Source organism: Motacilla alba, chromosome 9, assembly GCF_015832195.1.
Source record: "Motacilla alba alba isolate MOTALB_02 chromosome 9, Motacilla_alba_V1.0_pri, whole genome shotgun sequence".
Classification (NCBI taxonomy): domain Eukaryota; kingdom Metazoa; phylum Chordata; class Aves; order Passeriformes; family Motacillidae; genus Motacilla; species Motacilla alba.
In genome coordinates, this window is record NC_052024.1 from 9,123,334 (window position 1) to 9,382,571 (window position 259,238).

At 40.5% G+C, this 259,238-nt stretch overlaps 1 protein-coding gene across 8 annotated transcripts; it reads left to right on the plus strand.

Moving 5' to 3' along the window:
• The first annotated feature begins 10,837 nt into the window (after window positions 1-10,837).
• Window positions 10,838-148,047, plus strand: NYAP2 (neuronal tyrosine-phosphorylated phosphoinositide-3-kinase adaptor 2). Of its 8 annotated transcripts, XR_005257948.1 has the most exons (9): window positions 10,838-12,128; window positions 18,660-18,902; window positions 73,183-73,481; window positions 93,440-94,537; window positions 111,974-112,183; window positions 120,053-120,156; window positions 135,254-135,274; window positions 136,507-137,240; window positions 143,913-144,018. XR_005257948.1 is itself a non-coding variant. In XM_038145467.1 (8 exons), the coding sequence occupies exons 3-8, from the start codon at window positions 18,697-18,699 to the stop codon at window positions 144,138-144,140; spliced, it is 2,145 nt and encodes a 714-aa protein (XP_038001395.1). In that variant the 5' UTR covers window positions 10,838-11,531; window positions 11,631-12,128; window positions 18,660-18,696; the 3' UTR covers window positions 144,141-148,047. The 8 variants fall into 8 exon arrangements, 6 of the variants coding, with proteins under 6 accessions (XP_038001395.1, XP_038001396.1, XP_038001394.1 ...); XR_005257949.1 differs by lacking the exon at window positions 135,254-135,274; XM_038145467.1 differs by lacking the exons at window positions 135,254-135,274; window positions 136,507-137,240 and having other exon boundaries at window positions 10,838-11,531; window positions 11,631-12,128; window positions 143,913-148,047.
• Window positions 148,048-259,238: the final 111,191 nt, after the last annotated feature.

Consider the following 259,238-nt stretch of genomic DNA (forward strand, 5'->3'; position numbering starts at 1 on the left):
AGTAAGTCTTGAAATATCAGTAATATGGAATTCTCTTGCTAATGAAGGAAGAAACAGTATCATTACATTTCTTTAACTTCTGGGCCTTTACCTTCTGCCCACTGCTCCACAGTATTTGGCTTTATTGATAGATAAACATGTCCCTTGGACAAGACCAAGATGTCTCATGCTCAAGAGATATTCCTGACTTCCTATGCCTCATTTAAGTTGGATTTGGTTGTGATTTTAATTAAATGCTTTTTCAATCAGAAAATGTTGATTCATGGAAGCCAAAATATTTTGGGGAAATGAGCTGATTTGCAACTTCTTTCATTGTGGTGACTGTCTGGCTTTCAAAAAAGATTCTATTTTAGATCTTAGTAACTTGAAATAAGTTCAGGCAAGCCACAAGTTTATTCCATATGCTTCCTTTTGATCATCTTAGGATTAATCCAGAAAGGATTAATTATTTTAAGTTAATATGTTATTTAAAATGCCTCATGACTGTCTTTAGGTGACAGAATCTCTTTTGCTATGGGGTCTGTTCTTCTTCATGACAACAACTACTTCCCAACTGTGCTTTCTCAGCCCTCTCCTCTTCCCTTCAGGATAGAAGTTTCATTTCCTCTTTCCTGTTATAAGCTTAATATCAAGAAAGGTGGGAAAACTGAGTCAAGCCTGCATTTCATATTCTGCCTGCTATCACACTCTTTCTGGAAATGTTGATGACTTCTCTTTAATTTTTTTTTTTTTTTTTAAAGAAAGAGTGAGGCCATTTCCCACTGAAGAATTTCCTCACGTAGAATTTCTTACTGGTTCTGCTTGGTGCACCCTTAACATTCACTTACCCTTGGCCTTTTTCTCAGCAGAAAGGTGGAGTTGCAGTTTCTTTGTACCAGGGTGGGTGACAACACTTGCATCAAAGTTTTATTCCTAATACCACCTGTGGTTTATTTATCTACTCTCACAGAAAATAAAATTACACTGATAGCAGGAGAAAAAAATCTCAATCACCTTCAGAGTTTATTGCTGGCTCTGTGCATGATGGTGCCAAGATAAATATATATCTTTTTTATTTTTTCTGCCCATCCCTCCATCTTCCCCAGCCCATGTTTTAGTTGTTTGGTCGGTTTTTACTTCTAGATATTTACAATAATAGAGTAACTGGCCTTTAAACATATAAACTTGAGGGCAGTCAAGGCTATTGCTTGACTAGAAATATTTATTTCTTTCATTTACCCTGCACCAATGCAGAACACTTTCATTTACCCTGCACCAATGCCGAACCCATCATTCTTGATATCATGTGTAAAGCTGAGTATTTATGAAAATAAAGTATTTATTTTTCTTATCCATATGACCAGGTAAAAAAGTTGGTTTCAGGGCTGTTCTACAGACAGATAGTTTTGTCACAGAAAGATTTAATTCTGTGCTTGGCCTTTAGCAGTGCCAGGCCCATTTTCCAGGAATCTGAGGTCATTGTTTTACAGGAATTTTACTCTGGAAGATGTGCACTGCAACTTCAATGCACGTTTGCTTATTGTTTTCTGGATGAGATTAGTTTACAAAGTACTTGGTCCAGTTTAGATGATAAACAATTTAATGTTCAATATATGTTGCAAGAAATTGATTTTTTAAATATAGATTGAACAAAATCGGTATTACATATGTACAAATGGTCTGATCTTAAGTAGCCTCATGAATCCAGGGTATTGTAAATTCAAATAGTCTCTAAAATAAAGGACATCTTTCCCTGGCTGCCAGGGATCAGTATTTCTGGCACTTGTGTGTGGCGGCATTGGTTTGCATGCTTATATACACAGTTTTTCCAACCAGTATTTTCTCAGCTGTAATATATAAAATGTGAGTCATTTTCATTTGGTCTAATTAGAGTTTGCAAACAGTAATTCCAAACAAAACCAGTCACACTGTATTAAACACTTAACTGTGGTGAGCAAGAGTGCAGGTTTTGTTTCTGAAGGGTAGTCTGTGTACAAGAGGTATTTAATTAGTTTTCATCAGAGCTATGGATCCTCTATTTGGGGATTAAAAACAAGCCAGGAAAATCTGGCAGGGCTGAATTGCTGTGTGCAAGCTCATGACTAAAAATAGTGCCAAGATGCATATAGACACTAAAAAACACCATCATAAATTTACTGAGAAATCCCATGTGAAAACAAGGGTTAAACTCTAGCTTTGGATTCACGCCGCTTACCTCTCCTTTCTTCCATCTGCCTATCAGGCACAGAGTTCTTATGCTCTCCAGTATGCCAGCTCTTGAACTGACTATGGTTGATCATGAGCACACTATAAAATGCTTCAGTGTATTTTGAGAGTTGAAAGGACTAACAAATGCAGTATATATGAATGTGATATATTTGTAATTAATTTTGCACACACACACAGAGAGAAATGTGTTAAAGAAGTGTGGAGAATGTGGTTTGACCATAAGGATGCCAGGGGATCTTAAGCTATTAATGCTGGAGCTTTGTCCTTAATTCACCCTGCCATTTCTAGGTATTACAGTGTGTGGCACCAAATGTAACACACTGTCTCATATCTAGTGTAAAAAAGCATGGTATAATGTGAAGTGTATTGGGCAAAAGTAGTCTGCTGTGAACTGAGCTTCAGTCCATAATTTTCTTGGTGTATATTTAGGACAGGTCTGTGCAATCACTTTGGGCTTTTTGTACATGAAGTGTTTGTAACACTGTAAAAAAAAAAATCCTGCAAAATTATGCAGTGTATTTGGAGTACAGAGTGTTTAGCATGATACATTAGAAAACAGGTACTTGGGAGAATCTAATGGCTCAAGGTAACAGTGAAATCTATATTTTGCTTCATTGCAGCCGTGTCTATGTATTGTGTAAATCCATAGAGGTATATTCAAGGTGATTAGCCAGGATTTAGTTCTGTGTGGGAGCAGGGGGAAAAGGTCTAATGGAAATGTCGACAGACCATTAACTAGAGTATCACTAATGGGTGATATAATAGAGAGAGATATTTTTAATTGTAAAGGGGTTAATTGGTATTCCTCATTTACATTCCTTTCTTCCTGAGTGGTGGCAATTTGAGCTCATCCAGTGATAGGAATGGTTTTTATACTGAGAGAATATGAAGGATCATAATATTTTCTCTAAGAAAATATGCAGGAGGGAAAACCAGAAATATATTAACTGACATATGATGATTATCCAGCTATAGCTGAGGGAAAAACTGATTTTCCTAAGAATTTATTAAGGGATCGCCTGCAGGAAATTACCCTTTCTTTAGTAATTAGAAGAATTTGATTTTTTTAAATTTTGTTTTACATCTGGGCATGAAAAAATAGCTCACATTGGTCAAAGTGTTTACTGTGACTTACATGTTGCAAACCTCAACCCTTTTCTCTGTGGAGATAGGATTTTCTGAATGTAAGAGAATAGCTTCTGTTAACATAGCCCATGTCTAGTCACTTAGACACCTGAAGTGAGGCTTATCTTCCTAAGCTGATGGGAACAAATTGGGCTCTTGCTCCCTGTTGCCCTCATGGGATCTTGGTTGGTCCATGACCAGCACAACTGGTCAGCTGATGACAACAGGCTGCCCCGTTACCTCTCACCTTGTCACCAGCCTGTTCTGACAACAGATCTTCCCCTGGTGCTGGTTAAGCTTGGATAATTGTGCAGGGTTTAGGTCAGGAACAACCAAGGAGGGCTGGGGGAGTCTGGCCATCAGCCACCAGGGCAAACTGCCAGCAGCGCCTTCTGCCTGCACGACAGCCAGTCTCCATCACCCACCTGCAGCTCTCCATGCTTGGGTTGGGCTCCAGGGGCCAAGCACCTCCCCACCCTGCTGCCCATAGGCCCTCAGGAAGCTCTGAGCTCCCAGCTCCTTACACTGCTGCTACTTCTCCGAGTGGGACTCACTGGTTTGGGTGATGTGAGTCCCTCCTCACCACTTACCGCCACTGTATGAAGCCTTCCTGCCTGAAAACCTCTTTGAGGTAATTTTCTTCATCTCAGGAGTTACTGAGACTATCTTTGTCTCATTAGGAAAAGCAAACAAACAAACAAGCCCATGTGCATGCCCTCTGTCTCTTCTGCTGTGGCCATTTCTTCTTTGGCTCAGAGTCATCTTCCCAGTGTTCTCAAATTTCTCTTTTTTTTTAATCATATCTTCTCAGTTCCAGTTTCCCCCAGAGTTCACTGAGCTGTGCATGTTTTCTCTAGAGGTCTAACAGGTTTTTCATTCATATTTCACTTGCCCTCCTGTCTTGCTCTGAAGTATATAGCAAGAAAACTTTTATGTGGATTTCTATTAAGTACTGAAAGAAAACACATTTAAAATACATTATATAGTTGTGTGGCTTATAGGTACAAAGTATATTTCATTGAACAAATACCATTTTTAGTTTCTTTGCAAAGTTGATGCCTTAAAGAATTTAACCAACAGCAGCAATTTACTCATAAATACCACCTTGATGTACATGGCACAGCTATGTTTTAATAGAAGGATTTGCTTTTTAATACAAGAATTTGTCTGTCCTAAAGTACAAACTGAAATTTCTTCTTTGAGTCTTTCCAGTCTTCAAATGTTTACTGGACTTTTATTTAGTGGTCCAGATGCTTTTTATTGTGAAAGTGAATAAAGCTGACTTTCCCCAGCTTTGCCCATTTCCCAATGGATTTATGGGACTGCTTTTTCTGTGGTACTGCGAAAAAAAATGCAGATTATATCAGTAAGTGCAGATAGGAGACTTCAAGTTTCTGGAGAATTTCTCTTCTCTCATTCCAGGACCTCTTGCTCCAGACTTTATAATCAGTTGCTTTTACAGATTTTGTGCTCTGTAGGACTCCAGGCACACTTGTTTCAGAGTTCAGAGATGCTGTGGGGCTCACTAGAACTCCTTGTTCACAGCTGAGTCTCTCACCAGCTTGGATGAAAGCAAGAAGTTGGATGTTCCTGAATGAGACCCAACTGGCCTGCCTTCCATCTGCTGGTCTGTGCTGGGTCCTTACTGCACACTGATTGCATAGGCAGGGTGGTCCTCTCACAAATAACATCCACGTGGTGCCAAAATCCCAGGCTAGTTCTCAGCTTGATCAGCTTCCCAATCTGCTTCACCACACGGTCAAGCAATGTTTGTGCCAGAATAAGGCCAAAGGAAGAGCTGAGGGCGGCAGGGAAGCAGAGCTGCAGTCTTGGTAATATTTTTTAAGCTGCTGGTTTATACAGATTTGGAATGCCCAGAGATCGTCAAGTGTCTGGTACAGCACTCTGCAACTTACATGCAGGGTCACATTTGTGTGATGTTTACAGACCCTTTTCTGCCTTAAGGCAGCTGGGTGGTTGCATGAACTTGCCAGAGTTGTGGTTTCTGGGACAGGGAGCAGTGCCTGTCAGCTCCCTGGCTGCCTCCAGGATTTTCTTCATGGAATCTTCAGCAGGCTGAGTCCCAGTGCAGCAGTGCCTGGGCACTGGCCTCATTCCCAGTGAAGCAGTGTTTGTAGCACGGGGAATTTTCACTCCAGTAAAAGTCACGGATCACCTTGGCAGGGGTACCATTCTCACGCTGCGAAGTGCCCTCTGCATTGTGGAGTGCAAGGAAGTGAATTGGTTGAAAGGATCACCATCCTTTTGTTTTTTTCAGATTCTTCCTCATTCTCACCCAAAATTAGTTCTGTTCTGGACCACTTCCATGACCCAGTTCCCTGCAAGCCCTCACAAGTGGGAATGAACAGCAGGGTGGGGAGGTGACAAACAAGCTTAAACTGCCTGGCCTTTGTACTCCATAGGAAAAAGAGTGCTTCTTTGGGGCTAGGAAACTGGGGCTACCAGAGCAGAAAAAGAGCATTGTGTGAGTGCAGCTCTACTGGCACAGCTGGGAATATCCTGAGTTATAAACCCACCTACTGCCCCCTGTATGAGCTGAACAGTGAAAGCACAGTTTTGCCAGTGCAACTGCATCTATGTTGGGGGATTTTACCAGCGTCCACTGTGCTATAAATACAGATGTCTGTATTTGGGACCTGACCATAGAATGTATCTTTACCAGCTTTAATTGATTTTAGCTAGGAGCTAACTGGCTCCAGAAGAACTACTTATAGCTTAACATTTCTGTGGAAAATGTACCATTTAGTAATTAAGGGGTTTGGAAAGCAGCCAGAATCTTTCCATCTAATCCAGTTTAAGAAAAAAGAATCAATTGACTCTTTTTTTGAATGGTAAATATCATGAAATATTTTACAAAAAATCATGGTTAAAAATAGCCCAGTTGTACTAGCTGTCATGTTGGATAAATCACTTGCATCAGGATGTGATCTTTGTGATTTGTGGTCTATGCAAATAAGCACAAGGTTTTGCTCCATATTTTGTATTCAGGCAAAGTTCCCTGTGGACTTCAATGGGAATTTTGCCTAAGCAATAACAGCAAAATTGGTCCCATGTGAAAAAACCTGATCACTGGGGAAAATTAAGAGATTTTTCTTAAAGGCACAGATGGCAGTTAAGCATTTAACTTTAATTGGCTTTTTACATGAGTAGGGACCCCTCTACTGTTTTACCTTTAGAAGAATCCTCTCAGAACTCTAGAGAGAAGAGAGAAATGTGCATGGTCGTGGTGGATGCTCTGTTGCTGGGAGGGATAGAGCCAGTGTGCTCCAGGGAAGTGAAAGAATGCTACAGAGGGATGGGAAATAACTGAAACAAATGCTGAGATGGAGCACTGAGAGCTTCCATTTCTCTCATTATGTCAGTAGTTTTACTTGTCATGGCAGCAGTGTGTGTGTGTGTGAGGAGTGAGAGAGGGGCAAAAGGATGGGAGAGGGAGCAACTGCACAACTTCAAGGGTTTATAAGAGTGCTTGAGGGCAAATGCATGAATGTCAAAGCTTATCTGGGGCATAGAATGAAATAATTTGGGAAAAGCGGCCTTGAAGGCTCAATTTAGTATTTCAGCATGTCAGGTTGAAAATTAATTGCAAATAGATCTTTAAGTTTTCCCTTTGCTTAGCATGACAGTAGGTGGGTACTAAGAGCATGAACAAAGAAAAGAGATGTTGTTTAAGGTCAAAGTAATAGTAAACTCTATGCTTGGGTTTGGATGTAGTTTGTTTTCTATGCATTTTCCTCAAATTAACCCACTTCCATTCAAAAATATTTATTAACTCAGGTTTCAATCCAAATAAAAATCTAAGTAGCTTTTTTCAATTGGTGCTAAAGGCCCATCACAGTGATTGCTAAACTGAGACTTAGAATGAAACATAGGCAAGACTGTCATTGAAGATTTCACTTGCCTCACACATGGGCAAGATAGTAGGTGTGAGGAAACTGTAGTTTTATTGGGGAATGAAGACACAAAAAAACCCACTGATTTGAACCCAATGCTGGAAGCAAGAAAATATTAGAATCCTCTGTTGGAAGCAAGAAAAGCTAAAGATCACTGCTGGAAAAGCTAAGGATAGTAGCAAGGCCTGGGTTAAGAGATGTGGCCTGGGATCAGGCAAGGAATCTATACTGCAAGGGACCTGAAGTCATTAGAGCAACTGCAGACTGGCAGCAATAAAACTTGCGAGTCAGGACCAAGCTCACAGGAGACAGAGAAAAGCAATTGAAGCTAAGGCAGCTCCTGTAAAGGAGAAAAGCTAAACTTGGTTTTATTCTAGCTTAGCTAAACAAAGAATTTGTTAAACAGCGAAAGCAACCTCTTGATGGTGCCGTATTTGTAATTGTGGGTGAACTGGCAAAGCTTAGCTTCTGCTGAGCTGGTTCTGGCTCGGTCAGCCTTTGGTCTCAGCAAAACCTGACTGATAGGAGCCCTAGTTTATTTGATTGCTTCATGGACACATCTCAGCTTCTCTCTTCCCATTCACTGGGATGTTGGGTTTGGGTACAGGGATCTATATTCCTATCATGGTCCCCTAGGTTAGGTGTCAGGAATTTCTAGGTTTAGGTCTCCAGTTTCTGGTTTTTATTTCAGATTTTTCTAGGATTTGTGGAGTGTCCATTCCTAGAACTCTTCATCTATGGTCTGTTGGTCAGATAAAGAAATCTGTCATGGAAGTGCCTTCTCTGGAGAAGCTTCAGGTGACCTGGGGCTTGGTGCATTCAAAGACAAGAAACCTATTCTTTTTGACCCTCATAAATGTAAATGATTACATAACAGTCTCAACTCAGGTGTTACTAGGTTCTGGCCTGGAAACATGGGATTTGCTTTTCTTGGAGACCCTTCCTCCTCCATTCACCAGCCAAGCAGAGACTGAATCACTGGCACTGACTCTAATCCATTTGTCCTCAAGCTTCTCTTATTCAGGGACAGGCAGACTGTCTTTCTCAGTCTCTAAGTGGTCTGTTAGTATCTTAAATGAGTATTCTCTTCCTCCTGAGAGCCTTTTGTCTCTGTGCTGCCTGCAGTCTTCAGGCCTTGCAAATCCTCAACCTGTCACTGAGGCTGAAAGGACTTGTCATGCCCTGGACAAAGGAGCCTCCTGCAGAGGTTTGCTGTCTCCTCATTACAAATTCTGTGCTCCAGTCCACTGCCAGCATGGCCAGGCAGAGACTGGGGTATCCCACAACTATTTTGAGTAGTTGCCCATGAGCAGTTCCACAGCACATTTTTCATATTCTCTTTTCCTGGTTTGCAAATGTCAACCACAGGTCAAGCCACATCTTCTCTCTGTATGTATATTTGTTATATATGTGTGTGAGCATGTACGTACACATACAGAAATAAAATGGGTTAATCTTTCAGGTATGTAATGAAGCCTTGCACATGTTCTTCAGAAATTCAAAGAAAATGCAAGTGGAATCTGCTGGAATTGAGTGGTTGTAAACTCTGAGAAGGACATGGAGCAAAGGAGATAGGGAGAGAGGATTGGCAGCTACTGTGAGGAATGCATGGTTCTCCACTGCTGCCTGTTTGGAGGCTGGGAAGGCAGGTGTTGGCATCCGCAGCATGAGAACACAGGCAGTAATTTGTGGAGGTGCATATATTTGTGCTGATTAGGCTTCTTTTATAACCAGGGAGTGAAAGCCATTTGTGGGTTCATTAGACTTGTCATTAAAGATGTTTAAAGGGGAGCAGCACTGTTCTCTGGAAACCTGAGGAAAAAACAATGATCAACACAAAACATGTTACCTGAACTTTGATCCAGCCCTTCTGTCACTGATGCAGGAAATGCCATGTTCAGTTCTGTAGGTGCTTTTTCCTGGATTGTGAACTAAATTAGAAGCTTTTATGTGCAATAACCAGGAATGGAACTGCCAGCCTTGCAGAGGTTGTAACTCCAGCACCCTTCCCACAATCTAACTGGAAAAAAAACTGGACATTTCCTTCCACAGCTGATGGACACATGATTCCCAGGAACCCTGGGGTGAGAATGAGAAGATGTGGAAACTGCCAAAAAGGTGCAATAACATAGGTAGTCAGAGAAAGGATTGTATTTGAGGGAATCTAGTTACTGGGATGAACAATGTGGTGAAAACATAGGCAAGTGTTTCACACTTTGAGATTGAGTTGTAGTGCTTCAAGTTGCTTATGAAATTGTTATGACTTTAGTCTTGTTAAAATTACTTTAGCCTTGTTAAAGTAACTTGGATAGAAGTTTGAGCGTGCAATTTCTCTGTTTTCAGTGCATGACTTAGGGCAGAGGTAGAAAAGATCTTTAATTCTGAAAAAGTATTGGGAATAAGCAGCTATTATGTGACAGGAATCTCCAGCTAATGAAAATTAAAAAGTTTCTCAATTACCATATGGCCACAGCTGCTCTTAAGGTATCCTTCAAGGAAGGAAAAAATCAGAAGCAGAGCTGGGGGCTAGCCTCTGGGCTAGGGAAGGAACTCTCTTCACAGGACTGCCTCCAGTACTACACTGTATGTTCTTCCCTTCCAGATCTTTTTCCTTAACACGAAGAAACGTCCTTCATATCTTCAAACCCAGTCCTTCTGGCTTTGTAACCCTTCCTTTTGAAATGGACTCTTGGGGATGTCATGGGGAAAATTCACTCCCCTGTTTCATGGCGTTGCAAGAGGTGTACTGGGACGTGCACTATTACAGTGAAACACATGAAATGAATTACCAGTGAATATGAGAGACAGAGAAAGCATCAGGCTTTCTTCAGGCTGCAGTTCCAATGCATGAAGGTGGTCACTGTGTTTTTCAATGTGTCTAGTTGGCTATCTTGAGTGCTGTTGAATGTGGGGTAATGTTGATATTCCAGTTGTGGGGTAGTAAATGTGCAAAAAGTTCTCCTGTGCTCTGAAGGTGAGGTCTTATTTGTGTACCAGCACTGCTTTTCACGTGAACATGTGTTACTTTGAAATTATTTCATTCCATGACCATAATTTCTTTTATTAGTTTTAGGAATAAATTCAACTGTTACTGTAACATCAGAATTAAGATTTATGCTAGAGAAAAATATGCCTGTAACTTAAAGAAGAAAGAACAAAATGTCATTTGACAATGGGGTAATGCAATCTCTGCACATTCAGCCATCACAGCTTTGGTGCAGGGAGTGAATGCTTTTGCTTTGTGTCCAGGCTGCAGGTTTGGGGGAGAGAAAGCAAAACTGCACATACTCTGCAAGGAGGAGCTATAACACAGATTGATCCGGTTCAGAAGAAAGGAAATGTTTTCTTCCAAACCATTACACAAATCCTGGATGAGCATAAAACTGTGTAGTTTCACCCTGAATGCTTTTCAAACAGAATGCTTCTTTCCAGAGTGTGCATGTCAATATAAGGCAAATGGCATAAATGTCACGCTCAGTCTGTCCGAGCTGCGTAGTTTTGTTCTCGTGCAATGGGAGCAGGTGGTGGGAGGTTGTTTTGATGGGCTGAGAAGCTCCTCCCCTCCTTCCCCAAGCAGCATTCTCATCTGCGTCAGCAGTAATTGTGTGCCTTGCACTGCTTTTCAGTGAGGGCGAGTGCAAAAGATACATCAATATGAGGTATCAAACCGAGCCTTAGGTGTTGCTTTTAAGCGGCTACTCATTTCCTTGAGCCATAATATGGGCTAAAGGTTAACTTACACGTTCTCCGTGGAAGAACAATTTCTCTTTTTTTTTGGGGAAGGGAGAAGGAGGCGGAAAGGGCGTTGTTTCATATTCTTTCCTACCTATAGACTCCATGTGATGTACAGCGCTGCTCATGCAGAATCCCCCCCTCTCCTCCCCACTGGATTATTTGCTAATCAGACTTCATTGCAGTGGCGCTAAGGGCGAGACTGTTGCCTAGCTGGGAGGCTGTGCCGGCGCCCGAGCCTCGGAGGCAGGAGCGACGCCGCTGCCGCGCCGGCTCCCGGCGCGCCCCAGCTCCGGCGTGCCGCGTGTCCATGGGCCCGGCGCGGCGGAGCTGTCCGAGGTGCTAGGATGCTGGTTGCAGCCGGATTGCAGCGGGAGAGGAGCCCCACAGTCCTGCTGGCACCCGAAGGTAGGCTTGCTCTTTGTTTGAGAATCCCTGATTAATCAACAGAGCAGCATCCACGGACCCGGGCAGCTGAAGAGAGCAAGCCTGCCTGTAGTCACGGGGGAGAGACAGAGACGATGCCACGAGCCAGACTGTTTCAGACCTTCTGTAAGTGGCAATGAGCGAGCAAGCATCTTTCCTGCTGCAAGAAGCCATTTGGATAGGATATTTGCTGTTCCTTATATTCCTTTCTTTTTGTCTCCACAGAACATACTCAAATGAGGCACCTTAGAAATCTCTGTGTTAGTGCATATGATGGTGCTGTAATCGTCTGTGTTGTAAAGTGGGTAAAAATCATCCAGTTTCTTCTCTGCTGGACCTCAACGCAGGGTGTTGTTTATACCCTCCCATTATCTGTACCCTCTCCTCTCTGAATGTGGATTTAAAGAAGCAAGCACCTGTCTTTTCTTTCCACTTCATTTTTTAAAAGCCAAACTTTCCATGCCATTTTAATTGTATGTTAAGAAGATCTGTAACATAACACATTGACTTATAGTGATGTCGAGTTCTACAATCTGGGCAATTCTGCCAACAAGATTTAATGCACTTTAACTGAAGAAAAAACTGAGCCTAACTGAAAATCTGTTTCTTATGGTGCTGAAATATCCCTTCCGACTGCACTGAGATAACCACAGGAAAGGGCTTTTACAGGCAAAAGTCACCTTTGATTATTGCACTTAGCGGTCCCCGTGGACTTGAATTTTGGTACGTACTTATTTTAATACATCGTATGAGCATGCTAGTAAAATATGGTGCTAATTAGAATGAAAAAAAGAACATTACACAATGAAATAATGAGTTGTCAGAATGCATAGTGATGAGGTTGCATGTATTTTTAGATGGTATTAATCAAGCCATTGCTAAACTAAAAGCTGAAGTCTATTTGACTGGTTTTGTGTACTTCACATGTTGATTGTACTTGTAATGAAGACATTTGGCAGCTGTTTTTTTTTGTTTGTTTGTAAAAAGCACTGTTAAATAATTAAAACCATCATTTTGTATTTTCTGATGAATTAATTGAAATATTTTTTAACATCTATGATAGTCACTTATCAGACCCACTGCACCATTAATATTTTACAGCATCTTAACATGATGGTAGTGAAATCTCCATTTCATTTTCTTAAAGAGGAGGAAAAAAAGTCCATCAGCAAGAAGCTCGTGACTTCTTCTGAGTCCAAATGCACTCTTATTTGCATAGACAGTGTGTGTATATGTCTGCTTGTTGTGTGGTTTTATTTCTTGTTGTTATTTATAACTCGTCTGCATAATAATGGGATGATAAAAAGTCATAATTGCACTTTAGTGCTGGCCATTCTGAATCTAGGTTTGTAATTGTCTAGCATCCACACGTTTAGGAGGAAGCCTTATTTTCCTCTGGGAATAAAAGTGACAAAAGTGTTGCTGTATTGCAAAGTAAACAATGGCTTTTTACGTCCTAGAGTCATAGAGGAGTCATTGTTAGCAAAGACCTTTTTCCTTTTCAAAAGGCACCTGGAACAGGGCCAAAATTCAAGGCCCAAGCTATTTTTTTTAGTTCTTAAAACTATGGGGAACACAGCTTTCCCCTATGAAGGGTAGGACATCTGTAGGAATTGACTATTCCTTTAAACCCATGCAGTAGCAATTTCAGTCTACTGAAGGAGACACTTTTAACCTCTTTAAGTGAAGGGCTCGGCACTACTTAGCTTTAGTGATTTCACCCAGGTGCTAGAGCTCAGGCTGTGCAATACAATGAGAACCAGGTATATAATCTGCAATCCCAGCCAGAATATAAAATGTATTTTGTACTTCCAAATGACAGTAGTGATTCCTTGGTGGTTTTTCTTTAAATATCACTTGACAACTATATATGGAGGTATGTAGTGGGAAAGTTGCAGCCGATTTCAGAAGGTCTTTCGTCTTTGACATCATGATTTCCAGCAACACTGCATGTGGAAACAGAAATGTCATTTTATTGTTAAGAATGAGCAGGGAATGCAACACTAAAAGGCATTTCTTAGCATCTTGTCTCATCATGTTCACTTGTTTGGGTATTTCAAATATCACTTGATATAAGGCACAGTTATGATAGGAGACAGAGTTCTGCAAAGTAGTCTCTAGTATATTTTTCCCTCATTAAATTTTTCTTGATTCACTGCAAGTATTTTTTTTACACCCAATACCATTAGGCCCTTATTAGTGCTGCTGTGGTCAGCAGTTTGTGAAAATTGGATGCGGCTGGCCCGTCTGCTTTTATTCTTTCAAGAAGCTAGAATACAACAGCTCAGACTCGAGGGTTGAATGGCTGGTTATCCCTGTTTGTGCAGAATCCCTCTGATATAATGAATTTAGTGGAGGGAGTTAAAAGGTAATGAGAAAGCAGATGTTCTTTCAAAGAGATGAGGCAGTGTTTGGGAGGGAATCAGGCAGTACTGGAGAGGTGTGTAGTAGGCCTTTATAAATTTGAGATTGGATTTAGGACTTTGGGCAAGCCCACACTTGTTTTTCTGTGGTCTCTTCTCCTATGCTAAATTTTTTTTAAAAAAATCCCTCTGGTTTGGAAGAAGGCAATCAGTGCCTTTGTCATTACTTCAAAAAGCTCCTTCAGTTTAATGTCAGCATTGCCAATTTTCAATGCAGCACAGCTGCAGCTTATGGCTGTCAAGCAAGCTGAGAATTCAGCAACTGATATTTTGGGGATCCTGATGTGAATAAGAGAGGATGGCATGTCAGAATCTTCACATGGAGCACTGCTTGGATACTGTCATATTCAGTTGATTACTCGTATTCTGAAATCAATATTTTTGCACACTGATCATATGAAGAGGAGGTGGTTTAATCCCAAATGCTGTATACATGGCATCAGAGCCAAGGATTAGATTAGAAGTAAGGTATGCAAGCGTCCTGTGAAACACAATGCACTCTGCTCTCACAGAAATTGTATCTGAATCAATACAATGATCTTGAATTTAGTTATGCAAATATTTTTAGGCAAACCAGCAAGGGGACTGCTTGCCCTTGCCAGTAAACCAGATGCATTAGCAAGGAAAAAAAAAATCTTTCTTGCTTTACTCCTCCTATGCTGACAGCTGAATGCACGAGCCGTGCCAGTGTGAGCTCTCATCCAGCGGTACCTGGGGCAGATGTCAGTGAGCAAGATGGGTGGGATTGTGGCTTTTCTCAGTGAGGTTTCACAGAGTGCTAGTCTTTAAGAAGCAAAGTGTACATGATGGAGAACTCCTTCTTTGTGTCCTTGTGCTCAGGTGGATTTTCAAAGCTGTTCAGTGAACAGTCAGAAGCAACTTCCCCCAAACAATTTTTGTTGACTTCTCAGTATGTTAGCTTCAATAGCTGAACTCCAAGGCTTTTCCTCTGCCCCGCTGTCTCCTTTTGTTCCTTCACAATGAGGAGGGGAAAAGAAAGGAGTGTCTAAAGAATTTCTCAAGTGGTGCAACTGCCAGTTATAATTTTCTAGGACTGCTTGATTTCAGAAAAAAAATGTACTGAAAGGAACTTGATTACAAATACATAGGTGACTGCATACAGTCCTCGTTACTGGCTAACAAAATCCCTGACCGCAGTGTGCATGTTAGAGATACCAGGATTGTGGGGCCTCAGCTTACATTACTTATTTAGCCATTTGCATTTGTACAGTTTTAATCAAATATGAATGTACTCAAACAGAACCCTTGCTTGTGCCTGTATCTGCCCTGGCAAATGGTTAGGGATTGCTCACTGCCTGAGTTTACCAGTCATCAGAACCTTTGCTCAAAAGCTGGTCAGTGCTGTCCAGCCATTTTCCAAGGATGGGGACAGGCGGGCACTGCACGGGACTCCAGGGGCCATATGTGTTGATTGCAGCCTGTTGTAGCTACTGAGCACATTTATTAAGGTAACATATTCTCTGAAGTGGCATTAATACCTGTAAGTAGAATTGGTCCTGGTGTGCTGCCCAAGGAATACTAAGACTATAAAAATGTTTACAGTAATTAATTAAGCTTTTTGCACCTGCTGTTTGCATTTTTAATCCCTACTTAAGTATAGCATGCACAACTGTCCACTATTAGTAAAGGTAGTGAGTAAAATACCACATACATGGGAGATACAAAGGGTTTGGATCAGAAAATGCTTGCTGCTTGCACAGAGGCTTTTTGGAGTTAGTGCCATAAGAGCAGGTTCAAGGTTCTGAAACATCTGTGTGTCCCCTGCTACCCCCAGGAGTACCCCAAACTGAGTGTGGTGTCACAAGCATGCAAGTTCAGTAGCTACAGTTGCTCGGTACTGTGAGATTGGGCCCTTGTTAAGACAAAGAATAGATCTTGATCAATTCAGTAAATAGTAAACTTTTGCATGTGTTTAGTAATTAAAAAAATCAGTAGCAAATCAGAATAAGCAAATCAGAATGTAAAGTCTCTCCTCAGTTCATGAAGCAGAATAAGGGATTTTTATTTAATTCTTTTGCAACTGGAGTGACATTATTCTCCTGTTTAAAAAATAAACATCATAACACAAGGAGATTCAGCATATCCTTAATTCTCAGCTCATTTCTGACCTCCAAAAATAAAGGAAGAAATGAGGGGAAGAAATGCAGTGTAGTCACAAAAGACAATGTAAAGCATATCATGTATCTTGGGGAAAAATGGATAACTGCATTTATTGAAACCCTGTTGAAGTTTTCTTCAGTATAAAATTTCCTATTATATTTCAGAAGTAAACCATGGTCACTGAAGAAATCAATGACAATAGTGGCATTCAGGTCACTAGGGTGAGATTTCACTCTTGGGCAGGTTTATTTGAATTTAATTCAACATATGCTGAAACAAAGTTTTACTAGAAGTCAAAAGTGAAATACACAATAAAATAACCATTTACCAGGGAAACAATCCAGATTTTAACCATCAAAAAGCAGATCTCATTTGAGGAGTTTAGAGAAAGGGGAGTTAGAGCTGTCTGTGCTGTTAGCATTGCTTTTAATCTTGTAGCCTTCATGCTGTAGAGAGACACTCAGGAAGGGGCTTTGATATCTGGCTTTACTTTTCTTGATCACCAAGGTTAGGAATTAGTCTGAAATGATGTCTGCTGAAGAATCATATCATTCACGGAGTCTATTCAGCTCAGTGTCAGCTTTCCAACATCCTCCTGTGCAGACTGTGCTACTTATGGTGAACATATAGAATGGCTGAATGCATATTGCAGCCCAGCAGAGTTCCAGCCAGCTCCAGTGTCAGAGCTGTGTGAAATGGCATGCAGGCACATGGGGCTGCACTAAGACATTCACTGCTTTTACCCTGCAGGGATTAGTAGGAAATGCTTATACCCATGCTTGAAAATGCTTAAAGATCACTTCAGTTACCCTCAACATCAGCCTTATTTTCATGGTTAGGCTTAGTTGATAGAAAAGGTTGTTCTTGGAAGGCAGGAGAGGTAATAGGAGAAGACCCTTTGCATCCTCTGAGTCTTCATAATTTTAACAGTTGTGATATCATTGTGCAGAAATAACTTTGATATGCAGGCACAAGAGAAAAAGGGGAAATTATCAGTGTGCTTTTGAGGTATTTAGAGCCTGAAACTTGCTTGTTGCCATTGTCACTTCAAAAGTTCCCCCCCAGTCAAAACAGGGGAAAAACATTCAACAGCAGAAATATATTTCTCGACTCTTTTCATCCCTTGCATTTTCAGAGTCAGGGCCCAGATCTGAAGGCCCAGAGTGGATTTCTAGAATCCTTAAGATCATTTAAATTTATTCTTTTTTAATCAGTGCCAATCTAGATCAGAATTTTACTTCTCCAGTTACGTAATAAATGTTAGAAATATAACCTTGTACTAAGAAATAAGGGAAAGATTTTTGTCACTGATTCCACAGGAACCCTGCCTCTAAAATCTGTGTGCAGACAGGATTCTTATTGCCTATTCAATAAGATCCTTTTTAGCTGTAGTGTTGGCATGTTCTGAGGCTGATTCCGAGAAGCCACGCCATCCTTCTTCAGGGAAGGGAGGAATGCTGTAGCAGTGAATAAGCAAACGTGCCTTAGAGAGCTGAGTTCAGCTGCCAGCTCTGCCAGCAAGTCACTCAGAGACTCCTGCACCAACTCCCTGCCTGGGGGATGAAGGCTTCACATGGGGCTGTGTGCAGGTAATGCCACTTGAGCTTGTAATGCTTCTGGACCTCACAGTAATCAGTATTTAAAATAAGATGGAACAGTCCTATTTTTTTTAAACTTCTATTTTACTAGTTTAATAAGTTTAATCCAGTCCTATCCAGCACGGACTTTAGAGATAGACAGTCTGTCTCTTGAAATTCCATCATGCCTTTAGTCTCCTGTAATATTTGCTGATGTGTCTGTACACTAGAGCTCTTGCTACTCCCAGGAGTTCTGTTGATGAATGGAAAACCTTTGGGGCCTTTCTGTAGAGTTTTTAGGCTGCCTGCCACAGACCCAGGAATGACCCAGGGGTCTAAGTGTTTCTGCTCCAAGGTGTTTAGTTGGGGATGCTGTAAACCTCAGTGTCTGTCATACCTCTGGAATACAGATTCTTGGAGACCTCAAGGGTCTGTTCCCTTTCAGACTTTCTGTCTGAAAGTCCCAGCTCAGCTGGGCATTCCTGTCCATTCTTGGAGCTTCAAGATGTTGGGCAACAGATGACCGGGGTTTATGGGCTCATATCACATTAATATGAAACACAAGAAAATATTTCACAATATTTCTTTCTGAATTTTGAGCCTGAAGAATTCTATTAAGTTTTTTGTTTCAAAAAAATGGAAAAATGCTTTTCACCTGAACTTTAGAATATCCTGCAGATGTTAGGAACTTTTTTTGGTAGTCAGAATAGGATGGGGTTTTTTTCTGGTAATCTGCTCTCTCACAGCCTTATCTAAACTGTAAAAGAGGACCTGTTGTGTTGTGATGGGAGCCTTCTCAGTTCAATTCCAACTGAGATTCAGGATGGCAATGTTTATGCAACTGTTGGGTACAAGGAAATGGAAAGGGGTGGAAAGAAATGTTTTTGGGATTTAAACAGTGTAATTTTTTGGATCTGCATTGCCTGGAAGAAGATACTCTTGGTTTTGTCTCCTCTTGTCTTGAGTAATGGTTGTTCTGTCTTCTGAATTGCTTTGTTTATTATCCTTTAAATGGGAAAGTCTGAAAAATTGTCTCTTACAGAGATGTTAATTACAACTGACACGATCTTGCTGTTATAAACCATAAGCTATTTTCCTACTGATTAAGGTATTATGTGTTTTTCAACCTGCAGGAAACGTTGCTTTCCTTTGTTCATTATCTCCTGCAAGATGATGAGTTCTAATCAGGAGGAGGTCACTTTGGGCGCTTTTCTCCAGTATATTGAAGATATGGGGATGAAGGCCTATGATGGCTTGGTTATACAGAATGCATCAGACATTGCTCGAGAGAATGATCGCATGAGGAATGAAACAAACCTGGCTTACTTGAAAGAAAAGAGTGAAAAGCGCCGAAAACAAGAAGAAGCAATAAAACGGTAAATATTTTGATAAAAAGATGAGTGGTCTGGCAGAGTAATGAAAAGCAAGGGATTCAGATATGGTAAACATGCGTAGAGCAGTTGATTTCTAAGCAGCTTCCTGGCAGAAGCAGCACAGACCGTTGGCCTCTGTCAGGCATCTAATGTGTGGTTTACATTGTGTAGACATAACTTGAGCATGTGTGGAGCCTTGAGCAGGTGTGATTTGTAACAAAAAGTTTGGGTGTTTGGAATAGATGTAGGTCTAGTGACAAATGGGTTGTCATCCTCTTAGTGCTTTTAGATGAACAGTTTATACTTTGTGCAAAAATGTATTTGTGTGTGAGCAAGACAGGGAGAGTCTCACAGGTCAAAATAGACTCTTCTTGAGCTGATGTTTTAAATATGGTAAATGTTCAAAGTCTGAGGTGTTTTGTTTTTTTTTAAAGTGTCCATTATTTACATTTTCCTTTCAATTCTGTGATCTCTGAAGTCAGTAACAATATTGCAATCACTTACAGGAAAATGGATCAAGCCCCTGATGGGCAGAACCCTATAACAGCTCTTCTTGAACAATTCCATTGATTTTAATTGACAGTTAATGAGAGGAGCACTTGCATGACCTGGCCGCTTGTGCCAATGGATATCAATGAAATCTCTGTAGCCTCTTGGAGGGGAAAAAAGGTTGAATGGAATAGATATAAATATTTATTGCATACACATTTGCCAGTACAAAAAAATTGGTTTTTCTTGAGGTGAAAGTAAAATTCTGTAATAGAGGTAAATCCTCCATCCAAGTCTTTAACATTTAGATGTGAATGGATGGCTTGAGCATAACTGATAGGAGGTCCTTTGAATTTTTTCCCCCAGCATGAATCTTCTGTATTTCAGTTTAAGTGATTAAATTTTATGCTATGTCTTGGGTACAGTACACCCAGGTATAACAGACATGCTGTGCTGTGAACGCTCGAGCAACGCCTCGGTAGTCTGATAATTTTGATGGAACATTAAAAGGAAAAGAGCAGCACACACAGTTTGAGAGAGGAGGGAGATGAAGGAATTTAAAGCAAAAATATGGCTGCTTTATGTTCCATGAATTGGAACTACTTGGATTGTCAGTAATTTCATTGGAATGATAAAAATAATGTGAAATTAAGGTGAATACATCCAATTAGACTGTACTTGGGCTAATCTGCTTGTATGTACTTTTTATATGTGTGACCATAAAGGTTACTAAGTACCAGAACAGATTTTGTTATGAATTGGTTTCTTGGAACATGAGAGAGTAACTTGTGCACCTACCTGCTTTATAGTCCTCTAGCCAAGCTTCTCTATGTCATTTGAATAGTAGTGACAGTATTTCCTACCATGTGGTTGGTTTGTGTGGTTTTGTTCATTGATCCTGGCAAAGGGATTTGATGAAGAGCTCTGGAGAAGTACAGATAATTTAGGGCTGAGCCAAACCATGAAATTCTTGCCCACACTCAACTGAGATCAATGAGAACAGAATATTTATCCTCAGTCACAGAGCCAGAAGACAGGAGGTAGAGGACCAGCAACACTGTGGGCTTATTAGAGGAACAGCATGTATTTGTATGTGGTTTGGAGATTCAACATTTCCTCAATACAGTGCTCTTCTGTGGGAAACTGTTTGCAGTGATCCCCTCTGATCCCTCCCTGTAGGCACACAGTTTGTGGTGATTGGGAAGGGGCTGGGCTGAGCCTCATCCCCAGTGGGCAGAGCTGTGAGCAGCAGGTGAGCAGCACTGACAGCAATGAGCCATGGAGTGCCCAGGGGCACTGAGCAACCACCAAAGGAACAGAGGGCACACAGGGGCAATGAAGGTACAAAAGGTTGGGCTAAAGAACAAGAAGGGCAGATGCTTGCAGCCTTCTGGTGTTGTAAGGCGTTATGCTGCATGGGCAGACACCTGAGATCTCCTGAAGTGGTAAGGTGTTACTCTGTATGGGCAAATGCTTAAAGCTTTCTGAAATTGTGTGGTGATATTCTGTGTGTTGTGGCCATCTGGGGCATGTGCTGTGACACCTCCCCACTTGGATTATCTCAATAACACTGAGGGGGGAACAATATCTGCCTGAGGAAACAAAGTAGGAAAACACCTCAGGAAATCATGAAAAGCATTTTCTTTAAGTCTTTTTTGCTTTCTCCCTTGTAAACTTGGAGAGGTAAAAAAAGATACTTGAGATCAACCTTTGGTTGGAAAAACTAAAAGCAATGGCAAACCAAGGGAAAATACATTATTTGATCAAAGAAACCATGATGTCTGAAGTCACTTAGGCTGATTGCAATTGAGTTGGCTCCCTCTAGTAACCTCCAGAGAGTCATCCAAGACCGTGTTGTCTATGAAATGTAGCAGTCAGGAAAGGTAAAGTAGGATCAGTGATTTCTCTTTTGTTCTGTACTATATTCTTTATGTCTTTACCTTGTCTCGGTGGATATTTATATTATCCCTAATTCCTGAGCGTGTGGCCTAGATAGCAAGTGGTGCACATGTGCAGTGGTAACTGCTACCAATCTGGAGACTCCCAATAGCTGAAAACATTCTCCTTAGCAACAAGGGAGGCATCCCCTGGGATTAACTGCAGGTAGATTTTTGGGGAAGAGAGGAGGTTCCCACAAATACTCTTCTTTTGCATGTGAGAATCAGAATAAAGCAGCCAGAAGCCTTTGGCACCTACAGAGAATTACCTGCTAGTCCAATTATTGAATTATGTAGAAGCTATTCAATTTTAGTGTTCACATGGCCTCTATTAGAAGAAGGCTGTTTGTGTATATTAACAAGATAATAATGAGTAATATATTGTCTAATAAAGTGGTGGTATTCACACACAACACTACTTAGAAGCAGCTGTTATTTACCTAAATCATCTCATAACTATGCTGAATGACTAAAGTTCATTGAAATGCATTAGTCTGAGCAGTTCGGAAACAAGATCTGAAAAATGACCTTAAAAATGTTTGATTGTACATTTTGCTTTCCAAAGGATACATTGGGCTGTGTTTCTTCAGTAGCACTGATGTACCTTCAGTGGGATTGCTGTCTCATGGTGTCTGGCTCTGATAGGTTAATTGTGGGGAAAAATGTATGGATCCACTGTACATTGAGGGAGATAAACACAGCAGCATATTGGATTGGGAAAAACAACAGCAACTAGTCTTTGTCTAATCTTGCTGGGCTGAGTCAGCTGATCTGATCTGAATTTCTGACCTAATTTTAGTATGGTTCTTAGCGCTCATGCGGAGAAAATAAGGTTAATGTGCTGATTAGCAGCTGAGAGTAAGGCACAATAAATACGTGTGTATATAGGACCTAATGTATAGATGATTTTTCTTCCATCATTTATTCATCTGGTCTAATTACATGATCATTGTCTATTCAGGGAGCTGTTTCCAGATTAAGAGAAGGTACTGGCATTTTGCCCACAGAGCCTATAAATTGTAAATAAAGTTATGGAACAGTATCATTTCCACTGGCAATACCATGGGAGGTACATTTGCCATGATACAATGTCAGCTGTAAGCAGCATTTCTGGGGATAGAAGGTAGATTTGCCTCAGCTATTGTGGGTGCCAGGAAAAAGGCGAGTATTTGGAATTTATATAGGGCATCTGTTGGAATTAGCAATTGCTTTCTGAGTCACCCATAACTGACATGCACATATTTAGATACTTCATTATTGTTTTGTGTGGATCCTTCACCAATGTTTTTCCTTTTTAATTGAACAAATATAAAAGCTTGGTAAGAAACAAATAATGAACCCTCCTCCTCTGAAGACTCGGCTATGTTGCATAAATCAGAGTGCATGCTTTCAAAGGTCTGGCTTCTATTTTTTGTGCATCATTCAAATTATTGTCAGGGAAGTAATTTTCACTTGTAACACTGTGAAGATGTGACTACTCTACTTTAAAGCTGGTGGTGTCAATGGGCATGAATTTCTGCCTGCCAAATCCTCGACTTAGTCATCAAAATATTTACTTCTAATGGTTTCCCTTACTTGTAGCTTGTTCCCAGGACCTAAATGGCTGTATGGAAAGCCTTGCTTGTGCTTGTATCCAGACAGATGCTGTCAAGAGGAGGAGCTTTTAGGAGCACTGTTGTGTGCTAAAGCTAGCAGAAATGGGCCAGCCAGCCAGTGGCAGAGTTAAGCTCTTGTAGTAAAGAAGGAATTGTAATGAACAGCTGTCAACATAACCTCTTCTTTCTTTGGCAAGCCAAGTACTGAAGACTAACCCATCAGCAAAAGTAAGATCATATTTTTCTCTTGCCTTTTTTTTTTCCTTTAAAATGGCCATGGAAGTAATTGATTCAGATATTATCTTTCTGTAGTTTTCTGTCATTCCTATCCTTAGTTTCCCTTGTGAACAAGACGTAAATTATGTGTCCTTTAGCTAAAAGTTGTGTTACCAAGCGTGGGTGACAGCAAGAAAATATAAAAAGATTTCTGTGCATGGGATTATTCACTGCCAAAAGCTCTGTTCAGCCGAGAAAATGTGTGTAATCTTAGACTATATGGACATGCTGAAGAGTTTTTACCAAAATATTTTTATCAGAATAAAAAATAACCTAAAATAATTTCATTAGGAACTTAATTTTTATAGTTTTGTCTTGAAATCAGAGCAATACTTGAGGTGAAAGTATTTTCTTTTTTTTCTGAACATGTTTCTGTAGTTGAAATTCTGTGTAGTAAACTGCACCTTTCTAAATTTGCCGGAATAATTATGCTTGCTAGTATGCTTATAGCCTGACCTCAAAAAAAAAAAAAATGGAGAAAGAAGTGCATTAAATATTATGGGTCATGGTGACAGCCTCAGCTGAAATACCTGTAAACACATTATTGGGATATTATACATTACAAGCTTGTTAACCCATTGTTTTTGGCTCAGTGTGTTGATGTAAGTTGTGGAGTTTTTTTGCTTTTTTTTGTTTATTTGTTTGGGTTTGTTTGTTTTGAGGCTTTTCTGTTTGTTTTTTGTTTTAATTCAAATCTGAGTTCACTTGGTGAATGTCATTTTTGGGTATGAGGTCAGTGGTACGTGCTCCTTTGATCAAAAGGTTTGTGCTATGAGGAAGCTTAACTGGGACACTGTTGTTTTCTTTATCTTCCTCCTGGACATGTTGCATGCTCATTTCATCCTAGATTAAGTTATTGCTCTGATACCACTGTAATGGTGGAAATGGCTGATGGGGTGTGATAGAGACTAATTTTTCTATGATTTCAAAACCTTTTTCTCATGAAAATATCCTGGGGTGTCTTTTGTAAGTGGTTCAGTGTAGCAAGGGTAACATTAATAGTTGGTTTTTTTCATCAAGAGTAAGAAAAATGGTTGTGAATTGAGTGACCTCCAAATGTATTTTTGTTGCTTTTATAAGTAAACAGATGTGATGATCTCGCCAACAAATCCTCCCTTCCAAATGCTCATATCCATATGGCTGCCTGTATTATTGCCACACAAAATAAACAACAGACACAATACAAACTATTTTATATTGCTGTTTCTGTTATTCTGAGAAGTTTTATTTTAGAACAGTCACATGATTAATGTCATTTAAAATTTACCATAGAGGCTGATATCCAGCCTCACAATCCAAAAGACCAAGAAAATAAAGCAGAAATCATTATCAGCTTGCTATACAAATCTTGATGTTATTTTCAGAAACTCTTCCCTTTTAGGGCTTCTGCTTACAACTTTTACTTCTTCTCAGGAAGTTTACATGGTCTCCTTCCCTTCATTGTTCCACAAATTGCTCAGATCTATACTGATCCCCTATGGTGGGTGCATCTTTTTCTCTCAGGATTCTTTTGCTCTATTTAAATGCACTTTAGGAGTGTGGGCTCATAGAGAGCCTGGAAGGCTTCTAAAGGGGTTCCAGCCCCCTATTCTTGTTAAAACCCAGGGGAAGTGCCTCAAAGCTGTTGGTACTCCGAGGACTGCCCGACCACCTGTGTCAGTGGGTGAGCTGGCCTGGCTCTGAGCCCATCTGGGTGTGTGCTCCCATCCCAGCTCCAGGCCGTCACTCTGGAGGTGTGCTGTACCTCTGGACACAGCCCTTGGCACACCGCTGCTGACAGAGCCTGGGGGCTCCGTGGATCCTAATGGACAGTTTGTAGCCATTTGTTCCCACTTCTATTTCCAGTGTCTTCTCCCACTATCTTTTGATTACTCATCAACTACAGGATGTAGTTAAAATTATCCTGCATTTCCTCTAACCCAAAAGCCCTCTCAGCAAGAGGGATGCATGTAGAGCTGTAGAAATAGAGATATTTTGCATGATCCTGTAGAGATCTGGTGGTGCCATTATATGGAATAAAAGGTTTGCATTTGTTTGGAAAATATCTTCAAGTATGTTACAAAATTGCAAAAAGTAGATTAGAGTTTAATTTAAACTGTTATGAAGACTGGATAAAAAATAAGGAAGACTGTTCTCAAGCATGCCCAGATGAAGTTTGTATAACTATTTTAGGATGGACTTCATTAATAGAGGAATACATTCAGTAATACAGCACAATTCATATGCAAATTAAAAGCATTGATCTGTTCTGGCTCAGGTTTTCCAGTAACCAAAAAGTGCTCTGTGCTTAAGTTCATTGACCCCTGACAAATTTTGTAATTGCCTGTGACCCAAACTTAGAGCATGTGTTGCAACCTGGAGGAAAGATACTTGAACAAAAAACACGTAGAAAGAAATCTCACAACCCATTGAAGCAAAATTGCAGCTAGCCATGGTCCTAGACAATGGGAACACACAGCCCCAGTCTGAGATCCCAGCAGAACTGATGCTTTGTGCCAGCATTAGAATAGTGAGAGTGAATCTTTCTGTATCTTTAGGAAAATCCATCATTTAACAATAACTGTTCATAAAGTTGAAGAAAAACAAATGTTTCCTTTGAGCAAAATAGCTCAGTTCATTGCTCTTTTCAGGGCCATGAATCACAGCTGTATTTGGCTGGATTTAATATTAATAAAGATTGCTTTAAGCCCCATCCAGCTGGCAGGCATCTGTGCCCTTTGCATGTTCTCCTCAGCACCCTCCTGACAGGCTATGCATACTTCTGTTTATTTATTTATTTCTATTCTTTCACAGGGAAACATAGTATAATACTTGATTATTTAATTGGGATGTTTATTTCCTTAGCCTGAAGTAGAGTCTGCTCTTGGGTGGGCCCGTGGAAAAAGAGAATGTCACACCACTTCTGTACCAGAAGCATCAGATGAAGGGCATCTTGTTGTCAAATTATGCTGTATCGGTGGCTAAAATTTGTATGAAAAGAGATTACTGATTAGATTTTTGTGTGATTGGATTAAAATAGAAGCAAGGAGAGATGAGAGAAGAAATGCATTGTAGAGACATTATTAGCTGTGGATTTTATAGTTAATTTGAGAATGCTTTTATTTTTCCTTCTGGCTTTCTACTCTAATTTAAGTTGTAATCCTAAGTGAAGTCAGTTAAAAATATATATAAAAACAAATAAATGCACAAAACCCCCACCATGAAAAGCCCCCCATGACACCAACCAACTAAAAAAGGCTTTTGTGTGGTGTATCCTGAGCTCAGGGTCTTCCTTCAGGAAGAGTAGAGCCCTTGGGAGAGCCCTGCTGGGCTGGGGCAAGTGCTGCAGCCCCCTGCGAGCTGCCAGGACCTGGGAATGAGCCGAGGGAGCTGCTGTGGTCCCACAGAAGGTGGGCGTCAGTGGAACTGGTTTTCATTTCCCTCTTTATTGCGCAGTACCCAAGGTCCCCAAATGGAAATTAGATCTCTCTGGAACACTAACCCAGTGCATGCAGAGCAAAGCCAGCTCACAGCAGGAGCTGAAATTGCACCCAACAGGTGACTAAAGGGGCACCTGAGGAGTTAGGGGACTGCTCATTTCCTTCCCTATATTAGTGGGGCACAGAATAAACTGCAGGGTGTCCCCAGTGGTGGTGATGATTTACATCCACAGTTCTCTCTGAAAGCTGCAGAGGAGCAAACACTTCCAATGGACTCCAGCAGATGTTTCTGGAATGTGTCAAGATTGAGAAGGCCAAAGCCAGCTAAAACCCACAGAAATATTCCTGCCAATAAGTGTGTTTCTTGACAAAATGGTAACATTTTAAAAGATCAAAAATGAGAGTAACTGCAGGGTTTTCCATAAATTAATAAGATTTACCTGGGTTTAATCCATTTCTCTTTTTGGTGGATTATACAGGGCATATCTCACCAGTAGATCCTCTGTGAGCTGAGGGCACTTTAGTTATTAAGTTGAGATCACATGTTGGAGCCATTAAGTGAATTGCTTTGAACAGCCTTCCCCTGAATGCCAGGGCAAATGCTGTATTTCATACCCTTAGCTAATTTCATGCTGTAATTTAATTTCGGAAACATACTTTTAATTGAATCTTTAAAGACAAAAGGAAACTGCTGAGTCCTTTACTACTGCAGAAAGAGACTATTCTCTAGATGGGCTACATTTTTAAACAATCTTCTATAATTAAACACAAAGTTTGTTTTGCTTCTCTGTGTGCAGCTATGGGGTAGCAAATTCCTGGTGTTTGTGGAATGCTCAGGGCTGAAGGAGAGGTATTGAGGAGTGTGAGAAGTTATTTATCTTATGTTCAGTTTTGTGACTCTGATGTGAGACAATCCTGCAGCCGTCCACAATAAGTAAACCAAGAGAGGCTAATTAAAAACGTAGTCTGCTAACACCAAAATCACATTAGTAGGAGCCTGATTGGTGATCTCATTTTTCTAATTTTTGGTGATGAGATGAATTTGAGCGAGATATTAACAATTTTGTCATTAAAAACTCAATAGCACAACAAAATCAGTTAATTTCATCCTGAGGCTACATCCAATATTTTAGTGGTTAGATTTTGATATTCATCTTCTGTAGGCAGAAAGATTCAAGGTAGATACAGTTAAAATTCATATAATCTACTATGTAATTTTGTTGTGGGAGAAGCATCTTGATTGGATCAGTAGTGATGTAGGTCTTCAATTTTTTGGACATCCGATTAAAAATAATAGCAATTGATGCTAAATGCTGGTCACTCTAAAGGAGAGGAAATCCTGGAGCATCACTTTGTGCTTTAGTGCTCTGATTTCTTTAAATCAGCAAGTGATTAGAAATGGAGATTTTCCCTTTTATTGCTATTGGAGAAAAACCTAGAGTATGTGCTGGAAGTGAGATGTGCAGGGGTGCAATAAAAAGCATAAGGTTAAAAAAGAGAAGAATCTGAAATTAACCCATGAAGCCCCAGCAGAGTATCTTCTAATGAGGGGAAAGAACAAAGACAACATCATGATCTTTCTGTGCTGAGAGAGCTCTGCCCTTCCATGTGCCCTGAGCTGGTAGCAATTACAGGCTGGATGGTGCTGTAAGGTTTGAGAGCAGCCCCTTATGCAATGAGCAGAGTTAGGGAGCACATGTAGGGGTATGGTGAATCTATCTGGCTTTAACTAAAATGGAATTTTTATTTGGTCTTGTGGGAAGGAAATACTGAGAGAATCAATTGTCTTTTTTAGTACAAGTTATCCCTTTTCAGGCACTTCTACAAACATGGAGACCAAGGCCTGACTTTTATAAAAAATTTCAATTACTTTGAAATCTGTCTGCTTTTACATAATTGCTCAGAAGCTTGGGCACACTCACTTTTTATAGTTAGGCTCCTTATAAATTATTGTCTAGAGTCTCTATCTGAGATTATTTCAGGACTTGATTATCTTTTCTGTGAAAGCAGTAGCACACAGGAATTTCCCCTGTATGTGCATTAAACACTGAAGTCCATGGTATGCCAGAGGTCTCAGAACACTTTCTGTTAGATCCTGGCATCATAGTGAGGTTCCTGAAAGGGCAGGAACAACGTGCTTTGCTGGAATTGACTTCAATCTGGTAAAAGAGTCCTATGGCTGCCCCTACAGAAACAGAATCCCCTCAATAAACCTGCCTTTGGGTTGCAAGCAGCTCCAGCTGCATTCCGTCACCAAGTTAGGAATGGCAGCCCACATGATGCAGGTCTTCATTAGCCTGCTGTATTAGCAAGCTGCTTAATTTTGGTAGCAGATGTTAGGACTCTGATGATAAAATGCTACCTCAGCATCAGGAACACCTTTCACAAGAAAGGTGATGTTTTCCTGCATTGAATGTCAGCCTGTGTGTGGATTACCACATTAAGAAATGCAATGAGTGAATTTTAAGGTTGGTTTGACACGATTTTTATTTCACTCGAACAGCCATCTTCTGTTCTTCTTTTCTGAAGAAATTCAACATTCTTGGTATTTAAATGGAAAAATATTCATGTACTGCAGTTTATGCCAGAATGCAGCTGCTATCAAAGATTGAACTGCTAGTGTTTGTTACATGGCTATTGTTCTGAGATTAAAAGGTTTTTCAGCAGTTTATCATAAATACAATTTCAGAGATAATTTAAATTGTTTCAGTTTTATATCCAAACTGTTAGGCAAAGCAAAGCGCAGTTTTTTTCCCCTAGGAAATCACATTTGTGCATTGCTGATCGGAATTGCGCTGCCTCGGCGCTGAAGCGGATGGGAGCCGCATTCGTGCTCGCCATGGCAACCCCTGGCTCACATGACACACTTCGGCTGGTGCAGCCAGAGCTGCATGGCTTACTGAGCACAGAGCCGCACACACCAGCGGCCATGTGCCTGCTCCAGCCCAGGCAGCTCCTTAAGGGGAAACTGGCTTTGAGCATCTCTGCTTTCACCTGCTCCTTAAAGGGAAACTGGCTTGGAGCATCTCTGCTTTCACCTGCTCCTTAAAGGGAAACTGGCTTGGAGCATCTCTGCTTTCACCTGCTCCTTAAAGGGAAACTGGCTTGGAGCATCTCTGCTTTCACCTGCTCCTTAAAGGGAAACTGGCTTGGAGCATCTCTGCTTTCACCTGCTCCTTAAAGGGAAACTGGCTTAGAGCATCTCTGCTTTCACCTGCATCATGCCTGCTTTGCTTCTCCTCTTAGATGCTGTTTTGAGTATTTAAAAAAAATGGATGAAGGTTGAAAAGGCTTGTCTCATAGCTTCCCCCCCCCCCCTTCTGTCTGTCTTTCAATGTGAAAAAAACCTAAAGCAATGCGGTTTTTACTTATGATTTGTTAAATTAGATATGAAGGAGCCCTTTGCAGTTGAGTGAACTACACTGAATATATTGTTTTCCTGGAAACCTTTGTTGCTCTCACCTCCTAGAGTCTACTGGATTTCAGAAGAGTAAATGAGGACAGAGCAAAAAAAAATGCAAACTAACCCATGTCCATTCCATTATCAACAAAGCATTCCAAAACCACCTTTTACATACTTCCTCTTAGACCTGATGATGATGATGACAATGATATTAATCTCTGGCTCCTTACCCAGCAAAACATAGACTGATAGAAGTTTTCCCTAACTTAGCTTTATTAAAAGGAATTATATGTGGCATTTGATTAGGAAATCTGGAGGGCTGCAGTCTCCCAGGAATGAGTGGGGGTGTGCAAGGAGAAGTTAAGAGCTGGGGCTGGAGCTAAGCAAGCGTCTGCTTGTGCCTCAATGTGCACAAAGGGAGCAGCAGCAGCGCAGAGCTGCCCTGGTTCCTTTGCTGTAGGGCAGGTGCAGCATGTGCTGCTGTCAGTGTCTGCCCACTGGCACCGTTTGTACTTGGAAAGGCACTCCTGAAAAACTGATCTTTACTAAAACAATGGAAAGGAATCACTTTCCACTTCTCTTTGCCCCTCCTCTGTCAGATGCTTGACTGAAGTGATGTGGTTTTTCTTTCTCATCTAGTTGGAACCTGAGATTTTTGTGTCAGGAACTTTGTGTGAGCCCAGCTACACCGCCAGGTGCCTAACTGAAATGGAGAAAACTGCACAGCAACAAAACACTGTGAAATACTTCATTTGTCTCAGTTATTGCCAAAACCCCTTGAAGTTATTTAGGCTCCTGTCTGCTATGCAGATGTAATTTATCAAGCATTATAGAGACACCAACTCCTAAGTCCCTGTGCTGAAGTTAATTTTTGTGATTTATGATGTTGCTTTCGCACTTGAGGAAAATCTATTTTCAGCGTCCAGTTCCAGGCTGTAAGATTTTCATCTTTATTTCCTAAGTAATCAGTTAAGGTGCAAATACTGATAATTAACACTATTCAGTGAGAGACTGCTTGTTCCTTCTGTTTCAAATAAGTTTATTATCTGATTACCATTTTGGGGAAGATCTATGGTAAGGGAAAAATAACCTGCTCTGGGAATTAATTTAGAGAGTTACTTGTACCTAAATCAACCACTAAACAGAGAAGCAATATTATCTTTGTTACTAGGGACGCAGTGACAAAGTGTGTATCCATGCATCTCTGCCAGTGATTGTACACAGATTCTAATACAAAACCAGCCTTTAAATAAGGAGATATGTAAGGGAATGTGTAGTAAAACTCTTTTGGCAGAACAAGGTTTTCTAGGTTACTGTTTTTATTGTATTTTATGACAGTACTGATTTTTCAGCATCTTATTTTTTGTTATTGATACCTGTTCTGATGTATTATTAGGAGGGAAAGGAAACTTAGAGAGTATGTCTTTCCAGGGAAGGCACTGAACAAAGGTCCTCTCCACTCCACTAAAATGTAGTGAAGATTTTGACAAGCGCTCCCAGCAGTCTGCTGCTGCTCTGTTGTGCTGTGTGTGCAGAAGGGGAGGAGTGGCAGCAATATTTCCCCTTTCATGAACTGGCTTTTTAGAATTCCTTCATGCCTACAAGTGGGATTGCATTTTCAGAAAAGGTTACCACAATCCATTCTTTTCCTGAGAAACTGGCCCAAACCTCTATTCTATTGTTGAATTTCAAATTTCATTAATTCAGTAAACTAATGAACTTTGCTGTCTAAAGGTTTGTGTTTAAACCACAGGTTTCTGTATTGTTTGTTTGCAGTTATGGCAGTGGAAAAGGCTATTTAGGCTTGTGACAAAATATTTTGACTAGCCTCTTCCTACTTAGTCATTTGTTTGTTGTCAGTATATATTTATTGTGAATTGTATTCCCAAGAGATTACAAACAAGATGGTAGCTTTCACTAACTGATCTTTGCTGCCATTAAACTGAATACTGTTCTAGGAGGTTCTGTATGACGTGGATTTGTTGGACTGGGTCTAAAATTTCTGGAAATAATGTCTTTACAAGTACACATCAGAAAAAAAGCCCAATAACTTCATTGCAAGACATTTAGGGTTGCTAAGAGACGAAATGTAATTATCTGCCAATTTGTTTACCATTCCCAAACACTTGGAAGGGGGAGAGATGTGGGCTGCCCTGAATTCTAAGCTATGCACAAAATAACTGAATGCATTTTCTTGTCAAATGCAGTTTTAAGGGCATTTGGAAGTGACAGGAGAGCTTTGACCTCTGGTTTCTTCCTAAATGTCTAATATCGATTATTGTCATTTCCCTCTCACTCTCCAAATATTCAGTATATCCATTTTAACTGATAATACAAAAAAACCCCAAACAACTTAAAAATTAAATGTATAGAACTATGCAGTTTTTCTAGTAAGAGAATTAACAGCTGTGTTTGCTTGCAAATGATACATTCTTTAAAAGTAGCAGCAGCGTTCAGTGTTCCTGTGTTATGATGCTGTTATTAATTTATGCTGATGTTAATGTAAGGTTGACCAGCATTTGTTATTGATGCTTTTTGTGTCTCTTCCTCTAAAATGTTTGGTGTTGGTTTGCACTTTGAGACAAATACTGCAATTAACATTGGGTGCAAACGTAGTTTGTGCCACAATGAGGATTTCATTTCTTGATGTCACAATGGCTATTATGTAGACAATATAAGATTTATGCCATCCTAAGCTATTAAATCTCTAGGTTTTTAATGCATGCATCTGGTAAATTAAATATGGGCAGTAAATAAAGAGAAGCGGAGATTTCCTCCCTGTTTTCAGAATGGTAACTTCTTCTGTTGCTCTTTCTTTAATGGAAATAAATATTCATTCTTAGCCAATGTGAAACCCTAGCTGTAAAATTGAAGACTTCCCACAATACTAGAGGAATAAGCAGTTCTCTCCAGCCTAATAGTGAGCTCAAATCTGAGTCTGTGTTCAATCAGTATCTCTGACAATGTAGTGCTGAAGTATGTCCATACAGGTGCATTAGTATTTTGTGGGATGTTGGTCTGGGAAGGTTGGGACAGGCTGTCCTGGAGTGTGGTCTTTGGCCTCTGCACCTTGCCCCAGCAAGAGCTGGGAACCTTCCTGTTTGCTGAAATTCATTGGGATGTATGAATGTAGATGGTTTTACCAAGCTTTAGCAAAACTAAACTGCAGGTCTTTTCCCCAGAAAAATTGTCCCAGAGCAACTTTATCTGGCAAGCCCTTCTTTTTAGAGGCTGATCACCTTCTGAGCCAGCTCCTTTGGGAAGCGCAGAAGTTTTAGGGATACAGCGTTGGCCCCTCAGTGTCACTCTGGCTCATTCTCTGATCCTTGTGGCTGCAAAAGTAGTCTTGGTTTAGTTCTGATTAAATCCATCTTTTAAAGTCTGCATCAGAACCAGGAGGGCTTCAGGCACACTGGCCTGGGTCGCAGGGTATTCTTTTAATTTCCAGAGGTGGAAATTCAGCAGCAGAAGCCTGTATTGTGTAGCTAAAGGATGAAGTCTGTTTTCCTCCTGACACCTTCAGACTGCTCTGGAAGGCTGTCTCAGGCCATGCGAGCTCAGCAAGGGCTTCCAGGAGGTTGCTTCTTCTCTTCATGGGGTCCCTAGGATCTGCAGTTGACTCCCACGTGTGACACCAAGGGACTTCCAAAAGAGAGGGGGTGAAGTCTGTGATCCCCAGGTGATCTCTTGTGACTGCAGTGACACCCCAAGGGCTGTGTCTTGCTGCAGAAGTCCTTAATGTAAGGAGATGCCACACGATGAAGGGGTTTGCTGAAAACTTTCTGATTTGTTTGGCGTTTTTTTTTTGTGTGACAACTTTTGTTCTACTTCAAAATAAATGAATAATACTTCAAAATAAATAATAATAGGAAAAATAGGATAATATAAATTATATTCCTTTATACATTTCAGCTTCTGGTTGCCCAACTGTTGAGATGGAAAATAGTTGAATTAGTATATTCCCTTCCCTCCTCTTTGTACAGAATCTCATAACTTTTTTCTATATTGTTTTTCCTTTAATTTTTCAGAATTACTTTGGAGTGTTCTTTGAGAGCAAGAGAAATGCAGTGACAGAAAAATAGAAAGGGTGGTTGGTTATTTCTAACCTTTGTTTGTTCATTTCATGTAAATAAGGGCATGGAAAAAGCTTTTTTCAGTCTTTAATGGCAAGGCCATCAGAACTGCATATTTATTGTAGACCTTCTATCATAAAGTGCCTTGTAAATGACTGGGATGTACACTCTAGTGATGTTATTGACACAAGGTGATGCTGTTTAGTGATTTTACTTGATACTACTTGCAAAAGAGATTGTAAGATTTTTTAAAAATTAAATATATGGCTGTTCGTACTTTTATTAATTAAAGAAATGTAAATAATTGTTCAGAGTGCATTAACAGTTAGTTTACACATAAACATATATATATATATATATATATATATATATATATATATATATATATATATATATATATATATATATAAACCACAGTAGTCCACAGAGGTAATGCATAGCAACTATTGCTTTTTCTAGCACATCTCCTGCTGTACAGTCTCACTAAACCTCCAACTGAAAGGTCAATTCCACGATTAAATGGCTTATAGTTCAGCCTCTGTGTGAAAAGAAACAACACTTTGCCATTATTTTTGGGAATAATTTTTTAGGAAGCCTTCTATCATCCCATATGTTGGTTTATGCCATGATCTCTTGTATTAAGACAGAACACAATTTTTCTGCTATTGGTGGAAAATCTGTCAGTATGCCTGCTGGCCTTTAGTATCCTTGACACATTTGTTGTGCCTTTTTGGTACTTGATTGTGTCTGTTTGATTTCACAAAGTTGTGGTAATCTGCCTGGAGGGTCCCTATGGTGCGAGGTCAAATTCCACATGACCAGCAGAGGTGCTCACCTGAGCTCCAGCCTCAGTGCTCTCTGTCCCTGTCAGTCATTGCTGGATATGTTTTATGGGGCAGAGCAGCCAGCAGTTGCTCAGTACTTGGCTTTACTGCTATGCAGGGACTGGTGTGCATATAAATAGTGCTGTGGCGCCTCCTGCTCCCTGAGCCACAGGGGAGCAAGGCAAGGGACTGCAGAGACTGGGGGACAGTGGTCCAGGAGGTGGCCTGGGTGGAAAGCTCCAGAGCTGGGGTCCTCTGGCAGCTGCAAATCCCATCACAGCACAAGCCCGGGGTGCAAGGCAGAGCTGCTTTCCCAGTGTCACACCAAGCTTTTCCCTGTGCTCCAGAAGAAAGCTGCTGCCACCTGGCATGGGCCTGCAGCTCCTGAGGAAAGGCATTTGTACAAATAAAAACACAACGACAGGAGCTTTCTTTCAATCCTTATTCAGTTAACACAAGCATTGCACATGAGTTCAGGTGTCTGTTGGAGGCTACTGGGTTACGTTTAAATTAAGTGAATATACTTGGTACAAGAATCAAAGGGGGTTTTTTTTGGTGGTTGGAACACAGTTTTGACTCGTTACAGTGGTGTGTGTATACTGGTTGTGCAATGATCTTTACTAAATAAAGTAACACAGAAAATATGAGAACTCTCAGCATTTTAGCCTTTGAAACTTCGGAGCTGCCATGTAAAAGGAAAGGAAATTCAGATCTGCATTTTTTAGTAAATAACTGGTACACCCATGTTAGCATCTGGAGATCATTTTCTTTCTTCCTATTGATAGAGGATGAAATATCAGGAAAAATTTGTGGAGGCTGGAATAATTTTTCTCTTCCTGCCTTAGGTTTCTTGTTTGTTCATAAAATTACCTTCCTTAGAAAGCTGTCAGTCTATCTCCTGCTTTCTTACAACACCTAAAGTGCATATTGGGCCTGTGTGTATTCTTGCAGAAATATTGCATGATGTTGCTTTTTCCATTCTTAATCTGAGCAGCCTGGCAAGAGCATGCTGAGAGTTAGAAGCTTCCTGCTTTGCAATCTGTGGGTAGAGAGCTCCACAATTTTCCCTGTTTACTGAAGAGACCTCAAGAATCGTGGTCTGAAGAAGATGAGATCAAAGCAAGGCAAAGAAACACATAAGATAAATTATGCTAAAGTAAAAATATTCCAAGTGTTTAGAATTCTCCTGGTCTAATATCTCCAAATACAGCAAATAATAACCCAGCACCAATTGTCTTTGTGCCTTTTTGCTCTACAGATCATTAGGTAATAACTATGTATGCCACTGGAAATTTTTTTCTCAGCTTCCCTGTTAACGTTTTTCTCCTACAAAATAATTGTGAGGAATTGAAAAAATGTTATGTAGACTTTTAAAATTCTGGTTTTTAGGAAATTCTGCATTTTTTGAATTTTACTTTCCAAATAAAACCAAAATGAGAGTTGTTTGGTTTTGTTTGGTTGGTTATTTTTCCTGTGAAATGAATTTAAAAAGCAAAATCCAAATTTTTTCTTTTGATATGTAATTTTAAAATACTGAAATTAAAGGTCACTTCATGTTGAAATATCTACAGGCTAAAAACTTCAAATGTGACCTCTGAATATGGATTCAGTGGATATGCTCACTTCTAAGTTGGTTTTTGACCTAAAACACTACCAAAAGTGGCACAGGCTGCAGATGGCCTGGCTTTCAGCAACATCTTTCATCATCTTCTCACATAAGGTGAGATTCCAGATTAAATATGGTAAAATGTAGGAGTGGGATGGGAAAAAAACCAAAACCCAACCAAACCAACCAACCTACTGGAAACATTCAGCCTGCTTGCTTAAAATGCTTGCCCATGTCTGTTGTCCCTGTAAGGCTGTGACCTCCAGATCCTTTGGGTGTGCGTTCTGTCCTGAGGCTTTGCTGTGGTTTCTGTGCTGATGACAGCAGGAAAATGTGCCAGCGTGGGCTTTCAGTGAAGTGCATAAGGAGCAGTCTCAGGGCAGTAAAGGGGGTCTGAGTAAGGAGACACCTCACAGGCTGAGATCATCTGAAGGCCAAAGCAGTTGATCCATGTGTATTTTAATGTGCTTTGTGAACCATCAGTGATTTAAGGTGCCACTTGTTCCGTAGTGCTTGTCAACCTGCTGGAAGAAACTCTCCATGACCAGAGGCAGTGAAGCAGAAATAGGAGAACTGAGAGGCAGCAGAGAAATTGGAATTCCCGGTTGTCTTCTGCCAAAACAAAAGGAACAGGGTGTTCAGTTGTAGGTTGTGTGTTAGCCAGTTGCAGTCCCACAATTCACCCTTTCTATTTCTTAGTTTGGGAACTGGAAACCATTTCTCCTGTGTCCTCTGTAGCATATGGAAACCTTCTGTCAATTCTCAGGAAAAAAACTAAAACAAAAGAAGGTGTAAGATCTCTAAGAAGATGTAAGATTAATCTTTAGCAAGTTATAGTGCTAGGCTGTGCATTGAGGAGGGCCTTTAAATTTCATTGAAAGAGAAAATTGAACTTTGTTTCATTTAAAACATTTAAATTTTGGTTCTTTGCCTTGGTTCTTGACCTAAGCCCAGGACTGTTAATATTACTGTTATAATTTGCATATCTGACTTTATCTTTTTCCCATTTTTTAGTCGCGTAAATCAATGCAGGAGAGCAGATGTGCACATGAAGAAAATTGAGGTGCTTATTTGCTAAAGTAGCCTTTCCTAGACAGACTGGTTTTGGACAATCCCAGTATTTTGGGAGACTTACAGCCTGCAAAGTTTAGATGAACTGGTTGTTGTGTTGGCAGTTTTATGTGTGTATTGAGCACTGCAGTTCTCGTGAGTACAAGGTTTCTCAGCACACAACAGTCACCTTTTGGTTCATCAAGTTGGGGATCTTTTAGCTTTGCAAACCACAGCTGTGTCCATGAGCAGATGGGGCTCAGGTTCAGCCATTTTCAGATTAAATTCTGCACTATGCCCCAATGTAAATGTCTCTAACACTATGACCCAGGTGTTAAAATTGTAGCAGAAGGTGCCTGGATGAGCAGGATTGCCTGAATATTTACTGTATGTCTGTAAGTAACTTAGAATTTACGAGGGGATGCAGTGTCCATATGGTGCAGACCTGCCAAAGCTTATGGTTTAAAATTCTGCAGTAGCCTTAAGGTAGCTGAGGTGAGTGGGGCTTGTTTAGAAGGGTGAACATGAAATGACAGCTTGACAAAGAAATGCATTGCTTGCTATTTTTCTCTCCTTCTCTGTGAAGTCAAAGCATTGATCTATTTTTAGTTTGAACTAAAACAAATTTCAGGTTGTTTAATCAAAATTGATTCTTTGCCTCCTCAGTGGCATCTTCAATTTGCAAGAATTTCCAGTTTCTTCATTGTGTTTATGAGACTACATGATACAAAGATATCTAATCTTGCTGGTTTACTACTGTGCTTTTTAAAGCTTGGGATATTTATTAGAACCAGTCAAAGACCAGCAGGCGTAATTTGATGAATAATTTGTTTGACAAGCAGTAGCAAAGTTCCTCAGATGATTCATACTCTCTGATTGCCTCACCTAAAGCTTTGTACTTGCTTTGTTTTCACTGCTGTGTCCTCATTTGTCTCTTTGCAATACTTTCTGCTGAAAGAGATGCAAATCTCTTTTCCCAGTCCTTTTCATCTTTCTCTGTGTGTGCATAGGAAACAGTGGAACACCCTAATCTGAGCATTTTAAGCCTGTGGTGGTTAAGACTTTTACAGGATGCACTCAGAGCCCACTCACCTGAACACAGAAGGGGAACAGGAGAAGCAGTGGTGCAATTTTTAGAACAAATGTCTCTCATAATCTGGTGAAACATCCAGGAGCAAATTTAGCCTAATCCTAAAATTAGCCAGTTTTCTCCCACAGCCGTTTTAGAATCTCATTGCATACATGATTAAATATTTAATTTTCAGCCTAAAGGAAGTAATTTTGGGAGTAGAGTTCTCAGCCTCTGAATTTTTATTAAAGTTTTATTTTCTTTTTATTTATCAAGTGCCTCAAAGCATCAGAAGGAGAGAGGTCTTCCCAATAAGGCACAGTTTGTGGCTATTTTTCATACGATGGGATTTCCACTTCTTCTAACATCTGTGTTGCTATTCTTTTAGGGCCTTTATGCCTATTCACGGAGGAAACTGTTATGACAGTCTAGTCTTTATCCTCTTCCCTGGAGACTGATGCACTTGATTTCTTTTTTGTTGATTTTTAATGGGAGTGTGTGATGAGTCTGTGGTCAAGTCACACTATATCCACACAGGAAAAAAGCCTGTGCGGTCAAAAACCCTCCCAATTCTGTAATTGTAATGAAGGCTTGTATGTCAGTTCTAAATGCCTGAAGTAAACCATTTCCTGGCCATGCTGATAACACATCCTATGGCAATAACCACATCTCAGCTATGGTAGAATACTTGTTGAATTGATATAGTACCTATAAAGAAAAAGAGAATGAAGCACCCACCACTGCAGAAAATGGTACATTTTCTTCCACTTCGATTTCATTGTATTTGTCCAGATGAGAAATTAGAAATAGATTCCAACTGGATCTACTAATAAACGGATCTTTAATTAGTATATTCTCCCATTTTTCCCAGGCTTACAATTTGTCCTGGGGCAATGAAGGCTAACAGAAATCTAATTCAACTTCCTTTATTTACCGGAATAACATTTGGGATGAACTTATTCCTGAACTGAATTTACAGTAAACCACTGGAGAAATGTTATTGTTTTCATCTCTGCGGGGTTTATATTTGAGTAGCCTGTTGCACTTTGACATTTTTAGAGTAAGAATGCTGATGTAGGGGGTCCTGATTCAGCTCCTGTTCATTATTCATTTGTACCCCGAACAAATACTTCCGTGGCTGCTGCTTGCCATGAGCCATCACGCTGCTGAAGTTGCCAGAGACCGCAGCAAGCAAAACAAAAGGTCACGAGCACCCCAGGTTTTTTTGGCACTGCTGCAGCAATCCTTCCTTACAATTGCATAAGCGAGCAGCAATTACGGCGCAATCAGCGCCTTCCTCAGCCCGGCATCATTAGCGCCTTTCTGCCGTGCCGAGCTGCTCCAGCCCAAGGGGGATGAAATCCTTCCTGAGCTGTTCCTTCGGCTGATGCCGGCGGCAGCTGCTGGCCCTGGCTGTCCCTGGAAGGTGTGACCGGCTCGGGAGGAGCAGCCCCGGTGCTGCTGGCCGTGTCTGTCCCTGGAAGGTGTGAGCGGCTCGGGAGGAGCAGCCCCGGTGCTGCTGGCCGTGTCTGTCCCTGGAAGGTGTGACCGGCTCGGGAGGAGCAGCCCCGGTGCTGCTGGCCGTGTCTGTCCCTGGAAGGTGTGAGCGGCTCAGGAGGAGCAGCCCCGGTGCTGGCCGTGTCTGTCCCTGGAAGGTGTGACCGGCTCGGGAGGAGCAGCCCCGGTGCTGCTGGCCGTGTCTGTCCCTGGAGGTGTGACCGGCTCGGGAGGAGCAGCCCCGGTGCTGCTGGCCGTGTCTGTCCCTGGAAGGTGTGACCAGCTCAGGAGGAGCAGTCCCGGTGCTGCTGGCCGTGTCTGTCCCTGGAAGGTGTGAGCGGCTCGGGAGGAGCAGTCCCGGTGCTGGCCGTGTCTGTCCCTGGAAGGTGTGACCAGCTCAGGAGGAGCAGTCCCGGTGCTGGCCGTGTCTGTCCCTGGAAGGTGTGAGCGGCTCGGGAGGAGCAGTCCCGGTGCTGGCCGTGTCTGTCCCTGGAAGGTGTGAGCGGCTCGGGAGGAGCAGCCCCGGTGCTGGCCGTGTCTGTCCCTGGAAGGTGTGAGCGGCTCGGGAGGAGCGGCCCCGGCCGGCGCTGCTGCCATTGCGTGCAACGGCGGAGCCGCTCCTGCATCCCGGGAGCGCTCGGCGCGGCAGGGCTGTGTCACACCCGCTGCTGGCTGGCCTTGCAGGGGTTACCTGCAACAGCACCGCGCTTTTCGAGGGGATGATCTCTCGTTCACGCTCGGTCAAGTTTCATCTGACTCTGGGATGCTCGGGAAAAGAGGGCACGCAGAGGAGTTTCCTTGTGCCTCGTGAGCGCTGTGAAAGGGACAGAGATGCGCGGTGCCTGGATCTGGAGGGATGCAGCGATAACGCCTCCGTGTGCCTCTGGCACCAAGCAGGAATTGGGTCAAGAGCAGCAGCTTGCTCGTGTGATGCTTGCGAGCGTGATGGAGAGCTGGCTGCTTGCTGCAGGTCTTTTGCAAGCTTCTGTAAAGTTTGGGCGCCATCAAAGAGACTTCAGGTCCAACCCAGTAGGCTAATTTCTGTGTACCAGTAGTACCTGCCATGTGGAAGACTTTTACATATATTGGTACATTACTTTCAGAGTCCTTGGTTAAACGGGCTGAGAGCAGCATCTTCAATAAAAGAGACTATGTTATAAAACGTTGTTTGAATTAATTTCCCAAGCACTTTAAAACATTTCAAAATTAAATATTTTAAATTTCTAGTCATGTTTGTTCACTTACTGGGGTGTTTTAGTTATTCTCTCTCTCCCAGACAACTCAAAAATAATGACTCCTTTTAAAGGCACTGTGATTGGCAGGACTATTCCTAAAGTATTATGTGGTAGGTAATTTCCACCCATACTCTCTTTTCAGACTTGGGATTGATAGGATAGGTGCCAAGCTGTCACATTATAGCCTTTGGTAATTAAAATATAGGATGGCATTAATATTGCTCCTGGATAATTACTTGTTTTTTGAGCAAAGCTTTGACAGACAATATTATGGAAGGTCTCCAGAAATTTGATTTTAAAAGCTCCTCTCATGCCACAGAAAACAAAGATAATATTTTGCAGGTAGGGCTATTTAGAGACCAGTTGGTACCATTTAATGTAGGAGATGGTTGAATGATTTGTGGAAAATAAGGTTATCTGACAAATTCAGCCCATATTTCAGTTAATAAATAATTCATAAGCTAGTCGTGGCTTCCACAATGCATTCATTATTCATAAGGGCTCACTGAATAATTTGTGCAAACAAATTTCAGCCTATAGAGTACCCGTGAGTTGTTTTGTGCTTGTTATTCTTTGTGTGCGAGTGTGGTGTTTGGTTTTATTTTCATACTATACAAAACTTTTAAGTTGCAGGGTAGTAGATAACATTTAATAGCTCCCAAAGCAAATGGAATCCTTTCCTGTGTGAGACAAAAAGTATTTTTGTCGTGCTTTGCCAGTGCTATTTTAACATAAAAGCATTGTTGGGGTAGGAGCTGTTTACATGTCCAAGCAGAAGGCCACACAGATGCGGTCCAGTTGGGCTTAAAATTGAAAGTCCAAACACCAAATATTGTCTGGTTCTGCATGAATTTTCTCAGGTAATGTTTTTATGCCTAAGTCTATGTCTTTTCTTCCTCCTGGTTTTTTTTTTTTGGTGGTTTTTGTTTGTTTGCTTTTTTGTTTTCCCCCTGCAACAGAATTTTTGCATGTGCCCCTTTGCTGCTTTCCTTTTTTGTGAAAATTGCAATCAATCTGATTTCCAGGAGAGGTGGATATTGAGGACAGGAGAAAGGATGAGGAGCAGGAGATGATAACAGTAAAAAAAAAATCTCCTGGAAATTATATATTTTTTTCAGAAGTCTCCAATAAGAGGACTTGATCTGATGTAAATAAATTCTCAGCTCCTCATAAGTCAGACAAGAGCTTAAGGAGGGGTATCCTATTGCCCAGAGGAAGAAGACTGGAGAGACTCGTTTAAACTCCCCTGTCATATGCAGCACTTTGGAGGACAAAAAGTTACCAAAGCAGGGCTTTGGAAAGAAAGATTTTCTTTTCTCCCTGCTGTTAGAGACTGAAACCTGAAGAAAGTCACTAAACCTGTTTTCCTTTGCTTCCCCCTTTGCTTTGCCTGCTTCTTACCTTCAGACTGTGAACCCCTAGCAATAGCGACCACGTCTCACTGTGGTTGTGCCCACGGTGGAACTCTGGAGGTGTGTGAGGGATGCTGGAGGCAGCAGCACCGGAGTGTCCTGCTTACAGACCCTTCCCTCAGCCTCCATGGGAGCAGTGGGGTGTATCCTCTGCACCTCCTAAGTAAGGCTGCTGGCTTCTATTCTTCATAATCTGAAACTGAAAGCTGCTGGATCAGAGGTTGTCAATCATTTTAGGAGACTCAGACTGATTTTCTTCCTTTGCATCTTGTCATACTTTTTTAATAATGGAAAAATCTCTATGTATAAAATGGAGGCAGCATTCCTTAATTGCAGATTCTGAGACAGACTAAAGTTCAGAAGCCATATAATTTCATTTCCTGTAGGGAAACAACAGGAACCAAGTTTTCAGTTTTCATTAGAGAGAGAAGATGAGTTATGAAAAGAGTTAATAAGGTACTCCTTAAGCAGCTGTGGAAATGTAAATTTTGAGGCAAAAGACCATTTTGTCAGTAGCTCGGGTTGACAGCTTGTTAACACCAGTGTGATTCAAAGTGATACTGAGCTGGTTTATTTGGAGGGGCAGTAGAATATGGTTTCAAACTGCTACTTATATCTGCATGTTTAATGTCCCAGGTTTTTGGTTATTGTCAGGATCAGATGTCTTTTGCACCAGACATCTGGAGTGATAAGCCAACTCCATGTTTTGTGTATACACAAAGGTAAATGTGATGGAGTCCCAGAATTACTAATGTGCATCTTGATGAGAAAAACACTCACATACATCCTAATTATTCCTGCTTGGAAAACAATAAACAATAATGTTGTCTGATATTTATACAACTGCACCATCCAGAAGCTCTGAGGAAGATTAAACCAACCTCATGCTTCACACTCAAATGACATTTCTGAAGGCCTGGGTATTGAGTGCAGCTCCAGAGAAAATATGAGGCACTGACTGTTTGAGCTTCTATTTGGATGCTAGAATAAGGTTGGAGGAGTCCCGTGAGATGTGTGATGTTCAAGCTGCAATCCTCAGGCAGGGTCTGTTTCTGGGTGGATTTGTGATGTTGGGAGGAGAGTCTGGATGATTTGTTCAGGGGGTCTGGATGCCTCTGACCTGCTAGGACAGAAGCTGGAGACTCAGCTATCAAGTAAAGCTGTAATTTTGAGAGGAGAATCCCTACTTGGTATCAGACACAAGCTGGTGACCTCTTACCATCATTGCATCAGACAGCAATTGTTGTAGTACAAATAGTTCCCTCATTTACACCCACTGGTTCTTCCCTGGGAATGAGAGTAGAAATGAGTGTCCTCACTGCCATCACTGGATGTAGGCCCAGTTTCTAAATTAAAAGCATATTCCATATGTGAGTTTAGGCACTGAACCTTGATGTTTGGCCTACAGTCATAACTCTCTGGATCCAGACAGCTCTCAAAACTTTGGAAAAATTGAACTGAAGCTCTAATTCTGGATTCAATTTTCACTGCCTGTTACATGCTTTTGTAAGCTTTGCCTGTCTCTCAGCCACAGAAATAAAGCTGTGTTTTCCAAATAGGAGGTAACCAGTTGTTCTGCTGGAATGGGATGAAATAGCTCCAAAAATATTCCAAGGTAGGAACAGAGCACACTTGTGTGTGTATGTTTACAGAGAAGAAATATCTGTTGAGCCTCCAAATAAAAGAGTTGTTTTTAACCCAAACTGTAACATGAGCCCAGCTGAAGGGCTTTTTGTCTGAAAGAAAAAGAAAACGTCTGTATGAAAGAGCTCATCTTTGACAAGCCCTCAGTTCACCTTTAATCCTTTAATATGTACCAGTAATAATGATACAGTTGAAGAGATGCCATTAAGCCATATGTCCTTTTATTGGTCTCTAGGGAGTATTTGCAAGTACACAGAGATAAGTGGAAGTTATTGCTGTGATAATCAAACCATGTGAGTCGTGTGCCATATGGAAATTATATATTATTTAATAAAAAAGCTTATTTTAGATTAAGCAACAGTTTTCAATTTTAAAATATGTATAGGCTTACCTGTATGTTTTACACCTGGTATGTAAGATTAAATAAATACATGTGTCATGGAGAGGGCCAAAATTCTGTAAGAAATAGCAGAAAATTATATGATCAGATCTGGAGCCCTCAAAAAGGGTACCAGTTTATATGTCTTCTCACACACTATGCTTAAATTATCATACTGCCCTTCTCCCTGTGCTTTAATGGGTACTAATCAACTGTATAATCCAATTGTCAACACTTTCATTGCTTAGGTTATCAGTCTGTATTTTTTACTAAACTCTGCTATCCTTATGTCTAAAAAAGTATGAGTTTTTGAACAGAGAAATTCCCAGCAGGACACTTCTGATCCCTCAGTAAATAGGAGAGAATGGAATTAATTTCATTTCTTCTTTGTTTTCTTGGTATAGATTTTGTCTTTGCTAAAGAATTGGTTTAGATTTTATAGTCTACCTACTAAAAGTACCCATTTATAAAGGATGTTAGGGGAAGGAAAAACTCTTTCATTGTAGTCTGCCTTCCCTGTCCAAGAAGTTATTAATCTAAAATCTATCCCTTTTTAATTTGCCAGATTTGATCAGTTCAAGGCACTTACAGAATTTTCCCTTTTGATTACAGCTACTATTTTGGTAGCTCAAAATAGAATATTTCTGCAGGTAGCAGGAAGGTATCCCTGCCTACTCCTGACCAGAATATCTTCCTTGAAACAAGAAATCCCTCATGAAAGGACTTCAGACCTAATCCTGGATAGGGATGAGGAATCACTAGATTTTAATTGTGTATATGCTGAATGAAGTAGGAATTGGTTAATTGACACCAACACAAAGAATTGCAGTCAACAACCCAAGCTTGCTCCTGCTGCATCCAGTTGATGGAAAGATTCTCACCCACACAAATAGAAACAGAATCAAGCTCCAAATAGCTCCACTATTTTAGCACCTATTTGGGTTTTGTGATCTTCCTTTCTTTTCTCTCCTCCTGACAACCTACCTGTCAGGAAACTAACCTGCTATTTAATCTAATGATGTGTTTACATTTATTAATCAATTTGAATATATATTTTCCTTAGTGCGACTTTCTTCCTCCTTGTCTCCTCCCCCACATCTAAGCTGGCATCATTCAAAGTGATAAGTATCTTCCTTCCTTTTGCACTTGAGAAAGTGGCTCAGAAGTTAAAGCATTTCAAAGAGATTGTTATCTCCCCATAGCTATTGTATAATTAAACATCAGCCTCCCCATACCTATGTAGATTCTCCTTGATCTTTAAGTAGGAAAACAAAAGGAAGAGGCATCTCCTGGAACAGACGAGCATTAGCTTTTCACATTTCTGCTGTAAACTGACTTGCTTTGTTGGAAAGAAGCTGAACTAGGGCAAAAAGATTTGCATGCTGCTACAGAAAGCTACTAGTATGATCTCTCTACCGATTGATTAAATTGTAAGGATGTATGATTAATTATAGCTTGGTCAAATGTGACCTTTTAAATGTAGGACAGGATGTGTGCAGTGACTTGCAAGATTTAAAGTGGAGTTTTAAGCTGTGGATAAGGGGGTGCTTTGCTTGTCTGTTTCGCTCAGCATGTCTCAAATAGGTTTTAGCTGTAGCAAATTAGGCAGAGCTAGATGAAATGAAAGCCACCTCTGGCTGAATTATCCAACTTAAAACAGCTTTAGCATACTATTTTTAGATTTAAATATTCTTGTTTCATAGTGGGAGATGCCAAAGTTAATCTGCTTATGAAAATTCACATTTCTGAAGTTTCCACATGGGGTCTGTTCAAGAAAATAAATTTTCTGTTTTAGTGTTTTAAACAAATTTGATTTTGGATTTTTAATTAAGCTAGAGGAGGCAAATTGCTATCTAGGACCACATTTTGCTATGGTAGGTAAATCCTTACCAAGCCAAATTTTCAAGCATGTAAACTCGGATTGTGCCACCAGCTTTGATGAAGTGACAGGATTTCTGCCACCAGCCTAAGAATTTTCTTCTCTGGAATCAGTCAGTGCAAGTGGCAGGTGAGGGGAAAGGATGACATGGCACCTAGACACTCCTTATTTTCAGCTATTTCTGCAAAAAGTAAAAAAAGCCTGATCAAAGGTGTTCAAAAATATCTCTCCTATTACTTGAAATGACAGCAGATGTACAGAGCTGCAGCAGGCAGCTCAGCATTTTGCTTGGGTTCAGACTCACTGCAGCAGGGTCTAATGAATGCATCTGCTAAAAGCTCGTTAATGTTTGAGTTCTAATTCATTGTTATATATAACATAACCATAACTATTAGTGCTGCTGATCTACAGCAGGGGGCTGAATGTGCAAATAGCTTTTCCTCTAGTCTGGAACTAAATGTTGCTGGCCTGGCTGCAATCCCAGCTGGCTGGTTAAAGAAACCTGTCAAGGGATCACAGGAATATAGACATCAGTGGTGCATTTGGAATTAAAGCTTGCTCTGAGCTCTTGATTCTTTTATTCCCCTTAAAGATTTCCAGCACAGTGCAGTGTGGATAACTCTTTTTAGCACAAAGAACCTGTCCAAGCAAGTGTCTGAAGTATGGTTTCAGATGGGTTTTCTCTAAGGAAAATATTTGTCTTTAAATCTTTTTAGCTCTAATTAAGCCTGCATACCTATATTTCATGTCTGTGTGAGCTGTAATTGCTAACATTTGCACAGAGGAACACATGAGGGGCTGCCATGGCTGCTTTGTAAAATGCAAGCAAGCAGAATCTAGCAGCCAGGACCAGTCAGTTTTAATGACTGACTGGATATTGCAAAAAAAAAAAAAAAAAAAAAAAGGATGGAGCTCTGCAGCATTTGGAGCCTGCTCAAAATAAATATGCCTTCACTTCAGAGCTGGCGATTGGAAGCTCTTCTTCCCTTTAGGAATTAAACTCCTTTGTGCAGCACTGCCAGGGGAAGCTTGGGGAAGGGCTGTGCTTGGGGAGGAAATGCAGCCACAGGGCTAAGATGCCTCCACTTCCCTCCCAGGCCATGATGGAGTTACCAAAACACAAGCCTGGGCTAGCAGCTTAGATAACAGCTACAGAAATAAGTCAGGGTGGGAGGAGAAGTAGTTGTAGTTGGCTGGGTAGAGCAGAACTGGAGCCATGTCTTGGCTCCAGACCTGCTGGGCCCTGGTCCTGCCTGTCCTGCCGGTGCAGCAGGTAGGTGAGGGTGTGGTGGAGCTGTCTCAGCCCCACTTTCCCTCTTTCCCTGAGGCACTAGGAGCTAATAGGTCCGTGGCAGAGGGGATGCACCTTAGCTCAACTATGCTGTGGATCCAAGCCTGAAGCAGAATGCTTCATTTCTTCTGTTTGTGGGTTTGCTTGTTCTGGGTGAATGGATGAAAAGAATTTCTCTGGAGCACAGATATGTGGGAGGTATGTGCCTTTCAGTCTCCAGGCAATAGCAACCTTGCTTCTGGAATTGTCTTTTTGGCCTGATTTTTCACCTTGGCTGGCTATCTGTGTAAGTGAAGGCATAGTTTGAGATTGAATTATACTACTGAAATGTTACTGATGTGTTAAACTGGTGTGAAATCAGACTCTGGCTACTCATGTCAGCTCTCTGGGAATAAGGAAGGAGCTGAATTGTTTTAATCCAACAGAATCAGTCACTGCCTGTAAATCTGGTACCTTGACTGAGAATTCAGAGGGACTTTGCTGTCCTCAGGTGAGATACCAGGTGAGGTACATGAATCTCTACTAGTGAACCAAAACCACAAGTCTATTGCATCAGCTTTTATCTACCATGGTTAAAATGGAATTTAGACTCTGCGGTTATTACTGTTACTCATTATTAAAGGTCTAATTAATGCTGTTGATTCTTTATTATTTGTTTAGAATCCATTTTTTATTTCCCACTTCATGAATGTTAGCAATGTAAAAACAAAGGCTGTAATTAATTGAATGACTTAACTTTTTCAGTATACATCAGTCCTGCTCTTTTCCACATGCGTATCCATCCAGAAGGGCAGAATAAAAGTGACATATGGTAAAAGGAAGCAGAATGTCTAAGCTCAGGTCATTAAAGTGGTAATAATAAAGGCTTCACTAAATGGAAAATACCACCAAGTCTACTCTAAACTGTCTTGATCCACACTCAATTCATTTTTATTGTTTATAGTGTTAATTATTTTTTGGGGAGGGAAGTTTATATCAATTAAATTCATAGCATGGTTGTTAAATTGTAAATAACTAAAACTGCTGAAGCTTTTCCTCTAATAAAATTGTAATTGGCCTTTTAAAGTAACTGCACTAATAAATTTTCCTTTTCCTCCTCCTCGTACTTAACAGAGCAGAAATCCTTAGCTGCCATAAGTCAGCATCATTCTTTAAGTCCTGTGAAGTTCTCTAGCCTACACCAGCTGGGAATCTGGCCCAAAGCAGGGCTGGGACAAGGGAAGAGAAACATCACCTCCAAGGTATTCACATATTGGACTGTTACTCTAGCTGAAGTCAGTGCACTGCTACTTATAGAGGAGCAAAACAGGACATTACAATTATTTGAACACATTGAGATGGTTTATACACAGTGATAGAAAGTTGGAGTAAAAAATATGGTTCCATTTTGCAGCTGCTGCTGGTTACCTGTTAAACTGGTTTTGTTAGCAAACGGGACCAATGGTAACTGCAATGCCCCACTCTTCTCAGGATGTGTGGGTACCAACATGCTGCTGCTTGGAGCAACTTCTGATCCACACTACCCCTGATGCCAACACTGTGGCTGCAAAATGGGGCAAACCCCCAGAACCCATCTCATTTTAGTCCCATGGCTTGAATGTCCATAACTACACTTTTGAATGGCCTGGGCACCTGCTGTGGAAGGACAGGAGCCTCCAAAGGGTGAATGCTTTTAGAGATGATATGGAGGATTAAGCCAATCTTAGGCAGTGTGTGTGGTGAAGCAAAGAGTCGAAGGAAGGTCTTCCATACTTTGAATAGCCTGTCCCCTCCTTCGTAACAATCTTACACTGTTCTGATGTTTTATTTTTATTGTCTGTGCCATTTCTGATAGCAGCCATGCCTAGAGATAATTTCTTTCTTAAAATGACCTTAGACATAGTAATTCTTTTGTGCACAAGAGTGATTCAGGATTCCCTGCCTCCTACTGTCAATATATTTCTGGGGTTTGGCTGTGAAGTGTCTCTCTCTGTGGTTAATGTGCTTCCAGGCCGCTTCATCTACAGATTCTACATTAAATATTAAGGCTTGTACGTGTAACCTTTACAGTTTTGCATGTGTACAGAAGATTTTGGACATGAAAATACCCATTTCCAAATGAAGTGACCCCATATTGTTGTGTTTCTACCTGCAAATTCCATGTACCTTTGCAGTCTAACAGCAGGTGTGGGGTATTCTAGCAGCAAAATTCCATGCATGGGAGCATGGCAGAAGCCCCAGGGTGGAGCACAGTCCTGGTACTTGACTCTGGTTTCAGGTGCTGGATTGTGCAAGTGCATCACCCTGTTCTCCCACAGGATATAGGGCAGGGCTCTCCCCCATACTGCCAGCAGAACCTCCTCTCCCTGTAATAAGAGAGTTTTGGGCAAGGCTGCCACCCAAATATGTCACATAATGACCCAGTTGTAGCTGCAGTCTCCAAGCTGTACACAGAAAGCTTGCAGGCATGGGAGTGTGTGGACAGACCAGAAATTGGCCTTTACATGTTAGGTTGCAAGGAACCTGCTCTGGTGTCTAATTATTCCCAGTCTGCAGGGCGGCTGATTCTCTGTAAATAGCACTTAGTCTAGTCTCAACATGTAAAAAGTGGATGACAATTAACATTTATTTTTTTTCCCCAAGTATTTCATTTTGACAGAACTATAAACAAAAGCACTTCTATGCATCTTTCTTTGCTGAATTATTTATTTGAATGTAGGTATGAATCATCGTTATTGCGGAACACAGTGCAGTCAGGTCCTAGTACTAAAACATCAGTGCTAATTAGCTGGAAATAAAATTGTCAAAAAAGCTTGATTCTAATTAGGGTCTTTTTAATGTTGATACACTGTGGACTTGATCTTCCTCTCAATGACTGTGTAAATCTGGAATGCTTTCATTTCCTCTAGTATGGTATTCATGCAAACACAATGATAACTTTATGGCACGTTCTAATGGTTATTATATGCTGTTAGCTAAATGACAAAGCAGTTCAAACTTTAAATTGATTAAGTAAAATCAGTCCACATGTTTTCTGCTGCATATCTAAAGCTCAGAAATATTATCAGCTATGCAATTCCAGAACCATAGATCTGACCATATTCTGAAAAATAGCTACATACTCTTACCTATTTTACATACAAATATGCATGTATAATAAAATGACTCATTTTTATTGCTGGAATTGTTCAGTTTGTATGGCAAAAGTATTAGAGCTGATCTGCACAATAAGAATATCATGTCATAAGTGTTGGAAGTTATCAAGCTTCTCTCAGGTTTCCCCACATAGTTCATTTTGCCATTATCTTTCTCTTTGAAAGCAGCTGTTTTTTCTTAAGTGAAGCTCAGCTACTTCTTGATGTAATTCCTCACTTGTTCCTATCCATTTTCCCAATTCTGCAGTATTGCCTCTGCTTTGTACTTCTGTCCCAAGAGGCTTCTAGAACAACCTTTTGATGTGTGGGCCCAAAACTTACATTTAACCAGATGTGAAATGAGTTTGGGTTTAGTATTTTACTCTATGTTTTCAAAACTGAGACAAAGTTTGGATTTGTATCTGAACCTTGCTGAACTTTGAAATAGGTCACATCCAATGAACATCTCATCCTTGATAGGCAGGAGTTTTTGAATCCTGAGTTGACTCTCACTGATTCCCAGTGATCGGCCTGGGACAACTGAGCCATTTTTGCAATTTCCTCAGTCCAGATTTACATGCTGTAGGCTGTTCTTTGTAAGGTCCATGCCCTCTACTTTATAAATCTAAAGACAGGGAAAAAAGTATATTCTTTTGTTTTTCTGAAATGAAAGTGAATGTAAATCATAAATTATTTTTGTTAAGAGTTAAATTTAAATGCAGTTGTGCCTAACTAACATGGTTGCAGGCTGTTAAGCTATTTATTTTTGCAGCTACTTAAGTAGAAGCTGAAGTAGAAAACATTTTTTACAGCAAATAATTGACATGTTGTTTTTCTGCTTTATAAATTGCTTAAGGGGGGGCTTATGATTTTATTCATAGATTTATAAATTTGTTATAACTGTTTGGATAATTCTGTGGCTAATCTTTGAGCTGCTAAATAGTTTATAAACTATTTGCTTTTTATTTTGAGAATTTTTGATTTAGAATTCAGAGGCTATCAGTAGCTGATTCCCTGTGTTCTTGACTAGCTCTGGGGTCTTGCTTTTTCACAGCCTGTAGGATGGGTGTTGGGATCTTTAAGAGTAACTGCAGTAGTATAGAAATAAAAGTGACTTTAGCTTGCTTGATTTAACAACACAGTATATTAGGCATCTGGTATGACCATCCCACCTGGAATCTTGCTGTCTGGGAGTATTTTTTAGTGTTTAGTCCTGAACCAGGTCTGAACCGATCCCAGATTGGGGTGAATTACCTCCGATATAGACCAAGGATTTGCTCACCCCAGGATCTCTGAGGTCAGGAGAGAATAGAAACTGCCCTCCTCTTTAGCTGAGAATTAAATTAGAGAGGTCTTCTGAAGAAATGGATCATTTATTTTTCCACATAGGCCCTGAATTAATTTCCAGATTAAACTGTTTCCCTGTGTCAGTGTGCCTTGCTGTCCCGAGCTGTGCTTAACGGAGGCTTGAGCAGTTCTGTTGTGCTGCAGCCCCATTAGCACAATCTGGAGAGGCCATGTAGGGCACTCACTGATGTACAGTGACACACACATTTGTGTTTGATGAAATATGACCCAATAAATGGAGAGATTGCATTTATCACCTGTCTGAGGGGGCTGAGTAGGAAACAGGAGATGCTTAGGAAAGGGCTGTTCAGCATGCTTTAGGTTGTATCCCATTTCATTCCAGAAACTCCAACTCAGTTCTGCTGCATTTAAGATGACTGTAATGAGGGATGTAATGTCTCTATGAATTACCTGAAAATCTTTAAAAAGCTCTGTCACTATTCTTTCCCTTGAGATTAAAGATGAATCTTGGGTATTTGCCATCTAGGAATCTACCTAATTACCCGAGGTTCTACGTCGGTCAGTCAGAGATATTTTATGAAGGACAAGGGAGTTCTAATGTTTATAAAATAAGAAATTAGGCACATCATTTCCCTGCAGATTGGTTTGGGGAGACAAAATTCCTGACAGGAAACTCCTATTTCATGAGAAGATCCAACCCCTCAAGTAGGTCATCACCTCACCTGTGGGGCTTGATTGCACAAGGACCTCAGACTGGGCAGGAGGCAAGGCTCAAAGGCTGTATGACTGCACCCCAGAAAGCTAGTGGCAGTTGGCAGTTCACAGATCCAAAGGTATTTCCTCTAGTTATAAAGCAAAATTCCCTTTCTAGGGGGACGTTTCTAGACCTGAGTAAAAAAGTGTAGGGGTGCTATTAGCCTTTCCGTTCCCAGAGACGGCCTCATGCACTACTGCTGCAGCTTTGCAGCCCCTTTATTTTCACCACTTTCCCTGCCTTTCCCAGGCTGCACTGAACTCTACTCCCTGACCAGCTCCCACTCCTTCAGGCCATTTCAACGAGCAAAATAAGAGTTGCTTATATGGAGCAAGTACTTTTGTCATCCTGTGAAAATCTGTGCTCTCAATTGGCTTGTCTCATTGGCATTTCCCCCTGGCCGGTTCTTCTGGGGTTTGTATGGTGCAGGCTGGCAGGAAAGGGTCTTGATTGATTGTCCAAAAGCAAGGTGAGGGCTTGTGGGTTGTGTTTGGAGGCTTCAGTGGGTTATTGCACCCATCCTCCTCACCTTCCTGTTGGAGATGGCTAAATGAGACATTAGATGCTAAATGAGATGACACTTGCTGATTGCTGCAGTGTGCAATCAGGTCTCGTTGATACGCTGGACTTTACAACAGTTTGTTATAATTCTTAAAAGGCAATGAAATGGGTTTATTGTGCTGTAATCTATCCTAAAAGAGCACATCTAGAAAGTATTCTCAAGTACTTTCAAGAAATATTATGACACTTTGTTGACAGGGTAACTCCATCTAGGAACAACACAAGAAAAAACTGAAAAGACAAGGATTACTTGACTTTGAAAAAAGAGTAAACATGCTTTATCATAATTCCATGACATTTCTTTGAGCTGAAATTAGGACCATAAGTTCCAATAATGATGTTAATGCTAAATATGTCTTTTTATGTATTGTCACAAAAGTGCTTTATAAAACATTGGGGAAATAGACAGTTATTTGATGGTTTCTGCTAAATAATACTTTACATCATGCTTCCACAACTAGTTTTCTCCTTAGAAAACAAGCAGATTTCTCCTTTTGCTAAAAAAACAGCTTATTAAGCCTTGATTTTATTTTTAGATTATAGAAATCTATTTCTAAATCATAGTTATTATCCAAAAACTTAACATCTTGGCCTGGAGAGTATGTGTAGCAAAAGTGATTTGATTTTCAGGCTGAGTTGCCTGAACTGTATTTCACACATTATAAGATGCATTAACGCACACTAGTAGAAAAAACTTGGCCTTGAAAATGCTCTGCTTAAACATATAGAAATCCATAGGCTGAGGTTATTCACCTTCCAGATATGACGGCCAACACAGAATTGGAGAAATTTCTTTGCAATAATTAATTAAATTACCTGGGAAATAACACAGACATTATTTTAACATTTCATTTAATACTTCCTTGGGCTTTCTATAGCTGGGTAAACCTTAGCTGTGATTTGCGTTTGGATCAATGAAGCACTTCCGTAAATAATAAACTTGTTTATTCTCAGTGGTAGTATCACACTTCTGTCCCATGGTATTACAGTGAAATAGAGCCTTCAAGATAATGATCATGCTTTTATTCCTACCACAGAAAATGATGACTTATTTGGCTCTGGCCACCCTGTAAACATCCTAGTGCATAGGAATTGAGCAGAGAAATACGTAAGACATCTTTATTATTTATACATACAGTGATATTTACTATATGTGGTTGCCCAAACTAGCAAAACACATTTTGATCTAAGCACAGATATAAGTTCTCAGGCTCAGCCTCAAGAATAAACAAAATGGCAAAACAGAAACTCAAGGAAATGATCACAGAATGAATATTCTGAAGTAGTTCCAACTTGTTTTATTTGCTGTCTGGCTTAAATCATCAGATCATCTTTCTCTATCAGGATGTCAGTTTTGGTTTTGGAGAACTGCTTGTTGCAGATGAGTTTTGTGAGGGAATGGCAGTCACTACAAGAAAGTCAGCAGTTTCATGATGTGGTATCTAGAATGCTGGAATTATTTCCAAACAAAGACATTTTGGATACCGTTCTTGAGCTGGCATTGAAACCCATGTCACCAGGTCTAAATACAAACTTCAGGTTTGTTTGTGAACTCAAGAATCTGATCAAGTCATGTACTAAGGTGGGCCTGTATCAAAACAGAGTGAGTGAGGATGTTTGACCCTGGTGTAGGTCAAACATGTCGCATGCTCCTGTACCATCACTGGGCTTTGTGACACACAATACAAAGTCAAAGTACATATCTCCAAAGTCAAAGAACATTACACCTCCCCAAATAGTGTCCTTGCATTGTCATTGCACTCATGGTCACTCTCTGAGACACATAGAAGGCAAACATGGTTTTATGCATTTCCTCGGTGGAGTTGAGAGTAGAATAGAATAGAAGAGGGTTTGCCCTCTTGAACTAGATGAATTTTGTATCCAGTCCAGAGAGAGGACAAATGTCATCCTATGTGGAATATTGCCAGTTTGAATCCTGATGAAAGGATTAGTATCTTTGGACCTGAGCCCTGAAAATGCCTGATTTAATACTAGGTCTTTTACAGTTTATCCTGCCAGCTGATGTTTTACCACTGGCACCATGTGTTCACATACAGGGTTATCCAAAGGGACGCCACAACTCGTGTCGGACATGTTGTAGTCATGTATTCCCAGTGCCAAACTGGACAGCCACTTCCCCTAAACCCTGTGTCTATCAACTTGTATCAGAGTCCCTCCAGTGTGTTTGGATGGTGCTTTAGGCTACATATCTTTTAAGTAGCTATTGGTAATTCCAAGAACTACAATCTCCACTTCAACTAGGCTTTGATTCCAAGGCCTCTGTGCTGTCAGAGCTGGAAGTCATATCCAGCATGGACAGTGGCTTCTGCAGACAATGTGCTGCCTTTTAAAAAACCACACGCTTAGTCTCTGACAAGTGTTATTTGAGAAAGAGAGGACTCTGTCGCATCTCAGGGTCTGACTTTTGATAGCTCCACTCTTAATTTCCTGCCAAGGAGTTTCTGTTGTTTAGCCCTTTCTCAAAGATATTCAAGTGAACTGGAAACAGGCTGAGGATGGGCACTAAGAAGTCTCTTCTTGTATAGCTCTCCTCACCTGCCATGATGAGGTGAAAGGTGCTGCTGCTATCAGCTCACCTCTGGGTTTTTAGTCCCCCACAAATGACACCTATAAGATGCCAGGCTGCTGGGAAAATATTACAAAGTTCAGTCTCAAGAGCTCCCTCTTATTTTATTAGATAAGCTATGCTAAATTTGTTTTTGAGGAGGTTTTTTGGGTTTTGTTCATTTGTTTGTTTGGTTTTTGTGTACCTCCTCACTGGCAGAGCATGAGATAAGAGAAAAAAAGTCTTGACTTAGCTTAAACACAACTTAGCAAAGAACCAAAACACCAGTGTATTATTAATGCCATTCTAATTCCAAATCCAAAACACAGCTTTGTAGCAGCAATTGAGAGGAAATTAACTCCATCCCACCTGGAACCAGGGCAGTATTACAGCAAAACAGATTTTGCATTGCTTTATTAGAAAGCATTGGACTATTCTCATTAAATGTTCTGTACTTGGGATTTTACTGTTAACTGTGCATTGACACAGTATCTTGTGTGAGTGATCCAAATTTTAATGATTTTATTCTCTCCATCCACATGATGTATCATAATTGCTTTTTTGGATGAGTTACAAGTTGAGCGTAAATATTTAGTATTAATGAATTCAGATTTATTATGTGCAAGTGTATCTGCAGTGCAGCAAATATGCATCCATCCATGAAGAATCTACTGTGCTCAGGGCAGGACTTCTCCCTTTCTTCCTCATCCTCCTCTTCCTGTTTATCTGGCTTGTGGAAAACAAAATAACTTGTTTTTCTCCATTTGTTACTGATCCCCTCAGCCTTGGCACTTCACTGTGTTTACTGGACACACTCTTGCATTCCTGTCTGTCATATCTTTTGTTATGAACAGATTGTCCAAATACTCAAATCTGTTCACAGGTTGCTGGCCAAGGGCTAAATCACATTGACAACATGAGGTATTTTATTTTTTTTTTTTTTGTATTTATATTGTATTTTACAGACTTGCTTCTCCTGCTGTTGTGCTGGGGAACTTTGGACAGCAAGGTGGGAAATAATGAGACAGCAGCTGTAGATAAGCCAAGAACACATTCTGCTTTGCTTTCCAGGTCTGTGGCCTCACTGCAAACCCCTTTTGTGCTCTAAGGCCAAAGACTTGGTCTTCTCCTGATAAACTGCCTTTTCATTTGTGTCAAAAGAGAGGGTATTGGAGAGTCTTCCTAGCCTCAACAGCTCCTTCCTGAGTTGGTGTGTGGTGCCTTGTGGTGCCCCCCTCTCTGAGGGCTCTGAAGCTCTGTTCAGACCAGCGTTTCTGTGTATTTGAGAGGTGAAACTCAAAGCACACAGAGAAAAGCAGAAGTGTGACAAAGGGTGGTTTTGGGTTTGAGGTTGCAGCTTGGGAATCATGGCATGTGAATTCTGGTTTTGGCTCAACTGTTTTTTCTGCATCATCTGCCAACTTTTGAAATGGAGCAACAGCAGCTATACAAGAGGAGGCGATCAGGAGAGGCCAAGATAGTGCGAGTCCCTGAGATTATATCGCTGTGCAAGACAGCCCACAGCTGGGTCCCGTGTACTCAGTGGGGTTTCTGAACTCCTTGCCCTCCTGCTGACCTGCAATTCCTCTTGTGGGCCTAGTTCTGCTTTGTCACAACAAGCTTTGTAGGGTGGCTTCTGCTTTCCCCTGTGCACCTCATGCCATCCTTTCCCCTTGTCCCTAGATTAAGAACAAGGGGTGAAAAATGTCAGAGGCAGCACACAGCTGCTGACAGCCGTGCTGGGGCTGAACATTTGCACAGAAGCTCCCTCAGTGTCCAACATGGTGTGCCCAGGGTGACTGGTGGCTCTGCTGGAGCAGGGGGCATGCAGAAAGGAGGAGAAAGAACTGTGGAAAGATGAGGCTAAAATTAAAGGCTGAGAGAAATGACAAAGAGAGCAGTGGATGTTTCTCTCCAAGAACTCCTCATGAATCCTTAGATTTCCTGCTGCCTTCCCACATTTTATAAATGGCCTGAACAGATGACAGTTTATATATATAAACCTAATGAGATGCTGCTATTCTTCTGTGAAATTGGTTGGATACCTAGTGATAAGCTAATATTTAGTAGCAGTTTTCCCTCTCATGACAGTATGAGTCCTAAATATCCAGTTTTATTTGGTGTCTTTTGTAATAAGGGAGATGATATTCTCATTAAGGCATCACTAGACTAGAGCCAGGCTCCCTCTGCTCAGGGTGGCTGGTCTGACAAGATGCTCCTGAGCTGTTCCAGCTCTTGTGGTGACCAGAGCTTCCTGGGGGCTGGCTGTGATGCCTATTGGGTATGTGCACACTGGTCCTACTGAAAGTAAAAGGTTTTAAAATCATAGAAAATTTGTTAACACTACCTCAGGAAATGAGAAAAAAAAAAATCAGTGCAGGGGAATAGGAAAGAGGCTGTGGAGACGACCTTTTTCTGGCAGCAATGGCTGGCCAGTGGCTTAGTGTGCATCTCTTAATCAGGAGCCTCTGCTGGCCTGTGGCTTTAAAGTTTTCTAGGGCTCTGCACCAGTCTGTAATTGCTCTGTGTCTGAGCTGACCTGGCCTGTGGTTAATCATTTACACATATTCCACAGACTTGCCCAGAAAGTGGTAGACATTTTCAGAGAGCAGGATAACTACTTCTCTAATGCCAGCAATAAAACTGCCATTTATATGTAAAGGCCCAGATAGCTTAAAATTGAGTTGGAAGTAGTGGATGAGGCATTGCTTAATTTTTCTCTTACCCTTTCAATATCACAGTCAATTTTTGCTGCTGTTTTTAATAATAAATTGAAGAAAATGTGCATGCTGTAAACATTTTAGCTATGATTAAAGTCTTAATTTTTTTTTTCTTTTTCCTTTTGCTTTAAACTAAGTCTTAGTAAATAAATGATTTTAAAATAAGTTGGAGACAAGTAATAAGGCCTGTTCTGAATAGTTTCTAGGCCCAGATGTTGACTGATGGAAGGCCTTTCTCATATAATATGTTGTAATTTACTTAACACTGATAATATTTTATAGCCATAACTGCTGTGCAGTAAGAACTCTATGGTCATTCTTCAGGGAACTCAGGTCTAAAATTGCATATAAAACTTATGTGGTGCTGGAGGTTCAACTCACTGATCCACTCAGTGGTTTTATTAGCAATTTAAACTAAAAACACCTGTTTGGAAATTTCCAAGCTATTTTGGAGAATTCCAAAGTGGGTTTCCATTGTGAAAGTGTCATCAGAACAGGCTTGTATTGCCAATTGCCATATATCACTCTCATATGTCTTAGAAAGAAATGCCTTAAATTGTTTTGCCCATTGACCTCCTAGTCACTTTAAGCCCCAGTGGACACAGGCTTCTTTGAGGATCTAGATTTACTTAATTTTTTGTTTAACTTTCCAAGTATAAAGTTAAAACTTTATAATGCCTTAACACAACAAAACACAGTCTATCAAATACTACACTGCAAACTCATCTTAATAATCTAAGTTTTCAGGCTCACTCAGCCTGAAAATAAATTGAAATGTACTAGAATTAGGTTCCTGCAGGAACATTTTCTACCACTGGAGATCTAATGAGCAGGTAACAGATAGACTGGGCAGAAACCTGAAAAATAATAAAACACATTAGGGCTGGAAGCTAGCAAAATGACAAAAAGTGCAGCAAAACAAAAAGGAACAACAATTGTCATTATTCTCAAAGAATGCCAATAGAATTATTAAACCACATATTGGAACATTGTCATTGGAAGCAGCACTAGCTGAGATTGAAGCTTTCTGCATGAGACTCTGTGAGTGGTACATGTGTGTATAACTGTCTCTGGAGGAAGTTTTGGGAAGCTTGAATCTCAAGAACTTTGTTTTTTGGGTGATTTAGACTCTATTTTGACTCTCAGTTACCTTGCACTTTGCAGTTAAAAAGCAGGACAGAGATTTGTCTGGCTCACATTCTTGCTGGCCACAAGAAGCACAGGGCACAGAGTGCTCCTCTGCAGGGACAGTCTTGGACACTTGTCCAGCCTTTCATATTCACTGTAGTCACTGAGTGACTTCACTTGGGAGGGAAAAGCTGACCTTGGTTTATTTGCATAGGAAACAGAGCAGCTTGTTTACACTGCTCTCTGGCTCTGTAGTCCTGACAGAGCACAGTGGGACAGACCTGAGCCTGGCTTTGACAAAGGATGTGAGGAGACTGTCCAGGGAAATGAGACAGAAGGGCTGGGGAGTCCTGCTCAGGTTTCTCAATTTTGTAGTGGCTTCTTTCAAACTTAATACATAATGGTTTGAGTCTCTGGTTTCTAAAACAAAATGCAACCAATTTGCTCAGCTTAGATGTCTTCTTTCTATTAGTCTGCATCTTTAACAGTTTTGTGACTTTGCAATCAGAGTCTTGCCAGCTGAAATAGCTTCAGTTCATATTCTCACAAGCAATGTAAACTTTTTTTACATTGGAAGTGATATTGATGTCTTTTTAAAAGGGATCTTTAGCTGCTCCAATTGTACATCAGTATTAATACAGGAATACAGCCTTTAATTTCCTGTCTGTATTCCTGTTTAATTTAATAATTTTTAAAAAATTAATCCATATAATTTATTTTTTCTTTCCAGTTCATTAGCTAAATTTAATGTTTATCTCATGAGAGTGAAAAATGTAGGGAAATAGTTAATTTCTAGTTGTTATGCTACTTCTGGTGGAAATATATAACAGGAATGCATCTGGCTTTCCTTTTTCTGCTATGCGCTACTCAATTCTGCTGAAAGTGAGGAATAAAATCAGTGCTGTTCATTTTCCTATAATTTGAAGCAATCTATTTTCTCTTAGCCTGAAATTCAGAATACTTCCCAATGCCACTGTGTTCAGAACATGAAGGAAACACTCCTCTCTTCAGTCCTAAAAAAGAAAATTCAAATGTGGCTTTAACATGTCTCTTTGCTGATGTGGGCTTCCTCTGACACACACTGATTGCCTGTCATACTCTTTAAATCAAAGCTATAGATCTGCATGCTCCATACTACCCCTTCTAAAAAGCCATCTAATTGTTTCTGTATGTAGCTTGAAGGGCAGTAAACACACATTAGTAAGTATATGCATAAATGACTGCAATGTAATATGAAAGCTTATACTTTGTATTTTTTTTATCTGCATTTTATCTGCATTTCAAGAATTATAGATGCTAGCATCTAGGAGATGACCCAATTTTGTCACTGTCACAGGAGGGAATCTCTCCTAAGGAGATATTTCTTTCCTTGATACTATCCTTTTGTTAGCCTTCTTGAAGCTGTTCTGGGTCTTGAATCAAAGCTATCCTAATTTTACTGGATACACCTATGAAATATCCCCTTTTTAATACGTGAGAATGGATTAAAAGTGTCAACTTAGATCACTCAAAAACATCTATGAAACTCCATAGTTTTTACTTCCCAAGCTTCGTGTCCTACAACCTCAGATTGCATTTAGTTTTCCATTCCAGAATCCAATAGCAGGACTATAAAAAAGCCTTGGCTCTCATTTTGACTATGTTGTGGATATAAGGCAAAGCTTGAAAATATGGCAACAGTCATATTTAACTGTTTAACTCAAAACACACCACGGGAAACATACTGATTTTACCCTTTTCCTCCACAAAGTTTCTAGAAGGCACTTTAGAGCTGCAATAAAGTAATTGTGCTGCATCTGTCTTTTCTTACCTGTAATATCTACTCTTGTTGTAAAGCAGTGTATCCGCTGGTTAAATAACTAGGTGCTGCTAGCGCTTCTTTAACTATTGTTTTCTTTCACTTCTTCACTGAGGTAAAAATAAAATAGACCAGAATAATGAGCTGTTCACCACCAGGAACATTAATATTTCTGTGTGCCATTCTAGGTAGGGTACAAAGTCATTTCACATGCAAATTCACAGAAGTGTGTGTGAAGCCCAGTAAGGTTCATCCTTCTAGCACCAAGGACATGGTTTAGTGGTGAACATGGTGGTGCTGCTGGGTTCATGGTTGGATTTGACGATCTTAAAAATCTTTTCCAACTTCAATGATTCAGAGATTCTATTTCTTAAAGTGCAGCAGGCCATCACTACATTTATTAAGTGGGTGAAAGTGCCTATTAAAAGATATGCTGTCACGACTTCTCAACAGTAGACTTGAAAGTCTACTGTTCCAGTTTTATACATAATGACCCAAAGTGTTTGAATTGAGGCTGCTCTGGTTTAAGATTTTTATCATGAGACCACCTTGGAGGAAGTTTTTTGTCTTAGCATCTCAAAATTGAAAACTCTGGGCTGGCTGGTGCAGTAAGGACAGAACAACAGGCCCCTGTGTGGGCACAGGGCAGGGAAAGGGGTATCCCATATTCTGGAGAGAACAGTATTTTCTTGGGTTTAAAAACACATAAACAATTAAAAAGCATAGCTGAATTGCTCTTCTGAGGGACAGAAACCTTCCCTGTGTGCAGCCTGGTGTGCAGATAACTGATTTGGACTTCAGTGCTGGGAGCTCACACACAAATTGTCTCTGAGCTTCTTCCCCTTTCTGTTGTTTTAAAGTGGGCTGCTGCCTGCTGTGTAGCTGTGGGAGGGGGAAATCCACTTCATATTATGTCAGGGTTATTGTTCCTAGATAGAAGACTTTTCAAAGGGGTTTAAGCAACCTGGAAATGCACATGCACTACAACTTATTACCAGCAGCTTTGCAGATTTTAACAATAATTCTTGGAGCAAAGGAAAGCAATGGCACATTATTTGTGGTTTGTCATCTTTACATAAAATCAGGTCCAGACTTTGTGTGACCGTGGCTGCCACAGCTCACAACCTCAGAGCACACACAGCATTATTTCTTCAAGCTGAGACACTTGAAACATAACATTCAATAAATGACAGCTCTGAAGAGTTGCCTGAGGAATAAAGGGAATTTACATCCTTTCAGTGTGAACAGCACAGAGCTGATCACCTCTCATGCAGGGAACTAAACTAGTACATCCCCCACTTAATTTACCATTACACCATTAAATGCAGGTTGCAAGGGTTTTGCTTTTTGTTTTAATGTTTTAGCTCTCTAACAAATCCTCACACAGACTCTCACAGCTTGGAAAACAAGCTGTTGCTTTAGCAAAGTTCCATTTCACTGTGGCTTCATAGGTTGTAGTGATGACCCTTCGGGCAATGTAAGTACATGTCCCTAAAGGAGCATTTAAGCACCACCTTCCTTCACTGTCAGAGCTCATTGGACATGGTTTTTGCTCAAAAATTTGGCAAAAAGCTACTCTTGCAGGAAAAAAAAAAAATCACAATGCAGCAGTTCCCAAAATTATCTGATCATCCCCATCTGCAAAAGTAATTCTGAGAGTGATGAAAATCAGCATGTGCTAATTTCTGGTAGTTTTGGAAGTTTATTGGCAGCTTTTATCGTAGCCAGTTGTCTCTGGTGTTAAATTTCTGTGTACATAAAGACCTTTTAGTAGTCTGCTGGAGTTCCTGGGTCTGGCCCATTAGATCCCTGCATGGATACAGAGGAGAAAAGAGTCTCCGTGCTTTGCATTTGGACAATTCACCTTGATTTCTAAAGGAAATGGAGATGCAATGAGTGTGTTAGAAGACCTCAGTGTGGAAAGGGTTCAAGGGGGTGCTGGGTACATGCATGAGTAGGGACAGAAGTGTGTTTGCTGGCTGGCCTCTGTCAGTGCCCTGACTCAAATCACTAGGTCCTGACCACCTCTATGCCCACTGCACTTGCTTTTCACATGCTCTGACGTGTAATATTAAATTAAATGTGTTTCTGAAAATAAAATGTCCTTTTTAATTTATTTATATGAACAAATAAGTAGCTTCTGACAACCCTGGCTAAGAAACTGACATCCATCAAGACAAGGAAAGAGGTTTTTTATATTATTATTTCTAAATTTAGATGTGAAGCACATTAATATTCTGTTATGGCAATAATGATCACTTTGTTACACATAGAAAAGTGACATAAGCAGGGAGATCTTCATGAGAACTTTGTATCTTAGTGAAAAAAAACTCTCCAGGCTCTGAGAACTGTTGATACTGATGTACAGGATTTATTGTAGCTTTATTTAGCAGATGGAGACTCTCCTGGGAGGAAGGAGGGAGGGACACCCATGTACACATCTGTGATGTGATTCCCTTTCCTGTTTCCTGGGTTTATTACACTAATCAAAAATATTTCACTTAGTTTTTTGAGTCTGTTTCATTTTGCACAGCAGAGATACTCACTGCTGTCCACTTAAAATACAGAGTAGTGATTGTACCTAATAGCACAAGGGTACTAATTCTAGCTGTAAAGTCAAGGTGATGGGCTCAGGCAGGGCTCTTCTAGGTAAAAAAGGATTTTCTGGTGGAGACTTCTATAGGTTCCACAACCTATGACAGCAGAATGATGTATCCAGCAGAACATTTATATAGCTAGGCTGGGTAAACTGCAAACAAGGTTGTTTTTTTTTTTCCTGTGCAAAGACCAGTCCAACACCCAGAGTCCTTGTAAATGTGAAAAATACCCAAATAAGCCTTGCAGTGTTTGTAAAAACTTGCACTGTGCATTCCCCTAAAATGAAATTTTAATATACAATTTGTAGGCTAAATTTTATTTAGTCCTATTTAAAGTGCTAAGGTCCAGATGTTTTTTTAGTAACTACCAACTGACCCTGAATGTCAATCAAAACAGTACCTAAAATTTTACCCAAGATATTCAGATAAATGCCTGATCAAAAGAATGTAAACTTCCAAATTTTGTCATGTGCTGAGGTGTCTGGAGGCAAAATTGCTCCATATGGATAAAACAGATCTGGACTGGTAGCAGAAAACTGTCCCTTCAGTGGCACCTGCATCCCTGCCACATCCCTGCTGTAACTGTGCTACTGAGACCTTCTCCAGTATGCCAGGAAGTGCCTCTCCCCTTCTTACCTACTCACAGGGCACTTAGACAAGGAAATGAAGAGCAGGTCAGCTCAGGGAATGTATTTTGACCTGCAAATTGTGAATGACAATATTACCAGGAGAATGGATAACTAGATAACTAGACCTTCAGGTCACCAGGTGTGTAAAAAAGTAATCTGTATGTTTTGCTATAGGTCATGCTAAAGTGCAAGGGGTTTTGTCAGGGGTTTTCCTCCAAACTGAAATGCTACTCTTCCTGTTCACTGCCACTAAGGACTGAAGAGTGCTTTCAGAGTCCTTTCTCTTTGGAACTGGATACCATAGAAAGCATTTTTAAAAACTATAATGTCAATTCAATTTAAGCTCAGATTTTTTTATTTTTTTTAAAGTAGTGTCATGCTTGCTTGAGGGACTGAGAAGTGCTTCTGTACAATCAGTGTTTGAAATAAGCCTGAATTGGGAAAAGCTAGACCCAGTGTAACATCTCAGCCCACCCAGAGCACTTGGTTTACAGGTCTCTGTCTTAGAGTTTCACCACATTTCATTAATTTCTTCAGGTTTTAACTTTTCACAGCATCAGATCCACAAAAGGGTTTTTTTTAATCTGTACAGATTTCTCTTTCCCATTGAAACTTTGAGTCAAAACTGAAGACACATTTCCTTCCAGAAATGCCCAAGATTATTTTGTATGTTAATTTATTCCCATATCTCATTGAAATATTTACTTAGCTGCAGTTGCTCAGGCAGAGTGGAGTCTGAGCCATGTGGTTTTCCAGTGAATGTGATAAAAACACAGCCTTGGTCGAGCTCCACCTGTTTTTGACAGGATGCAAAACCCCACTCCATTAATGTGAACATGCATTTGCACTCAGTTTAAACATTGCATATGCTCCATGTCTAAGTCTAGGTGACTCTGAACATATGAGCTTTCATTTGCTGGCTTTTAGCTGTGCATCCCCCAATGCAAAATTAAAATTAACTGGTTCCATATAACAGCAGAGCACTTTCCACCCCCGGCTCTTCAGTGTTGTGTATTCACAACCCACAGATGTCCCCACGTGCATCAGCTGGTCACCAGGCACAGGTGGGCTGCAGCACTGGGGTCCTGTACCCCAGATAGAGCAGGGAGAGTTGGTCCTTCAGAGGAGAGCAGTGCCAGGACTTTGGGGATGCTCAGCCCAATGCAGGCATCCTTAGCCCCTGGTTTAACAGACAGTCTGCTATAAATAGAAGCAGTGCCAGTGGAAAATAGAACTAGTACCTGCACTCCTGCTCAGACTCATGAAACAATTTTGTTGAGTTCTCTGTGGATTTGAAAGGTCCTTACTCCTCAGTTACTCCTTTCCAAGCTATCTAGCTTATGTTAGATTTGTTCTAAAAATAGCAAACAAAGTTTTAAATTTATAAGTTTCTCATAAAATGTTTTGGGCTTGTTTTGATTTTGCTTTTTTTTCCCCCTTTCCCCCAAAATTCCAATTCTTGCTGGAATTTTCAGTGTTTTGCATCATAAAAGTAGTTCACCGCAGAGCACACCAGATCGTCATTTGAAATCAGATTTTCTGGCATCATATAGAAAACCTGCTGTGGACAGTCTTGGTTAGTTTTGCTTTCATTATCCATTGTGCACTGCGGAGGGATTACAGCTGTCTTTTGGTTGCTCCCCAGGGATTCGGTTAATCTTACAGTGCAGCCACAACATGTGGTGTGGCAGTTCAGTTTCTTCTGGAGAATCTTCTGTGAGTCCTGTTGGGGATGGCAGACTCTCAAGAGGAGCACAAAGGGCTTAAAGTGTCAAAATGGGCAGTGGATACACATTTGTGAGTGGTGCTGCTTACAAGAGATTCATGAGGCATGAGCAATTTCCACAAAGCTTCCTGGGTGTTTCAGTGCAATCATTTGGGTAGTCAGAGCGGGATTGTCATTGCATGTCTGCAGGATCAAACCCTGGGCCTGTGGGTTTGACAGGTGGGATAAAAGAATAAATTTTATTTTGTAGCACTAATGTATTCTGTATATCCTGAGAGGCCTGACTTCTTAAGCAGCACCTGATCTCCTACCTCAAAAGCAGAGGCATATGGTAGAGGGAAGAAGTTTGATGTGCATAGACATATTGGCTGCTCATTTCAGGCAGTCCTCCAGGTGCACAAAATGGCTCTAAACCTGACCTTTGTCACAACTCATTTATGCTTTAGCCTATATCTGAGAGGATGGTAGTAGTATTATCCTCTGGATCTTGATTTGAGATCATGGTGAGTCATTTGAGTATTTCAGACAAGTAATGAAGAAAAAAAAAGTGTGTATGTTCTTTAGGCATAAGAAGGGGGAACCCTGAAGTGTTATTAAAAAATAGAGATAAATATGATAGTGATAAATGTGTGTGATTTGCATGTTTAATTTTTGTGATAAAAATGGTATAGATTTGTGTAAAATCATACCTAGAGTGTAGTTCCTGTATCCATGATTGTGATCCTGTCCTTATTTCTTCAGTATTACATTTCATGGTCTGTTGAAATCATGTTTAGGGAGATAAAAATAGTATATCTTCTGTTGTTTTGGCATCCAACCTCTAATTTACAAATATAATTTATGCTAATCTTGAAAGTGCTTCTCAGATACAAAGTAAAATGTGTCATCCTTAGTATATGTGTGCATAATTTATTCTGATGGGGAATAGACTTTTCAAAGCCATTTCAGCCCTTCATATGCAGAACATTTGATACGAGCAGGGCAGCTGGATGTTCACTGCTGTAAGAGCAAGGAAATGGTTAAAACAGCAGTAGCTACTGTCTTAACCCAGAAAATATAAATACACCATGGGATATACTGTTGTTTGCACAGTCAAGCCAGTTTGTATAAGATCCTTGAGTTAGGTATTTTTATTCCTTTAATTTTTGCTGATGATTAGTCATTTCTGCAGAGAATTCTTCCTATGTTATCAGTTAATTTTTTAGTGGCTTCTGTCTCTGACTCAGATGGCTTCCCTGGTGCATTAGAAGCGTGTCAGGGGGGATTAGCTCTGCGTGGGCTTGCAGCTCCCCGGAGGGAAGGAGCCTGGCCATCCATGTGCTTCACTTGCCCTGTAACTCCCGGGTCTCCCCACTTCCACAGAGAAGCCTGCAGAGACTCCCAGCTCAGTTTCTGCCAGCAAATGAACCAGTATCTGTGATGAATCCTCTTCAAGCACAAGAGGAGCGAGCAGCTGCTCTTGAAATGGTTTCTCTTGGCTACCTGGAACTCCAGCACTTACAAGGATGGTGACCTTCTGTGGTCCCTGACTGGAATGTATCACAGCAAAGAAATTAAAATACCTTCAAAGATGACACATCCCCAGCAGAGCAAATCCCCCTTCCTCCTGCTTTGGAGGTCAAATCTCATAATCAGGTGTAGCACTCTTTTTGAACTTGTGACAAAAAAGCAGAAAATCCCATGCAAAGCAGCACAGGAAGAAAAAAGGAAACCATACAAAAATGAGAAGAACTATAAAGTAGTTCTTAGTGCCTGAGGGATGAAAATAATCCAGTGTAAATTTAAACTGATAGGAGAATTTTTGCATTAAAACCAAGAACAAGAGTCAATGGCTGGGAAGAAAATCCGTCTGCAGAGTATTCTGACTTTATGGTCTCAGTTCAAGATTTCTACTCCTTACAGCTGCACTGAGGAATTTAATATTCCATTTTGTTTATAATTAAACAGTGATACCTAGTAATACAATAGTTTTCATACATCTATTAATTAGTTTTCTGGGAATTAATCCAGTTTCTGATTGGACCAAGTAATGAAACTGCACAGCAAATTAAAATTGTTCTTTGCAATATTAAATAGGAACAATGCAAACTAAAAAGACCACACTGATTGATGCAGTCAGTCTCTGGATACTTTCTGTTTGCCATGTATTTTTCATCAATGTGATGAAAATTTATTTGCCTTCGTTTTCTAACTTAACAACTTGAAAATATGATCAGAGTCAACAGAAGCATTATGACTCATGGCAAAACAAGGTGGACACGACCAAGCTGTTTGCCTTTAGAGTACTTTCTGTATATATTTCTAATGTTTGGTCTTCCTCTGTATCTTTCACTCTTGTGATGTATAATGAAATGAATAATATAAAAGACTTTCTCCTCTGTAGTTCTTCAAAGATGTTCTTCCATTATTCTGTGCTGTAGTTACATCAATATTCCAGTATCTGCTTGGTGGAAAAGAGCAAGCAGAGCACCAGAAGTGAGCTGTGAAGAGTCCAGCCCTGCCATGACCACAGTCTATGTGCCAGCAGGCTGACACTGCTGTAGGAGCAGCCAGGCCAGTGTGGTTTAATGCTACCCCAGTTCTGAACTCAAAAACTCAGCTGACAGACAAAACCTGTATGGACATATAATGAGATCATTGGCTCCATCAGTCAGATCACTTGTTCATATTTTAGGAAAATGAAAGCTGAAATCTGCTGTTAATGGTTTAAGACAGATCTGACTGTTTTGGTATTTGCTATGATGGTTTAATTCCATCACTGTGTGGAAGAGGGAGAGGAATGGAGGAATGAGGGAGAGGAGTGCTTCCCTTGCAGAGCACCCAAGGAGAGAGCGTGTAACCTGGTGGCATTCGATGGTCTGCATGGGCCTGCTGAGCTGGGGTTGGAGAAGGCCTGTAACATGGTTCTGAAAGGAGAGATGGTTTACAGCAATCTTCCTCAAGGAGTCTGCCACCAACCTTGGCATTGCCCTTTTCTCCACCTTTGGCACATCAGTCACTAGACCTGAGCAAACATTGAAGAGCATTTTCAGCACAAAGTCAGCTTTGATGAGTTTACTGTGAGTGATCATATGATTAATTTTGTTGTTATATAATCATGGCTCTCTTTGCAGACAAATGTCTTGCATGTTTAACAGTTATTTAATGCTGTACATAGTTCTTTGTCAGAGAAGCATTTGATCCTGGCCAAGTTCAAATTGAAACTTCCAAGAGGAATAATTCAAATCTGCATTTCCATATATATTAATAAACTATGTAATACTTGCAGCAACTCACATAATATAGTTTTGAAATGAGATAGAGCTCATTATCAGCACAATGAGGAGCACAGAATCTTACCTGTCAGAAATAATGGAGTGAGACCTGCACAGTTCCTTTCTCTCTCACTGTCTCTGTAGTCATTGCTGCACAGCAAGTTATGTGTAAATCTTTGTCAGCTTGTTGTGCTGAAGTGGGACTCATGCTAGCCCCAGCCAATTCCTGTGGCTGTGAGCAGGAGGAGTATATAAATAAATCCTTTCATTCTGTCTGGGTTCATGATGTAACAACAGCAAGACTGCGCATTGCACAAGTCCAAATGGGCCTTCAGAATGCTGCTACCTGAGGGCAGGGGATGCCACATTTGAAATCTGCCATCCTGCTTTTGATCTTGTGCTCTGGGTGAGAGTCTGGAGTCATTCCTTTCTCTTTACACACAGGGGAGTTTGGTCTGCATTGCTGAGGTGTGAATTTGGCATCCCACTGTGTGTTGTGCTGGTGTGGTCAGGCCCAGCTGGGAAACACCCGCTGCCCTATACTGGGAATTGCTATCAGTGTAGGGAACAAACCTAAGCCTTCTGTGATCCTGGTCAGTGACCGGGGCCCAGGACCAAAGACTGGAGGCTAGTCTTCAGCTTGTGGTTTACAGAGCTTAACCAGCAGCTGAGCGTTGGCTCCTGCATCCAAGGACAAATGGATCCTCTTTTAAATGGGGCTGAAAACAGGGACATGGTGCTGTGCTGTTTTCGCTTGATAGCTGAGCAGAGGATGTAGGAAAGCAAGACCAGATCTATTCCAGCTGTGATGCTGAACAGCAGCAAGTTCTGTTCCCATCTGTAGCCACAACCTCTCTCTCACCTGGCTGTAGGCTCTTTGCTCTGGAGAAAGTGTAGGAAGCAGGTGAAGGTTTCATCTATGTTGAAATTAGGTAAAGAATGAAAAATTAAGGGGGGGAGAAGGATTTGAATTAATTATTTAATGATACAGTGCATTTAGACACCAGGAGTACATTTTGTAAGTTTTAATTTCTGGAATACAAGATGCAGCATTTTGGCAAAAAAAAACCCAAAAAGACATGCTTCATATAAATGCAGTTTTGCATATTCTTAGGAAAAGGTTGAAATATATCACCTCAGGGGGATTTGTGCAAGTTCATCCAGCTTGCCATAGGAACCTGGCTTATAGTGGATGGTTCAAACACCTTCACACAGCAATGAAGTAAATGCAGTAATTAAATAATGTAAACTGTTAAGAATTGTAACATTGGAGACATGGCAAACTGAAATTTTCTTTGCTACACATGATTATCCAATAGACTTAAGAAAGGAAGCAGACTCCCCACCTGCACTCTTCATCATGTTTGGATAGTAATCTTCTTTAAATAATATGACAGGCTCTTTCTGTAGTCCAGTGTCAGAGGATTATACTATTTTCAGAACAATTTATGAAAGATTAGTACAGGCATAGTTAATCATTCAAACTAACTACAGGTTTTTTAGAAACATTCAAATTAATGAGTTCTACCTCTTGATCTTTCTGGCTGCAAATCCCTTTGGAATTGACGCCAATTAGGATTTAGTTACAACTTGGCTATGAGCATGGACCAGTGTGTGCATATGTGTGGCAGGCGTGTGTGCACACATTTACACATTTACATATGTGGGTAGGTGTCAGTGCCCCTGGAAAGTGGCACATGGTCAGTTAGACCTGTTCTGTTGTTAACCAATTCTGAAAGTGGACATCTCCACTTGGAGAGGAATAAGCAAACAAAGGTTCTGCTTTATCATGCACAAATCTGTATATTGCTCATTGCCAGTCTGATGCTTTTAGGACAATTAGATATGGCTTGTGTTTTACCTACAGTGATGATGGGGTGGAAATTATGTGGCCTTGCTTACACTTCCCACTTTTGAGAAATGTTCTTGTCTTTTAAAAAAGAAAATGTATTCCAGCACCAAATAAACTACACCAGACCAAGGCAACATCAAGAAAGAAACTTTCTGAGAAGGACTTACCCAACTCAGGGCTTTACTCTGCATGAAGGGGAAACAGGAGCTAATTAGAGATTTCTGATGCTTCACAGTTCTTGTGCTGACATTTCTATGTGCCCACAGTGGTACCATTTCAAACCTCCTTGCAAACAGGCCCACATTGACCTGTGTGTGTTGCTGAGTTTCTTTGCATAGTCACTGACTTGCCTGAATTGAAATGTGCTGTTGGTTTGCAGTATAAACACCAGTAAGAGCTGTTTTTCAGAACTGATAAGCATGAGTGGAACAGGAATAATATCAAGTTCTCAGTCATGCCACCCACAGAAAAATGCAGTGTTTGGTATGGTAGCACTTGTTTCAGCTGAACTTTCCTTCTTCTTTACCTGTGTTTCTAAATGGCTGGAGGTTATTTTCTTCCCAGTGTCCCACCTGGTGTCCATGGCCTTTTCATCTCCTACACTTGTAATTTACTAATCTGAAGCTTCTTGTGTTGCAGATTTATGTGGATTTGATGAGCTGTTGAGTTTCCTATAGCCAAGTAATTTTTAGAACATTTCTTCTGTACCATTCTTTAGTCTCAAGGGAAAAGATTGATTGGATGCCGTGAGCCTTGTTTCCCAAGCTACATGAGCATGTAGTCAAAGATGAGTGTCAGGGAGTGTGGATCAATACACTCTGTTGTATTTCTAAAGTGTAATTCTTTGCCCTACTCACAGTCTCCTGTTTTCCTGAAAACTCAGTTCTGACTTTCAATGTTTGAAATTTGTTCTGTAGAAAATTTCTAGTTACAATAATATGAAACCTAAAAAAAAAGCTTTTTCTGATTTTTTTTGGTAAAATTCTGAGTGCATAGCAGCGTATCTATGTCTCAGTTGTTGGCAGCTTATGTTGAAAAATAGACTTTTCTAGCAGTCATCTTCTTTTCAGAGAAGAGCATTGCTTGTTTTCAAATTGAACAACATGATCTGCTTGTCACAGGCAGAACTGAGACCCTGGTTCCAGATATGGTTCAGGCAAAGGAGGACCTTTTCCTTACATTTGTATTTTGTGTTACAGCATAGGTGGAGAAGTAGCAAGAGGAAATGAAGGCAGCTACGTGGGGAAACACTTCCGCATGGGATTTATGACAATGCCTGCTCCTCAGGACAGACTGCCACACCCCTGCTCCAGTGGCTTCACTGTCAGATCCCAGTCTCTTCATTCAGTTGGAGGAACTGATGATGAAAGCAGCAGCTCTCGAAAGCAGCCGCCTCCAAAACCGAAGCGAGACCCCAACACCAAACTGAGCACCTCATCTGAAACTGTCAACACTGGAACTACGAGCAAAAGTGGGAAACTACCAGACAGGACTGAAGGTAAACAATGTAATTCTTTGGGAAAAAGGGGGTTGATTAACCAGTCTTAAGATTATCCTGTTGCATTTAAGAATTAACTGTATCTTTCCCTATTTGTGTAACAGTGCCAACACAGGTATCTTAGACCCCTCATGTCTAAATGTTGGACCAACTTTCCAACTGTTCTGGGTAGTTTTGCCTTTGACATTTGTCACAGAACTGCACCACTTACATGGTCAGGATGTATACTGGAGAATGAGTTGAATTTATTCCAAGTGAAGGGGGAAGAGATTGCTGTCAGCTAGAATGTAGGCCAATGTTATCTGCCCACCAGCCAAGGACCACTGACCATATCACTAGCATGGTGCAAACCACAGCTCTGGAAAGGGTCCTCCTCAACAAAAGAGTGAAGAAATTAATAAAAAGAATACTGCATAACCCTGAAACTCCACAGCTACGAAATATAGTCCAACAGTAAAAATTTTAGCCAGGATGATATAATGGACTGCCCAAAGCTTCTGTTTGTGTCTGAGTCTACATTTTCTCTTCCCATTCCTCCCAGTTACATTTCAGCCAGTGCAGCATTCAGAAGAGAATTAACAAATAGTTTTAGTAAGGATATTGCTTCCTTACTCTGCACTGCTAAAGATGAGCTAACGCTGTAGGGGTCATCTCCTTCCTTTATTCCATGCTGTAAATACATTCTGTGCAGCAGTAGGACCAGCTGTACTCTCTCCTAGGAGGGTTCAGGATGACTCTGCTTCACAGTGTGAAGTGTAGGAAGGAACCCATAAAGACAAATGGTTTTGATCAGTGCTGGTGTCTCCCACTGCTGTGTTACATATCAGTTTGACATCTGATGCAGCACGTTGTTCCCCTAGTGTGTATCCCTTTGCTTGGTGCTGTGGCCAGAAATACTTGTTAGCTACATTCATGCTATGACCCCTTTAACCAAATCTGATTAAAAAAAATTGTCAATGATAACAAAGATGCCAGTGAATGTGTAAATCATGGTGGAACATATATCTATGATTGTGAAGTTGAACACAAGTGCTGAGCAAAGCTGTGGATTTATTTATTCTCTTGGTAGTTATTGTGCATATGACATTTTTCATTACTTCCATATCTTGTCTTCTTCAGCGACCATGACATCAACTCCATGCAGACTAACATGACAAATGCAAGCATTAAGTAACTGTCCTTAACAAAAGCAGTTTTCCACAATTTTACTGGACCAAAGCCTACATAGAAAGCATTTAACTTTGAGATCTAAATTCTCTTATCAGAAAGTCTTTCAAATTTTAGCTTAGTATCAAAAGAGGCACAAACTTCTTGGTCTGATATGCTCTGAGGCGAAAGGCAGGAGCTCTTACATTACTCAAAATTTCTTTTAAAAAATACAACATTTTAAAGTATTTTTATAATTCTTTAATATATCTCTTAGCTCTCTTTCTCCCTGAATCTGCCCAACCAGAATCACCAAGACTAGATGAAGTTTGTTTTGCAGACAGGGTATTAGGAAAGGGTTTAATGGTTTTTAATTTGTTTAATGACTATTCCTACAAGTGTGAATTGAGTCACACAGTACATGGTGCTGTTCAGAATAGCCAACCCCAGCACTATCTCTAGGAAGATTAGGAATGGAGTCTGTTTTACATCCATATCCCAGCCCTTTTCCTCATTTGCTGAGAACCAAGAGAATTTGACAGACTTGAAGTAGCAATAATAACAATGATAATTGAAATATATCGAAGTATTTTGCCAGCCTCACGGAAGTCATGGCAGACCCCTTAGGCAGCTTTTGTCTTCACAGAACTAGATTTTCTTCAGCATTATTGTCAATCTGGAAGGCTCTGAAAATTTTCTTTTCTTTCCCTCATCTTCTTCTGCCATCTGAAAATTGAGTCCAATAAAGGAATATGTAGTCATGTCCCTTCTGACAGATTTCAAAGATCAAAATTGGTTGACATTTCTGTTTCCAAAGACACTTTTCCTCCTCCACTCTGTGCAGGTTGAGCTTGATCTATCCCATCACACGAGTTATGAGTGGCATGTGTGGTACTGCAGCCTTGTTCACTCTGGTTCCTCTGCATGACAATGGTGCCATACCAGAGTCCAAGTATTGCAGAGCACCTTGGATTCTCATCATTGTCATCAAGAGCTGAATATTCATTGCAGGATCTCTGGAAAGAACTGATGAATGAGTAATACTCCATCACCAGCATAAAAGATAATACCTAAATGTTACTTTTCAGTGTGAATAAACGCCTTCATGAAACATTAAGAATCTCTCTGATGTTTAATTTATGACATGTATTATGCTCACTCTGCTGCTTTGCAATTAGAGCAGCAATGGGCACTTTCAGGCTAAAATGAAGAAGTTCCTGGAGGAACTCCTTTCAATTGACAGAACCCTTTAATCACACTGTTGTTTTCATGTGTCCAGAATGCCTGCCCTGCTTCCATGTATACCAGGTTTCACCAAAGAGTTTAATACATAGAAATATCAGATTGTAGCTTTTTTGGTTTGAGTTGGCTTTTCTTAAAGGAGCAATTTTTTAGCACAGATACACTCAAGTGTGGTACAATATGGTGTTTAGATGAACAGACTGGATTTCTAAGATGTTTTGCTCTCACTAGGAGAGGCTTTGTTATCACCTGTGCACTCCAAGGTAACTTTTTGGATGAATTTTCACAGTAATCTGGCTAATATAGGAATGTTTATATAAAAACTATGGTCATACATTGATGAGAGCCTCTAAAGATGAGCAGAACAGATGGAAGCCCAAGTTCATTACCTGCAGTGTTGATTGATACAAATATTAGACAAGTTTTGTCACTGAATATTAAATTATTATCGTTGCGCTAAAATAAATTACTGGCAAATTTAGTATATGAAATTTTGCTCAGAGAATCCTATGAAACTCTGATTCTACTAGTCTTGGTTTTTGTGGGCCATTAGTTTTTGCTGTATGTTTTTACCTATGTAGCAATTCTTATTCTAGTAGCAAACTTGGAATTTGAGATTTTGTACGTCTGCCTCTTCCCAATTTCAGGTGAAAAATTCCATAGGATACAGTATTCATGTTTTCCTTTGGATGTCTTTGAAAGCTCAGGTCCAAGAAGAGGCAGGTTTAACTTTCAGTCACTGTTGTCTGTGTTGTACCCAAATATTTGTATATGCATGTGTCTCACACATTTGCATGTACTTGTGGTGTTTGCAGGCTGAATGCCTACAGCCTTTTCCAGGAACTATGGGAGAAAATGATGGAAAACCCTCTTGTTTCTCCATCAACTACCACGGAATCTCTACAAAGGAGTCATCACAAAATTGTTCCCAGCACAATTTTTTATGGCTGTGCAGAATAATTCAGACTATAATGTCTATTGTCTGAGCTGGTGGCTACTTCGAAAAGGAATTTGCTACATTTTCTAGACAACCAGGGACAGCCTCATCACTCATTTTTGTTAAACATGTTTACTTTTTGCTTTTTGAAAATGATTCTGTTTATACAAACAAAAGCAGGAACTGAAAGTAAATTTGATACTCTTTTTGATCACGGTGAAATCAAATATTGAAGATTATCCCATCGTAATATCTGCCATAACATTAGATTGGTTTGAATTTGTCTGATTTCACTGCAGAAGGGGCAGAATAAATTTGGTCATGAGCTTGAAGGACCTTTTCCTCCTGAAGCACAAATAGCAGCAGTAACACCCCCACTGGTTCTGTGCACTTTTCCTATAAGTGCTCTGGCTTCCATATTTGTGGGAGTTCAAGAATCTTCCCTGAAGTTGCAGTGGCACATATTGGCCCTGTCTTTTGCAGCAGCACTTGGGTTTGTTTTGTCCATCTCAGTCCACCTTGGCTCTGCCTGCAAGAGCCCTCTCCAGCCTGAAGGCATCCTTCTCTTTGACTGCAGCTTTGTTGCTGTGTTTCCACACTTTGTGTCCCTTCTTGTGCTTTAATATTCCATTTTTTACTCTTCCGGCTGCCTCTCATATGCACCCACTGAACGCCTTCCACCCAATGCATTTCTCCTCTGTGACAGATTTCTAGAGAGTATTTTGGAAAAATGTGGGTTGTCTTTCCTTCAGAATTTTCAAACTCTGATAGGAACAGCAAACAAATGGAGCTGTGCCCCATGCATCACACATTGGAAGTGAGAGGTGAACTGAAAAGGGAAATTTAAAATAACATTTCAGCATAGAAGGCATATCTAATCTTGATCCTGAAAAGCTCTTTATTGCAAAAATACAGGACTATAATTAATAGATTTGTTTTCAGTGTCCAATCTCACAGAAAAAGGAAGTAATAAACCAGTATAATTGGCTGACATAACCAGCCTCAAGCAGTGTTTTTTGATATGATCACTGCATGTCTACAGGAAAGGTTTACAGACCTGCTACAGTGCAAATAAAAATGAAAATACATAAGTAAACTTCATTTTGAAAGTTATTTTTTGTTAAAATTCTGCTTAGTAATATGGAGTACTACATTATATAAATACACATGAAATATATAATTTAATTATAAAATTTAATTTATGTCTACATAATACACACATGTAATGAGAAAGCAGGTTCTATATACTTACATGTGCATACAAACGTGCACACAGATACCAGTTAAAACTTTTTCACAATGCTATTCATGGTTGTGATTCTGCTGCTGCCAGAGCCAAAGGAAAATTTACCTCTGATGTGAGAAAATACTTGCAGGGGACCCACCTCTTGAACCCACTCAGTTTGTTTCATGTTTTCCTTCCAAGTGTCTTGGGAAAGAAGATATCCTTCTTGCTGCTGCCTTCTAAGGCCTTGCAGTGAGCTCAGCAGTTTCTAAGGGTGGGCAGCTTGTAAGGAAAATTTTTCTCAGGAGAAAATCAATAATGGTAACTGTAACTGGGCTTGCAGTACAGTTGGTCTCTCTCATAAATCTAGTTTTCTGTCAGCTAGACTGGTGGCTCTTCATTCTAAATTTGAACTTTTGCTACTCTCATTAAGCAGAGTTTGGATTAAAGGGATTTAGCACTTTTGCTGGTTTTACATAGAGCTGGTTTCCTTTTATTTCCTACCTAAGTGAATAATGTATTTAACCTGAACTTTGAAATAGTGCCCTCTGTGGTAACCATGACACGTCTTCCCTTATAGCCAGATCTTACTCCCAGATCTTTTCATCCATGCCTACTAAAGGAAGAAATCTCCTTAATGAGCCCTATCAGACCTAAGCAGTCAAAAGGGACTGACAGCTGGGCTCTGGTGGGCTGACCTGTGGGCAGTTGAAGATGCTCCTGCTCAGGGCTGTGTGCTCCTGCTGGCATGGCAGCCCAGAGCTCACACAGCACAGTGTTTTAGGGACATGGGTGTGAGGAACGAGTGCTGCTGCACCTGTGACAGGAGCTGTGGCAGAGGAGTGGGGAGGTCTGGGGAGCAGCATCCTGCAGTGCAGTTTGTCAGAGCCCTGTGCAGGGAGCACCAGACTTGTGCTGTGGCTCTTGCAATCAGCTCCCTCAGAGCCTGGGCCACTTGTCACTGTGGCTGCAGTGCTGCTGCAGTGCTGCTGCAGTGCTGGGATGTGGCCTGGGAGCAGGAAGGGCAGCATGGCAGAGCAGCACAAAGGTGTGCTGCCTCCTGGGCTCCAGCTCCAGGGCATCCTCCCCAGGCAGGGGCTCCTCAGCCAGGTGCTGTCTGAGCTGCAGTGGGTCATTGTGCTGAGAGGCCTCAGTGCTTGCATACTGTACATTTTACAGCTGATTTTCTCTTTCCTACAGCCTGCACTGTGTTCTGAGCACAGCTTTTTTCTCTGTGGGAAGCTGCAGCTAGGATCACATTAGCTGTATAGGTATAATATGAGCTGCTGTTGAGCCGTGTGTAGAGCAAAGTGTTTTATTTCACATACCTTAATCTGATTCCTGATCTCAGTGCTGTCTTACCCATAATTGTTTGTATTCTGCACTGTATCCCTTGCAGCCTGTGAGGCTCAAGAGAGCTTAACTTGAATCTGTGCAACTGGGAGAAGGGCTGGCACTGATGAAGGGGAAAGTCAAAGGCAGAAAAGGCAGAAATCACAGGCCTTGTCATCAGTAGAGTGAGGTGGACTTGGCTTTCAACTGCTATGCCTGACTCCAGAGAAGTGTGTATCCTGTGTGTCCAGGTGGCATGAGGATGGATATGGTGTCTTCAGCAGTGTTAGAGCCATACAGCTCCTAATGGAACCCTGGCATGTCTTTCCCTTTGCTCAGCCCTTCCTCTCCCAGCCTCCTTGCTGCCCCAGGGATTAGAAGGATGCAGGGCAGCACTGGCCTGTGTTGGGATTGTGCCCAGCAGCTTGTTCCCACCGACCTGCATTCAAGCAGGTAGGACATGGCAAAGATTTTGGTCTGTTCTCTAGTGTTTAATAGCTTAGAGACTTACAAAGGCTTTGCTTTTTGGGCGGGGGTGGGAGTTGTTTTTCAGTACTTTGGGATTTGGTTTTCTCTACTTTTGCAGAGACTTCAGTTTGCCCCTCCCTGCAGCATGTCAGTTTTCAGACTGCAGCTTCCAGAGCTTCTTTACTTCCCTGCATCACCTTCTTCAGCCCTTCATTTTTCCAGGTCTGTTTCCTCATCCCTCAGATGAGGGCAAGGGGAAAGGAGGGAATGAACATAGCAGTTCTTATAGCTGTTATAATAGCTTTCTGTGCAGAGCAATGAACACAATGTGATTTTTGGAGGGATTTATAAACAGGTTTTGAAGCCACAGAGGGAATATGTTCTTACCCTCAAGGCACATATGCATGCTCATTAATGTTAATGGAAGCTGCAAGCATTGAACAGAAAATAGACCAGGCAGTGGTAAAAGACACGAAGCTCTGTTACCCACTTGGGAATCACACGGTGCCCAGGACTTGGCAGTTGGTACTTTAGCTGCACTCTGCTAGTCTATCCTGTGTACTTAGTGGGTTTTTTTTCATTCTTCTTAATTTAACAAAGTTGCTTTATGTATTCCTCCTCGCTCTTTTCACGATAGGATGTTGTTCATTTGCTGAGACTCTGCACCAGGGTTAAAAAAGCCCAAAATTAAATGTGCAGCTCCCCTGCAGTACAGCTCTTGCTCTGCTCTCAAGAGTGATGGAAGCTGTGATGTTCTTGATAATGGAAAAGCCTTAATAATGTGAGTTCAGGGAGTGTTTTGCTGATTTACCAGATTACTGCAAATGCAGCCAGTCCAGGAGGAGCTGCCTGCCCTCCGCTGAGGCCAGCAGGCTCTGCTAAACATTTGTGACTCCTGCTGCGAGCATGTGGGCTTTTCTGCACTCTCAGTACAGAGCCCCAGTGCTCCAGGGCTCAGGAGAGTTTATAAACCTGGTCAGAAGCCCAGGTCCAAACTGCTGGTGAATTCACGTTATTCTGCCCAGGAGTTCGCTGGACCATCCCAGACCTAAGAGCGGTGTTGGGCATAATGCAGACATAGTGCATGGGAGATTTTCTCAGGCTGCTGTCCTCTGACTGCACAGGTCACTGTAGCCTCTGGACATGCCAATCATGCAAGGAAATGTGAGCCACTCATTCATGCAGTTACCTGGGATCTAGGACAGAGTATTAGCATGGCTTTTACATCATATGAAAGTCACTAGGCTGCTTTTAGAGGCAACCCACTCCTGGAAGTACTTCACATATGCTCTTTGAGGTGTCCAAATCAATAATCTCTGCCAGGAAGACCAGACTGAAGAGGGAGTCTCTGAAGAAAGCTAAAGTGTGGGTGGTCTTGTTCACTGCATGGTTAATTTGCAGCCTCAATAGACAGACTCCATGTAAGGTTATAATATCAATAAACCTATTCATTGTCAGCAGGTCACTGTAAGTCATCATATTTGTGACTTTATTTCATTTTTTGTTTTGTTTATACCTCAGGGGACCATAATACTGAAATATTATGAGCTGAAATACTATGAAATACTAGATTCTTGCATTATTTTGCTTCACTGAATGGCTCTGAAGTCAAGGCCAGGAGAGGAGGGGAAGAGAAATCCAGGTTAATTCTCTTGCCTTGTTTTGACAGCACATCACAAATTGTTAAGTAAAATGAAATGCCTCTGAAACTGCAAAAATAACAATCTGAGAATACTCCTACTACACTTCTGTTTTGCATAGTGTTTTTGGCATGTTTTTCTGTTAAAGGCATTGTGGACAAATGAGTAAGGGCTTGAGGGATCAGACTGAAATCCTAAAGCCCCTGTTTACTCTCAGAGCTAGTCTGTGATAATAGATGCGTCTAGAAAAAATAATTTGGAATTAAAGACAAAAGCCACAAAACAGATGCACTTTTCATTATACAGCAAGGACATTGGATTTCCATCTCTTTTTCTTACCTTATTTTTAACTGGTGCCCTAATTCTCTTCTCACTTTAACAACCAAATGAGACAAATCCTCATGGAGTGAAGCATGACTGAGCTCTTAAAACATTTTGTGCCCCCTGCACCCACATTGGCTTTACTGGGAATGCACAGGGCTTGCAGAATCACACCCCACGAGATTCACATCTAGCTCCAGGTAAGATCCTGTCATGGCCAGCCTCTGTTTCATTGGTAGCTTCTTTCTAATGACTGTTTGAATATAATAGTTCTTGGTTGGTGCACTGGTTTGCTGCTTTCATCCCTTCCACTTGGCTTAATGCTGGATGACATCAGGCAACATATGCCTGACATGCTGCAACTGTGTTTGGCACTTCATGCTTGTCCGTCTGTCCGTCCGTGTGCGAACGCTGCTGTGCTGGGGTAACGTGCACAGCCCTGACAGCTCCACAGAGCACAGCTCCCTCCTTGCACTGCCATCACCCTGCCTGGAGGTCACAGTGTACCAGCCTGGGCTTTTCACAGATGCAAGAGGGGAAAATATATAATGATGCACACATAATTTTAGTGCTGATTTTAGTGGCCGTAACTTTAAACTGCTGGCATGTCTAACAGGAAGTGCATATCCCAAAGTCTGGGGTGCTTTGTAGCTGGCTGCTAGTTCAGGGTGAGGAAAGGCTTAGAAGTGGGCAGTAAAAAGCTGAAGCATGGTGTATTTGACATCAGCAAGAGCTTAATATCCATTTCCAGCACAGTGGTATACTATTTGCTGTGGCTCCCATAATTTCTCTGAGATATTCATAAAGAATACTCTACCTTCAAATTCCCAGCTCTCTTGCATATAATGATTGAAGAATTACAGCTTCCCTTATGCTTAGTGGTAAAACCAATACTACAGGTACAGGACTCTCTGAGCATGAACATGCCTGGAAAACAGCAGTATTTCCTTTGGGTTGTTGGCCCTAATGGTGCTTTGTGGGATTAAGGAGATTGCTGGCATTCTCCCCTCCATGCATGACTGCAAATGGAGCTCTCTTCTATTTCCTCTGGGTAGAATAGTAAAGGATGGACTGGCTGTAAACCTTGCCTTAGAATCACTGGGGTGATGCCAGAAGTCTCAGTTTTAATGGGGTTAGGATTTTGTTTATGACAATGGAAGTCTCTTAACATTTGAATTTTGGTGAATAGGATGGTACGCAACTTTTTGATTAAAAGAAAAAAAAATCCACAACCAAAAAAAGCAAACATACCAAAGTGTGCCAAGCACAAACTTGAAGGTATAGGACCAGTGTGGATCCAAAAGCTTGATAATATGTCTAGCCTATTTATTTTCTTAATTATTAGTGTTTGCAAGCAAAGGCATGAAAACTCAAAATGTTCTGTAATTCTGAATTTATTATTTTCTGTTAAAGATGAAATAATTTATACTGGTGGTGTAGCCAAATATCTGCATTGCCTTACGATCCCAGTTCTGCAAATGTATGCTTGCATGTCAGTAAGTGTTAAGCCAAATGGAGACTTCTGTAAAATAATACTAAGCATTGTCTCCCAGGGGTGTAAGTGGAGGAATAGCCACTGGCTCAGATGACCTTGAGCATTTCACTTGTCCCTCAGTGTCACAGATTCCTCCTTTGTAACACACAGATAGTGATAAAGGGATTGTTTAGTGAGGTAATTTGCAATCAGCTCATGATGAGAATGTTTGTGCTCACATTGAAAACTTGAGATGATGGGACATTGCTTTCGTGAGCAGCACTGTAGAAAGAAGATTTTGAATGGAAAAGGGAATATGTGAAAAACACTGTCCTTGCTAATGTGAAATGCCACACACCTGCAGGGTTTAATTTGTGAACTCAGGGCCGTCACTGTGGAAGCCAAGACTTCAAGCAGCTACTCAGTGTAAGAACTGCTCCAGTTCCCTTTCCCAGCCTCCTGTGGGTATCACTGATGCTGCAGAGTGCAAATAAGGATGGCAAAATCTGAGCTGCCTTTATGGTGCAGCTCTGAAATGCTGAATGCCAGGGGTTTACAGAACAGACAGTCCCAGGAGATGGTGTGTAACAACCCCCACAGAGCTCAGGCTGTTCTGAGCTGTGCTCTGACGTAGACTGTGCCTTGGTGGTGGGGAGAGAGCTCTTCCTGCAAAGAGCTTTGCTTCTGATGAACAACAAAATGAAACAGGCTGTAAACACTAGGTTATAGCAATAACTTCTGCTTTCCCCTTCCTTTTTCTGCTCCATCTTCGCCTTTTCATCCTCCATCTTGCTTCTCAGCTGAAACAATGAGGTCAAGCCTGACATTTGAAACAGGAGATGCTTCTCCTAAAGGTTGTTTGGAACTGCCCAAAACTCTGTCAAAATGGCACTGTCCACTGCAGTCATAGCAGGTGAATTTATGGAGATTAGGCCCAGCTGCTTGACCCTTGTAGATCAACACTATTACAGGCTCTACTAGTTTCACTACACTATCTTCAAATAAATGCAGGATGGAATGATAGATGCCAGGCACACAGAGAAGCTCTGAGTGTGAGGCAGCTGATAACTGTGTGGCCTGTCTGTAATTTTGTAAACATTTTATTTGGAGTTGAGGAGGGAAGAGTCACCCCTATGGAGATGGAAGTAAAATTAATAGCTGGGAGGCATTTTTCCTCAAGTAGATTACAGTGAGTATTTCATACCACTCAGCCTCTGACCACAGTGCTGTTACTGTTCCATTTCCAGGCACTGCTGCCTGCCTGTGAGCTGCTCAGGCATTGTTTTGTCCACTTCAGCTGTCATCATATTCACCCAAAAATGTGCAGTGACAACTTACAGGAACTGCTTCTGCAGGGTCACCTTGTGGCCTTTTCATAAAGGAAAGAGTGCCCCTTCCACTGAACTCTTGTTCATTGTGGCTCATTTGCTTTCTGCTGCTCCTGCTGTGCTGACTCATCTGACCCTGGCCATCAACCTTGTGCTTTGTTTTGAAATGTGAGCTCAGTGGTGGCAGAAGGACCTGCTGGATGTGTCAGTCAGTGGAGCTTTGTACAACTGCCTCAAGGAAAGAACTGTGCAGAGCCCGCTGGACTTCTGGGGGAGAGGGGGCTGCTGAAATCTGCTGGTTCCTTGTCGCTGGTGCAGGAGCCAAGGAAGCACAGGAGCCTCTGTGGGGCTGCTGTGCCCGTGGAATAGTTGGACACAGCACATCTCATGTTGAAGTCCCCAAGAGCCCAGTATTCTGCACAATACCACCTTGGTAGGCCTGCCAGTTTGATTTAATGGGCTGCAATTATTTTAGAAGCTCGGCAAACAGATTGTTACTTATATAAGCAAATAAAGCATTTGACCTACTTATGTTGGCTGTAAATAGAAGATAGGCATTGCTGTGGATCTGAAAAATGAGGAGTCTCATATCTCTGGATAAATTATTCAAGTCTTTGCATTTAGTAATTGCTAGACTTCTGGTCTGGTTGTTTGTGAACCAAAACAACAAATCAAGTGAGCAAATACAGACTATTTCTCTAGATAAATAAAGTAGGTGAGTTAAACTTCCTGTTTCATTTAGCATTTATCTTAATCTAGCTTGATTTTCTTTTTTTTTCTCCAGTAAATAATGTTGGAGTCCACTATTTGGGTGCATGTCCTGGTTTTAGAAATCCCCCAGAGCCAGGAAATCTTGCAGAGATTTGTTTCATTCAGTGTCTCAGTGAGCACTGAGTCAGAGACCCCATGTGCTGTACCTTCTCCAAGAAGTTCATGAAAGTTCAGCAAATGATTTCCCACGTTGTTGCCCTCGGCTGTCACAGCCAGCAACGCATTGCAGTGTTGTTCCAGGGAAGCCAGGAGCTGCATTCAGCCTGGGCCCTGCCTCTGTTACCAAGAGCACCAACAGATAATGCCACAGAGGCCTTCAGTGCCTTTGGGCAGCAGGCAACAGGAAGAAGCAACTCAGCCCTCAAAGGGTCACTGCTGTTGTGGTGTCCTCTACACTCCAAGCTCATGTGATGCAGCTGCATAAGGCATGTCTTGATGGGACTTAGCTCTTCACACACCGCCAGAAGCTTCCCTTTCTGGACAGAGGAGAGATCTTTTCTTTCTACCGGCCAACAGAAATGCTGCTGCACTTGAGCCATCCCATGGCACAGCCTGTAGAAACTCAGAGCATCACCATCTTCTGTGTGATAGTCAGGGAATCTGATACTTAAAGAATAAGATCATTAAGGATACAGGGCAGCTGCAGAGAGGGAGAAGGGGCAGCTAGTGCAGGGTGACAGCTCCATGAGAATTGTACCACAACAAAAATGCTGATCTGGGGGCTTGGGAAGGCTGGTGTCACCCACTGTTCTCTGTGTGAAGTGCAGTCAGTTTGTGGGGAGCTATAAGAATAGAGCAGTAGCAGTTAATTCACAGTAAACCAGCAAACTCTTCAGGTTTCATGTTCACACTGACAGTCAAGACTCCATAAATGGTGCTATAAACTAGAAGGGCTTTACTGATGTTTCTGCTCTGTGGCTGCTTTACTGTTTTGTTGTACTCTGCTGTGAACATGCTTAACCCCTCAGTGCTCCAGCTCTATACAGGCTCCTGCATGAGAGACACCAACAAACAGACACATAGACTTTGTAAATTAATTTGTCTGCATGCATGATTCACTAGTTCTGTTTCCACATTCTTCACTAATGATGCTTGTGATAGAGAAATTTCCATACAAATTGCCTTTCTCTAGAATTCCTCCAGACTATATAGAGTTACAGAAATTTTTATTGTCACTGTAACATTGGTTGCAAAACCTGTTTTGCATATTGCAGAGTTCAGAATGAACCAGAACTTCGAAAATACTCATTGCATGTGTGGGCAGCGTGAGGATCTTTCCCCAGTAATCCTCCCACCTCTCTGTCCTCAGAGCCTCTTCCACTGGAACTTCTATAACTTAAATCCATGCATTGCAAGAGATCTGGCCCTTTGTGTCTGGTCATATTAGTTGAAGGATATTTTTCTAGATGGGTACTCAGAGAGTCACCTCAAAGAAGTTACTGTGAGATTTTCGTTTGCCTCCACTTGCACTCAGCATATCAGTTTTCCTGTAAAAGGAGGATGATTCAAATTGACTATTCTTTCCTTAATCATCCAAAGCCTTGCTTTTTCTGCCTTACCAGGCCTATGCCATCTGACAATAACTTTTAGCCTCAGTGAATAGTACAGAATAGCTTGATTGCAAATAATTTGTAGTTATTTCCCAAATACCCCTTTCTTTTTTTCTTTGCCTATTCAATGTTATCTGGAAAAATAGGGGACATCAATTACTCATTCTTTTAAAAGACAAGAAGGTGAAGTTCAAAATATAGGAGAGCACAAGGCTGGGCATTCAGTAGGAGACATTCATATTGTAATTTTTCATGAGTTTTTGGAGACCTTCGCACTCTAGGAAAGGATAATTGATGGAGGTACAGAGAAGTGAGGGCTGTGAAGGAGAAAACCTGGAAGTCAGTCTGCTCTGGATGTGGCAATTTGGGTAGGGAATCTCTGTACCATGCTGACACTACAAAGGTTTTGACATATCCTGGCACCTCTGGGTCTGCCCTTGTCTTGACGTTGCAGAACAAAGCATGGGTAGCCCCGGCTGTGCTGGGAGAAGGCTCTGGCAGTGAGGCACTGGTGCCCTGGGCTGCCTTTTATGAGCCCCAGGAAGGTTTGGCAACCTTGGCATGTGCAGACTCTGTGGTGCTGGGGCTGTTCGGTTCTGTGGCCCTGAGCTGGACCTGAGAGCAGACTATCTTTAGCCACGGTGCCTGTCAGCTGCAGTGGTTGTACTGCTGGAGCAATGCTCAACTCGGTTTAACTGCAGGCCCTGATTCTGCTCTCCTTTGTACTGATGTTTAATTCTGGACTGTCACTCCCAGAGCCACAAGCTCTCCACCACTTTCAATTAGAGCAGAAATCAATCATTTTAAATGCCAAAAGAAGTCGTAGCCAAAATAAAGGGACCAGAGTACTTTTGAGGATATGTCCTTAATCATGGCCTTGAGACATGCAAGTAGCACATCAGCATTATTTCATGACACTGACTTTAAGTCCTTTCATTTTTAGTGTAGTTTTGTCCTCTTTAAATGCCCAAATAATTTCCAGTAAGAGCTAATAAATTCAGGAGGGGGAAGAAATAGGTGCTGTTTGAAACCATTGTGCTGAAACCACCTATTGCCTGTTTGAATTAATCAGATGGTTCTTTTATTCCTCCCATGTGCTTCCCTTCTTTTAGAACATCTTTTAGGAAAGGAGGAGGTAACCTGCAGGGAAGGACCTTGTGTCCATGAGGACAATGTTATTTTGAGAGCCAGATTTTTTTCTTGAGAGAAATGCATTCTCTGATGTTACTTCAAACTGTTGATGATGTTTCAATAATCACTTGTTAAGATGCATCTTTGTGTGTCTATTTTATGGCTGTTCACAGTGTAGGAATATTTGCCTTCAAATATTTCTTGGAGAAGAAAATATGTATGTTCATCACTGCATGTCTCCAATAACTACATTTAATTTTTTTTTTGTTTCTACTGTTACTTTCCAATGATAGGAATCACTGTGCAAGTTTTGATATAAACAAATTAAAATGAAAATCGTAAAATTAAAATTAAACCCTTGCGTAAAATACCTTAGAGCCTAACATGGCAGAAGAGAAATACTGAAATGTGGCATTAGGAGGTAAAATGATAGGTGAAGCCCCATGGCCTGTGAAAAGACATGATTTAAACTTAGGTCTCCCAAGTGTCAATCTTTTGAACAGTTCAGAAAACTGTGTCTTTTAAAAATGAGTTTCACTAAGACTATTCAAACTTCATCTACAGAGAGAATGAAATCTAACCCAATAGAAACACTTTTAGGCCCCAAATCATTCCTTCATTGAATCTATAGCCTCTTGTAGAAATTGAAAGGGAGCAATTTTCCTGTTTGTGGTTTATTCTGTTTGTTACAGTGAACAGAAAAATTCACTGGAATGGTCTGTGGAATGCAAAAGCTGGAAAATACCCAAAAGACAATATAAAACAAAATAAATAATAATTTTTAGATGTTTTCACTCATTCCTTATACAGTGAGCAAATAATAAACAACAATCTAACAACATATTTTCATATTTCAGTCTCTCCTTAAAGAATAAAAAATATACTTCAGAAGGATAATACGAGAAGCATTCTCTATTTCCAAAATTAACTATGAAAGGGAGATTATCTGGGTATCTCTGAAAGCTATGCATAACCTTTGCACTACAAATTTCATTTCAAAAATGTCATATTCTCCTTATAGAGTAGGGCTTCCATGAGGCTATTTTAAGCACTGTGCTTCTTGCTTCAAGATGAGACCTGGAGTTACCAGAGCTTCATCTCTTCTTTCTCCTGAAGTTTGTTAGAGCCAGATAGTTACTTGGAAGGAGTGTCCTACTGAACACAGACGGTTCCTGCTCAAGCAGCAGGAACTCTAGGGAGTTCACTTTTGTTTGCAAGGATTGTTCTGCCTCCCGGTTATCAGCTGTGGTAGTTTGGGTGGCCCTGATGCAAACAAGGAGGTGCAGGCACAGCATTCAAAGCTCCCAGGGCAGCTCCTGTGGGGACAGAGGACCATGGAGCAGGTGCTGAGCATCATCCCCTGTGCTCAACCTCCCCACAGGCCTGGTGCTCTCTTGTGCTTGAGTGTGTCTGTAATAGAAGCGCTCACAAGAGGTTTGTGGTGCACTTGCAGATGGATGTTTGAGGAAAGCTGCACCTGGTGGGGAAAGAAACGATTCTCACTTTCATTTCTTCCACTTAGCTTTGGATCAGGACTCGTGTGCTCTGACACATACAAGTAGCAGAGCCTCAACACAAGTTACAGGCAACAGTTTCATCAAGGACATAGTCATTAATGTTGGAAAGCACTTAATTACTCCATGTTTAGAGCAGACAACATGGCAGTATGGGTATCACCAGTATGCCAGCATGGTTCACTTTTCATAGAAGTTTATGTTCCCAGCAGGCACCGAATGCTTTTTCTGCCTGATAAATGTCAAGTACTTTAAGCAATCTTGCCTGTTCCTCTCTGGAGATTGCCAAATAATTTCCTTTCATTGGGTTTGGGATCTTGCCAGGGCTTCTGCATTCATGTACATCTATCCCTGCCAAATGTTGGTAACACCGGAACCGCACAAATGCTCCCTGCTCCTTCCATTGGCTTTGCACGGCTCTGTTTAGCTGCAGGATTCCTGTTGCTTTTCTCTGTTGTTTTGGGCTGGAGCAGGAGTTCATGATTCATATTTCATTAACAGGTGTGCTGTAGAGTTCAGCTCTTGCTCTGTTTCAGAGCAGAAACCATTGTTAAAATAATTTGTCTTGCACCACAAACTGAAAGACAATTCAGTTTGCCTCCTGAATGCCCTCCTGCACCTGAGGGAGTTCCTAGTGGGTGTGAACAGTTCCTCTGTTCCTAGTAACGATAAAAAACTTTCTTTATTGTTAAGTCTATCCATTTACCTGTGGATTTTCTCTAGTTAGTCCTGTAGCGGCAAATGTTCATGCTCTGAGGAGCATATAGGAGGTAACTTTTAAGGTTTGTAAAATATTTAAACAATTTAGTTAAAAATTTTAATTTGAAAAGTCCAATTTGTCATGAAGGGGGAAAGATCTCAGTAACACACAACCTCCTGGAAAGAGATGGTTTAGTAAAATAAACTACAGCAGAGGAAAAATGCTTTATGTAGCAAATGGAAAGTAAATCACCTTGTCATGTTTTACCCTGTCTCATACAGCAGAACTGGGTCATTTGACCTTTTTGTTGATAATGTCACCAATATATTCTAGGCTAGTGCTACATATCATGAAAAGGCACATGAGGCTCTGTGTGTCATTGTGGTACTTAATTTCAACCCATGCAAAAATACAAGACTGGATGGCAGAATGTCAATCAATTTTCCTTGACATTTCTCATATCCTCATTTGTAATGTAATAACCTGTGGGTGTTGTATATGGGAAGTCCAACATCCAAGGACAGGTTTAGACAGTGTAGCAGAACCTCTTCAGTTGGATAAAAATTGTGAAAATGGAATGAGAAAAGAAGAGAATATGCTTTTTCTAGCAATTTAAAAACACAGTACTTTTGAGTACTTTTGGCTGGTTTTAGAAAAAAATATCAGTTAACATTAGCCTTGAAAGACCACAGCACAAGAGTAACTTGGCTTTTGATTGTTTTGTGATCATTAACATCCATCCAGATAAAGACATCAGAGAGTGGGGTTGTGGCCTTAAGACACAGCCATTCTCAGCATGACACCTGTGGCACAGAAGATGTAAAAGGCAGCACTGGCAACTGGAATCTGAGGAAGCAGAGGAGCAGGAAATGTTCTTTTCTCAGGTATCCATTAGTGATGGCAGTGTGATGCACAGGGAACTGAAGACTGTGAGAAGCCTGTGTTTACAAAATACAGGATTTTCAAATGTAGCTGAAGTAGAGTTCAGGTCATGTACAACATGTTCACAAATGATCAGGCAGTTCGTGCCAGTTTCGTTGGCTGTCTCTTCATTTTAATGACAGCAATCTGAAGAAGATTGCTTTTGACAGGGTTGTAAATCAGATTAACAGAGGTTGGAGAGAGGACTGAGATCAAGTTTATGCTAGTAGAATATATAAAAACAGAATATACAAATAAGACACTAAACAGAAATGAAATAGTGATTTAGCTGGAAGCAGGCAAGAAAAATCTGCCAGTATTGTCAAATACATCACAAGTAATATTTTCTGCAAAGCCCAAATGATTCTGGTAGCCTACATCTTATTCCCAAAAGTCTAGCCTAATACATTCAAGAAAATTAATTTGGGTTAATTAAAAAGACAAATTTAAAATGCATTAGGATATATCCACACAGTGAAAAACTATCAAGCCACCAAACACCCTTATCTATGGTAGCTTTTGCATGTCCCCAGCCTGCTGCAAAGTGGAACACATTAATTGGAACCATCATGAAAGTATAATATAATTTTTTGAGTCTTTTTTGTTCCTTTTAATTCTGGCAAGATGTCTTTTCCTTTTTGCTTTGTTGTACCTTAGTTATATGTTAAGCTAAAACAAATGCCAGTAACAAAGAGTAGTCTCATTACTTTGTACATGTGCAGATTCACAGCTCCTTATTCCTGAAGAAAACTTGTTTATCATCTGCCTTTACTGCTACACCTTGTGGGAATTGAACAGAAGTTATTTAGCAGATCAAAGCATGAGTGTGACAAAGTGATGACACTGTTTGAATCCTCCTCTGATAGTGACCAAACCACGTTAGTAAGGTGCTTTAATGCAGGTGCTTTAATCCAGCTCTGAGCCAGCATCCTCCCAGGCTCAAAATGCTGGCTTTGAGCTGGCAGAGCACAGCCTCACTGCTGGCTCAGGAATATGTTTATGTCTGTTTCTAAAAGAGAAGTTGCAACTCTGTGAGTGCTGCCTGCCTGGTTTAGCATCAGACATTTGCTGGCTGTTTGCTGATGGGTCAGCAGAAGGTGTCTGGAGATTTCTCTGAGCATTGAGTTCAAACTGGCAGATGTGCAGTAGTGAGCAATTTGGAAAGGCAGGAAAGCTACCATTCTAACCTGGCCACTCGTTTAGGTCTCTGTGTGTGTTTGTTTGTTTGAACTGGGGAACTTACCAGTGACGTATCAATTACCTTCTAGAAACATAAGCTAGGTTTAGTGTATGGGATAAATTTTGTTTCTGAACAAGTTTGTTGAGTCTGCTGAGGATAAAAGCTGACTTCACTAAACCTTTAATGAGGCATTTTATTAACCCTAACATTTAATGAGATGTTTTATTAGCTCTTTATGCAAAGTGAACAAAATGCGGTTTGCATGAATTTTCTTATTGTTTAATTCATAAAGGATAATTTCCAAGAAACCCTTGACCTCTCCTTTCAAATGAATTTCATCACAATGTTTTGATTTATAATTTCAAAGACAAGGTTTGTATAAGTAACCGGTGTAGGTAGGATCCAAACCTGTGAGATACTTTGTTATTCCTTGACTTCGCAGAAATCTCATGAAGAGATTGAGATTCTAACACAATAGAGTCCAGATAAATCCCTAGAATTATCTCAACAGCAGATTTTACAATTTGTGTATGAGTGTTTTCCTTCTCTGTTAGTGCTGAGACAATTGTGGTGCTTTATGCAAGAAGTTACTATAAATAAAAAGGCCTTGATTCATCACTTTGTCACTGCAGAGTTACCTCACTGTCATTCCAGTATGACTGTCCAGGACCTTAACTGTTCTCTTGGAGCCAAAATGAGGTCATTTTGGTATTTAGTGTTATGTTGTTGGCAACTCTTTGGGTCTTTAAAATTCCACAGTGTTATTTGAAAAGTATAATATTTAAAAATGGAAAGTCCCCTGTCCCAAAGAGTTTGGGAAAGAACAGATGTCTCGGAGGAAGGGAAGTGTTCACTAGTTACTTAATCCTGGAGTGTCAGAGCATTCTGGGGGAAGTCTAGGAGTGTTTTGAATTGAGTGTTATTTTTATAGTGTTCTATTGATGTAATACCAGAGAAAACCAGCAACAAGCTGGTCCCAGGAACTCCGTTCCAGAATTATGACACTGTAACAGAGACTTTATGGTTGACAAGGTGTGTTACAGGCTTCTGATGAGTTGATGTTCTGTTCTGTTTTCAGTGTCAGCCAAACCAAGACCTCACAGTGATGAGTACACAAAGAAGATTCCACCTCCTAAGCCGAAACGTAACCCAAACACTCAGCTAAGCACATCTTTTGATGAAACATATATCAAAAAGCATGGCCCTATGAAGACAACCCTCACTAGGGATGCCTCGCTCTCACAGGTCAGCAGTCCTGCTCCAGACACAGAAGAAGAGGAGCCTGTTTATATTGAAATGGTTGGGAATATTCTCAGAGACTTCAAAAAAGATGAGGATGACCAAAGCGAAGCAGTCTATGAGGAGATGAAATACCCTATATTTGATGATGTAGGCCAAGACTCAAAATGTCAATGTGAATATGACCATCACACTTGTTCTTCTCAGTGTGCTACTCCCACAGTGCCTGACCTAGATTTCACCAAGTCTGCAGTGCCATCTACTCCCAAGGGCTTGCTTTGTGACATACCCCCGCCATTTCCAAACCTGCTTTCTCACAGACCTCCACTGCTGGTGTTCCCACCAGCACCAGTGCAGTGTTCCCCGAATTCTGACGAGTCTCCTCTAACTCCACTAGAGGTCACAAAGCTTCCCGTCCTAGAAAATGTGTCTTACATCAAACAGCAAACTGGAGCTTCTCCTTCTTCACTGCCACCTCATACACCAGGCCATCAAAAACTGGAGAAAGACCAGACAGTATCTCATGGAACTAGCACCCCTGGGCACACCTCCTCACCTCCTCATCCTTCTACCTTATACAGAACGCAGTCTCCACATGGTTATCCTAAAAGTCACTCTGCCTCACCTTCTCCTGTCAGTATGGGTAGGTCTCTTACTCCCTTAAGCCTCAAAAGACCTCCACCTTATGACTCTGTACATTCAGGAAGTCTCTCAAGAAGCTCTCCATCAGTGCCTCATTCTACAGCCAGAAACACATTGCAAGAAGGAGGGAAGATGGTCAGTGTGTCAGTCAGCACCTACGGGTCATCATCTCAGAGCAGTTCCCGCTCTCGGACACCCACCAGTCCTCTGGAGGAACTAACCAGCCTCTTCACCTCAGGACGAAGTCTCCTGAGGAAATCCTCCAGTGGCAGAAGATCTAAGGAACCTGCAGAAAGTAAGTCTTTGATGTAATTTTTCCTCATCTTTGTTTAATAATTTCTGCTACTGTACTTTTCCAAATCAAATACTTGCAAAAATTAAATAACTCAGAATTCTGAATTCCTTATATAAATTTCCTGTAATGAAAAGAAAAAAAGGTGCTTTAGTATTCATATTGTTATGTTTCTAAGGTTTTTAAGTATGCATACTGCACTTAGAAGTACAATTCATGGCTTGGTCTTGCAAAAAGAGTCAGTTCTTGGTAATTTTTCCACAGCTGTAAAAGTTTCAAGTGAGTTGGGATCTTCCAGCCTTGTCACATCCTTCCTTTCTCGGTGGATGCTAAGCAGCTTGTAGCAAAATAACCAAACAGTGGCTGTTTAGGGTTATTTGCAGGGATCCACTGATCTCCCTTAACTTGGCCAGAAATCCTGGAAAATATGATAACAACCAAAGGTAGCAGCTTAACCTTGGTTAAGCCTGGGGCAAAGGTTAAGGCTGATGATCTTGGAGGGCTTTTCCAACCTGAATGATTCTGTGATTCTGTGTAAACCATTCTCCTTCCATGCTGTGCCATGGAATATTTCTTTCAGCTGGACTGGTGTGACTGCTTGGAAGGTTGTGCTGTGAATTGATCTGAAAACCAGCACAACCTACAATGCACATAACCTATAAACCCACACAGGAAGAAATGCACAGAAGGAGGCTGTGCAGGAAAACCTTAAGCCAATATTCACTTGTCATATGCTGTGTCATAAAATCAATGTTCCATATGCATTCAGCTTTCCACCATGTACACCATGTACTTCTGAGCTAATGAAATATGGAAACTCCTTTTGAAATCAACGGGAGTCACATGTCTGAAAGCAGAACCAGGCACCAGTATTTCTGTTGCAAAAATGTTCCTGTTCAGTGGGTGTCCTGCAGTGGAAGGTCGTTCTAACACCTCCTGTCTCAGTGCAAAGCAGACTTGGGATGCTTTCTCCTCCACTTCAGTAAAATCTGTTTATGACTTTGAATTGTTGACACCTGCCTAATGAAAAAGCTGTCTTTGGAGAGCAGCTGTTCTCGTGTTTGTGTAGGTACTGTATAGCTAAGCTCTATGTACGATAAACTGCACTGGTTTATACCTGATAAAAGAGAGTGTTCTGGTTTCCAGGCTACTGTATCACTACGGAAGGCAAGTGAATTCCACACTGTTTCTGTTGCCTTTGTGCCACTCTGTTATGTCACCCATCACAGTGTGGTCACAGCAGTTTGGGGCATGCTCAGGGTGCTCAGCAGGACACCCCCTCTGGGTTTCCAAGGGCAGAGTCATCTGCCTTGCATCTCTGCAGCTGAGTGAGGACATGCCTGTCTGTAAGAATGGAGAAGCTTGGTGGCAATGGGTTAGGCTGGCCTACAACTCATCCCTCTTGACTCACTGACTCCACTTCTCCAGCCTCAGTATTATTCTTATTTATCTCTGTGCACACCAGGAATAATAACTCTGCAGTCAGAAGGTGGAGGTGGGACTAGAGTTAACAAGATACTGAGGATACTAGTTGGTGCAGCAGTTTGCCTTATTTGCCTTTAGTATTTTCATGGCCTGTAGTCATTAATCTTGTTTTATGAAAGTTTCAGCTCCATAATTCAGTAGGGTTTCATAAATTGATTGCAGTAGTAAAACTACAGTAACACTGGATTGGTGTGCTGGATGGAAGCAAGTTTGTATCTAAAAGGCAAGATGATTCTTGTAACTGGGAACAATTATTAGGGATGTGATGTGATATTTATAAATAATTCCAGTGAAATGCTAGGGAGATTTTGGCAGGTAATACCAAACATTATTAAATATGCTTCTTTTTCATAAGTGAGCAGAAATCCCCTGTGAATCCCATGCTACACGAGTTCTACTCAGGGAGGTTTGTACTCTCACCAGTGTAAGGAAGTTTGGAAAATAAAGAAATTCCTGCCACGAATATTGCAAGTCTGGGAAATTTCAGCATATCTGTGCCGCTGTTTCATACCTATCTGCAGAATATGTTTGCTATATTCTACTTGACTGAAATTGAATGCAAAACTTTCAAAGGACTTTTCACTGATAAATTTAAACTAAATCCTGCCCTGCAGATCTGTACCAAGAGCAGCCTGGTTTGCCTCTCAAGGAGCACTGTCTTTGCTCCTTGGGAGGTAGAAATCTGTTCCTTATTGGCCACAAATGGTAAGAATCAGAGAGATATGAAATTGAAATTGTGTTCACTTATTTAAGAAACACACATTCATGTTATAAATAGGCACCAGTGGTGAAAAGACTCTGGAGTACAGCTGTGTTGAGTAAATGAACAGACTGCCCATCTAATCCGATTGTAATTTGTCTGGTATTTACAGTATGACTTAATCCCATGGGATTACTGCCCTGAGCAAGAATCAGGTTTGTGTTCAGATATTGCAGAGGTAGAAGACACTCTAAGATTTATAGAGAACACATAAAGGTCTTGCATTTTATGTCTTTAAATTCTACATTGAAATGATCCACCATAAAGAATCTAAATTGGGAGATTTGAACACAGCATTTGACCAGACTGCCACATTTACATGTCATGATTTACATGATGATAGACAGGGGAGGCTGGGCTACTCATCCGATATGTTAAGGAAACCCTGATCCTTATTGTCCCATTTTCTAAAAACCCTTTTGTATGCTTTTAACATTTTAAAAATGTATTACAGACAAATATGAAAGTGGGGAGAAAATAACAAAGAAAAGTAAATTGTAAAGCCAAATCAGAAATGAAAAAAAAAAAATTGGTAGAACATTATGCAAAAAGAATTGCAAAAAGATGGAGACAACCCTACAGAAAACTGAAGGCGTAGAAAAAGAAGAATGTGAAAGAGTGGAAAAAATAAATATTACTAATTGTCACTGACTGTTCCTTTATCCTTTCTGTGTTTGTGTGGGATACCATGGCAGCGTGCCTTAACACTTGCTATACCCCTGTGAAACACAATGTCAATCCTCAGAGGTTAGAGGGAAACTATTTAAATGGTACCAGCACTGCAAGGTGTCCTTGGGCTGCTGCACTGTGTCCTTTTCTGAAGTAGCTGGAAGGTGTTTAAATGTAGCCACTCGATCCACCTGAGTGGAACCACACAGTCCCTTTGTTGTCACTGTGTACCCTGAGTGTCTGTGTCACCCGTGTCCTTCAGTAAAGAGGGATTTATGAAAGGAGAGGAAGGGAATGGTCTGAAGCTTTTCTGGAGCTGCATTTGCTGCTTCTGTCATTTCTGCATCATAGAAACATGCTGTACTCCATGAGGAACTAGCAGTGGAGTCATGCCTGAAGGCATCCCCACATCCTACAGAGCAGGATGCTGTGCATCTGCTCTGGCTTTCAGGCTGTGTGTGGCTCCAAGGCTTTCTTTGTGAGATGGTCCTGTAAATCCTTGTCAGGACTAGCCTTTCTTTCTGGATATTTGTTAAGGCTTCTCTTTCCTCACAGTTTCCTGGGAGCTTCGTGCCAGTTTTGAGTGATTATTGCAAACATTCACCTGCATGAACTGCACAAGAGAGCAGTGACCTCAGCTGTGTGCTCTGACTGGATGAGCACAAGGTGTGAGATCAGAACAAGTGATGCAGCACAGGTTTTTGTTTTCCTAAGCTGCTCTGTAGGGCTTCAGAGCTGCTTTGGCGTTTGCCTACGTGGAGTTTCACTCCTCAGCTTCTAGTCACATAAAGGGAGGAAATTCATGAACTTGCTACTTTGAAAAATCAGTTATAGTGATTGAAAATTAGGGTAATTATTAACATTTCCTGTTCCTGGCTGATACTGAATTAAGAATCTAAACATATCAAATAGTGTGAGGAGAGGAGGGATTCTGAAGTAGCTCAGTTGTTAAAAAGGAGTTTAGGCTGACTTCAGGCCACTGAAACTTAGAGTGGAAATTCTTTTTCCTTTTCTGTTTTTTTTTGGTTTGTTTTGTTTTGTTTTGTTTTGTTTTGTTTTGTTTTGCTGCTGCTTTCCAGGAAGCTAGATATCCCAGAGAAGTATTGTATGTCCCATTCCAGAGAAGTGTCCAAGGCCAGATTGGATGGGGCCCTGAGCAATGTGATCCAGTGAATGGCATCCCTGCCTGTGGCAGGGAGATTGAAACTGGATGATTTTTAAGGTCCCTTAAATCCAGGTCATTCCATGTTTCTCAGTCAGCTTTGGGTTGCTTGTTAGATAGAATAATGTGGTGGAGAACAGAGTTTGGGAGATGCATCAAGTGAAAATTCACCCCATGTGGGCGTGAACCTCTGTCTTTGTGCATGAAGTCTGGAATGAGAGGCACAGGGCAGGATTCAGTTGATGTATTTCTAACAGTTAGGATGAGAAACGTTGGCCGATGCAGGGTGGGATTGGGATGGCATTGTGTGCATGCCTCTCATTTGTATACCTGCTCGGCCTCTGTTGTCATGAAGTGGAAAAGCTTGCCTGCAAGATGAGGCTGGCCATAAAAACTGTTTTAGATACTTCATTACATCCATTGCTCAACTACTGCACAGCTGCACCGCTACACTACTTTTAGCATTAGTGACTATTTGAATGCCTTCCTCATTTCTAACCTCTAGGTTAATATTTTTCCAGACTTTTATCCAAAGGGATGTCAGCCTAATTCTCTGTTCCTTTTTCTGCAATGTAGCAGTTGATTCTATGCAGTATGAATGCTGTATTCAGTCTAATGAGACAGCTACAGCTTTTCAGTTATTCCTGAACCTTTGAGCCAGAGGTGTACTGGTTTCTCCATCACTGAAGAAGCATCCATTTCCATAATAGTAAGATTTTGTAATCTGATGAGCCATGATATGTGTGGGATTAAATGAGGTGATCAAAACAGTCACTTCTCATTTGACAGTCCTGAAAGTAGGTCTGAAAGCAAACACTTCATGGGAGCAGGGGAAAGTGCCAGAGCACAAGGCAAAGAGAACACCAGCTTTGAAGAGAATGACACTCATCCACCCCTGGAAGGATATGATCTTACCTCAGTTAATTCCATTTAGTCAAACCCCAAGATGCCTACCTTGCTACATCTATTCTGACCTACCAAGGTATCAGCAAGCCAAGGAGTTGAGCATCAGAAACACTTTCTGCAGGTGCTCCTTCTGAGTGCATACTTGGGACAAGGCATGGGTACACCTGCACCCACAAAGGTCATGATCTGCTGGGGTCACCTGGGGGAGCTCTGTCCTCCCCTAAGGGACAGGTCTGTTGGGGACTGTGCCATGTTGTGGGACAGCACTGAAAATTCCTGAAGTGTACACAGGGGAATGACCAGCTATGGTCAGCATCCTTCAGGAGCCAAATTTCTGGGGTAAAACAAGATTCACTTTGCAGTCCAGTGGTCTTGAATGCTGCTTCAGCCATGCCTGCTGTTATCCTTCCACAGTAGTCCTTAGATCCCTAGCGAAGGAAGGTGTGCACTGGACTAAGTATTTTGGGCTTGATCAGCTAATTCAGCCAGCTGGTGACTCTTGTGGAAGCTGACATGTGTTCCCCAATTAGCAATCAATAGACAGACAATAACTGGAAAGAAAAATCATAATGTGTCATTAAGGTCGTTCAGCCAAGCCCACAAAAGGCAGGAAAACATCATTTCTCCAGGGCTGGTTTAGTCTAAAGGGGAAGCAGTGAGCTGCAAAGCAAAGGTGCGAAGGGGAAATGTATGGAAGCATCCACTGCAGCCCTGTGGCACCTTGCACATCCCAGCCTGGTGATTCCATGCCACAGCTCCACCATCACTGCCCCATTTTGCATTGCAGGACAGCAATTCCATTCTTTCTCAGCACCAAGGGTTATGTCAGGTTTAAGAACTTGTTTCCAGTGGATAAATCAATGGACACCTGTTCCTTGATTGAAATACAGACTGTCTGTTTACTGTCTTGCTGCTCTCACACAAAAGTGGGTATGGCCATTTTAAGGGCATTTAGTCATCCGAGTCATTGATGGTGGGATGCTCCTCCATGCTTCAGATGAAGGAATGTCTTTGTGAGATGCAGTTATTAAAACAGAAAACAAGCATTTTGAGACAATATGTAATATTTTTGCTAATTGGTACCATGGCATTGTCTCATCTTCTAATTCAGCAATTTAGGCTCATCAGGAAATCAGGCCCTCCCGGGATTCTGAGGGTATGCAGAAGCATTCAAGAAGACATAATTTCATAAATAATTGCTCAGGTTTTTCTGGAAACAGCTGCTGTCTCTGATTGATGTATACAGATTTATTTATTCCTTCAGTTTATATGACTTGACTGCTTGATAAAATTTCTTTTTCTGAAGAAGAAAGAGGTGAAAAAGAGATAAAGTTATTCTCTCTCTGTTACAATTCAAGTAAAAGATGGTTCCAGGTAAAGAAAGGAACGTTTCTTTAGGTTTAACGTACAGTAAGATGTGAGATGTCTGAAAGTTGTCAAAAAAAGTGGGTGAAAAATGCCTTAAATTCACTTACTGGCACCCAGTTCACTATATTGTAAATAAGCAGAGGAACATGTGCTGCACTTAAGGATGTGGATAATAATAATAATAGGTTCTCAGTTTTAAGTGCCATTGATTTTCCCCACTCCCCTGAACAGAGCTTTCTAAGCCAGAGAAATATCTTGACCTTTAGACCAAATCCTCAGCACTTATAAATCACTGCTTTTTATTTGAAATTGGGAGAGGCACTCCAGTTTATACCATCTGTGTCTCTGGCTTCAAGAAAATAAATGTGTCCTTTGTGACTAGAACAGCTTGTATTCAAAATGGTGCAGTGATACAGCAGGATGCTGAATTGGAGAGTTTATTGCTTTTCTGTTTCAAGCAGGACCACACAATTTATGGCCAACTTATGGGTGCTCAATCTTAATGGCAAGAAATGCTTAATCTAGTGATGTTTTCCATAAGCACATATTGGCTTCAACAAAACTACTAAAGACATTTTCTTAAAATTTCCCACTGTGGTTTTTTCAGGGGATGTGGTGTCAGTGAAGGGTATCAGGTCCTATTGTGAAAGAACTAAGGAAAAAAAAAGGAGGATAGGAGTGGAAGTGCTTTGATTTAATAGAATGGTGCAGGGTTATTTATGTTTCCTCCGCTCAGGAAGTTGGCACAGACACATCGGATGAAGCTGGCTGGGCTGGCAGTGCCAGTGGCCTGAGAGCACGAGCTGCCAGCTATTTCAGAACTTCTCTTTACAACCAGGCATTGGGCCTGGAAATGAATCTGTTTCTGAATGAAGAGTCAGATTTTCTTTGCGTTAGGATTCAAGTGCATTTTTGGTTGTTAAGTCCTAAAAGTAAAACTAGAGTTTATTAGTAGGAAGGTCTGTGTTTACTGTAAAGCACAGTGCTCATAAAGCACTTTGAGCCCCATTTGACATTTTCCACAGGCAAGTGTATAGAGATAGTATTTAAGTCTCTTAAGCCAAATCACAGGGAAGGAGATCCCAGTGTTGTTTAGGAAAAGTAATCAAAACCACCCAGACCACACCTCCAAACCAAGGACTGTGAACTTTAGGATGGTGAAATACTGCACAAGTTTAAAACAGAGCAGATCTTAACAGTTTCCTCAAAACTAATCATAAGAGAGAAAAACAGTTTTGCAAACAAAACTTGCATTACTTTTTCTTCATTAACTGGAATATCTACATCATAGCTAAAGGAGTTGCTTGAGGTCACTGTTAAATTAAATACTTGTGCACTCCAGCTTATGATCTGAACACTGGTTCAATGGCTTCTTGAGGTGCTGTTATTGCATCTTTACAAGGGAAAAGGTTTAATTAAATGCCTTATCTGTTCTTACAGTGACACAGCTGTAGAAGAACCTCTGCAATTTAAGAGAAGATGGTGCTAACTTTGTGGGGAGTAAAGGAAGGAACAAGGTTTATTCCTTCACTTCCAAAATCTGATATCTCTGACTGCTATTTCTCCTCTTTATATTTCTTAAAATGTTTTTACCTAACTGGTTTGTGTAACAAACACTGGCAATATCTTGAGCTGAGGGGTTTATATATCCATTTTAAAAGGATACACTTTTTTTGGCACGACTGATTAGGTTTCTGCCTGAGAAAGTTCATTTTTTAAACCCCATCCTTAAAGACCCAATCCAAAGGTCCCTGAAGATCTACTTCAGAGGATCCCATTATAAGTTATGGCAAGAGGGTCCTCTCTTTGTCCCAGGCTGCTGTTCCTTGCAAAACCACTCTGTACTTTGGCCTCTAGAATGTTGCAGTGAATAATATAAACACTGAGTAGTGAATGAACACATGATATGCTGCACGTTTATGTCAGTGTATTATCTAATCTACCCAAAGAATCACTGAGGCTGGGAAAGACCTTCAAGATGGGGTCCAACCTGTGACCAAACACCACCTTGCTAAACAAGCCATAGACTGTCATTTCCTGAACCCTTCCAGGGATGGTGACTCCATCACTTCTCTGGGCAGCCTGCTCCAATGCTTGATCACTCTCTCAGTGAAGAAGTTCTTTCTGATGTCCAGCCTGAAGTTCCCCTGGTCCAGTTTGCTTTCATCAGTTGCCTGGAAGAAGAGATAATAGTCTGATAAAGAGTCTGGGGTTTGTAATGGAGTAGAGGTAAATGTGCTTCCCCTGAAATTTTCTCTCAACCTTCCAAGACTCTATCAGCAATAAGAAAAATCTCAGTGTTAGAAATGGTTTTATTTAGGTTATACATGTAAAAGATTCAAATATGAAACTATGAAATTGCTGGGGTGTACAAACATGCTAGGTATAGATAAGGTGAAAAGTACAGGAACACTGAGGAAATAATTGTGAGGATAATCATGCATATTAAAGAATCAGGTTCCTTTACATTCAATTTGATGTGAAGGTTCATGTTCCTTTCTCTCCTTTGAATAGAATTATCCATTCCTAATAATTATTTTATTGTTAAAACAGTAACATGCAATTAGCACTTTATCTGGCATTGAAGAATGAGTAAGGAGAACCATTGTTCTTGTAACTACTCATCTGAAAGAGAGAAGCTGTGTGTTTAATTTTACTGAAGATGGCAATTACTTTATTTTTGTGTGTGAATTTGAATTCATGACTCAAAAAGTACCTTCTTCCAGGAAATCTGTAGCTAGTTTACTGCTCCAGCAATGTTTGTGTAATTTGTGTGTAGTTTGCATGTGCTGTAACACAGACAGAGCCTTGTGCCAGCCACAGTAGCTGCTCTGCACACTTGTGAAGGCAATAATTGTAAGGCCTTGCAAGCACAGGCATCAGCCAGAGCTGTTACAAGACCATCTGCAATTCTACTTATTTCCTCAATATCGGAAGTCTGTGCTGGCATGGCTCCACAGTTGCTTTTCTAGCAAGAATAAAACCAGTTCACAAAATGAAACCCCTAATTAGAAAGTGGGGAGGGCCTAAAATAATTAATTCTGTTCAATGCATAGAAAGCCAGAATGACACAAAGGTTTCATCCTGTAATAGGGAGGAATCTTAAGCATTTACTTGCAGAGCAAAAATTTCTTGGGATCCTGACCTAGAGCTAGGCAGAGAGGCTGCACAGCAGCATTAGGTGTTTGTGCCTGGCTCTGTAAGAGAGAGCAAAATTCAGATGAGGTCAGTGTGCAGGAAGTGTCAAGATCTTCTTTTACAGGTAACATACTGGATAAAATGAGAGCTGTGCAATTGGCATGTGTGCTTTAATAATGAAAGGCAAATTTTCTAATTCATTAATGAAGCCAATAAAGAGAAATGTGTTGATAAAAATGTTTTTCATACAGCTGGTTGAACCCTAGACAAAATAGCCACGAAACAATTCATTTTCACTTCAACTTTGAAGTTGATATTTTTATGTGCACATACAAAAGGAGGGGTTTCTGTCCCCAGTTTCCACAATCCACGGTCTTTACTATATCTTCATTTTATGACTAACATTTACTACTGAATCTGGATAAAAACATACTCTTTAGAAGAAATTAAAGTGTTCAGAAAATGGAAAAACCTTACATTCAAACTCCTGAAAGAGTTCAAAGGCTGTTTTTCAGCAGAAAACTTGACAAAAGAGTGTTGACAAGTTTAATATAGTCAGGACTTCCATGAAAGATTGATGTTTTTGAAGTAAAGCTTTGAAACATAAGGTCATGAACTTTCTACAAAACATTTTTCTTGAAATGTCTCTATACTTCAGCTCTTTTGGTTCACTCTTGCCTTATGATTTCTTGCCATACTCTGCTAGGGTGTGTGCAGGACCCATCAAACCATTGTGTCCTCATTCAAAGATCCAGGGTGTGTTTTAAGAACCTGAATCACAGAATGAGTGAGAGGTGAAATGAACAGGGCTGAGAAGGAAAGCCTTTAAGTGAGAGTAGGTACCATCCTTTCAAATCAAGTGCTAGGTAACATTTGAGCCATCTTTACAGAGATTGATTTTCACAGTTTCATTGCAGGTTTCATTAACAGAGCTTTCTTTGATCATTATGGAGTTTAGAGGTGGGCATGGCAGTCTGTGCTTATGTGCAACATGTGTGTTGCTAATTTGTCCAAGGCTAATGGCAGTGAAACCAAAGTTTCACAAGCCTGCCACACTCAGACTCTTCAGGCTCCTTCCTTCTCCTGCTTAAATCCCATCTGCTGCAAGCAGTCATAGACCTTGTTCATACCCACCTGTGGGTATGAAATGTATGTGCACACATTTAGTTTTTTAACTGAAAGCACAGCCTGGATTATCAGCAGATCTGGGGGCACAAACTTTGTAAGAGAAATGTTTGCAGCTCCCTATGATCAGCTGTGTATGGAATATACATTCGTGTGAATCAGCACGGCTGGCTAGCCCCAGCTGATAACTGCTGCAAGGAAAACCCTTGCTCTGCTGAAGGCAATAACAGAATTCCCTTTGACTTGTTGTAATTAGCTTTTTTTGCCCAAAAAGGTACCAGAAGACACAGGCTTCTGTTAAGGTTTTTCTAAATGCACATCACCAATTTCCAGCTTTCCAAGGTTGGAAAGGAAAGTTATAAAAAAGATAAGTGCAGTGAATGTCACACAATAGTGTTCTGATTAATTATGTAATTGTGACTAGTCTGAATTAAACCGAAAACTTGTTAATAGACTGCCATTTGATGTAATGTTGAGTCCCAGGACACTGATTTATTTGCTGTAGTAGTGCATCTGTACAGTGCACATCTTCCAGATGGGGCCTCTTTGGTCAGTTGATGGAGCTGTATGATTTGCAGCAGAACAGGCACAATTAAGAGATCAAGCACAGAGTGAATAATTAAGAAATAATGATGGCCCAGTTGGAAACAGGTGATTGTCATCACTTCTGTAATATATGCCAAAATATGATCATCTTGGATCAATCATAGAATCACAGAATTAAAGGTGGAACAGACCTCTAAGATAGTCACAACTGTCAGCCCAGCACCATCACAATGTTCAACACTAAATCATGTCCTCAAGTGCCATATCTACACATTTTTTGAACACTTTGAGGGATGAAAAATGTCTTACCTTATTTAATAGTAAAAACAGGTTTTCCTTTATTTCTATCAATATACAAGAGGATTTTTCTTCTTACAATAGGGCGTCAAATAATGTTGAATATGTCTTACACTGGTGATTTTTTTTTTAATTGTCTTTAAAGGTACTAATGCCACCAGCTGAAGCTTATTGAAACTTAAAAATTCCATTCTATTTTTCCAACCAGATCATAACTTTCATAATTTTCATTGAATATTTTTATTCTAAAACCTTGGTTGAAAAATCTATGGTATAAATATATTGCTATAAATCTATCCCTTCTTTTATTAGTCTTCAGTTAGTGGTACTGTGGCTTTTTCTTTTCCTGTCTTGTTTTCCTAAACAGGATTGCACACTTAGCAGGTTTGGGACAGCCACAGAAAATCAACTAAATGCATTTTCCTCAGCAATCCCTCTTCCCCTCCCTTGGCTGCCTGTAGCAGACCGATGTGATCTCCACTGGATTTCACCAGATAAAACAAAAAAGCCCTACACTGTTCACAGAAACGTGCTCCATGTACACCAAGAAGAAGCTCAGCCATGTATTCCCTAAATGTTAGATGGTTTGTGAGAATTTCAGGCTTTCTATTGATTTTGCATGGAACTAGGTCAGAGCTGCTTTTAATTGAGCAAGCTGGCTGCTGCAACTCTCACTTAACTGTAAAAAAGGGGTATTAAAAATTAATATGCAAAGAAAACTTCTGCTTAATTAGCAAGTGGATGAAGTCAGAATAGACAAACCACTATAGTTAATAAAGATGAGGCTATGGATTTCTTTGACAGTGTAATATGCTCTTTCTTTCTTTTTCTTTTTTTTTTTTTTTTAATGGCTGAAACACTGAGCATTATCCATGTTTCTTGCATGTGGTACTAATAGCTAGTTATTTTTCTTTGGGAGAGGTTGGGATAAATTTACACCTGTGCAGATCAGACAAAGCACTGTACATCAGGAAATCCATTAAAAGGTGGCTCTAATTTTTAAATGTGTAGTAAAGGTAAATGAAAAGCCCTGGGGTGCAGACAGAAGAAACTCTGGGGCTCTCTGGCAGGCCCAGTATTGCCCTGCATGCAGTGCCTGTGGAAGGGGTCAGTCAGGCACAGGCTGCCCTGGTGCCAGCAGAGGCAGGAGGGACACTGGTGGAGCTGTGCCTGGGCCATGTCTCAGGTAGCACTGACCCTCACACACGTGTTGGTTGCAGTCTCATCCTGCATCTGCCCCCCTCCAGGTGTGCCCTTGGGGTGTCTGTGCTCCTGCTCCCTCAGCCAGGGCCATGCCTGCCCTGTGGCCAGATGAGGTGAGCGCTGATCTGTCGAGGCTGGAGGGGATCACAGGAGTTCTGGCTCACATCTAAACCCCATCCTGAATGACATTCTTTGCACCTGTATGTGACTGCTGAATTTTAGACCATTTGCTTCCCCCAGTATGTGAGTTCTGCCTAGAGTGGTATATTATTTATTTAGGTTTATAACAAACACAAAGGAAAAAAAGGAATAAATTAATAATATATGGATTAGCTTATACATATCAGCTCACAGCTGAGAGAGATGGCAGAGAGCAATCCTCATTTTAAGTTCCTTAAGACAATTGCTTTTCTTTCTTCCCCCAAACCCCAAGCAGTAATAAAGGTTCTGCCATTTATCACTTAGCATTGCACTAAGAAGTCACCTGGACCTGAAATTAATTTGTGTTTAAGAACAGAGTAGCAGACTGGCCACAGACTTATACTTATTTGAATGATAGCTTTTTGGGTAAGATGTTTTCTGTAGCCGTAATTTCAGTTTTCTTAGTTCCAAGTTACAGCTGACTGTTTCTCACTTCCTTTAGCTTTTCCAAGTTTTCTGGGACCACAGCTCACGAGCCAGCCTTGCCTAGTGCACAGCTATTAGGGAATCTTTCCTAGAGGGGAGATTGTACATGCCAATTATCTGTAAAATATACAGTTTATAGGAGATTTTAACATCTTATACTTTAAATGGAAAAGTCTGAGATTCAGATGAAATAAATAAGAAAAATGCATATCTTTACATATTGAAATAGTACGACAGCTGAAAGTGCTTGAAACATTTGAGTGCCTTTATGGCAGTTTAACCAACTGTGTCCATAAATATTTAAAGCAGTGAATTATTTCTTGAAATTTACATTTTTATGTACCATTTTGGTGGAAGAATTATTGAACAATACAGATGCTTTCCATAATAATTTCAGCTTTTCAAAAAGTAGCACTTAACTGCAACAGGATTTTCTGATGGCCACCATATGACTCAGTGAGCTCCCAGCATAATACTGAGCTTTGGCATTTCCAACCTCCAAATTAAGGTTTTGAACAGCACAAGATAACCTAGATCCAACCTATGTTTCTGCACTTCACAAATAATTTTAAAGAGCTGTGCAGCAGCTACTGTTACCTTTCAGCTGTGTCTCTGTATACATAGATAAATCTGACTGGTAAGAGTTCCTGTTTTCAGGATGGGATCAATAGGGATAAAGTGGCTGTTTAAGTCCTGCTGTAGCTTTTGTAAAGGTGTAAAATATCCTGGTTTGCTTTTCAGGGGATGATAAGATCCCCACCCCACAGGTAACTACAGGTGTGCTCTGCCCTCTGCCAGTGCCTTGTGCCAGGCAGCAGGAGCCAAAATGTGGAGCAGGGAATGTGCTCTTCTCAGACACAATCATTTGTGCCACTCAGCTTGCTCCATGGAGCTACACTTGCAGCAGGGAGTAGTTGACAAGATAAAACATCCAAGTGGCTGGCACAGTCAACAAATGGGCCAGGGATGGGCTGAGACCTGGCAGGGGAGCATTCTGCATTTCTGGAGCTGTCCTGGGCGCATTGGAACTGAAGTGCTCTTTCAGTCGACCAAGTAGCAGAGTGATTTTTTAATTTATTTTAATTGAGTTTGAGTATGATTCCCACTGACATTTATTAAAGAAGCTGAAATTGTTCTAAACTTCTCCCCAAAATATTTGAGTAAAAGTGAGGCAATAATTTCCTTTTCCATTTTTTTTTCTGTATTTACAAGTGAGCTGGAAAGTAATATTACAGAAAACTACATAAAACACTGACATATTGTTTTCTGTCTGTGTATCATTGTTGCTGATAATGATCACCAAATAATAATGATTCAGGCCCTGTGATGGGCTACATGACATTATAATCTGTTTCAATCTGCTTTTCATTTTTAGAATATATTACTTTTCAGATAAACTATGAACTGAAAATCTCCAAGAAAGGATAGTGGAATGTAAATTTACAAAGTCTAGACAGCCAGCTGAAAACTGATTTTCTACACCTTATAAAAAATTAGACTATAAACCAAATCTTTATTTAGTCCGAATAGTTCCACAGTTTCCAGCTGGTTGCAAAAGCTGTGCTTTGATTCAGCTGACAGTAAAAACTAAGAATGCACAAATCTTTTTTATCAGGCAACAAGTACAAATGTTTCTCTGTTAAGTAAACTGAAGTAGATAAATCCTTAGCTACAGACTCAGCCAGAGCATTTCCACTGTGACAAGGGCTGACTGCATGTGTGTGAAATTTCAAGGGGAGGTGTTCAAGTAGTGTCAATGAGGCACACACGGAGAAGGTTTTCACTAAGGTAGTCACAGCATTTCCAGGAGCAGCTGAATGACATAGTAAATTAACTCTATTGAATGATGCATTAATTTGGTAGGGCACTTGGAGGGCCCAGTTCTTACTTTCTAAAAACACATTCTAGTCTTCTGGCTTTCTCTTCCTTTTGCTGTGAAGAATAAACTTCAATCTAGATACCATCCTGTACGAGTGGGAAAGAGGATTGTGAGCATTTCCAAAGAATTTTGAAACTTTGTTTTTATCTTTCCTTTTCTCAGATAAGTAGTGTTTTAAAGAAGTGAATGTTATTGGTGTGAAGAAAAAAATCACATATGATTGCATGCATCTGTTATGTGAGAAAACACATCAGTATTTTTGATAGCTCGATGCTGTCAACTGAAACAGTTCTAATCCTGGTAATTATTTGGGCTCTCCCTCTCTTTGCACAGCTCTTTGTATTAGCAGGTCTCTCTGTGCACTCACAGACAGATCTGTGTCACAGACATCTCCTAGCAAAGGTCCCTGAAAGGCAGATGTCATGTTATATTGATAGACTGTTATTCAACCTTGTACCCCACTGGGGTTACTAACTGGAAAAAACAAACACTTTGGATTTTCACTGCAATGTCTTTTTGCTTACACTAAAATAGGTAGGTGACTTAGAAGTTCATGGAAGAGGTTTGAGTTTTGAAGGTCTTTGTCACATAAATTTTACGGAATTTACAACTCCCAGCCCGGGGTGGTTTAACAATTTTCTCATGCAGTGTTACTACTTGAAGGCTGTGGTAAGATACCCTCAATATTAAATTTTACTATTAACCAATTGTAATTAACAAAATACGCTAATGATGAAATCTTGCACCACATATCCAGTTAGATATTTTCACATGTCTCCTGTTTGATGTTTCATTGAGGAAACCCCAGCCTGACTGTGTTGTTGCTCATTAAGGTCATGTGCAGACTGGAATGTCAAAGAACCCAAAACAAGGTGAGATTTTGTCACTGTTGTGCGTGGGTGGGGTCTCTGCCCATCACAGCTGTCTAGCAGTGCATCTTCCCCTGTTTGCTGTGCACAGGTAACAGCCTGTGCGGCACTGAGCCATGGGCAAATCAAAGGGATTTGAATGTGGTCCTTTTCTGGGACTGTATCATCTGAGTGGTTGAACAGTCTCAGTTCCAGGCCATGGGGATGACTGGGAGACGAAGTGGCAGCTCGGACTGTAAATCCTGCCCTGCCATTCAGCACGGGGCCCTCAGGGAGCTGCTGGCATCTCCTGCCTCTCAATGGCTCCTGGCGTTTTCTCTTTGCTTGGCTCTCTCAAGTCTTCCAAAGTCCCTTGAAGCCACTAAGTTTTTGACATAGAGCTCAAGGGAAGATTGTTATCTCTATCAAATGTGGATTCCAAGACTGTAGATACATACAGAAATTAAGATACATCGGGGGTTGATTAATAAATCTGAGTGACTAGAAATGAGAGTACCATGGGTTTGAGATATAAAATTCCAAACTGATTTTTTTTTTCAAAATGAGGTAAACAGTAGCTTTTAATAACTGAGTAGCACAGTAATTAGCTCTTACAACTAAAGAGCAATCTAATGTTTCTTCTGTATCTAGTTTTCCATGTGAATTTTTCATAGCTACAGATGGAAAGAGCAGGAATTAATTCTTTCTCCGTGCATTGCTCAACCTGCAAGAAAAGAAATTGGGGTCTTGAGAAAAGAACAGAAAATCACCAGCCTTGAAGAAAGCAGACATCACTGCTTCACTTGAAAAAATCATTCAACTGTATTTTGAATTGCTCCTCTTTTCATTGACTTGTGGTGTTTCAAACAGAAAGTAATTTTCTGACTCCAAGGCTTTTCCAACCAAGCGCAATTTCATTCCCTAGGTTATGGTGCTGGGCACACCCAAAATGGATTTGTGTTGTTTTGTTTTGTGGACTGTGTGCTTTTATTAGAGCTTATGAGAAGTACAGATATGTTGCTTGCACAATATTGCCTTAGGAGAGAGCTTCCTTAGAAAGTGCCTGAAGAAGAATTTGTTCCTAATAAAATGACAGCTGAAAAGATTTCAAATATTTCTATAAATTTTTAATAAACCATAATTTGGTAGGGAGCCATTTTCCAAATTATCTTCTTGGCATATGAAAGTTGTAACAGAAATGTTACATTTTATCCATCTGCTTCATGGTGTGTGCTTTCAATAATTAAAAAGTGTACTGCAACCTACATAAACTACAGGGGTGTGGCCTAGATGGTAAAACCATGCTATAAACTGCCCTAAACAGATTTATGATTGATAGGTATGAAGTATTTTGCAAAATATTATTGCATGATGTGGATGATTAGCAGTTACTCTATAATGAAATGTGCGCTTGTGTGTTTTGTAGAACCACTGGACGAGCTGAAGATCAGAAGCCACAGCACTGAACCACTACCAAAGCTGGAAAACAAAGAGAGAGGACATCATGGGACAGCTTCCTCCAGGGAGCCAGGGAAAGCTCAGGAATGGGATGGAACACCAGGCCCCCCCATGGTGTCCAGCAGGCTGGGGAGATCCTCTGTCAGCCCAACCATGCTGGCCGGAGGCAACAGCTCAGGTACGTCAGGTACAGCACAGGGAAGATCTCATGAATCTCCTTGTGAGATGAAGAGTCTCTAAAGATACACTGGTGTAGGAAGCATCCAGATTCTTTAGACCAAATATTTTCTAGATTTGGCCCTGCCCATTGAGTGCTGCACTGAAAAGGCTTGTGCTGTGCTTGTGCTGGAACAGCTGGGATGGTGTCACGGAATAGAAGCAAGTAAACATGTTAGCCATCTACTTTAAAAGAAGTAAAGGATTCCACCTGACATTGAAGAGGCAAAGACACTTCTAGGATGGCACCTCAGGAAGTTCATAAATTCAGGGATCACATAAAGTAACAAAAATACACTTTGCAAAAGCAAGGCTGTCTTACTGAGGGGCACAGTGACAGGACACAGGCAGCCTTTGCTTTCTGCTTGTACAGAAATTTCTAGAAAAGTGACTATGGATTTAAGAAGTCTCAGATAAACACCTATTCCTTTTATTATTCAAAAATATTTACATATTAAATAGTAAATTGCCATAAACCATGGCATTATAATGCAGTCTTGTTTATAAATTGACTAAGACAAATGGAACTAATAAATGAATATACATCTATAAAGAGATATTTATGGCCCTTGCACAAGCACTGTATTGGTACTTTAGAGGTTTGACAGCTCTCATAAAAGAGTAACTTCATTAGTTGGACTGTGAGAGATATCCCCTTTAAGGACAGTTGGCATGTCTAGTACTGAAGCCTCATGGTCAATGTTCAGTAAGCATAAGAGCACGAATGAGCTGCTCAGACAAGAAATCATTCCTGCCTGAGAGATCTGCTGGGCAGTGAGTGGCAGCAAGGAGTGTTTAAAGTGCTGAGTGAGCAGAGGTGCTCACGCCTCACCCAGAACATAACTTCCCTGTGTGATAATGGGACTCACATTGTCCCTGAATTGATGAAAACGACACCTGAAACTCAGTGTATAAGTTGAAGAGTCTTTGCTGATGTGAAATGTCATTTGGAGCAATCATGCAGTCCAGCTTTTCTTGCTACAGACGCCCCAAACAGTCCTTCCTGGTGCAGTGAAAGTGACTTTTCTGCAAAACTTATGACTCTAGCACAGGTGTTTTTTGTGCTACTGCCATTTTCTTACTTGTCTCTTCTTACAAAGCTTCCTGATAAGCTCACAGCTTTTGGTAAAAAATTCTGCCTCCAGTGTCTTAGACTGTCATCTGTGCTAATGCAGGTTAAAGGATGGGTTTAAAGCTACCACATCAAAGTATTGGGACATCTGATAATTAGACCAAAGGTGTGTAACAATCCCTTCAGTTCTGCAAGATGACACTATGGACCAGAGTAGTAAAGAAGTTAAAATTGAAGAGTAAGCTCTTAGCAAAATATAACACTGCTGTCCAACATTTCTGCAGCAGTTTTATTTTGAAGAGTTGGTTGATCTCCAAAAGCAGACAAAACATGTTGGCCTCAGTCTCCATTTGGCATCAGCAAACTGTAATAATTGTTGAATCATGCCTTGATTTAGTTAAGTGTGACTTTGTCTTACATTGCTAGGACTGTCAAAGAAAAATTTTATTTTTTGGCTGAATTTTGACTCCTTTCTATGATTAAAATATGAGAGCTGATTATGACTTTTCTTTCCCTGCAGATTTACGATATTTCATTTGATGAGTATTGCCTCTCATCTGCCCTGAATATTTTTTCCCTGTGTCTCTTGCTGTTGCCTGAGCAACATGTTTTACCTTTACTTGGTGGGGCACTGCATTGAGAATGCTGTACACAGTTCTCCTCAATGGACTTGTACATGAACTGTAATAGCTCATTCTCTACAATTAAATTAAAACTGTAACAGAATGCAAGAAGAGATATTTAATACTTTGGTATGAATAAAAATGCTTTCTGGAGTCAAGGAGATGAAGTAATTCTGCACTAGGAATTAGAACTTAGATTTACGTCAAATAAAATCTAGGCAGTCCCCAGGTCCCCAGTACAGTCATCACAGTCATCACTGCTTTTGCTCTCTTTGCAACATTGTAGATAACAGAAAAAAAAAGACTACTTTTTTTTTTTTTTTTTTTTTTTTTTGGTGCAGACATGTCCTTGAAACACACAGTTTGGTACCTGCCTCCTAGTTCACACTGGTACAGGCGTTTATAAGGGCAATATTGAAATAATTTTTTTAAATGGGGTTGAATTTCTCTGCTGCAAAAGAGAAAGGGTGTGAATGGACTTCCCACGGGCACTCATCAGTCAGCCCTGCTCCAGCACAGACGAGCTGGGAACTGGGGTGGCCTGGCCAAATACCTGAGTGAGAACACTGGTTTTTGGTGGGTTCTCTCCAACTCTGAAACTGCTGGTAAGATCAGAGGGAAAATGAGCCATCTCCAAACAGAATCTTGAACTTTCTGTCCATTTTGTTCAAAGAGCCTGGGCTGTCAGCTGCACACAGTTATCACTGTCTCTAGTGCCTGATTGTTCTGTGACAGAATTTGTCAAGGGCACTTTCTGTTTCTTGGCATCCTATAATTTCTTATGGAAAGCAGTGTGATTTGGGGGCATGCTGACTTTTAGGAAAGTCAGTGCAATTATAATGAACAGCCAAACACAATCTGTAACACAGAATCTGTATAACTTCACTCCAGGAGACTTGAAGAGCATTTTCTGGAATGTTGCTGGTTTTTTCCTCACAGCAACAAAGAAGCATTTTGCATTGCCACCTGCTGCTGGAGACAGGCACTGCCCTGCCTTTAAAATCTCAAAAAGTGTGTTGCATCCTGGTTTTGAATTGCCACCAGCTTGTCACTCAGCCAGCCATAAATATTCCATCTGAAAAGATTGTAGGTAATCAGGAAGGGAGGAAATGCCCACCATTCATTGGAATTACTGGCTATCATTGTTGATTTCCAAAAGCAATGAATATTTTAAGTTCATCTATTTGGGAATGGGGCAAAGCTTGGAAAGCCCAAGGCACAAGATGCTTCCATTGTTGTAAGAAGGGAATAGCAGCAAAAAGTCAGTTCATGCCAGCCAGGTCTGTGCACAAACCCCTACATTTTCTCCTCACAGGCAGTGTCACTGTGCTCCTAAACCCACAAAGATTCTCCACATGAAGGCAACTTAGTGCTGGGGTTTTAGGTTACTGCCCAAGAGGCCCAGACCTTGCCTGCACTGGTCATTCATGTTCTCTGCTCACAGGCTCCCCTAAGCAGGGCCTGTCACCTCTAATGAAATGAGCAGTACTGGGAGCTGCGCACTGAGGGCATCCCACCAATGCCCATGGTCCTGCTGTGAGACCTCCAGGATGTGGGACCACACCAATTCTGGCTGGAGTAAAAATATTGCCTCGGTGTAAGAAAAACACACACAAAAAAACCTGAACAGAGATACAAAACACTTACTTGTATTTCAAAGAAGCCAGGATATAGCAAACGCAGCTAAATCCTACAACAAAAGCTTTACAAAGAAAATAAACACCCATATTTCGGGATACAAAGTATATTCCACTAACAGCTTTTTGCTTTGGGCAATATATCCCCTAAACCTAAACAGGGGGGTCTTTTTCAGACATGGTTTTGCTCATTACCTGACTTGGGTTTGAGACTTGCTAAATTTTGACCTATGGATATCTGGTAACATTGAGTTCCACAGGTTCAGTGCTCCCCTTGTGAAAACTGCTCCGTTTGATGTGCTGCTGGGATATTTTAGCACTAATTGGCTTCTGCCAATAGCAAAGTACTAAATGCTTTCTTTAGATAGCATAATATTATATAGTTATTGCACCATAATGTTTCATAACTTCAAGTTGTATTTCAGCTTACTCATCTCTTTTCAGGCCAGTATGAAGACACTTGGTGTGATGTATTTTTCCAGTATACATGCTTTCTTTTTCTTTTTTTTTCTTTTTTTTTTCTCATGTGATTGCTCCCAGCCTGTCACATTGCCTTGTTTAATTCAAAACGCATTTCTTGGCAGCTGTAGCAAATAAGCAATATTTCTCTTTTCATGTGCAAAGAAGAGACTGTGACAGGATAAGAAGCTTCTCCAACGTAAGTGACAGCCAGAGCATTTTTTTGAATTAAGATTAGGATAGGCAGAATGAAGGCTTCCTTGGATGAATAAAGAACTCTTTCCATTAAGATCCAAAAATAAAAATTCTGAAGAGTTGTTATACTTCTGGAGAATAGAGAAAGCCATAGCACGTTGGTATAAAACTGATTGAAAATATTTCCATAAAATCTTGTGGCATTTCAGCACTGTGCATTATTGAAGAAAATCCTACAACACCCCATGTCCCAAATACAATCAGCCAAGCCTCTACATCTTTAGTCATGCTGGCAGCCCCTGCAGTTTGGAAATCCAGCCATTTATATGAGTGCTTAGACACATAATTAAATACACAACTTTAAGGCAATCCTATTTGTGCTTGGAAAGCCTGTATTTCTGTGTTGCACAGTCTGTCCTAAAATTCTCATCTTAATGCTGCCCTTTGGAACTAAATGCTTGCCTGGTTCCACGTGTAACCCTCCTGGTGCTGTCAAGACTGAGTTTAAACCCTAGAGTGCAGTGATGCTCGGCCCATTCCAGCTGATTTTGTCTGTGGGTTTGGTGTCAGGGGGCTGTGGTCCCATTCCAGAGTGTTGTGGCCACTGCAGGTCCGTAAGAGGGGACTGAGACCCAGTGTCCCACTGTGCCCTCCCAGCACTACACTGCACCTGGCTCCCAGAGACCTGCGGTGCATTTTTCATACCATGTCACCCCGAGAGATGCCACATGTGACGCTGTGCAAAACAATACCGCTACATTTCCAAATACACCAGGTGAATTTTATAAACATTTTTGTGCATAATATTTCACAGCCTTCTGGCTACCCCCAAGAATCTGCTGAATTCAGACTTCATGCTGCCCACTGATTGCAAGGGGCATCTCTAAAGGCTGCTCACATGCCCTGCATCCCCTGGCCTGCAGAGCCTTCCCCATGTGCCCATCAGGATGGCTGATAGAGCTCAGCTCCATGCCACAAAATTCTGTCACTATGGGGACTTCTCAAAATGTCCAAGAGTACTCATTTTAGATGTTAATACTGAGCTGTCTCAGTATCATCCACAAGAGAGAAACATGAATTTCTAAACTCTAGGAACCATCCCTGATATTTGCTAGCAGTAGCTTTTCCTTTAAGATTCTTGGCATTCAATAGAAAAACCCAGATAGCCCCAGCAGAGTGAATAAGTTGCCAATAGCTGAAAAATCACATGCTGCAGAATACAGAGCAGTGAGTTGTGTAGCACTTAAAGAACAGACCTTTTATGGACTATCTTTGCCCCAAGTGGTGCGCTGTTACTCAGACCACTAATTACATTAGAATGCAATATTTATTTGGTCTAAAAATATTTGCACTGAGACAAAAAAAGCTGGATGGAGACATGTCTGAAGCACCTTTTGGTGAGGATCACCATGGAAATCACAATAGTTTCCTTAATACTGGAACACATATTACAGGGAGATAAAGGAACTAATACTTCATCTGTGTGTGATAGGTTTTATTTCTTTGATGCCAGATGAAAGGAGTCTCTTTGGCAAGGAAATGGTAATCTCTTGCTGTTGCTCATAGATCCAAATTGGAAATTATGACACTTCTTTCTCCTTTCCTAAAGCAAAGAAAATAATTCAGAAGCATAGTCAGACAGTGTCTTGGAGTTTTTTATGTGCTGAATGTCTGATTCTGCTTGTCACAGCAGAAACAGAATCTTTACTTAGCAGTAAAGAAAAACAACTGAAAAAAACACAATTCTTGTCCTTTCTGAAACCCCAGCAGAATTCCAGGAGATGAGAGATGAGATATAATAATGAGATCCATTATTGTATCTATATTACTGAAAGGAACAGTCAGAAATCTGGCACACAGACAGTGTGAAATCAGAACAAAAACAAATCTAATCAACCTTCAGAGTAACTGCTCAAGTCCAAAAAAAGCAAACCAGCAGACTGTGTACAAAAGCAAGGTTATGGAGGAGGCCAGTCTGCTCCTTTCTGTGTGCCTATGGCTGTGTTGACTCGTGGTGTGTTTACAGACTGACTAGGAGAGAGTGAATTGAATAATGCATTCGGCAAGCGGCATAAATATTTTTGCTGCTCAGCCAGCTGGATGTTAACTAACCTATTAATATTTAGTTGATGAATATTCACCCATACAGATGCTTTCATTGGTCTAAGTGCTCCAGCATAAGTGGATAGCTCTTCTCCATGCCCTATTGAATTCTGGAATATCTGAAGAAAATAAGCATTGAAGGTGACAATGAGAAAACATCAGTGAGAGTGGAAGAATCCATTTCAGCATGTTGCTGGTATGTGGAGTAATGTGCCAGCTGTCCTCAAGTTTCCAAGGTGTGCCAAGTGACTTTAAGGTCATGCTGGCAATAGGCATCTTCTTCCTTTCAAGCTGGGGCCCAACCGGTGGCCAGTGGTGATACCAGAGATCCACACAGGAAATAGAGAAATCAGTGTAAAACAAACACTGACACAGCAGCTGTATGAATGAGGCATGAGAAAATACATTTCAGACAGACACAGGCAAAAGATGTGCTTCAGAGACAAACTTGCTAAACCACCACTGCACGAGGCATAGGCCCTTACTTTCTTCTTGGAAACATGAAATTGGATAGGAGGAATTCTTCAAACCTTATTTAAAAAAAATCAAAATTCTTTAAATTCCAATGAAGCATGGTATTGTAATTACTTGTTATTCATGGTAGAGCAGCACTGTCAATGTGAAAAGTGAGACTGTTATTGTACCAAGTCTGTCTGGTAAGTCCGAATGTTTTTAGTGTTTGCCTACTAAATACAAAAAAGCAGCTGCAGGGTTGGGAAGAAGGTTTATAAAACATGAGGAGAATGAACACGTTGATCTGAGCAGAGTCATAGACTGAGAGGTTGTCCCTCGGCCATATAAAGCAAATGTCAGGACAAAAAAATTTCTTGGGCAGAAACAGGCAGATCCCTTTTTCAGGAAAAGACAGTTTCCTCCAGACCAGCTGAATGCTGGGGTAGTGCATGGGAGTCAGCATGGCTTAGATATAAAAACTTTCATCCAGGCCTCCTGAACTGCATGGTCACCTCGTGTCAGTGTGTACAATAGTAACCTGTGCTGGAAATCAATGGGGAGCCTTCTCAGAAATTACTCCATATAAAGCAGCAGAAGGAAAATCAAATAACTGTGTCATTTTTGTGAAGTTCTTTTCTGAAATGGAGCTTTCTCTCAAGGCAAACATTGCTCCTGTTATCATTTTGATTCTGGGCAGCTGACTTTGCCACTGCTAATGTTTTGATTTGTCTCTTCTTGCTACTTTATGTTTCTCAATACATTGCCACTGACATGAGATTCCCAAGTATTTCTGGTGTCATTCCAAATCCCCAGGTGTGACAGCATCTTCACCACTTTTACACATCTCCTCCTTAATTTTCTATCATCTCATGCTTTCCTTCAGCACAGTCAGTCTTTGGGCTGTCATGTCCCTCAGCTCTGGGATGGAGAGGTGAAACCAGAAGCCTCCATAACTCCTTTAATCACTGCTGTATTACATGAGGAGTAGAAAAGGTGCTGGGGAGCAGGGAGTGGGGAAACAGGAATTTTCTTTTGTGTTCTTCCTGTCTGCTGTTTTGTGCTCTATCCTTCAGAGATGCCAGAGCAAAGAGGCCAGGACATGGCATGAGTCCTGCCTGAATCCCTCTTCTGATCTCAACTTCTGCTCATGATTCAGCCATATGTCCAAGACTTTAACTCGTTCCCAAGGCTGGAGTCTCCATTTCAAGGGAATCCTGGATGCAGTGTTTCAGCTTGCTGCAGCAGTACCCTGCTCCTGCTCACTGGTGTTTCTCTCTCTCCCTTTCCAGAGTCTAAATCGAGTTGCCGGCTGGGCCGCTCCGCGTCCACGTCAGGAGTTCCTCCTCCGTCGGTGGCACCGCTCAGGCAGCCCGGCGACCTCCAGCCGAGCCAGGTACCATCGTTAGCCAATCGGGAATGACTCCATGCGCTGCAACATGCCAAATGTCCCCACCTCTCTGTCTGTCATTTGTTACAGTAAATGGTTCTTTTGGTTTATGTCTTTATTTTCTGTGTGTGCGCGTGCATCTGTGTGTGCGCATCTCTCATCGGCAACGAAATTCCACTGGCCACAGCCAGCAGAATTTTCTTTGCTCTTAATTCCTTGAATCTTTTTCTGTCTTCATTCTGTAATATAAATGTAGTAAAACTGTACAGTATGAACTGGCTGGGTTTTTTATTTTTTCATGCTTTCTGTACTTTTTTTACTGTCTTAAAATTTATCAAACTTTGATAAATTTAATCTATGTCTTTATGTAAATTTCTTTTAAATGTCTTGTCTAGAGCACTTACACCGATGTTGTCAATGACTTGTACATACTTGACTTCTGCCCAGTTGTACTTTAATATTTGTGCCAGTCTCACATCTGGTTGGAGCTTAATGCATGATTGTATTACACTGTGATTTATCACTGTCCTGAAAACTGCTCTTACAGCAAGTGATTTGGTTTAGTTGAAGCAGCTAGACTCTCTTCAGCTATAGACCATGTAGTGCTTACAGGACTATTAAATAGTGCACTGTAGTTATGTTTATTGTACATTGTTAGGAATCAAAAAAAAAAAAATCAAAGGAGCAACATCTCCTTTTATCTTAACCAGAGATAATTTTTTTTTGTTGTCACCAGAAACAAAACTGCCACATAGGAAAAAAAATGAAAGTGTTTGGGTTTGGCAAATTTCTCCAATAGAGAAAAAATTGAAAAGAAATAAAGACATGGGAAACCTATACTTACCTTTATTTTATATGCTAATACTGATATTGTAACATTTTGTTGCACAGACCTGTATTATTAGTTTGACAGAACTAGCTGAGAGTAGCAATTGAAAGAAGAGGTTTTGCTTAAACATCATGTGAATGGCTTCTGTCAAAGCACTGTGGCACTGCATCACTGGTGTGTACGTGTGGGGTGCATGTGCACAAGGAGACAGGAGCACAGATGGATTTAGGTGCACATGCATATGCGTATGCACACATAGGCACCCTTATTTAGATAGAGAATTTTTTGCTGGCTTTCAGGGAGTTAGTCCCCAAAGTACTATTGAATGTCACTGAGGTTTGAGTGGAAATCTGCCTGAGGACTGCTTTGCAATAATCACATATTTGTGTTTGTATCTTGGTGAGCTGCTCCAATAATGTCTCAACCAAAGCAAAGACCACAAGAGTAAGGTTGATTTACTCACTCCAGACAGCCAGCAACTTGTTAGGAAGATTACATTTGGATAGCCAAGTCTTTACAGGTTACAGCTCTGTAACCTGTATGAACTAATATGATTGTAATACTTCTGAGTGCTGCCAGACATGAAGACTGAGAGAACCCTGCAAATTTCTGAAGCATATTTTACATAAGCAAATCAAATCTATAATGGAGATTCAAAAAGACGGTCCATTTAAATAACACATCAAGTGTTCCTTCATCTAAGGAAGAAATTAGGGTAATTGTACTTCCAAAGGTTTTCAGTGTCCCAGTGTTCATGTAGTATATATTTTTGATTAAATGGGTTTTACAGCACTCCTGATGCTTTGCTGTTTACTCAGTGGCAAAGGCACCTTGGGTGTTTTGAAGGGATTTTAGCCTGTCAGTTTATGCTAAGAACTAAACAATAAGCCTTGAAAGCAGAAGCTGATGTGAGAGAAGAGATAATGAGCCTCTTAGAAGCTGCAGCCAGGGTTCACTGAAACTGTTGAGGGAAAAATCCACCTCAATTCATACAGAAGAAAGGAACAAAGATGATGAGAGGAATTTTCAAGTGACTGTAGGAGGGTGATCTTGTTAATTGAATAATGTATGGTACAGTCATGACTTCATGAACAACAAGAAAAGCTAGAACAGGTTTTCTCTCCCTAAGTCTTCCCTTCCAGCTGACAATCTCTTACTGTCCATCTATTACGTTGCCACTTACTATGATAGCATAACTTTTAAAGGTGTGGATTTGGCCCTGATTTCAGAGGAATGACAAAAGTCTTGTCTCCATGGCAGATACAAACATCAATTGTTCTTTCAACACCTATTTTATCTTAATGTGCAAAAAATGGATGATGATTGAAATGTGTTTCCAAGAGCTGGGCTGTTAGCCCATTCTCAATCTGCTGGATTGTGGCATACAGGGTATCTATTTTCGTGTGCTGTGGCTATTGATTGTATTGATACTGCTTTCCTTAACAATATCATAATGAGCAAATTAGACTTTCCAAAAGATTAAGAAGATGTGTTGTGCTATTCCCCTCCTTGTTGATCAGATGGGCACAGCTAACACTCAAACAGGAATATAAGATCTGGGAAAGGGCAGATTACTGTTAATTTGTTTTCTCATATCTCCATGGATCCCAGACTTGTGGTTTTCAAAATGCTTAATTTGAAAAAAAAAAAAAAAAACCAAATTTGCAACTGAGTTCTCAAAACTCATCATTTTTAGCACAATTGTTCAAAGAAGTAGTGACAATGCTTACTAATTAAAAATAGATCTGATGTAAGGAAACCTATATTATAATTCCAATCATATATTAGGTAATTATGTAACTATTGTAATATAACTCCCCTATGCCTTATTTTCCTATTTCTTTTTGCTTATTGATGTAGGAATGGTGAGGATTAATCAGTTAGTATTCACAGAATATATCTATGGTATATTGATGGGAAGCAGTAGAGGGATCACCTAAAAATAAGAAGAAAGGGCTTATGAGCAGAGATGAATTATGTGGCTGGTCTCTGATGGAGAACACTAAAAATTCTGTAGTGTAGGGGCAGCCAGCTTTTACCAAAATGCTGAGCCAGATTGAGAGCCTGTCTTCCATCCTTAGTTCTGAGAAATGGTGATGGCATTTGGAAAGCGTTGGTTGCACAAAGCAGCCTTGGATAAAATCACAAATTGTCTCAATTTAAACTGAAAGATAAATGTAATTTTATCCTGGAACTGAAGTTATTGATTGTTAAAGGACAAAGTTTAGGAAATTAAGGAAGTAGCAGAGGAAGTCAGGTGGGGGTCTTGGAACTGTAATGATGGCAGGAGCATAGAATGTTTTTGAGCAACAAAAGTGCCACGTAGCTGTATTTCCTAAATGCATATCTAAATAAAAAAGTCCTAGAGAGAGAGGTATAAGTAATGAGAATTATTCTAGACAGGATGTATTTTCTGTAAAAGAAGGAAAGAAGGAAATGTTAAACATGCAGAAACAGGCCATTGTCAAGTGCCAAGAGACAAACCAGCAGGGAAGATGACCAGACTGTCTGAACAGGGTTTTTGCTGGGACTCAGGAAAAGAGAGATTTCATTAAAGTTGGAAGAAGGGACAGGCAACTCAGGAGGACAAGGGCAGCATGAGGTAATGGAGGGAGAAAATTAGAAGGGCCAAATCTGTCTACTCTCATAAAAGACAATTAACAATGTTTCTATAGATACATCAGCAGCCAAAGGAAGTCTAAGGAGAATCTCCATCCTCTTTTTGCATGGCAGAGAGAACATAATGACTAAAGATGAGGAAAAAGCTGAGGTATTTAATGCCTTCTCTGCCTCAGTGTTCAATAGGAGCACCAGCTGTTCTCCAGGTACCACCCCCTGAGCTGGAAGATGGACGCAGGAAGCAGAATGAAGGCCCCATAATCCACAGGGTAATGGTCAGTGACCTGCTTTAACACTCAGACACACACAGTAGGATACCATCTGTTTATATTAGAAAAAAATTTCTTCATGGAAGGAGTTGTCAAGCAACAGACCAGGCTGTCCTGAGAAGTGGAAGAGTCCATTCTACCATCCTTTGAGATATTGAAAAGACTTGTAGATGTGGCACCTGGGGACATGGTTTAGTAGGGGGCTTTCCAGTGCTGGATTAAAGACATTTTTCAGCCTAAGTGATTCTCATTCTATAAAGGTATGACATTGTTCAAAAAAGTTACAGGGAATGGAGAAATGTTGTAGAAATTAAAGTAAGTTCTATCTTAGAGAAAAGAAGTGTATGAATAACATTGGAGATAATAAAAGTCCATCTGTGTTTGGCCTTTATGTGCAAATGAAAACAAGTAACTGTCTCCTGTAGCCATCTAAGTGGACAGAGAACAGCAGAATTTAACCACTTTGAGAGGTTTCTAAAGTACAATAAACAGAGTCCACAGTTGCCCCAGTAAATAACTCCTCACCCATTTTGATGAGCTGGCACCTGACATTTCTGTAGCAGGCATGGTCAAGGGTTTCACCCTGCAGTGGAAAATGCTCAGTCGTGCCACAGGATAGCCACAGTGAGCAAAACTGTTCACCTGTGTAAAGCAAGCAGGATTTGGAGTCACAGGTATCACTGCTATGCAATGATGTTTCCCTGCCATCCTTCACCTCAGGGTAACAAAGGATTACACTCCATCGATGAGCTCAGATATCCCTGTGGCACACAGGCTAGGTGTGCACTGAGCATGTCCGTCACAAAAGAAGAAAACGTTTCAAGCAGACTGTGGAAGTCCCTCTGCTGGAGAGCAGAACGTCTTGCATCCAGAGTTTTAATGCACATAAAATCCTCTCTGTATCACTGCCATGCCTCTCTGAAACAGTCTTTGGCACAGAAAAATCCCACTGATTTCCATTTTAAGAAAAAACACATAAACACCTTGGGAATTTTTTTTCTGCTAATGAACTTTGCAAAGTGAGGTTTGTTTTCATTAATTTGTAGACAGTGATTGGAAAATCCCATGTACCAGGCTGCATAGCAGCACAGAGGTACATGTTTCTAAGATAGATGGTCTGAAGAAAACCACACTCTTTGAAAACAAAACTGCTGATAACTAGGGTTTCATATTTTAGCTTTCCTGCAAAGCAGAACCTATTTAGATTTCCACCAAAGTGTGTTCCTTATCTGCAAATGTGCAGCCTCTCTTCATGCTGCCTGTTAGTTTCTTGCTTTTCAGTGGCCAGACAGCACTGTCTTTTCCTGTTGCCTCCTCAAGGTATGTTATCTTAATTCTGAGGGTTTCTATGCCTCTTAAGGTTTGGTGTATTTTTGTGGGGGACCAGGCAGTGATATCTAGCTCCAATTTAAGCAAGGAAAGAAGATTTAAACTTTACAGAGATGATCAAAGTAAAATTCAGAAGCCACGCTGAGATTAGATGGAATAACTCAGAGGAGGGAATGAAAATACATCAACGGCTATAAATTAAGGAGTCTCAATGTGCATTGAAGGAATGAAGAAAAAGCTAGAAAATATATCAGCATCAACACTGAAACTTTTTGTGGCTTATTTTAGAAAAATTGCAGCTCAGTTCATTACTTGCCTGATATCTGCCTGAGCTCTCTGCAAGCTGAGGCAGCATTTTACTTTCCCCACATGACCACATTGGTAAACACGACAGAAGGATGGACAAACTAGCCATTACCCTCCAGAAATCAGGACAGCTCTCACTTATTTTATGATTTGTATCAATATAATACAGCAAAGGGGAAGGGACTCCCAAGAGTGGGCTTAACCATTGTCTTGCACCAAATGAAGTGAATCCATCAATGAGAATGTGTCTTTGATAGACAAGAATTTTAGATACAAGTTGGCTCCTTAAATTCATATCTAGGTAGAAAAAAAAAAAAATACTTGTACAATAACCAAGTGCTGAGGGATGCTGGTGCCTGGGGCTGGCAGGCTGAGGGAGCTGCAGAACAGACATGGAAATCCAAGGTTCACAGAGCTAGGGAGCAGAGACCAGGAGCGTTCCAGCAGAGTTTTCCAACATAGCAATGTGGGTAGAGAGGTATGAAGTAGATTTTCTACTTTGAATATGCAGCTGGGAGGGTTTGTCTTTTTGTTCATGCCCCCTTGGCCTGGGACAGGGGTAGTGCACACCAAGGTGCATGAGCAAGGACAGGAGAGAAACCCTTTGGGATTGTTTGGGTCTGTGCCAGAGGCAGCCTGGGTGAAAACGCGCTTTAGCAACTGTTCAAAATGGACAGTTTGGCTAACCCAACGGGATTAGGAAAAGCTTGATTTACCCCAGAGCTGGGGAGGCAAAGCAGGGAGATGCTGAGGTTGGACCCCCATCCCACTGAGGGCAGGTGGGCTCAGCTCTGGGCTGAGGGGGAGTAGGGCCCAGCAAACCCCTTGGGCCAGCCCATCCCACAGCCCTTGTCCCACATCCTGCATCTGCAGGGGAAGCAGAGGCTTCACTGGGGCTGCCCCACCCGCTCCTGCCCTTCCCCAGATGGAGGCAGAGGGAGGGGAGGAGAGGAGGAGAAAAGAAGGAGGCTTGTTCCAGCCTCAGCTGTTAAATCTCTACTCCTCCACACAACAATTAAGATAATATTTTATTTAAGACTCAGTATTTACATGCTAAATGAAATGCAACCAAAATGCATCTATTGTATTGTGAAAGAAAAAGAAAAATCTAGCATTAAAACTGATGTGAGACCTTCAGGGTAACTCTTATTTAATTTTGTACTCCAGCTAAAAAATTCCAAATACCTATTCTAATTGTTCCATTTTAAAACAAAATCATGATGGAAGGGAAGTACCACAAAGAAGCTGAAACATATTTTAGGTGCTTTTCATGTGCATGAGTAGAGCAATACCTTGCTGTTTAAGTTCAGTGAAAGCTCACTGTAAAAAATATACAAAACTTTAAACTAGTAATTTGGAATTAAATTTTGACAAGTACGAGTACTCTTCAGCAGCACAGCTATGTATTTGTCTCATGCCTAAGTTCCCTCTATATTGGGTCAGTTAAAAATCACAAGCCCAGCTTGCAATGTCTCTAGCTTTAGCTGTGAATACAAAACATATTATAGTCTTTGTATGCCTTGTAAACATTGTGGTCACCCTGTAATTAATGAATGCTGGGAATGCAAATTGTTACCATTATGGCTATAATTATTTTTGAAGGCACCTAGACTCAGTACTTCCCCAATGAATTGACATTATCATGCTTTAGTTGGCAAATGTGCATCTGAAAGTGAATACTCTGTGAGCATAAACAAAGCATCTGTGCTCTTCTATTATTCTCAGCCTAAAGTTGCCATTTTTTTCCCCAGCAGTAGTGTACAAGAGTTCAAGGAGTCAGCAAACACCCTGCAGTTGTGGGGCACAGTAGCAGAGCTGGGTTCTTGATTCTGCTGTTGATAAATTCCTCTGCTGAGAAATGAGCACCTATAAATCAAGATCCACTGTTCTGTATCTGATCACAGCAGTCTTTCTTTCAGCTTCCACTATATGAAAGAAATACAGTCATTGCAGGTAGATGGAGAACTCTGTGGACTGAAGTAGTCCTTCGTCCAGTTTGATTAGTAGGGAAATGTTAGTAAAAAATTAATTGTGCTAGCAAGGGAATTTGTGTGTGTTACAGAGCATGGACCCATGTCAGCACTCAGTGCTGTCACTCTGTGCTACATGCACTCCTTGATGAATCTCAACCTAGAACCAGCATCAGAATATCTTGGCTCTTATCATGCACAAGGATTTGCATAGAAAGAATCAACTTCTGTCATCCTTGCCCTCTGGACCAAAGGGAAAAATGATCCCCGTGAGCTGCTGGTTAAAGATCTCAGGGGACATGCAGTCCCAGATTTCTATTCAAAGGGAATATCTAACTACTGTGCTAATTGCCACTCTTATAATTTTCTCTGTCCCTCTTTTCTCCTCTAATTTTCAGAAGTTCTGAAAGTCTGTTGTGTATTTTGGACATAGAATAGCAAAACACACGAAACAATCCATGGAACAGTGGCAACCCTTTTCCTCCCCCTGTGTGTACATGCCAAGTGTTCCTCTTGAGCCACTGCAATGCCTCTGAGATGTCTGTTTCTGTGCTCCTGGAGCCAAGGTTATGGTTGCTCCTTTTTGATACTTGATCTTTTTCTTCATCCAAAATATGTGTCCACAGTGTGGGAACAGTCCCATGCTGCTTGCTCTGTAATCAGAGCCCCAGGGGGCTTTGGTCTGGACTTTCTATACACTATTTATTACTTTGGATGGTAGCTTCTATTTTTGTCTGAGAAGATATTCACTTAAAGGAACTTAATTACTCCTTATGTTTAGCCATCCCATTTAATAAGGCTTGGGATTGTCACTGGATACAAAACCTGCTTAATGTTGGCCACCAGGATCTACCACAATATTGACTGTGGTGGTGTCCAAGAGTTGTAGTAATTTTTTGGTAGACAATATGCATGGAACAAAGGCTGTTCCTGCCCCAAGGATTCATAAGTTCAGTGCAATAGGTGAGAAAGTAAGAGGTTGCAGATGGAAGTAGGTTGGTAAGGGTATGACTCTCAATTAAGGAATTGCTTAAGGTTTGGTTTTTGTGAAATTAGAAAGTGCAAGAAACTATTTGGGGTGCAATCTACTGTGTTTGTGACAGTGATTTTACATCATTTATGTGCCATTGATACAATGAAATACATTTGAATGTCTAAAAGTGGAAAACCAGGTGTATTTTACTTAAAACATTTTAAAAATTATGTCTCTCTCTCAAATGTCCCTGTCATGGAGAAATCTTTAGTGTCTAGTGTATGCAAAGAAAAGGAACGTAGGTGTAGACTGAATCTTGTGGACACTGGTTTTGCAAAAGGCAGGGAGAAAGGAAATCCTCCAGGTCCTACCTGGGAGGATGGACAGGTATGGAAGAACCCACAGTGGGTACAGAGAGAAGCCCAGGGCACAGGCACTTTACTGATGGGACAGGGGCCAATTTTACCTTGAGATGCTCTCTGGATTTGACCAGTGTATGTATTTAGAAACCTGAATCCAGAGCCATAGGATATTACTTTCTTGTTCAGACAGAATGTTCATGAGAGTCAGGGATCTGTCACCCTGACTGCTGCCACCTTGAAAGAAGTGCCAGGACATGAGGCACGAACTGTGTCCTGCAGTGTCACACAGCCCTCTGGGGACTTTGCACTGCAAAGAATCCGTCGGATTTTGGATTTATGCGATTTGCGCCTTTCTAAAGTGCAGCAGAACCCTGTGCCCACAAGAGGGAGCGGTTGGATTACTTTCCACAGCTCCGGGTTTTTCCTGCAAAGACAAATCTCTTGCACACATGAAAGCAAAATTCTGCTGTCGACAGTCCAGCTAATATGCTGTCAACATTTTGGATGAGAGCAACAACAAGAATGTTAATGCTTTGGGGAAGGCTCCACATTGCATTGTGTTGAGTTTCAGCTCGAATCTGGTCTTACCTAATCAGTGCATGGGTCCAGAGCAGTGCAAATGGTTTCTAAATATGCAAATTGCAAATAGAGAACACTTATTAAAAAAAGTAAAATAAATTTCAAAAAAAAGGAGAATAAAATGCAAACCTTGAAGTAGATGGAATTGTCACATCCATTATCCCTCACCTCCAAGTTACACCTGACTGATTGGCTTGAGAAGCAAATGTGTCCAAGCTGTCTTTTGCTGGCAGACAAGCCTACTATTGCTGTCCCAACATCTTTTCTTCATCACTCAGCTGGGTTGGTCATGCAGCAGGAGCAGGCCAGTGCATTGCTTTGCCAGGGCTCTGGTTTAGGTGTGGCCCCACACTGCTGGAGCAGCCTCTGTCCCACGGCCGAGGGGACAGGAGGCACAGGTGGATCTGAGCATGCACTGCTGTCACTGTAGGTGCCAAGGCCCGACATGGGTTTGGTGACTCTCCATTAGGGTCATAGCATGGGGTTTAGGCATAAAATAAGTGTGTCAGGGGGAGGAAGTAATGGGTGAAAGCAGGTCAGCTGTAGAAAAAGTAATCCCACAGCAAGAGGGTGTCAGATGTGGGAACAGAGTCACTGGTCCAAGCACCACACCTCGAGTCCGTCATCCTGCCTCGCCGTCGAGTGCCCGCATGGCTGCCACTATTTCAGGTGTGGTGGAAGAGAGGAGAAGAAAGAGTATTCCATTCCTTTACCCTGATATCCTATTCTTGCACAAACTTTGTAAGCTTGTCAGCAGAACACAGAAAGAGGTGAGCTCCGTGACAGAAACTGCTGAAACCTTTCAAATGCAATGATATTCTGACAAAGGATGAAATAACACGGCATTTATGAGGTTTTCAATTTTGTGCTCAACATTTTTTTACTGTCCTTATCTAGTTGTTTCTCAGATTGGGAGTTACAGTTTCTTGAACAGGCACAGGACAGACGTGAGAAGATCCCACCTGTGTGGTCAGAGGTTTCAGGGGGGTGCTATGTTGTGCCTGATTTTGATAGAGTTGAGATGGTGTTTTTCAACACTTTGAAAAACAGTCAGCTCAACAGAGAGATTTATGGGGACAGATGTTGCAGCCAATGCAGCACAATGAAGGCAGTTGTTTCTGGAATTTGAGGTATCATCCAGAGCCCCTGGAATCTGAGGTACCCTCCAGAAAACCTGGAAGTTGATGCCAACTGTGTGTCTCTGGAGTCTGAGTGCTTGAATGTGGGGCCAACAGCCAAGCATGGCCTCTGCACCCTTTCTTTTGAGAGTCAGATTTGGGCATGGGTGTAGAGAGTGGGATCCACAGGAACTAGTAACTAATATTTCCAATAAGACACTCATGCAGGCCAGTGACAGAGAGAGATACAACCTTGAAAGTCTCATGCCACCATTGATCAGCCATGCCTGAGCTGTGATTCTTGCAGCTCGCTGAATCAGTGAGAGCACTGTTTCTACTGCCTAACACAGAAACTGAAAATTATCTGGAAGTTCTTCATCTCATTTTCAGCTGCTCTTGCACCATTGTACATGGGTCTACTAAAAATAGGTAACAGCCAATGCTAAACAAATATATAATGTTGTTTGTGTGAAATAATTTCAGTCCAAACATCAATAAGTTGCCTATAAAATTATTTAGTTTGGTAGCATTGGTAGCATTCCTTCCTCTTCAGGGAATCTCTCTTTAAGGCATATGTAATAAATTTACTTGTTCTCTTCTAAAACTTGTAAATTCACTTCAAAACTTGTTCTGAGCCTTTTGTATGCAAACAATATGTTTTGCCACAGTCCCAGAACAATAGCACTTGCTAAGTTTATTTCAAATGGTCTTGCAACCACTCTTGAAGACATTGTGCCTTGGTTAAAATTTTATTTTAAAAAAACCCAGAAGCATGCAATTTTTTCCTTTTCCCCACCCCCTTTTCTGTGTGTATTTATGTTTAACTCAGGGCAAAAATTTTGTAATATTCTTAAAGGAAAAGATAGAAATAAAAAAATGGCATGAATTCATGAAAGCATGGGTTTATATATAGGCATTCTCTGTAAATGAACCAAACATTCTGTATCCTAGGTAGAACAACCTTATTTGTCTGCTCATACGCATCTCAGTTTCCTCCACACACTCCCACTTGTCCTCCTTTTCTGAGCTGAGTGTATTGTACCATGTTTCTGTTGGAACTGCGTGTGCCTGACGCATAGAACACCACACGGCAGCCAGGTTGTCCCCACCGTCTGCATTGAGTCACAACCATCCAGGCTTTGTTCTCATGGCTGTCACCACCCCACCAGACTCTCTCGGTGTTTGTGTAGCCTTATACAGTATATTGCACTGACTGTACCTGTAAAGTATCTCGTCTGTATACTGTATGCACATAAATATGTATATTCACTCATGTATGTATGTATAGGACGTTTCTCTATCTCTGTATATGTACGTGTGTTTGCTCATAGTCTTTCACTAGAAATGTGTGGCTATTCATATACATTATGTGTATGTCAATTAAAAAAAAAGTATGAATGCCAGCACCCACTTTTGATAACCTACTTTTATTCTCATTTTGTCTTGTTAAAACAATGAAAATAAAAACCTCATGTATTTTAAATGAGAACTTTAAAAGAATATTCTTTTTACTAATTTTTAAGGTTTCCAGTTTTTCAGATCCAAAATGGGAAATATATTGGTGTTTCTCCTGACAGTTTTCTGTAGGGGAATAATATTTGGAAACAGCTCAGTCTGTGTAGTTTTGGCTGTCTGTGTCTTATGCAGATCAAGTGCTCCAAGGTATAGAAATGCCCTAAACCAGCTGGATCTTGTGCTGCAGATCCCAGCTCTATTCACATGAGGGACTTGCTGTCAGTCTAGGGGTGACTCACATGCATAACACCTTACATGAATAGATACTGGATATAGAAGGGCCTTAGGCTGGAAAGAAAGTTTCTCCAGTTCATGTGAGCATTAGGAATGGATAAAAATACCCAGCTTCATAAGTGCATTTTATGGGAGCACTGCAGACTATTTGTCAGACCTCTTACCCTTTGCAGTTCACAGTAACATATAATTGCTAATTGATTAAGCATTTATTAAAACAGCTAACTATCATTATTAGCCGTTTGTAAAACGAATCACCACACAACAGTATGCAGGCTCAGTTATCTCGCCTTGAGGCAGCAAAGCACTGGCTTTTCTTAAATAGCAAAATATTTCTGTTAGTCAGGAGGATGACTAATAGACTTTTTCCAGTTGAGCATGTATTTAGGTTATCCATTGAATTGAAGCTTAAATGATAATCATCTGTATTTCTCTATGAGACATACAAGTGATAAATTTTCTCCCTTTACAGGTAATTTTATCATTGTACTAGCTTGTCCAGCTGGACCAGTCTCAGTGTGCAATCAGTTGCTGCAGCAGAGTGGCAGCAGCTACTCAGAACAATCTCAGAAAACAGATCTTTATGCAGGAAATACTGAGAACCTTGTAGGGTGATGGATACACTGTAAGGAAGACCCTTCACCCCAACTAAAATTGAATGATAGGAAATCCTTTTCATTTTTAATTCAAAGTTACAGGGTTAAATTCTGACATCACACACATCAACAACAAATTCCTGTTTTACTCCTAAGCTGTACCTAGAATGTCCAAGGAATGCTTTTCCTCAACAAAACATAGGCTGGAGAAAGGACATATTCCACTAATTGAGATAGGAGTTTATGGGCCAGTGGCCTGATCTTAAGCCTTTACAAGTCAGTGGCAGTTAGTGGACTCGGATTCTCTTGGCCCTTCTCTTTTTTTATTGTCTGGAAAAGCACATTTGCTATCTGGTGTTTCTGATCAGAGTTGTATGATTCACAATAGGAAAAAATAAAAATGAGAAAACACAACGGCAATATGCACTTTTAAAATTAACATTGGTCAGATCATGGTTCTTGGCACCAAACTTTTAAAACACAATCAGAGAAAAGCAGCACTTTTTTTACTGTTGTAGTTTGCTTATGTTACAGGTGATATGTGTCCATAGGTTAACAAGAAGCTCAATGTTTTCTTTGTCCTGCACTGTCATTGGCCCTTCCTTTTAAGCTGGATATTTAAATTTCCTTGCTGCTCTGGAGATCTCAATTTGAGTACAGCCCTGCTGCTGGCATAGGCTAATCTGAGTTTGCCAGGTCACCCCATGGTTGAGGAGCTGCTGCTCTGGTTTTTTGTGTTAGTGCTGATTCACACACACTGTCAGCCAGCACCATCCCTTCAGAGATTCCTTTTAAACAGAAAACAGAAGCAAGGTACAGGGATTCTCTGAACCCAGTGAATCCCATTTTCTAAAGCACACAGATACCAGGCTGAGTCTCTTGCTGTAACTCACCCATTCTCTGTGCCAGGAAATCATGTCTATATTAGATTTGGCTACTGTATACTTTAGCCATTCGTGATATAAATCAAACTGCATGATGTTGCTGTGAGGTAACATCAGACGTGGTATCTCATATTGAGGCAGGCTCTTACATCTTTGTGTTCTTCAGAAACTCTCAGTATGGTTTACAACTTTAGCAACTGTTGTTTAACTGCACTTCAAATTGGAGTTAGAAATAAATGATTAATTAAGATATTTGTCTTTTAATAATGTCTTTACACATTTTTAAAAGGAAGTTGTGACCATGTACGAGAGTATGATCATCTCTGAACATTTGGTGTTGGTTTTTAGTTATGTTTTCCTGAACATTTTCCCTCCTTACAATCAGTACAATATTTAAGAAATGGCATTTAGTCTAAGAAAATGATCCTTGACTCCATTTCATTATCAAAAATGGAGAAATGTAAGAGCATATTTCACAGTTTCTCATAAGTAAAGCAACCTTAAAGCAGTTTTCAGTACTGAGGCATTTTCCCTACATACATTATTTTGTTAATTTTTTATTTCTTTAATTTTAAAATTCTTTTTGGCCATTTTCTTGAAAGTACTAGAGAAATTTAAGGACTTAGAACCTTTGGTGGTAAACAGGTGTGGTGAAGTTCTTCATCTGTTGCAGCAATAAAAGTTAGCTAAATCTTGGGTTCAAGTACTGACTTCAGTAGAAATAGTGCTGAGGGTCATGTGCTTTTTTATAGTTTGGAAAAAATGAGGTCCAATAAAATGTGGAAACTAATGGAATTTTTGATGTCTCCCCATGTAACATTTTTGTAACTTTAGGACAGGTTTCAATGTCCTCTTTCTTGCAGTTCTTAGGTCTTCCAAAGTTACGGTGCTGTTTCCATTCACTTTCATTCTTCCATTCCCAATTTTTGGGCCCTTCTTGGTCCAAGCAGTATCCAGAGCATGCACCCTGCTGCCTCCAGCTCCCTTGTACATGAGAGCTTTGGCAGTCCACATGACTCTGTGGATGCAGAGGAGGAAAGGACCTTGCCTGCAGCAGCTCTCACTGCTCCATGCCGCCTCTCAGTGCACTGGGGGAGCTGTTCATCTCTGCATGAGATTTAGAATCTGGCAGCTTTTCAAAGCTGCCACGGCTGAGAGTAAGAAACACGAACTGCAGCTGGGTTGTGCCGTGGGCATGGCCACCCAGCCATGGGCAGGGCCAGCTGCAGCAGCCACTGGGGTCACAGCTCAAACCACCCTGCTGTGTGAAGTCTGGTTCGTGAGCAGTTGAGGCACACATGCCCCAAGCAACACCTTCCAGCAAGGGGAAATGCTGGAGAGAATGGATTAGTAGTGCCCCAAAGCAATCTGGGACACAAGAGTGTTACCCTGCAGCTGCTGCACTGCAAAATGCAGTACACAGGAGACCTCTGTATCACTGAACTTTAGCATAGTGTCTGTCCTTTGTCCCTCCTGTGACTGACCTAATACAATATTGTATTTTCCTTTCTATTTTACAGTGAATGACAGGAAGTATAATGGTGGGTTGCTTGAGTTCTGCATTTACTCGTTAGCAAAGACATAGATGAAGTTTTGATTTTCATGAGTGATCTCAATAGGAATGCACTTTGTGATGATCCACTAAGATGCATGAGATGACTTTCCACAGTATCCCCAATATCAGTTAATTTGCAGGCTCTTCTTTTGAAAGCGTTTACAGAGTGTGATCAAGCAGTACATTTTGGGCAGTTGTTTGGTATTAAAAGTAACGGTGACATTTTGTAATTGAAAGCAATGAATCATGAAACTGGAGATCTGGAACCAGAAGTGCTGAAGGTTTACTAATCATTTGTTAACTTAATTTTAGGATAAGTATTAATTACTCATAATCTTGAATCTTTGGGAGTTCCTGGAGTTCCAAATAATCTTGTCACTCATTTTGAAGTGGTGGATTAGTCAGGCCATAGAGCGAAACACAATGTAGTCATGGCTTTTAGTGACTTGTAAGTTTGAAAAAAGGTACCCAGAGTTTTTTTACAGTACTGCATCATATAATTACATTGAGTGACAGTGCAGTTCTTCCAGGGATTCTAGTTTCACAGTTTTTGCAGGGTCTCTTGTTTTCATTTTTTTTCTGTAGTAGTATCATTTGAAATAAATCATATTTCCAGGAGTTTAGGGATTCGGAATACTGTAAATCAAAACCTTAAACACAGCAATACAAATGTTATAAGAGCCCTAAAATGTATTGCACATGCTGTTTCACAGGTTGAAATAGCAGGTGCCAGTGAATGCTTTTAATGTTAAATATATACACGGTAAGATTACAAAGCGTTCACTCCTACACATTTTGTTGAAATAAAAACTAGTGTGATGGGGAAATTCTTTCCCATGTTCTTAGAGGGAAAATAGAGATTGATCTTGTGTCCCTTGAAAAGAAGAATTTGTGAAAGGTCAGAAAGGACGGATTGTGTAGTGCTTAACACTTTGTGTGCACACTTGTGCTTGTGATACGACTGCATAAATGCACAGGGTCATTCTAATGTGGCTGCTGGCGTCAGAGGAAAGCTTCTAGAAAACACTTGAGGCACTCCTAGGGAGGAATTTGCAGTTCTGCTGCCCACTGTCCCCAGGGAGCCCTCCCAGGCACTCCAAACTGCATGGAGAGTGTCTGCTTTCACAGCTCACTTTGCACATCCTGCGTGTTCCTGAACAGACTGTTACTTTTAATCACCTTTGTATTAATAATCAACTGTTATTTTGAATTTGACAGTAACAGGAGAATGAGTTAGCAGTACCGAGCTGTATGAACAAGTAACTATCCTGGGCCAAATTATGCTGTCTTTCATGGCAATATTCCTCCAGAATGCCTCTGTCAGAGAGAGGGAAATGACTGCAAATTTAGCCTGTAGTTCCATCCTGACTTATGGACTTTTGCAGGCATTGGAAGTAACATTCAGCAGCAATGCAATGGTTATAGCTCACAGTTAGCAAAGGAAATCTTGTCCAACATAATTTTCCTAGTGGTCTTCTGAAGTATTTTAAAATCGTTTTTATTGAGGTTATTTCTACTGTTTGTTTAAGCAAACTATAGTCAAATTCTTGGACCCATGAGGTCAGACAGTAAATTCCTGTTGGCTTCAAATGGGTGAGGATCTCTCTGCTCAGATTTTCTGAAACCTGATTCTGGCTGAACTCCTTCCTGCCTTGGACAACTCCCCTTTTGTGAACATGTGCTAAGAGGACCTGCACGTCAAGCCGAGTATCAGATAGCGAAGTCACTGTTGCTGCTTAACATAGCCCTCCAGCGTTGCCCCGGGGCACAGGACTGCCTTCTAGGAGTGGGATTTCACACCTTCCCAGTGGAATTGCCTTACCCGGCCAGAGGGCTGGGAGCCATCCGCACCAGAGAAAGTGCCGTCAAGAGTTTCAGTGGGAAACAGAGTTTGGAAACTCCTGTCTGAGAACAGGCATGAGGGAGGGAGTACCTTTTCCTCCCAGAGGATGGTAAGTGGCTTTCAGAAAGCCTTTCTTCTTCACTCTCTGCAGCCTGCCAAAACAAACCAGCATGCTTGGCTCTGCTGAATGATGTGTAGCACTGCACACAGATTGCACTGTTAGAGACCACTTTGCTTACAGATCCAGGAGACTCCTCCTGCTGCCTTTTTTATTTAATTGTATTTTGTGTTAGCTTAAGTGCACTTTGCTATAGCCTCACTCAGCTATTGGGCTTTTATTTTATCTATGTTATGCAGTTCTGACAAAGAAAAGGCTATTTTTATACAACAGCCATTATGTGTAAAATAGTTTTCCCCCATTCTTCAAGAGTCAGCCCCTCTTTTCATCCAGCAGAAAAGGGAGATGCTCATGAGGGCCAGAGGCAAACAGCATCTTCCTGAGTCCCATAACCTATGGAATTTCAGCACAAGAAGTGGGAACCTACACAACTAGGAAAAAAATTATGAAAATGCAACAGAATCATGGGGCTCTCCTATTGCCCAGAGCTTCTGATTTCACATCAAATAAGCCAACAGCATTAAAACAAGGCAAGCAAAGAATTTAACAGACAGGATGTCATGAGGTGAAACAGCTGAAGGGTATATGCTGTTGTCTAAAGCCCTCATGTAAACTATAGTGGAAGATACTTTTTTAGGTAATTAAAAATTCATACACTATAAAAGAACACCCTGTTCACAGATGTGTCCAGAGCATGATCATGTGGTCACGTCAAATATTAGAAAGGGTTCCTTTAAAATGAATGAAAATTGTCAACATTTTCAAACTTAGTGACTACTAAGTGTGTACAATAGACCTGTGTACAATATTTCAGGTACTTCTTCTCCCACGTGGCATTTTTAGCAGCACATATTTTCACAGGCACTCATTAAAAATTGTAATCACTTTCAATGACAGGATTCCTGAAACACCTCTTAGCACTGGGAATTAGCATGGCTTTATCCTCCTACCACACTTCACCCAGTGGCCTGACTTTGGAGGAGCAGAGTTGCTCCTGGCACTTGCTCTCCTCTTGTCTCCTGCCTGCCCAGTGTTTGGTGCTAAGGTTACCTAGGGCTTGGCTCGAGACAAGGGGATATGTGTGGGACTTACATAGCACAAAATGTCTTTTTACTAAGAGACAGCATTATCCATCCATGTATTTATGTAGCTATTTTAGTAACACATGAATAAGTAAAATTTTTCACAGCGAAGACAGTCCCAGGCCTGGTGCTGAGGATGTTTCACTCTGTACTTTTAGTTCTGCTCCTGGATTTTTCTTTTCACAGCCATCATGTTTTTCATTTGGAAAGGCTATGCTACATGAGGTCATTTGGTTTGTATGTAACTTACAGGTATCACAATGTCTTTTTCAGTGTCATTCATGTGTTCAGGAACTTGCACAGCCCTGTTTGGGGCCTGTCCTGATGCACTTTGCCCAGTGCCCTTTATAGCAATAGCCCAGTTCCTGATGGGCCCAATAGTCTGACCTCATAGTGTGGATATTCATCCACAAAAAGATACAGGATGTTTTCTACAGCTGTTGAACACAGCTAACCTGTGTGTAAAGTTGTGCCCATCAGTAGCTACTTAATTGTATCATTGGATAACATTTTATTCTTTTTCGATCTGCAGCTATGACTCTCACTGCCAAACCAAACAATCCTGCTAGGTTAAGGACAGAGAAAGAACCATGTTCATTTACATTTCTCTTTCTTGCTGCAAACACCCATGTTTTGAGCACTTTAGTGGAAGTACTGGTGCAGTGTGTCACAACACAGCGAGGGCAAGCAGTGTCTGGCAGTCAGGGGTTGGGGTGCCCAGGGCCAGGGCAATAGAAAACAGAAATAGTCCTCTGTGACACCAGGGGCTTCCTGGCAGTGTGAGTCACTGTCTGTTCCCCAAAGCCTATTCTGAGTTTTCCCTGGGATTACGTGCTTTTCCCAGTAAATTCTGATGTGGCAGGAAGCTATGGCATGTACTGACCTCTGGCTTCTAGTCCTGGCCTCTAAGAGCAATTGAACTGGACACGTTCTGCCCATCAAACCTCTGCTCCAAGACAGCTCTGTGGTCTAGCTCAGGGCAATCTAATTTAGGCAATACATGTATTTGGAAACCATTGGGACTGCTAATTATCTTTCTGGAATAATATGAAGTTTCAAACCAATGAGATATGAGATCAGGCCCACTGCTAATGTAGGCACATAAAAAATGTACCATTTTCAATTTACAGAGAAGGGAACTACTTTGTCTAGCTTGTTTTTTGGACCTTCATAAAGCATTAAAACCCCACCATAAGGGATCTTTTTTTTACTTTGAAATACTTTAATTTTGCTTTGTTTTGAGGAGATGTAAAATTGTTTTATCTTAGTTGAAGATGGGTTTGTTACTTCTTGTTCCATGGCACTACCAACACAGAACCCAAGAGTACATAAAAGATCTTAATAACATTTACTGCCAATGTTTTGGGAATAAAAAATAGCAGTAAACTGAGAGAAAATAGTAAAAGTAAGGTAAGACAACCTTAGACTGGTTTCTTCTAAAGATAGTGAAGCTGGTGATTAAAACTGTGTGGAAAAGCTCAGTTTTGTATAGTCGAAGGAGTTTCTTACTTTTTGTTGTTGATGTTCAAGTTTGGTACAAGCATTTGCTTTGAAGAAGATTTTTGAAGGAAAACTAGAGACTGATGACTAATCTAAGGGTGAGTGTGTTTACCAAGAACATGTCAGACAGTAAACACTGGTTTACTCTTGCACTCAGTCACATTCAGGTGAGAGAATTTATCCAACCACCCTATATTCCTGTATGCTACCTACACATCCAGTCATCACACAGCTTTTACTGCCTGCTTAGGAGCAAAGAATTGAGCCTATCTCCAACACATTCTTGGTGAATGTCCAAACTTCTGGGCCTTTGCCCGGTGTTTTTCATCACTCTCTTGCTCTATCTGATTTAAAATAAAAATTTTATAAAAGGTGTCTTATACCTTGAATAATCTAATAAGTAAAAATGCCTTTAAAAATTATGTGCAATCAGTAAATTTTGTAATCCAAAGGATATTATGGGATGTAGTACCTGATACACATCCTGGAATCTCCAGGAGGTCCCTTCTTGCAATCCTAACTTTAGTTTCTAGCTCTTTCTTCCCTCTTCGGTAAGAACAGGCTTTGGGCCAAGACCCTTTGGTCAGAACCAAGTTTTCCTCTCCTGTGCTCTGTCTTGCTGGGTGTTACCTCTGGTGCTGATGCATTTTGTGCCTGTCTGTGTACATCCACATGTGCAGCCAAGCTCTGACCTGCTGCAGTACGTGCACCATTCCTCAAGCAGGCTGGGATCTTTCCCAGGAGAGCTGTATAGCTGTAAAATGTTCTGAATACTCTACTTTTTTCCATAAATCAGGTTGTAACATCATTATTTTTTGTGTCTCTCAGACTGAACAAATTCCTTGCTATGATGTAGCAGGGATATTAACAGCCTGGTGCATGACCAGAGGAGCAGGCTAAAGCCAGAAAGGAGGGAGGAGGTGAGAAAAATTAGTGCTAGAACTAAGTGTGAGTGCCATCAGTCACTGGGAGGATTAGGCCTAAGACTGCAGTGTTAAACACATAAGCTTTAAACACCTTAGCAGCCCTACTGAAGTCATCAAGGGTTTTTGCTGTGATTAACAGCTGGGTTGAGTCCTGGCCTGTGAGCCTCAGTGCCTGTTATTTGTCTAGGGAACACTGAAAATGTACTTAACACTCTGGGACTTCATATCATCAACATGGTTAGTGTCATTTCTGTAGTTCATTGATTTGCAGTGGGGATTTCCTCTCAGGTCTATCCTGCAGCTTCCAGTGACCATGAAACTTTGTTCCTAATATTTTTTATTTTGTTGCACTCAAACACTAAACAACTAGGCAAAACTATGAAAAAAAACCCTTTAGTATTTAGGCTTATTTTAATATTAAAGCTTTTTTTTCCCCAGGCCTTTCAACATTGTATGTGTTGACTTGGTATATTTTAGCAAATTACTTTGCCCATCCCAGTTCTACATATTTCCCCTGCACACACCATTACTCAATGCAGTTCCAGGGGAGGATTGTGCCAAGGGGACAGTGTACCTAAGATGCTGACAGGAAGGACTTAGCCATCAAACAAAAATAGCATTAAAAAAATCCCATGCAGACTTGAAAATTTGCATCAGGAAAGTGGGAAAATTCAAATTCTTCACAGTAAATGATTCAAAAACCATAGCAAAATACGATGGCCAGTATGAAAAAAGGATTTTGGAGCTGCCTACTCTTGGGGATATTTTAGGTGCTGTTTTGCAGGGGGTGGCAGAGTGTCTGTGTAACTGATACTTTCTACAACTCCATTTCTATCTTTGGGAAGTTGCAACCGGCATTTTAGAACTCAGCATGTCAAAATGCTGCTTCTGTCCTCTTGAATACCTCCTTGAATGCAGGAGAGCAGTCCCACAAGGCACCGTGTTGGCACGGCACTGTGTGTAGCACGGTGGTGAGCGGGGATGGCGTGGCTGTGACACTCTCACGGGGCTGTCATGGGTAATGCTTGGTGATGCTTGGTGGCTGGAGCACACGCGTGCTGCGGGACTGGCACTGGCACACACTCTGCCTGTGACGTGATGGGCTATAAAAGAGAAGGTATGAAGGTATTTCCCGGGGCCTACGAGAGGAATTCCATGCTCAAGTGCTGTTGTCGTCAAGCCTGGCGCAGAAGCCGCTGTGCTGGTGAATATTTGTGTAATGAATTGTGTGCAGACTGTGTCCCTGTCCTTCCCCACGGAGGAGGACCCAGTCAAGCTGAAGACACTGCTGTGTAAGTACTGACCCACCACTGGTGAACAGAGTGGCACGAAATCTGGGTCAGGCAGAGCCTCTCCAAAGATCTGTGGAGTGGAGCCAAGGGGTGGGAGGGGAGCATCTCCAGTTCAGATAGGGAGTTTTGAACCAAGCCTGGGCACCTGAAGAGAGAAAGTCTCATGGCCATGGCAGATGCTGTGCCTCATGCCCACCTGCACCACAGTAAACATTAGATCACACCTGAAATGAAAGATAAGTATTCAATTAAAAGAGCAGGCACAGGAGAATTCCTGAAAAAATGGCTCAGCCATTCACGAGGACACATTGCAGATAAGTTACCAGTATAATTCAAAAGTCATAAGAACATTCAAGGACAAAATCCATATTATGGTCTAAACTTGTTTTACTCACAGTGCTATCTAGTGTTTAAGGTAAGCGTGATTTTGTGATAAGGCTTTTATCCTCTTTTGTCCCCCCCTTTTTTTTTACAAAAAATATTGACATTCCTGTATTCTAATAATTCTTCTGTTTGAGCACATAATTTTTTATTACTTTTTCTGGTAGGCTTTCTTAAATTTATTCCTTTTGCTTCATTTTCTGCTATAAATCTGAACATTTGCTTAATCTCTTATCAATAAATGCTAGATAGGCTTCAAGCTGAACAAAAAAACCTGCTGAGATCCAAGGAAGTTGGATCTATAGGGGATTCTACAGGGGATTCTAGGCAAACCAGGCCCCAGTTCTAGGGTCTTGGTGTATGCCCATGCTTGGCATTTTAAGACTTGTGAATGAAAGTCATATACATCATTAAGTGTACTCAAATACCCTAAATAATAAAGATACGTTTCCTTCATGAACCACAAATTCTGCCAAAGTATTGCTGTAGATGTTCATTTTCATGACAAAAACAGAGATGTACCTGGACAGCCCCTGTGAATGTACCATGTGCATTTACTTACACACAAATCCTTAACTATCGGGAAAAAAATGTGGGGACAATCAAGACATCACTTCACATTTGCAAAATAAGTGTTCAGAGGAAGTTTTCTGAGCTGCAGGTATACAGTAATGTCCAATACCAATGAGTCCTTTCAGAAGAATTTACTATTAGTGATTTCTGTTCCGGTCTAAAGCCTCTGAAGACACATTTTCAATTGTAAACTCCCCACTGAACTCAAAAGAAGTCACATTCTCAGCTTCAGAGGGGCTGTGACATGTACTTAAAGCTAAACATATGCTAACCTCCCCTTTTGGATCAGGATCACGTTCTCCAGTATTCCACATGCATGAAAACAGGGAGTTTCTTAACTCTTGTGCCTTCCAGTTAATGAAATATCACAGAGTAGGATAGGTTAATCCATATAATTTGCATGGAGTTCATTAAATCATTTTAACAAAATTTAGCAGTTATATTTAGCTTGATACTCAGAAATGTTAACACCCTGCTTTTAATGTGACAGATTGGATTTGGAAAGCAATATAAAATGTGGGTTTCAGTGTGTAGAATTTTTTATTTCCACAGCTTAAGGATGTTGTTAAGATCCATGTGCCTTTTTAAGATCTATTCTATCATTTAAAGTCCAACCAGTGCTAGATTGCCAAAACCATTTATCTTTATTAGATTTTAGTGCTCTGGAGAAGTTAAATCTGGGATCTTCTATTACCCTTTTTTTTGTTCTTAAAGAAGTAGTTAGAAATAAGGACTAGCTCTATTTCTGTTGTTGTCATAGAGATTTTTATTCATAAAATTAGAGCGTTTCAAATAAGAGTAAGCTAACTTTGCAAATAAAAAGCATATTTAATCTATGACCAAGACAGTTATTTGTATGTTTTTTCCCTCTTTTTATTTTTTTCTTCCTCCATCCACCTCCCTCAACAGGTGACATGCATGCAGTGGTTGCAAGGGGACCACACGATGCTGGACATGATTGAAAAAAAGCGTTGCCTCTGCAAAGAGATCAAAGCTCGACAGAAATCAGAGAAAGGACTCTGCAAACAGGACAGCATGCCTATCTTGCCGAGTTGGAAAAAGAATGCTGGGACCAAGAAATACAGCCCTCCTCCTTATTCCAAACAACAAACTGTTTTCTGGGACACTGCAATTTGACAGGCCTGTGGAGGATGCCCTCTCCACTGTGCAGCACCAAGCACAGGTAGCCTGCTTTCTTGAAAAGGCAAAGACTCTAACCTAAGACTTATCTGCAGGTGGTGAACTTCCTAGGAAAAAACACACCAGTACAGTGCTCACCTGTCAATCAAGAGAGAGATTTAAGTTTCCGACTGGATTAAGGCATACATATTTATCCAGGATTTTTTTGGATCCAGAAGATATCAAAATGTAAATATGTCACCAATATATTGAAAACACCCAAACTAATACACTGTTTAAATATATAAATATATATATATATAAATTCAAAAATTTATGGAGAATTTTACTATATAATGTTACTGTTATACTGTTTTATTACCTATTTTCTATGTTCTATTCTACTGTTCACCCCCGCTGCCACCATTTTATTTCTCTGACCTGCCTAGATGTGGCCTCTGTACAAAAGCATGTGGTTGTACGTGTTGTTGGAGAGGACAATGTACAAAACAACTCGGTGCTAGGGCTGTAGAAGATAACTAGAGTCGTACTTGTTAGATATCCTTAGCTAGGGGGGTGGGATGGACAAAGGAGAGAGTTCTGGTGGGAAACAGCACACCTGCAAGCACTGGAAGTACAAGTGCTTAGCGCGGGTGCCCAAGTTGCATTTTAAATATTAATTGTTCTGCATCTGTTTTCCCATAATGGTAACCAGATTAATGGCCCTTGGTTTTATATGAACCAGTTACTAAAATGATTTGGCCAAGGAACTAAATTTTCTGCAGCATGGCCTGCAACAGAATCTCTTCCTTGAAGACGTTCCATTGATCAGCAGAGACCATGGTTCACTGTGACTAAGCATTGTGCAGCCCTTGGTGGAGAGAGCCGGTGGCTCAGCGGGGTGAGGCAGTGCCACTGCAGCCGCCATCCCTGTCCACATTTACTGACGGTCCAGAAAATAAAAGTGACAAAATATGTTTACATGATTGTTATTTTTAAATCCAGCAGCACATCCTCACTTACGCTGTGTCAGATTTCCCCGTGTTGTTTCTGTGGGCTGGATTTCAGACCCCTTGAAAGGCTGTGGGGAAATCCCTCTTGGTTTCATGCCGTTTTGAAGCAGAAGCCCACGTAACGTGTTCTCCCAGCTATGCCGTTTCTTCTTCCTGGCTGCTTCTGGAATTGGCTTGCAATCCTGTATTATATTACACCCATTTTAACAGAATATTATGTCATGACCAAAGATTTATGACCTCCTGGTTTTAATGGGAGAAAGGGATGGCTCATACTGATTATGAGGGTGAAAGCTGTGCGGTGAAATATCTTCCAAAAGGATCTGTTGAGGACGAGGGAAAATTGTACTGCAGTGGAGTAGGGGGGAGAAAAGATCTATGGCATATATTTTGTATATTAAAATTTCTATCTATGTGTCTGAAGTTTGGTAGTACAAAATTCCCTCTTTAAAACAATCATTTTAATGTTATATTCACCAAGAAGAAAAGGTGTGTTGTTTGAAATTTCTTGTTATATTGGCTTTTCTTTAAAATTATATTGACAGCATTGCCACAGCTGTAATTGCTGATCAAAAAAGACCAAAAATAACAAATTTTAGAAGGTTTTTGTAATCTATATTGCAAAAGTTTGAGTTTCAGTAATGTTTTATCAGTAGTAGTTTCTTTTCAGCCTCTGAAATAAAGTTTTTAAATATTTTATAACTAATTAACTGATGTATATTTTGATGTCCAAACTGAGATTTCTGTAAAAGATGAAGTGTGTGTTTATATGTGTGTATGTATATTAGCATTACTGTATATGTATATATGCATATGTGTACACACATATACATGTATATATGCATGTATCTATATATACCCATAGATGTGTGCATACGTATATCCGCATACGTTAAATATTGGTGTGTTAGGAATATACAAAGGCTGGAATAGGTACAGAGTTGAAATGCAGATTTGAAGACCCCCTCACAGCCAAAATGACAGAAGACATGAAAAAACCGGGAGGCTGTGAGGGAATCTTTGAACATGCTGCATCCAAAAGACACCAACTGTTTATTCTGCTTATTCTCTCTTTTTAACGAAAGAAAATTGCAGAAGAAAAAGTCCAGAGATCTCACAAAGTTCCAGAATCTGCTGGAAAGAAGGAGACTTGTTGGTCATGAGAAATCTGTTGAGATAACAGGTTCATTATGCAGCAAGTGTTCATGGTTTGTCTTCCTTGTAATGTGGCAAGAGAAGAATTTCCCATATCCATGTGTGAAATACTTAGCTCAGCCCTTTTCCCCAGCTGCACAAAGTCACTGGTGACAAAATGCAAGCAGGCGTTCAGTCAGCTCTGCCAGTCCTTGTCCTCACTGGTTTCCTCCTAGAGCAGCTCCTTTAAAGCTGCGCTGCCAGAAGGTCACTGGCAGCGCAGACCCGGGCACACCTGCCAGGGGAAGGCAGTGCCAGTGTGAACGGTTCTGTCCTTGCTGGGCACACCTGCCGGGGGAAGGCAGTGCCAGTGTGAACGGTTCTGTCCTTGCTGGGCACACCTGTGGGGGAAGGCAGTGCCAGTGTGAACGGTTCTGTCCTTGCTGGTGGTTGTTCATATCGTGTCCTTTCCATATCAAGATGTAATAGGAATAATGATCAGGGAATTGAAGCGTTCTTGTCCTAGAACAGACTTGCTTGTACACTTAGCCCACTGCAAACTCCTTGTTTTGCTTTTATTGCTCAACACTATTTATGTTGTCCTTCCTAAATAACTGCCCACGTGCTTCCAGACCTCCATTGTATCCCATGGAAACAATGGCTTTTTGTTTTAAAGTGCGACAACATGAAAAAGTAAAATATAACTTAGCACTTACCTTCAAAGCACTTTAGAAATGTGAAGTAAACCTCATGCTTGCAAGAGCCGTTTTACTGAGGAGGGATGTGAGGCTCAGGCAGAGTAGTTTCCAAGGGTCAGGGACAGAGCCAGAGCAGGACACAGCCACTGCCCTGTCCCATGACTGCTGGCCCACTCCATGGCTCGAGTAAAAGACACATCGTCCTGCCGAGAGCTGCCATCACAATGCTGTCACACATTTCCTACACCACTTCTTGTCTCAGCAGCTTCTGTGTCACAGGGTGAATGACAGTGCTTAGTTACACACGGTCATTAAAGCTGTAGTCTGTATAAATATGCAATCTGTATATACATACAGATCACATATATACACACACTTATGGAGACTGTATATATGAAATTGTTTGGTATGCACTTATTTTGCTTTAAACTCCTGAAGTTAAACATTATAGTGTAGCAATTTGTGTAAGGTGCACTGTGATTTCAAGAAAGCACAGTAAAGTCACAGGTCTTGTTATTCTTGCACTAAAAATGTGTTTACGTATATTAGCCAATGTATGTCTACTTTATTGCTCCTTTTGACAAATTAAAGCAAATGGTATAAAATAGTATGGGGTTTTTTGGTTTGGGTTGTTTATTTTTAAGTGGACAATGGCACTATGTTTTTAAATGACAGGGTTTTTAAATAAAATGAAATAATTCTGTGTTCATTCCAATGTAATACATTTACCAATATCTTGAAACTGAATGTCATGTTGCTTTTTTTTATATTTCATTAGAAATTGTCAGGTATGTGCCTGAGATTGTGTAGGACTAAGGAGTAGCTAGAGGCTAACTGTAATCATATCTTATTAGCCGTTTCTATATACACAGTATAAATACATATTAATTTTCTTTTCATTTTTGTACTTGATTTTTTTAGGTAAGATGTAATTAAATGTACTTTGATACTTCTGAAGTAATAAGATGTTGTTTGAAGATCAATTCTGCTTTCTTTAGTGCATTGACAATATTTTACAATAATTTAGTGCTTATTTATTTGTGCTCCAGTGTAATTATAATAAAAAGCAATAGTTTAAAATATTTGGCTGTTCATTTTTATTTGATAGTTTAAGTTAAGAGACAGGTTATTCACTAAGGATTAGCCAGAGATTCCTGGGAAGAAAAGTCAAGTCATAGATGTTTATATATAGCATTCCCTAGGCACATTTTTAATCGTACCATTTGTTGGAGGAAATGAATTAATTGCTTTAATAGGTTAGTATTTGCAAGTCATGCCTCATTGCATCTAATGCCATGAGTGCCATCCTCAACTAAATCCTTAGGATAAGATTTCTCTGAAGAGCAGATATAAATTTTTGTCTAAGGACCTTTCACAGTTTGGAATGGCAGACGCTCACCACAAAAACACCCCCTTCAAAGATCTCCATTTGCAGAATATCCCCAAATGTGAGAGGGAAGTATTGCACTCTCCATAAAGCTCTAAAAAATCTGCTCAAAAGTAAGCATAATCTTCCTGTACCCAGACAGAGGCTTTAGTCCCATTAGGATGTAAAACCCAGCCCTTGCAGAGGAATTCCACAACTTTTTTAAGAAGACATCCCCCCTAATATTTTTAAGAAGGCATTCTGTAATTTAAAAAGGTTTCCAAGAACAAGTAAGCAAGTAGTTAATAAAGAAGTCAGTAAAAAACAGTAATGCTCTTGCAGTGGCACTGAGACCATATTTCTCTCCTTTCATGACAAAAAGCCACCTCTAATATACAAAAAAAGGTCTTATCCTTGTCTGCACAGATCTACATGGAGAAGTGCACCAGGAGGGAGAAGCTTTTGGTTGTCCTCAGCAGGAGCTGCTTCTGGGACAGATTGCAAATGATCCAGAAGGTGCTTTCCAAGTGCTTCCTTGCCCCTGGAGTCACCTGCTTTCCCCAAGGCACAGCCTCTCTCCTCAGCAGCAACCCCACTGACAGGGCCCATATATAGGACAAAGAGCTTTGCTACCCCTTCATGCTCCTCTTCCTCCCCCCAGCCCCTGACACAGGTGTTCAGAATGAGCCATCCCCTGAAGCAAAGTCCAGCCTTTTTCTCACTGGCTCTATGTGCTCTATGAAGACCCCACATGGATGACTAGAAATTAACACTGTTTTACAGGGGCTTCTCCAGCCCTAAAAGAGGAAAAAATAATTTGTCCATTTCTCAGCTTCACATCTGTGCTCTTCAGTGGTACAGTTCACAAAGTCCTGTGTCCTAGCTCATTTCTAAATGATTGCCATGGTGACTTCCAACATTCACCTTACCCCACATGACATGCCTGACCACTTCTGGACACAGCAGCACCTGAACAGAGAAGGAATTAAATGGAAGCACTGCCAAATGCATCAGGGAGCATAAATATGGGGCAAAATCAGACATTTTCCTATTTTAAATATGTGTATTCTCTTTCTTTGCCACTGCAGAAACACTTTTTATATACCATTGTTTTTTAAACAGAAGAGGTTTAATTTAAAAGGAGACAAGACCATAAAAAGCAACAGTTGAGTTTTACACTTGTATTTTCTCTAAGTTTATTTAGAAGTGGAAAGGTGCCTGCAGTGCTCTATCTTGGGTCTTTGCTCCTTTTGCATTTTGAAAGCCATCACAATACCACTGGCTGGAGTTGCTGCTGTTTCTCCCCTGCAGTCACTCGGAGTGACCTCAGCTGGTGCCAGAGTGGCTGAGAAGCAATTAAAGCACAGAGGGGCTTGGCTTGCTTGGCAACAAGTAACCTGCCCTGAGCACAGCAGGGAAGTCAAGCAGCCCTTAGAGAGAAGATGGGCCAACATCTCTCAGATCTATGGCCAGCACTCACAGAGCTGGCAAAGGAACTGCAGGAAACCAAATAAAATTTACAAAACCAGAAGACAACTGAAAAGAAACACTGCTCAAAGGCAAGATTGAACACATTTGGCATTTATTTTCTAAACCTGCCAACATCTCTTTTATGTGCTTTTTTTTCCTTTAAAACCAGGTTACACATCTGTCACCTTTTAATGGAGATTTTTGGCACAGGGGTGGTTGGTGGTTTCAGTGTTTTCCCCACCTGTGGTATATTTTCTTCTTCTTTTGTCTCCTTCTCTCTTTCTGTCTTAATCCTTTCTTTCATGATGTGCTTTGGGAAATATATTTGTAGGTGCAAGTGTTCCCATCATCTTTTTTTTTCCCCATTCATATTCTCTACCTCCCCTGTTCTCAGCCAGCTCTGTGCTCTCTTAACCCTCATGAAAACATACGAGGAGAGCAGGAGGATGAACCACCATTGATTTTATTTTAGAAGGTAGGTTTATCAACGCTGTTGTTGGTTTATACACAGCAAGTTCCACAAGGGGCTGGGGAAAGAGGAGCGGCTGGGAACCTGGTGGGAAACACGGAGCTTCAGCCTCGGGCACAAGGGTGTCCCTGGGGCAGCAGGGCCAGTCACAGTGACCCTGCAGGGAGCCAGGCAGAGAGGGTCCCTTTCCGTCGCACAAGTGACACCCACCAGGAGGAACCTCCTGTGGCAGGGTCTTGGGGACCATCGCAGCTTGCGGTGTTCGGGAAGCAGGGAAAGCAGCCGAGTGTCAGCCCCGGGGGAGAGAGCAGCCCGCACTTCCTCAGCAGGGCTCCTGACTGAATCCCTCGGTCCTGCTCTCCATGACCTTATACTTTCTTTGGACATTAACACCTCTGCAAAGTGGGTGTTAAATGGTGTTGTTAGTGTCTGTAGCGTGGTTTATATCCACTTGAGAAGTGTAAATGATTCTACAAGGTGCAGGGCAATGGAAAATCAGCTTTCCCCAGGCTCCAGCTGGCTGGGGAAATTCAAATTAACTCCTGTGGAATCCAGCTCCTACCAAAGAGCTCTATTCTTTCCCAAGTTCTTCAGGGTTTTTTTACTGTTCTTGTAAACACAACAACTGAATGGCTGGTGTGTTTATTTATTACGTTTAAAGAGGCTAAGATGTCCTTGGCCAAGCAGGCAAAGACATTCAATTTCTGCCTGGCTTTTATGCTCATTTGAGAATTTTGTCTCAGTTTCTGCTGAACTATGTGGCCCATCCAAGAAGCCCACACCTTCTTTCCCTGGCACTTACTCTGTGTGTGGGATGTGGTGGCACATGTTGTAGATGAAATCAGCTGACAGGACGTGTTATTCCCTGGGGTATGTGTTTCACTGACTAGGCACTACCTGAGAGTGTCTCTTCATCCTCTGAACTGTGTCACTTACAATTTCCACACTCACCATGGGTAAGACTTCTCCCTTAGGCTTTGGTCATCCCTGTCCCTGGCCATGGTGACAAAACATCTGGCCTAGCTTCCTAAAAGGCATCTAATTTGGTGGTACATCCAAATCAGAGGACAAATTTTGAAACTAACTAGGATCCAACCTGTTAAGGGTACTCAAGGTTGCAAACAATGCCATCAGCCTCAATAAAAACCAGACTTCTACTGCTTGTGCAGCAGCAGTCAGCAGGGGAAAACCTACAGTACTGCACACAGGGTCAAAGAGGTAAAAATCAGCACCTGAAAGGGTCATTTAAATTCACCTGAGCCACCCAATGCCCCTTGCAGTGCACCTGGCAGCACGCCCTTGGGTTTGCAGCCTTACAGGAAGGTGGTGACCTTTCAGGAAAAGCCCAGACAGGCATCTCATCCGAGCAGCAGCTCGGGGCAGCCCTGGCACTGCCCACCCCTGTTGGGTGTGCCTTTAGGTGTGACCAGGAAACCGCTGCGAGCCCTTCAAACAGGTACTGCCCAGTCACCACAGACAGTGCTGGAATGACCCTGCCAGCATTTGTGCCAGGGATTTACTGCTGTGGACTGACAGGAGCTGTGAATTTGACCAGTTATCATGAGTTTTTCCCTATACTTTTGGTGCTGTTTCATTTATCCTGGAAAGCTCCCCTCTGTCTCATCGCTTAGGTCTATTTTTGTAGACACAGACAGAAGTACAAATCTCCAGTACACTATCTGAATTAATACTCTGTGGCTTGAAAGAAATGCTGAAAATCCTTCATAATAGCAGGATTTGAAATAAACTAAGTAACATGTCTGATTTTTTTTGCCAAAATTTTAATATTCCCTGATTTTCCATCTGCTTTAGGAATTCAAATAATTTTTTGAAAATTGATACCAGAAGAAATTTCCAATTCTGACAAGTTTTAATCCAATAGAAAAGCAAATTTGAGTTCATGCTTTGTTTACTTCCATAAGAAAGTTTTCTTACTGTCTGTTTAATTTCCACAGAGATACTATTGCTTATGTTAACAGGGTTCTACAACACATAAATCACCTTTCAGTCCTTCCCTCTCTGAGAAAGAATGAACACGTAGTGCTTTTCACTCAGATTTTTCTTTCTCAGTACGTCCACAAGATAAATGAGAGCTCTGCTAAGTGAGGTTAGTGGGTTTAAGGAAGGGAAGATTGTTTAGAGTCTCAGTGTGGTGAAATATAGCACTTAATGTACATATTCTGCTAGTTCAAGGCATGTTTTAGGGAAGTTTATACTGTTTCCATGACAAATTAATAGGAAATTGGACAAAATGCTGACTTTGGATTTTTGCTTGCGGTAAAGTGTTCTCTGTCCTTCAAACTTTATCTTGACTGAAGAGCACTAGATTACACAACCGAGAAGAATAATTCATGGTACATTTTACTACTGTTCTAGCATAGACAAATACACTCTTCGTTTTACTCTGGACCAAAAATATTTTTTACACCTTTGATTTGTCTTTGTGTAGACTGTTAGTGGCTGTCTGATACTGTCAAAGGTAAATCAAAGCATTAATGAAAGATCTGTGTCAACTTATCCCACTGTTTCAGAGAACATTTTAAAATGCTGGAGACCTCAACCTCCATTTTTGAATTTAGTCCCATTTTCTACAGTGAGCACCTTGCAGATGCTCTCCACATTCCTGCTGTTAGCTAGTTTGCTGTGGGTCTTTTGTGCTGGGTTTTGGGGTTGTAAGTCTTGTTTTTATTTTCCTGACACTCTCCCATAAACCTTTGAAATAAAGGATAAATTAGTTTCTGTGACAAGGAATGGGCGTACCACGCATCTATTCATGTATGTATGTACACCTTAAAACCAAAATGGGTACCTGGTTCCAAGTGCTCCCATAGAAGAACAAGAAAACAGGATCATGTGCCAATTTAGCATTCAGGGCCTTCACATTAAGAAAGTCTCATACTATGTTATGACAGCTCCAGCTTGGAATCCCAATCTGAAGATGTCATTTACTTTGCCATAGATTTTGGCAGTTATTTACTCAGACATGTGAGTAACTTTCCCCTAGAGAGTTCAAGAAATAATGTTACATGCTCCCACAGAATTCGAACAGCAGTATATGTTTTAGGTTAACAAATTATTATTGTCTTAAAAGAAAATAGTTTTCAATGTCACAGTTGTCAAGTGCTATTTGATGGATGTAATTCTGCAATAGAATGTGAAACTTTAAGATGGTGTCTTCTTTTAAAAACTCTTCTGAGGGGCATTAGGCTCTAGTGTATCTAATTAATGCTTTAAATATTCTTTCCTATCAGTCAATCTTTATCTATCTTTGTTATCCAGTATGGACTGCTCATTGAAATCGATTGTTCTTGGTCTTTTCAACCGTTGATTGTTCTTTCATGGCTGAACACTTTAAAATAACAATATTGATTTTTCTTACATTATAGTCCTCCTCATAAGTCCTAACTTGAGACTGTCACTGTGGCCTAAGAACATATGGGGACACTTAGCAGTTCTGAATTTAGAGTGAAAAAGGTATGCTTAGTGCAGTATTCATCCAAGCATGGATCTTAAAACAGACAGTCCAAGGATTCTGTATTAAGACCATGCTTTGGTTTAGTTTTCTTTTAAAATTGGTGAAAATATTTACTCACAAATGTGAAATAGTGTGATACGAATCCTAGAGTGTGCTAACTGGAATATCTTGTGTCTTCGCAAGCCTTCGGTTTCTTGAGTTTCCAAATTTCATGGGATCAGAGTAGGACTAGAGAATAATTTCTGTTCTCTCTTCTTCTGCTCAGCATGTGGAGAGTGTAGGGAATCTACTCCATCTCTTGGACCTCTGGTGGCCCAGAGCACTCACCATGTACTTGAAGGTGCCTTTCAGGCTGGTACTCTCTGATAGCTGTTCAGGGAGGGATGTTCACATCTGTCTGGTCTGGCAGGATTAGCAGTAGCATGGCAAATTGTGGTCTCATGTTGCTGCAACACTCAGGCCTGGCTTTGGGGAAAATATTAATTGGATCACTTTCCATTTTCACAGGAGAAAGAGGAACAAACTTCTTTGTATATTATAAACAATAGGACATATCAGGAAGATAAATGCAAAGGACAGGAAGTACAGTTGATTAGAAAATTTGAAATGGAAGTCTTTTTTTCTAGAGACTTTTATTTTAATAGAAAAAGATATTAAAATTATTGTTTTGTTTAAAAATATGAAGCAATTTTTGAATGTTGGAGTGCCCTAATATTAATTTTGCAAGTGGAATGTTTTTTTTTTCCATTTTGAAATGGATTTTTACCATTAAGCAGGTTTTACGTATTAATAAAAAAACTCAAGAAAAAAGTCACCATTTTTGGTGCTGTTACTCAAGTTTAGGACCTTGGAATAGGAAAGACTAGAAACCTTGTTTCTTTTGGAAACAAGTTGAAAAATGATTACATGATCCACAAAACAAAAAAATCTGATAGGAATTGGAAGCAGCAGAGCATGACATTGACACATAAACACCAGGACGGTGGCCACAGTGTGGTCTTTCAGAAGAGCTGCCTGTGGGCATAGTGTCAAAGGACAACATGAATATCAAGAAAACCCTAAAACAAGCCCTTGGATTCATGAGAAGTGGTTGTCTCTGTGACCACACAAAATGATGTGACTAAAAACTGAGGCAGAAAAAAAATGCCTGTTCTGTAAGGTAGAAATTATTTTTCTTCAAGAGAAAGCTCTGTTGCTTTGGACTTTGCTGGTGATTTGAATTGTTGCCTGAACCCCTCCTATTCTGCTTTCACTCATCATATCATTGGAAACTTAATAGTTGAAGTGATTAACAGGAATATTTAGAAAAGGACAAAATCAGGTAGAAGAAAAGTTGATGCAGCAATTTGAACCACCATAGAAGAGGGAAGACATGATACTGAAAATTTTGTAGCTGGATCCAAAAATGTTAAATAATGAACAGACTGAATATGTTTTAGTGGAGGAAATAAAACTACAAGGGAGAAGATAAAGATTTACTACTGTTGTATTTAATGGAGTACAGGAAAACAGCCAAAGATACTGTTAAAGTTTGAGGCTAATTATTCAGAATAATTAGTAAAATAATATACCCAGTAGAGAAAGTGGGAAAGGATTTTTGCGTGTTTTTAGCCCCTCCATCACCCATATTGGTGGCATGGCCCTTGTGAAACTGTCCTCAAGACTGTGATACTGTGGAGTCAAGGTATAAAGTGGATACAAATATTTTTCTAAACAATATAGAGTTTTGGGAAAGTTTTTTCTGGTTTTGAAAACTTGATCCATTATTGCCAGTGCAAACATGGTGCAGGGGATGATTGCACAAGGGCAATAGTGTTAACACACAGCATGAGACATGATCTCTGGGTCTTGGGTCCCAGATAGAGATATTTTGCATAAGATGTTCCTCACTGTCTTCAGAGGGTTGGAAATGGTGATGGGAGATGCCGGGTTGTGCCTCAGCTGTTGAGATGAAGCCGTTGCTGTGAGGTTGTGCCGTGGTCGCTGGATGTGTGCGGGGCCCTGTCAGGCGCTCCCCTCACGGGCCCACCTCGGGGGGAAGCGGCCTTGGCCGTCACCGCAGGGGACATGCGGCTCACAGGCCGAGCACCACAGAGCACTGAGAAAACATCACCATCACGGCTTAGCTCTGGAAAAGGGTTCCTTTGGGATTCAGGGGAGACTTCTTAGCATCATCTGAGAAAGTCTTTAACCCTTTTCCCTGACAGTTGTTGTCCAAGCTAACAAAGTACCGTGGAATACAAGCATCAGTTACCGGAGAGGCCTCATAACTTTGGTCTGTATTTTTCTGCCATCTGTGTGACTCTCTGGCCCTTCTTTGTAAAGGGGTGAACTTCTAATTTTTATTTTCTTTTTAATTTAAACACTATGCAGTGTGGCAAAGCCTTTGGTCATGAGCAGGGCTCCTGGTCAGATTGATTTTGGGCAGGGTACTGAGGTAGGCCTGGAAACAGCCATTGGGCCTGGGCTGCCAGCATCAATTCAAACTCCCTGCACGCTTGTGACAGCAGCAGCAGTAGGGGAATGTGGCACGACAGGGAGCTGAGGCAGGGTGGCTGCTGCAGGCGTTGGCCAAAGGACCTGTGTGTTCATTGAAGCTGGACCGGGGTGGCCAAAACCGTGGTGGTGGTGGGCAAATGCTCATGAGCGCTTCCACAGTAATCTCTGAAATACCCTGGATTTAATTTTTGTGTCAGGCTGCTTGCTTCTGCAGAGAACAGTTTATGGTGGAGTTTTGTGTTTACAGAGAGCTGTTAGGCTGCCCTTTAAAGTGTTTAAATAATATTGTATCAACACGGTGCAGACTGATATGTATCTTAGCAACTGTGTCAAGTTCACGATGGGCTAAAAATCCAAATGGGAATCAAACAATCTGGAGCCTTAAAGCTTAGAAAGCTGAAAATAAGGAGAAAATTACTAGGTTATTTTGGATTCAACCAAGGCAGCCCTTCAGCTTAATACCATGCTAATTGTAGGTTAACAAGTACCTTAAAACTGTAATTAAAATGCAATATACACGCAGTATCTACAAAAATTATAAAAAAATTATGTTTCATAACAATAAAAAAAATTGAAATAACAGAAGTACAATTGAAGTTCAAAAGGGGTGAAGTCTATAACAAAGCAAAATACTGCTGGTTTTATTTACATTTTACACACCCATTGGTTCTTAAGTCTGGAAAACTCTATATTTGAATACCAGGTTGAATGCTGTAGATTTACCCAAGTGTATGTGAGCAAGAATACGGGTGAAGGTCCTGCTGTAAACATGAGCAAATGCTCATGACCCACTGTGCTATTGCAAAAAGTCATGCAGAAAACAGCATTACAGGGAGTTTACAGGCTTCTGGGTTTGAGACAGGTTAAGTGTGTCATAAATTGTCCCAGAACTAGCAACAGTCACTTGGCATCACATTCCAATGATCTACATTCATGGTCACCCCATTTATTGTGTGACTATCTCAAATCATTCCTGAACATACTGTGTGAGCAATTATTTTTGACTTGAACAGACTGAATTGGTCTTGTCTGCAGAACCTGAGTTGGGTCTGCAATGCCCCTTACCTTAGAGAATGAGGTTTCCTCCACAAAGCAAATTTCAGCTTCAAAGTGAATCGTGTAAGAGTTGTTAAAATTTTCCAGGTACACATTTATCCAGAGATGTGTTACTCAATTGATGGTTTGTATGAAGCTGATATTTGAAAGCATTGTTAGCTAAGCCTTCTAAGTACCTTGAGGATCATTATGGGTGTGAGAGTTTCTAGTTATCAGGACTTTAACTCACACCTCTCTGCCAGAATATTTACAAGGCAGCACTGGACTTTTTCCGTTCATCTTTTTCCTCTCCTCTCCTTCATTCTCCTCTCTAAGAGAGAATGAAGGAATAATAATGGCCCAAACCAACACTGACACAAAGCTTGTTTTGGGTGTTAATGGTTATGGCCTTGAATGTGCTGGACAAATCACTGCAGTAAATACCAGGGAGACTCAAAAAATAGTCTGGGCCCTGAGGTTCCAGGTTTTGAGAAGGGATGCACTGTGTGAGAACAAAGCTTTTGGTTTGGCGCATGGAGATTAAGGGATCAGTTTGGTAAGATGGAGTGAAAAGGCAGAGTTATTAAAGTTAAAAGGATCTTGAACTTGATTCACCACGTGATGTGAGAAGGGCACAAGGGGCTTATGTGGTTATGCTGCTTCTTGTGCCGTGTGAACCTCTGAAGAGTGGAGGTCCCATCTAATCTTAAATTACTTTGTCCTTCCCAGTTCTTGTGTCATGCCCGAGATGTGAGATTTCACTGACTCTGTGTGCTCAGTAACTGAATCTGCCAGCTGATGACTTGAATCTTTCCCAGGAATCACAAGGGACAATCAAAACATCTCTGCATTTTAAGACACTGAGAGCATTTCACCATATGAACTTGAGGATTTTTTGACTATCCCTATGTACTGGGGTATTGGAAGAAGCATTAGAGATGGGAAAGAACAGTAACTTGGAAAAAAGAGGAAACATTTTTTAAGAGTTATTCCTTTGGAGGTTAGATTTATTAGAATGGGTTAGATTTATTAAAAATGTAAATTTTGAAGATCTAAATAGAAAAGCAGTGGAGTGATTTCTCAGGAGCTAATAATCTGTTCCCAGCAAATATTTTAAAATAATTTACTGTGAAATCAATTTTATCAGATGATAAAATCACATGGGTCTCTTCTGTCATGAAAATTCTCTGAAATGAAATGACTTTTTCAGTGAAATAACCTATTTTTCCATGCAAAAAGTATGGTTTTGCAGGAAAGAAAATATTTTCCCCTCAGGAAAACTTTGCCTGAAGAGAGAAAATTAAATCGAGAAGCTCTTTTCCAGTGAATATCTTACAGGTAGATGAAGATGCTGAGTACTCTGCAGTCTCACTGCCATTGAAGCAGTCAGCTAAGGGAGTTGGATTCCCTCTGTCAGCCTAGGCTGTGTTCAGGTCGGTTTTATTCCTGTGAAATTCCCAAGATCCTTTCATGTAGACAACAGGAAAATTCATTATTGTTCTTCCGAAACATTCTTTTTTTTTTTTTTTTTGTTAGAATTCCTTGTCAATAAGGGAGAAAAATATACATTTCTAAGTTTTTTGCCCTTCCTAGAAGGAAGAAATCCTTCAAAATTTTATACTCTTTTGAAGGAATGGAAGTGATTTTGTCAGCTATTCTACTGAAGACATTCACTGGATTTTTGTCCAGCATCCCATGGGGATTTTGAAGCCACACACAGGGAGTGTTTTGTGGTGAGATGGAGCATTGTGCCTAGTGGAGGTGCAGCTCTGGGTTTCCAGTGGCCCTGGACACAGGATTGTCAATGTTTCAGGGTAAAGAAGGCTGCCTACAAGGGCTCTAATCTCTAGTGGAACTTCACAGTCAGTATTGTAGTCAAATCTGACAGCTGTCTAGTGAAATGACTTTTATTAATCAATCCCTGTTTTTTCCACTTGTTCTCCCCTGCTTATCTTTCCTCTGGTTTATCTTCCCTTGACTTCTGTCACCTTTCTCGTTATGTATCACCCCCCTACTTTTCTTTCCATAGAAATTTCCTTCTTGGAGGTGGGAGGACAAGAAATTTGTGATAATCAGTCCCATTTCCTCCTGATAACAGTATTTTTAACGTTCATGATATCTAAAGATACTGTCAAGATATGAGAGAAAAAAGAACTAGACAGTGACACCAGCATTCCATCTGGTACAGTAAAAAAAAAAAAAAGTAAATGGAACAGCCTGAATGTTTCTGCTAATGATAGTTCTAATGACACCATGCACCATCTTAATAACAATGCTCTTCTCTCCATGAATGGCAAGGTATTAATATGAATGTGTGTACTTTTTTTTAAAATCTAAAATACTTTGATTTAAGGGTCTTGATCCTTTTTGGTCTTTGCTCCCTATTCTGGGATTAATTTTATTGATTCATTGGAACTGATGCTTACCTGATACTTTCCGAATGAATAAGGAGTCCTTGGACCTCAAATAACAGCTCAAACTTTGCTTGGGAAATTCAGGAAAAATTATGGCACGTACTGATTTGTCTAAGTCTGCCTGCTCTCCTGCCCAGCAGGTATGAGTGTGATCTGCCTGCAATTTTAAATGAAAATTTTTGGTGATTGACTAAAATAATGACTTCCTGAGCAGTATTTCTATTTCAGTAGAGTTTATTGGTATTTTGTAGCAATAACTTTTTCCATCAGGAGAAAAAGGAAACACATCTATTTCCATCCAGGTTGTACAAGAGGAAAAAAACCCCAAAAACCTATGTAGCTGACAATCCTTTATTCTGCTTTTAGACACTTTTAGAGAGAATATTGCAGTTTATGCAGCCCATGATGCACTAAGATGACATCAAGAGCTTGAAAGAAATATTAATTCTCATTTCAACGTTTGTATTTGACTGTAGATCACAGTTCTGAAGGGGATTTTGTCTCTTGCCCCTCGCTTACAGTATTTCACACACCAGGTACTGCATAGAACTCAGCTATTCTGTTACAGGTGAATGTATTTGTTTACCTTGCCTAGCTAGTCTTCTTTAGAAAAACTGCTTCTTTAAATGACTGTTCTGCTCCCAGATGTTGTTTAACATTCAACTTCCCTCCTTGGCTTGAACCATATCGCAATGTTCTCATTTGTTTTGAGATTAGCTGTGGTTACAATATTTGACTTCAGCATTTTGAACACTTTGGAGTTAAATAGCACTTAAATCCAAGATTAATTATGTTGGGTTTTCCTATTAAATAAAGAGTTCCATCTGCTAAAAGTACTTTGAGTTGAGTAGTTTCAAGTATTAAGAGCAAGGCATTTAAACTTGAGCTTGCCTAAATTCCATTGTTTGAAATCAAAACCCTTTCACTTCCTTTATTCTTGTTGTCAGATTACAATACAATATTTAGAAGAATGTTTTCTCCAATTTTATTAGTCACAAAGATATAACAAGATGGCATTCTACTTTTTCATTCAGCACCTGGAAAACTTTCATTTCAACTTGCTAAAATAAATGATTTTTCATTCTTCCTGAATGCAAACAAACACTCAAAACCAACCCAGTGTTGCTGTCCTGTTGGTTTTCACTTCGTCCATGCCTTGTTACTGGACAGTCTGTGCTTGAGTCATGGGAATTCTGCACTGACAAAATACCCCTGCGCCTTTCTCAGTAGTAATACTTGGGATGATGCTTCAAAACAGAAATTACAATAAGAACATGGGCTTTCCTGATTTCATGGAGACTTAAGATGTGACTAGATATTGTTCTCATCTCTTATCTCTAGGTTGTGGACAAAGCCACTGAGTTCTGCACTCTGGGAGAACAGCAAGCACGTAAGGAGCTACTCTGGATCAGGTAAGCATCTTTGGGAAGGCAGAATCCAATTGTCATGATTTTTTCTTTTTTTTTTTTTTTTTGAGTGGAATTTGGATTGGAGATTCCTGTCAAGCAGTTATTTTACATTGAATTTTGTAATATTTTTCTCTGGAAAGAGTAAATTCTGCCTTAAGCAAATTTATGTAAATCGTGGCTATGTATTTATTGGGAAAGATGTCCCAGTGTTCTTGGAGAAACTGGGAAACCTTACCTTGAGTGAAGTCTGTAGCCAGCCAATGTCTCCTCTGAAAGTACCTGTTGAAGGCACTGTTTGAGGAAGGACAAAATATGTGATACAATGCCACCACTTTTTCTTTGTCAACATCAACCTCTCTCCATGTTCTCTCTTTCAGTTAGTTAGTTAGCAGTGAAAGATATCCCTGATTAGTCGTGTTCTCCTTATTTTTATTCTTCCCTTATCATAAGGGTATTTTTTCCATTATATCCCATTTTCAGATTTGTTATTTCATCTCCCCACTCTCTTTCTTTTCAACATACTAAGAAATTAAGAAACGGAAGGTAGTAGATGAATTCCTGAGAGCAGAGATTTCAAGATTTGATCCTATAATGCAGAGTACTTTCATCTCCAATTAAAAGGAATAATGAATGAATCTGTTTTAAACACAAATTCAATCACCAAATTATTTCCTTTTACCTATGCTACTGTGGTTTAAAATTTTCATACAGCACAGGATCTAATGGAAACTCTCTTCTGGATGAATAGGAGCAGAGTCTTAAGATACTGCAATTTGAAATAAAAAAAATCATTAAAAATTTAATTTTGACCTAAAACATGGCTCATATAAAATTTTCTGCTTCATTTTAGAAGCTGTTAGTTAATTAGGAAAAAGGTAAAGAAACTTTGTGCTCTATTGCATAACTATTTCTGTATCTTTTAAGGAATTTTTAACATCTAATATACAAACAGGAAATCAAGTATTGCATCACTCTAACCAATAATATAAGTTCACGAATCAGTCAAAAATAATTTCTTATCTTTGTGGGCTTTAAGTCACACAAATATATATATTTTTTTATGCACCAAAGCAAATGTAAGGACATGTATGGATATTAACTAAGGTAAGTTGGGTGAACTATGTGTCCTCAGGAAAAAAAAAAGAAATAAGTTTAACAGTGTAATTTAAAAAAAAAATCAATACAAAACTTAATCTAGTAATCTCTTTCCTTAAGGTCATTGAGTTTTACAGAAACCACAAGGCTGTAGTTACAGTGATATTTTCATATAAAATTTATTAAATATTCCCACTAAAATAATTTAAGGTTGCAAGGCAACTATTATTACTCAATGCAGATGCATTTTAAGAAAAATACAAAGCCACACAATGATTTTAAAATAGTGATCAGTTTTGTGTGCCTTCACAAAGTGAATAAATAATCTTCGAGTTTTATTATTTTTCTGTTAAAGATAAGCATAGCATGTTAAAAAAAAAAAAGAGCTAGAGAGAAAAGTTATATGCAGTGACATTTACTGTGTGGATCGCAGGAGAGTTTACTTCCTCAAAATCTTCCAGATGACTGTAAGTCTAACACCTGTTAAATGACTCAGGAATATAAAAAATACAAATGGAAATTATGAAAGTGAGATATGCTTCAAGTTTTTATTTTTGGTTATTATGTTACTGAAATTTTGTCACAGTTAACAAAAACTGGGAGACATTTTCGTATTTAATTTTCTGTCTTCAGCAATAGGTAGCCTGACCATCAGAAATTTTAGTTGTTGAAAGAGAACCAGAGCCTAAATCCCAGCAATCCAAGAATGACCAAAAAAGCTGAGGGTAGGAGAAGGTTTGCTGATCTGGAGGCTTTTCCAGGCCATTCAGTCTGCTCATTGCTATTTATGGATGGCTGAGTACAGACTTAATTCAGAAACTGAAGTTTTCTTAAATTATGTCAGACACATAAAAAAAAGTTGTATATATATTTATATATATATAATTGAGATGGGTATGTGTTTGTGTAAGGATGGTGAAGCACTGCATTTTCTTACACTTATCCTTAGCAGTTTTGTTAAATCTGCTCTCCAAAAGTGGAGCTACAAAGCCAAAGTCTAAATTTCTGAGAAATGGTGGCATTGCACCTCTTTGCTTAAGCTTTAGGATGCACTCAATTCCCACAGATTAAATGCTGGGGTGGATTTGATATCACAGTCAAATTTTTGTAGAAGCTGCATAAAGATGATGGGTACAGAGCTGAAATCTGGTCCAAGAAAACTCTGCAGCAACTGAGGCCTGCCTTGGATGCCTTCCTCAGTTTGCTTTTCATTCTACCATCCCAGGGTACAGGTAGATTCCTGAGCTGCAGAAGTTAGTTGAATACCAATAATACCCTGGCATCATATCTCAAAAATAATCAGCAGTTTAGTTTTGAGTCTTTTTTTCTGAGTAATCTTTTTCCTGGGTGTGTGATAATCCATCTGCCAGAGCCCTGTTGTTTTGTGGCTTATCTGAAAAATCTGATTTTTGCATCTTTATGTACCACCTGGCTCACAGGAACAAAACTGAATATGAACTGCAACAAAGAAAATAGACTTAGGTTTTTCCTGAAAAATCTTCGTTGTAGATGAAACTATTCAGTTCCTTAGGGACTAACTGAATGTTTCTTCTGGTGCTACACTTATCTTTTATTGAGGCTGGGTTTTTTCTATTATAAATGCCTATTCTTATTTGTGCTCTTAATAAAGTATTTTGAAGAGTACATGAGGGAAGAGAAAAAGTGAGGAGCTAGTCTTTTCTTTACCTATGTAAGCCTGAATATTTATAAATAAAAGAATGTGAAGTATCATCAATGTTATGCTGGAATGACTTTACATTCACAGAATACTGAGGCATAAAAAGATGCTAACTAAAAATTCTGCATTAAGAAAATTTCAATGCATTGTTATGCACTCAAAAATCAGGAAATGATAGCATTAAGATTATGTGTTTAACCAAATGTGCTGCCTTCATATTGTCATGACAATTCTTTAGATTGTAATAACAGACTGCATGTAGTGCTGCTATTATTTCTTATGGGCTCATATCTGACAGCCTAATACACATCTAGAATAGAAAACAACTCTATTTTGGTTTTTTTAAAAAATAATATGACATTTTCATTTTTCAACTTTCATACTCTGAGAGTTTTAAAAATCCAGGAGGAAAATCCGAGCATGACAGAGAAGCCTCTCCCTGGCAAGGTTGGTTAACCTGGCACTTTTCCTATCAGCCCTTGATCAACATTTACATCATGGAGCTAAAAGCAAAGTGTTGCAGTCACCTGTGCACTTCAGGACAAAAAAGGTGCTGTTAGAGAAATATTTGGGAAAAGTCTTTCACAATTGTGAGTGCTGTTTATGGAACCTGCTATTAGAACTGCAGCATTTACCAGGGTTAGCCACAAAATATCCAACATAACATGGGTTCTGCCTGCACTTGGAAATGAAAATTGGCGATAAATTGTTGGTAAAAGTTTACTTAGGAAAATAATTTACCTCATCTTCTGATTTTTATGCTAGCAAAGGATCTGCAGAGTTATGCTGTGATAAATGTTGGGCGTTGTATTTGGAGATGACAGATGTTTAAGGTATTTTCAGTATTTTGAAGCAGTTCTTTTTGGTTATATTTTCTGTCTCTTGTATTGTTCAAGGGGCAGTCATGAATTGAAAAAATTTTCCAAGTCACTTCTGTACAATTTTGGCCCAGGACAAGATGCTGTGTTTAAATTGCATTTAAACCCTGGCCATTAGTGCTGCTCCACTGTTGTGCCAGCACAGAGTCCTGGGCTTCTTTCCTTTCCTGTGCTGCATGAATTTTACCTTCTGGGAGCCCATGGAATCAGCTACATCCTCTTGCTGAGAGCAGCTTCACCCAGCCACGAAGTGTCTATCCATGTGCACTCTAAGATTGCAATATGCAGTGAGAACACGGAACTAAATTGATAAACAAACCTGGCTTGTTCTTTTCACAGGCTCTAACTCCCTCTTTCACTGAGCACAGATCAGAAGGAAGTCACTTAAATCTAGTGAAACCCATACTCCCAAGTGAAATTAAATAGACTTGGGATAAGTCTTGCAGAGTAAAAAAATACAGCTTTTTACCATGTACCCTTGAGGGCTGTAGTAAATATGTTACATTTAATGTAGTGTTTTTATGAGCTGAGAACACAGCCAGCTGATTTTTTTTGTCTCTATTTAAGACTGTATCATATCTGCACTTCTACTTTCAGTAAGATCTGCTATGATTACTCTGGAGATTTGAAAGCCAAAGCACAGGCTTTATCACAGGGTTGTTTTAAATAAATATTTGGTTTGATTTGGTTTTTTTCTTTTGCCTGACTATCACCACCTGTTTAGCATCTTCTCCCATAATAAACCAATTAGTGCTTAGAAGTTAATGAGGGGGATGCTGAGTTTTGGGGCTGGCTGGCAAAAACTGCTGGGGAAGGGAAATCCTGCTCATGGGAGAAAAGTAGGATCTTCATTCTTGGGTGACAGCCACAATGAAAACTTGGTGAGTCTATTGGGACATACTTCCCATACCAGTGGCATTTTTCTATCTTATGTTGACAGAAACAGAGGAAGTAACAGGGTCTACTGGATTTGCATGGGATGACCAGGCAGTATTGGTGAGCGGAAGTGAAACACAAATAAAAGTGCTGTTCTTGTAGGGGGTTTATTTGTCAGACTTTCCACCTCTCCACCTTTCTCCAGCCCATTTAATCTGCTTTGACCTTGTCTTAACTTCTGGTTTCTCCCATTCTTGCTCTCTTGCTTCTGTTCTTCCTTCTCTTATGAACAATCAGCCAGTGAATCCTCTCTCAGTGAGAGTCTGTAATTGAGGAGCTGAGGTGTACAGGTCCCTCTCTGATGGGAAGAGTCTAACAAGTGGTGAATATTTTCTGCATTCCCCATTACTGTGTTTAGACACTCCTCGCACACATTTTTGTAGTCCTTTCTCATCTCTAGCTTCCAGAGAACTCCTTGTACAGTTTCAAGCTTTGGGAATATACATGGTCTCCTTCCATGGGATGGTTGTGCAGAAGCTGAAGCATGTCCAATCACTCTCCAGACAGCGTGGTGGGAGCTTTCTGAAGGATAAGTCAGCTGTGGCAAAGTAGAATGACTCAGCCATAGTTTTAACCACTAAGGATTGTATAGCTACGTTTTTCAGACAAGTAAAGCTGGACAGTAAATCAGATGCATTTTTAAACCACAGAGCAGAATGAAAGTGGTGGTTATGATACAAGCTGTTTTATCACCCTAGCAATTTTCCAGTGGTCTCAACTATAATTTTAGTAAATCCAGCTGTGGTGTTTAGAAAAAAAAAAAAAAGAAAAAAAAAGTGGGGGTTTGGGGGTTTTTTTGCCTTTTAAGCTCTTGTTTTCTTTAATTGACCAACTTTTCACATACTGTAAAAGTTCAGTGGTGAATGGGAAAGGTTGATTCATTTCTCTGAAAGCTCTACCTGCCTCTTTAAAAGCAATTTTTTGTTGTCCCTTTGTCCTGAAGTTGGCAATTTTTCTTTAACAATCTGTATCTTGTGGTCTAAATCAGCCTTATTCAGTCAAAGGAAGGCAGGACTGGCATCTTTGAACTAGAGACATAGACGTAGCAAGGTTGTTTTTTTATAATCCCAGAGCATACTTTTTACAAGCCTGCTCTTTAATTGTGGTGGACATGATGGCCAGCCTCCCTTCAGAGTACTCTTCCAGGGAGCACATCTTTTTATTTTTGGCTGGGAAATGAGAGGGTGGCCTGGCAGGGAACAGCATTGCTGGAACTCACCCGTCCCTGCCAGCAGTGACTCCCAGATGTTTGTAGGATCTTTTCTGAAGCCATGATAGCCTAAAAGAATAAGACAGGCAGGATCTGTGGGCAGAATTAATCATTTTTATTAGATTGATATTCTTGGAAAAAGATATATTTCCAGGCACTCAGCCTGTCTTCATGTATGACATTGTGTTCTGCATGGTCTGCCATGGGCTGACAGGTTGAGTGCCTGCCATTTACTCTGCTTCTCCCAGCTTTCTTTTTTTTCCCCTGTTCTTCTAATAAAGGCTATTACCTCTTCCTGCAAATGCTGACTCTATAATATGGAGCCTTCAGCAGGTGGCAGAAACTAAACTGGTCTGGATTGCTTCATCACAAACCTGAGGTGGAACAAGTCAGAGGTGGCCCATCCTGAAATGAGGAAGAGTGTATTTCTATCCTCCTTAATCCAGGATTGATTTCTCACTGTATGCTCTGCCCATGACAATGGCCCTGCAGGATGACAGAGGCTGTAATTGAAAGAATGAGGTTATTGGGCAATGTGGACCTAGAGAGGTTTGCTAGAACAGTCCTTAGCTGCTTGCGTACCTTTTAGACAGATTTGGCGGTTTTTCCCCCTTTTCCTTGACACTGATTTTTGTTTTACAATAGGTCCCTGAGTCAATTTCTTGCACAATCATACTGGAGCTGAGCAATGACAAAGAGTGCTATAGAAGTAATGACTTGAAGTATCCTTCTCTTAAAACTCCTAATAGTTTAACCAATACCTACTAGAAACACCGATGTGCATATTACAATGATTTCTTTACTTCTGCTTATGACTCTATGAATATCCAAAGTATGCCTGGAAAGTGCAAATAGTATCATTTTTATGATTTGCCTCTTCTAAATCCAGTACTTTTTTCCCATATGATTCTTTTCTGAGCAGCAAAATCTAATGAAATTAACTTTAATTTTGTAAGTCTAATTTGGCTCTGCAGAAACCTTGCAATGGAGTTGCCAGGTGTTTCTGCTCATGGTCAGTCTCTCCTCACTCTGGTATATAATACTTAGGAGATGAATAAGACGTTTCTTGGAAGGTATTAGTTTCCTGGGTCCTTGTTTGGGCCTGTTAAAAGACCTCTCACTAATTATCAAATGAGTCATGCAATCCTGCTGATTACAGTGTAAAACGTTACACCTGTGAAATGTTCTGCCAGATAAAAGTCTCTCAAGTATAACTGACTGTATCAGTGTCAAAGTCAGCTTTGTCTGTTATGAAGTAAAAAGCTTTGTATCACGTGCACTACTTCTTTAAGTGTATCCATAGCTTGTCACTTAAATTAACCACACCAAGCTGTGATAAAAGTGCCAACCTCCACACCTGAGTCCACTTTGGAGCCCTGGAGTTAGGCTTGTTAAGGGTGATGAGCTTCAGGTGTTCTGGGAGTCATTCAGCTGTCTGGGAGTGTTCCCATCATCCAGGCACTGCACCAAAGGAGCCCTGGGAGTACCTGGGGCTGCTTTTGGCTCGGAAGGAGAGTGCAGCCGATATGGGTGCCTTGGAGGTGAGGAGGGCTAGGAAAGTTTTGTGGTGTAGTTTAGAAGAATATCACAGGTGTGCTTCTCTTAAATGTGGTAAGCTAAAAATCTTCATTACTAAGACATCTTTCTTTCCTCTTTTAGAGAGGGCAGTAGTTGTGGACTGAGAACCAAGTAATTATTTCCAGAACAAAGGAGACTTGTCCTAAAGTACCTGGAAAGCTGTGAGTAAAGGTAAGTCAGAGACCTTTCAAGGTGTCCTATCTAAAAGACAGTATTATATGTATCTATACTTTGGATTTAGTATTCATTGAGGGGCATAGGTAATAAACATCTTAATGTCTTTTGCTTGGAGTATCAGTGACAATGAGGTCTCTTAGGGAAAAAAAATTATCATTACTGTCTGTACTTATCAGGCAGACAAAGAGTTGGAGGTTTTTTTTTGTAGATTTCTTGTTGTTTCTGGCTTATTTTGCTTCAGATCCCTCCATACCTTGTTCAGAGCACAAAGGATTTTAAAGCTATCGGCTCTCAGTTGAGGTGCATCCATTTAACAACATACATCACAGTTGTAAAAAAAAATAAAAATACTGTTCTTGAAAAGGAAAAAAGATTAAAAATGGCGTTGAAAAATGAACTTACTCTAAGGAATATTCTGAAAGTCTTTCAAAAATAAGAGCATCTCTGAAACCTTACAATTGTTTATTAATAGAAATAAGCTCTGAAATTGTAAGTCTCAAATAGAACCAGGCTTGCTACAGGTAAGCTGAGGGCAGTATATCTGTGTTTGAGAGAGAATGTCCAGAGAAAGGTGAGGGAGCAGGGGAAGGGTCTGAAGCATGAGTCTGATGAGGGATCTGGAGAAATGGAGGCTAGAAGAGAACCATGGAGCTGTCTACAGCTACCAAAGAGAGATGAGATGGGGGTTGGTCTCTTCTCCCCCTTAACAAGTGGTAGAGCAAAAGGAAATGGCCTCAGGTTGCACCAGGGGAGGTTTAGATTGGTATTAGGAAAACTTTCCTTTTGGGAAGGGTTGTTAAGCCCTAGAATGGGCTGCCCAGGGATGTGGTGGAGTCCCTATCCCTGGAGGTACTTAAGACACGCGGCTGTGGCACTTTGGGATGTGGTTCCGTGGTGGACTTGGCAGTCCTATGTTAACAGTTGGATTTGATGATCCTAAGATTTTTTCCCAACCTAAATAATTCTATGGTTCTAATGAAGCCTTCCTTATTTAACGACATGGGTATAATATGGTAATTCAGGAAATTGGTGATCTTATTCAGTTGATCAAGTTGAAGGGAATTACTAATGTTATGGCTGTTTATACCATCAAATATCTCTCAGCTGTGTGGGCTGTTCCATGGCTCCTTTCATGAAGACTTAATCTGTGATTTATAACTCACAGTAATGAGTCAGATTTCTGGTGGTTTCCCCATTGCATATGGAGGAAGCATTACTGTAAGGTAAAGCCTTAATTATTTATAGCAGTAGAAAATCCTAAAAGTGACCTAATTTTTTCCAGCTTAGCATAATACTGGGTCTCTCTGGTTGCTTCCGTATAGCTTCCCACAGTACATATTAATGGGGCGAGCTCTTTTGTTAAAAAGAAATTTTACAGCAATTTTGGAAGAAGAAACCAAGGAACACATTTGCTCTTGATAACAGGTCTAGGTCTCTTCTAGTCGCAAGAACAAGATTGTACCGATGGGTTCAGCTTTTTTATTTCCAAACGTGTGGAAATTCCCAATTTTGGGGTTTGTATGGCTGCATTATTTATTTTTGTGCATGAATAAATAAGAGACCAAGAAATGTGAATGCTAAATGAAGCTCAAAATTACAGGGGAGAAATTAACAGTGTAGCAGAAAAAAAATGGAAAGGAGATCTCTAACAGCTAATGATTTGGCTGCTACCACAGTTCCTATTGCTGTGCTGGCCTTCAGGGTAAGTTTTATGCTTCTACACCCAGAGTCGAGAGGGCCTGCTCAGCAGGGGAGGAGGGTCAGGTCTCTCTTATTTTGGTCCATCACAGCCTTACCTAGATGTCTAAAGGACTGCCAGTAGCACTGCTGAAACTGTATTTGAGAAAGGCAGAGGCACCTACTAGAGCAGGTCTTTTCCTTGTCCCCTGTTCCAAGCAGAAACCCCAAAGCTGTGATAGTTGTGCAATGCATTAAATATGAAGAAGTGCCTTGCCAACTCTGGTGCCTGAGGCATGGGTTTCATTAAACATACCATATTCACAGAGTGCCTAACTTCTAACTGTAAATGCTAGCAATTAAGTCATCCAGACTTTTAATGACAGCCTTGAACTTAGTTGCCTTGGATCTTGATCTCTTATTGTTTCAGTTTTAGAACAGAAATCCCCTAACCCCGTTTGCTCTAGTAATTGCCTTATCAATAAGAGCAGTAACCATCTTGGGTGGCCATGCATCTGGCATGTAATATTATATGAAGACTGTAAAGCAGTTAAAAGGATGGAGTTGTTCAGTGCATAATAGAAGTCTGGATAGCCAAGTTATTCAGAAAGAGTGTTACATCTGTAAAATGTCTTTAGTTTATCTTCAGTCATTCTCTAGTGCTAGTTGCTTTGGTTTTTTTTCTCAAATGCAATGCAGTCACCTTGTATGAAGTCAAAGTTACAAATTGGGAAAAACAACTAAGCCTCAAATAGTTATTAATAAGTCAGAATAAATATTTTATAAAATTTGAGTTGATTTGTCTTCCTACTTCTATGAAATTATTTATGCATGCAACTAATTTTGAGCCTCATGCAGTGTTGCTGTGTGTAATAACTGGCTTGGCTTAGGCAGTGAACTGATGCACAGGCCAGAGGAAAGCTTTCTGCATAGCCAATCCTCTCCATTTAAAACAGCAAAATTCAGCTCAGCTGGAATACATCCACATATATGTGTGTATTTAAATAACTGCAAGTATAGGCACACACTGTATAAACAGCTGAAGAGAAATCACTGAGTTCCGCAATAGAACCAGAGAGAAGAAAAAATGGAAAGCAGGGTACACAAATCTGTGGGGAGTTGAGAAGGGACTGCTTTTTTCAGTTTCCTGGGAGACAATTTGACATAGAAACAGAAGAAATCCTGGCTCAAGCAAAGGAAAGGGTTAGTGGGTGCTCTTTAGAGTGCTTGTTCCCACGCATAAGCTTTCACAAGTTTTAGGGCTTATTTAACTGTATGCCACTTCTTAACAGCATCAAGTAGAACTAATTACTTGTTTATATTTATTTATTTTCCAACAATACAGACTTTACTGGCAAACAACTTCTTTCCTCTCAAAAGTGACTTTGCAAGAGTGCATTAAAAAATTACAAAAGTTTGTTTTGTTTTTGAGGGAATTTTTCTAAGGTTCTCAGACCTAAAATGCAGAATAAAGCTAAAAATGACCCACCCAAATATGAAGTTTAGATAAAATTGGATGTTCTAAAAATACTTGCAGTTGTTCTTGCCTCTGTTAACTTAATGGTAGTTACAAGAAATTTTTGTTTGATAACAAACTGAATTCTGAGTCACATCCAGTATTAGATTTATACTGCATCAGGTATCTTCATCTTGTCAGTGGGAATTATGTTCTAAGATTTCTATATGCATCTTTAATTGCCTATGTATTTTCAATTACTCTGTTATAAAGCTTCTCTGTAAATAATTTTTCATGGTTTCATGAGGACGCAGGGTTCTGAGGATTTGCTCACTAAATACAAAAGTAAGAAAGAATCTTGGTGGTGTAGAAATTATGTGCCCCTTTTGTATGAAGTTTCAGAAAGTATGCATTAAAAATGAGAGTAAATGCAGAGAACTACAAAATTACTTAGGCTATAAGGACATGCTGTGTATTGAAAGATGTCTACTTGGTCCATTAACTTCTCCAAGTAAAGGTTAAGATGCTACTTAACAGTGGTCAAGTGTCTTTGTAGGGAAAAATTATAGAGAGCTCTTGTATTCAGCTGGAAAAGACAGAGAAATCTAATCGTGAAAAGTGAAGCTATGTAAATTCAGACCAGAGATAAGGCAGTCTCTTATCAGTGAGGGTTATTCATCACTAGAACAGCTTACCTAGACATGTAATAATTTCACCTCCATTTAGTGTATGAATGAAGATCTTTCTAAAAGAGATGCTATAACTCGAAAGCAAATTATGGTCTTGAAGAATAAATTATTGGGTTATGTTCACTGGCCTGTGTTATGCAGGAGACCAGACTATGCTTCTTAACAGTCCCTTTTTGCCTTACACTCTGTGACAAAGTAGCTGCCACCAGGATTATTTGGAGGTGTAAATCCATCTTAAATGTACATCCCTATTGAGCTTGATGAATTTTGTAAGCATACTTTATGGATCAGGCTGAGAAATTACTGTCCACAAGCACTTGACTGGAACTGTGTGTAGGAAAAACTTAGTCTTGTGGATTTTCTAAATGCCTCCTTGTAGTCAATCCCAATCCATTAGAACAGTAATGGTAGGAAAATCTCTGTTGTTATCAGCCTTGTTTGCTTAATTCCACTGAACTGTCTAGTGAAATCCTAGTAAGGCTGCTGGCATATTTACAGCTATCTGCAAAACTATTACAGGCTGATGGAATCTGAAGGACAGCTTGTGATATCAGTAAAAAACACCAGATGTTACATGCAGGCAAATGTAATAAATTAACTGACATAGTTACAATTGATAGGGTAATGGCCAAAATTCACAGACACTTTAATAATGGGCGATATATAAATATGCTCACTGCAATCAATTGGGTTTTTCACATTGTCTGGTTACTTGCAGGAGCCTTGTTTCTTATCCTGTCTAAATAACTAAGAGATCAGGCCTTAAGTAAGCTTGTGCAGATCTGCTGTACATTTAACACCCTATCTCAGCAGACTCTTAACACTGGCACAAAAGGTTCCTGTAGTGGTGGTGAGCAGTTCTGGGATCAAGCTCGGTTATGGCTGGTTTTTTTGTAAACAAAGAGGACAAGGGATACTGCCTCTCATGGTAGACCAGCAGCTTTCACCAGCTAAAGATACAAGGTCTCTTTAGGGAAAGAATTGTTGGCCCTGAGTGTGACTTTTTCCTTAAAAAAGGACCTCAAAGGACACCATGTTCTCTTCAAGGTCAAACTGACATGAGCACAAAAAGTCTAGATGAGTTTCAGGAAAAAAACTATTGTGCTCTTTGTACAGACTCCTTAAAGGAGCATGCCAGGTTTGACATCATGGAATTCAAAACAAAATCTGACTCTTATTAACTGTAATTAAAATATGCTATTTGTGTCAGCTAAGTACATAATGCCCTTAAAAGATGATTATCTTGGGATCTGTCAAGGTTGAACTGTCTCTATAGTAAAATCTGAGAACATATTTCAAAACTGACTGGATTCCTATGAAAATCCATTAAATCCTAGTAATTCAACACGTCCTTGTTGTCAACTTCCACTGAAAATACATATTTATTTCACTAAAATTATTGTAGTCTATCCAGTGGGAGTCATATGCTTTGGTTTAATTTGTGACTGACTTAGCTGTGTATTTTATAGCTACATGTTAGGATGGTCATACAGAACAGTCTCAGTTCGTGTTTTCGTAAGGGTAGTTTTAAACTGACTTTCCTGGAAAGCTGGTGTGGGTCCAGCTGTCCCTTCTCAGCAGGGTGATATTAGTGAGTGCTCTGGAGCCTGTCAGGGTTTGCTCCCTTTTTTCTGTGGTTTCTGCAAGGTGGAGGCCAGGGCTGGGCAGCAAAGGAGGCAGGAATGGGATAGCCAGGCCCACTTGTGTCTGCTGCTGTCCCTGCTTGCCCCATTCCTAAGGGCTGGCTGTGAGCCCTTCTGCTGCATGTAGTAGGGACAGGCCTTGGCACCTTGGACCATGGCTGGGAACAAACAACGTTCAGAGTGAGGCATGGCTTTTTTTGTGACTTGAGGAGTTCCCTTGCTGGTGGACCTCTGCACAGGCTGGATGAGTCCCTGCCAATGCCTGCATTATGCTCAGCTTGCTCTGCTGAGCAGGGAAAGCTTTATCCTATCCCGGAGAAATGCTGAAGGGCAGCACCAGTACCATGGGTGGGATGATGTGATTGTGTGTGGTAGTTTTTGACCAGTACGTCGTGGCTGTGAGACCCCAAGGGTGTGTTTGAACTGCTTTTGTCTTGACTGTTGCAGGTAAAAGTAGCCTCTAATATGGTTCCCTTTGTTACTTGGCTTGGTTTTATAAAAAAGGGTAAAAATTTACTTCTAAATGAATCCTCAGGATAATCTGTGTCTGAAGATCATATCAATCAAAGCTGAGACCAATTTACATCTGTTCAAGGCCAATTCTGAGTGCTTTCCTGGTACAGTTTTCTTTCACTTTGTTCAAGAACCATTGTGAGAGTTTCTGTAACTAATTTAGAAGCAATAACTGCATAGATAGATGGTGTTCAAATGTTCTTGAAAAGCTTAGGAATGGGGGATCAATTCCTGCAGCAGTGTTAGAATGCTGGCCAGGGCATTTTTATTGAAAAGCATAGAATATTCTTGGACTGGGGTGCAGCTGGCTCATTTATTCCATGGTGGAAAGTGGCCTTTTGAGAATGGAAACCAGCATTGCAAAAGACAGATTTCCTAATTAGCTCTTGTTACTAAACCCTACACTAGGCTACAAGTCATGGCTTGTGGCAGCATTCTAAGGTGTAGTTTTGACCTGCTAAAGTTGCCTATACAGAAAAGTAATTTTACTGTGGATGAGCTCCTTTGTCCTCAGAAGGAAATTATCAGTAAGTCAGAAGAATGTCCAGGTGGCTGTGAGCTCTTAAATTACTCTCATGGCACCATTTAAGTTTTCATTGACAACATCTTTAATAGTGCAGTTTCTCTCCTACTTCCTTTTTTAATCCTGGTAAAGCATTGCAAAAATTTTAACAACTCAAAGGATTGAAATTGTGTTTGAAAAGCTGGTTAATGTGGGTTTGGTATCTTTTTATGTAACCAAAATAGTTACCTGCAGATAGTGACAAATGTTCAGAAACACAAACCAGACTGAGACAAACAAAGCATTGCTGTGGAATTTGAGGTAAACAGGATGTAAATAGAACATTTGGAATAAATGTGCTATTTCTAGAACAAGCAATTATTCAGCCATTTTTTCTAATAACTTTTTCATTAAACTCATTCTTATAGATGGAAAAAAAATCTGTGTGTAATGTATAATAGTTCTTAGAAGAGATTCCATCACAAGTGTGTTTAATAATGCTGATTGTTGCGTTACACATTTGGAGGACAAATGACTCCTTGCAGCGAGTTTCTACAACATCCAGTGCAGCCAGACAGGGCAGGTTTGCAATGTTAGAGTGAATGAAGGTGCAAGGCATTATTAAAGAAAAAATAACATCATAAATAACTAATTGTGATTAGTGAGTAGATGATCCTTGGTGTCACAATTATGTTCACAGTCACTTCCTTACCTGCTTTCTGGAGAGATGGGGAGGGAGGAACAGTTACATTTTCCTCTTCCCACATGGCTGTCAAGCAGATAATTATATTACCTCTTGCTACTGTCATAATTCTGTAATAATGGGGATCAGTGCCCACTTTAAAGAAAAAAATCTAAATTCATGAGTTTGCTTAGCATCTTAAAAAACCAAATTCATGGGTTATTTTAGCATCTGACAAAATAAGGATTGAAGTGAAAAGTAAGGCAATCTAGTTTAAGAAACAATTTCTGGAAACACAACCTTGCAGTCACTGAAGCCAAGGGCAGCATGTCAGTTTTATCCCTGCAGAAGAAGGATGAGGCAGCTGGTCTTTTGACAGAGAAGGATAGGGAGCTTTATTATGATGTAGAAATTCAGTGAGAATTAGATAAAGTCTTGAGCTGTCACTTTAAACAGCAGATATCAAAATATAATTATAATAATGTATAATTATTTCTTTAGCTGAATTGAGAGCTGAACAGGTATACACTATGGACTGAAAAAAATTGCCATTGAAAATTCTGAAAAAGTGAAGAGGTAGTGGAGGCAACTTCCAAGGAAAACTTTTGACTGTTTGGGATGGGGTGTAAATATTGTCTGAAAAGAACCATTTCTTTCCCCTGCTCTAGCTGTTCATACTTATAGTCTGGTGGCCACAGTGGAGGTAATCCTTACCCTGTGACACAGATCAATAGAGCAAAGTGACTATTTTACAGAATTTGTGCTTGCATTTGACTGCAATTCCCTGATCCTGCTTAATGGATAAGCTGCATGCACAATCCTATATTGTTAATTTTTTATTTCTTTTTTTTTTTGGGAAGAAAAATACTCTTTACCTACTGACTTGTATCTGTGGGTTTACTTTTTCTTGTCTAGAATTCAAATTAACTTTGACCATCCAACATCCATAGAGAGTGAGCGGTATCGGAGCCAGTGCAGAACTCTTCTTTGAGGCACCCTTCTCTCCTGACAGAGAGCAGCTGACAGCTGCTCTCTGGATATGATTTTCAAACCATTTCAAAATCCTTACTAAAGTCAGGGCATGACATCTACTGCTTCTCCTCTGGTCTACTGCTTCTCCTCTGGCCATAGCACCTGTTATCTGAAACAAATAATGTCAAATCAACCCATTCCCTTCTGTTACATTGTAATGTCCATTGTGGACGTGTCAAATGTCATGTTATCATCTAAGTATTTCTAAGGAGTCCAAGTATTTTTCTGCATGTTGAAGTTAAGCCAGCTGGGATATTTTCTTTCAGCATCCTGTCTCTGCTAAAACATCTGTTGATATAACTGAGTACAGCTGCAATAGCATTCATATTACAAGGTATCTACAAGTTTCACAGCCAACTATGGGAATCTTTAGACACAGTGATGGATGGTTGTGACAGCAGCAGTAACTCATTGTGACTGACTCATTCTTAAGTCCTTACAACCACTTCATGTCTAAAGCTTACTGCAAGGGCCTGAACTTACAGGCACTGAGAGTTCAACCTTGCTCTGAAGCAGCAGGTGCTTGCTATAACTAGGTATGGAACAAAGCCCAAGCAAAAGCTTAGTGCTGGTAGAACACATAGGCTTTGCTGAAAGCCTACTGTAAATTTTTAACTGCATAAATAAATCATCTGATATAAGAAATGTTTCTTTAGGACTATCTTCTCCCTTAACCACTAGTTTAGTAAAAATATCCTAGTGTGTGAAAACTTAAAAACAAACTTAAAATGCTCTGTTTTCTGAATTAATTGTTGTCAACTTCTAAAATAAATGGTAAAACAATGGCAAAGTGTATAAATGTTGCCTCTCATGTTAAAGTAAAAATACTTTGTTATTAGGACTCAAAATTCTGCATTTCATGAAATAGCAGCTGTATCTTATATTATGTAAAGGCGAGCTAACTCCATGCTTGTCTAAAAGATTTCCATCTGTTTATATAGAGTGAGGTGCTAGAAGTGCCTGGAAATATATTACAAAGCTATAAGAGGAGGGGAATTTAATAATACCATCTGTATGGTATAATACTTGGCAAATAAGTATTGTATCATATAAGGTTTCTAACCAATTTAATCTATAACTCATGTGATCTGGATTCCTAATTGAAGTGATATTTAAAATTGCACCAATTTGTGAGTAGAACTGGATTCTGTTCAACTGTCAGGAGTATTGTGTTAAAATAACCTGCTTCCCACTAAGCTTTAAAACATATCTGGGTGATTTTAAATTCAGTGAAGGTGCTGTTAGTTATATACACTTATCTGTTAAAAGCTGCCTCAGTAAAAAGGCTTAGATCGTTTAAGGAAAATGAAACAGTTATAGTAAAATAATATAAAAAGTATGACAGGCTGTGGGTGAATAGCTACAGCCAATTCCAGCTCTTCAATATGCCTGTGACTTCTGATTGTGCACATTAGGGAGCAGAATTTGGGCCAAATTGTAAGTATTTAACTAAAAAGTTTGATATAGAGAGGTATGAAAACAATAAAAGAACAGCTGGCAAGCACGTTCTGTAAAACAAATTGAAAATGAAGTTGAAGGCAATACACTTAAAGAAAAAGCTTTAATTCTTGCATTCATTTTTTGAGTCTGTTTTTAAAGGAAATTTGAACACAGGGGAAAAATTAAATACCATTAAACACTTTGAGGAGGAGGGTGATGTCATTGTTCCAATTCATCTACCTCAGTGTAGCTGGTTCAAATATCAGGCTTCCAGCTCATAAAGTGCACTGTGAGAATAGGCCCACAGCAGAGGAAGAAGTTGAGAAGAATCTGGAAATGGAAAACAAGAGTCTGATATGTAAATTGCTTGTACAGGTGACTTACTATAATAGAAGGCATTTGTTGCTTAGCAGCAAAAACTATAAAAAACAGTAGCATTGTTACAAATTGTTATAGAACTTGAGGGTAGCATGAAGAAGATTGGTCAGCTGACAATGATTGCAGGAGATGTCAATTACTCTGAAAATATTAAAAAAATGAAGAGCCCAGAAGTGAAAAAGATTGAGAAGATACCCTGTTTTTGTTAACCAATGAAGCTACATAAATCATATGCTTTTAGTCACTTTCATAGAGGATGTAGCAGTCAGTACTTTAGGACAAAATGGAAGAGTGTTACTCTTGATTGCCCTCCTTGCATTCAAAAACCTTGTGAAAATCAGAGTTTTGATCAGTTATGTTTTGATTGCTCTGTCTGTTCCTTAATGAAGAGGACAAAATTGCCCCAAGGAAATATGAAGAGATTGACTATTATTGATTTCAGATTTGAAACAAAGCAAGGTTTGTGCAGAGCAGCAGCATCTCTTATAGACCAACTAATTCAGTATCAAGGGCTGTCCTATTTTGAGCAATTTACAAAGTGAGGCTATTCTGTTGGTCTGCTGCACTTGCAACCAGTGGACTTGGACATACCACAGCAAAACTGTCCTAAAGCACAAACTCTCTAAGTGAGAGGCAATTCCACTTACCTGACTTTATATTTTCCTGCTTTATTCTCCTCCTTTGTCATGCTGAGTGCTCGAGTTACATCCTTACAGGTAACGGGCTGGTGTCCCTGTGGCTTGTGCAAGGGGTGGAGAATGCACCAAGAAAGTCTAGACAACATCTGATCACATCTTGGATTCCAGCATTGGCTACTCAGGAATGGAGCATGCTCTGTTTGTGGATGAAACCAGCCCCGCCTTTGTAGTTTGTCTGTTAGGACACGAGTGCCTGATACCTTTGAAGGTAGCGTCACTATCTTCAAAGTCAATTCCTTGGGCAAAAGGAGCACTTTCTTGCTGAGGAATTCCTCTACTTTGCTGTTTAACCAGCAGAAAAGTTTGTGCATACTGAAAGGTGCTCCAACTCCTTGCTGTTGGTAAAAAGCTAGGATAGATGTTTGTGTATCCTTTGGTTGGTCTAGGAAAGAGCACCCCAGTGCGTAGGAATGTTCCAGGTCAAATGCCTGACTGTGGATTCCTTCTGTCACATGGAGGTACAGAATGAACTTCTGAGCCTCCAAGAATCTGAATTGCATGGGCTCTTGAGAAAAACTTGACAGTATTCACAGCATCTCTCTTTTGCAATGTTTTCTTAAGATCATTTGAAATCTATTATGGGGTTTTTTTAGTTATTATTTTAACCTGGGATGGTGTCAATTTTTTTTTTTACTATGAATCTGCTCTGTGGCCATTGGAATAATATTAAATTAGGTGTGCATGTTCAAGACTTATAAGACTTACTTCATATCCCATTTTGACCTATCTGAATCCAAAAAAGCCCTACTGGATTAGGTTAATGGTCCCTCTGAACTAATATCTTGCCTTTGACAGCAGCCAGACAGCAGCACATGCTGAGGCAAGGAATATAAACAAGGACAAACACATGATCTTTGGTGTAGACACTAGTTTTTGGTAATCTCTAACCTTTTTAACACTAAGGCTGCATTTGCATTAATGTTTTTAACAGCCCTTTGAGATTTTCTTCTATGAACTTGTTTAAATTATATAGAAGTTAATGTTGCCTGCTTCTCTGTTGGTATTCAATGCTTTTGATAGTGTTTTGCAAGCAGCTACATGTAATCAGGGAAAAAGTTCTCCCTTTGGTTTTATTTCTGAGTTTGCCACTCAGTATTTTCATTACTAACTCTGGATATCAGTGTTCATTTTATCCACTCCTCTGATATTTAAAAGTCCCACTATGTTTGTTGCACCCTCTTCCAGCCCTTTCACCAGAATACTGAATGGTTTGATTTGTCTCCACATGGAAGCTGTTACAGGTTTCTAAGATCATCTTCATCACTCTTGTTTAAGTCTTTTTCTGTCCTCTGAGATGAGAGGGAACACAAAGTCTCAAGGAATGGCTGTGCCGTAGGTTAGCAGGGCAATGCAATGGCATTTTCTGTTTAGGTTCATTACACTTCTAATTGTGCTTTCACATCTTTTTTTCCTTCATGAGTGCTGCTGAGCATCAAGATGCACTTTCCACATAACTATTTATATAGAATCCAATGTAATTTTCATGTTATATCTAATTAAGCAAGAATGAATTAGGATTAGTTTCCTTGCATATGCAATCCTACTTTGAATTTTTCTTACCACTTTCTTGCTCATATGATAGAATGAAACTCTTTATGTTTCTCAGTCAGTTTGATACCTGCACTTTTATTATGTAGAGTAACTTTTCTTTCTCTTGAATATTTCCGTTTCTGAGAGGATTTTACATAGACCCTCTAGCAATTCAGTTTCTTTTAGAACCCTTAATGCTTCTTGCAATTTCAAGAATACCATTAGATGAGGCCTTGATCTGTCACTTTCTCAATAACTCTTAGACTTGAGCACTGTAATAACGCTTTGTAAAAAACACCCTCAACTCTTGCACATGAAATTAATATGTTAGGTAATTTTGTTCCTTTTGTTCCAAGTGGTTGTTTCAACCACTTGGACACGCAACAAAGATTAAATATCCTGTCCTAGATATTGCTGGGTCCTTTTTGGAACATTCCTGAAAACTGGTGTCCTACTACTGGTTTTGGCTGTAGCGTGGATTTAGGTAACAGGTGAGGAAAAACAGGTTGATGTCATACTATTGATGTTACTTAAGCATTAAATCTTGCCTCAGTAATTCAGCAAAACGGAATCTACCCTTCTTATGTTAGTGTTTTTACCCTTCTTAGTTATGTGTTTTACAACACAACTAGAAGTCTTGAGGACTTCCATCTTTCTTACCTAACTTTTGTTGCCCCCTCTCTCTTCAGCAGTGGGCTTTGCTACAGCTTTGGCACCTTAACGCTTGTTTAAGGTGAAGGGGAGCACTTTAAAAGCACCTCTCACCCAAGCCATACAGGAGGACATTGTCTGTCTGAGAGCCAGCACCATGGCAGCCAACAGGGACAAGCAGTGCATCAGCAGGCCTTGATGTTCAGAGTGGCAACTAGAAGGAAAGAACGTGGAATGTAGTGATGACTCTATTTGTATAGGAATGATTGTTTCTATTAAGTCTCCTGAATATGAATTTTCATGCTTTGACAGCACATGTAATTTACAGTTTCTTGTTTATAGAACTAAAAACTTACATGATGGGGTTTTTTGTTAGCATCAGGAACAGATTATCTTTTCCTTGGATTTTTTAGCATTTTCCCATTCAACATGTTCATCTTCACCCTTTAAGTAACTCTTTGGTTTGTGAAGAAATAGCTCTGCTTTATTTCTTTCTTGGCATAAGTTTTCAAATGTTGAAGTCTAACAAGCAAACTCAGATATTGCATCAAAGCATTTAAAAAGGATCACCAAAATGATCATGGCATTTTTTACACTGTTAAATGTCCAGTAGCAGAATAATATTTCCCCTGTAATCACATAGAATTTGTGATTTTTGCTCCTAGGAAGCAAATTTTCAGCAGATGGAACTCTGTTGGTTTATTACCTCCATGAAGACTGAAATTAGAAATTCATCACCTTTATCAAGGTCTAATTTCTTTAATTTTTCTGCCAGCATATACATCTGCATTGTATTACCCACTGTCAGTTTTCTATGGTTTCTGCACACAGCTTAAGCAGTTAAATTAATTGGCAAGTAATCAAAGTCTTAGCCATGTTAATGTTTTCTTGTAACTATCTTATCTTATTTGGTAGTGAAACAAGAAATCTAATGACTAATCATCTTGATTTGTGAAGGTGGAAACATAGGAGTATCTGCTTTTAATCCTAGATTTTGCAATGGGAAAAACCTTCTTTGAGCTATGGCTTTAGGCAAGGGAAGATAGATACCTCCCTAAAAAAGATGTAGTCAATGCAATTTGACTCGGGGGAAAATAGTTGCATTTGTGAATTCAGAGTGGGCGATGGCTCTTTGCTGCCAGGCTGCACAGCAGTGCTGCAGGGCTGGGTGCAGACACCAACTCCTGGCATTTGCGGCCCAAAGACACCCTTCCTTTGCTTGCTGCTCTCTTTTCTGAGCCACAAGCACTTGGCAGGAAGTCAAAGGCTGGTGGCACACAGCCCCCTGAGCACTAGCAAGGTGTGATGCAGCAAGCAGCTTTTCCAAAGGACTGAGCCAGGAGAGTGCCCTGACATGTGCTGCTCTCCTTACGAGAAAGTTTGTGCAGAGCATGGAATGATACATATGAAAGAACCCTGCTCTGGGTTTGGGATGTGCCTCTTCCCCAGCTAAATTCTCTTCTCTCAGGATGATCTGTGCGCTGTAAAAAACAAAAATCATAGTACCAAATGCCTAGTCAATGTCCATGATACACAGTCGACTCTTGGTTAAGTTTTATTAAATCTGATTCAGCAAATAAAAACATTGCTGCTCTGTTTTTTCCTGCTAATGCAACCCTGTTGGAAGGAACATTTATGAGCCAGGAAACTTTTTGTATGTTGCTTTAAGGATGTAAGTTGATCTACTTGAATTTGGTCATCAAAATGGCTGCAGGTGACTTTAGGTTAAGAACAAGAATGCTTATTGAAGAGCAGAGCTGTGACATGCGTACAGCTCTTCTTGAGAAGTGATCCCAACTTGCTTGAGAAACACAGACATGGTGGATTCAGCCTTTCAGAAAAGCTGAAAAACACTAGTTTTCTTGTGTTAACTTTGATTGTCCATTTCTAAAGGTCCTGAGACTGATGCTGTCTGTAACTTAGATTTTGCTGCAGCCTCAGTGGACTAGGTTCATGGTAGTGGACCAGGTCCTTCAACAAGATACTTAGCCTAGTAACCAGGACTAGATTTACTCTTTTATCTGTACAGTTTTACAAATGTTAGAGAGGAGTGCTTGCAGCAGCTCTTGTTGACTGGTATTAGTGATGCTGCTCACTTCACAAGCCTGGAGTAATCCCAAGCAGGAACAGGAACTATAAATACAAAGTACATAAAAATGAGTCCATCTCCCTAGAAGAGATTAAAATAATGGAAGAATTCATTGAAAGATGTTATTAGCTTTAATAGTTAAAGGACACTATGATACCTTCAACATATAAGATACCAGCTAAAGCCTGCCTTGTAAAGTTGATGTGTTGGGAGCTAAATGATTTTCAATAAAGCTAACTCAAACTTTTTTTTAATCTCAGCTGAAGTCCATTATTGAGCATTCAACTGGAGAGAAGGCACACAGAGACCCTCTCTTCCCTTTCCATTCTCAAACTCTAAAGGATTAAAGTAATCTCTCCTATGATAGGAAGTGTAGAGAAAGCATTTTCCTGGCTCCCCCTTCTCAGCGTCCCAGGGGAAAATATACTCTTTGCAGGAATAAGGCACTTCCTTTCTGGCAGTCTCCCCCTGCCTCTCTTTTGACCACTTAAGCCTCTATGAGCCGTACTTGGTCCCTTAATGAATTCAAAGGTAAAGTCTAAGCTTATCAGGCATAGCATTTCTCTAATGTACTTGAAAATGCCTATCTTCATGTACTGTAGTCAGCATCCCTACTCTTGCTTTATACTTGTGCAGCCAAGAGAATTGTGCATTTTCCTCTTTTGGTGTTGTTTTATGTAAGCTGTAAAAGTTCAAGCCAGTGTTAAGTGAAAATTCCTGCCTGAGATGCTGAGAAAACCAAAGAGGTCCTTAGTATGAAGATTTTTAAATAACTATGTTATAAAAGAGTACATTCTGGGGTTTTTTTATCAGGCATGTTTTACAAATAACTGTTGAAAGGGTATTTTAGAAAAAAACCCCAACCCTATGGCTTATCAGCACCAAAATTTTCAGTTTCATAGTTTGTTTTGATTTGGGCCATGTTACTGCCATTTAACTGTCAAGCAATCTAGGTTTAAAAATTTGTTCAGTTTCAGCCCATGCTTACTTGTAACTCTCAGTCAGCACCTGCTTGTAAATCAGGCAAGATTGAAGTGAATTTAGATGCTAAGATGAAAACACTCCCTTGAAACAGAAAAATTAACCTCTGTCAGCAAAGTTGTAACTTGTAAAGCCATTCTATTTTGGAGAAAATATTATGGAGCATTGTCTTCTTGAGACTTATAAATCAGTGCTTAATATATACTCTATGTAATAAATATTCGGGCTGAATAATGTTTTATTTTATTTCTTAAGCTAAAGGTCTAATTGCTAAGCTTTAGTAGAACCAATTAATTAAGGATTGTATAGGGATATGAATGGCCATACTGAAGGTGAACACTGCCATTCAAACAGAAATTTCTTACATGTACAGAGGTGTAAGAGACTCATATATTGTTTATATATCCATAACATTATTCCCCTGCTCTTCCAAATGAAGTCTCTAGCTCTTTGTAGACACTAGTTACAAGTTAAAAGCAGCAATGACTGCTTTGAAAGTAGCACTTGGCATATGAAAACTGTCTGCTAGGTCTGCTCCTGAATGTTACAAGCTCTCAGGGCAGCACCCACAGGAAATAGTACAAGGCTAAGAGAGTGAACAAGCTACCCTGGAGTACCTGAGCAGAAAATATACTCTGGTAAAATGTTTAACTTTTTTACAGTGGCTGTATTTAGCATTGTTTAGTTTTTTTCCCCTTCTGGTGACAAGTGAAAGATTTTATTTCAGTCTGAATCACACTCTTACACATATTTTGGGTTACCTGGATGATATTTGGCTCTTTCACTTACAAACAGTTGCCTGATTGAGGGCTGATTTTATACTAAAATCCCTCAACTTTTCCTGGGGGCACACCCCAAACGTGAATGCAAGTAAAATTTCATAAGTAAAATAACTGTTATTCTATCTAGAATTCACAAATTCATTTTACCTATTCTACTATGTGCCAATACAATATTGAATTAAACAAAATATAGTCTGGAGTGATGCAAAAGACTTTGTGCCCACTTGTGCAAGCCAACCAGCAAGCCCCCAGTTAAACACTATATTAGGTGTGCAAGAACAAATCCCATGTGTTTCAACAGGAAAAGGAGAACTTGGTTTTGTGTTCTTCAGTGAAGACAGTCCAAACCTACCATGAGTGAAGCCCAAAGCAAGAGTTTTTTATTCATTGGTTTTTTGGGGGTTTTGGTTTCTGTATTTTTAATTGGAGTAATGCAAATTCAAAGCTCCGGAATTATGGCTGTGTTTATATGTAAAATGCTTCCATGGTGAAATAATGGCAAAGGTCTGAAAACTAATTAAAAAAACCAAACTCAAGTGAATAAAGTAAAAAAGGCGTCTTGCAACCACAATTTATACATTGCCAAATTGTCCCTGAGCACATGCTGCAAGAATACATGTGAAATTATTGAGGGGAGCTTAGAGCCTTCTGTGTTCACAAGCAGTTAACCATGTGCAATGAAGTTCTGGGGCCAACTTTACCTTTGAGTCTTTAACACACTGGCATTCATCCCACCATTTATACATGTGAGACCAGAGCTCTTGATCCTGCCAAGGACAGAGAGTTCCAGTTGTAAGCGAGGAGCTGTAGTTACAGCAGACAAGAAGGTTCATGCAAGAAGCAGGGAAGAGCTAAGACCAGATCGATACCTGGCCTCTGAGCATGGGACAGGGGGCGGTACTGGAGCAGTTCCAGAAATATATTCTTACCTCTTTCCTGCAAAATCTTACTCCATGGCTGACTGACAGGGGGAAAAAATTATTGTTGATCAATGAATGTGAACTGTTCAGAGCCCATCTTGAGCTGATTTCTAGAATAAGCCTTTTTCCTACACAAGCATCTCCAACACCATGGTTCCACAGAGGTAGCCCAGGGCTGTGCAACCACAGAGGCACTTTGTCTTGGATGGAGGAGCAAAATCCAGCATTGTTTTGTGCCACAGCTCCTGTCATCTCGTTATGCTCCCCTGGGGCAGGGCCTGGTCTGTGGTAAGATCAAACCAGGCAAGAGACTTTAAAAAAAAAACAAAAAAAAAACTAGTAAGCTATATAGGAGAGCCACTCTTCCCAATCTGCAGGCCTGGGATGCTCCACTAAAACTTTGTGCAAAGTTTTTAATGATACTGGTTTTTCTAATGGGCACAGTAAATTCTTCAAATGGCATGTCTGATTGCTGTCACGTACTCTTGTAACAAAGCAAGCAACCACAATTACTAAGTGCTCCAGCCAACAACAATCTGATATTAAAATAATAATGCAAAATAGCTGGACTTTGCAGAGCATTTAGGTATGTGCATAAATCCATGAGATTTGATTTTACAAAGGTCTTGTCTTGTTCAGATGATGTTTTTGGCATGTGAATCTTGATTGTTGCATAAAGCCACAAGGGTCCACTCTGGCCATCTTGAGCAGCCTCTGACATACAGCATGACACAACATCACAGAAATCACTGCAACTGCTCTTGCCTGTGGCTGAGGCTGCATGTTTATTTTAGAGTAAGAGCCGATATGGAACTTTGGCCCTGCTGAAGTCTGGAAATAACATAACAGCCCCAGCCTTTAGAAAGGAAGAGCTTTTTCAGAGAGGCTTAAGAAGCACAATAAAAGTCAGACATTGAAGGCTCTCAGTTCTTTGAAACTTTATCTTCCGGTGTTATGTGTGGGATCTACTTGGTCATGTCATCTATGTAATGATTCCTGCAATAATTTCCCTATATTTTTTTTTTTCCCAGTAGAAAAAAATCAAGTTGTTTTGTATTTTATAAGCTCAGGTTGGAGCCCTTGACTGTCAGATCCTTTTGCTGAGTAAAAGGGTTTGGAAGCAACTGACCAAGCTGTCTTTCTGTGCTTGGATCATCCACCTGGAAATTTGGGTGCCACAGCATCATGCAAGAGAGCTGAACGTTTTCTTCTGCTTTCTTACAACAATCTCTCAATAATTTCTCTTCTATATGATACAAAACTCTATACACACACAAAGCCAAGTACTTTGTAATAATTGAACTATATACTTACATAGTATATAACTACTTATAATTTTAAAAGTATATAATCACACAGTTCATAAAACAAGTAGGCATGAAGAACTATCAGGGTATAAGGGGAAAAAATTAAATAATGCAAGAAGCTTGGTTGTTGTAGTAATTTAAGGTCTGGAATTCATTTAAACTCTAAGTTGGCTACAGTGTACTTGTGAGTCCTTGTTGCTGTATCATGATACAAGGACCCTGAGTATCCTCTCTGAACGCATGAGCATCACAAGCCTCCTTGATCAGCTATTGAAGTTCTGTTAAAATATTTCAACTACAAGGTTGAAAATCCTTCTTGTGTGAATCTTGTGTCTTGCTAGACCTGTCATATCACCCAGATCTTTTCTGTTTCACTGTTATCCTGCCTCACAGTGAATATGGAGAGTGTTTAGTGGCAGTTGCAACTGATGTAAATTGTCTCTGGAAGGCTGAGAAAGTGATACTCTTTTGGTAACATTTTGACTCATTACAGAACTTTCCCTAACAATCCTGGTTGATCATGTTGTGATATCAGCAACTTCTCACTTACAATTATTAGAATTACATGGCTTAAATTATTGTATACATGCTGTAATCACAATTTTTCTTCCCAGAGTAAGATTAAAATCTAGCTTCAAGTCTTTAATGACAAACTCTGCTCATAATATATTTTCTATATCCTTTCTTTCTTGCTTTTTCTGGCATCTGGCAGGAAATAACTGTTCCACTTTTTAAAGTAATATTCTCAAGTACTGGACTACTTTATAAAATCCAGTAAGAAAACTGCTTGCTTCACAATAATAGAAGACACTTTTATAGATATTAATGATATAACTCTTGTTGAGACTAGCAACTGCTTAATGTTTGTCAGAAGTAGAGCACTGGATCCTAGAAGAAATAAATAAGGGGAAAACTGCCTTTAGATTTAAAAGTGAATCTTTAAAAAGGAAAGACATCTTGAAGCAACTAGAGATAAAGCAAAAATCTTCAGACTGTAATGCAGTAAAGACTTCAAGGCTGTATATGTGCATGTGTGCACACTCAAATACACATGTGCATGTATGTTGATTTATGTATCACATGTGCATGTACATTGATTTATGTATCAATTCACCTGAAGTCAGTGGAAGTTGTCAACATGAGGTAGTATCTTCAAGAAAATGTGTTGTAGTACAAAAAAATCAGAATTTTTTTATGTTACTGAAAAATTTGATTTTTTTTCTGGGCTCACTCATTCAGGGATATTTCTTATATTTATTGGATTAGGTACACTAACAAGGATTCATTCCCAGTATGCAACTGTCCTAGAACTATAGTATAGCCTGAAAAAAACCCACCAATTTTGACACAAAAATGACTGTGATAACACTCCTATCACGGGGTACAATCCAGAATAAATTATCCATTTGTCTGTAGAATACCATCTCCATTATTCAGAAAAATGTGTGTGGTGTAATTTTTCAGTGTAAAATAGGCTTTTTAGTGATTTTTTTAGTATCTATGAATTTAAATGAACACTTTTAGAATTCTATTTTTCTAATAAAATCATAAGTATAGCCCAGAAAAAGCCATTTGCCTGAACACAGATTATTGACTCTTCAAGTGTGAGTGATGCACAGCAGAAAATAAAGTAAAAGTCACAGACCTTTCTGCTGTAGGGTAGTCATAATTCAGCTGGCTCTTATACAGTTCTAGTCTATCCAGAAATTAATAGATTAAAATTAATAGATTAAAATTTTCCTGTGCACTGAATTCCTTAGTTAGGTGGGATTTCCAGCCATGGTGAGCTTGGCCCAAGGAGACAAAGACAAGCCCCATAGTTATCTCAGCCTAGAAAAAACTACAGAAAGCTTACAGTCATGGCTATAAGTTGGTAGGTCTTCCTCTGGGAATATGTCTTTATCACTGGAATACAGCTAAAACTGGATACTGTGTTTATCTAAAACTTATCCATAAAACAATATTTAAGAAGGAAATTCTTCTTGACTTATCAGGAAAAATCCCTGAGATGCAAATATGAGAATGGTTTAATGTAATGTATTGTGACTCCACAAGAATCAGAGAGGAGATAAAGGCAGGATCATTCAGTTTTGCAATACCCTTTTCATCAAGGTGTTTTATCAAATCACTTTCCTCTTATTTCTGTAGGTATGATATTTGAGAGTCTGATGGTGTCATGGAAGGAAAGGTGTTTGCTCATTGCTCACTCTTGCTACCACTGCTCACTCGTGCAGCCACTGGCATGCTCTGTCTTCTGATGAAATGAAGACCACACAAAAAGCACCCCAAACCTTGAATTATTTCAATCCTGAATCTTGAGCTTAAACTCTCAAAAAAACAACAAAATTGAGCTGCTCCAGGGGTTGCAGCTGGTATAGTGGTAAATTGGTATTCTGGTATACTGGTAAAGTCTGCTATTCTACATTTGCCTTCTATGTGAATTATCTTGTCTGAGATAGAAAGATTTGTGAGCTGTTTTGCTGCATGGCCTTCACTGAGCACTGATAGGGTCTTTCTCTGCCACCCATTTTCTTATTTTTACTGAATTCATAGAAACTTCATAACTTTGGGCTGTCTCTTGAAATTTTCCAGTAGGTACAAAGTTACTGGGGTAGACTGATGTGCTTTACACACAAAATAAGATTGCATAAAGTTTATTCCCCTAGGAAAACAAAATAAAAAACTGCAGTGCTAATAATCCCTCTAGAGCAAGCCCAGGCTTGCTGAAGTCTAGTGGCAGTCTTATCACTTGATTTCAGTGGGAACCATGTTTGGTTGCAGAACTTTATACCCAGTTGGAGCAGTTCTGTGCATTGGAATTGATAGATGTGGAACACATTTAGTACATGATACAAGCTGACTCAATGCTAAATTTATTTCTTGTGTGAATCAGTGCTTTTACTTTTATTATGCCCACAAAGACAGTATTAAAGATGTGCAGTCAGACCCTGATTTTTTTTTTACTGCTGCCTCACAATGTGGACCACAATGCACAGCACAAATGGGAGCCTGTTGGAGTAAGGGGATGTGTGTTTAGATGCATTTTGTGACTCTGTTCAGAACAAGTTTTTCACATGGACAATGTTAAATATGAGTCTGTGTTGCATATTTACCAATACTGTGGCTTGGAAATTAAAAATATTTGAAGTAGCAGCAGGAGGCTTGATTAGTTATCCTGGAAAAAGGAAAACACAGTTTGAAACATTTGGGTGTTAAGGATGGGGGTCATAGAGGTGTAGTGAAGGACCTCAGGCAGAACTGCAGCTCTCAGGAATAGTTGTGTGGAGCCCAGCAGGCTACTCTGCATAGGTGGCTGGCACCAGATGCTTGTAGACAGGCAAATAAGCCAGGCACCACTCATGATTCATACTTTTGCATACAGAGGTCTTTATATTTGCAGCTCTCCTCACTCCCTTTGCTCATAGCCAATTCAAGAGTAAAGGAAAGAACTTGCAACAAAAAAAAGAGAAGTACAAAGGCAACATGGTGATATATTATTTTCATTTAGAATTTATAGCCCTCCTTTATTTGTACAAAAGGTGGAACAAATAAAATTTACTATCATTTGTTGTATTTGGAAAGGCAAAGAGTCTTTTCTCTTGAAATAGAATTGAAGTGAGAAGCAAGAGACCTTCTCAATTTCTGAAATTTGAATACTGAAGCAGTCTGAATTCAAGAGTTTGAATCAAGGGCTATTGATAGCTCACCTGTCTTTGCAGGCCATTTCCCTGTCTGAGCTCTGAAAGTCTGTTCTGTTTCTCAGCCATAAAAACATGAATAATGATTCCTGGTCCCGCATTCACCTCAGCAAAAGTGGCTTCCCCCAAGACTGCACTGTGGCAAGCTTACAGGGTATTCTCATACACAGGAACTTGCAGAAGACATTCTGTAGTTCATTGTAGTGAAAATAGGAGTTCCTTCTGGATGTAGCTGCTGGCTGTCAGCAGACTTAGCATCTGTAGAAATTATGGTAGTGTTTTACTCAAGTTATGAGTGCAAGAAATCCCACGTTATACTTGACCTGTTTGTCCCAAATGGAGACAAAGAGACTGGGTGGCATACAGCTCAAGCATTAAGACAGAGTGAACTTTTACTGTGGCAAAGAAGAAGCAAACCCTCAGCTTGAAAAGCTCTTCCAGTTCTGAAAATCTCAAGGATAGTAAGAGAAGCATCTCATGGGGACTGCATTTCTCATCTGACCAGAGGCCATGGCGGGGTGTTTGGGATCAGGACAAGATTTGATGCAGTGCGTGTCCTCTCTGTACCCTCACTGCACTGCAGGGTGGAGTGCAGGAAAGATTCTGACTGTTCTCCTTTCTTGCCCCTCCTGTCCCAAACCAGCACCCTCCAAGGCAGGATATGTTGCTGCTCCCGGTGCAGCAGCATCTCTGTGGCCTCTCACTCCCCTGTTGCTGTGCAGAGCAGGGGCTTCACCACCAGCTGCTTGGACTGAGGGTGATGCAATGCAAGGGCTGAGTCCTGCCCATCCCTCTGTCTTCCACACAGCTGCATTCCCTTTGAGACAGGGGGTTGTGTTGTGTGAAGAGGATGAAGCCCTAAATATGAACACAAAAACGTACCCTAAATCAGAAATTAAAAGTATCAATTTTTGATAAGTTTTGGGAGGAATGACCCAGGAGTTTCCTCATGACCCAGGAAAGCTGTGAATGTCATGTAATAAAGGACAAAGGTATTGTCTGTGAGAGGGCTGAACAGATAGATGGAAGGGGGCTATCTCCTTCAATTGAGCTCCCAGCCCCTTGAAAAAAACCCCAGCCCCTTGAAAACCCTGAGGGCCCTTGTGTAACAATACAGCACATTATACCTACTGGCAAATCCCAGCAGTGGTGATAAGATGGCTGTTGAGTTTGTTTTTCATTGTGGCTGCCATTCCTGGGCTCTCTCTGCCTCTAACCCATCTGCATAGTCTCAGCTCACCCTGTAACTCTCTTGCAGGTCAGACCTGATCAATGCATGTGGTGCTGGGCACCCTCAGGGAGTCCTCAGAGCCTGCCACTTCTGCTGTGGGTATTTATCACAGTGCAGGCACTATGCACCCAGTTGGTTTTTTGGCTTTGCCCATGGGGGCAAAATACAATTGTCACCTCATCTCTAGGAGTTCTGCTTGCATTTCCATCATGGCCTCTAATTTTACGGAACTTTTACCAGAGTCCTGTACTTTAACTCAACCAAGAGTGAAGCTTTGGTCAGCCTTTTGCCTTTCTGCTCTAACAATTCCCTGAAAACATCTATACTGAAGGATATCTTCCTGTGGTGAGGCTGAGTAAGTGTCTTTGGCAAGAGCAGTTGGGTCTGAGAACTAAGCACAGATCCATGAAGGGACCCAGAGGGGTGCATGTGTCCTAGAGCAGATGGATAAGCTCGGTGTGTTGATGTCTGTAGGACTACTGATAATTAAACAGAAAATGCATCTAGCAAAGGCAGCATCAACACGCTGGAGACACAGAAATATCAAGGCAGCTTAGCACAGGGTTACTAAGTAAAAGGACTTGTGGCAGCAGAGTAGCTAGGGCCGTATGAACTCCACAAGGAACGGGCTTCCTGCAAAATGGATTAATGTCTGCTCTAAGGAGGGCTGCTTAGCATAGCCTGAGGTACTAAATCACTTTGAAAACCAGTCTGATGTACACACCAGCTACCTTAATGTAAGCTAACCATGGTTAAAGTGGTACAACTACCCAATGTAGACATGGCCTAAAGCAGTGCAATAAAATTCCCTTCTTTTCCAAGCCATTTGGGGTTGTGTTGGCAGGTAATATAATCCTGGAGGTAGAAAAATTACTGTATTACCAACTGAAATTGGGAGGGAAAGTCAGTTAACAATATTGCTAGCACTCTTATTGCAGAATCAGCAATTACCATACAATTCTCTCTGGTTCCTAAAAAAATTAAAGTGAGAACACGCATCCTAAATCTCAGGAATATGTCATCCCTAAGAGCAAAGAATTTCTTATTGTTAGCATGTTATATATTTTTGCATAATTTATTTTGCAATGGGTTATTCAGACCTCTGAAGTGAAGCCTGCGTCCCTTGTTTCTCACTATATACCTTATTTTCAACATGTCTCTGTGCTAGGAATCTACATTTGGGGAAAAAAACTTAATATAATTCAGTATGTATTTATAGGCTCATAAGAATTCTAAGTGGAAGTTTAATAACTTATTTCATTTTATGATATCAGTTTCATGATATTTTCTGCAGGATTGTATTTTTAATTCCTTCTGCAGTTCCCTGGTGGGTTAGATGTCAGGGTTGCTTGTCATTATAATAAATCAATTAAATGATTGCTATTAATGATTATGTAATGTAAGGGGGAAAAAGGCATTTCTAGTCCTGGGGCATGTGTGTCTAGGGATGGAGAGGTTTCTGGTGTGGTGGCTGAAGATTCTCCTTTGCCAAGATGGTGTCAATATATTCTCTTCTACTCTATCTTCAAACAGTAAAAGGGAGTAGTAAGTTTTGGTAATATTACAGAGTGTATGGGATGTTTGCTCAGCTCTATAAGAACATGAAGATACTTGTGAATGTCATAAAAAATAAGAATTTGGCCTAGGAAAAAATAATTAATGTCCTGCCAAAGTGTGATTTGCCATTTTGAAGCAAACATTGAGTGGGTTTTTTTTTCTTATTTTCACACTTCAAAGTTAAAATTAGGATACTATGGTTCATGTGAGTGTAACCACCATGTTCTGCCTGTATAATGTTCTTTGTTACCAGTAAACTGTATTTATAGCAGACTCCAATATTTATCTATTATTTTTCATTTCATAGTTCAGTTATAACTGAAAGCCTACGCTCCAGCAAGTCCAGCAGAGTACCTGCTCTGAGGTGGTCCTAGAAGCACAGATAGCTCATTGTATTGAGCTATCCATGCCAAAAAGGCTTGATGTCTCTGTGGAAATGGAGCCAGAGAACAGTCTCTATTATTTTCACATGAAAAATATTGATATTGAGCTTGTAGCATCTAAATCCCACTATTTTTCCTTAGAGATGTGAAAGCCTGGCTCAGTGAACTCTCAACAAAGTAAGAGCTGTTTGGGTAATGCCACTCGTCATTCAAGGATAATTTTTCTTAATAGTGGGCTTTGCAGTAGACCAGAAAAAAGGAGGAAAGGAGCCAAAGAGAAGCACAGTCACCTGAGAAAAGTGGTGTGTGCCAACTGCCTGTCATTACTGCAAAGTTAAAGGGTATGCTGGAATGAGAAATAAGGGCATATTTTGGTTTAGCTATGCAGTGGGAAATTATGAGCATTTCTGTATATGTGACCAATCTTATATAGTCAGGAAAAACTTCACTGAATAAACCTAAGGAAAACGTCTTTCATTTAATTTTATATGAATATTCTACAAGAAATAGCCCTAAAATACAGAAGAAACAACTGAGCTGATGGCTGCCTGCCAGTTGCACCACCCCTCTATTGATCCATCACTGCAAGACTTTGTGATCACGTAAGCTCATCTGCTATTAACATTTTTAACCTGAGGTGTTTTGTATTAAGTGGTTTCCATAATAACAAAACAGTAATTGAAGTGATTTCTTAAGAGTCTAGATTAAAAAGAAAACAACACTGATAATTACAGTATTTGAGGTTAATTACTTGGGGCTTGCTTCATTTCAAATGGTGTGCATTTTGTGCTCTCTATGTGCATAAAAGGTGCAGCTTGTGAACTTAACAAAGCTTAACTCCTTCCTTCTGATTTATATTTTCAATTCATTGTCAGACTGCATAGAAAAAAATCTGCTAGGTTAGAATAGAGCCAGAAGAGAATGACTGAAACAAATTAACAAGCAACCAAAAGCAAGAGGACAAAAATCCTGTCAGGTTCACAGAGCTGATCGAGAGAGAGTATGAATGAACCTTAATTCCTTATATGCTTTTTGACTCTGCATTTAGCTTGATGTTATAATACATCCTGATGTACTAAAGAAAGTAGAGTGTATACAATATGGGAAACATCTTCCTCTGCAAGTTGTGTGTATTAGGTAAAGGGAGAGGTTAGGTCAAGCTGACTTTCATCTTTCCATCAGCTCTTTTGGATAGTAGGGAACTTCTTTGGTTTTGATTTCTTCAAACAAAGGTTGCTCCCAGTATGAATCCTGAGATAGGAGCAGTCTGGTAGAAGTTGGAGGCAGTTTGTTGTGCTGCAGTGTAACATTAATTACAGCTGTGGGAGAAATAAGATTAAGTGGAAAATATAAACCAAGTCATGGATATGCTTCATTTTGTACCTTGCAAGTTGTATGCAGTTTGCATTACAAAATTCAGTGGGTGTATGTAGCTTGTGATCATGGCCTTATCTCTGTTCTAAAGCTTAGCTGTGGTACAGCTTTCTCATACATTTAGTTGTGTGTTCCAATAAAGTGGATGAGCAAGCTCATCAGGCAGTATTAATAGATTCTTCTCTTGGAGTTCATTATCAGCATGGCATTGGCTCTGACTCCCCAGGGCTCTCTTGTCTGTTTTTACATTCCCTTTTGTATTTGCACATTCAGACTATCTAGATTTAATAATTCACTGATGTATTAATTCTGCAGGTTGCTTTTGAACTCTTTGTAAGTAAGACTGTCCAGCAGGAAGAACAAAACTGAAGTCAGAGGCAGATTTCCATGTGAGACAATCACCTGGAGATCTTCTGCACTCCCCTGGCAGGCTGCAGCTTTTTGTTCCCATCAGGTGCTCTCTGTGGCAAATAAACACTCTATTCAGGAGAGGCATCCCTAGCCTTTTGACCAGTCAGAGTAATTTAAGCACCCTTGCCCTTGCATCTGCAGTGCCAGGGCAACAGGTAGCAGCAGGCTGTGTCCTGGTGCCTGGCCAGCTATGTCAAAAGAGAAAGCACCAAACTCCTGTGATTTGTGTACCTAGCCTGGCCCTCAAGCACTTCCCTGCTACCCATGGGAAGATTGAACCAGCTGGGCTGCAAAATCCTGGACCTGCTATGCTTACTAAAGAGCTTCACCCCAGGAGACTGTTGTGTCTAGCTAGGTGATATATGGGAACATCAGGGTTTTACTGCCTGGTGTATTCACAGGACCTGGAAAGGTTATGACTTGCAGCCAATGAAATGATATGATCCTATTCTTAGTTTTATGTAGGTGATCAAATTTTAAAATAGGTACATTCAGGCAAGGGACTACAGCAACTAAATGCCTTCTTGCTTGACAAATGTGTGTGGCTTTGAAATAGAATCTCTAAATTTTGGTGATAAAGTGTACTTTCTGTTCAGTTTTAATTCTTGCTTCTGAGCAGCCAACTAACAGGAAGACTAAGTTTTTTTTTCCAGTCATCTAAGGATGTTCTGTTTGAAGTACAGGTAAAAAATTGTTTTCTTTGGTTTACTGGGAACTGTACATGAACAGTTACTATTGCAAGTCCTCTTTGCTAATGAACAGCAAAAGGGCAGATTAAGCAATTTTCAGAGTTGTTGAGCTGAAATGGGAAGCAAAGAAGATGGGAACTTGTTTCCCTGCCAATTAAGAATTTGCATACGGAAGTGAAATGGACCAGAACCACTGAACCCATATCATCAGGATTTGACTCTGCTTCACAGCTGCAGGGATGGATAGGGCTGTGGGTGATCTAACTCCTGCTACACTTACACAGGCATACATTAACAGTTCATCCCCTGAAGTCAGTAGACTTTAACATAACACATTCAAATCGTGCTGAAGAAATAAACTCTTGCCCTATGGGTTCTATACACCCGTAGAGGGACTGGCTGAGTCCATTTTTGTATGGACTTTGACCTCATATAACCCCACTGCCTTCATTAGGACCCCACAAATGTAATTCAGCAAAAAGCCATGTTTCCTGAAGTTCAGTCTATGAACTCAAGTTTCTGGGTGAGGTAGATAGGCACATGCCCTAACTCTTTTTCTAAAAATTGCATTCAACTCATCATGAAAACAGAAGACTTTGGTTTTTCCCACTGGTATTTATTATTTTCTGATCCTTTCATACAGGAATTGGAGTTTGCCTTGGTGTCACTCCTTAAAGAGTTTCCTTCCCTCCACTGGCATGCACATTTTGTATCTTTTAAAAATAACCAGATTTAATAGACCAACTGAAGGAGTTATTAATTTTATTTTATTTTTTACACTAAAATTACTACGTTTGTTGATTTTCAGAGTATTTCATACTCACTTAAGAGATGAAAACTAGATCACCTCGGTTCTAATGATGATCAAATTTATTTGCCTTTCTGTGGTCCTACAGCCAACAAAACAGTTAGTTAAATATTTATCAGACTGTTGTCATTAGAGTGATATTTTGAGAGATTCTCATCCACAAAAGTGTGCTAATTCATAAAGCAGAAGTACTGTTTCATAGCTTTGTAAAAAAAGCAAATACCTTTGCAAAGTTGCACCTGCCACTTTTGCTGACAGAGCGTGGATGTTTAGTTTTGTTGGGGTTTTTTTACCCCTCTAATTCATGGACAGAATAAGGCAGAATAGGGCTTCAAAGGATCTGATTGCACTGAGGGTTCTGCAGCACATCTGTGGTGTGCAGTTTCTCCAAGGAACAATTTTCCTCACACCTTGCTGTGTGGTGCTCACACCTTGTAAGGTGGTACCATCCACTGGGACTTTCTGCCTTGTTAATATTAGGGAGCCCTTACACTGCTGGAAGACACCAGAAATTTCAGCAGTCCCTTGTGCAGGGCTGACTTCCTCTCAGCTTGCACGTTAAGCCTATTTGCCTAAGATGACTGGATTTCACATTTGAAAAACACAACCACAAAATTTCTGGTGACTGCTCCCTGCAGCTTCCCAGGGGTTTTGGGCACTGACAGAAACCCAGTAGTAGATAAGATTGTTCTGACTGGTTTAGAGAAGTGATATATTGCAGGACTCTCAGAATTGCATGTTTTGGCTGTATGAGAATAGGTGCATATTTTCCAGTTACATATTTCATTTTTGAAACACTTCCATCGTATTTGCAGTCCCACAAAATCAAAAGTTTGGAGACAAAAGGAAATGCTGCATTTTGTTTTTTCAAGTCTAAGCTGCACACAGTCAGAATCTGTAGTCCTGGTTCAGTTACCTAGGAAACAGCTGTAGGATGGAATTTATTTATTCTGTCTGAATAAGTGTCTGGGATATATACATGAGGCTTATCCTGCTCGTACCTGTGGAAAATCAGTGAATTCTTTTATTGTTATGGAGCTGATATCAGGCAATTATTGGCACTATTTAAATGGTTAACAAAATCCTCTGTTATTCCCAAAAGAGAGAGGTGGAAGAACTGTGCAGTTATGAAGCATTTATGGTGTTGGTTCAGAGAGGGAAACCCCAGGAGACCACAGCTGTCTGCAGCAAATGGAGACTGGAGTCCAACCCTTGCATGAAAGAGAGCAGCACCCACCTGGAGCATGGTGTGATCCAGGGCATGGGCTGCCCACAGCTCACCAAATCCAGAGATACAGAGATCAGGCATGGGGTCAATCTCCTCATCCAAATCACACCCCAATAGCCAAGCTACCGAGGTTGTGAACTTGGTCAGTTCTGTCTCTAGAGGACCCTGTAAAACACCAGCTCTTGCAGGAAAAAATCAGGCAGAAGTCCAAGTGCTCTCACAGAATTACTTTCACCTTTGTCTGTGCATCCTCACCACCCCCTTCTAGTGTCATGCCACGTGAAAAGCTTGTGTTTCCCGAGTATAGGACATTCTCTGATTCATTCTAGCTCCCAGAGGGAGTCATTACTCTGGCTCCTTGCCTCTATCTGTTTCGTTTATTGTTTTGACAAGAGCACAGTGTGTTCCCGGAGTGGCTATCCCAGTATGCCCTGGGAACCTGGGGGAGGAAGAGATCACCAGCCTGTTCCTCATTCTCATCCTTCCTTGCTTCCCAAAGCTCCCAACCACGATAACCTGTACCCTTGGGAGACCAGCCTCACGCAGCAGTACTCAGGGTAGTGCATGTCCAGTCTGACATATGCTGTAGGTTTCATGTTTTGTACTACCAGGAAAAGTTCAATGATACACAGATTACATCCCAGGCTTTATACAGATTTTTTTAATACAGTCATTGAGGCCTTGTTGGTAGCCCAAAGAGGACTCTTCCAGACCCTAAGGGTGACTCTGGGTAGTGGAGATACCCATGTGTGGGCTTGAAATAAAGCCACTAAGTGAGGTTCTTCACTTCTGCTTCCCATTGCAATTGCTGTACAAAGGCAGAGCATGTGTGCCTACTTTTAGTATCTGGTGTAGTAGTGGCTGCACTGGACACCAGCAATTTCCAAATCAGGCTAGTCTCAGTTTGATTTGGGACTCCGAGTCCCTGGGGCTGAAGCTATACCTCCCACTCGACAGCCTGGGCAGCCCTGCTGAGCTTGCACCCTGTAATCAGCTTGAGTGCTGGTCCTGTGGTGGAGGTCAGGTTTTGGCTGCACTGCTTTAGCCAGCATGTTGTCAAAAACATCTCGTATTTCAGTATAATTAGATGGTACTGGGAACATTTGTATGAATTGAAACATTTTCAAAATAATATAGCAATTTTAATAGTAAATCAGCCTTTGATTACTACTCACTCTAAACTCTCCCACGGGGTGCACCAGGTGCACCCCTATTCTAAGATAAGCCCAGTTGTGTTTTAGATTGGTGACTTTTATCCCTGTTTCATAAGCTGTGCTATGATGCTGCTACTGCTAAGTGCAAAGAAGGCTGCTTGCTCTGCTCTGATTTATGCACCGTGTAGTTCTAGTTTTAATAGGATTAAGCAAGAGGGAAGTAAAGGCAGAATGTGGCCATGCATTGTATTTACTGTGAATGTATCTTTATTGTAGTGTTTTAGTATTTCAGTCAAAGATCATAAAGTGCTTTACAAAGCTGGTAAAATCATGAGCCGTATATTATGAATGGTAAAACTGACTCCAGTTAAGAGAATTTTCCAGTGTCACACTGAGTCAAGAGGAGGAGGAGACTCCAAGTTATTTTAACTCTACAATCCCTCCTTTAATTGATATATTATTTATTATAATTAATAGGCTTTTCTCGATACTACATTAGCATAAAGCAATCCAAACCACTCAGAAATTATTTTTAAAAGCACAGGAAACTGTTAAACTCATGGTATGAGCATGCAGGAAATTAAAGCATGTAAGAGGTTTATGAATTTAACAGATGGCAATCTTAGCCCTTGGTACATATGATGCTTCAAGTTTTTGAGGACACTTATTTGAGAGGAATTCATTACACTGCTAGTGTAGAGAATTCTTAAGAAAATCTTGGTTTTGCCTCTAGATGGCTCACCTGGAGCTGCCATTGCAAAAATGTTATCCAGAAAGGAATTCCTACACTATACTCTCAGATATAATGGGTTGCTTTTCCAGCAGCAACGGAGAGTCAATCATGCAAATGTATTATATCTGTGTAAAAACATTCTGCTAAATTGTTTTGTCTTTTGTAAGAACAAGAATAACAGATGGATTAGGGACAAGGAAGATTTATGAGTAAAGTAACTTTCTATTAGTCATTATCATGAGTCACATCTAAAATATCTACAGGGAGGGCTATCTTTCTGGCCATAATAAACATTTTCCAGGTGCAGCCACTGCTGTGGGGTAGGTGATGTGTTATGCAGCAATCACATTGCTGTCTGTCTATTGTATTTCTGCCTCGTGAATAGGAAATGGCATTTTGCTACAGATTACTGTATGTAGTCCTAAAATTCCAAAGTATATAAAATAATAATGGATAATTTGTGTTTAATTTAGCAGCAATTAAAAAATATGAGTTAACTTGGGGAAGGACCTAGCAAGTTTTACTTCTCCAACTAAATAATGTAGATCATAAAGACTTGTCAAAATCCAGATTAAAGTACATATTTCTTATTTTGTCCATAATAATTCACAAAGAAATGGAAAAGGATAGCTGGTGGCTGAGATCACAGTGATGAAACCCACCCAGCTTTCATGAGCAGAATTCAGAAAAAGCTGTTTGCACATTGAAGCTCCCAGGTTTTGTGTGGTGAGAACTGCAGTGTTCAGGGGAGTCCTGTCCCAGCCTGCAGACACTGCGAATTGTATTTAGGGTGCTCAGGGGATAGAAAACACACACCCAACACAGAAGTAACTGTGCTCTTCTGGGGCTCCAGCGTACCTCACTGGAGTCTCAAGCAAATTCCCCAATATTTTTATTCTGTGTGCTGAGCGTTTGGGGATGTTTCCAAAGGTTTCTTTGGGGTGGGATGAAAATCGGCAGGAAAACCACTTACGTCAGTCCATTCTTCTGCCTGCAATGGAGACTGGATTTATCTCTCATCTGCCGCACAGGAGCAGCCCCTGTTTTTCGGCGGTGCCCCGGCCGCTCCCGCCTGCGCATTCCACCTTTGTTCTGCGGGAGGAGCTCCCCTTGCCGTGGATATGTATTCCACACAGCAGGCGAGTGCGGGGCTGCTGAGCGCAGCCCCTGCGCTGCAGCCTGGGGAGGAGAGCACTGCTCCACATCCTTCCTTGCATTTTAATCGTCCCGAGAAAGTTGAAATCTCCATTTTCTGAAATGGTGAGAGTAAAGAAAGGGGGAAAAACAAAAGTCAGGTAATGAAATGAGGATTAAACTAATTAGATTTGTTTTGTTTTGTTTTTTCGAATTGTACTATTTAGTCACACCACTGTCTGTGTAGTAGATTAAGAGTGTAATCTGTAAGAGTATGTCAAAAGTGTAATCTCAGATTGCAGAGATGAGACTGGGAGATTCACCAGATGCTTCTCATGAATAACTGGGACATACAAGAGTCATGACATATGCCCAGACTTATAGTGAACAGGACTGAAATGTCTTGCAAAGTCTCCTGCCTCTCTGAAGCATGATTTTTGGGGAAAATCTTCCTAATATATAGTCAAAACTGGAAAAAAAAATGAGACAAATATTCCTCACTGAAACCTTGCTTCATCTCAGACAAATTGCTTACTTATTGTAAGCAAAAAATAAATTATCTCAAAAACTACATCTTGAAAAGATGTTAAAAATAGGTTGTGGCCAAATAGCTATTATGTACTTTGATAAATGTGTCCTTAGAAATAACACAAGTTTCTCAGGGCAGCGTACATCTGTGTGCCTGCATCGTGTCTCCTGGTCACAAGCCTTTTTCCACATATGCAGGAATCTCACTGCCTTTCCTCAGACCCTGGGCAGCCAAGTTCCTTTGCTCCTTAGCATTCACCTCAAAAAACTTAATGTCTTCTCTGACACCACAGAAGGAGTTTGCCCCCCTGCACACATGTCACTCCCCAGTTCATTATATGAGAGGCTGAGAATTTGTGCCTCCCAAATGAGGTGCTGAGAAACACCACACAAAAGTGATTCTGCTCCTGTGGATATTTTCTAGTGGGAACTCCACTGAGATGTGAACTGCAGAGCCTACTTTTGTGGTCTTTTCTGTGTGCCCAGTTCTGTAAATTACAGTAAGACTTAGGTATGCTCCAGCTGGAAGGACAACGTGTTTAGGAGAGGCCATTATTAGAAGAAATTCTACCTCTTCCCCCATTTCCCCAGCACACATCAAGCCTGAAATCAACCCAACCCTACTCTCTGTGAAGAATTTGTCACAGTTCAGCACAATGGGCAAGCCCAGCTCAAGAAAAGCCCAGAGCTACATTAACACAGAAACCAAATATGTGCTGCTGGGTGGTTGTGTGGAAAGGAGGGTCCCTTTAGGTCAAGGGCAAGGGCAACAGCTGAGCAGAGATGTGGCTGCCTGCACTGTCACTACTGTGCCTTTTGTATGTACATAAAACTTTGGTTTCCAGGGGTTTTCAGACACAAAAGTCCCCCTGACACCCAAACAAATAATCAGAAATAAAAAACTCGTGGAGCTGTTGATAATAAAGCCAGAGAATGGCCATTCATAGAAATATGCACTACATCACTGCTCCTGACTGCGTGGTGATTCATCACCATTTCCCTTCTCTCGCCTTTTATTCTTCCGATTATTTTTGCTCAGGGATCCCTTAAACTCTTTCCAGCTAATTGTAGGTATGTTTTTGTTTGAAATGCTAGATCTTGGAAAAAGGCCCTTTCAATAGGAGTATTTCCTATAAGTAGGTCACTGCAGTAAAGAGGTTAGACGTGCAGCCTTTGCTTACAAGATGCTTTGCTTTCTAAAGCCTTTAATGCAGCTTTACAAAAAAAGAAAGGAAGGGGGGAAAAAAGATAGCCATTTGTTGACCTTTGTCTGGTGCTGGGTAAAGTGTCTTTCTGACCAGTGCAAGAGAGACATTAAACCAGTGATGTACAGAACTATATTTATACTCTGAATAAATAAACTAAAAATATCCCTTCAAACAGGGTAAGCTATAATTTTAAATTGTAGCACTTCTAAAGAGCTTTCACTGATATCAGACACTCCCAGGCTCCAAGCAGAACAGCCCTGCAGTTTAATCAAATAACTGTGAAACCATTGCCACAAAATTGTAACCAAAATGTTTGTGTAATGTTATGTAGCTACGGAAACAAACTTGGGCTTCTAGAATTACCTTCTTAACTGGTTCATAGCAATGGGCCTGTTGCAGAGTTTTGATGAAGTTATCTGTAAGGCTGGGAGATTTCTCCTGTAGCTCCAAAGACAAGTAAAACCCCATGTTCAAGAAAGGGCAGGTATGAAGTGATGTTGGGCCTGGGACTGGTAAATCAAAGGTTCTTTTATGCATGCAAATACCACATGTTGTTTATAATTGTATTTCTCAACTATTTTATTATATAACCTTTCTTTTCAAACACACTTAATTTCTATTTTAGCTAGCTGGGGTGCAGATAAACATACAATCATTTGGTCACTATGTATTGTACATCTCAGAAAGCATGACATTGAAGTTACTAGATTTCTTATTTATCTTTTTTTTTTTTTAATATGAATTACACTTATTTACTGAGGCTTTTTTGTATTCTTCCCTACTAAGCTCCATTTAGGGTTTGTCAGGAACTTCTGGTATCTAGGAGTGCTTGAGGATCAGGAGATTCCGCCACCCTTTTCCTTCTCCTCCACCCCCTCAAATTTTTGGTGACAAAACACCAAAACTATTTGTGCAGACTGCACAGTCTTACTTTACAGTTTCACTAAAACAGGAAAGTTTAGTGCAGATTTTTCGTTTTCTCCATGAAAAAAGGTGAATGTTAGATGGAATATTGGTTTTCTGCTGGGGATAACACAGGGCTATATTTTGGATGAAAGCCACTTTTCATGCACCAATAAGCAGTGAACAAAAGCTAAATATTCTACCATTCAGTCATGCTGGAGATGAGTTTCAATAGTATTCTGCCATTTCTTTCTCTTTTCTTAATCTGACAAAATGTCATTGAAAACTTTCTGTGTGGGTGGGGAAGGTAGGAAAAAACTTATATATTGGTGAGAGAATAATTTTGCGTGATGTCTATTAAAGAATCTGTGTTTGAGATGAAGAATATGCAAGTTCTAGAGTTGTGGCCATGGTGGTGCTCCCACGGGCAGGTGGGGAAGGGCAGAACAGTCCCAGCTCTGCATGGCCAGCTTCCAGGGGTTGTGGTGGCTCAGAGCTGGAGCTGGTGGCTTGCAGTGATCTTGTTAGTCAGCTTCCAAGACAGGCACCAAGCATGGGTCATTGCTTCTGGCCACAGCTCAAGCTATAAAAGGCTTATTTTCAGTCTTCTTTATTATTCACCCTTTGGAGGCTGTACTACTGTTACCTGCAGAAAGTATGGATGTAGCTAGTTGAACTCTACAACCAAATCCCCTGTGATAGAACCTTGTAAGCCATCTGCTTTCAGCAGACAGAGACAACAACATGCAGCATTGTTTCCAGAGACAATTTTTCAGGTAAATGAGATACCTGAGGGTCACCAGGCTCCACTCTCCACTCCTGCCCCCAGAGGATCATATTCTTGTCATCCCTTCTGCTGTAGCCTTAAGCAAGTATCAAAGAAAAAGTGCTTGGTTATACTTCCTATCTCAAGAAAGCAGGACATGGAATTTCTCTTTCTCTGCAAGCAATACAAATACTAAACATCACAGCCTCTGGAAAGTGGGGCATAGCTGGGGAGCTCCAGGGAAAGCAAGCTTTTCAGGAGTTCTGCTGATGGAGAGGCAGAAGAAACCCTCAGCAGAGCATCAAAAAGGGATCCAACAAACTCCTGTCTGCAGCCCTAACAACTGCACTCTGGGCAGATCCTGCAGTACTTGTCTCTCTCCCCCTGGCAATCCTGCCAAGGAAGGCAGACTTAAGAAGGACTATGAGTGAACCCAACCCAGGAGATCAGGCAAACCTGGCTTGGGACAAAGGCTCCTGATGTTATTTAATGCCAGGCACTGGCTGCCCTCCTAGCCAGGCTAGAGACCTGTCAGGAAGGTGCATGACCTGGGACAACTTTCCCACTTGTCCTTGGCCAGCTGACAAGGAGCCATGGAGTGAGAGCTGAAAGCAAACATCAGGGCAGCTGCAGTAAAACCTGAGACAGCAACTACTCAGCAAAGTTTAAATCTCTGTATTCTCCTTTCTCATACTGGAGTCCTTGGGAACTTCACCTATGTTTGTATTGCACATTGTGTGGAGAACTTGCTTTGGGGTTCTGACCAGGCAAAGGTGTGACCTGTCTCTATCACAGAAGGCATGTCAAGGTTCATGGATTCCTCTAACTCTCCTAGAGCATTATAATGAAGATTATTTAGGCAGATACTAATTTTTCACACAGAGAGTGGAGTACCTTTGGACCAGCTGTCTTCAACTTTAGGCCTTCTTCTCTTGACAGTTTTCACTTAAGTCAAAGACAAGCTGGATTCATCTGGCATCTTGGGTGTGGGTAGACTGGGACACTCAGATGAAGCACTGATCATCCTTCAAGGTCAGGGATACCATCTGCAGTAGCCATGGCTGCTTGGTGTCAGAAATCCGTGTTTTGCTTACTCTTGGCAGGAAAAGGCACGGTTAATCCTATTGATTAAAAGTAAGACATCTTACAGTGGAAACATCATTAACAGGCTGTGAGCCCAGTGCTGCTGTGACCTACTACAACCCCAGCCTGTGCAAGTCACAGCCAGTTCAGGTGGACTTGCTTTAAGAGTAGAGCGTTTAGGATGTAGGCTGAAGATGAGGGCCCTGGCATTCCCAGATGACAATGCAACAATTGGTGTAAGGTTTCAAAATAATTTTTCAATGACTGAAGAGACTAATTTCTGTAAGTAGTTTGAGTTCCAGATTTCATAGAGCCTGTGAATGTAAGGGAGGGGTCTGAGTATTTAACAGATCCCTAGTAGCATTTACAGAAAGTAAGGGTTTGTAATGTAGACAGACCATACCATCTAACATAATCACTCTGGGCCAATTGATCATGTTGTTCTCAGTGTTTCTTTATCATTTGTTTCTAGAGGCTGGATTTATTTTAAGTGGATGTAAGAGAAATTGTTGTTTGCAATGAAAGCTTGATTACTTAGGACTAGAAACCAGGATTGTCATGGATTTGAATGACAAAGATGCAAATTTTCAGCTTCTCCTTTGTTCTTTTGCAATAGGATTGTTGTTTCTTTTTCTAGGGTTGTTGAGACTACCAAGTTACCTAAGTTATTACCCTCCCTTTACCCCTGCAACATTGTGTTTCCATCTGCCACATTGTGATTATCTCTTTTGGAGGACTTGAATGAAGAAAATCTTCCAAATGACTCCTCTTGTAGAAACATTTCTGCTCTAGGCTTTAGGAAACATCCTGTAGCTACTCTCTGAGGCTGATGTATTTTTAGTATAACATGCTGTTTTCAGCAGCCACCACCACCAGGCAGTGCACCAGGCAGCAAAATGTAATTACTTAGTCTGTGAATCCTGCACAGGAGGCAGACACTGTGAAGAAACTGGCATTTCTTGAACTGCACAGGATCCAAGTCCTAAGTATGAACAGAAAATGTCACCAGAGAAGTTGTGTCTACTATCTCAGTGATCTACATAGGTTACATGAGATTATTTGAATTCTTTTGACAATTTATGTACCCATGCTATCTCCTTTGGAATGAAATGTTAATCTTGGTTATGATTCTTAGCTTCAAATTACAGAGGGTTACATTCTTAAAATCTGGAAAACACATTGAATGTTTGGTTGTATGGTTGTTGATTCCTCAGTAAACCTACACCAGAGAGCAGCCCTGTGGGTCAGAGTCAGTGATTCAGCTCAAGAGACTGGAGTGGGGAAACCTTCATATTTTCTTCTGGATGAGCTACAACACCATGTAGTATTATACATCAGCAATGAGGACTTGTAGTAAACCTGGAGTTCATAGTTTATTAAAGACTGCCAAAGAAAATGCCTGAAGTGCTGTTTATTTGCCATAAATTATTTCAAGCACTATTACCATTGCTGTAGTATTAATGTTCCATGAGATATTTTTATATGAATATTATGTTTATTTCTAGTTGCTTGAATACAAGCAATGCTTCTCAAAAACACAACTCAAAAATTCTAGAACACTTACAAATGTAATTTTTATTTAAGGAATCTATTTAATTGATTAAATTGTTTGCTATAAATATGTTTGACTTAGATGTCTGTAAATGGCTTACAAAGAAGCAAAGTCTGCTACTGAAATTAATTTTTTTTAATGCAACAGCCTGCAACAGTTTTTTTACAGCGCTTATTCCTCCTCATCAGGCCTCTGTGAAAATGACAGAAAATACATGGGTAGAAATTCCCAGTTCTAGTGATTTCACAGAAAAAAAAAAGGTATAAAACATCAGAAGAATGATGATTTATTTATTAAAAACAAAACTGAATTTTCCATTCCTTCAATTTGCAGCAAAAGATAAGATAAAAAATGGTATCATTCTTAGGGAAAAAAAAAAAAAAAGAAAAGCTGATATGTATTAACCACTTTTTTCTTTCAATATTGACGTCTGCCTTAGGCACAGATCCTCTAAACACTTACTGCGATTTTAACTTCAAGCATAAAACCGGTCACAAAATCTCTCTAATGGGATTATTCTCATGCTTACAGTTAGGAACACAAATATGTTTCCAGGCCCATGTGTCTTCTGAAAAAGAGAATTCCAGGCCTTCCATCAAGACTATATTTCCTCTTGTATGGCTGAGGCAATAAGTGCTAGATGGCTGTTCTGGGGAAACCATCTATAGAATTACTTCCATCACTCAAATTGTAGGTCTTATTTTGCTTGTTTTCTGGTCCTTCATGAATATTACCGTATGATAAGTGTTGTGCACGGATGTTGGTTATAAAATGGCATGGCCATAAAAATTAGCTTTGCTTGTCTGTAGCTGTGTGCTGCACAAAAAGTACATACATCTCATTAGTGCCTAAGGAATCAGTAACTTAGGCATTGTCCGAAAGCAATCCTGAATACCATTTTTCACTTTGTGCCAATCAGGTGGTTAATAGCATGAGAGCTGTAAAACAACACAAAATGCCATTCTCTAGTGAGAAATACTTACGAAGTCCCTTGGTTATTACTGTTTTGAGGCTGCTCACGAGAGTGTGTGAACACAGGGAAATTAAAGAGAGATGGAATGGAAAAGGGAGGCTTTAGTTCTCACTTGAGAACCAGCACTCAGTTTGGGAGTAGCTCTAGATTGGCATTTCAATCTAGAGACCCCAAAGCCCAGGTTTAAGACCCACATGCTGCCACCATGCAGGATGAAGTTCTTAGCCAAACATTTCAGCAGTTCCTGAGTTTCTGCATAGGGTGTAGTGTCTTCCAAAACAATTTCTGCTTCAGAAAGGAAAAAATAGAGACTGCTAGAAGCTGATGTTTTACACTAACTTGCAAAAATTGGAAAGTTATGGGCTGATAGTGATATAAGAAGAGTACGCCAACATGGTCTAAAGAATATTTTTATTTGTCTGTCGCAGCTTGTTTTAGGAAATTACCTTTAAAAAGGGGAAAGCTGAATTTGCCACTGATTTTTAGTGGAAAGTATTGTCCTGTAAAGGACTTGAAAGGCAGACTAACACAAATTTTTCTTAGTCTCTTTGCCTACATTTCTTCTTTCTGGCTGTGAAGGCAGGTCCCTGCCTGCCATCCTGCACCCCAATCCCACTGGAGTTGCCTGAGCTCCCATGCTCACTGTGGGGATCCCAGCAGTCAGGCATGAGGTCTGCTCCTTGTGGGGAGGAAGGAACCTGAAGGGCTCTTTGATGATGGTTCCTGCATATTTTGATGAGACTTTTTACTTATTTTTTTCTTTACTTTTTCATTATATGTCTGTTTTAAACTCATTAGAAAATGTGTTCCCTGGGAAAAAATTCTACAGGCTTGAGTTTTCATTATATTGTAGCTAAAATAGAAGAAATTTCTCATCTCTTACCAATTTGAAGTATTCAAAGATCTTAAATATTTTACTTGAGTGACAGCAATATCAGTGATAGGTCCTATTTGTCAGATCATTGATTAAATGTATAATAGTAGTTGAATCACTTTTTGCCATATATCATACAACAGTTGGGGTTTGATCATGCATAAATTTCTTTGGAAAAAAAAATTCTTCAAGAACTACAACTGGGCAAACCTCATTGTTTTGGAATTTGGATAACTGTATGTATATTGTTATAGTGGGTTTACCCGTGTCTGGGTGCCAGACACCCACCAAAGCCACTTTATCACTGCCCTTCTCATCTGGACTGAGGAGAGAAAATATGACAAAGGTTCATGAGTTAAGGGAACAGAAGAGATCACTCACCAAATACCATCAAAGGCAAAACAAAATTTGGGATATTAAGTGAATTTATTACTAACAAAACCAGGGCAGGATAATGAGTAGTAAAATAAATCTTAAAACCACCTTCCCCCCACCCCTACCTCCTTCCCAAGCTCTGCCTCCTCCCCCAGTGGCACAGGGAGACAGGGAATGGGGGTTATAGTCTGTGCATTGCCCCTTGTTCCTGCAGCTGCTCAGGGAGAAGAGTTTCTGCTCCTGCCTGGGGTCCCTCCCATAGGAGATATTCCTCCATGAACTTTTCCATCATGGATCCATCCCATGGGCAACAGTTCTCCAAAAACTACTCCAGTGTGGGTCACTCTTCCACTGGGTCCAGTCCTTCAGGTACAGCCTGCTCCAGCCTAGGTCCCTCACTGGAATTCCTACCAGGAAACCTGCTCCAGTGTGAGCCCTCTCTCCATGGCTGTGCAGGTCCCTGCCAGGAGCCTGTACAAGCTTCTCTTGAGTTCACAGCCTCCTCTCAGTCATGCCCCTGCTCCAGCATGGGCCTCCTCCGGGGGCTGCAGGTGGATCTCTGCATCCCTGTGCCCTCCATGGGCTGCAGGGGCACAGCTGCATCACCATGGGCTGCACCTGGGGCTGCAGAGGAATCTCAGCTCCAGAGCCTGGAACAGCTCCTGCCCCTCCTTCTGCACTGACCCTGAGGTCTGCAGAGCTGTTTCTCTCGCATATTGCACTCTGCTCTTCTTGTCCACAATTACATCTATTGTGTTATCACAGAGGTGTTACCATCACTCCTCATTGGCTCAGCCTTGCCCAACAGCAGGTCAGTCTTGGACTTGGCTGGCACTGGCTCTGCTGGACATGGGGGAAGCTTCCAGCAGCTTCTCACAGAAGCTGCCTCTGTAGCGCCCCTGATGCAAAAACCTGACCATGCAAACCCAATACAATTGTATCTCTCACTGGAACTTGACACAGTGCAAATAGAGAAGTATTTCATGGTCTGTGATGGGAATGATCAGTTTATGAAAGGAAAGAGAACCTCACACTGAATGGGTATTTCCCAATTCTCTTCATGAAGGTTTCTGTTTAAGCACTATATTTCTTTCTTTTCATATTTTTTCTAAATGCTTCTCTAAATCAAAAGTTTCATTGCTCTGATATATGAGGTTTTCAACCTGAAGAAGGTTTTTCCTCTTCCAGTCTGCATTTTATGTGGTTGTTTTTTACTGAGACCTACACAATGACTTAATCAATACAAAGTACCCTCTAGGCAATGAAAGACCACAAGAAAGTGCAGGATCATTAAACTGAATTACAGACAAGCACTTAAGGAGACAAATAAGTATTTTGTTACTATAAAGCTTTGCTTTTTTATAGCTATGATGATTGAAAATGTTTACAAGCATGCATGGCACAGTGGTGGCAGAGGGGAAGGCTGAGGGAAGCACTCTTGCTGAATGGCAGCAAACTTCTGCTGCTTATTGAAAAATGGTTGGGAGCTGAAAACCAGAGCCCTCCTTCTGGTGTGTCTGGAGAGCCAGTGAGGCAGAGCCAGCTCACAGTGCTCTCCTGACAAGCAGCTCCAGCCTGGGGCCAAGGAGGGAGGAGGCGCTCAAACACTGAGCAAGAAATGCAGCTATCCTTTGGTGTGAAAATGTCAGGGTGAATTCACAGATGAGAAAATGAAATGTTGGTCACCAAGGAATAGTGCACAGGTCCCCAGGGACACCTTACAGACAGATAAGTAATTTCTGCTTTAAATACACAAGTACCTCCTTCTGTTTTCTCTATTTATTGCTAAAAATCTCTCACTTAGGTATTGAATATTAATAGCTATGATGATTTCTACTGAAGTAATTTAGAAAAGTCGTCAAACTTCTGTAAAAAGTTGCTTGTCTGATTTCCAACATCCTCCTAATCAAGTTTTTTCTTTCCTGTTACTTAAAAAAAAAATCATGCTGTTCATCCAAAATTCCCATGACAGATCATGCATGTACCAACCTTCCTCACCCATCTGTCTTTCTGCCAGGACTGTATATGAACACTTTCCTTGTAAAATTGAGGAGCAAAACTAAAATCCCTATTTCAGCTGATGTAGACTTTGGCACATCTCCCTTTGTGGGAGACTAGCCTTCTTCTTGGGATAGGATTACATATTTAATCTTAATATCTTGCAGCTGGCATAATTGTTTAGAACAACAAAATACTAAGTAACTTTCAAAATAATCTTAAACAAAGCACATAGCTTTTCTGTGAACTAGAGCCTTCTTTTGTCTTTAAGGTTGCATAGCTGAAGGAGAAAGATGTCTTCATAAACAAGAAAAGTCACCTAACAACAAAAAATATTTATTCTAACCCTCTTACCCTCTGCTAAAAATATGTGGGTAATGGCTTATACCTGTGCTAAGCACACACCCCTCCATCCTGTTTGTGGGGAGAGAGCAGTCCCATGTTAAGATTATGTATCTGCATCACTTGTGAATTTATGCAAGCAGATCCTTAACAGGAATTGAATCACCAGGTAAGATTTTTGGGTGAGTTTTTAAAAACTGTTTAGCATTGGCTTAGCTTTGCTTCATTTGACAAAAATTCAAGAATTCATTATTGACTTACAGGAGAGCAAATTAGGCTTGTTATGAATGCTTTGGCAAACACCTTTTCTTGGTTGTCACACGTTTAAATTGTGATCCAAAACCAAGTGGTAGCCTAAAGTGTGTTGAAAGCTGTGTCTATGCACATGGGCTTGGACCCTACTCCTCTGTTGATTAAACTGCATCATGATTAGCTACATTTTTTTTTCCTAGCAATTAATGGTCTTACACCACACTTCCAGTTCCGTTCATGCTCCATTCCTGGTGAGGCATCAATCATTGGTGTGAAGTCTGGGGAAACCTACACAAGCATGGATTCACCGGGGAAGGAGTGGAACTGAAGGGGTTTTATCCCCTCATTAGCACTGGCTTTATACCTGCTCCTGGGAAAAACCCTCTAAACATTTATCTACTCCCAGCCTAGAACTAGAGCTAGTCAGGGAGCATGCAGGAGATGTCTCAGTTGCAGAAGACTTACAGCTTCCAAAAAGCTGCTGCCTGTGCTCTGAATCTTGCAGGCCCAGTCTAAATTATTATAAAGCTGTGACCATACTTGAATGCTTGTTTACATGCACAGCCATAAACTGTAGAAGACATACTTAAAGGCATTTTTTTATTATAAAGAACTTGATATAAACAACTGTAGCTGTTGTACTGCTGGTATTTACCCAATAGGGAGGAGAAGCGATCTGTGTTGGTCTATCAAAACACAAGAGGTGGCCCATAAAACAAACTGTTCAGATACAGTCCTTGTTGTGAGAATGTTTGAGTGCTTACTTACTAGAGAGTGCAGCACAAGAAGGATTTAAATGCACTTTGCATTTAAATGCAGCCACAATTGCCATTACCTATCAGCCTCACAATTTATGGCATCCGTCTTTTTTCAGATAAAATTGTAACAGTGAGCCAGTTTAACAATATGATCTGAAACATTTACAATTTATTAGAGCTGTCAACATTGCTAAATATCAGAATTAGAATGAAAAACCTTAGTTTCCTTAAATTAGGAAGACAGAGAGGCCCCAAAAGGGTTCTGCTATTAAAAAATCCTTCTTTATATCTGAACTTTGATTTTCTATTCTGTTTCTGCCACTTTGAAATGGGTGAGGCATGGTGAGAAAGGGGATAGGACAGGTCCCATTCAAGTAAGCACTCTGCTGGTCAATGGAAACTGGAATTTGTGTCAAGGTCATGGGAAAGGTCAGTGACCTAATTTGTTTTCCTGCTCGCAGCAGAGCACTTCATGTGCTCCAGAAGAGAAGAGAGAAAGGCTCAGATCTTATGGGCAATGCCCTAACACTATGAAGTGCTCCGTGTCATCCACCAAAGCATTGTGCAGAAAGCTCGCCTTTCCTACAGCTATGAGTATGACAAGCCCTCAGATCTCCTTGCAGCCATTCCCATTAATCCCTCACAAGCAGCCAGCAGCCCACACCACTGCCTGGTCATCTGTCACCAATATCTAGCCATGTTTGTGCTCCTTCCCTCAGCAGCACCCACTGGGTATGGACAGGATGGATTAGTAGGGCTTGCTTACACGTGAGAAATTCCATCAAGGAGCTGGGATAAAATCAAGAAGCAGGAGATAAAACCATTGAACACCAAATTTGCAGTGAGAATCCATTACTGATTTAGGCTCTAAATACCTCTCTGACCCAGGCACGGGCTGCCACTCAGCTCTCATGGGGAAAGAGCTGACACTGCCCTGCAATACAGCCACAGCACCACCCTGGGATATGCTGTGCCAGCAGCACAGGTGATATTGGTGGGGATATAGGACAAAACACAGAAATGGATCCCAGTTCCACAAGCACCATGTGGCTCAAATAATCTGAGTCTCACAAGAGCCCATGCCCTTCTCATTGCCAGCATGTCAGGTGAGGGTCAGAGCTTTGTCAGATGTTGAGCTGAGGAGGGATTTTGCCAAAAGAAAAGGCACCAGCAAGCTGCTTGCAAACATCCTGCCATCTGCTTCCCTAGAGTGCTGGGGAAGGAGAGAAAGGGCCACCTTGATGCCTGGTGTAGCCTGGGACCTCTGATGAGAGAATGCTGCTCAGTGGGAGCATTTGGGAAGTACCAAAGGACCACTTCCCACTTGCCAGCATTTTCCCATCTAAATCTCCATGAGATTTCCATCTTTGCATCTGTCTAAGAGGCAGAAGGCGCTGGGAAGCGATGGTTGTCCCGAGCAGGCTCACCCTGTGCTCAGCTGCCCTTGCTGGGTCAGATATGGACCCCCATACTCTCAACACCAATATTCGGGTCTACTCAGGGGACGTAAGGCCTGCCAGGGTGACAGGCAGGTGTGGGCAGCAGCTCAGCCCCAGTGCTGGGAGCTTCCCAAGCTGCAGAGACAAACCCTGTGTCGGAAAGCCTGTGTGGCAGTGGGCTTCATATTTCTGTTTGCTCAGGCCCCTTTCAGGCAATCCCAGTTCTGCTGGTTGTTGTACTAGAAGCACACACTCACAGAGCAACCAGTTAGTGTTAGCAGGGATCTCTAAAGGTCATCTAGTCCAAGTCCCTGATGAAAAAGAGCCACCCTGAGCCAGATGGACAGTGGTTGCCATTGAAAAAGCCCAGCTCTTCCTTTTTTGCACCATCCCTTCAGATACCTACAGATATGCAGAAGATCACCTGAGCCTCCTCTTCTCAGGCTGAACAGCTCTTATATCTTTGGAGAGATACTCCAATCCCACCTTTCCTATTACATGGCAGAATGATGGTGCTCTGATGTGGAACTGGCCCATGCACAGAAAGTTTCTCCCATGAGGAAGTTTGAAAAACAAAACTATTTAGCAACTTATTTTCTCAGTACATTTCATATTCATATCTGGATTTGACCTGATCTAGGTAAGGTGGGTGTACTTAAACAGGGAAACACTATAAATAGACCTCTCAATTCTAAAGCAGTTTTCTAGTGTTTAGACTGAGGAACAGAAGAAACACCTTGAGGATCTCCTAATGTTCTTTGTGCAGGTGCCTTCTGTAAATTTAACCTGATGTAAACAAAGTGGCTTGGTATCCAATTCAGTTCTTCTTCATATTTAGGATCAGTTGTACATAGCAGCAAAAGGAAAGCTTAGTACCGTCATCCCATCTGATATTCAGGCACCACTGCATTGACTTCTTACATTCCCATTCTTGAATAGCATTAGAGTGAGGTAAAAAGTTAAGATAATGCTGAAATCCTCCAGTATTCAAGTTCCAGTATTCCAATGTAGGCAACATTTATGATTGCCTCTGAGATGCAATTATTGCTTTCCTAGGATATTCTCCCACATGAAGGAATCCAAATTTAGCATCATCCTGAGTCCATATACTCCCTGAAATGCACAAGTTTGGGAGAATGGTAGATCATGTCAATTGCAAAACCCCTCTTCTGTGTTTTAGAGCAGATTCTGGCAACTTTGTGGTGTTGGTCAGCCGTACTGTGATTTTCCTTCCCAGTTCAAGGACTGAACCTACCAGCAGAAAGCCAGTTGAAGCTAGGAGAGACTCACTGAGGGAGTTGCAAATGGTTGATAGCACTGAAGCTTCCATACTACTATCAGTCCTGGAAGCCTGTGAGTCAGCAAGGCCTCAGGAGTGCCAGCCCTGAGGAGGAGAGCTGGGTGTCCTCAGGCACAGCCCATGCTGAGGAAGCTTCCCCTGCTCTGCTCACCAGGCTGGAGACCCTTGGCAGTGTTGCTCAGGAGCCATGGAGAACACAGCCTGGAGTGTCCCAAGGGAGGGAAGAACTCCTTCCACCACAGAGAGGATCACAGCCCTGGGAAGAGAAGCTGGCAGTTGAAGGCAGGTCTTTGGCAATTCAGGCTAATTAGAAACATGGTGTATTGACTTTGCTGTGAGACACCCCAGCTTTTGCCATTTGAGAGACATGCTTTTCTCTAGTATCAGTATTGCTCACAGTCTGTTTCTCAAATCTGGGGTTGTTTGCCATCTGTGAGGTTATGTATTTATGTAGATAGATTAAATAGCTCTCTGACACACTGCTTCCATTTCTATTGTGCTAGTTTATAAATTTACATGGTTACAACATTCTCTAATTCAGTGTTAAGAATAACATCTTTAGACACAGACGTCGGTAATATTAACTCCCGCCTCTCCAAGTATGGCAAGCAACTATTAGTGGCATTAGTATTCTATTAGCAGACATTTCACAGAGAATGAAATTCACTTAAATTAGAGCTGGCTGAAAAAGGTAATACATGCATTAAATATTAATATAGTTTCCTCATGAAAATATTCCGAGGGCACATAAGAACTGTCATTTCACTTTCTTTTCTGTTTGTGGAATATCTGTGATCATAATTTTCTTCCATTCATTCTTTATTTAATGAATTGATTATGAATATTTGAAAGTCAAGCTGTGCTGTTGAGTTGTTGTTCATCAGAGAAGTCACACAGTCCCTTTTACATATTCAAGCATTTATGAAGCAATTCCTCACATGTGCTGGATAAAATCTTGTTTCCACAAATTCTCTGTGATACAGCTTTGAAAGTCCTGTTTTATAAACAGTTGAACACAAATAACTTCTAAAAGTCAAGAATTGTGCATGTTGGGGTCAGTTCAGCAGCACAGATTCTACCAGATGGAAATGTTCACATGCAGAACTAACCTAATGAAACAGTAAGACCATGATAGAAATGCAGATCTCCCCAAGTGGCTGCTTGTCTTTAAAAGTTGAATTATATTCCATTTTTTAGCAAATCTAGGGAGACACTTATCTTCAGCTGTAGCACCTTCAAATGCCTATTCATTGCATCCTGTCTCAGACATCTCTGGATGTGTCAGTCTCTCATTGCAGTGACTAGGGAGGCAGTATAGATATCCAGCTTAGACACGCCATATTTGGATAACTTATGCTGGGTGAAATGAATGTAGCTGAACAGTGAAAGTCTCAGGTGTTGCACTAGTTGGTTATTGCATCTCCTGCAGCCCAAAAATTAAGCTAGTTATGAAAATTATAGCTTGACATGGATACAGTTGTCAGTATTTGTTGCTCTCTTTGTTTGGGTTTCTTTTTTGTATTAAACTGGCACTCTTAGGGAGTTTGATTTTTTTTGTTTGTTTGTTTATTAAGTGAGGTTTACAGGTTCAAATGAAGTCATTTCTGTGTACTCTCTAATTTAATTCTATGTGATACTAAGCACTGCTTAAGGCACTTGTTTAGACTATTTCAGTATCATTACCTAAAAGTATTGGAATGACTTGCAAAATTTGCGGCCATGGAAAAAAACATTGTGTTGCTTTTTTGCCTTTGAAAAAATCTGAACTTGATAAATATTCAAACAGTGCAACAGGGCTTCTGACCTGACTAAGCAACTCCAAATTCAAGATATTTTAAAGTCTAGTAGAGCCTCTCATGAATTGTAGAAGGAGTGGTGAATAATATTTAATCAATGATCAAAGAGATATAATGAGAAGTAAGCTCTACAGCATCTCAGAATATTATTGCATGAGGTTTTCAAGCACTATTATCTTCGGGAGCACTTGAAATATTCATGTATTTAGGCAATTGATAATTCTTGAGTGCCTCCCAAAATAATATTGGATTTTTCATTTAAGGCTTTTCAAAGCAGCACAGAGTACTCACTCCCAGAACCTCCAACATCTGCAAGGCAATTTAGGCTAACAACCCAAAACTGGAGGCACTGCTAGCCAATATTAAAAATGTAGATCTTAGCTGCATTGCAAGGAATCAAATGAATTGTACACAGCGCACACCAAGATGCCAAGCACTGATCGTTTTTTTTAGAACAGATGTAGCCTCATGCTGTTGAATCTTCATATTCAAATAGACACATGAGAAATGCATAGCATTTAGCACATTCCTTCAGAGCAGTAACTCCAAGGGTGAGTTAAAATAACTAGCATTATTTCTCTGACTGTTAACAAAAATAAATTCATACTGCATATCTTTGTCTATCTCTCAGTAGAGTACAACACAGTTTTAGGGTCTCCCTGTTTGTTTCCTCTGAAGAATATTCAGTAAATGCTTTCCTTTGCAATGTGGGCAATTGCAAGGACTGTTCACCTGCAGATCAGGGTTTTTCCACAGTGTACAAATAAGGCACAAGGACACGCTGTCTCAGTGGGATGAAGCAGATATGGCACCATGCTTGAGCTGCACAATACTGTTCCTTTTAATACACATTTCATTTTCTGTACAACGCTAGAATCTACAACTTGGCTTTAATAGTAACACAGAGCTGAAAATGTGACAAGGACTTTACTGACAATAGCAAGAGACAGCCTGGCTCCCAAAGGGTTTGCAGCTTCTCCAGCTGATATAGGGGCTTCAGGATAAGCATCGAAAGAAAGGCAGCCAGCCTGTCTTCTGTCCTACTCTGTTTTGTAGAACTCCACATTCCGATTAATTCTTTGTTTTTATATTGGGAAATTCATTGCAACTTTCATTCACTGATTTTGATGTCTTGTTTGAAAGGGAAGCCAGTACTGAAATCATTGCAACTTTCTTCACTGATTTTGATGTCTTGTTTGAAAGGGAAGCCAGTACTGAAAGGCTGGCCAGCTTGTGAACTAGGTGATGATAGCTCTTCCAGAAAAAATTATTTCATGAGGTACAGAAACAACATGCAAGTTCTTTTCAGAAATATGAAAATGTTTAAAAGAGGCCATCTTACAAATTTTTTTCATTAAAAAAAAATCTCTGTCTTTTAGCATTATACAGCCAAACTCTAACTATTAATCTGAAAAATTCTGATCTCTATTTTTTGCAAGGCTAGGAGAGACATTGGCTTTTGCAGAATTTATCAGCTATTTACAAGTGTTAATATTTGCAAAGTTCCTGAATTGGGCTATGCATCTCTAAGGCTATTTGGAGAGAGATAAAGGCAACTTTAAAAAAAAAATACCCCATCTCTCTGCTATGATATTATTAGATGCTTTCTGGGTATGTCCTCACTTGTTCTGGGTTATTCCATTCCAAAAGTCTTATGTTTTGTCCTGAAGATGCTACTGTCCTTGGAATCAAAGAGATTACCATTTTCCCCCTGAATTAAATGTACAGTCAGATTTCTCAGCTCCTATGCCCTTTTCTTTCCTTACATCTCTCATTTCTAAGGGTATTTCTTATAACTTCAAGTCTGCTTAAATAATTGGCCCTAGAATAACAATTCCACTCTATGATAACTTTAGAAGTCTCAAATTCATTTTGTTCCACCCCACAACACACAAAATATGATCTTCAGAAAATATCACAAAACAGAAGTTCTGGATTTGTCTATATTAAATATTGCAGGAGGAGGGAGGGGATCACATTTTTTTTGGAGTCTGTTTTTTTTCCCTTTTGTCCCTCTGTTTGGAAGTGATCTGTACCACAGGAGTATTCACATTATAAACTTGTTGAATTTGTACTTCTTCAGAAAATTTTAATCTCTGACAGTGGAGACTGATCTAAGGAAATGCACTTAGTCAAAATTTTTGGCCATTTCTTTTACTTCAGCACTGGGGACAGTCTGTTTATTGGGAAGGACTTCTGATATTTGGTGATCTGCTTGCCAAGTGTGCTCTCTCTCTGATTTATTCATCAATTTTTACTGCAAAGTTATCATGCCATGGATGATTATATCATCCTGCCACTTAAGGCAGTCCAGGATTCTTCAGGAGGAGCCTTTCTCTAGAAATTGTCTGGGAAACTTAACCCATTCATTCATCCTGGTATATGCTAGCACATGCCACTCCTCACCAGATGAGAAATGAGATTAGAGCTTTCTCAGAACTCAAAATGTTCATGGATTTCTCTCCTGTTTGCTGCCTGAATGTGGGCTTTCCTGGCTACATATTTGATTGTCTTGCTTGTGCAGATTCTGGCACTGTGTGGAGTCAGTGCCCTCTCCAAGAGCATCTGGGTGCTGCTGGCTTTGTGAGACCACCAGAGCTGTTGGAACAAGGGTCCTCCTCCAACTTCTTCTGCCATCATATTTTCTGCTCCAAAAGCTGAGCACACCTTGCTCCTGTCACTTCATCAGAGGTCCATTAATCACTCCCTGTGCACAAATGGCTGCTCATGTCCTCGTCTCCAGGTCAGCTTGCTGAAAGGACCTGCACAGCTGCTCTCTGCCATTTCCAACCCAAGCAGCAGTCTCAGGACTCAGACTGACAGAGGGGTAAAATAGCCAATATATGAACACAGCTGTACCCTGTGCTAGGATAGACCCCCCACTCCCATTTGTCAGCATCTTCATTCAGACCTTTCCATTGCTGGCACATCTCATGGGCTCAAAGCAATTTCCCAGACAGGTGGCTTAAATGCTACTCACAACTTTTTTCTCCCTGTGTGGTTGTGAGGCTTTTGTTTGCCTGTTTGCTCAGAGCTAACATTAGAAGAGGTTGAAAAGGCAGCTTGAAAAATAAAATTTTATGAGTATATTTACTATGCATGACATATTTACATACACCTATATAACGAGGTGTGGGAGCTTTGCAGCACTTCCCAAGGACACATGAGCTCTGCCTCAAAAGGGAGACACATATAAATAAATGTATACTCATAAAACTGCATTGACGCTCATTGATCCTGTTACACCAAAGTTTTACATGACACCCTGCTGGTTTTCTGTCCTGGGAGTTATAATTCCTGCATAATTTCTGCCAGTCACCTGGCCTCACTGTGTTAGTCTTACTTGAAAAAGAGGTGGGAACTTGGTCTCACTGACGTCAGTGGTAAAGCCTTCATTAAGTTCACCAAAAGAAAATGTTCTTAGCCCTTAGTTCTAAATGAGAGGTTTGTATAAGTGTCTTCAGCAAAACAGGCTTTTGCATCTCTAAGGGGAGCTGTGTTGCAAAGACAACACACTGATAGACACTACCCACTGTAAATTAGGGGACTAAAGGGTGATGGCACAGGGACTTTTGAAGAGAAGCAAAGTGTGAGGGCTGTTGCACTGAAAATTTTAGCACATATGGGCTTCAGCCCAGGGTCTGACCACACAGCTTTCTCTCTGCTTTTGTTATTGACATTGACCAACAGCAGGAGTGTCTCATCAGGTCCTTACTAAGGTCACTGGTTTTGGAGAATACACTTAATGCAACTCCGATGATTTCCTGAGGAATCCTAGATGGCAGATATATTGATTGATAATAATTCACAAACCCTATAAACCTATCCTCTCTTGCATGGAGAATAGGGCTACCAGAAGCTGCTTTTCCAATGCAATGTCTTCAGACACAAGAAATAGACTCATAGAATGGTTTGGGTTAGAAGGAACCTTAAAGATCATCTTCTTCCAATCCCCCTCCATGGCTAAGGACACCTTCTACTAGACCAGGTTGCTCAGGGACATAGTCAACCCTTGAACACTTCCACAACTCTGTGCAGCCTGTTCCAGTGCCTCACCACCCTCACACTAAAGAATCTCTTCCTTACAGCTAATCTAAATCTACTCTCTTTCAATTTAAAGCCCTTCCTCCTTATCTAATTCCTGCATACTCTTACAAAAAGTCCCTCTCCAACTTTTTTGTAGGCCTCTTTAGGTGCTATAGAGTCTACCCAGAGCTTTTTCTTTGCCGTGCTGAACATCCCCAATTCTCTTAGCCTGTCTTCATTGGAGAGGAGCTCCAGCCACCTAATCATCTTGGTGATTCTCCTCTGGGATCACTCCAGCAGGTCCATGTCCTTTTTATACTGAAAGCCCCAGAGCTGCGTGCAGGACACCAGATGGATCTGACCAGTGTAGAATAGAGGGGCAGAATCTCCTCCCTTAACCTGCTGCACACAGCCCCTGGGATGCAGCCCAGGACACTTTTAGCTCTCTGGGCTGTGAGTGCTCATTGCTGGCTCTTGACAAGCCTCTTGTCAACCAACACCCCAAAGTCCTTCTCCTCAGTGCTGCTCCCAACCCATTCGCCTCACAGCCTGTATTTGTGGTTGGGATTGCCCCAACCCATGTGCAGGACTTTGTGCAGGGCCTTGCACTTGGCCTTGTTGACCTCCATGAAGATGTGTCTGCTAATTTCCATGGTAAATGCTGGCCTTCCCACCAGGGCCTGTTGTCACCATCTGGAGTTGCCATCCCCAGAGGAGTTTAAGAGGTGTCTAATGCCGGGTGATGTGGTGTGGGGGTTTACAGTGATAATTCTGGGTTGATAGTTGTTCTTAGTCATCTTAAAGGTCTCTTCCAACCTTGACAATTCTGATTCTAAGAAAAAAGAAAATATTGTATTAAACTATGTGGTTAGAGAAAAAAAGTAGACCGCATCTGTGATTCCCTCTTGCAAGAAATAGCTTCATACTGTGCTCTGTTTCAGAAGGATATTTACCTTTGTCTTATGTTCCACTTTGGGTTACAAAGAGAGAAAAAGAAGAAAATGTTCAAGCACAGATTATGTCTTTGTGGTAGGACCCAGTCCTGTAGAAATACTGAGAACTTGTCACCAAATTAAAAATGTTTATTTCTATTCTTCATGTCGCTTCACTGTGATATCACTAGAGGAATCCAAAAGTAGGTGACAATTATTATTTTAATATGTAGAATATTATTCCTGAAGAGATGCATTTTGCTTAGATATGTTATTTAACCACATGGGCAAGCAATTCCATTACGGAAATTCAGTGAATGAATGGTTGTGGATACTCACTATATTCACTTGTCTTCAGATTCCAATGTGCAATTTAACTGTAAGACCTTTCAAGCTTGACAGAACAAAAGCCATTACTTGGAGGCACTGGCAAAGGGAACTGTGGAGTCCTAAAATTTTGTAAATATACCTGGAGGTCCTTGAGCTTTAGCTACAGAAAATGGAATTCAGCTCAGAGGCAAATGTGTATGCAAGGGCACTGACTGTACTTTGCACCAGGCCCTATCGGAAGAGCTTTACTACACAACATACCTAATGGCAGCAGGATGCCAAGGTTCTCCTTCATCATTTATATAGGCAAATGACCATGAATTTTCCTTCTATACCTTTAAAATCAGATACTAACAAGCAGTTGTGATGTAATCTTAATTGAATCCTACTGAGGGGTTCTCCTAATTCAGAGCCCATGCGCCATACACACTCTGTCAGTGCAGCCAATGTTCAAAAAGGTCACAGTCTGACTTCAAAGGAATTACTTTTGTGTGGAAAAACACTTTTGTGTGGAATTACTTTTGTGTGGAGAGGCCACAGGGCCCAGGGTTTATCTACATAACCACAGCCAGAAGCAACTCAGGAGAACATCAGGTCTAAAGGTATCCTTCAGTTTATCCCATACTGAGCCACATATCTTGCAAGAACTGTACTGGTTTCCCTAAGAGAACTGAGGCTGAAGGGCCAAACATCTTTTTGCAAGTAGGGATTTTTATCCCAGTCTTGACAGATAAAGCCTCATAGTTAAGGGCTTGCTAGCCACCTGTTTTAAAAGAGCTTTGGAACTTTTAATGTGATTGTTCTTCAGAACTGATTTGAAAAAAAAAAAAAAAAAACAAAACCAAAACAAAACCCAAAGCTTCTATAAACCATGAAACACAGTTCTGCAGTGCCTAAGGCTGGACATAGCCACCACAGGCACTTCAGCAAGTTGAGCAAGTTGGGAGATGAAAGACACAGCTCACAGCAGCACTCAGTGCTACAAAGGGTTGCCCCGAACTTCACAGAATAGAAACTATAAGCAAAATATTAATAGAACTAAAATTTAGCTATCAGTAATATGTGAGGATAATTACTCAACTGATTATGAAATGTCATAACTTCTTAACCTCATGAGTTGCTTCATAGAGTTTTAATAGGGGGGAAAATTCTGGTTTAAGAAATGAATAATTTCAAAAAATGTGTGTTAAAAGCCAAAAATATTGATAGGCATCACTGGAGTGAGGCAGAGAAACAAAAATCGCTGTAGGAAATAAATACTTGAAAGATGATGAGAAATATATTTGGGGCAATTTTCTTTTTATTTATAGCAGTAAATTTAGGGGTTAACTCCAATCAATACTGATATTAGAATTATAAAGACAGAAAACTAATGGGAGAGGAATTAATTGATTGAAGCTTTTATGCCTCCTTTTCCTGATGTTTTCAGAAACAAAAATAGAAGTACAAAATTATGATATAAATTAAAATCCAGAGAAGACTGGCCAGAAAAGCACTAGACTTAAATGAGCATTAAAACAGCACCAGCTTGTTCCTGGGGATCTCATACTATTTATTGCATGCTTTGGTAATGAAAGGTGCCAGACTCACTCTTCTTACTGTATAACAACACACCAAGGGGTTCTGGATAGAATACAGGATGATACTAGGGTGTCTCAGAAGCACAGGCAAAGCCAAATAATGCCATCTGGTAGCCAGGTTTTAGTTAGTGAATGCAAAAGCTAGAGGAAGGTTATGACAAGCACACCAAAAGTTAATAATACAGAGATACAGAGACATTAATATTTTCTCCCCTGCCTGATTACCCCAGCAGAAAGTCTGCACCATCCCATTCTCTGTAAATTACTTCATTTACTTTTTAATTTTTTTTCCCCTGGGCATGGTTCTGCAGCATTTAACATGTTTTGAGCATTGCTGACACAATAAATTAATAACCAAGCATTAAAAAAAATCTATTACCCCAAACTCTATCTTCCTAAGGTACAATCTCTGCCTAGAATTAATGTCATGCAAGCAAACCCTTCTCTTAAGCGCAAAAAAAAAAAAAAAAAAAAAAAAAAAAAAAAAAAAAAAAATTACTTCTCTGACAAGTGTTTTCACTAGGCATAAATATGGCATGAACAAGGTGTGGTTTTCCTTGTGCTCCTTTGCTATCAAAACCTTTACTGCAGTCTTTGCATTCTGACATGCCTGATAGCCAGAGGAAAGGCAGCAGTACTTTCAGTTCCCTGCTCCCAGCAGACCCTAACCAAGTGCTTGGAATCCTACTACCCTCTGTCCTGCCCTTTCATTGGTCACTGCTACCACCAAAGGTTCTTCACAGCATTAAGATCAGGGTGAAGATAGTTTGGGCAGACGCTCATTCTGCTTTAAGCGCATCACCTTGTACCTTACCTAGGAGGGTCAGGACAGAGTTTGCTTCCAAATGAGCTGTGGGAGATCAAGGCCTGTTTGACTCTGGTACAAATAGTACAGAATTCTGGCTGCAGTCAAGGATCTATTAACTGCCTCGCACCAAACCACCCAGGCTGTTGAGGGTTGACCCTGAGCATATGGTACCTGTACTGCCACAGACAGCCAAAACCCCTTCACTCTCTGCATCCAAGCCCATCTTGCCTCCCATGTGCTGGCCATGTGCCCCTTGCCAAGCTGTCCTCTGCAGCAGCTGCCGTTTGGTGCTGAGCGCTGTCTCCAAGCTGCCAATGTGCAGGGCCAGGGCAGGCAGCAGCCGGAGCGGGAAGAGGGGCAACCCCCACAGAGACAGCTCATCCTCCAGGAGAGACACTCATGGGGAGCCAGGCTCTGGCTCTTTGGGAAGAGTAAAAACGTGTTTTAACTCGTATTGGCAATGAAGATAAACTACAACCGTGCTGCGGGTTGAAGACCTGTTCTAGCCCCTGTTAATGAGAAGATAAGAGGCTGCATTTTATCCATAGTGGTTGGCTCTGAAACTGGCCATGGCCTGTGCCAGGTGAGCTCTGCCAGGGGAGACACCTGGGTGCTGCTCTCCATCAAAGGCTGCTGGAGAAGGAGGCTAAGCCCTCAAGGGAACAACTACATTCTCAAATTCACCTCCCTGGAGCCTGAGTCAGCATAGGCAAGAAATGTTCTGTAGCAGAAACATCATCCATTGTCCTTTTTTTGAGGATAAAAACTGTCCTTTTCCCTATGAACTCTTTGGTATATGTGGAGGCATCAAATCTGGTGGACTGAATGTGAGATCCCATGATGGAAAACTGGGAAACAAGTCATGAATTGTTCAGCATACAGAGGTGGCGCCTACCTATGGCAAGCAATTGTCCTGGTCTTTTCAGCCTTTAGAAGCCTGAATAAATAAATTGCTCACAGAGCAATAGTAATGCAATAGTGATATACATACTAGGAGTTGCCCTTTAAATGCCCCCTCTGGCTTGCTGGATAATGCCTTTATGAATATTTGTATTTCAGTTAGGCTGTGTTTCTGAAAAAGAAATAGCTGTTGCACCTGCATGGAGTACATGTGCTTGGGCAGAGCCAGCCAGGCACGTGCCCATCCCATGGGCTAAGGGTCCGATTTTGGCATGTGCATGGTGGCTGTTAGCTGGCTCTTGCTTTGGCCACTCACCCTGAGGGCTCAGAGAGCTTGGCAGGGTTCAGGACCTGCTCTGCTCTGCTCTGCTCTGCCAACAGGGCTCATACTTGACATTTTGGAAAGTTCATCAGCCAGGCCTGAAATTCTGTGTATGGATGTAAGATACTGGATTAAGACAACTGTAGAATGTGAAACTCTAACAATTTTGTACAAAATATGCCCTTTCAGCCAGTAGCAAACTGAGCCAGCATCCATGGCCCCTTGCTTATGAATGCAATCCTAGGGGTTAGGCAGGCAAAAAATAACTTTTTCTGCATTAGTATGCCAAGCTTATTTAAAGCAACCAGGATCCTTGCAACTTCTTGCAAGTCACTTGAAATGAGAACATCCTCAGTGGTTTTCACTGTGGGAAAAATTTTACACAGAGGTGTCCAAGCAATGCCAGTTTTGTACCTTGGAACAAACTTGTCTCGAACATTATTCATCTGTATTGGAGCTACACGGGAACCTAAGGATGCCACTAGAACACAAGGTACCTAAGGATGTAAACTCAGTTTGTTGGTTACATGGAACAGTGAGCTGAAGGCTGTATGGAAGCTCAGAAAGCTGAGAATCGTGAAGCAGGATTTGGTTTGGAAAAATATGGGTTGGATTTAAAAAGGTGGTGCCATAGTGTTTGGCTTGGAAAACATGCAACACAGAACAAAAAAAGAATAAAAACTTCTCAGAGAAAACATACATTATTCAAATATCTAGAGTATTTTTACTGACAACCTTTAAATACAAATAAGATTTTTCTGGGGTGTTTTAAGATATTTAATAGGTGCTTATGCAATTGTGTTCCAGAGGAACTGAGGCATGGAGAAGGCTATTGAACATAACTATCCTCATCGTGGTACAAATATGGTATTCCCAACCAACCTACATGCTTCCATCTGAGAGAAGAGTTGCTGGACATGTCATGTCAACCTATGGAAAGCCTGTCATTTTCTGCAGAATCGTGAGGGGACTCCTGCATGGGTAAGTTTCCTTGGCACCTATTTTTTAATCCATCTAGCAGAATATATGCAAATCAGCGCAGCAATGGTATTCTCCCACCCCTCTGTAGATCTGTGCTCTGCACCCTGGCTAATGTTCAAACTGAGAGTGCTTCTACATGGCCTGTTTGTCACCAAGCTTAGCTCTGCAGTGGAACCCCTGGGGAATCACAGAGGTAAGTAGAGCTTTCACCCCTCTGGTCTTTGAGCCTCCATCCAGCTTGCCTTGTCCTTTGGTGCCTGACTGTCTTAAACCAGTGTGACAGAGACTTATTGCCCAGTGTTGCCAGGCAATGCTGATCATGTGGTGCTCTAAAAACACTGAAGGAGAAATCAGATTGTTGAGGTGCCTTCAGCTCAGCAAAACGCTGGAGCCCTCCAGGAAATATTTCAGTGAAGCTGAGGTGATGGGTAGAAAAAGACAGCAAGCCTGGGGAGGGAAGAAAGGCATATTTTTTGTTATTGTAAACATATGTACTTGTCTTGATTCATAATGGGAATGTGGGTGGGAAGCACAGCTGGGAGGACAGAGGGGAGAGGCTTATTTTTATTTTGAAAATATGTGCTAATTGTGGCTCAAAGCAGGGAGAGAGGGTGGGACAGTATATGATGAAGAAGCCACCTGCAGTAAAAGTGGGGAAGGAAGGAAGTTTTTACTATCTGTCAATTGAAAGTAGACGTATTTCTTCTCTAGTGACTGAACCTCAGCTAGGCAGACAGCCTCAGAGCACTGAGTAACTCACATTCAGCTCTGCTTCTGGCAACAGCTTTTATAGCTTGGTTCTAGCACCTTTTATTTAGGCTTGTGTGACCAGTTGGTTTTGGGTGGAATGAAATGTTTCAGCTGACCCAAAACTGACATTTGTTTTCACTCAGTCTTCTAAAAAGCATATTCTTTCCCTTTCAGGCATCAATTTGTATTATTTTTGTGTTTGTTTAAAGCCAAGTAGTGGAAATCCAGAGGCATGATTTATCGATGCAAGAAATTGGAAAAAAATTTCTTCTTTTCAGCAATGAAAAATACAGCAACATCCACACCACTCCCCCATGTTGTAAGAAAACTCTCTTTAGGCCTTCTGCTTTTTGAGAAACTTTTAACATCAGGTTATGGGTGATTCTGAGTGGCAGGGTAGCTGGCCAGGGCTGTGTGTTCAATACCTGACTACATACCAGTATTGAAGCTGATAAGCAGCCAGTCACCCAGTTGCTCCACACGTTGGGTAAATGTGCAAATGCTCTTTATGTCATTGATTAAGGTGGAGCTTCATCCAAAATAGATTGGCTTCATCAAGAGAGACCCATAGAATTGTGTTACACTATCTGGCAGAGATAGTTCAGACAGCAACTCACAGAACATTTTTTGAATTAATAGGTTAGTTGCTGCTGCTGTGAGTTTTTTTGAGCATTGCTTTATTTTCATTAGAACCCAGAATGTAAATGTATGTCATGAGCAGAATGCGATCTGAGGGCCTAAGATACACTCTTGTGGAGCTGTGCTGGAGGGGGTTCTACCACAAGGAGCAGGACACACATCTTGTTCTTTAGAACACCACACAAATTCTAATGGGCCCAATATTTCTGAAATACTAAAAGAAGTTCTGCTATTTCCAATTGCTGTTCTTCTAGTTTCCTCGTAACCTAAATGATTCAGCCCTGCTCCTCTGTAAGTGGGTCTTGGACCAGTGACCCTCAAGAGGAAATAAAGCAGGAATTGTTTTTTTGCTTCTTTTTAATTTTTTTGGGCAGCTAAAAAAGCAAAAGGGCACATAATTCCCACTTCTGCTTTTACCTTGGAAAAATCCTGCTGTTATCCTAACTGTATTGTTTAGGTGTCTAATACCTTTGAAATCTACTCCTAAAACACTTCATCCTTTATGCAGCAAAGTGCAGTATTTTATGGCTGCCAGAATGAGAAAAAGGCACATTAAGGAGCAGATGAAAAGTAAACTTTGGATTGCTACTCTCTGAGTTTTAAAAACCAAGAGGGAGTTTTGGGAGGGAGGAAAGAATGAAAGGCAAAAAAGTCAGGGATACAGTGATATACTCTGAGTCTATGGCCAAGATTTCCCTGCTCTCCCACTCAAACAAGAGTTCTCATTGTCTGGGTTTTATGTGAATTATTATTAACCACAACTTGACTTCCTTATTCAGCTTACCTACTAAGCATGCTTAACAGCCTCTGATAACACTCATAACTTGCCTATGTCTAGTGGGATAATTCCAGCATGAAAAACACTATGTAGAAATTAAACTCTACTCTGCATCATCTGACACAGTTTGACATGAAAATACAGGAAACAAATAGATACAGCCAGGACTAATGTACAAAGGCTCACAGACAAAACATTTCTCCTAGGCACCCTGAAATGCCTGACAACGTTTTTGCTCTTCACATCCAAAAGACGGCCAGGAGGTGCTCTTGAGAAGAGCTTTACAGTGAGCTTCATTGAAAAAAAGCTCCTAAAAGACCATGCATGAAGCAATATAGAGAATGAGTCAATTAGGAAATCATCCATGTCATGGCATACTGAAGTTCTGTGGCTGGTATATATGCTACAGTTTTCCCAAAAATAGAAGTGAGGAAATTGTTGTTCTAAAACTTGAATGTGTAGCTAATTTGACCGTGATCTCACAGAGGGCTGTTGGGAGTTCCTATTTGTTATTATTTGGTGATTAAGCATAGCTTGTACATCTGAAACTCTTTGTCTATTCATTCCGCTTTTAGACTTGGAGCAGCAGATGCCATACCAACTCACAACAGAAGATGATTCAAGCAGAGATTTCTCTCTATTTTGGGGATTTGCAAAGGCATCCTCAGCCCTCAGAACTCTGCTCATTAATTCCTCGACTGCTGTCATAAATCTCATATTTTGATAACTTACTCATTAGCCTAGACAAGCAACATGTAACCCTTGGCAGAGTTCAGGACCAAGCTATATGGTGGAGAGAAAGCAACAAAATGTATCTGGCTTCTTCACTGAAAATGTAAGCCTAATACATCCACACTGTGTTTTTCACTGCCCAGAAAAATAGGTTGATGCTTGGATTTCCTAGGCTCAGTTCTTTTTTTCAGTCAGGCTGCATTTTACTCTGATGCACTCTCATTTCACTTAATAAGAGTTGCTGTTTTCCAGTGAATAGAGAATCATTAATCATACATTGTCTCTTCAAACACAATCCACAGACACTTTTCTTATTCTAAAGAAAAGCCCTCCCTCCTTCTCTTGAAGTGCCATATTTTACAAAAGGTTTCCCACTACTTGGAAACTAACCAGTGACTGGAAATCTGTGTCTCCAAAGGCCATGGACTCAAGAAAATAAATAATTACACTGCCACCAGCTGTTTAAGTTAAAAGTGATGTAACTGTTGAGATTTGTGCTTCCATACACACAAACAAGATGAACACTGGTCAGGAAGGAATTTTTCATAAGTACCAAATTATTTGACATACTTAAATAAGAATTTTTAGCCAAGAAAATACACACACAAAAATATTTTCCAGCATGAACAGATGTTAAAAGTTTGATCTTTTGTGTATAATCTGTAGCAGACATACAGAAACTCATAGGAATTTATGAAGTTACTTCATTTCAAATTGTGATGCATGTCTGATGAGAATATGGTTAACTGGCAATACTAGCAGCATCAGTAAAGGCCAGCTCTCTTACAGTACTGACAAGCAAGCACTAATCTATTTGCTGCTTTGCAATCAAAATTCCAATGGCAAAACTGAAGTTTTTTTGTGGAATCTTGACATTATGGTGAAATTATTTTTCTTCTATCAATTCAGAGAGAAAAACAAAATCAGGATTTTTAAAGTCTTTCCATCCCTGAAAGTCTTGCTAAATCTCAAAGTCACTGTAAAATAGGATCAATTTTAAAGGGGCACACAGGGAGCAAGGCCTCCACTGCCAAACTGCAAGTGAAAAACTTATATGCACATTACCAGTTACATGCTATTGTTTTTCAATCACTGTGACAAGAAACATGCTTTGGTTTGGTCTGGGCTGCAGGCATATTGTCTATGCCATGGGTGTCAATGTAGGCAGATAAATTATTGCTATAGATCCAAAACTTTTAATGATGGGCTCAAAACGAAATTATCAAATGAGTTCTTCCCAAGAAGTGCTGAGGGTGGTATTTGTGAATTTCCAAACCAAGTATAAAGTGATGTTTATGCGCACACATCTCAGTGATCAACTGGGAAATCCAAGCCTGGATCATAAAACTCCCCCACATAAAAGTTTTCCTTTTAGGTCAAGTGAAAGTACTGTTGGAAGTACTGAGGAATAATCTGTTTTCTCAATAGAAGTTACATGACTCCCCTGCCTTCCTAAGACTTTTTCCATGTCTTAGATTTTACGATTGACAAAATAATGACAGCTGCATCCTTTCTAATTTCTTAATGGAATGCAGCCAACAGTACCCAGAAGGACAAAAGCCAGGATTGAGGGGAGCTGAGAGGGGAGGGAGCTTACATGGGTAGAAAACAAGTACTGTAAAAGCTTTCTGAAAACTTACAACCCAAGTATAATTACTAAAACAGCTTTGAAAGGAGGGAGTTAAATTACTGAATGTGACTGTAATCATTCTGCTAGTTTAGATTGCTCCAGTATAAATTAAATTAAACAGGACCTGGACTGCTAATTAGCTACCCTACCCACAGGTGATCACAATATGTGCCATGTAAAATCCCTGCAAAGGCAAAATTTATACACCTAGAAATGACAAGAGTGCATATTAAAACCATTTTTGCAATTTACAATAATAGCAAAGTCCTTTGATAGCTCCTCAGGAAAAAGGGGGGAGATGGTGGGGGGAGGAGCAGGGAGGAAAATCTGTATACATTTAGAAGCCATGATTTAGACAACATTTCCCTTGAATTAGTTTATTTTAAAAGAGAACAAAGGGGTTGTCCTGCTGGGTAGCTTTTCAGCAGGGATGCCCTGCCTGCCTTATTTCAGATCTGCAACGTTATGTGGTTTCAATTAGTGGTAGCACTTGCAAAACTAGCAACACAGACATTTTGGCTTGAAATCTGACTCCAAGGCAGTGAAGGGTACTTAAGATCTACTCAGGGGTGGGTGGAGAAATACAGTATATTTGAAACAGTGTTGATCTTCTGTCAGAGTGGTGTCACTTCCAAAACCCGTCTGTGTTTTTCTGGGCTTGGTTTTTCATTTCTTCTTTGTTTCCCTGTTTAGAAGTTGATTTCCACTTTTCTATCCTATTTCCTGTCTCTTTTGTCACCTGGTTACTTACTAGGCCCTCAGTTATGGTTTTTTTTCAGGCTTCGAGGGCAGCCAAGTAAGCTAGCTAAGCATGCTGAAAATACTATGGCACTTAAAGTGCTTAATATTCACAGATTTCCCTTCTTCCTCAAAGTTCTTTGCAATTCTATGTACTCTAAGATCCCTGTACTATCAGGGACTGACTGGTTTTATAGTCCATCTGTCCCCTTAATGCTGTTAAGGAATTACTAAAATATCCTTATAAGGCAAATGATAATTTCTTTAACTTTGCAGACAAGGCAGCTGACTTCTGGTGCTATTCCACATCAATGTAAGTGTCTCATGTAATACATCTGCTGGCAGAAAAAAGCCTGTGTATGATGATTCGACAAAGTTTCCCAGTCCTACTCATCTTAGCTATCTTGATAGGCAGGTGACATTTTGATGAACAAAATAACAAATGTCACTGCTGTGGTGACAGACATATACAATATTCCAAATATCCACTGAAAGAGAAGTGTTTAATATTGGAATGAAAGAGGCAACTTCTTGACAGGATTTCAACATGTATAACTATAATATTTTTAGCAATGAAGTCAATAATATGTCTCACTATCACATCCATCATGATGCTAAAGTAGTTTTTTATCAAGACTTTCCTAGATGCTACTCTAGTATGGTGATAGTCAACATAGTAGAGCTGAAAGGAGACTACAGCAAAACCATGAACCTCTTTTTCCTCCAAGACTTTCATTCCTAATCTCCACTAAAGGACTTACATTTGTTTTCATGGTGGTGAAGGCTGGAGATCAAAAAGAACCCTAAATATCATTACCATGTATCTGTTTCGCTAACCTAATACTGGCAATAGGCCTTATAAAAAGCTGGCTGTAAAATCACCACGTATTTGGCAATGCTTCATTTTTTATTTGTGGTTGCTATCAAGATGAAACAAAATTTGGGGGCTGCAAATGGAAATGGAATGAAAGTGTAGAAAATGCTGCTCATCTCAAACCCCAGGGTGATCATCTGCTGCATTATTCACATGTCTGGTCAATAACATTTGTTTTTATCAGTGTTACCTCAGCCTTACTTGCATGGCTATTTAGCCTGACTCTCACTCGTGCTGGGAAGCAGCAACCTGAACTAAGGAGCAGAGGAAGGAGCAGAAGCATGGGACATGGATAGACTTTTCCTTTCTGATCTAACAGAAATCAGAATATAAATGAGCAGTTAGGTCACTGCGATCAAACATCCACAGTGTAGTTCAACTGATTTGAGGCTGGAACACCAAATTTACCCTGGGTTTCTTCAAAGGCTCTGCAATGGGAGTGCCTTACTTCAGAAGCAGTCTCTCTTTTTAAGTAATCCACAATGATCCACAGTCATACAAGCAGGCTTTCCCCAACTTCATTCATGCTACTTAACAGCTTTATATCAATTCTAGGAATAAAGATGCTCACATTCCACTGACTTAAGAGAGTAGGTTTAATGCACTCTGCCATTTCCCACCATCCTGATGGGGCCTTTTTTTTTGTGTGTCTGTGTGATTAATACATGTACTAATGCTAATAAAACACTTATGGAGTTTCCCAGATGTAGACATGGCCCCTTAATCCTTCCCTGTTCTGCTGGGGATAATCATTTTTACAACATGAGATCACTTGCACCAGTGAAGTGCATTTTAACACCTTTTGCTGTTATCTGTATGGACTGATGATCCTAATAGAATCCCAGCAGTGCATTTAAACTTTATTTCCTAGGTTAATCAGGCTAAAAGACAGTTAACTAAGTTTCCCAAAGGGGGCCTTCTTTACATTAAGAAAAAAAAAAAAGCTACTGGAATTGTTTATCGCTAGAAATTTTGGTCAGTGAGAAAAGAAAGGGAGTAATGCTATAAAAAGAAATGGTGTTTTTGTCTTGTAGTGGACAGCACGGCACACCATAAAGAAAAAAAAGAGGGAAATATTTTCTGAACAAAGAGCTCATGCCAGTCCCCCTCCTTTTTTTTGATCTTTAATCCCTTCTCTCCTAAGTAGAATGGCAAAGGAGCCCTTCTCTCTCTCTAATAAATAGCTAGCAAAAGAAGGCATTCAATGCTCTGTCCCTTTGATCAGCACAAAGCTGTCAGCTCCTGCCGCTTTTTTTTCTTCTAGCTCTTGTTCCTGGTTAAAAGTGGAAGTAATACCCCCTGAAAGAAATACCCTAGGTGTCCTGCAAATCATCAATCCTATTTTTTAACTTGTTGTTTTTCAGTGGCCCACCCTCCTGGCCTGAGCAACCTCCTCACTAACACCCCTCTTCCTCTTTCCACCCCTTTTCCAGAATACCGGTTTCATTTGATACGCAATTCAATGTGCCAGTCTGACCTACTGGGACCTTGCTGTCTGAGACTCTACCACTGCGCAGACAGGGGAAACCTTCCTTCTAGCAATAAACATGTTTACTTCCATTCATTTCTCCCCCTGTAAAGGAATTTTTTTTTTTTTTCATAGACACGGCAAAGGGATTTTTAGAAAATAGCTTTTAATAATTTATAATGCAGCTCTAACTTTAAAAACAGCAGAACACAAACAATAAATAAAAAAATTACAGGTTGTGCTTGACCGAGTGTCTGAGATCCCATTTTGCTCCAATCTTCAAGCTGCTGCATTTCAGCGACATCACTGCATCTCAGCAGTAAACAATCTGCAAATATTGCTGCCTTCAGACAGGTCACTCAGCACGTTTTAAAGCAGGCTCCTTGTTTACTGCTCAGATTATCTGCAATGTGCTTTGCTGCTCCTCACAGTGTCAGGACCTGATGCACAGTTTGCAAATATTATGCAAAGGAAATAATTCACAAAGGCAAACAATTACAACCGAGTGTAGAACAAGAGAGTGGCTGGTGGTGGGAGAGCAGGGCAGAGGTTAGGTGTCTGTGTGTGTGTGTGTCTATGAAGGGTTGGAGGGGGGAGGAATGGGGAGTAAGGAAAAGCAACTGTATAAAAGAGCATTTTTACCAGACAATGTCATAGTCTCAGTGACATGTAATGATGTTTAAATACCTTCGCCTGGTGATTGCTGCACTGGGTGCGTTCTGTGGGCCTATAGAGATATGTTTTTCAAAAATCAGGATGGAGTGAATGCCGCTCGTTGTTCTGGCTGCAAAATGTCAAACTGCAGTGGAAAGAAATACAGCATTGCAGTGGTGGTGCACTGAGGCCCCCGGTAGGAAAGCAGGAGCTATTAAGTGGAAAATTCCTGCAGAGGACGTGTTTCCATTTCTAATGCGAAGAAAGAGGGTGTTGTTTGAGGCTGGCAGGTCTGTGGAAAATACAGAAAACACAGGGAAGATGAGAAAATGACCTCATTGAACTCTGAGAACTTAAGCAAACAAACAGCTTCGGCCAACATACCACATTCTTCTGCCCAAACAACAAATTGACCTGTAAATTATATAATCCCCCACAAGCCACCGTGCCTCGTGTAAATGTGGGGAGGGAGAAGGGGGCTGTTCACTGCAGGGGTGGGGAGGACAAGCAGTAAAACCTGCTGCAGTAGGAAAGACTCTTGGGGTGAGCAGCCTGTCCTCCCCACAGCACCACCTTCCACCCCAAATGGAGTCCTCACATGAGGTTCAGGTTTAATTGCGCTCTGAATACCAGCAGAATGATGGCACTAGTTGTTTATTATAGTATGAACTATTTCAGTACAGCATAAATTTTCCATTTCAAAGGATCCTGAATGCCTTCAGGGAAGGGACTAGGTTTTGTGAGCAGAGGGTGGCCTCTGTAAAAGTTGGTGGGGGGTTCATCTTAGGGATGGTTAAAACCACATTCTTGGAACCTGAGGGGGGACTCTGACTCTAGAAGCCTTTTTAGGGGCTGTGTTTTCCCCTATAGAGGCCCCCTGTAGTGTTGACTTGGGCTGCCTGAGTTACCATTTGATATTAACTGAACAAATCCTAGTGTAAAAATGCAGGGGCTAACCAAAGGCCATGGTTCTGCTGGGGTTGTTGTTGTTCTGTTGGCGGAAAAGGCAGATGTGTGCCAGCGTCCCAGCATCTGACTGTGTTGAAAGGTTTGATTCATTGTACAACTGCTGGCCTTGGTGTTTTTCCAATAACTAATTAATTGAACACAATAGAAAATTATTAATAGGTAGAACAGCAGATAAACCATAATTCAGAGTTTGCAATAGTATTATTTACAAATGAGCAAGACCTTTTCTGTTTGTTAATAGTACATTTGCTGTGGAAACTTGTTCTCAGCTACCATGTAATTCCAATGTACCCTTTTAATGGATAGACTCTTTTTTTTCTTGTTTACATTGTTAAAATCGTGTTGTCCCCCACTTGCAGTTGATTTTGAGCACAACCAGAACCTGCTCTACCATCCAGCCTTTTGCATGGACTCAACTGCTGATAGACAAAGTTAGCTTTGAGCTGTTCCTGCAGCTTTAAAGTCTACATGCTTTAAGGACAGACATAAGTATAAACAGATAAAGGGTTTGATCGTGCATCTTTAAAGCATATGCATAGGAACGTAGGAATGTGCAAGGTTCAAATATAAGCTGCAAAGAAGAAGCAGCTGATGCAAGATTCACAAACTACAGGTGCACATTCAAATTTCATGTAAGCCACTTTTTAAGTCTGATGGTTTGATCCATTCTGTCATTAGGCACCACTGCCATTAATGCACTGAGGGAGAATTCAGAACACCCCTGCAGCTCTAAAGAGTTCATTAGATTCAGTGCTCACGTTCCCTCACCAAAACATTTTAGAGCAAGATAAAGTGAATTACAAGATAAGTGCTGAAGAGAAAGTGAGACCATCCCAAACACAATCCAGAAATGCAACTCTTCCCTCTTGCAGGCCTTAAAAAATATAAATAACCATTCTTTCTTTTCCAGTTTGACATCTCCCTGAATGTGGAGAAGACAAGGCAAAAAATGACAGAATTACATACTAAAAAAAAAGTCTGTACATACAAGGCTTTCACCATTATTTTGTAGATATTATAAGTTGTTTGTAGAAAGATCAAAAAAGGTGGCTGAAGATGGGGGCATGTGGCTATATCAAATTCAATTCTCACACAGCTGTTGCGTATTGCTTTTCAAGGCTCCAGTTGCCACTTATTTCAGGTATGGAGGAGATAGTGTTGTGGTAATATGAAAAGGAAATAATTCTGATCTGTGCAGCTCAGTTCTGAAAACCAATTTGTCCAGAATCCAGCACCATTTCAGTTTAACCCTAAATGCCTTCCCCTCTGCAGCACAAGGGCCAAAAGACATTCAGGAGCTCCACAGCGTTGTGTTATTCCCTTTCTGGAAATGTTTAACCAGGGCAAACTGTATAGTGCAGCATTTCTGCATGGTGCCATGGATTCTGTTTCTCTTTTCCTTGTGCTGTGTAACTAAGGGGCACTGTAAGGGGTGCATAACTTACAGACTAGAACAGCTTTCTCCTCCACACTCTGACAGGAAATAAAAAGTGCCCAAAAAATCAAGAGAAAAACAAACTCTATGAATGACAAAAACAAGCACTATGAATGACAAAAACAATGCCAAAACAAAAGTTTCCTGCACCTAATAAAAGGGAAAAGTCAGATTTTTGCTCATCCTCACCTTGTGGTTGCAAATGGCAAAGGAAGAGAGGTAAAGAGTGCCCCATCATTAGAGCTCTGGAGTTTAGCACCCATTGCAGGATTAACTCTTCTGAGGAGTGCAGGACTTTGGTTTTTAATAGGTTCTTTGTCTTTACATAGTGAACTCAGCTCATCTTGTAGCTTCTGTTTTGCATTCAGTTTACAAGACCTGAGAATACCTAAAGAAACTTCTAAGAGACTATTTTAAATAAAAACATAGGCATGTTTTTATGGGTGATGAAGTACAAACCTGAGCCAACAAGATTGTAGGCAAGCCACATCCAGCTCCTGCCAATGCACCTCAGTGCTGCCCTACATAAAACTTTCAGAACTGTGCAGAAGTGCCTGGTTAAACTAACTTGTGCAGGAGTTTCAGAAAGCAAAAAATAGATAATAGAATAAACAAAAAAAATAATGCTTGTGAGTTGTCCCTCTTTGCATCACAATATCAAAAGTCATGGAGTAAAAGAGACACAGAAATCACTAATCAAGCTTTGGCTTTTATTTATTTGTTCTTAAATTTTAAATCATACAATTTCATCACAGCTGGGAAATGTGTGGTGTCAGCATTCCCAAGCTTTAGCACTGTCCTCTCATTCTGATCCGAGTGGAAATAGGACACCTGGCCTCTGAGCACTGAGAGAAGCATTGACTCCCCAGGATTCTACTATCACTGTGTCTGCTTTCCTAACTTTTATAAATCTAATGTCTTGAAAGAAGTTTTGAAATCAACTGGTAGAAGACCTGACTGTGAACGAGTCTTCCTCAATGTTTTGCAGTTTAGGTGACTCCCAGTGCGAACAACTGGAGGATGAGGACCCCAGGACATGACAAAGCCTAAGCTCACTGTTTTATCTGGATGCAGAAGGAAAGGCCCCTTGGCCGGCAGATCAATGGTTTCATACTGAGAAAAGAACAACAAAAAAGGAAACACCATAACAAGATGTGTACACAGGACTTTTGTGGATAAAAGGTGTGTAATCTGCCCCAACACTGATGAGCTGGAGACCTTCCTCTGTCTCAGGATGTCATCACCTCAGGATGTGGGTCCTGCTTAGGAGGCAATAAGAATTATCAGGTGTTCAGCAAATCTGCCTTGGAAAAGCACTGAGCTTTTGCACTTGAAGGGCAACTGCAAGGAGAAGGTAATCGGTGTTTTCCACATCTCTTGCAACTAGACTTGGTTCAAAGAATATTGAGACAGAATTATCTAGGACCATATTAAAAACCTTATGTTGAGTGATAGAAGGGGGTACAAGCAAAAAGTGAAAACATTCCCCTAAATGCAAATCCTCCCACATACCAGAAGAAATACATAAATCAGTCAAAGTGTGGGTCAGTTCGTAGCAAAATGTTTGACTCAACAAGAGATGGCATGCTGCTCAGCCACTTTTGACTCAACTGAGTGCTGCCAACCAGCTATGAAAAAGCCATGGTGGTAGAATCAGCTAAACATTTGGTAGTGATGCCCCAGTAAAAGGCTTTGGAAGGGTTGTTCCCAGGTTCTTGAAATACCTATGGCACAGCTAACCTCTACAGATACATTTAGGTATTTTTCTTACAGCAATTATCTGGCAATAAGTGCTTGATTAGACTTTCTTTCTGATGAGTTGCAGTGCGAGAGCTTGCCCCTTACAAGGAAGCAAGGCTAAAATTTGCCTCTTCTGTTGAAATGGTCATTTGCAACAAAGATTCCTCCTGCTTTACACCAGTGAAGCAAATTAAATGGCACGTGGGACAAAACAATACCAATACTAAAGATCTGATCTCTATCAGTGTCATGATTTCTCTTACCAAAGTCTCAAGGAAATCTCCATGAAGATCATTAATTTCTATAATATGCATAAAAGAAATCTGCAGGGTTCAGGGAGAGGCAAAAAGGGAGACTTTTAATATACCCCCTTTTCTGCTTTTGGTTGTAATTCTCCTAAGTGATGAGTATGATGCTAGAGTCACTCTATCCAGCATATGCTAGAGTCACTCTATCCAGCATAGTGGGAATGTTACCCAGTGTCACTACAAGTATTTAGTCTGATCAGCCCCATAAGCCCCCCCCCTCCCCCCCCCCCCCAGAAACTAATTGTGAGGATTAGGGCACACCAAGACACTCAAGCTCCACTCCTGTGGGTTTGGGGAGAAACAACACTTTTAAACATTCCAGCTACAGTTCCCTTGGCAACGTACATAACAACAACTCAGTAACACTATGGGTTTTTGTTTTCTTAACCCTTCAGGACATTGACTGAATGAATACTTCCTTGAGGAAGCTGTTCAGTCAACCAGATATACTCAAACACACTTAAATCCAGCAGGCCCTTTCTCTTTAAAGAAACAACAGCTGCTGAATTCCGTGTCAAACTGATCTCCTCCCCTAACATTAAAGGGTTTAATTCAAACACACACATATACCATTAGTAAATCCTCCATGGAAGTTTGTATGAAAAAAAAAGACAGTAAAAACCAATCCCCAGATGTCAATGTTCATATCATTATGAAGTTACCGTGGATCAGAGGACACAGAGAACAATATATCACATTTTATAAAGCACATAAGTACTCTTAAGAAACAAAACAATATTAGCATTTGTGTAGATTATAAAACATAATATTGTTCCTGACAGTAATAGGAATAATAATGGCTACAACAACTTTATAATGATTTCTCTGGGAATTTAAAATACTTTGTAAATATTACCTAATACTATCAAATAATAAGATTTACACCATCTTTGTGAAATACATGAGATATGCCCCTGAGTTTGTTCCCCAGCTCAATGAACTGGAGCTTTCTGTGGTGTTAAATACATCTGTTCCTTAGCAGTAACCATTCCTGTTGTGCAAAAGTTTGGAAGAGGAACCACCTGCTGAATACTTGTGCAAGGTCACCAGAACTCACCTGCCCTCACAAAGAGCTGCTGTAGGCTTTGGGCTGTCATTAGTAGACATAATTAATGAACGTGCTTGCAAGGCCTCAGTTAATAGCTGCAACTGTTATGGTACTCTGCAGATTTCTTTAAGAGACTTGTCTGTGCACTATTGTCTTCCTCAGAAGTTTAGATTTATGAAAGCATGAAAACCTTTATCCTGGAGACCTTTTCCCCAGGTTGAGATCAACAAATGATGTGTAGCAATTGTCTGAAAAGAACTTACCTTTCTTTCTCAGTATACAAGAAGGGACCTGACCTAGCTTTTTAGGAGAGCAAGAAAAATTGTAACTATTCCTTAACTAGTAGTGTAGTGATGCACACTTACTTACACAAAGGAAGAGATTGAAGCCACAAAAGTAAATCAGGGATCAAGCATATGTTAGTGCAGCCCAAACCAATCACAGTTCATGACCCAGCTTTTTCAGCCTTTCTCTCCATAAGCTTTAATTTTTGTTATTTTCAAAAGGAACCTGTGTAATCTTCCCTTGGATCTGTCCTGTGATGATGAGGCACCTTGTCATATTTGTAGCTTCAAGCAGACAGAAGAAAGAGTTAAGTACACCTGCAAAATGAAGGCTCTTTAGCCTTAAACATCTATGATTCCATTGTTCCAGCACTGCTATCCATAGAGAGTGCTTACCTTCTCTGCAGCAGCTCCTGTGTAAATCTCTGGGAAGCAGACCTCCCTCCTCACCACACCCCCACCCCCAGCCTGAGCTCACAACCATTTGTTAAAAGTTATGCAGCATCCTCACTAACAAACATGTGGTTGCCAGGGCATCCTTGTTCCTGAGCCAACTACTATACTAAGGCTTTACTGGCAGCCATCCAGCTGTGCCTCATTTAAGAACCTCTGCAGCAGTAAGGGATGTGTTTTTCCTGTTTACAGGAGAAGTCAGTCAGTTTGTTGATTGTCTCCTGAAGACCTGAATCATTTGGGGAAGCAGTAATCTTTCACAGCGGACTGTGAGGCAGAATATTTCTCCATATTCTTTACAATCCAGAATTTAAATCTTAACTGCAGAGAGCTGGGATTTCTGCACAAGCCCAGCTAGAGTAGGTCCCAGACAGGTTGGTGTGGCACTGTGAGCAGCACAGCCCCAGCACAGAGCCTTGCATGGTGGCGCCCTGCAAAGCTGGGCTGGTAATTCAGCACCGGTTCTGCAGTGCGGTGGTGCTGTCTTGCCTGGGAGGAGAGAGGGAGTATTAGCAGCTACAAACCCCATTTCACTAAAGATTTTACAGCATCACAGCAACATCAATCCCAGCTATCCTTGCTCTCCATGTCAAGTTTTCTTGGGCCAACTGCAGTAAAGAAGAAAGGATGGCACTGGATAGCTATGGAAGGGCCTTGCTTGCCATTTCATTTAGTGCAGGTGACACCCAAAGATGCAGCAGTACTGTGGCTGATTCCAAGCTGGACTTCTGCCTTCCCAGCAGCCGGAGCGGGCATGGTCACAGAAGCTGATGGCAGGGGACATGTTGCCAACAGTGGGCATGGGCTGCTGCCATGGTGGGAGCTCATGTCCTGAGAGCAGCACCCAAGATGAATGAAATTACAGAGGAGGGTTGCACCAAGAGGATTGACGGAGTTTTATTGCTCATGCCATGATTCTTCTGTCCTTAATGCCTCCAGGGTGTCACTGCTTTCATTTCTTATTCCTAGAACAATTAATGAGCTGCATTTGTGCCCTTAGCATTGTTCCATGGTACCTTTACAGTAGCATTCATGCAGTAAGAGCTGGATGAAGAAAGGAGGGGAACATCCAGATGGAGATGGGATGTTTTGGATCACATATTCCTGTTGTCCCTAGAGGAGAACAAGGTTCCACACACTAAGGAAAGTTTAGACCAAAAAATCTCAACAGGAGGTAGATGCCATCATCATTGCAGCTGTCACTCATAACTGGTGCTTACATACCAGACCTTTTATCTGAGAATTAATTAAATCTAATCTACCTGAACCCTGGAACAGGGAAGTGGAAAAGGCAATGAATGTTTTCATTTTCCAGCTCTGTATTTTGAAAAGGCAAGAAGTAGATCCCTGTGCTTAAGACCATCAGAGCTTTACAAATTCAACTTTTGGAGGTCTCTTTACAACATTGGGCAATTTGTTTTAATAGTAACTATACCATTGTGCTAATTTGGGCAGCAGTTTACAGTCAAATCCTGGCACCCATTTTATCCGTACTCCTTATGTGTCAGCATACACTCTGGCTTTAGCCTGGGAGAAGCCAACATGGAAAGTCAAGAGACATTAAACACCAGGTTATATTTAAGGTTTCTCCCTGCAGGATGGATAAACATCACTGAAATCACTGTTCTGAGACTGCAGGCACAGCTATTGAGGACAGCCCAGATGCAAGCCCAGGTCTCATTTGCAAAGCACAGAGTGGATTAAAAGGTATGATTGCAGTTCTAGTTAGTAAAACTTTAACATAGCTTGCCACAGATGAGCTAAGAATGGCATGCATTAATAGTACAAGAGTAGAGATTTTTGCACTCTAAGGCTGCCTTTGATATTGCTTCTGTGTGCTGTGTAATAGAAGTGACTGATACCAAAGACACGTGCCCAATGGGCTAAGTTAGGACATTGTCAATGTTCTACATCTTATATATCTATAGAAATATATACACATATTAAAATACATTAGGAATTACATATGTGTAGTGCTCCTGGTTGATAGCAACTGAACTATTTATGCTCTAGTCTTGTTGGGGGAAAGGACATTGTGTTTGCAATTCATTATGTCCCCAAAGAAGTAGTAAACACTGTATCTATGCTATGAATAAATATATAACAGATCAGAAAAGCAATGTAATTGCAAAAGATGAATCACAGACCTGCATCAAGCCTTACCCTGATACCACCCAAGAAGGTCTGAGCATCAGTATTCAGCCCTCAGGTCTGCACTTATAGTTTTAGCATTTCAGACCTAAGGAAAGGAAAGAAATAAAAGAAGACAAGAATTTAGCTTTTGTTCACTGTGTGAAAGGGGAGTGTGTAGCTCCTCACACAGTCCCACAGGACATGCAGAATGCAGTGACTGCTCTATACAACCTTCCACTGGAAGAATGTGCAGGCAGCAAAAGTATTTGTGATACTAATTACAGATTAGAAAATACTCATTTAGGAAAATGTCCCTTGGCAGGGTATTTCAAAATAAACTAAACATATTCCTCTCCCAACTGATGGAAAGGGCTGTATTCCTCTATTTAGTTAGAGAAAAGGGGATTAAAAATGCACCCCATTTGGGATGAAATGGGTTATAAAAATGAGACATAAAGCACTTTACATCAGTGCTGACAAAAGCCCAAATTAAAGAATCGTCCTTTCGTTCAAAGACTGAAAAATAGCAGACATCTAGATGGAATAAAGGTTCATTTAACATAATAATCTATTCAAAAAAGTGGTATTCATCTTCCTAAAATACAGCAATGAAAAAAGTCACTCTTTGTCACAATTAAAAAAAAAGAAATTAAAATGTTATAACAAATATTATGGCTCAGTGGAATGCCACACATAGTTGCAGCACAGATTTTACCACAAGATAGACTTTTAAAATTGAGGCAATATTTTGAGACCATATTGCACCAAGCCTAAAACTTGGAACATTTTGACTCATTTCGTTTTGCATGGGCCTTATCAGAGCAGCAAAAAACATCAAAGGTAAATTAATATCTGGAAATTCCTGTGTAACTTACAGTTTTGCTGAGGAAAAGCCATGCACGCAGCATGAACTGGTATTAATAAGTGTACAAAAGAATGCATTATCCCTTGCAGTATATATATATAAATGTTGGCTATACCTATGGGTTTTTTGGAAGTAGTGTTGTCATGGTTACCATTCAGCTGTCTTTATGTTTTAATATGCCTTGTTTTGTAAGGTTGAGGTTCAATTCAAGTTCACGTGAAGCAAATCAACTGAAGTTTTCAGACGTGGTCTTTAACTTAATGTGTGTTGTTTTCTGAGAGGCCAACTTGCAATACTTTTGGCATGACTTTAAGGGATGTCAAGCACCCTCGGATGCAGAGGAAGCCAATGCTCTGTATGCAGTGACTGAGTCATGAATAATCTGCCAAGCTGCACAATCCGTGACAGTGTTCTTTTCCAAGGCTATAAACCTGTTTCAGGTGATGTGGGGAATGTTTCTGTGCTCCTACAGGCCAAACCTACCACTGTTAGACACTAACTGAACAGTGTGTCATTCTCTCAGCAGCCTTTATTTATTTGTCTGAAGCTACAGGAATGCTTGACTGTAATGTAAAACATAAGCTCAACTCCCATGTGTAACATCAATATTGCAATATCTTTGGTCCATTGAAACAGAAAACTCCATTTTCCCTTTCCCTTTGCAAATTTCCTCATCTTCAAATGTTGGGGGTGGATGGGTGTAATATGCAATTTGCCATTGGTAATTCATTAAAAAGCTGTAGTTTCAGCTCCAGTTGAAAGAGAAACTCAGCAATTAAAAAAAAAAAAAAAAAAAAACCTAAAATGAAAACAAATAACCCCAAACAAAAATAAACAAACAAACCATCCCCAAACAAAAACAACCAAAAACCCAAACAAACAAAAAACCACCTCCTGGCCAGGGTAATTGAGCATTATCCCAGCTCTGTGTGGGGTTTGATTGTCTTCTGCAGATATTCCCAAAGAGCCAAACTGACTGGTAAATGTCGTTTTTTGCTTTTCTATGGAAACAGAAGAACCTGCTCTTCAAAGTAGCCTTTTACCCTATTAGTCTTAAGAAAAACCTTTTCACAGCCTCCAGCATGCCATGTTCTAGAGCAGTTCCTCTTTGTTCTAGGTTCATCTCATAGGTAGTCTTTCAGCTTTTAGTATTTTTAGATTTTGACTCCTGTTCTCTCAGGAGTGGGCACAGGCAAGCAGGCTGCAAACACTGTGTTCCCCGTGGCAGGTTTTCCTCTGTCTTGAGCACTCATAGAGTGCTAGGAGTACTCAAAGAGTGGCTTATTTTGCTCTTGATTGCTTGGCTGTTGATGCCTTTGGTTTGCTTTGTTTCCTTGGGGACATCCCTCAGCAGTGGGGCACAGAACCATTTCTTTTCAGATTGTCTCTATGCATACACACATCTCACAAGTGCATAGGATGCAGTTGTTAAAAAACCCTGCCCTTTCCAAGAACTCCAGAAGATTTCTGAGGCACCAATTTAGCCAAAAAAGAAAGTTCAATATGTAGGGCACAAAATGCAGCATAAACCACACAGAGACCCAGGTCTGCACTTGCGTTGTACAAATCTGTGCTTGGTCGCCACACACCTGTGTGTACATAGACATTTGGGTATGCAGGAGTCACATGTGATGGCAGTGTCACAGAGGGACATAATGAATGTTATCATGGGCTGTAGAAAACACACTCCCACCCTCTCACCTGTGTTTATTCAATTCATTCATTTTTCATTTTTCTATCTTTCAGGGATCTATTCAGACAAATAACTAGTTGATATGTCATTATATGTGTGTATTTGTAATTAGAGACACTCAATCGTATTCTTTTTTTATCAGACATCTCAACCTTATTTCATTATTTGACTTCACAGTGTGAATTCTTTCTGGCTTTTCATCTGTTCTGATACTAAATGGGCCAGTAAATTATAAGCTTTATCTCCTAAACTCTACAGCATCATCAGAGAGCTGAAGATGAGTTGTAAGCAAATTGGACTGAGGGAGGCCTCCTTGGCCCCTGTATCCAATTCCAGGGTATGTTCAGATGAGTGGAAAATGTTTGCTGCTAACCCCAGTGCAGAGCTTCCAGTTCATTGCACAGGAGATCCACTTCCATACACGTGATGGTGTGGTCTGTGGGAGGAAGAAGAGAGCTCTGAGGAGCACCTATTTGTTATGCTGTGGGCTCTGGGGACTGGAGCCGTGCAAAATAGCATTTGAAATGTCACTTTCTAGGTCATAGCAAGAGATGGTAGCAATAACATCTCTAACCAGGCTGCCTTTGAAGAGCAAGATCACCTGCTTTGCACTGTGTTAAACACTGAAGTGATCAAGGGCTGGCACTGCAGGGTCAGCCTTCTCCTCCAGTAAGTTCAGGTCTCCATGTGTGAGGATGTTTTTATCACAAGCTCCAGCCTTTTAACAGGTTATTAGCAAAGCACCAGCAGGGGGTCTGAAAAATGAAAACTACTTTTTGATTTGTTCATTAAAATCAAATAATTATTTATAGTTTAACTGATCAAACTCTCTACTTAAAAAAAAGGGAAAAAAAAGGTCCTCATTCTGCCTGCTTGATATTAAATGGTAAAGCAGCACAGGAGTGAAAATACCCTGGAGCCCTTTATCATCTTCATTATCTTCACTGGTGAAGTGAGTGAGTGAGTGGAGAGGTGTGAAATTCCAGCAGAGAGGAACATGCTGTTTTAAGAGGAAGTGCTGACATGCAGGCTACAATTAGACAAAAAATGACTGCTGACATTTAAAAATCATTACAGAGAGGAAATTGTGAGTGTAATTATGTCATCATTGACACTGTTCAAGTGTGCTGATGCATTTTTGCTGATCAAAATCAAGTGTTTATATTTGTAAATAGAATGCACTTAGCAACTCTATCAATGGAAATGTTCTAGCCAAGAACTACAGAAAATGAAGCCAAGTTACTCTCACAAAACTTATTTTTTCCTCTTTATTGATTTTCAGTATTTTGGTCTGAGAATCATTTCTTGGTAATAGAATTGTTTCTTGTTATTTAGTATTTTGGATGACTGTTTGATTGAGCCTCCTTTTAGGGTTGTTTTGGTTTGGTTTTTTTTGCACAGAACAATAGGAATGGCGATTCTGGAGCAAGCCAAAGGTCCATTTTGCAAATGTGTGTCCTGTATCAAACAGTGGCCATCACTGGAGGACTACAGGAGAATTTAATACAACAGTAAATATATAATTATATTAACTATACCAGTCTCACAGTTTCCAAAATCTGCTACTCACAGACTTCAAAGACTACTCAAAAAAATCAGAATAATGAAGCCTCTCTGACTGGCTTTAGAAATAGTCTGATACTGGAGTCAGTGCAAAGGGAGACATGATGTCAGCAGGTGGCAAAATATGTAAATGTTATCATTCACTTGGAGAAGAGGAGTTTGTTGACTGTGCAAATACTGGATATTTGGCACTGCATTATTTAACACAGTTCTGCCTTGAGCCCTGTCGCAAGTCCTTCACCTATGACATATGTCACTCAATGACAGGGAAAAGTGACCAATCTATGATAGATACAAATGCTCAGCTCAGAATGGGCAAAATATGTGAAGGAGTATGTTTCTGGCTGATTCCAAAACTGGATTTTTTTTTAATCTTGGAGATTTTGAATATTATGTATAAATACACTTTATAAATGTGCAAGCAGAACTGCTTACAAAGGCTCTTGATGGAAGAAAAGGTCTTGGCTTCTAAATTGAAATGTCCCTCCAAAAATGTCTAAAAATGCTAGTTCTCCTGTGGATGGCATTTTGTTCACAGTATTCTGGAACATATTTAGGGCGGAAATTAAGGAAAAGACAAAAAGTGTGAACAAGATGAAGGATGCTTAATAAGGAGGTTCTCTACAGTATCAACATAGTTACTTTGAAGGCTGTGGCAGAAACAAAAATATGAATATTGAATGTCAACTACTCAGGTTGAAATTAACTATTCCTCAGCCTGCATCTACTAAGCTCCAAAACACCCCTCAGTATGTCTTTTCTGGTTTTATAAGAATTGGTTTGTCTGTGCCTTTCAGTTTTTGGGGGGTTTTATTCAGTCCTCACTTTATTGACTTTACCCTTTGGGAAAGGATTTTTTTGCAAGCCACCTATTAATTTTCTGGGTGTCCTCCTGCAGCCAGCTTTTCTTCTTTTGACATTGGGTCCATCAGTTTCCATCAGTGTCCCTGTTGTCTGGATGTCAAAACATATATCCAGTCAAACTGTGTTAGCAGAATAATGTCAAGCAACTCTAGAGTCACCACATCAGCGAAAGAGCTGCTCTCATGATGTCATTTTATGATTGGCTGAATACTTAATTCATTTGTAGAGTTATAAGGATTTCCCTGTCAAAACACAGAATCCTTTGTGCCACTGAAATGGTAGAAATCAGTAGTTAGGGAACAATCCACACTGTGTGTCTTGGGAGAGACCAGTCCCCCAGGTATTTCAGATGACTGCTTATTGCAGCAGGAAATACTGAAGAACTCATCAAAGAGGGGGCCACAAAAATATGTAATAGGGCTTCATTAGAGCATAAAAATATGACAGGATAGTGTTACGTTATTGTGATTTCTATTATAACATTTATTTATAGGCTACTTTCATCTTTATCTCCCTTTTCACTAATTCAGGCCTTTCTAGATTTATTTTCTCTTTGGAACTAGTGCTTTCCATATGTTATCTTAGTGGAAAGCTTATTTAATTACAGATTTTAACGAGCTAAAGGAAATATATTTTCCCCATTTTCTGCTGGTTTTTGAAAGACAGAAATTGAAAAAAATTCATCTTTCTCTGTACTGTAGACTGGTGCCACATACCTAATCTCTTTAAAAACATCTTTCCAGAATGGCTGAACTCTGAAACTCAGCCATATCTAATAATTATTTGTTTTAATACATCTCTAAGTGTATTTTAAAAACATCACTTTGTCTGAAATTTTGATAAACACAAGATTGACAGAGCATTGTTGAGTATCAGGACTGTCAAGTAGTTAGATCCCCACCCCTACCAAAGGGAGGCAAACACAAATCAGTACCATGCTGAGCACACCCAAAAGCGAGGGCTTCAGTACCATTTCAAGATCTGACCCCAAAAGCAGTAGTGGAAGGGCCTACAAGAGACCCTCTGGATTCTCAGCAGTGAATCAAATTTGCATGTTGCCTTTGCTTTTAACTTAATGGTGGGGCTTTGTAAGAAAATTTATTTTATTTGTTATTCTTAATTTTAGGTTTTTGTTAAGCCCAGAATGGGTATCCCATAACATCCAGATAAAATGTATCCACCTGCACTTCTGGAGGCCTAAAGTCTAACCTGAGTCTTCCTTGACATTCATCTTGAATACCTAGAATCTAGCCCCTACAAAAGCTCCTGGCCTCTGTAACACAGCAGTCTGGGCTCCCTTTGCATCACCTGACAAACACAAGTGGTGTTGGGCTCAGAGTCTTGATGGCTGCTTTGCATGAGGCAGAAGGGAAAAAAAATCCCACTTCGCAAATGAGACACTGCATCAGCACAGATATTAGAAAAAATATGGTAAGCAATAAAAAAATGCAAGTCCTTGGAGACTGGAGGGTGTCTCCTTATATTGTCTGCCTTGCACAGTATTCTGTATAGGTTATGCTTTCATTGCAAAACAATTTGTCAGCGTCTTATTTGCCAAGACATTGTCAATATAACATAATGCAAGTCATGAGCTGCTGTCTGACAGCCCAATCCTGTAAGCTGTGTCCTTTTATGCATTAAGGACTCCTTCAACAACAAAATAGAAAGAGCTATTTTTCCAGCAGTTCCTCAGACCACTCACACAGTGAGGTGTGACCTGCAGAAGTTCCATGACAATGAGGAAATGTCAACATTGAAAGACACCTGCAGTGTTGTCTTCTTGCAGTGAGTATTAGCAACAAAGCCAGTGCAAAGCAGTAACAGTGCTCAGAAGAGTGATTCTACTGAAGGACTTTGGGTACAGCAGTAGGAGAGACCATGGAGCAGTTACAATAATCACTGCTATCTCTTATCTGTTTTGATTACATGGAAGGATCTACCCTGTCACCTATCAGACAGGGACCAAATTTTAAGCCCTTTAATCTCCTTTGTGAGTAAGTATCTATCAAAGCTGTCTTCTTTCATCACAACATCAAGGTAGGGGATCTACCAATACACTTTTAAATAAGACTGCAAAATCATTAGAACAATGTTATGTTGTTGCTACGTATTCAGTAATAGTAACAGAAAAGGGTGTTGCCTGATTTTAGCAAAACATATTCTAATAAAAATTATTGCTTGATCCATTCCATTTTGAAAAGCTTCAGCTGAGCCTCCAAGTTACACTGTCATAAATGAGACTACAGCAGTCTCCAAAACTGTTCAATCTTACAAATCCATGCATACAACATGCTCTCGCTACTATACAATGACTTAAATTAATATATGACCAAGGTGTAGATAAGAACATGCAGCAGCAAGTACAATGGCCACTGTGAGTAAAAGAGGAACAATTTAAAATGGAATAATATGGTTTATCAGCAAAAGATCTGTAATTTTTAAAAACTTCATTCTTTTCTCCTACAGTAAAGTAAAACCAAAAATATCTGGAAATCTGAAAATATGGAAGCAGAATAATAATCCAGCAAAGAATGGTAAGAAAGGAAAAAGATATTATCCAAATTTCATTGTTGAAACATTTTTGATTCTGAAAATACTGGTAAGCACACTTAAGTTTTATTAATTAAACTTCAATTGTTATACATGTGAAATGAATTATGCAGCCTGTAAATCTTAATTACATTGTTAATTGCAATAATATTATGATCATTTTGTGATGTCTTAAATCAGTCAAACATTTCTCAGTTATGGAGTTGATCAGAGCTGATGGCATTTTGAATATAACACAGTGCTTGTACATTTTAACAGAATTTATATCATTAATTATAATATGTTGATTAGAGTTTTAAACAGTAGTAGCCATAAACCAGAAGAACACAGCAGTATTTGGATGCAATATGATTTTAACATTTCATGCAGCAAATTCTTCAGGTTAAACAATTGTTTTTAATTATGCAAATATGCATCATTCATGCACTGGGGGTTCATGTCCATCACAACAGTGAAGCAGCTTCAGATTGAGACACAGATGCAGTTGGCAGAAGCAGCACCTGTAGTGAGACAGCTCAGGAGACTCAGGTGCTGTCACGCCAGGGCATTTGTAAACCTGTTCACTGTGCTCGCATAATGTAAGTCATTATTATTTACACACATTGAGCCACTGCATCAATTTCATGCCAGATGAGTGTCTGGCTTCTCTTAGCATCAGTTCAGCCTCAAGTAATTAATTTAATTATATCAAGTAATACATTTAATTATAAGTAGCCTCAGCTACTTACAATTAAATGTTGAAAGCAATCATTGGTGTATTTGGTGAGAGCAGCCCTGCAAGAGGGACTGAAAGAGCTATCAGTAGTCCATAACCAGGGAAAGGCTTCATCTAAAGTACCAGGGTGCAGGTTGAGCACATGAATTCCAGGAAATTATTAAGTGACAGGATGGATTGCTGTTAGATGGAGCTCTGAGAAGAACCTATAATCTTGAAAACACAGCTTAAAGGTAAGATTGAATAATTACAGATAATTAGTGTGAAGAAGAGATACCTGGGATAAATATCTGCATACACAGAAAAGGCTGGTATACAATGAAGGAATTAGGTTGGCAGAAAAGAAATGAAAACAGCATAATTGGCAGCAAGAATTGTACTGGACATTATTAGGAAAAGCTTTATAATGCTAAGAACCAGCCCAGACACAGCTTGCTCTTTGCGAAGCTGCGGAGGTGCTCTGTCACCAGGGTTTTAACAACAGACTGGACTAACATCAATCTGAAATAAAGTAGATATGGCTGGGCCTATGCTGGGGCAGTCCTTGAATGACCTTTTACATCCTCAGCACCTTAAGTTTTCTAGGATGCAGAAAGTGCTTCATGGTGCTGATATTCTGGAAATTCTTGCAAGAACTGGCATTGTGTAATGCTCTGCACTACAGGGGGAGATGGTTTTCCTGTTGGGACAATCCACAGCTCCCTAAGGAGTCTGCTGATCTGTGGCACTTCCCTGGGCAGTGGCTGCTGCCATCAATCTCATACTTATGTCCAGCATCCAGCTCTGGATTATATTATTAAACGAGGCTGTAGTACAAACCTTCCAAACGCCTCAATCCTAGTCAGACCTCCCCCTGAAGTGTGAGCCACAACTTACAAACACAAAATGTTATTTTTCTATCAGCTTTAGTGATATCCAATGAAGTCTGAATAGTTTTCCAACTGACTAAGGCATGAAAAAGTCAGATTGTCCTCTCCTCAAAGAAAGATAACTCATAAGTGACTCCATATAAAGGTGTGCAGTCTTAGACAGAGGCAAATCTGATGTAAATGGGTGACCCTCACCAGAGCCTGTTTGCTGCTGTGAAAGGGTGGGACACAGCAGAGCCTTTGCAGCCCTGGTTCTGGTGAAAGATTTCATTGTGCTCTTCTCGTTTGCCACTCCACAAGGCAAAGTTCAGGTTGTGCTTCAGTGGGATCCGGGAAGCCAATTCATGTACTGTGCTTTGTGTCTATTTTAAGACCAGGCTCTTCCCTAGCCTGCCTTACAGCACTGAGCCAAATTCCCTTCAAAGCTGCATTCAAATGTACCTCTTGAGCTAAAGGGTCTAGTAAGAAAAATAAATCAAAAATTTGAAAAAAAAAAAAAAGCAAAGACATTAATAAGAAAGCTTCAAAATCAAAAATGTATTTATTTTGTTTTGGTTTTTATCCATTGGCATTCAATTCAGTATTTCAGGAGACAGATTTAGGGCAGAAAATTTATAGGTGGTGCAAACAATTCCCTGGTACCTCTCTTTTTTTTTCTTTAAGAGAATGTCTAACTTCCTGCTCAGTAGAACAACTGCAGAGCTGATCACAGGAAAGATCCAACAACCTACTCCTGTTACTGCTTGGGTGATCCCATGCTTTATTTCACTGCAGCTGAACATCTCCATCTTCCTCAGATGCTTCTCAGCAGTCTCTTTGTACATGAGTTTATAAAAAAGCTTTTCAAATCATTGAAAAGTAAAGTAGGAATATGCCATGAGTGTACTTGTAGGTAAAATTAAGAAATATTCTGGTTTGATTTCTGAAGGTTGGCTACAAGCCCTGCAGCTCAAGTTCTCTAAATATGCTTTCAAAATAAAAAATACTCACTAAATGCCTCTTGAAAGAGTAAATAGTCAAAGCAGCTTTGAGCTTCATTTTGTGCCTCACTTGCAAATAGTTATGTGACCCAGCCTCACACCTCAGCCTCTAACTCTGCAACAGGTCACCCCAGCAGTGTTACAGGCTTTAACCTTGCCCTGCCATTCATGCTTAATGTGGTCACGGCTTGATTTCTCATGGCATGCTAGGACTCCTGGCCAACTTTCATTGCTAACTGGGAAAAAAGTCACACTGACAAACTGAACATTTCCAGTGCAATTACAGAAGACAGAGTGGCTTTTCACTCCAAAAACACATCTATCCACACACATGTACGTGTGTATATAGACAGAGACAATCATATGTGTGTATAATATCTTGGCTTTATGGTGCATTTAAGAGTTACAGTGCTCTTCTGAGAGAAAAGCAGCCATTCCCCTTGTCAGAGAGCTGCAACTCTGCCAGTCAGTTCAGTCTGAGAACGCCAAGTGAGCCATTTGAGACGTGTGATCTTTCAGCTGCACAGCATCCCATTCATCAAACGCTTCAGCAATGTAATATGTAAAGCTGGAAAAAACAGAAGCTGCAGATGCAGGAAAAATCAATTAGCAGGAGCGCCCATATAAGAAAAAAGGCCTGCACAGAGTCACCACATTACCATTCTGAATTTCCTAAAGTAACCTCCTCCCTTCTTTTGGGTGATCTTGGAACACTTTCTGTAATTAGGATGAGAGGATAGGAGTGTTCTAATCCCCTAATTAGGCACTGATAATTTAATAGAACACTGCAGAATTTAATGTCACTCGGTAGCACTAAGCACAAAGTTGGCATTATATCCTTTTCTCCACTCCCCTGCCCCACCAAAAATTTCAGATATGGCAAGCCTCAACGTTAGGAAAGAGGCTGTTATAGTTTGCAAATAGTTTCCATCTGGAAGAAGGCGCACCCAACAGAATTCGAACAATGCACACTGCAATCTCAGTTACAGTGGCATAAATTAGGATCAATTCCACTGAGGTCAGAACAGTTATATCTGGGAGACACGTGAGGATTGAGGCTAACTAACTGCAGGAGAGTCAGTCCTCATCTCCTCTCCCATAAGTCAGGCTGGCCCTAGTTTCCAGTTGGACTCTGTCCACATAGTGGGCCAAACCTGGCTTTAAATTTCAAGAGAATAAATGTGGAGACACTGATTTTACTGGAGCTATTCCCAATTACAGTAGTGCAAAGTTTGACCCAGAGACTATTTTTATAGATCCAGGCACTGAGCAGTGGCCAGCAGTTGACGTCCCATCACACTCTGGCCTTGCTGGACTGGAACATTTAGAGTACAAAGGCATTTTTGGGTGAGCTGGAGTACCACGTTTCAGACCCGTGTTTGATCACAATTATTTCTCACTTGGATGAAGGCAGCAATTCCCAAAATAAAATGCACATGTGGAACACAGTTATCTACCTAGTTCCTCTCCTCCCCCAGGAATATTTTTTGACTTGTTAACTACTGGAACCCGATCCTCATGTAATACAGGAAATGTGTAAGGGTGATACCAACGACCTTAGCAAAGTGCAAGCTGTGAATAGCCCTGCTGAAGCTGAGCAGCCAGAAAAGACAAAAATGTTGGCATGCCAGCTGTTGACTGCTACTGCAGGTGAATGGCTTTTAGAAACATTTAAACCAGTTGGAGTATAAACAGACCAATCTTCACTAATAGTAAAAATGTGAGAGAGAAAAGGTAATACAGCATAAGAAGTGCAGTGACCACATACAGCGACATGAACAGCCAAGAGTCTTCCTTTGATGGGAGGAAGGCAGAGCTTAGCAAGAGGCTTCAGGAACACTGGTGTGAGCTGTAAGGCTGATGTGGGTACTCCAGGAGGAGTACTCTCCTGGGGGGAGAGGAGGAAGCAACACCAGCTCAGGGGCCTGAGGTCTCTCTTGCCACCTCTTCTCCCAGAAGGGTAAAAGTGGCTCTGCACAGCTGAGTGCCCCTTAGGGCAGCAATTATAAGGGGGGTGAGAATGGTAACTGTATATGAACAAGGCCCCATTAAGGATTCCCTCCCATTATTTAAGGTTGAACTGATGCAGAGTTTAATGAACCACTGCTGTCTGACAAATAATAAATACACCACACAAATGAATTTCAGGGTTAGTGAGACTCTTCATGAATTTGAATGGAATTTAGCAAATAATCCCGGATGAAACAATGCAGAAAAAAATCTAAAATGTCAAAGCACTTCATTTTAGTATTTTCAAAATGGAGTGGTTCATTTTAGAACTGCCAAAATACTTTCAAAACTTTCAAAACCAGCTTTTAATCTGTCCATTTTTAAATTGCTCTAAATTTTAAAAGGAAAGACAAAAAGCTTTCAAACACATGAAAGAGCCCAAAATCAAAAAATGAAGCCATTCTTTTGAAGTAAAACTAAATATTTTGGGTTGAAAAAAAAATAATTTTCTTGATTATTTTTTTTATTTTGCCAGCTGCATTTCAAAACTCAGTTTGACCAAAACTAAAATGCAATTCTGAAAAAAAAAATAGTTTTTACAACCATTAACAAATATGTATAGACTCAGAGAGTGGTTTGGGCTGGAAGGGACCTATAGGGGCCATCTATTCCAACACTCTGCAATACACAGAGACCCCTCCAATAAACCAAGCTGCTCAGAGCCCCATCCAACCTGACCTCGAGCGTTTCCAGGGATGGGGCACCTCTTTGGGCAACCCATGCCAGTGTTTCACCACTTTTGTTGTAAAAAAATTCTCTCATCTAAATTCAAGCTCATCTAAATTACCAAGCTTCTGTTCTTGGTAATCTAGTGCCCAATTAATGTCTCTGAGTTTAATGGAGCAGAGTGAGGTTCATTACTTTCCAAAACTATTTGAGCTTATTGATCTGTTTTAAATTGGAAAATCTGAAAATATTTGTTTTTATAACAAAATAACAAATGTTCCATCGGAAAACTCACAGTTAAAAACATTAACCATGCAAATGGTAGGTTTAGGTGCTTGAAGATATGACTGTTCTCTGCAGTGCTGTATCAGAATCTGTGCCTGCTTAACCCGATCCTGGAGCTTTTTTCCAGCCCACAGTCCTTGAGCATCCACACTGCCCTGGCTTGCTTGCAGGCAGATCCTAGTCTTGCAGAAACAGTGGAGTGGGACATCAGCTCACATCCAAATTCTGTTCCACAGCAGCACTGCTGTCACGTGTGCTCTTGTCCTACTCAAGCTCAGCCACACAAGACACTGGAAATGTGGCACTTTTGAGCCCCTCACAGAGAGCTGGAAATGAAGCACCAAACTCTCATCCTCCTGAGAGGATCAATACTTTCAGCCAGAAATATTTGGCTTGCAGGTGTTTGACTGTCTGATGAATAGCACTAATTTTCTACAGAAAGCAGATACTTTTTTTTTGTGGAAAATATATGCTCACAAAACTCAACTTTTCCTTTAAGGAACAGATGGAGATGGAAAATTTTTAACGTATCCGATGTAGCAACATGTGTGGTTTCCACATACCCCTCAATCTTTTCTGCATGTCCACTGACTTGCCTTGCTATAGGAAATTGCACTAAGGGTGATTGGCTTTGAACCCAAAGCATTGCCAGTTTCTCAAGCTCTATCCATGGATCTATCAATGATGTTTCCATGTGTGGACCTTGACTTTTCTCAGACACCAGTTCTGTTAGAGGTAGAACAACATGCTACTGTACTGCGTGTCACTGGATATTATGATCACATTCCTATGCTGGCCAAAGGGAAGAAGAGGGTGTTTGCAAGGCCCTGTAGGCACAAAGAACCCAGAACAGTTCCCCAGGAAAGGGGAGTCAGGTTTTGTAGCCATCTCAAAAGGCATGAAATGTTTTATTACCAACACACATATGCAGACATTCTAGACTTTATTTGCTTCCAAAATAAAGACATATTATTGCAATAGCAAAAGAAATTCATCTGTGTTTGAGGTTTGTTATGATTTGAGCAAAAGGAAGGAAATCCAGGGTCAGAGATCACTCCCTCCCTACTGTCTATCACAACAGGTTACCATCCTTAATTTTACCCAACTTTGTCATATTGGAGGCTTGATCCTTAACTTTGACGTTTTTCCCCTTTCTGGAATTAAGCCAGAACCACAAAATATTTGAAAACACAGGGCTTGATGGAATTGAATATAGTTTTTCTCTGTGAAAGTAAAACCAAACTGAAAGTGTTTGCCCTTTCAAAAGATGCCTTTAAATTTACATGTTTCCTTCATATTTATATTGGCTCTGGTTATTTGATAAAAGCTGTAGGAAATGTATTGCAAAATATTATTTTAAAAAGACAAATAAGGAAACTTTAATTTTTAATTTTTTTTTCAAATATATTCTGTATTATTTTATAAATGCTTTCCAGATTTGGCTTGACACTATTACACATTTCAGGATTATCGAAAGGTTAATTCAATGATAC

Excerpts from the sequence above, each read along its gene's own strand:
- NYAP2 (XM_038145466.1), top strand. The coding sequence starts at position 18,697 with ATGATGAGTTCTAATCAGGAGGAGGTCACTTTGGGCGCTTTTCTCCAG. Across the intron at positions 112,184-120,052 it reads GGCCGGAGGCAACAGCTCAG|AGTCTAAATCGAGTTGCCGG; the intron begins GTACGTCAGGTA and ends CTCCCTTTCCAG. Across the intron at positions 120,157-143,912 it reads GCGACCTCCAGCCGAGCCAG|GTGACATGCATGCAGTGGTT; the intron begins GTACCATCGTTA and ends CTCCCTCAACAG.